Here is a 243,038-nt window from a genome sequence, read left to right as displayed (position 1 = left end):
TATGTACTACTAGTAGGGGTTAGAATCATTTTGTCATGTCTTAGGTATCTAGATAGCTTACATGCAATTCTGCTTGTCTTTCAAGAGAACTGTTTGATTTTACAATATTTGGTGTCCAAAAGCTCGTTGGATTTTTTACATCTTTAAGTAGAATGTAGATAGCCACCGTAACTTAAAATTCACAAGATCAAAGCATTTGGGTTTACCAACTGTTAATTTGATCATTATGCAAAATAAATAAATAAAAATTCTTGCGTCATGTCTGATGGACAATATTGGTTGCAAGGTAAAGAGGTGTGGTAAAGTCAGTTTTGGTATTGTGGTTTCTGATCTATATTCGTAGTATGCTGAGTTCCAGTTTGGTCTAATAGATATTAAAAGCCATGTGCACTTTTAATTTGTTTCATTTTTCCTGCCAAACATGGGCATATTACAGAATTATACAGGTGAGAAAGCAATGCTTGGAAAGTGTGAGCAGGTACTTTAATTGCTTCTATCTCCTTAGCATGCATGAGGCCCAATGAAATTTCTGAAACACATGCTATTTCATTCTTTTCAGTTTTTTCTCGAGTTAATGAAGGTCCCACGAATAGAGCCCAAGTTACGAGTATTTGCTTTCAAAATTACCTTTTCAAGCCAGGTATGATTATCAAATTGTTTCACACAAGCTTGTATGCTATTTGCCTGTAGTAAACAGTTTTAGCTCTTATTTTGGTCAGGTGAAGGATTTGAGATATAATTTGAATACAATAAATGATGCTACAAGAGAGGTACCCTTTTACTTATTGATGGTTTCTAAGCAATCGTATTAATTATATCCGAGTCCATATTAATTTTGCAATTTAAGACAACAGGTCAAAGGATCTGAAAAAATTGCGTCAAGTAATGCAAACAATTCTTACATTGGGGAATGCGTTAAACCAGGGTACTGCTCGAGGTAGACATCTCACCCGTTGCCATTTTAGTCTATATAGTTTTGTTAAAATGATTGAAGATGTAATAGACGAGCTTGAAGGACTAACACAAGATTTATCTGCCTTTAAAGATTCTTTATTCTTTTATTTCTTTTCAACTGGTCATCATATATATTGATCTGTTTAGTCCAAGCTTTACAGCGTGTATCCAATTTGCGAAGTGAAGAGGAATCAGGCTTTAGGGCTTTGCTTGCTGGTCTAATGCATTTGCTTTTAAGAAAATTATCTTTGTGTTTACTTTGCAGGCTCTGCTATAGGTTTTAAGTTGGACAGCCTTCTTAAATTGTCTGACACTCGGGCAAGAAACAACAAAATGACTTTGATGCATTATTTATGTAAGGTATGAATCTAGATAGATTTTGTCTGTGCTTCCACTATGATATAATGATAATCTTTTATTTATTTTACCAAAATTCTAATCTATAACAAATGATTTCAGATGAGTATCTTTTTACTTATTTAGTAGATAACAGGGTCATGTTTGCAATTGTATATAGTGTGTCCACATCTCTAAAAAATCGTTGTTACAGGTCTTCTATTTGTTGGGAGGGGAACTCTTCAAATTTCTTTCCTTCTTTTGGGGTATTCTAGTTTTGAAGTCAATATTAAAATTTGAAGGTTAAGAACTTTGGCACATCTGGCAAATAGTTCATTCCTCTGAGATTTGCAGCAACGAATCGTGTGATAACATAATTTACCCATATAACTATTTATTTCTTCAATTACATCAACCTCATTTGTGCTACAAGTATTATTTTTCCACCACATGGATATATGATGTGATGCTTTTAGTACCTCTGAGATATGTTAGGATCGGCTTTGACCCCTTCCAATTCTTTGTTCAAGTTCAACCTCTTAATGCATTTTTGGTGTTTTTCAATTCCCCTGTTTGTATTTGGATCAGTTTGCTTACCACCAACCCCCCCCCCCCCCCCCCCCCCCCCCCCCCCCAAAAAAAAAAAGCTCCTTGCAGAGAAAATGCCAGAGTTACTTGATTTTGACAAGAACCTTGTTCATTTAGAAGCTGCCTCTAAGGTATGTTATTGTGCTGTAATTTTCTAGCCCTGGAAATATGAAGAATCTATGGATAAGATTTCCATTCGGTTGCTCCTCTTATCAAATGTAATTGAATTTTGTAAAACTAGATTCAATTGAAAGCATTGGCTGAAGAAATGCAAGCTGTGAGTAAAGGTCTTGAAAAGGTGGAGCAAGAGCTAACTGCTTCTGAAAATGACGGTGCTATCTCTATTGGTTTCCAGAAGGTGTGTGAAATTTAACATTCATCTGGTTCCTGCTAGGAATCTGGTTACTTTCTGTCAACACATATCTTCATGAGTCTAATAAACTTGAAATCATTCATCTGCAGACGTTTATTTCGATCTTGAAATCGTTAGCCCTTTAAGAACCTTGTCCTCCAACTATTTTTCCATCAACGCCTATCTTCTCATTAGACAGTAGTTAAATCTGCTTTAGATCCTGAACATTGACATAAATTATAATTTCTTCTGTATCGGCGTGTATATCTTTTTATCCTGAACTTAGTGGTGGTTGTAGGAATTAGGGACTGCTAGGTATTTTCCTCAATTTAACATTCTTTTCATATTAGTTTAATGATCTTTCTTTTGTTATAAATAGCTTGTGTTTTTGACAAGTTACCCCTTTCAGGTTCTGAAGAATTTTCTTGATACTGCTGAAGCTGAAGTAAGGACACTCATCTCCTTATATTCTGTAGTGGTGAGCCATTTTCAATAAAATTTTCACTCCAGAAAGTGTTCTGCTTCCCTCCTCTAAAGGCTATCTTTTGTTATGCAGGGGAGAAACGCTGATTCATTATCCCAGTACTTCGGCGAGGATCCAGCTCGGTGCCCCTTTGAGCAAGGTCTTGTGAATTTTATATTTCAGATGCACAATCTTTAAGCAAGGGGTAAAATGAGAAAAAGATTTCACATGGAAATTCCAAGTTGATGTGTGAGATAAAAATGAACTTCACGCGGAAATTCAAGAGATTCATACTAGAAACCTAGCCTGGTAGGGGTAAAATCGGTTCAATTCATCTTGATTTGAGGCAAATCATCTCCTATTCTACTATATCAATTGGAATAGAAGTGCAAACTAGCCAAAAGTAATTGTGACTTAAAATCATCAATTACACCACTCGACCAAGATTCACAGTATCCAACCAAAACAAGCCTCGTAAGTACTATCATACAACCCTTAACCACAAGAGAACAACCCAAGTTTGTGTAATCAGCAATAATTTAAGACACAGCTTGAGTTTGTTTATGTATGTGCCTAAGTGGTGGGGCAGGTCATTAACTACAAGGCCTACATACATGTGCGTGATAATAAAATATAATTAATGGTGGGGGGGAATGGCCTAACAGTAAAAGTTGTAATAGTAGTTAATGAATTCTTAAACTTTTCTTTAATGTCCTTGAAAATTGCCTACTATTTGAAAATAGAACGTCTCTACTGCATTGAAAGATGAGTGTTCAATCAGACTGTTATCTTGATTCCTGTTAAAGTAGTTTACATAGGTGCCCAAATGGCCATCCTGGAGTGGCCTGCCAACGATTAGTAATCAACGTGGTATGTTTGAACATGTATTGGTCGCAAGCGAAAAATATTCGTAAAAATGTTTGACGTGAGGACGACAGTGAATTTAAGTTGCCAATTGCCTTTCTTATGTGCAAAATCAGTCCAAGGTAAGAGGAGGAGGATATTGAGATGGATGGACAATAAGTTCCTGTTCTCAATAATTATTATTGGCGACTTGAATTGTGGCCTTTTGAACGTGAGAAAGCAGCTCCCTTAATAGTTCCTGGATTAAGATTGACTTAATGTTTCCTACATTTTGGAAAATTTGTGTTGAACATATGCTAATGAATTTGTTGGTCTTTTCTTTGCAGTGACTCAAATTTTGATAGTTTTTGTTAAGATGTTCAAGAAGTCGCGCGAAGAAAATGTAAGGCAGGCTGATGCTGAAAAGAAAAAAATAGAGAAGGAAGCCATGAAAGAAAGAAGTTTTGTAAAAGCAAAGTGAGACCATCTTATGTTTTTGGTAGAAGGTAGTGCCAGATCAGCCTCATTGGTTAATTAAGTCGAACGCCTGACGATGTGCAAATGTAAATATCAGATGTGTGAATCCCTGACTTCCATCGAAGGTAAGCTTAATGTCCCGAAAAAAATGGCACGACGCGAACTTAGATTCTATCTGTTTTATGATCTTTACAGCTGAACATATGACGATTTTGTTTGTTTCCAGGTTGGCTCTTCGCCTTCCTGCATTACCATTTCTTTCATTGATATTGTTTTGTAAATATACGGTGATCCGACTCGGGGAGTGGTTGCAGTTTGCCAATCCGAACTCGACACTGTCATTACGGTAACAGAACTCCTCAAAGAAAAACATGTAGATCTTTGTACAGGTAAATATCATGGATAAATTCCTCTCGCTTTCGATATTATTGGATTACAGGTTGGTAGTTCAGTTTGACCCATGGTGCGTTTTGCTGCACATTCATTGTAAAGAAATTGGTGCAAAGTTTTCTTGTCAAGGACAACACTTCCATCTTAAACATCAACAATTCAGTATGAAGACACAATATTCCACAGAAGTGCGTGTCAATGACCCCTCAAGGTAACAGAAAGAGAGAAAAACAATCTTTTTGACCTTTAGAAAAAAAAGCAACCATTGTGGCCTTGAGAGAGAGAAAAAATAATAATATGATAAACATAAATAAATAAACTCCCTTTTGTCAACTTGAATTTATTAGATAGTCTCATTCAAGGCTTTGTCTGGCTGTCTTTCAAATTCAAATATGTAATAGATTTCATGTTTTTTTCTTCTCCCTTGAGATAATCTTAAAATGTTGGTAAAATGAACAAATATGCATTTTCAAGCCAATGCCGCCTGTTAAAACAGCTTTTGAATCTAACTATTTATAGTAGTATATTAATTCCTGCACAGAATTAATATACTTCGTGTAAGCATATATATCAACAAACTATAGTGGAAAGATGAGAAAACACTACGTTAAATGCAATGCAACCATACGAAATACAAAAATGATGCCCCAACAATTATTGCAAATTATTTGCCAAAGTGACCAAGGTGTTAGTGCTTGAAATATTTGAAGATCAAAATTTTAGTCCAAAGTTGTGAGATTCTACCTTGGTCGAAGAGGAGAACCAAGCATTCCTTTGTGGAAATCTCTCCTTAACAATCGCGTTTTAAAACCTTGAGGAAAAGTCCAAAAAAGACGATATCTACTAGCGGTGAACTTGGAACACACAGGGCCAACCTTCTCCCAAATTCACCAATTTCTTTTCACATTTCAACCACCTATCGTTTTACACCCGGCTGTACCATTTCAAAGTTCAATATTGTTCTTCAAATGAACTTACAAGACAGTCAGAAAGGAGAATTCGTATCGCAATGTTTTAAGAATGCATATATTCAATCTTCTGCTAATTTATTTCAAACAGATAGCACTGTCCTACTCTTCTCGTGAGAGGAAGAGATGTGGGAGCTGAAGGCATCTTAATTGAATATTTCGAGGACAGTGGAATCGTGGGATTAAAACATGAACAAGCAGTGCTACTATTGACGCTTACTTAAACAACTAAGATTTTGCTTCTTTTTTGTTTTCCTATTCGTCGCCATTCTAAAACTAGGGTGATAACTATGATTAGTCTACAACTTGAGCACAGATCAAAACAGAATGAACTTACAAGATTTTTGGCCTGCCATTGCATCAATTGGTATAGATATAGAACTCCAATACATTACAATCATCTCAGAACGAGTCTTCCTGCCTTTGAAACTGAGTGATAAGTGAATTCCTGTTAATATACCAAGGTGTCGGGGCGGTCTCGGTTGGCAAAATGGAGATCAGGGAGGTCAGCGCTCACAGAGAATTTGAGCCATCTCTTCTTTTCAACATACCCGAGACCGGGGTGCAACAACAAGCCAACTGCCACAGCAGCTAGACTCACAATCATCACTTTTACCGTAGAAAGGGCCAACACTACGCATATTAATATTGTAGGAGGGATACACATCAGGATTGATCCAATGGTTCCCACAGGAATCTTGTAAGGCCGAGATGCAGCTGGATGTTTAATCCTTAGCTTGATAAAGGCTAAGAATTCCAGAATCATTCCAAAGCAGTACAAGAAGTTCTCTGCTGCTATGATTTCTTGGAAGCTCAACCATGAAAGCAAAACAACACCTGAGGCTGAGAATAGTATCCCAATCAATGGTGTCCCATGACGAGACCGTTTCCCAAAGAACTCTGGCAGCATACCGCGTTCTGCCATACCAAGAAGTTGAAAAGAATCACTGCTCATCTCAGCCACGAACATTCCCATATTCGACATGGCAGCAGCACCTGTGATCCACCAACTCAACCAAGCCCCACCAATAATTTTAGCAACATCAGAGAAGTAGCCATCTGTCCACAAGTCACGATTAAGCGGAATGGCTCCGGTCCCACTTAAAAGAGGAAAAAAGTACCCGAGAACAACCAAAATCAAAGCATAAAACAGTGCTTTGGGGAGTGTTTTGTTTGGGTTTTCCACTTCTCCAGCCAATGTGCTAATAGAATCCCAATAATTCAAATTCCAGAAAAGAGTGTTCAAGTACAGATTCCAGTCAACATCCTTTAGGTTCACCACAAGCCATCTACTTGGTCTTAGCTTGGGAATAGATACAAGTCCCATAACTGCAAAAGGAAGGATTGAAAAAACTCCAAGGATTACAGCAACCCAACCAACAATCGTCAATCCTCTATAGTTCATGTAAGTGAGGACCACTGTCAAAGCCAAAACCGCAGCGACTCTTGGAAGACCACCACCAAGAGCTGGGATCTCTGACTTCAAGTAATCGAGAAACAAAACAGGATATAGAGCATTATCAATAACTCCACTAAGCCATTTCATCCAACCCTGCTGGAATCCCCAAAACGGACCCAATGCAGAAGAAACCCAAACAACATAACCACCATTTTCAGGGAACATAGTCCCCATCTCAGCAGTAATCAATGCTTCAGGAATACTCCATATTAGTGGAAACACCAAGAACCCAAGAAGAGCCAACAGAGGGCCAGCTGCCCCAACACTGTCCTCAACTCCAAACGGACCCCCTGAGACCTCATAGAAGATGAGAAACACAAGTGGTAACACTGAAACTTTCTTTGCATTATTGACCGGAGAAGAAGGCGATTCGCCAACCGACACATACTCTGCACGATTTAACTCTCCCATTGCAACAGAAACTTGTCTGGCTGGCGAAGTACCAAATTTCTGCACACAAGTCACGAAGTAACATTATGACTAAGAAGGTTCGAATTCATCTCTCACGTTACAATTCGACCGCAGAAACAAAGAACACACTACTCACGGTCACTTAATTCCTATCAGTTCATAAACACTTTCAGTTTCGTAAATCCAGAAAGTACCAATCGACATCTTACATCTTGCCATAGCAAGTAATTCCTTGATTAACGTCTCGAAATACGCATCAAACTCATGATTCGTATTAATCAAATATGACAGAACTACACCTAGACACCGTTTTCACATTACAAAGGAAACGAGAGTCCCAAAAAAGACGAACAAAACACAAAATAAGATTCGAAATTAAATATTAAGCTGAAAGAAAAAGAAAGAAGAACAAACAATTCAGAAAACCAAAAATCGAGATATTAAAATAAAAATAAACGTAATCTTGGAGAAAAATCTTCAGGATCGTAAAACTGAAATATGCAAGAACAAACGAACAAAAGGAGAATCAAAATCAAGTGGAAGAAAGAACAAACCATCAAGGAAAATCAATCGCCAGCGTTGAAGGATGCATTACTGCAATAGCACCTCCGCCGTCAAACAAACGGAGAAAACTACCGCCGAAAAGCCCTCAAATCAGTATGGTGTTTCAGAATCTAACATTAACATACAGAAGAAGAAGAAGAAGAAGAAGAAGAAGGAAATTCTACCATTTTATATTTTTCTAAAGAGTTAGTATATATTTTATTCGTTTTTTGTTAAAAAATTAAAATAAAATAAAATAAATAAATAAATAAAAGTCGTGTGTGCCAATTTTGAAACGACGAATATTTGATTCGTGGGTTTGCATTGGCAAGGTGTTCCACTTTTGACAAAATTGTGGGCCCCAGTGCCCACGTAGACGTACAGACTGGAATTATAAACCCCTTAGTCGGGGTCAGAAAATGGGCCCATTTTAATTTTATGAAGAATGGGCCCATCGCTTCTTTCTTCTTCTACGAAGATTTTTCTTTCCCTTTACAAATAGTGAATTTAAATAAGATAGAAAAATAATCTTACTATTACATATACCTGTATTTAACTTATTAGTTTATTGGAAATATAAGGCTTTATTTTGATTTATAAATTTTATTTATATAAGTTTGTGAACCTTATAAAATATTTATCGCATCTCAAACCGTAACTTTGAATTTTTAAATTTTATTATCTTACCACGTAATAAGTTGTTAGGTCATAATAATAATAATATAAAAAAAATATTAAAATGAAATATTAAAAAGACAACTATGAAATGCCTATCCAAAATAAACTTTATAACTTTATCATTTTATTTGGTCTCCTCTTTAGGACTTCTTAAACTTTAGTGTTAGATTTGAGACCCTTAATGTCACATCTATATTAATTAAACATTATATATATTATGGAATATTCTCACTACTAATTAACTTAGTTAATTCCAAATTTATTTAGCTACTATATTTTTATAAATATAATTATTAAATCACATATAATATTCTAGATGTTAAGGTGCTTGTGCCGTACTTGCAGTAGTAAAATAAAAAGCTTTAATATTCTAAAATTAAAATAGTTCACTTGTGGATGTAAATGGAAGGAAATATTCTAAATTTCTCTATCAGTCATTTTAGTATAAAAAAAACGGAAATTAGAACTTTTTTACTTTTCAGACCATAGAGCTAAGTTCTATTCACTGATTTTTGTCGATTCCTAAATTTGGATATCATTTTCAAAGTCACCTTTCAATTATCTAAGTGAACAAAATGAAAATTCTTGATTTCTTATTTCCACGAAGGTTTGAATATTTTCTCTATAATTTGAAATAAAGTATTCAATATTTACTTTTAAGAGCTACATTATTATAATTATTTTAATTTCAATATTTATTATGCATAATTTTTTTTTTTTTTTTTGAAACATCGATACTGAGAGGTTTGAAATTGGAAGGTTAAATTAAAATTTATTTTGCAAAACTATTTTTTTTTCTTCATCAATTTGAATATAGTTCAGGTTCATAAAATAATTTTCTACGTTATGGTTGCTAAATAATAATGTTGTTATTTTAAAAAGATAAGATAAGATATTTAGTATTATTATTATTATTATTTGAAAGGCTGAAACAGATGGGAGGCTTCAAAAGCATGAGCTACTTCAATCGTAGCAAAATCGAAGGGCGTAAGTTAGGGGTATCAATTTTCTATGCCTAAACGATAACTATTGCGCTGAAAGAGAATCGTTTCCGAATCTCAATTCTAACTGCCAAGAGGTTCTCTCTCTCTCTCTCTCTCTCTTTTTCTCTCTCTAGCGGTGGTGTTGAACTCAAAGAAGGCGAAGAAGAAGCAAAATCACAAAAAAAACACAGAACAGAAACAAAATCGAAGCAACGAAAACAAGAAATCGCAAGTTTCCTTTTCTTTCACTTCTAAATCAAGATTTCAGTAGCGATTGTTACCTGGCGGTCGGAATCGCCGACGATTGGCGGTTCAGTCTCTGCACTGCTGAGTTCCTCCTTGGCGCCGTCGGAGTGAGACGGAGCAGCAGCGGCAGCGGCCGACTGAGCTTGAACTTCCTTCTCGCCGAGTTCCGTCGCTGGCGGTGCGGCGGTTGCAGCCTGCTCAGGTTTCGGATCCACTGGCAAAGCCGAAACCGCCGCTTCCTTTTCCGCTCCGTCTCTCTTCATCAAATTCGGTAAAACTATTTCAAATATATAATCAGAGGAGTTGTTGAATCTTCAATTCCTCATTCAACTTCCAGTACAGAGATAGTTAGGGTTTAGATATTTCGTCACTCGATCCACTTGACCTCGCGGTTTGAACACAAATCATTCACACAAAAATACAGAGGAGAGAGAAATTGAGAAGTAGAGAGAGAGAGAGAGAGATTGAAATGAAGAAGCAAGAAGAACGTGGATTTAAAAGCTTGTAGAGGTATGGCAATTAGTTTGCTTGAGTTTATAGGAATCTGAAATGGCCAATTGGACGATACAACCAATTATGGTCTGCTTAATAAATTTTAACGTTTTTAATTAATTTCTCATTTACTGTATGGAAGGAAGTCCAAACCTTACAAAATTTTAATATATAATAAATAATTTCTTAAATTTATTAAATTATTTAAAAATAAAATTGTTACATATTCCATTATTTTTTCTTCTTTTCAATTATTTTTTGAGTCAATATCAACGTCTAGCTCAATAATAATTTCTTTAACTTATAGTATATTACAAAAATTAAGTTACCCATGAATTTAATTATTTTCCAAGATTATAATTTTTTATTTTTTATTTCATTTATAATTTGTAAGCAAAATTTTGAAATTAAAAATATTTAATATATTTGAAGGAATTTACGTAAAAGTCCATTTTGAGTATATATATTTTGAGATAATTATTGGCATCCAACATTAACACGTGGTGACATTTGGAAACGAGGCACAAATTTCGTACACATTCCTTTCCATCTTTTCGCATTGCAAAATAATATATATAATTATTTTATTTTTTTCTCTTTTTGGAAAGAGATGGAATAAACTACACAAGAAACATATGCCCAATTTATTATTAATATATATTTTTAATTTATTGAAGGGTAAAATGGTACTTTTAGCTATTCCCTTTATTGAAAATTTGTTGAAACATTTGACTTCTATGTTAATTTTGTATAATTAAAGTTGAAAATTTAAGCAATTTTCATAAAAAAAAAAAAATTAATATTTTTTTAATAATTATTAATATCATTCATAATCAAGAGTCAAACACTTTAAGGTATTGCTACATAATTATTTATTATTTTAGTCTTTAAAAAATAAAAAATAATATATGTTTGATAATTATATATTATTTTCAATAAAAATGTAGATAAAAATGATAATTAAATTACTAAAAAAATAATTATATTTGTACCGAATCAACTCACCATTTAGTTATACAAATAAACATAGCTACTAACGAGGAGACGATATTTTTAGATTTATTATTATTATTATTTGAAGGAAAATGGCATTTATTGAGATAATTTAAATTGAAATTATAATTAGATTTTATTTTGAAGCAAATTTCTTATCAAATCAACATTTTTAATTGAATAAGATTATCCTTTTTTACAATTAATTAAAATTTAAAGAGGTATTTTGGGTTTTTTTTTTTTAATTTTAATTATTGCTTTTTAATATGATACATATAGTTTTTTATGTATATATAATAATAATAAACGAGCATATTTTGAAGTGCCAAATCTTGACCAGTGGGTGAATTTTAAATTTAATAAACTCACAGTGGAAAGGAAAAATAAGTCGACACGAAATAAATAATAATAATTAAAAAAATCCAACCCCACGCGCTCCGCGCACGTGCTGAGCATTTCATTGGCTGGATAAATTAAAAAATATTAAACGGAGTATTTAATTATAAGAATTAGAGGCTGTTTTTTGACTGCTGCCGACCAACGGCGCAGATTCTTCCATCCTTCGCTTTCCACCGCACGATTGCTATGTTGCTCCGCATGCCTTCTTCCCAATTTTTTAATGTGGCCAAATCGGTAAGGTACCAAATGTTGCCTTAAAGGAGTGGATAATTTTGTTTCCAATATTACCCTTTTATTTTTTACTCAAAATATACATGTAATATAAATATATGTAATTAACAATGATTTTGCTATTATTTATTTAATTTCCATTATGTTTTTTTTAATGTTGGAGATTATTGCGTCATAATGGAACAAATAGATATTTATATATTTATTTAATTTATTAAAATGACAAATCAATCTTACTCTGTCAATTATTATAATTATTTTTAGAATATGACCTCATCAATAATCAAATTATAACAAAATAATACGTGTTTAGTTGAGTTTTTATTGCATAAAAAATTATTATTATTAAATTAATTACGTCAGAAAATAACCATAACTAAATCTAAATTTTGTTGAGAATATAAAAAATAAAATTGAAAATTTGTAGTTAGACCCAAATATATTTTATCCAAGAAAATAAAAAAAAAGGAGGGAAATGGCACACGCGCCAAGAAACGAGCTCACTCGATTAGGAGCGGCGAAAGCGACGACGGTAGGGCTGCCAAATTCCGGCGAAGGCGATCGGCTGAAACTTTTGCAAATTCTTCTCGGACCTGAGCTCAGAACCTTTCGAATTTGGTAAACGTGAGTTCATCTTCAGGTGTGTTTTGGAAATCGATGGTCGATGTAGTCTCGAGCTGCATTCCCGTAATCTGCTTCCATTCTCCACTTCTCGGAGCTCCTCACATGGCTCCGGTTATAGAGTTTCTGTTGTGGTTACCTTTGTTCAAAAGCTTGTCTGTAATTTGTGATCTAAGGATGAACACGAAAGAGGTATCATAGGAGCTTCTTAACGTATGTCTAAATTTATAATGTATGCCTAAATTTTCTATTGTTTGAATTGCGAGTTGCAGTCTTTGTTCGAACGCTGCAAGGAGACGGAAGATTTCATCAGCCAGGGCACAGGAACTTGGACATATTGTGCAATCCTACTAGAGGTGAGCATTTTCTGTATAGTTTCTTGGTTAGTTCAGTCACCTATAGGAGCTTGAGTGAGCTTGATTTCATTTTTATACTTTGCAAATAATTAGAACCTGTCTGCATTATGTATTTGATTGTTCTTATATTGAAGAACGCCTTGATTTTTTCTCTATTATTCAAGTCTATGAATGTTTTTCAGTAAATGAGCTCAGGACAATATATTTGGATTGGTCTGCAAATGAGCTTGATTTTTTCTCTAATATTCAAATCTATTGGTTTCATTAAGAACATCCTTCTTTCACGTTTTGTAATAATTTCATAAGCCAAACCATATCTTTTGATCAAGAACACCTTTTTTCAGGCTATGGGTTTGGATGCTTTAAAAAGTACCTGAAGGAGTCTTATACATCTCTCATTTTAGGGGTGAAAAGAATGCTTACATGCTCAAATTATTCCACAGTTGGTGCAGGCAGCCTACTAAGGAATATGTGCTGATACTGTGCATTAATATGTTTTGAGAAGTGAAAGCCTCAGAGTGGCATTACGTTCTTAATGATAATGTAACAGATCGCTGTAAGCCTCCAGAATGCGTCTGTTTGGGAGAGGTTTTCACACCCTTATAAGGGATACTTTGTTCCACTCTCCAATCGATGTGGTACCCCCAATCCACCCCTTCGAGGCCTAACGTCCTTGCTGGCACACTGCCTCGTGTCCACCCCCTTCGGGACTCAGCCTCTCCGCTGACACATCGCCCGATGTCTAGCTATGATACCATTGTGAGATCCCACAGCAGTTGGAGAGGTTTCCACGATCTTATAAGGAATGTTTTAATCCCTCTCCAACTGACGTGGAATCTCACCGGTGGTGATTGATCAATAGCTTAGTTTATTCCAGAATCTTATCCTAACAATGAGTCGTGGATGATATACTGCTTTTCCCCAAAAGAGTATGAGCAGGTTTGTATCTACACTTTCTCTGGTCTCTCCCATATCTGGATTACTTCTATTATAGTAACCTTTAAATAGTTCAAGAACAAGTTCAATCTGACTGATTTAGAGCAATATACAAGCAGAACAAACCATATCCCGATGTGGGAAGATGTAAGAAACAGCCACTGGGCACGACATGGGAAGAGGCAAATTCTGGAACTCAGTTTAGGTAACCCATTGAGATCATTCATTATAAAGAGTGAACATTCTCAATCTTGGCATCTGCTTTTCATTTTCTAGCATCTTGATACGAAAGGCATTGCAGTGGTTAACTGATCTAATAGCTTTGAAGTGCCTTGACATTTCAGGTAGCCTTTGGCATGGGAATCAACAAACCAGAAGCTTAGTTTCTGATTTTTATAATTTTTAGATTTTTGTCCTTCTCTAAGTTGACTTCAGATTAGCCGAGATTTCCATGATAAATAAACCGGGGACTTGAATTTCCGAACCGGCGTTTCAGTTTTTTTTTGTAGGTTCAAGTCGAGACAACCGTGACTTGATTGAAGCATTTGCAAAATCTAGGCCATTTCGAACTCGAAACAGTAGAGAGATTCAGCGATGAAGTTATCATTCTCTCTTCCTTCCAAGTCTTCTTCTAAGCCAAATATCGTCAGAGCTTCAAAGGGGTTCGATGATAAAACCCTTGATCATGGGGGTTTAGGGGATTCCAAAGAGTATGTTAATGAATTCGATGCTTCGAAATCCTTGTCCGAAACCAGGGGTAAATCCAGAAACGTGGTCATTCCCGCCATCGAGAACGAATGGAGGCCTTTGAAGAGAATGAAGAATTTCGAATCTCCGCTTGGTCAATCGGAAGAGTCTGATCTCAAGTTCGAGACTGCCTCTGGATTAGATGCGCCCGATGATTCCAAGATGTCGTAAGGTCTCAATGTCAGGCAGTCCGTCGACGATGTGAAGAGTGCCGATGAGTCGAAATCTGCGGAGGAGCCGCCGCGGCCTGCTCCTTTGGAGGTTATTATGTTGGAGAAATTTAAAGCTGACCTGAAGAGGCTGCCTGAGGATAGAGGCTTTGAGGATTTTGAGGACGTTCCTGTGGAAAGTTTTGCTTCCGCTTTGATGGAAAGCTATGGCTGGCAGAAGGGTCGGGGAATTGGGAGAAATGCCCGGGAGGATGTTAAAGTTAAGGAATTTAACCGAAGAACAGACAATCAAGGGCTAGGATTTGTCGGCGACGTGCCTGCTAGCCTTCCGAACAAGGAGGAAGAGAAAGATAGATAACGGGAGAGCGCGCGAGAGAAACAGAGATGGAGTTAGAGTTGAGGAAAACAGACATGGCGGTATAGTTAAGGAAAACAGAGATCGAGAAAGCAATGGATTGGCTATTGGGAAGCATTGTTAGGATTGTTGGTGGAAGATATGCAGGTTCGGAAGGTAAAATTGTAGAGAAATTGGATCTCAAATGGCTTGTCCTTAAGCTTTCTAACAGAGACGAAGTTAAAGTACATGCAACTGATGTTGCTGAATTGGGTTCCAAAGAAGAGGAAAGGTTCCTGAAGAAATTGGAGGAAATGAAAGTTCAGGACGAAATCAAAGGCTAGAGACGGAGAAGAGAAGTTGAACGAGTAGAGGAAAAGCGTGAAAATGGTCAGAGGGACGAAGAGAAGAGGACTAGATTGTGTTGGCTTACCAGTCACATTCGTGTTAGGATCATCAGCAAAGATTTCAAGAGAGGAAAGTTTTATCTAAAAAAAGGAGAGATAGTTGACGTAGTTGGACCCACCATTTGTGATATATCCATTGATGAAAGTAGAGAGCTTGTTCAAGGGGTCTCTCAAGAGCTTCTTGAGACAGCACTTCCCAGACGTGGGGGACCCGTTCTTGTTCTGTATGGTAAGCACAAGGGCGTTTATGGGAGTTTAGTTGAGAGGGATCTTGACAAAGAGACAGGGGTAGTGCGTGATGCTGATAGCCATGAATTATGTAATGTGCGTTTAGAACAGGTTGCTGAATATCTTGGTGACCCAACTTACTTGAGGTATTGATTCCTTGTAGCCAAGATGACGCTGGACCTGTCTTAGTGCATACTGTGTGTACACCAGGTACTTCTGGTCCTGTTCATATTTCTTATTCATACTTAGTCGGCCTATCTATTACTTTGTTCAAAGATGTTTAAATTAGGAACATATTTTAACCTTAAAGACAAACTGAAATTTTAAAAACTTTGAGACCAAATTAAAGATAGGGTAATTTAACTATCCAAGGCACCAAAATGGCAAAACTATGTTTTAACTTTAAATTCTCTAGCTTGTTTCAGCGTGTCTACATGTCTATAGCTGTTGTCTCCATCATTTTAGTCGATCTGTCTAGCTAATAGCTTGGAGGATTAAGATTTTATTCTTCTCCGATATGATGATATTGGGGATTAGGCATTCTGTTGTTACGTTCTGATCGATGATATCATGTCTTTCAGAGTTTGGGATAAAAACCATGGTGACACTTAGCTGTGACGTTTTCTTAACAAGTCTCTTGCATGAATGAGGCGCCTATGTGCTTAAGTGTGTGATAAGTTGTCTTAGAGTGCTCAGTGCATGGAGTGTACGCAGAAAACGCCTGCGGCTGTCAAATGTAGTGGTGATACTCATTCTCTGTTACCCTCAGGATGCTCCTGAATACTGAACTTTGGTAATTTTCATTTCATTTCTTTGCAAATTAGCTTCTTTGCAGTACTACTACATTCATTTGAAGAAAGTGTGACAGTTTGCATATTGAGTATTGAGTCGACGGATATAATAGGTTCAGAATTTTAGATAATGCTCTCTTTATCAGTGGATTGGTCGCCATCTTCATTTCTCGGTCTTGGTCGATTTAAACATCACATTACCTTCATTTCTCGGTCTCGGTCGATTTAAACATCTTTATCAGTGGATTGGTCGCCATCTTCTTTTTGGGTAATACTCCTATTGCTTGGTGTATGTAAGAAAATATGGCTATCTCGGCTAGTGACTGGGTTCATTGGCCACACCTTTCATTTCAAAGCATGAAGAACAGACTGTGAACTTGTGCCCTACCAAACATGCAGGCGGTTGGGAGATATGCATCTCTGATTGATAAGAAGAAAACCCTGATTGATTGTGATAGCATGGTCGTCAGAGACTGGAAAATCCTGGATATCAATATGCTGATTCATGCAATGAATTGGGCTTAAGGGCTGTGGGAGATATCAGCCATGTAACGAATCCACAACCTCATCCTTTTTTTTATGTATTGTCTTATAGTATGCTTATCTGAATGACTTCGACATTGCCTTCCTCCTCCACAGCTCGCCAGCCGGAGACACAGGGTCAATGGGAAGAGTAACGAGCACAGAAGACTCGTCTCAATTCTTCGAGTTTCTCCGGTGTCTGCGGTTTGGGTGTTCTGATCAATGGCGATGTCCAATACGAGCTCCAGCAAGGGTGCCTACAAAAATTATTTGAGAATAAACTAGAAATGTTCATTTAACTCGTGTGATGAGAGATTAAATGGAGAAGGAAGGAGTGAGTGATGAGAGATTATTTGCTGTAAGCTAAATGAAATTAGAGTTGGAGCTGGGTTCTTGTGTTTCTCTAGGTTTCAAGGAATTTTAAGGATCACACCTTTAAGACTCAAACCTACCGTTAGCAGATATTTTCTTCTTTGAGTTTTTCCTTTCATGCTTCTCCTCAAGGTTATAAAACGTATTTGTTAGATGAGAGGTTTTCATTCTCCTTTCCGACCGATGTGGGATCTCATAATACCAACAAGAGAATCGAAAATTCTAAGGTACATAATTGAAAGATTTCATGACCCGTAAAGGTGATCTAGTTTGATATGGAGGTGTGTTGAGCCATCGGTAGGGCATACTCATCCATCAAATTGATTTCCAATATCATCTCAACATAAAATTAAGGTCAGAATGATGAAAATAATTCCGACAAATTCCCAATAATTTTCCATAGATACCAAATTATTCATCAATAAAAGCATGGAAGGTCCACCGACATGTTCCTGCCATTAAACGACATTTTTTTTTTAATTATTATTTCTACTTTCATTCTCATAAATTTTCTATTCCAATTCTTAAATATTTTATTGATTTAATCTCAATTATTGAGTAACGTTAACTTATATTTTGTACCCTATATATTAAATCCGGCATTTAATTCTAAAAATAGGTGTTTAATTCAAATTTTTATTTTATTTCATTTGTTTGTGGCATTTAAAATGATAATAAAATAAGTTGGTGGAAGAAATATTATAACATTCTCATTTGTTTGGGGGAGAAATGTTTCATGAATTATTATAGTAAAAAAAAAACATTTGCATAATTAATATTAATAGAGAAACAATTATTTATCAAAACATGCACCTAATTTTATTTAGTTCGATAATAATGAAAATAAAGATTCGAACTTCTAATTTTTTGGTTGATCGATTGATTTATGCTCAAATTAACATACGATGGCTCGATATCAACAATTAACAAAAATTAATTAATTAATCAAACTCTTTATTTTTAATTCACCGAGTATCTAATTTCATTTGCTTTTTATAAAGTTTGAAGTCATAATTGCAAATGAAATTATAATGTGCCTGACTTTGTTCGTTTTAATCATGAGAATTTTGTTACTCGGACGATTTAATCTTTCCAATTTCATCATCATTTTCACCTAATTATATACTTTATCAAAATTAATATATTTTTTTTTCTTTTTCTTTTCATTTTGTCTTATCATAGAGTATTTTATACTTTATTCTCTCAAAATATTACGATATGACTTACGTTACAAGAAAAAATCGATATTTTATTTAGATATATTTTAGTCAAAAGTGAAATGAATACGATAAAATTCGATAGAAAAAAAAACAAAAAAACAAAATAGGTAAATTCCCTTTTTATATATATATATATATATATATATATATATATATATATATATATATATATATATATATATATTAAAATTTTAATAATGAAAATAAAATACTGAATTTAAATGAATATAAAAGAATCTGAATGAGAAACGTCAGGCCTTTGACCTTTGCTGGAGCGTTGGGCTCAGCACCACCAGCTGACATGTGAGACTTTTTTAGATGCATTATTAATTATAAAAAGAAAATAAGAATCTTTTTTTAAATTACCCAAAGTGAAAAAAAGGTAAATTTAAAACTCAAATAATTGATCTCAAATTAAATTACTTATTTACTGTGACAGGTGGGCAATTAATTAATTTCCATATTTAAACCGTGATTGTACTCTGTAATTCCAAAAATACTTTATTAAATGAAACTCATATTTTCATGCTATTTAGTTATATTAGAATTTAAACGAATAATGTATTTTTTTTTCTTCATATTATTTATTCTCATTAAAAAAATAATATAAATTAAATATATACTATTATGTGTCGGTGCACGTGTCTATGTACTTTCTTCCTAATTTCTTTAATTTTATAATTATTTTTCTGTCTGTCTTTTTCTAAGGCTAATTAAAAAAAATATTAAAAAAACATAATTATTTTAAATACAAACATTTATTTTCATGATATTAAGATATTAAAAGTTTTAAAATATAAATCCAATTATATAAAGATATGTTTAATATTAACACATTTTAAATGATAATTATGTACTTATAAAATAATTTGAATGAATAAAATATGGAGAGATGAATTGATTGTCACCAAATAAAGTATAAAATATTATTAATTAATAAAATATTTTGAGAGAAATATATTTTAAAAAATTTATAAATCTAACTTTAATTATTAAAATTATAAAGATGGTTGGTGGGAGAAAAAGAGTAAATAAAAGGGATGTTTTACTTTTGTGAGATAAAATCTTTTACTTTTTAATTTGTGCTTTTGATAAAATTACATGCTTTTCATTTACTTTATTTATTTATTTTAATTTTTTAGTTTCTTTTAGATAAATAATACGAGTACGGGTTATATGGGTTATACTAGGTGGAGTTCGAGAAATCTCTTAGAGCAAATCGAAATTTTTGTTGGGGTAAGTTGGTGACACGAGCAATGCAAATAGAGTTATAACCCAACTCAACTCTCACAGATTGTTACGCAGGTCGGAACTTACCCGACAAGGAATTTTGCTACCTTAGGACTGTTATAGTTACGGTCGCCAGCTCCCCTATCATCAGGCCACCAACTTTCTTAACCTTTCGACACTGGGCAGGCGTTAGCCCCCATACATGGTTAGTCGCTCCGGCTTGGTCACTGTGACCCCCTTTGTGAGGAGCACCTCTTCTCCTGAAGTTACGAGGCTATTTTGCAAGTTTCTTAGAGAGAGTTGTCTTGTGCCCCTAGGTATTCTCTACGTACCTACCTGTGTCGGTTTCAGGTACACGTACCCTTTTATTGAAGGTCGTTGAGCATCAAATATCTGTAATTTTATCTTCGCAAAAAAAAAAAAAAATGACAAACTCTGTGAAATTACCTGATTTTTTATTTTTCTAAAATTCAACTAAACCAAATATATATATATATATATATATATATATATAATCTAACCACCATAATCTTTATGGTTTGGGTTGGACAATCTGAGTTTGTCGGGTCCTCGAGTCATTCGAACACTCCTAATCTTGAGATTATCGAAATTAGAATCTGAGTTTGTCGGGTCCTCGAGTCATTTGAACACTCCTAATCTTGAGATTATCGAAATTAGATCGAACAGTATCAAAATTTAGGACGAAGTAAAATATTAAAAAATGTATTTTTAGAAAGAAAAAAATACGTTTTTTTTAATTTTGTTTTATTTAATTTGAGAGTTTTCCAAAAAGGGAAAAGGGTGGAAATGTGAAAAAAAAAATAGAAAAAAATAATAATAATAGAGAAAGAGAGTGAAATATATTGATGACCAAAACGAATATTGTGCATTAAAGGCAAAAATGAGGACTTGAAATGTCCATATCGCATAAAAGAAGACCCTTTTCAACTCTCTCTCTAAAAACTTTATTGTTATTTTTATTTTCTTTTATATAATATAGTTTGGGTGTCACATAACATAAAATAATTACCCATCTTTCAAATAATAATAATAATAATAAAATACAGATGTCCAATGATTTAACTATTATTTAATAAAATAGATTAAATTAGAAATACGACCAACAAAATCATGATATCCTCCAATTACACACATTATAATAACTTAAACCCACCGCTAGCAGATATTGTCTGCTTTGATCTATTATGTATCGCTGCTAATTTCACAATTTCAAAACGCGTGTATTAGAGAGAGATTTCCACACTCTTATAAGAAATATTTCGTTCTCTCTCTAACTGATGTGAGATTTCACATACATATTATACAAACATACACACCGACAAATAATTTATACAACCTGAATTTCTGCAAATTGGGTCTCATAGTACAACATGACATAGTACTTTGTACTAAATAAATAATAATGGCAATAATAACAACCGGTATTTTGATTTAATGTTTTGACCCGTAAGTAGACTTGAACATATATGAAAAATGTATCAACAATAAAATTTTAATTATAAAGAATACTTTTAAATTTTTAAAAATTATATTATTTCAAAAATTACAATATTACCCTTCATCTTTAGAATAATATAAAGTGACTGAAACGAACACTAATTTGAACCAAATGTTGACTTTTTACGGGTAACACATAACAAAAAATTTATGTTTTATAAAAAAATTTAAAGCATTTATAAAAAAAAAAAAATAAAAAAAAAGTCAAAACTAATTATCTAATTTTGAGGTATTAAAAATTATAGGTAAGATTAAATCAAAATTTATTAAAAAAAATTATTTTTATTGTAAAATGAAAAAGTGAATACGACGGCGGTGGCCGGCGCGGCGTTGAACGGCGAGTAGAAGAAAGGTAGAGCATTTTCGTCGGTGCACCCTGTTCGAAGCACAAGCACTACGTTCCTATATATATATATATTATTTTCTCGTAATATGGAAAAAGGGTACATAATATATAATATAATATTTTAAAAAAATATAATAAAAAATTAGAGATTCAAAAAACAAGAAATATATGTCAAAATTACAATTCTAAAAAAAATGTAAAAAAATTACATATAAAATATTAAAATAATGGTAAAGCAAAACCAACCCATTATATTATTTAATATTATAGCCAAGAAATTATAATTTTATTTTCACGAAAAGGATTAAAAAAAAAAAGTTCATAATAAATACACTCTTTTTGAAAATGTGTAAAAAGTGGCATCCACTTGAGATTTTTCCCCTTTCTTTTTAATCCTCTTTTGATGATTAAACAACTTGTAATCATTCATTGTAAATCAAAATTTTATATATCCCTCTTTTTTTAGTATTCATTTACAATTTTTTCGACCCATTTGATATTAGTCGTAACGATATTAATATATAAGACTAACATACTTAACTTTGAAGTGATTATGATAGAGTTACTGAAAATAATGGTGCATATGGTTAAGAGACAGTGGAGAGCAGTAGAATCTTAGCGGGATGAGCCATTTCACACGCACCCATATTGTCCTGCATCTTGCGTGACGTGACATGGCTAACATACTTAACTTTGAAGTGACTATGATCGAGAAAATAAAGGTGCATATATAGTTGAGAGACAGTGGAGAGCAGTAGAATCTTAGCTGGATGAGCCATACGCACGCATAGCCATTAGAGCCCATACCCACTCATCGAGTTCTTAATACTTTTTTTTTTTTTTTTTTTTTTTGTTTTTGTTCTTGATTCCACCTTTTCATACACTATCTATCACTCACACTTTCTTTCTCTTTCTCTGTTTGGAGAGAGAGAAGAAAATGTCCCACACAAATCAGTAACCCATTACTGCAAATCTTCCTTTCTTCCTTCAATTCTCTCAACCACAATTTCACAATGTTTGATTTCATCATTTTCTTCTTCTTTATTCTCCTGGCTCCTTGTAAATCTTCTGAAATTTCTGCAGCTGCTCGGAGATTGCTTCACCAGCCCTTTTTCCCGTATGATTCTGTGCCTCCGGCGGAGCTCCCGTCGCTTCCGGTACCACCGCCGCCGGATCCCAAATACCCATTTTCCACTACCCCTCCTGCAACTCCGGATGGGTCTCCATTCTTTCCGACGTATCCAGGAACTCCTCCTCCGCCCACGCCTGCGAGCATTGCAACGTTTCCGGCGAATATTTCTTCTCTGATTCTCCCTCGTTCGTCTCCGTCTGGTTCCAGTTCTAAGAAGGTTGTTCCATTGGTTGTTGCTGCGGTTGTTTCTGTTGTTTTGGTTGTTTGCATTGCTGGGTTTTTGTACTGGCGGCGGCGTAGTCGCCGTGGGTTGGCTGAGGATAAGACGTTCAGATCCGAAAGTAGTAGCCGGTTGTGTCCGGTTCCGAGTGTTGAAGTCGGTAATGGAATTCCTAAGTTGAGACATCCTTCTGCTTCTAGCTCTGAGTTTCTGTATTTGGGTACTCTTGTGAACTCGAGAGGAATCAACGATCGTTCCGTTGGGGGAGCTCGTGTGGCTGATCCTAGGCCGTTGGATTCGCCGGAGCTTCATCCGCTTCCGCCGCTGAACTTCGGTCGGTCGAATGAGAAGCAAAACGGTGGAAATGGAGATGAGAGATCGATGGGAGATGAAGAGGAGGAGGAATTTTATTCTCCTAAAGGTTCTCTCGGCGCGATTGGCTCGGGATCTCGAAGAGTGCTCGCAACAATGGCGGCTGAAGATTTGCTTGGCAAAACCAGCGATTCGAGCTCCACTTCGTATTCCACATCCAGCGGTTCGGTTTCGCCGGCGAGATCACGTTCTAAGAGTCTCTCTCTATCCCCACCGGCGAGTTTGAGCCCTAGAAGATCTGTTCAAAATGACTCTTCTCATTTCTCTGTTTCTGCTACTGTAGCGACGGAGCAGCTTTCGCCACCATTGACGCCGCCTCTTTCCCACGGCGGAGGGGAATCGGACGATGGCGGAAAATCTCATTGCCCTTCTCCATTGCGTTTATCGACGGAGAAAGCTCCGGAGAAGAGCTCCACCGCGTCTTCCTCCCGGAGATTTTCTAATGCTTCAGTTCACAGTGCGATGTTACCAATTTCAGCAACCAACAAGGATTTGGATAATCATGATGAAACGAACAATAATCACGAAGAACAATCTCCAAGACAATCACATAGTTCAGATCCTGATCAGTTTCCTTCTTCTCCTTGTTTATCTCCACTTTCCGATGGAATTTTGGGGAAAGTTCAAATTCAATCGCCGACAGTTTCAAACGTTCGCGACTCGGATTCTGATGCGAAATTTAAGCAACTTCCTTACTCATTTACTTCATCTTCACCTTCATCATCACCGGAGAGAGTAGTTCTGGACTCATCTCCGTCAAGAACATCCATTATTTCCGATCAAAACAGGTCGTCACCGTCACCACCATCACGGGAGAGAATTCTGATGAGTGATTCAGATTCATCAAGGAGAACTTTCGACCACTTTGATCAAGATCTTCAATCTTCTTCTGCAGACATCATTTCTACTGATGTGGATCGACTGCAATCTCCTTCGGGCATCCCTGCCGCTCCTCCGCCACCGCCACCGCCGCCACCACCACTTGCAGCACCTCCTCCACCTATACGTTGTGAAATGCCCATTTCACCTTCAACACCAGTAGGCCAATCCATTCCAATGGCGCCTCCTCCATTAGTGCCTCCATTAAGGCCATTTATAATAGACACTGTGAAAAATGTCTCACCAGTTCAGCTGCCTTCCTGCAATGGCGAATCATCTGAAGACACTCCAAAGCCCAAGTTGAAGCCATTGCATTGGGACAAAGTGAGGGCGAGCTCCGATCGCGAGATGGTGTGGGATCAGCTCAGATCAAGCTCTTTTAAGTAAGTGAAGTCATCTTCAAGTCTTGGGATTGTTTGTTAGATTGATTGTATCTTTAATTGTCGATTCGAACGCTTACTAGAATAGATTTTCATTGCAGAGTGAACGAGGAAATGATCGAAACTCTGTTTGTTGTGAACACTTCCAACTCGAAGGAAACAACTCCACGCCCCGTGCTTCCTACACCTAACCAAGAGATCGGAGTTCTCGATCCCAAAAAGTCGCAGAACATCGCCATTGCACTACGGGCACTTAACGTGACCATAGAAGAAGTTTGTGAAGCTCTTTTAGAAGGTATAACATACATTTCTTAGCTCCATGGTAAAGGTTTATTTTGCTCTAGAAAATCTTTGCTGTACATGATGATCTGGGCATGATTTCTTGTTCATGATACAAAGAATAAGCTGCAACTGCATCGTTACGCCATCTATCGCACGAATATTTTCGAAAACGGATCGTCGTTTACTCTTCCTTTTCTATAGAAAACCTGCATGTTCTTCAGATCTTCCTTTGTTTTGAATATAGAAGCCAGCTTTTAGTAGAACATGTCGACTTTGGATGTTTACATTATCGAGCAACGTTATCAAGTCGGGTTTAGAAACAGAACCTCGAACAAAGCTTAAGTAGGCAATGGTGTCTATTCCGGGCTTCGATTAATAACACGATTCTGTCCCGTCCTGATCAGAAAATGATGATAACATCTTGAGCTATGGATGCAGGTAATGCTGATGCACTTGGATTGGACCTACTTGAGAGTTTGTTGAAGATGGCTCCAACAAAAGAAGAAGAACGTAAGCTAAAGGCATCCAAGGATGTCTCACCTACCAAGCTTGGCCCTGCTGAGAAATTTTTGAAGGCAGTTCTTGATGTTCCTTTTGCGTTTAAAAGGGTGGATGCGATGCTTTACATGGCAAACTTTGAGTCCGAGATCGAGTACTTAAAGAAGTCGTTTGAAAATCTCGAGGTACTAAAATCCCGTCACCCCCGTAAAGAAAACTGTGTGATGCTCCTATGATTGTTGGATACATGGCTAAAAAGTATTATGAAATTGCAGACTGCCTGCGAGGAATTGAGGAATAACAGGATGTTCTTGAAACTCTTGGAAGCTGTTCTCAAAACGGGGAATCGCATGAACGTTGGCACGAATCGTGGGGAGGCACAAGCCTTCAAACTCGACACACTTCTAAAGCTCGTCGATGTCAAGGGTGCAGATGGAAGAACTACTCTTCTACATTTTGTTGTACAAGAAATCATCAGAAGTGAAGGAGCTCGTCTTTGTAGCACAAGTCAACCTCCAAACTCCAACCTGAGCGACGATGTAAAATGCAGGAAAATCGGCCTGCAAGTTGTTTCAGGTCTCAGCTCGGAGCTTACCAATGTGAAGAAAGCAGCGTCAATGGATTCCGATGTGCTCAGCGGGGAGGTCATCAAGCTTTCTAGAGGACTCGACAACATCAGGGAGGCTATATGTTTAAACGAAGCAGCGGGGACAAATCAAAGCACAGAAAAGTTCTCCGAGTCGATGAATAGATTCTTGAACATGGCAGAAGTGGAAATCATCAGAATTCAAGCTCATGAAAGCGTTGCATTATCTCTAGTAAAGGAGATCACAGAGTACTTCCATGGCAACTCTGCCAAAGAAGAAGCTCATCCATTTAGAATCTTCATGGTGGTGAGAGATTTCCTAACGATCCTGGACGGAGTCTGCAAGGAAGTCGGGATGGTAAACGAGCGAACGATCGTGAGTTCGGCACATAAATTTCCAGTTCCAGTGAATCCAACAATACCACAAGCATTTCAAGCTCATCAAAAAGTGCAGAAATACAGTTCTTCTGATGAAGAAAGTGGATAATATCTTCATGGAGGGGTAAAAACTGGATGATCAGGTAGCTTTTTAATTTGTTTTGTCTCTAGAAATTGTGTGGTTCCACAATTTCTACTTGTGTAAATGCCATTGTAAAAGATTTTGAACTGAGTTCTTGTAGAAGATATATATATAAAAAGAAATGATATACCTACTAATTGGTGCACTTGAGATGCATTTTCTCGAGCTCCCGAAATAGATATTATATGGACGGGATTGAAAGGATAAGTCATTCTACTCTTGTAGCATACCATATCTCAACATACACACGTAATTTTTCTACTCTGATACGTGTTCGTAATACTCGCACCGACTAATTACCTTATTGGGGCTCAATGAGTGAGCACCTTTGCTTCATGATGCACTGCAGCTGAAACTCGACGCTTGAGGTTCCGACCATGGGTGTTCCGATGGTGGTGCAGTGGACAGACGCTCGACGCTTGAGGCTCCGAAATTAAGGCTCCAGTCGACATGCAGGCATCGTGCGGCATATGGCGGTGGCGGGTTGATTCTTGAAAATCATTGATCGAGTGTCTTGTGTTTAAAATCTTTTTAGAATTATATCATACATAAGAACAAATGACAATCATCTATATTTTGAATATGGTTCATTCTTTGGCTATGGATTCACCATACATCAAATTCAGCCGTCTGAAATAAAAGAGCTGAGAATCAAGAATCAATTTTTATGTCTCTATGTGGAGAAGTCTACTGGGAGATATCATCAGAACTCGGTCCGGTTCGATTCTCTATCGAGACTAAGCTTCAAGAATACAGAAGTTTTCTAGCGTCGTGAGCTAAACACGGTGTGGGACTGTTTCAGTAATTATCAAACTGAACTCAGATAGCAACAGAAACAAAGCCCGAGTTCGGTTTGGTTCAATTTGATTTAGCTTGCTATAGTTCAGAAGAAAGAGCATATGATACTAGAATACAAGAACACGAAAATAACTTGCCTTCGAAGTGCCGAGTGAACCTTCCATTACGAAACATCCAGCCACCAGAGCTTAAGAGTTCTACAAGCATCCATAACCGATCAAGTCGAAGCTTAGTCCAATCAAGCTAGAACAATGAAGTCGCTCTCTTCAACGTTTTGCTTCTAAAAACGCTCATAGATCCTGTCATCTTGAAGGTTCAGTCCTGAAATCCATTCCAGCATTCAGAAGGCATGCTCGAGATCTAATCCTAACGGTTAACCTGCAAAGGAGCGAGCTATCGATCAATCTAGTCCAGCAAAACAAAGGAGTTAATCCTCATAATCTACTCTCTACCAACAATGTGCAGCCCATTTAACAGAATATTGAATGTCTTCTCATTCATCAGTTTATCCCTCTTCTTCAACTCATCAAGCAAATCAAACGCGTCACTATCCCGTCCTTCCCGACATAATCCTTCCAAGAGGGTTCTGTAAGTAAGCATATCCGGTGCCCGGGAAGTACTCAACATGTCAAAGCAAACCTCAATGGCTTCGTCGAATCGGCATTCCATAGCTAGACTACAAATGAGAATCATATAAGTACTGCTGCTAGGGAACAGACCTTTAACTCTCATTTCCTTGTAAAATTCCAATCCTTGTCCAAGTCTTCCTTTCTCACACAACCCTTTTGCAATGTAACCATATGTATATGCATTTGGTTCACAACCATACAACCCCATTTCCCGAAAAACTCGAATCGCTTCATCGACTTCAAGACACTTAGAAAAAGCTTTGATGATCATGTTCAACACAAACGTATCAGGAATCACACCAGAGGATTTCATTTGCTTCGTTAACGATCGAACCGAATGTAAATACACATAACATACATTCAACTTATTGAATCTCCTAAGCAGTGTATTGAACAGCATTGCATAAGTTTCAAGGTTAGGTTTGCAGTCATCAGATTTCCACATTTTCTTGTACACATCAAAAGCTCGATTAAACAGAAACTTCCGACCACAGCAAAACCTAATCACAGAATTATAAAGCGGCACACTCATTTCACAAGCACCAGCAAGTACCTCTTCGACTAGGGTTTCGGCGAGGTGGTATCTCCGGCGGCAAATTAGGATCTTAATGATTGTTAGATAGGTTAAATCGTTGTGTTTATAGCCGCGCTGTTGAGCCGTCCACCGGAAGAGATCGAGGGCGAGATCGGGGTCCGATTGGGCTTGCAGAGCCTCGTTGACATCGGAAGGGGAGAATCCGGGCTTGAGCTTTTGGATCCATGTTTCGAATTGCTTCTCGAGAGGAGTTTGGGAGCGAACTTTTTGGATTGGGAGGTCAAAATTTTCGGGGGTTTGAGGAGGTAGAACAGTGGATGGTGATGGCGAGCAAAGAGAACGGCGGTGGAGATTGTAAGGAAGAATGGGATTGGGAAGAGATTGAAACAGTGATGAAAGGGGATTGCGTTTACGGGAAGCTGAGAGGACCGGGCGGAGGAATTTTCCGATCATCGTCAGACGACGGCAGCGACGGTGGCGGTGCTTGAAGGTGCAGACGAAATGGAAGGTGGACCTAAGAGGAGGGGGTTGGGTTGTGGGTTTTTGGTAATTGGATTAGTGGGCTGAAATTGGGAGAAAAAAAGGGTTTGATCCATTACCCACAAAAAAAAAAAAAAAAAAAACTCACCATGTTCGTCTCTTCTCGACCGAGCAGTAGTTCTCCAGGGCTGACAAATAGAAATTTAGGCCGTAAAGGAAAGGTACCGACCTCCACTGGTATTTGGCTTTCCTTATCTACGTGGCACTATGTCAGCACGAGAGAAAAAGAGAAAGAATTGAAGAAAGTCAACTCGGAATTGGAGTTGGGTTCAATTATCTCGAAGTTTAGATTGAACTAATTCACACACAAACGTTCGTGGGTAAAAATTAGGTTAGTCGAGCCTAACGAATTGACTGGTATTTTAATACAATATATCTACCTGGTCACATTTGCCCGATTGACGGGTTCGAAAGAATTCATGATCAACTCAGTGAATCATTAGTAATTCATGCAAGGATTGTCATCGAAACTCGCTAAAAATTTCATATTTAAAATTCATCTGGTGAAAGTAAATGATTCATGGCTAATAAATTATTTAAACCTCATACTTACATAAATATATATATATATATATATTTTTTTTTTAATTTTCATTTTTTAGATTTTACATAAATAATTGAGAGAGAGAAAATGGTAAAAAGTAAAAAGTTTATTTCCGGGTAAAAAATAGTTTCAATTATGGAAAGGTAAATACCAAAAATTGAGGGAAATTATTTTAGACGGCGTGAAAATAAAATAATAATAATAAATAAAAGCAAGAGAGAATTTTTTCTCCTTTTATTAATACTATTTTTTCCTTATATTTTTGAAAAGAAATTACTTTTTACTTTTTCTTTTTTTCCCTTTTTCCTAGGAAAAGAAATGGCTTTTGGAAGTAGAAAACATAAAATACAAAGGCCAATGCTTTTTAAATGGAACATTTCTTTTTTTTTTTACCATTCGTTTTTACTTCATAAAGCTGTTAAAATCTTTAATTATTTTTTTATAATAATCAATTAAAAAATCATTTTATTTTCGAGATACATTTAGCTATAATAAATAATTAACGAGACTTTCAAGGACAAAAATGTAAATTAGCTTCCTCTTAATTTTTAAAATTTGAAAATTAAGATTAAAATAATTATTATTTTCAAAGCTGGCATTGGATACTTAGAGAGAGAATAATTTTTTTTTTATTTTTAACCTTGTTTGAAAAGGAGGGAATTTTTAATTTATTCTATTTGTTTTTTATTTTTTTTAATAATAAATAATGGAATTAGAAACTTCCACGAAAGACAATTCCAAAACCTTAATTCCAGAATTTACGGTTCGTTAGAACCATCATATGTCGCCTTCCCAAAAAATAATAATAATAACCAATTAATAAATGGGATAATTAAATAAATTAAACATATAATATAATAAATAATACTATACTCACATTGAAATTAAAAAGTAAGATTTATAATAATTTTTTTAAAAATAATTTAAATAAAAAATGCATTGGATACTGAAGCAGGCGGGGGACTGGCTACCGAGGCTACGATGGAAGGCTGAAGAAGAAGGCAACTCTGTGTTGTTTGCAGAAAATTAATTAAAGTGACTGTCGGTCACCGTTCACTCTTAACGGCTCAATTCCTTTTTTGCCCTTTTCTCTACCCTCCCCTTTTTCCTTTACGGTCACTGCCCTACTTTTTAAAGGCTCTTCTTTTTCAAATAAATAAAACAAATTAAAATTAAAAAAAAAAAAAACGGATTACAAATGGGTGGAGGATGAGAGTCCACTGACTTTAGAGAACGATCATGAATTTATAATAAAAAAATATTTCATTGATACGAGTCATTTTATATAACTCAAAAGATAGTCATGAGAACTTATGCTCAAAATACAATATCATACCTAAGAGTCGGGTTCGTCTAACACAAACTACCCATAATTTCAAAAAATCTCGTGTAGGTTAGGTTGTGGTTGCATTGGCTACAACCAGAACCTGTGTTGACCAATCCCGGTTCTATATGAATAAATATTTTTAGCCTACTATTTTTTTTTTCTTTTTTAAATTTTGTTAGTTCATGACTTCATTTAATTTAATAAAATGAAGCCAAAAAATATATATATATATATATATATATATATATATATATATTTTTTAAAAACTTTTATGCTTTTCCTTCCTCTCTCTCAGCACAGATTCTCTCTCCCTTTCTGCATTGCACATGGCCCAATCCCCTTTCCTTTTCATTTATTTATTTAAATGAAACTTATTTTAATACCATATTTACCCCCAACACTAATTACTATTATATCTTCTCTTTAATTTTTAATTTTGATTTTAATTTATTAGATGCAAAATTAATTTTGAATTTATATTAAAAACCTATTTAATTAAATCAGAAAATTAAAAAAAAAAAAATTAAAAATTCAACCGTAGAAATAAAAATTTAAAGTGAATTAATTAGTTACGTGAAATTAACAAATTAGTTATGTTCACGTGAGATAATGAAACTAAAATATTCCATATTTGTCCCCAACGAACATTGACGAGCACACTCCTCTTTCTTCATCTTCTATATCACCATCCTTCCTCAATCCCTACTCTCTTCATTTCCGCCATTGTTACTCAGCTTCTGCAACAATGGCGATTCCCTTCTCCTCTCTCCTCTTAGCATTCTACTTCCTCTCACTAACAAGTATTCTCACTCCCCTTCTTCATTCTTCATTCTTCATTCTTCCTCCATTTCTCTGTTTCTCTGTTTCTCTGTTTCTGTTTCTCTCTAATCTTCTCCACATTCCTTTCTTGCAGGTGCAAAGATCTCCACTCTCGTCGGAATCAACTACGGCCAGCTCGGCAACAACCTCCCTCCGCCGCCCGATTCCGTCGATTTGATCAAATCCCTAAACGCCCAAATCGTTAAAATCTATGATGTCAATCCCCAAATCCTCAAATCCCTAAACAACTCTGATATCAAGGTATCCGTCATGGTCCCTAACGATCTTATCATCAACATTTCGTCTAATCAGAACCTCGCCGATCACTGGGTTCGTACCAATATCCTCCCGTTTTACCCACAGATCAAAATCCGGTACCTCCTTGTCGGAAACGAAATCATCTCCTCCACCGGCAACCAAACCTGGATCAGTTTGGTGCCGGCGATGCGCCGAATCAAACGCTCCTTGAAAACTTATGGGATTCATAAAGTGAAAGTTGGAACCTCCTCCGCCATGGATGTTCTTCAATCGTCGTTTCCGCCGTCGAACGGGACTTTTCGGGCGGATATTTCCGATCGGGTCATGAAACCGATGTTGCAGTTTCTGAACCGGACGAAATCGTTCTTCTTCCTCGATGTTTACCCGTTTTTCCCCTGGGCTTCTGATCCTGTCAACATCAAACTCGATTACGCGCTATTTGAATCGAAGAACATCACGTATTCGGATCCGGGTTCGGGTTTGACCTACACGAGTCTCTTCGATCAGATGGTGGATTCGGTGATTTTCGCGATGAAACGTCTTGGGTACCCGGATATTCGGATCTTCATCGCCGAAACCGGCTGGCCCAACGGTGGCGATTACGACCAAATCGGCGCCAACATCCACAACGCCGCCGTGTACAACCGCAATATCGTGAAGCGCGTCACTGCCAAGCCGCCAGTGGGGACTCCAGCTCGACCGGGGTGGGTTCTGCCGACGATTATATTCTCTCTGTATAACGAGAATCAGAAACCGGGTCTTGGTACAGAGAGGCATTTCGGCCTATTATACCCAAACCGGTCGGCCGTGTATGAGATGGATTTGAGTGGGAAGACGCCGGAGGCAGATTTTAAGCCGCTACCGGCGGCGGAGACGAACGAGCCGTACAAGGGGAAGATTTGGTGCATGGTATCAAGGGGGGCCAATAAGAGTGAGGTTGCAGGGGCATTAGCGTGGGCTTGTTTACAAGGGAATAAAACCTGTGAACCGATACAGAAAGGCGGTCCGTGTTACGAACCGGATTCTTTGATACGACATGCGAGCTTTGCGTTTAGTTCGTACTGGGCCCAGTTTAGAAAGGTTGGTGGGACCTGTTACTTTAACGGGCTGGCCACTCAGACCATCAAGGACCCAAGTAAGTTGATTTTATTTTATTTATTTATATTTTTAAAAATTCTAAATATTTTATTTATTAATTAAATTTGAAATTTTATTTCTCAGGTTATGGAAAGTGCAAGTTCCCGAGCGTCACTCTGCAAGGATGATGACGTAATAAAGAAATTTTTATAAGTTTTATTTTTCGTTTATGTTTTTATTTTTTATTTTTAAAATTTAAATTTCATGGTTGATTTAGGAGGGTAGTTTGGGCATCCCATTTCCCTAGAAGTATTAACTACGGAATGGCTGAAGACTAGTTTTATTTTATTTTATTTTTATTTTTATTTTTATTTTGTTGGTAAGAAAGAAATGGGCGCCCAAATCACCTTTCCATTTTCACTAATTCCACTCACTATTTTTCTGACATCTTTTGCCACGCGTGCAACCACCTTTTCAACGCCATTTTTATGTCCACAACGGCTACTTTTTGTACCAGCAAATATGAAAAATTCAATACCACTTTTTGTACCAGCAAATATGAAAAATTCAATACCGTTGGGGTTAATATATATAATTAATAACCGTTTAATTTTTTAAAATTTTAGATATGTGTATGAATAAATTTATAAATTCAATTTAATAGAGCTCATAAAATTAATAACCGATGAGCCGGAGCTTCGTTCTTTCAATACTCAGAACAAGACCTTGCAACGGAAAAGGGCAAGAGCAATCGACCTGTTCAGCTGCCAGGTTTAGGAATGGTGCTGGGTAAGGTCATTTTGCCCCTCTAATACGATCTGAATTTGATTCTGATGGCCGACATAGATCTGGTGAGATTTGTGGGCTACGATTTGACACCAAATATTGAGAGGAATGAGTTTGGGAGATGTTATGCCATTAGCATATCCTCTCTGTTTATTTTGCTAAATATAAGAAGAGAGAAATTAGAAGCAGCCACCGAATATTCCATTTTCAAATTCCAATTATTCCCATTATATTCCTCTTTGAACAGAATAAATAAATAAAAATTCCTCAGTCTCTGATATATTCTTTGATTTATTCCTCCAATCAAAACCTCCTCTATATAATTCAACCTGATCGCCGTCTAAAATCACCAAAAAAAAAAAAAAAAAACTAATTAATGGCGATTCTTCACCGGCTCATCGGAAATCATGACCGGCGCCAGCAGCCACAGCCGATCTTCGGAAGCGAACACTCGGCCGACGAGTGCCTTTCTGAGATGGTGGTTGATTTTTTTGAAGGCGGTGAATGCCGGAGTAGTTCGCCGGCGGGTGATTTTTTTGACGCGACGGAGATGAATGTTGTGGAGACGGATTGTACGGCGGCGGTGGGTGAAATTCGAAGAATGGTAGCTTTGAACGACGGCTATGTGGAGCCTTATAGAGAATTGCTTGTGGGTGATGTTATGGAAGCGGCGGCGTCTTCGTCAAACGGTGACGTTTCGCGGCGGAGGTTGGTGACGATCCTTCGTGAGCTTCATCATGATGCGGCGATTTGTAAGACGAAATGGGGAGGCTCCCATGGTGTCGCCGCCGGTGACTATGAATTCGTCGACGTCGTCAGTGGGAAAATTCGGTACTCAAAATTGAAATGTTAATTATTATTATTATTATTTTAGCATCGAAAGTTATTCTAATCGAACTCATTTATCAATTAGCTACTTGATCGATACGAACTTTCCTGCTCAGTTTGAAATCGCGAGGCCGACAATCCAATACACAAAGATATTAAAATCTCTACCTTTAATTTTCATCGGAACAGCGGAGGAGTTGAAGAAGATCGTGAGAATCATGTGTGACGCTGCAAAGAGATCACTAAATCTTACGAATCTTATAGTACCACCATGGCGAAGAAATGGTTACATGCAAAATAAATGGTTGGGGTCGTACCGTCGAACTGTAAATCCAATTTCTGACAAGTTTCCAACATCTACATCAAAAAACACGACCCATTGGCAGGTGAAGTGCCGGTGGATTGGGTTCGACGATACCTCTTCCATGGAAGTCAACGATAATGCATCTGTTTGTGTGATTTAAGATACGGGACATGTTCTTGTATAAATAATGATTTTTTTAAATAAAATTAAGTGGATAAGATATTAATTCTAATTCTATTATATTATCGAGCTAATTATTATTTTTTTAATTAATAATTTAATAGCTAATTAATTATCATTGAGGTTACTAATTTGATTTATAATTATTAGTAATTAATTAAAAAATATATAGATACATTTTTCATTATAATTATTTTTTTTCAACGTTATTTTGTAATTAATATGAAAAATATTACCTATGTAATTATTATTGGCGGTCTCTAAATTTATAAATTCATTATTATTGCCCAATATTTCGAAAAAGAAAATAAGAAAAAAAAAAAAAAAAAAAAAAAAAGAGGAAAGAGATCCCCCGCCAAATTCCTCAGGATGGTTGAAAATGGCGGCTTCGCGGCTTCACTTCACTGCAAGCAGTGTAGGATGAACACTGCTGAAGATTCTCCATTATCTTCATCTTTATGCCCTTCTGATTCTTCCTTCTCTGTTTGTAATTCTTATCTTCATAAAATGCGATCCCAAACCTCAACAAACGAAGTCGGTGTTAGGTTAGACTACGATCCTGATCGCTTGCTGAAGCCCTTAGAAACGACGCAATCTCTCCACCATGAGCAACCGATCTGAACGTGGGAAGGATAATCCCTATATTCAATTCTCTGCTGCCTCATCGTCATCTGCTCAACCTGGGAAGCGTTCGTCTTCTTTAACTCTAATCCCTTCCGTTCTCTCTGTGATGATTTAGGGTTTTGATTTGTTCTTTTGAAATTTTGATTTTATGTTCAGGTGATAAGATGTGGGATACGTTAGGTCGCTGCGGGAAGATGTTGGAAGATTATGGAAAAATGGCAGGGGAGGCTGTAGGAAACGTCTGGCATCACAGTTAGTTTTTTTTCCTCGATCAAATTTTATTTTCAATCGAACTTTCGTTTTCAGTAAGAAATTTGTTACTTCATGCTGAAAATCTTAATATATTATTCAATAATTTCCTTTGTATTTGCGTAGTTTCTCTGTTCTTCATCAAATTTGCTCCTTCATGCCGAAAATCCTTATATATTGTTCAATAATTTCCTTTATATTTGCATAGGATTTATTTAAGCTTCCGATGAACTGATTCAATTAGTGAAATAGTTCCTGCTTGATCAGGTTTCTTTGAGTGAACTTGGTGATACCAAAGTCATGTTGATGAACTTCCATGTTTGTGTCTAATCGGTCTAACGTTAATAACTTGTTAGACATTTATGTTTGTGTTTAATAGATTCCCGAATTTCAAGAACTATCTACATGGTTTTTAAACTTTCAATTTCGTGTTTAATAGGTCTTAAAACTTGTAACTTTGTGTCTAACTTTCAAATTTTAGCCGACATATTCACCATTATTTAAATTTGACAAACCTATTATACATAAAATTAGATGTTTTTGTCCAATAGAACATTAAACTTTTGATTTTATGTCCAATAGGTCTGTGAACTTGTTGAATAAGCTAAGAACTAATTAGACACAAAATTAAAGGCTCAAGGTCTTATTAGACGCTTTTCAAAGGAGTTTGACACAAATGGATAATATCACCATTTGGGTGGCATCTAATAGAACTGAGAAAGAACATGTACGAATGAGTCGATTTTGTTTTGGGAGGGCCGCTAATGTTCTTTCTATATTGCTTGCTTCCTTGAGTGTTGATTCTTAGTGCGCTTAGATGCATGCCAAGATGTATTAGCTCCTAATGTAAATATGTTTTGACAGTAAAAGTTAGTCCAAGCATTGCTGATGCTGCAAAGGCCCGGCTTGTCCAAGGGACAAAATTACTTGCCGAAGGAGGACCTGAAGGAGTATTCCGGAGTACGTTTGGTGTTCTTCCTGGAGAGAAATACTTGCACTCGTATGCTTGCTATCTGTATGCCCCCTCTGGCCCTGTTAATGGGACTCTTTACATATCCACAAAAAGACTGGCTTTCTGTAGTGAATCCCCTGTCGGTAACTCTCCATCTCCTGGCCAGCCACAGAGTGCCTACTACAAGGTATGGTTAACCCATTTATTGGGGACGCTTAAGTTGTGATATAACTAAAAATGAAGTATTCCTCAAATTTATATCAAAGTTTAGTTACTTTTACCTTTCGCATTTTCAGCATGGATTTGAGTGGATTACTATAAAGCTTCTTGCATAATAAGCATTAAAATGTGTTCTTGACTGTTCTTTTTTTTTTGGCACGAGTACAATTGGGATATATGTCAAATTATGGATAAAAACATGAAATCTACCGGCCTCAGATGTTAAGATGAATTTTAACCATATGAAATCTACTTGGACTACATGCGGGACAAATCCCATTGGAAATAGTTGGTGTGAGTTTGTCAAATGTTGTTCGACAAGCTGCCAATTGGTAGTATGAGAGGTTGCCACTTGGGGCCTATAGATTTCATATCTACTCGAGTACAGAATAACACAATTTAGTGACTAGGAGTGTAGGGAGAGCCTGTTGCGCCTTGTTTTTGTTTGACCGGCCTATCCTCTTTCGAGAAGCAAGCTCCCTCTGGTTGTCCAGTCCTTGGACGGCTCTCGGTTTTTGCGCATGTTGGGAGATTAGGTGATAGTTTCAAGACTCGAAAGCTTGACACTATTTCTTTGAGTAAAGGGTTTTTTTCTTTACTAGTCAAGTGGTAAGGTAGGACGTATCTTAGGCCATTTTCCCCTTACAATGATTCTCGGTCCTCTACTGAAGTCAATGGTATGCCTAAACTATGGGATCACGAGTCCTAGTTGGTTAGAAGCTTGCCTGATAATTTTGGCCAACCCCCAATCCACTTCCACAATACCTGGTTAAAGGTGATACAATAATCATATATGATCCAAGTAAAAGAAGATAGTAAACTGCTTTGAAGGAGTCTAGACTCGAAATTGGATTATTTTTTAGAAACCCTGACTTCTTGAAGTTGGCTTCAAACTACCAGAAATTTCTTCATAGTTCTTACTGAGTTCATGGTTTGCAAAATCGAAAAAACAAAACTTAGCTGATAAATTGAAATGAAAATTTACCATAAGAAAAGGCGTTCTGAGCCCTGGATCTTGTTTAGCTACTCCAATTATGTTGCAGAGATTAGAAATTGATTTGCATCTATTCCTCTTAGATATCTGAACAATGTTGACCTGAATTAATTGGAATGTTGGCAGAATGAATCTTTAGCTTAGCTATGGGATTTTCTTAGCACTTAACTATTTAGAGCCATCTCTCAAGCATGTTTATCAATTTGTAGGTGGTGATAGATCTGAATCGCCTGGCAACAGCCCACCCTTCTCCAAATCTTCTCAACCCCTCAGAAAAAGACATTCACATAGTCACAAAGGATGGGTATGAGTTCTGGTTCGTAGGATTTTTATCGTTCAGCAGTGCTCTGAAGAGTTTAAACGAGGCACTAAAGCACTCCCATGCCCAGTTTGGATGAACTCAAATGATCTCATCATGCCTTTGTCTTGTTACTTGTAGTGTGCTTGCTTTTGTTCTAATAAGATGTTGCAGTTTATTGGATGTGTGTCTTGAAAAAGCTGTGTACGTTATGGTGGTGGACATAAAATAAGGGTTCCTTTAACTTCAACAATGCTTTGTAAATCTTGTAGAAACCATGCCTTTTGGACTTGTGAATTGATCATTTGTTTTGCCCTCTCTTTTGAAACTTTGGTGGATGATTTTGGAGATGGAAATGGTGTATATGCTTCCTCATGTTAACTTCCTTACATTTTTTTGGCCAATCCTTTAGTCTGATAGTCTGATCGTATCACGGTCGTATGCTTCGAACAAAAAGGTTCGTCGTACAATTTTGGCGACTACAAAAATCAATGAGTATCTCCCTTTCATATGGTTTTAAAATTTATATTAGATACAAAATTCAAAATTTTAATTTTTAGTGTTATTTACTCGATATAGTTTTTAAAATATTAAAGATATCAATTATTAACTTTTCATACTTTCTTATTGAAATCATGAAGTTCTCAAGAAAACTGGCATCCCCATAAACACAAAAGCCTGGCCAAATTCCTTCCGTCGAACTAGGTGGGCTTTTCATGGCTACTAACAATGAAGTTCTCTTCCCCCTGTTTTCTGTATCCCTCTAGCTCAACCATGGCTACACTCACTACCATCGTTCTTTGAATCGTTTTCTCGGTGAACCAATGCTTCCAGAGTTTCTATCATGATCAAAGAAATCATCTCAAGTATTGCCGATTGGTGGTCGAAGAAATTCTCACTTGAATCGATTTTATTTCATTCACTGAGTTCTTTAATGCTGAAAGAAGCCGTGCAGCAGCTCGTTTCATGTCGTTGGTTGTCGGTAAGATTCCCCAATAACTACGTCATCATCTTCACAGTGTTTTGATTCTCAATCCTGATTATGATCTTCTTAAAACCGAGATCCATCGTCTTCGTCATCATCTGCTTCTGCATTTCTAAATGGGGAAATTTTGCTTTCTCCTGCTATGCACTTAAGGTGTTTGTAATAATTCCTCTGTGAATGCTGATGCTCTCTTTTTTGTCCATTTCCAATAGGTAGCGTGTTTGTAATAACACCAGGTGCGTTGAGGCTGCAGCAGATAGCGTCTGGAATCATTGTCAGTTCTTTTCTCAATTCAATTTCTTTTCTGAATGTGTTGATTTTTACCCAAGAATCTAACAAGATGTAAACACACAAACTAAAGCTTCCAAATCAATTGCATTTAACAAACCGATCAAAACACACAAACTAAAGCTTTGAAATCAATTGCATTAACAAACAGATCAAAACACACAAACTAAAGCTTCGAAATCAATTGCATTAACAAACAGATCAACTTGTTGGCTTTTATAGCGACTAACAACTTTAGAAAGCATAAAATTAGCCATAGGAAAAACAACCACCTTAGTGGTTCTACCATTCCTAGAGAAGTGGACATCAACCTAGAGAAAAGGTCTAGTATGACCATTTTTAACACAAGAAACCCATTGCTTCACTTTGATATTGAAATAAGATTTAATTCTCTCATCTCTTTGACATAACTGGTAAAGCTTTCAGTGAATTTGTTCTAAACAATTGAAAGAGTTTCTTTCTGTATAGCAATAGTTTCGGATTTCCCTTAAGTTGTCATTGAGCCCCAAACAATTAATGATAACTTCAAATATCAAATGACATGTTAGAAGTTCAAACAAAACCAACTTTATTTTGCAAGAGTTTGTTTGTTCCTTTTGGCGTTTCTAGAATAATGAAATTGAGCCAACTTCAGCATAGCTCATCAATTGAACAGGCATACTATAGCAGCCCATGCTCAGATTAGGAATCCAGATTCAGCACCTAATGGCCTTGGCATTCCCCTACATCTCCCACGACATAGTCACATTACTTACTTCTCTCTTCTAAAAGTGAAGACTATCTCCACAAACAAACACGAGCCCTTCCAACATGTTTTGTCCTCACTACCTGCATCCTAGGAAAATTTCTAAGAGGTCACCTAACATAAAACTAGTCCAAACAAAGTACGCTTAACTATGAAGTAGTACTTATGATTGAGCCACCGAAAAAGAAGGTGCATCTTGTTTGTATAGGTAGAGACTTTCACTTCTTTTAAGTCTTTCTTAGTCATCCTATCCTCAGGATCGCTCTCATTAGAACATGGTCTCGGTTTATTCATGTACTCCTTTACTCAGAGCTAAAAGGTCATGAAATCTCCACTCAACATATTATTAAACTAGAAAAATAAATAAATAAATAAATAACCCTGAATTTTTATCCATGATTGATGTCTTCTCAAGCTTATTATGTTCTAACCTACCATATATGTTTCTCCAACAGTGAAACTTAGTTCTAGTGTCACTGATGCAGCCATGGTCAGGCTTCATCAATGGGCGAGTTACTTACAGAAGGTGACTATGAAAAAGTGTTCCAGCAGACGTTTGGTTTTACTGATGGAGACAAATACTTGGGCCTTTGCTTGCGTCTGAACACTTCCTCTGGGCCTGTAAATGGGACTCTATACATATCCACAAAAATGGTGGCCTTCTATAGTAAGTTTCCTCTTCGTCACTCTTCGTCTCCTGGCCAGCCACAGTGGATCCATGACAGGGTATGTCTGACCCTATTATTCTTGAAAATATTTTTCTCTGATGAATCTGAAACAGAATTGGGTATGGAATTTAGGCCATATTTGGTAACGTAAAACAAAATGGTGTAAGAGTACTAATAGGAGTTATGTTAGGAATGTTAGTAGAATAGTAGCAAGGGCATAGCAATAATTAATTAGGGGTGTCTTGGCTGTAAATAGTGGGAGTTAGGGACCGTAGAAGAGGGATCATTCTGGGACTTAGGAGGGAGATTACCCTCTTAAAAGGCTCTTATATGGTAGTTTCTCTTTGATATTGCAATATTTTAGTATCTTGTGTTTTCTGTGTTTGGGTACCTAACAAATGGTTATCTAAATATTTGCTTCTCGTGTTTGATGTGTTTTTTGAATTTTGAAGAAAAGATAAGCTTGAATGGATACAGAACTACTCATATGTTTGAGAGTCTGAGACTCTCTAGAAAAAGTTACTACTGGCAACTGTCACTAATCAAGTCCCCACCTACATTTACTTTTCTCATCTAACTCGTAGTGAGGGCCATGTTTCTTTCACTTCCAAAAGATCTTGTTCTAATACTTGTTAGCGAGCTAGATTGTGTGCACCTTGAAGTCTCACGAGACAATCACCTAACCCTACTACATATAGTTACCAAGATATCGTAAAGAATATTAAATCATAGGTAGGTGGCTAGCATGACTTGAAATCAAAAGATAGTAACTAGTTGGTGGCCGAGTTTGTCTGTAGAATTATTCTCTGAACTTGCATTAGTGTGGTTATCTTTTATGTTCTTCAGAATTTGAAACATAGTAGAACTGCAACTTAGGAAACATTCATATGGATTGTTGCAACAGTTTGATTCTAACCCCAGTTGACTCCTGTGAATTCAATTCGACATTTTTTGCCCCTCTTTCTTTTTCTTTTCCATTTCGTTACTTGTGATAGAAAATAATTGAAGTCCAAATCCATAAACATTCAAGAACAACAAGCCTTCAAATTCAAGAATAGTTATGAAAAGATTTGTGCATATAAGAAAACTAAAATCATATGAGACAAGAGAGAAACATCTAGATTTTTGACATGGATCTGGATCCGAATCTGTGAGGATTAAAGTAATGTGTTTACGATCTTCCTCAAGAATATAACTTGGACTTAAACTGAAAAAACATAGTATATTAGGGACTACGTCTCTAGTGGAATGGTATTATTCCTACTGGCCTTCCATAATCTTCTAATCGGATCACTTGAGCCCATAATTCAGTGCCATTTACTACACCCATTAAATACTCTAATATAATTTTCCTTTATTTGTTACCCACTTTGAATTAAACAATAAATTGGGCACCGTGGCATCAATGACAATAGGTGGAGGAACTGAAAATGTAAGGATGCAGTGTCTGATCTGCCAGTAGGATACCATTGATGGAGTGTCAGTTCACAGAAACCTTATAAAACTCATTCTTGGACATCCGTCAATTAATACATCCTGAACAGACACCCCCCCCCCCCCCCAGCTTGGCCAAGAAGACTCTCTCTCTCTCTCTGCAATCTGTCTAATGATATCTCTTGATGATTATAGAAGAGTAAGTTTTGCTGAATGTGTTCTTCTTCCTCGTTTGGTCCCTCTTATCTCAAATCAGTGCATAAAAATAACTCGGATTTATGGAACTATCTCCCGGGCCTCACATATTTCTTCTACTAAAGTTAGTGTGAGATCTCTCACGTCCGTTGGAGAAGAGAACGAAACATTTCTTATAAGAGTGTGGAAACTTCTCCTAGTAGATGCATTTTAAAACCGTGAGGCTGACGGTGATATGTAACGGGCCAAAGCGGACAATATCTGCTAGCGGTGGGCTTGGACTGTTACACTTACCCAATGGCTTGGATTGAGAATCTCCCTTCCTATGTTTCCTTTTAAAGTATTTGCTAGAAAATTGTGTTTGTGTTACCACTTGATATTGCATTCAGTGATTGGTATCTGCATTCACTTGAGTAGAACCAACCGTAATAATTAGCGAAACGAATCACCAAGCTTCTTGTTGTTCTATCTTTTTCACCCACCTTTTCAACTATGGATCTTCTGTTAATCTCTTTTTTGGGTTCCTTTTCATGACCATGATGAATATGTAGGTGGTGAAAGCGGTTTGATCAGTTGGGGAAAATCAATGCTTCATCAAACCTCAAGGACCCTTAACAAAAGAAGTACAACCAAACAATCACGTGGGACTTTCATGAATTCTAGTTCATGGGATTCATTTCATATAACACGGCTGTCATAACTTCGAACGGTAGCGATCCCATACGTCGGTCCGAGGGAACCGAAACACAACGAGCGAAACCAACACTTCGTTCTATACTCTGTTTACATACATCTTCCTGTTTTGGTGAAATGGGATTCAAAATGATCCTCGAGTAGAAACTTTGAATGAACAAACTTTATCAGTTGAACCATCATCCATCCAATGGGTGGATACTTGTAAATATTTGTAATGATAAGAAACTCCTCTTGTTTTTGCAAATATTTTCATTCAATAAAGTTCTCTGTATCTTACATTTGTGAAATGGCAAAGGTTGCTTTGACTTCAGATTATCATTGATTACTCGCAGGTTGTGCAGAAATTCTAGTGGATGCCTTTATCATCTTCATTTCACTTTTTACAATAATATTCATAGTCGAGTTAGTCTAATAGTCAATGATAGTCATGTAAAGGGTTGATCGGGAATGAGTATAAGTCACGGTGGCTACCTACCTAAGATTTAATATCTTACAAGTTACCTTAGTGACCAAATGTAGTAAAGTCAGACAGTCGGTCTGTGTGAAAATAGCCGAAGTGCACAACATAGCTCAAATACTTATCAGTTTAAGTATGATTTCTACCCGTGATTAAATTACTTTAAGTTGTAACGAAATTCACGTAGACTTCTGAGTTTCAAACTATACAAATCTTATCGACAAATAACTTAACGTCCTTAGGATCGAAATTGTTCCTTTGTGCCTTTATTTTCTAATCTCCCATGATTAAAGCGTTTATTAAGGATTTAATCTCATCATTTAAACTTTTGACAAATCTTTGTCCCTCTCTTTAGAGATTATGATCAACCAAATTACTCAAACTTTTGTTCAATTTTATGCCAAAAGTGGAGAGAATAAGGGAAAAGGGCATTGGATAATATCTTTTATTATTTTCCTTTTATTTCTTTTATTTTATTAATATTTTTATAATTTATACTCTTTTGTTCCAAACTAATATCTTTAATTTATTTTTCATTAAAATAAAACTAAGGATTAAAAAAATTAAAAGGAAAATATAACTTTTCCCTTGGGGCATTTTTGGACAACAGTAATTAAATAAGCAAATGAGACTGACGTACTACCAAATTTGTACTTTTTTATTTTTATTTTTATTTTTTTAATCTTTTTTATTTTATTTTTATTTTTTTGAATTTTAGTGGGAAAAAGGGCAAAGGAAACTTCTCTTGCTGTCTTGAAACATATTATTATATTTTTTATATCAAATATTAAAAATAGTTTTTTTTAAATAAAAAAAATTGAAGAGTACAATTCCACATGTGCATGAATGAAACATCTGGCATCGTACACGCTGTCAAGTGTGAATTATTTGGCAATACGCGTGGCAAAGCTGGGACCCGCCACGAGCCTCGTTGGTACATGTGGGCCCCAGTTCTCTTATTTGGCGGCAAAATTGTCTTGTACTGCGGGACCCACCATCCCTCCACCTCATTCTTTCCCGCTCTCTTAAAATTACATTTTTCTCATTTATTTATCAATAATTGCAAAAACGACCCTAAAATTCTAAAAACTTTTACAATTTACCCCCTCAATTATAATTTAAAAAAATTTAACAAAAATTAAATAAAAATGTGCTAGAAAGCTGGTAAAGCACCCCCGCGGCGGCGGCGGCGCGTGCTAAATAATTGTCATTAACGACAGTGATTTACAAATAAAGGTCCAAAACGGCACCGTATCGCATACGACGACGACTACCTTATATGCGTTGAAAATTTCCACCTTCAAAAAATTGACACGTGTCTTTTTTTTTTCCAACAAAATATTTAATTTTCTTGAATAAATATTATATTGCCTTTTGAATTTATTTTTGTGATTTTGGATCTTGATCATTAATATTTTATTTCCCCATCATGCCACATAAATCATTAGATCTACGTTCCTAAAATTTTTATATTTCAATAAAAATAAAAAAAACCTCGTAATTGAATTAATTGATATAATAAATATTAGCGAGGTATGAATATTAATATAATTTATAACACGGGTATTTATTTAAAGTGAAAAATTTGAACATTTTATAATGAGTACGGAGGTGTACACTATGATAATGAGATGATCATCATGCTTGACATGATGTGTGATGGCCATTGTACCTCTGGACATCCTGCTACAGTCAACTAGTTTGACCAAGAGACTTATGAGTGTGTGAGCCCACCTGGTGGGTCCATGCTCGCACGTATGGATCGTGTGTAGGAAAGTACTACACGTTCAATTTACCTAGACTGAAGGCCACCTAGAAGACTATAGATACGTGTTAATCCGTAAAAGGAGAGAGAAAGAAATAAATAATAATAAAAAAGAATGGAACATTATTAATCACATGGTGCAAATAATGTCGTATACTCAGTCACATGGAGAAACTTATTATGGTGATTTGAAATGAAGAATAGAAGAATTTAAAAAATAAAAAATTTGAAAAATGGATTTTCCATTTATTTATTTATTATTATTATTGCGTGTATACGTGGATAATTTAGGAGGTTAAATAAGACAAATTAAATTAAAAAAAAAAAAAGAAAAAAAAAAAGAAATAGTGGAGTGAGGAGCAGAGGAAATAATCCCCACGCGGCATGCCAGCTGTATGGGTATAGATTCCGTGATTGCCTACATCCGGTCCCACGTGGACCCCACTTCCCCTCATTTCCTCTCTCATTTTTATAAAATAAAATCATCATTTCCACTCCTTTTTACTCACCCTTCATTTTCATCCCTTTTTTTTTTTTTTAAATTAATAATATTTAAAAAATAAAAAAATATAACTTTAGATTCAGGGATATAATCGACATTTGTACCTATGTCACGAAGTTGAATAAAAAGTCGACGTGAAGTTATCGTCAGCTCGACATTTTGTCTTACAGTTCAATAAATTTTTACTCCAACGAATAATTTTGAAATGTTTATGAAATGTCAATACAACAGTGCAATTTTTTAAGGATATGAAAACCTGTCCCGAGACATGTTTTAAAATCGTGAGACTGACGACTCTATATAATAAATTAAAGCAGATAATATCTGCTTGCAAATAATATTAGAGAGAGATATTCCATTAAATAAAATAAAATTGATTATTATATTTAATTCAAGAACGGTAAAAATAATATATTATTTGCAATAATAGTAATAATAATAATAAAATATAAGAAACGTAAAAGGTTAAAAAAAGAAAAAATAAAGAGAAAAAAAAGGTAAGCCCTAAAAAAAGAAAAGAAAAATGATATTTGAAAAAAAGAAGGAAATTTTGAAGGATAATTGGATTAAAATAAGGAGTGAGAAATAGAAATTAGAGAGAGAGAGAGAGAAATGTGGATTGTGGTTGCTGTAGTTCCTCAGTTTTTAAGTTCGTGGAATTCTTGAGAATGGAAGCACAGGAAAATTGGTTCTCTCTCTACCCTTTAATGGCGGATTAAGAGAGAGAGAGAGAGGAAGAGAGTCGAAATTCGAGTAATGGGAGTCTCGTCTCGTCTGTTCTCTAACTGTTGAAGTGATCGAAACCTGCTTACCGATCTTGATGGCGAAAACTGGTGTGTTTGATTCTAATCCTACAGTCGTGGGGAAGGCCACGGATTTGAAGAGGGAGTTACAGAAGCTCATCGTTGCTATAATTGATGATGATAATTTCTCTATAGACGCTATTGATCAAGCTAAAGAGATTCTTTGTGCGCTCAAGGAGTTGAAACTCAGGAAGAGATCACGCTCTTCGAATCTCTACGAGAATCTCATTTGCCCTGATGAATTTCGTTGTCCGCTTTCTACAGAGCTCATGAGAGATCCTGTTGTTGTCTCAACTGGCGAGGTTTGTGTTTCATGACTGAGCTTTGTGATTTGTCTTCTACGTCTTGGTGATTTTGATTCTGTTGAATGAAATTCTAGTTTTCTAATTGTTTTGTTCTTGTTTTGTGCTTTTGTTGTGAAAACACACTCGTGTGTTTGCGGTTTGGTTGTTTCGCGTAGAGAAACGAAAGATTTGAGGACATGAGCATGTTCTTCTTCTTACCTTTCCTTCCTCTCTGCATTTGTTGAATGTTTTCCTGTGAATATGTTGTTTGGATATGTCTTGTTCGTCTTCCTCTTCTTCTCCTTCGTCTTCTTCAAATTACCTGTCCTCTGTTTTGCGGACAAGATGTTCTTTCAAGATTCAAATAGTTTCTGATTCGATATTTACTATGTGTAGGATTTTCAAGTTTCTCTGCTTTTTAAATTAGAAATTTCAATTTACCTTCTGTTTTACAATTAATCTTCAGTGATTGTATTAATGTTTCGTATTATAATCGAAGGCAAGGCAACAAGTATTGACCGTGAATCAATATGAATGATTTTACTGGAAATCTGTAGAGGAAACGAGGAGAATTGCTTATAGATCATTTGTGATGTATGATTTTGGTGTAGATCTAATACCATTGTAAATTTTCTTTGTTTCCTTAAGACATTCATTATGGTCGTTTGGTTTCTGAGTGTTCTAGTTGTTGTTTTGTTTCATCTTATTGCAGACATTCGACAGACCCTTCATTCAAAAATGGTTGAAATCAGGAAACCGAACGTGCCCAAGAACTCAGCAAGTTCTTTCACACACGAACCTTACTCCCAATCACTTGATTCGTGGAATGATATCTCGGTGGTGTAGTAGTCGGGGAATTGAGTTGCAAGATCGTGTCCATTATCTTGATGATGATATAATAACAGAGGCTGATCGGGGCCGTTTTCATACGTTAATAGAGAAAATGTCTGCAACATTACCTGAACAAAAAGCTGCTGCTAAGGAGCTTCGGATGTTGACAAAGCGGATGCCCTCATTTCGTGCACTTTTTGGTGAGTCCCATGATGCCATCTCTTTGTTGCTTAGTCCACTTTGTGGAGATAAGTCCCAAAGTAGTGTTCATGCGGATCTGCAAGAAGATTTGATCACAACCCTCTTGAATCTGTCAATCCATGACAACAACAAGAAACTTGTTTCTGAAACTCCCAAGGTAGTACCTCTTCTAATGGAAGCACTGAGATCAGGAACCATGGAAACAAGGAGCAATGCAGCTGCCGCCCTTTTCACTCTGTCAGCTCTCGACTCAAACAAAGTACTCATCGGGAAAGCTGGTGCCTTGAAACCACTCATCGACCTTTTAGATGAGGGGCATCCATTATCTATCAAAGATGCTGCTTCAGCAATATTTAATCTTTGTATAATTCATGAAAATAAAGCAAGAGCTGTGAAAGATGGTGCAGTTCGAGTGCTTCTGAAAAAGATCATGAACCAAATGCACGTTGATGAGTTGTTGGCTATTCTAGCAATGCTTTCGAACCATCCAAAAGCTATTGAGGAAATGGGAGAACTTAGAGCTGTTCATTCCCTGCTCAGAATTATCAGGGAAAGTACTTGTTCACGTAACAAGGAAAATTGCATTGTGATCATCCACGCTATTTGCTTATACGATCGAACCCAGTGGAAGGACATGAGGGAGGAGGAGAAATGCTATCGAACCATTTCTGAACTTGCTCAGAATGGGACTTCAAGAGCCAAGAGAAAGGCCAGTGGCATACTCGAGAGACTGAACAGGGTAGTTAATACGACCCATACTACATAATGAAATTCTTGGCGTTCGAAACTTGTAGATTCTGCCTCTAAATCCGGCACTCTGGTCTTTTGCCAAGACTCGTTCATCTCATCTGTTTTGGTAATCTTCACTCAACTTGTCTGTATATTCTCTTTTTTCTGTGGAGTCTAATTTCGATTTCACTGCCAGCTTCATCGGTTCGTGCCTGTGAATAAATGTGAAGTGAGTTCTGTTCCTAAGTTTTTACTTTCATTTTTTTCATTAGCTTTACTTGTTCTTTCATCATTGTTCATTTCATCATTACTGCACTTTACCAATGCCTGTTTTTCCCTTTCTCTGATTCATTGAACTGAACCAATAAGTTTAGAGCTGTTCAAAAGGAAGTGAGCAAATATGATTGGAGAGAATAAAAGGAAGAAAGGATATGATTGTTGCCTGCATATGTTCCTTAGTGGTATCAACTGGATCTTTCCTTGGGCAACGAACAGGAAAAGTCGTGTGCATCATTTTGAATGGTTTCTGTGATATGTAGTAGTAACGTGGTCAATTGAAGATGAACTGAATAGGAATATTGGATGCCTTCTACCTTTTTGTGAAGATATTCACTGTTTTAGTCTCCTTTTATCCATTATACAATGACACTCCTTTACCTTAGACTTCCCACATCATCTCTTGGGTTACTTTACAAATTCCTTATCACTTCATGCCCTCCACCTTACCATTTCCATCGATACGAATTCTCGACCAAAAACGTTGATACAAACATAATTGTAGCAAGAGGTACTAATATCTATCCTTATGAGTGAGTGGTAAGCCTCAATCTCCTATAATCTTGTCTAAAAATGCCGATGCAAGTATAACCAAGTAAGAAGTAGCTACTAATATCTCTCCTCATGAGTGGGTAAGTTTCAAATCTTCTCCCCTTATTTTGTGCGAGGAATTTGTATGTATATGAAAGGGTTCTTGGTTTCTTTTTAAGCTCTGTGATTTTGTTTTCCCTTTCTTATTCTTGTTGATTTTTGTTTCATAATTTGCTGCCATTGAGGCCAAATGATTCTTTTTATTGACTGTTTACAGGTTAGTTCACTTGGAGGCTACTTCGATTTATTGTCTTCAGTTCTCCTCTCTTCGTTTTCTATAATATATTACCATAAATAGTACACCAAATCAAGTCAGGTTGCTTTCCAGTCCCCTTTTTTCTGCATTCAAGGGAGGGAAACCCCCCCTCATCCTCATGTCCCTGCTAGCTGTATCTTTGGATTTTATTTATAGAATCTTCATTGAAACATTCAACTTGAAAAGATCAGATAAATAAAATGATATCGTTCTTCGGTTCTACTATAAGGGTCATGCAAATATTTGACGACGTAGAAAAAATGGTTTTGAGTCATAGTAGTCATATACTAGAATTTAATATCCTGCAAGTTACCAACGACCAAATATAATAAGGTTAAATGATTGCCCTATAAGTACCGTGAAAGTACACCGAACTCGATGGAAAAGACGTCGATTTAAAATTGCTAAATGGGTTTATGACCTTAATATTGATTTGGAAAGACAATGATATTTGGGTTTGCATCTTAATATAATCATTGTCATACAATGGATTGTGTAGCTATTGTGTGGTTGGTGGTAGAAGATACAAGTCCCCATTTGCTTTTTCTTGTCCACAATAATGTTTCATTTAATCAATTTTTATATGTTCTGTCTGTTCATATGTTCATATGGACAAGTTTAGTTGAACTGTTACATCAATTTTTTAGGATATCACTGCTAATGTTTGGAGCTTTTCTCTTGAAAAAGAGAGAATAATGCCACAACATTGAGAAAAATGATAATTTAATTAATTTTTTTTGTGATCTTAAAAAAAAAAAAGGAAAAATAAATTATGGGTTTGTTTTAATATTATCAGTATTCTTGCCTGGCTGTGAGATAGGATAGAAATGAAAAATCATGTGGTGTGTGGGAGGCTTGTGCAGTACAATAATTTTGGGGACTTTGGACAACAACAATCAATGGTTGGGCCATGAAAGGAGTCGAGACGTTGAAATGCTCGACTTGTTCCATATGAATTGAAAACTCTTATCATCCAAATCACTTGAAAAATACTTCGACTCGATTTAAATTTGAAACTCATACTAACCTCATTTTACAAGTTGTAATCAAGCATTACTTCTTCCTTACGCAAGATGGTAAAAAAAATGGCGTCCCCCATAGTGAGAAAACATTCCACATAATCAATAAGAGCAAACAAATTATTGTTAAGGTTCCATCAAGAACAACGTCAATTTAAATATGAAAATGTATGTCAACTTAAACAATACTCAGCTAGTTAATTCATACTCTCGATTAGTAGATCAAAGGTTTGAACACGACAAGGCTTAGCCAAAAAGGAACAAACGCGCACCCAAGCTGAACATAGCCTTCCAATTAAAACCGTAATGAAGGTTTAAGTAATAACTGTACAATAAAATTATCAAGACAGGACATCATATACATGATTGACGCTACCACCACAGAATGTCATGGAAAGCATGATATCATATGACAAACCGTAATCGACAATGCATACAGAAGAGTCGAGGACAAACTCACGCCGTTAAAGACACGAGACCGTGCAGGCCTAACCATCAACTCGATTGAGTTCCGTTTCAAATTCAACTTAATCTGTCTTATAAGCCCATCCATGCTTATCTAGAAAGGCTTCTACTGCTTCCTTTATGGCTAAATTCGGTACAAGTTGTGACTCATCGAGCAGTTCCCGCGTTAAGGGATCGAAGTTACCCACCTAGATAAGGAAGAAAATGGTTAAAATTGTAGCTACAAGACATGGGAAAATGGCAGTGGAAGGTGTAATGTTGTCACCTTTCGAAAATGGTCGAGTATCACTGCTCTCTCATACGTAACCCCACTCGGAGTAATAACGGGATCACGAAGAATATCAAGTGTAATTTTACAACAAAGATAATCAGGCACCTGAGAATATTGAATTAGTACCTCCACAGGATTTAAACAGCAAATGTTATGCCTAAAAGCTTGTCACAATGAAAAATTGAAGATAGCAACCATCATGCTTATTACCTCAGATGGCGCATCCGCCTCCCCAACTTTTTCAAACACACTTCTTAGAGACTTTAATTGTTTCCTATAAGCAATTTCAGCTTCATCTACAAACCCTTCTAGTTCAGAATGGTCAAGAAAATACTTTTGTTCAAGGGCTGCCTCACAAGCTTCTCTGAAAAACAATACATTCACCAAAATCAAAAAAAAGGAAACAGAATCGAGAAACCCCCCGTCTCAAATTTTTAGTATCAAAGAGTGTTCATGCAACTTGTGCGCACCTCGACTATTCTCATGTGACGACTGCCTAGCCCTAAAATATTTAGTTGCTAGGTACACTCGTAAGATATTAAATTCTAAGTAAGTGGTCACCATGACTTGAAACTCATTTCCCCAAGTCCAGTTGTTTAACGGTTATGGTTCAGTAATATTTTCAGCTAAAAAACGTGTGCCTAACTATTGATTTCAAAAGTGTACATGCATCGAACTCTGGAAACCAAAAAGACTGAACTCAGAAAAGTAACTAACTTCAAGGTCTGTAATTCCCATGAACGTTTGGTAGAAGCTTTTTCCCACTCCCTGTATTTTGCTTTTGCAAGCTCCTGCCATATTTCCTCAACCATATAACTCTTTGGATTTGCACCCCTACCAAGATCCAAAGCCTATAAAAAGAGATGAAAGTAAATTTATGTTTGTATAATAAACATGTCATGCTTACAAAAACTACAGTGGCAGGGATGCAACGTACACGAACCAAAAGTTTAAAATATTTCTAGATTCAAAACCGATATTTTTTTCCATTATTGAAAAAATTATTTGAACCGAAACGTTACTCAGAAGAAATGAGTCAACACCACAGAAGTTTCATTCAGAAATCTGTAGATTCATTTGTAGAACTAGTTGTGAATAGGAGATTTGCACATTCTTAGGAAAAAAATTTCATCTAGCTGAAACATAAAGAAAAGTAATGTCAAGATAAGTGACAGCTGCTTTTCAATTAGTACTCGACCTTCCATCTTATCTAACCAATTGCTATCACTTTCTCTGTTACAACCCACGCCTCCTACAATGACAAACTAAACTATCAAAAGACATCCAAAGCACACATATTCTCTCCTCTTATCAAACTAAAAATCCCTTTGCTGTGCAACACAGTAGGCGTCCCCCATGTAAATCAAGCATTGTGTATCTGTCAAGTAGTCGTTTCTCTAAACTGTTCAAACTACAGTTGAATCAGCTATGCAGAAAATAGGAGAAGGATCTCAGGAACTTGAAAGGAGTTCAGTGGGTGGCTGTGACAAATGAGGTGCTCTAGCCAAACTTTTCCAAGCAAGCACCTTGACCTTTCCTCGGTTCGGTAATTACACCATAAAATCTACATGCACAATATATGGATTCAAGGTATTAAACTTGAGGATTGGAAGGAATGATGAGGGTGGGTTGTAAATCCAGGTATTTGAAAAGCTCACTTAAATCAAGTCTCCTTTCGAACAGTGCAGAAACAGATGGTGGGCAGTTCAGATTATGAAACATTGCCCCGATCTGAGAAAAAGGTTGCCTCCTTTTCTACCTCTAATTTTGATTGATGAGGAAGGAGACCACAAGAATTTCTTTGTACCTCAAAGAAAATCGAGCTGCAGTTCAAGATATTAGTGGTTTTAGAAGATACCTTAATTAGGCCTCGAAAGTGGCTACTGATTGCTTCAAAACAACTATAGAAATCCACCCACCATGACCCAAAATAACTTCTGGTTTGCTATGTTCTTCATCCAATGGACATCCATTTCCCATTTGGATCAAGACCACTCAAGACTTTTCCATCTCTCGTTTGAAGCATTTCTTTAACAACCATAAATGGCTGTACTTTTTGAAGTGTAGAAGTTCATGGGTTCAAAAAATATACAGAGCAAGAGCAATCAAGTCCATGAAGCAAAAAATGGAATCAAAAGTTTTCATAGGGAAGGGCAAAATTGTACATCTAAACTTTATATATATATATAAAGTTTTCATTTCTGCAATCCATAATTCAAATGAATCTCCAATCCAATCTTCTACTCAATTTCATCTCTACGTAGAAATCAATTGTTTTGTATCCAAACGAAAAGGATAAAAGAGGGTACAATACAAAAATCAAAAGTTACCTTCTCCAAATGCTTGATTCCTTCTGGATATACATTATTTTGTATTAATGCTAGGCCTAATATATAATGTCCCTGCACATCAAAAAATTGTCAACAAATGTGATATACAAAGAAATAGAGAAGGAAGGATCATCGATCAAGAATTCAAGATAAGACAAATGCATAAGAAAACTGTAAATAAGTTGGAGGCAGCAGGGGAGGCTGAATTGATATCACGCTCAACATTAAAGCAATACCTTCACAGAATTGCTATCAATCTGAATGGCTCTCCGGCAATCCTCCTCCACCTTCTTCCAATCACTATATACCAGAAGAAAAAAGTAATCCAATGTAAAAATGAAGAGAAACAATGTAAAAATGAAGAAATTGAAAGGAATTAGGGTTGGTGCCCGTACATACTTCCGCTTGCGATGACACAAAGCGCGGTTCGTCAAATACACAGCAACATTCGGGCATAGCGTAATCGCCTTCAAGTCCAAACAACAAGAACATCCCAAAATCAACGAACACAAATAAAACTACAGAATCCAATAATCAAACGATTTGATCCTGATACAACCAAACGTTCTACCTGCAAATTCTGACAAAACCAAAATAGCAACTAGAAACGAAAAGAAATCGAGAGATAGAGAAAAACCTCGGTGTAGGCTTCAATGGCGGCTCCGATTCTACCTTTTTGAAAATAGTGGTTTCCATCTTTTCGGAGAAGCTCGGCCTGTTTTGCAGCACCAGACAAGGCCACGAAGCCCGGCCCCATCGCCGATCGACGGAATCAAAGCGACAATAATGAATGAAACTTTGGGGGTTTTTTAGGGTCAGGCAATCAAGAACAGAGAGAAAATTGGTTAAATGGGATTACAGAAATCGAGGCGTTTCCTTACGAATAGTGATTTCAAGCGATTCGCCGGCAAAATATGTGTTGACGCCAAAGTTGACAAATTTCCCTCTAATTATTTTGTACGGATATAATTATAAATTCCTTTTTTTTTCTTTTTTTCTTTTTTTTCTTTTTTTCTTTCCCTCAAAAAATTAGTACAAAAAATATTTTTAGTTCTAAATAGCCCGGTCCTCCTTTGACCGTTGATTGACGAAAAATGACGTGGCAGTTAACTTCCCCTTCTACAGCAATCTCGCCGTCGCCGTCGCCGTTGCGCCGCCTCCTTCCCCTGTCACCATCGGTGATGCCTCTGGAAACCGCCGAAACAGAAATTTTTTTGCCATCGTCGCTCTGGAAACTGATTTCATTCTTCTGCAGAAGCCCCACCGGTTTCTGCTTGCCGGTGTGGTCCGCTGGCTCCGACCCACCTTCGTCACCGATGTAACCGCCGTGATTAGCAGTCGGACTATAATGTCCATCCATTTCATCCTCTTTCACGGCGAGATTTACTTCTTTCCGTCGCAGTTGTCGCTATCTGCCGTGATCCCCTGCTTCTCGTCGTCGCTCAGATTCGACTGCTTCAGCTTTGGTTTCGCCGGATAAGTGTATTTCATGGCGGCCGGAAGCGGTTGTTGGTGGTGGTGGTGGTGGGGCTCGCGTGGGACATAAGACACCGTAAAAGAGTGTTGTATTTGGTGAGTATTTCGGGGATTCGTGGGATTTTAATGAAGCGGTAAATGCAATCCCAACATTGCCAAATTCATCCCGGAAAACCTCCCTCCACCACCGATAACTCCACCCACGGCCGCCGCCTAAACTACTAATTCCCATTAAAACCACCCCCAAATCTCTCTGTTCGCTGTTACTAGTTCCGGAAACAGAACCAAACCCAGAAACAGAAATGCCTAGAAATTTGAAGAATTCTAATCTAAAGACAGAGGAGAACAGTGGGTTTATGGGATCGAGTGGAGAGAGAAAGTGAAGAGCAGCCAGTTTTAGGAGGACGGATTGTGGTATTGGGTTGACGGAAAACCGCCCATGGTTTCGGACAGTTCCAAACAACCTGACACTGGAGTTCCTGTAAGGGTATCATCGACGGCGGCCGTGGAAGAAGGTGGTGCAACGGCGACGGCGACGGCGACATTGTCGGGGAAGGAGAGAGGAGGAAGCAAGCTGAAGGGGAGGCAGAGGAAGGAAGAACACTATAAAAGTCAACTAAACGAGGAAGCCTTCTTTTTTCTTCTTTTTATATATATTCTTTAAAAAATATATTAATTTCAAAGATTCTTTCAAGGAATCAATTTCCTTTTTAATAATAATTTCTATTAAACGATAATATTTTATAAGAAAAAAAAAACATAATTTCTAAAAACTCAAATTTTAATATTATAATATAATATTTTATTTGATATATATATAAAAATATAGGTCGAGATAGGCAGGAAAGAGATGGTCGATGGAAAATATAATCCCGTCTCTTGTTTTATTTAGCTATCGGGAAGAAAATATTTTTTCATTCTGTCCCTTATTCTCCATTTAAACAGGGATTCTCGACTCCATTGAGTCAGTAGGTTAAATAAACCCGACATTAAAATTAAAATTTAACAAAAAAAGAAAAAACAATAAAAACAAATAACTAAAATTTGAACTAAAACCATTAATATTTTTAATCATAAACTAAAATAGGCAGCTTTAAAATCAATGGCAAAGGCAGAATATACCAAAATAGGATTAAAACTAAAATTAAAAAACACGATTTAAACATTACATTGGAGGAGAAAAAAATAAGTAAATCAAAGAAAACAATTGAAAACGGCAGCAGCGGAGTCCACATTCCGACGAACACTACCGCCATCAGATCGTCGGATTTTCAACATTTAAGAACAAATCCGGACCATTTCATCCACCAAATCTGTAAGGATTTTCAATTAATTCATTCTTCATTCATCCATATTTGGTAACCGTTTCAGTGGCGTTGAATCAATGGTCAAATCAATTTCACCACAAATCATCCCCAATTTTGCCCTAACAAAAAAAAAACGCCTCTGTTCTCTCTCTTTTTTTCTCTCAATCGATTCATCGATTCAATTTTCTCTCTCTCTCTCTCTGTAGATGGAAGCGTTAGGTTCTTACCCGATCAGTTTCGGTTCCGGTAGGGTTCCGACCACGAGCGACGGCGATGAGTCGAAGAGGCGTCCGAATAGGAGGAGAGCGTTCCAGGCCGCGGGCGATTGGCTGAGGCGGAGATCCACGGCGTCGAAGATCGGTCTTGCGGCGGCGGCGGCGGTGGCTGCGATGTTTGTTTTGAAGCACACGGTTACGAATCATAATTACTTGTTCATCGCGAGTGAAACCATTCACGCGGCTGGTCTTCTCATCCTCGCTTATAAACTCACCACTCATAAAACCTGCTCCGGCGAGTTCCTCTCCCTCTCTACTTTTTTTTATTATATAATATTTTTTCCACAAAATAAATTAAATTAAATATTCTTTTATTTTTATTTTTATTTAGTATTATTTACAATAAAATGGTTAATTTTGATTAATATTAGGGTTTTGTTGTTCTTATACTCCGATTTTATAATGAAATTTAGGTCTGTCTTCAAAAAGTCAAGAACTCACGGCTTTATTCTTATCGGTACGATTGATTTTCGGGTCAATTATGGAGGTTGATGTATACACATTTTTGGACTCCATTAATTTCATCACCACGATTTGGGTCATCTATATGATCCGCTTCAAGTTGAAAAATACATATAACAGAACCCTCGATAACTTCCATTTGTATTATGTGGTAATTTTTTTTATCTTCTCTTCTTTTTAATTGCATCGACTTATACATTAACGATGAAATTGATTAGCTATCATCTGTTGTGATTGTGTGTTAAACAGGTTGTACCGTCGATCATGCTTTCGTTATTTATCTTTCCCCACGTCCACTATAATGCCGTGGTTCGTGTGTTGTGGGCATTTGGCGTGTATGTTGAATCTTTTTCAATGTTGCCTCAACTTCTAATGATGCAAAACGCTAAGGTTTTATTTGCTATTTTTCAATTTTTTTCATTTCATTCTCACGAGTTTATTAAATGATTTTTTATTTTATTTTTTAGATGATCGAGCCTTTCACCGCACATTATGTGTTTGCTATGGGAATTTCCAGATTCTTAGCTTTTGCTTATTGGGTCATTCAGGTCAGAAAATTTCCAATTGACACAATATCTTCCACTAAAAAGTGTGAATAGATTTGAAAATATTATTACTAAAAAAAACATAAATTTTTTAGAATAAAATAAAATATACTACTACGAATCTAATTGGAAAAAATATTATGAATATATAAGATATATTCCATAACTAATATTATATTCTTCAAATATTAACAGATTATGAATATCTGGACCAACAGCAATAAGTCATATCATAAAATTTCCTATTCTTATTTTTTAGTCGTTACCCTTGGTTGATGAGCATTTTTTATGTGTTTTTTTTTTTTTTAATGGAATGAAATTTGTGTTTAGGTTTACGAGACTCGTGGGCGCTATTTGCTATTGGTTGGGCACGGTTATTTTTGGTTTATGGCTGCTTTCATCGCTGAAATGATTCAATCGTTCATCTTGTCTGACTTTTGCTATTACTATGCCAAAAGGTAAAAGTCTCATTCGTTTCATCTATCAAAATTCATTAAAAAAAAAAAAAAAAAAAAAAAAACTTAAAATTAACTTGGATTTATATGTTTCTAATTTTATTTTATGGTTTTGAATTGCAGTGTGATGCAAGGAAAGTTGAGGATGCCGGTTTAGAGTATACTTTTTCTCAAAGAAAATTAATAAACAATAAGCGTTTGTTATGAATGTTTCTCGGTTAAAGGAATGCATTTTAATTTTACCTTCGGATGGAAAGCTAGTTCTTGTTCATACCCTCTTGTTATATCTCGTTTAAATTTAATAATATATTATTGTAATGATTCGAATTATTAAATTCAATGTTACAGAGTCGTTGCTTCATATGTGAAAAACTTTCTACCCATCGGTATTTTACAAAATTATTTTAATTATAAGAAATCAATAGTAATTTATTTAAATATCTATTTAATTTATTTGACAAAACATTTATTAAAAATTATTTAATTTATTTTGACAAAAAAAATTATTAAATTAATTAATTACTGATTTTATTATCTAAAATTAAATAATATAACAAAATTGTTAAAACTACACTTTATATTTTTTATTAACAACACTAAATACAATTATTTAATTTATAAAACTCTATATATATATATATTTTTGGTCCTCTTTAATTTAGGAAAAGAAATAACTCGAAATACGAAGAAGAAAAGAAAAAACGGAAATCGACGTGGCCACTCCAGCACCGTCGATTCCACATCCTTTCTCCACGTCTCTTATGAAGTCACGTGGCACCTCAAAACAAGATAATCCACGCGCCGTGTCAAACAAAAGGACCCCACAGAATTATTCGTCACCGTACTCTTACCCCGTCTTATCCAAACAAAACCAGCCACGTGTCTGACAGCGTGTCATAACCAATAATCCGATTCAAAAAAGTTGGCGTCCTTAGCTGTCATATCATCACGTGTCATCAGAGTGGGACCCATAAAAACGATATACATGTGTTCATAGTCTACATGGTTGCGCTGATCTCGCGGCATGAGATTTTAACGTGGAAAGAGAGATTCGTGGGGACGGGAAAGTCACCCCGCCACGTGTTCTTCTTCGCCAGCCTGTCAGACAGTCATGCCTTTTCCCGCTCACGTGGCGTCCCCATGCCTCTCTCTAATAATTTATTATTCGAAAACCTTAGATTAGGATCAAATAATCTCAATTTTAAGATAAGCTAAAATAATAAAATATATTATAATAAAAAAATAATTAAAATTAAGATTACCAAATTTTAATGGCGATGCTCTAAAAATATCTCTCTGATTATATCCTTTCGTCTTGCTTTCTTCTTCCTTCCTCCAACCCCACCGCCGTCCTTACCTCCTCCATGGCCGACACGTCACCCCTTCTCCATTCCCCGAGAATCACTCCGTCCAATCCATATAACCCAACAATCCCGCATCCCCACATTTGTAATCTTCTTTTTCTGCTGCGATTCTCTTCATCTTTGTTCTTCGTTTTTGTGAGAAGATGAAATCTGTGGTCTTACCAGATGAAAACAACAACGACGTAGACGTCGATTTAGCGTTGTCAATCGGCGGAGTTTTTAGAACCTTACCGGAGAAATCGACGGCGTCTGGTTCTTCCTTCACGTTGTGGACTAGCGATGGAGACGAGGAGGATAGCGGAGTTACTGATGCCAAGAATAGAGGCCAGATCCGGCGACGAGAGACCAAGAGGAAACGAGACGAAGAAGACGAACGGAATCCACCATTGAAGAGGGAGAAGAAGCTTCAAGGCGTTGGATATGAATGTCGAAATGGATCTGCAGAGCTAATGCCATATCCTTACTCGTCGTTGCAGTACGTGCCGTTTATGAATGGCTTCGTTTTCCCCTGTGTGGTGCCGTACTGGGCGGCGGCTGGCCACGGCGGTGAGAGAACCGTCCATCAGCCGGTAGCTTGCCGGAGCTTCAGGCCGTTTGAGACGGATCGAAGAGGTTCAGACGGATTTTCGAATGGAAGGAAGAACAGGAAAACTGGGTCTTCTGGATCATCCCCTGTTTGCAGTTCCTCTGTTATTTCTGAAAATTACCAGAGTTCTTCATCTCATGAAGGTGCCTGCAAATCTTGTGTTTCTCAGAATGTGTCAATCCTCGATCATTGATTTCCTTTTCATGAGTATGGTTCTTTATTTTTTCTCTCAGAATCGAGATTTTAAGTTGTTGTTCATTTTCTATCAGGAGGTGGTAGCAGCTATACCAGAAACAATTCGTGTAATTCCTCATCAGATCAACACCAAATGCGATGTCCGAACCCGAAACCGAATACGAATGATTCTATGAATCATGATAAACCAAAGCCTTGCAGTGAGAACAGGACACAATGTGAAGAGAAATCTGGTGAATCCCATGTCCACAAGAAAGAGCCAATCACTGCATCGAGCAACAAATCTGTTTTCAATTCCCAGAGGTCTCCTTCCATGTCAATAAAGAACATGAAGATGGAGAATGAGGAACTTCCAAAGCCTCAAATTCTAAGCCAGAATGTGCCAAGTCTTCAGCAAATGCCCTACGTTTCGACGACCGGAGTTGGCCCCAACGGCAAAACGATCACTGGATTCTTGTACAGATACTCCAACTTGGAGGTCAGTATTTTGTGCGTCTGCCATGGAGAATCCTTTTCACCAGCCGAGTTCGTCAAGCATGCCGGGGGCGAAGAAATTTCTCACCCTTTGAGACACATTACTGTTCTTCCTACTAATGGAATACCATCTGCAATCAGATGAAAGCATTTGATCTTAGATCATAACAGCTTAACGTGTTTTTTTTTTTAATATTGAAACCTTGGGCAGGAGAGGATCTGTAGCGAAGTACTTTATCGTCTTATTTGAGGGCTATTTCAGGCCCCAAATCTTTTGGCTTTGTGCATATTTTTAGAGAACATTTTCAAAGGCATTCAGATGTAGAGTTTCAACTATTACATATAGACTAGTTCCAATGCTAATATCATTCTAATGTTCTATTGGGGTTGAAACTATTTTTTAATCATTATCTAAGTTGTCGAAGTACCTCATATGAGATTGTCAAACTCATTTCCTTCCCTGTTATAGTCACCTGCAAAAAGATGTCGAGCGATCCTCCAGAATATTAGAGCTCTAGAAAAAAGGGAATGTATCAGTATGAGATAGAGTTTTCAACCTTCTAACAAGAAATAAGAATTGAATTATACTCCGATTCCCACCACCATCGCTCCAATGTAAAAAGATCGTTAATTTTTCGTAAAGCTATAATGTCATAGATACGAATATCAAAACTCATGAGAGGTTTCAATTAAATGAAAGCAGATTGAGCTTGAAAAATTAATAAAACATCGAATTAATTGTAATGGTTCCTTTGCTTCATACACTATAACAAAATAGAAATAATACAACAATAGTGGAACGTGATTACTGATTGACGCCATGATAGACAATACACAATTTGACGCAACAACAATTACAATAAAGGCTAACAAAATTGTTTGCGTGATCATGGCTGCAGGATTACCGCCAAGTCTCGCAATGTGGGAGCTGCATTGTTCCATCAGTTAGGCCAAGACAACCTCCATGAATCTGTGTCTACTTCTGCCATTTTCTAATTCACAACTTCTTCTTTGGTCTAGAATCAGCCTTCGGCCGCGACCTAGAAAAGGGAGAGAGGGAGGGGGGAAAAGATGACAGATATGAGATTCAAGTTGGCTTTACAAATTGGGGAAAACAGCACTAACTTAAAAGCACAACACAGAAGTTATTTAGATTACAGAATTTAAGTGATGGCATTTCAATTAGTAAATCTATAAATATTATAGAAAATAAAATGGAATGAACCAAATTCATACAATGAAGGAAGGTAGCAAAAAGTAAAAAGATGTAGGCCAGGAAAAAGTAAATTATTCCGTCAAAACTCCTATCTACTACTGTATTTCAGAAACACGGAAAGAAAAGGAACCAGCTCTAATTAGAGAGTGAAAGTATAACAACATGGAGTTCAAAGCAAAAACATTTCGAACAGGCATCATCTTATTGATTTACAACGTATCTAATGCATCAGCGTAACCATGAAAGTTTATATGAATAAGGCTTTATGAAAACCACAAGGTAAATGTAGTTGTTTTTGTTTTCCTTTTTCTCTCTTCTAATTATCAAAAAAAAAAAAAAAAAAAAAAAAAAAAAAAAAAAAAAAAGGAAAGAACCCCAATATGATAGCAAAGAATTCAAGCGATAGCATTTGAAATAATAAATCAAGAAATATTAAGAAAATAAAATGGCCTGAACCCAATCATGACAGGAAAGTGGCAGAAAGGAAGGGAAAAAAAAAGAAAAGTCTGTTGTTCCAGGTAAAATTGGACCATACGGACAAGCACCAAGTCTATGAAAGTCAAGGACCAAATGAGACTGAAAAATCCAACACAGTGAAAAACAAGCTAAACATGAAGAAAGTCGGGTCACAGCCACTAATCAAAAGAAAGAAAAGAAACTAGGGCTGAAGCCAAGTTTCCTTATCAGCACCCGAGTCCGACATTCCCTGATTCGTGTGATCCTAGTCCGCCCAATAATTCCGATCCTCTTTTACCCTAACCCAGAAAGAATCAACAAAACCGGGGATATAATCACTTTCTTCTATTGGGAGAAGGAAAGCCAACTAAATCCAAAGTTCTTCCAATTCCTAAAGTTCTTGCTAAACTAAATTCCTCCTAGCTAACTTAACCATTAGACATGTGGCAAGCACCACACCAATATGCAAGCTTTTCTTGTCTTCCATGCTGCGTTTTTTCCCCTTGAACAAATTTTACCGTTGTCATGTGAAGGTTAGGTGCACTACCTTGTCAGGATTTTGGCAACAACGCCTATCCAGTACTATAACTTAGAAACTTAGTATGGAAAGAAACCAGCTCAAATTAGAGAATGAAAGATTAATGATATGAACGCCCATTCAACAGGCAAGATATCATTGATATCTAATGCATCGGTACCAAGTTTATATGAAAACCATGATGGCTGAAAATATCTTTTTTTTTTAAAAAAAAAAATATATCTATGCAAAAGTTACAAAATAGCAATGCAATAAATAATATGAGATATTTGAAATGAACCCCCATTTTTTGTAAAAGATGTCAAAGGTACTAATCCCTCCACCTCAAATGTGATTGAACTAATAATAATAATTATAATAATATGATGTTTTGCTATGCTTGCAAATAAAGAGCAGCAACTTGTAGTTAGTACCAACCTTTTTCCAGGTTTCTTCCTTCTTTCAGAACAGATGCTTGCCATTATATCATCAATTGACAAAATTTTCTCAAGACTGCTGTCCAATAAGTTAGACCCATTTAAGGCAGAAAATTGAGACTGATCTGGGACATCTGACAGACTAAGTTGTCCTTTAAGATGCTCCATCAAAATAAACCCTGCATGGATAGCGCCGTAAATGCAAAATTAGTTAGATAGTGCCATAAATGCAAAATTGTTCAGCAACTAATGTAGTAGATAGCAGATAGAAAGCAGCACGGTGCCCGTACACTAGGGATGCTAGAGAGGTGAGAGTTTACACTAGCATTCTAGCAATGATAAGATAATTAGAGGAGACACAAATACAAGAAATACAGCACAGAAAGTAGAAATACCTATAGCACGTAGTGTCTTCAGATCAAATTTCTCAGCTAGATCTTCATGGCCAATTACTTTTGCTCGCTGGAGAACAAGCATTTTAATGCTAATCAGAAAGTCCTGCCACATACATCATATATAGAAACAATAAGCATATGATCCGAACCACACAGCTCATACTGAATGTACTTCTGAATTTGACAGTACATGGAAATCCTAATACAGATCGTCGTCCATTTTTATCAAAATCTAGTAAAAGACATTAATCTTTTCAAATAAAATTCATAGGAATAGATATAAAATTCGCGTGGCTATTCAACAACCACAAGAAGAATGCTCGATATTTGTAAGAAAAGCTTACACCATAAAATGAGTCGGTGTCTAATACAAAAAATTCCAGATGGAACTTACAAGCTCTGATTCAGATAACGAGCAGAGCCAACTGATATCTTCAATTCTGTTATCCTTCAAAATTTCTTTCGCCTCTTCCATAGAAATCTTCCACTAAATTACTCCAGAAAAAGTGCGTAATGTATAGATTCCGCGAAAACTTCAATGATTAAACAGCCTACATTAGGAAACATTAAAGGAAACAACTGTCAAAACGAGAGTTTCCTTAACTTCCTACGATCTCCTTCCCTAAATGCAAACAGTAATACAAGAAAACCTAATGTCAGGTGCTCACCTTCTTTGGCGAGGACTTCGGGTCGCCCTAATTCTCCACTTTAATTCCACTTCGTAGCAACCTCTTTCTATCTCCCGTTCGCAAAATTCTCCTCAATTCCTCCGTCTTCTTTGTGAATCGTAAATCTAAGTCCGTACCTCTCAGCTTCTTTTCTCTGAATTCTGATAATCAAACCTCCCGCGCCGTCGCCTTGGCTCGAATCCGGCGAAGCGACGGCGAGGAGTTCGACGGGGGAGTAGGGCAGAGTTGAGATGATCAAAGAAATTAGGTTTTCAAGAGGACGTTGGATTGGACTCCCTCGTTTTGTACTCTCGTTTGATTTCTTCAACGTCTAATTGTTTCTATTTATATATAGTTTTATACATAAAAAAAAACAATGTTTTCCGTTTTGAACAAGGTGTTGGATTGGACTCCTTATTTTTGGGCTCTTATACTAGTGATTTATGGGCCGACATGAGTTGGCCTTTTAGGCCCATAAACTATTTTCATCTTTTTTTATTTATTTATAATTTAATTAGTTGTTAATTAAAAAATAAATAATATTTTCTAGAGTGTGGATTTAGGTGGGTGTAAAAGTAAAAAAAGTGAAAGGTGAAAAAGGAAATTAAAGGATGATTCTTGTTAGAATAATTTCAAGATTCAACAAATCTTTTAACTTTTTAGATTAACAATAATGCAGTAACTTTCGGAATCAACCATTAACAATAAATAGGTATCAATATAATTATTTTTTGTTCACTCTTGTTCAGACCTATCCCTAGTGGTTGCGTTTTAAAATTATGAGACTGACTACGATATATAACAAGTCATAGGGCTAGATCCTCTCTATAAGGTACGCGTTTTAGAATAATAAGGCTGACAACAATAAGTAACGGACTAAAGAGGACAATATCTACTGACAATCAACTTCGGCTGTTACAAATGGTATCAGGTACAGTCACTGAAAATGTGCGAGACACTAGTAGAGCTAGATTCTCTCCATTTTAAAATTGTGGGAGCAAATAATATCTACTAGTAGTATAGTAACAGAGCCAGTCACTAAATGATGCAAGGCACGGGTGAGAGTAAAGCTAACTTCTCACTATAAACTCCAAAACCTTAATAAAAGGAGACAATATCTACTAGCATATGGTACCAGAGCCAACCACGTTTGGAATTAGAATACAGTGTGTCGATGAATTAAAATATGTACCTTCACTGTCTGAACAGATGAATCAGAAGGGGGAAAACCTCACACCCAAAAAACAAGGAGATGAAAATGGAGAAGTGTGATGATGATGAACAGAGAAGAAGAAGAAGAAGAAGCCGCCATTAACAGTGTAGAATGAAGAATCAGAACCAAAACCAAAACCCTAAAACAATGGATCAATGGACCGATCTCTTTCTACTTCCATGTCTGCTCAACCATCCAAATCCCTTCAAAGCTTTCGACATTTTCACGAGATTAGGTCTCCCCATTCCCAAATTCATCTTCCCCGCCGAGAATTTCAGAGCCTGTAAACAGCAAAGTTGCCCTTCTCGATCTTCATATTCATCTTCATCTTCATCTTCCTCTTTGCCTTTAATTTTCTTCCCTTTCTTCGATTTCCCGTTGATTTTCTCATTCTTCTGCAATTTATTCCATTCGCTCTTCTCGTATGTCTCCCATAGAGAATCCATCCCCTCTGTTCCTTCTGAATTGTGCCGCTCTTCGAAGAGCTTACATGCGAGTGTTCTTCTCCATTCTTTCTCCTTCCTCATCGATCCGTAGCTTCCGAGTGAATAATCTCTGCTGAAACTCCCCGGTGAACTCCATGGACTCGATTCCGATCTTGAAGAAATCGATGATTCTTCCGTCAGTTTCCTCAAATCTTTGATCATTTCGTTTTCAATCGCCTTCGATGAATCCCGAATCTCTTCTTTCTTTTCGTTTTTTTCTTCGCATTCCCCTGTTTTCGCTTCATTCTCGTAGGCCAAGGGGCTTTCCGGGGAAAACTCCATTTTCCCGGGAAAATTCTCCATGGATTCTTCACAGTCGACCTCCACATCCAAGATTTTCCCGGGAAAATTATCCATCGATTCTTCACAGTCGACTTCCACATCCAAGATTTTCCCTGGAAAATTCTCCATGGATTCTTCACAGTCGACTTCCACATCCAAGATTTTCCCGGGAAAATTCTCCATCGATTCTCCACAGTCGACTTCCACATCCAAGATTTTCCCGGGAAAATTCTCCATCGATTCTCCACAGTCGACTTCCACATCCAAGATTTTCCCTGGAAAATTCTCCATCGATTCTTCGCAGTCGACTTCCACGTCCAAGATTTTCCCTGGAAAATTCTTCATCGAATCTTCACAGTCGACTTCCACATCCAAGATTTTCCCGGGAAAATCCCCCATCGACTCTTCATAGTCGACTTCCACTTCCACTTCCGGGACATTGAATTCACTATCCTCACCGCCATAAAGATTCTGTTCAGTACCAAAAGTGTAAGTCTCAAACACGATTTTATAAGCTTCGAGCTCTTCCATGGGGCGAAATTCATCGATTTCCTCCGGCGTTCTTGGACGCAAACTGTCAAAAACAACTTGGTAAGTAGTAGCAAGAAACCCCATCTTGGAATTGTCAGCAAATTGACGAACACAGTGAAGGTGAAGATCAGAGGAAGATGAGAGAAGCAGAGTGAAGAAGGCAAAGAGGAGGAGAAAAGTGGTGAAGAAGAGAGGAGAAAGAAATGAAAGAAGCTTGAGAAAGTAAGGGAAGAAGAAGATGAAGTAAGAGAAGTAAAGAGGGTGAGAGAGAAGGAAGAAGACGAAATGGAAGAACTGAAGAACAACAGAGGACAGTCCAAATTCTTTCTTGGAGATGGAGATTTCAGACATTGTTATGATCTTTCTTTTTTGCTTTTTTTTCTCTCTCTGTTTTTGAAGCTCTGTAACAATGGCGGACGATGGGGTAGTTTGTTGGTCTTGGTGTTGCAGTGGAGAGGAGAGAAAAGGAAGGGTGGAGAATTGGGAGAGAGAGCGGCGTGAATAAAGGAAAGAGACTGAATCAGAGAGAGAAAGAGAGAGAACAAAAAAGAGGAGCCAGCAACGAACAATGGAAGGAAAATGGCAGGCCTTTAGAAACTTTTTGTCTGCCTGTGCCTCTTATATCAATATATCTTATTAACCTAACTACCTACCTTATTACTTAATATCATATATTTTATTAACCTAACTACCTACCTTATTATTATGTTCATTTTTTTCATAATTTTCTTTCCTTTCATTTCCTCGTCATTCATATATGGCTTGATTGACTACTTGTTATAAAAAGAAGATTTAAAAATTAAATCTAGTCAAATGGTCGTTATTTTTTTATTCTAATTTTTAAGTAACTATTTCATGATTTAGAATTTTGTAGGAAAAGAAAATCAAATATATCAAATATTAAAATAGTAGAGGATGAGAATTAAAAAAAAAAAAAAAAAAAAAAAAGTGTAGTGTGAGTGCTCCTAACGTTCTACTTGAAAATATATATTTTAACTAATTGAACCCAAGACTAGAATGAGTATTACAGATAGAACTTTCAACTTGTTAATTAAAATTTACGCTTTAACTAGTTGAACTATAATCACAATGAGCATAGCTCATCGGTAATAAAAATAGAACTATATTCATATTAACAAAAGTTTGACACTTTGTAGGCAAGTTATCTATATATTCTTGAAAAAAAAAATCATTGATTATTGACATAATTATAAGAATCAATTATAGACTAGATACGACATCATAATCGAATTTCTTTCACACACATGATATTGAATTAGAAAAATGTAAGCTTAGAACTAGTCCTAATAAGTTTTTTGATTTAATAGTTTTGATTGACTCAACATTTGATAAACTTGATTGACCTCATACATTCCTAAAAGTTTAGACTTGAAGTTGTTACCAAATTGATTGAAATGGAGCTTGTATCTTTGGAAAACACCAAATACTATAAAGAAAAAGAAAGGAAGACCTTTAAGGAAAAAAAGACAATAGAAAAAACAGAAGGAAAGGAAAGGTCAGAGTTGGTAAAGGATAAAATGGATACGTTTGTGGACAATCAGCCCTGGTAAGAGATTGGCACCTCCACAGAACAGAAAAATTTTGTCTAGATTTACATAAAAGTGGCAGAAACAAGATAAAAAGGAATAAATCTCTCATTTTCAACCAGAAATGTCAAACTAGGTAAAAATAAAAATTAGTTCACGGTCATGATATATAAATAAATTCACACACTTCAATTAATACAGTTAAAGCAATTGACAAAAATAATATAGAAAAAAAAAAAAACATTTTGATCCCAAAAGAAGACAAAAGGAAAGGAAGATGAGTGAGTATAAGAGGTAACTTACATGTACTCTTTACATTGAAGTCGGAGATTCAAATTCTCACCACCAGCATTAGTTGTACTACAAAAAGAGAAAGGAGAGAAAAAAAAACCATGTAACTTACAAATAATATAAAACTAATAAAACCTTTGCCTCATTAAAATTTATCACCACAACAGGACAATTTAGAACCATCTTTCAAATATTTGCAACAAAATGTACCCTTTAAAATCTCATCAACTCTAAAAGTGGCAAGCCAATATGTATTTTTCTTTAAATAAACCCTCCTATCCCACTGAAAATCTTCGGTCATAACCTAAATACTAAATTTAAGAGAGCTATTATCACTGGATTTATCCACTCAAAGCCTAAAGTAAATCCATGAGGAAAAAGGGTTGTAGTGTGGGAATTGGACTTCTGATGGTTATAAAAGAAACAACAAAATGATAATGCCTACTTGAGTGCATTACAATAGCAGCTGCAAATTAGACACATGTCCATACAGTCCATTGCAGCTCTTCGTGAAAAGGAAAGGAGGTAAAAGTTCAACAAACTGAAGTGGGTATTTTCCTATTTCTTTTACGCCTAATGAATGCTTTTTCATCCCCTTTACATGTAGCCATACGTATTTAATTCAATAAGAAAAACACAGACAAGAAAAGAAAAGTTGTAGTCACGAGGGAAGTTTTTCTGTAATTTAATATTGTTACTTACGATGCTTGTGTCCAGTGCCAAGACGGCAATAATGGTGCTTCGGATGCTTTACTGGGATGGGCCCATCAAGGTTGACAATGTTAAGATATGTTCCAAACGCCCAAAAAAGAAGGATTCTTCTCCATTTGTATTTGTCCAATGCGAATGTTACATAATTATATTCCTGCTTGTCCTGCGTTCAATCAACAGTCAAAAAGGAATTGAAAGGATGAAACCGACCAATTATAATCCTTTCTCCAGTCACTCACCGACCCCATCAACAATCATTAAAGACATCAAGCCTTTGCTTCATTATCCATCAACCGTACTAACAAAGCATTTTCCAGTGATAAAACTGTCATAAATTGAAATAAAAGGCCTGGCCAACAGATAAAATCATAAAAGACAAGAGATGCTTGGATTATATCACGCCTTCAGGCTTCAATAACAAAGACTCGGAATTGTTACTCTTTGCCAGGCAGATTGACTCAACGTCGAACCTTTTGGTTTCGCAGGAAATAATCTTGCCCATTCCAACCCATGAGGCTCCCAGGGAAGAATGTTTATAAAATCATAAAAGGAAGATGAAAACTGGTTCTATTAAAATAATTCGAACTCGACTACAATATGATCTAGAACATACATATTCTGTAATTACTCTGTCATGATAGGCTTGTTCTTGTTTGCCTTGAATCTCTGCTCTTCGGGCTTCTGCTCCTCAATTTTTCTGAAGTAAACATCACAAATAACAACATGATCAGATCAGACTACAAATGCCCATCTACAACATTACAATGCAATTATTATCGATGGAGGAAATATATTCCAAAATACAGAATATGTTTTGATACTATTATTTCTGGATTACGCATTGGGGAAAGTAAAGTCATAGGCTTGCGTAATTGAAACAGTAGAGACAAGCATTCAACACAAGAATAAAATTACTTCCCCTTTAACTGCTGACTTAATCATAAGCGCAACAATTAAGAATATTCGGGAAGCTGAATAATGAGAGGAAAGAAAAGGAATGGGGGCACAATCTTTTAACCTTTAGGCTTCGTTTGATAAGGTATTCACTACAGTGTGATCATAATTTTTAAGCCAATGTAATAATGCCGCATAGAATAAACGGTCAGCCAGGCCAAATCCAAAAGATCAGAAATAAAGAAAGCTATGTCGGTCATGCGCTTTCGAAGGATTGAAATATGCACTTTTTTTCTTCTTCTTTGTATTCTTTAATAGTAAACAGATTGGTAGTATGAAATACAACAAAAGGGAAGGAAATCTAAACTCCAGGCTAAAGCAGATTATAAAAAAAAAGGCCAAAAGATCATTAAGACTAAAACTGCTAAAGCTAGTGTAGTAACATTTACACCAAGATAAAGCAACCGCTATAATTGAAATGCAACCGCTAGTGTTGTTAAATAGCCGTTGTTCATTTGAAGCCGAAGACTCCAAAGGAAAGTTTAATTTACACTCAGAAATCTTAAAGAACACAACTGTACTTTAAAGTTTAAATAGAAATTGCAAATCCGTCGTCGCTAGCTATATACTGAATTCAAATCGGGTAAATCCGAAGTCTCAAGGAAAGTAATTAAACTATGCTAAGAAGCTTTCCATAGAGGTTAGTGGTACAGTTCGACTGTCAAACCTCTAGGTGATTATTAGTATCAACTAAAATCTGCAAAATGCTTCAAAATGGACTGCCTATTAAAATCGCGCTTCATGCTTTTATTCACTAACAAAGTAAGAAACAGCGAACTAACTGGCCATAAAAGCAAGACGAAGACCAAACAGCGAACTAACTGGCCAAATAAAAATGACACGATAACTCCTACACAGTTCTAAGATCATCATACTTCGTTAGTTTCCTCCGCAGAATGAATCGATATCTAGCAAACAAATATCAATAATCATTCAACAACCTAAACTACTTAAGCCTGTAGTACAGTTAACTCACTTCTAAAGCAATCCAAAAAGTCGCACAATCAAACAAACCAGTAGCCGATAACACAACTTTCCAGGCCGAAACCAAAAACAAAATGAATTAAACGAAAATCAAAACAACCTAGAATAAAAAACAAACCAAATGCACAGTTCCAGAGAACAGATAAGATCAAGTTAACGAACTACATTACCAAATCTCAACAAATTCATTTCTGAATGTAAACATGGTGAAACAAGATCGTCGCATACCTATTATCGTAGGCTCCTCCTCCTTTCTGGCTGAGGAAAGAGCAGAACGGAGGAGAGTTGACGCCATAGATCATTATGGACAGATTGGAAGCAACGGCAACAGCATTCCGAGCAAAAAACCATACCCTGTCTCCCGCCACGAAATCTGCAACTTCGATTATATAAATATCCGCGATGCATAGAAATAGGCGGGTGAAGGAAATATTAATTAACTTTTAAAAAATCCCTTATTAATTTATTTTCCAATCCAAAAATATTTAATTTTCCCTTAAATCGTTTAATTAATTAAATTATTGGTCTGGTTGATAAAACGTTCAAAATTGATCAGAGCGCGCCACACGCGTAGGTGGGTGCCCGACATCCAATCACCGATTCGTCGGTGTCTCTAGCCATTATTTTATTTTCCCGAACTACCCTTCATCATTTCCTTTAATCCCCAATATGTCCTCCCTTATCTGTTCCTAAGCTCCACCCTTAACAATTTACGAAAATACCCTTTTCCTTTGACCAAGTAAAATTAATTAAAATAAATATCTCCAAATTATTTGTTCGTATCCTAAATTCGAGACCTCGTTGTTTGACTCAGAGCCCGTCTCCTAGAATTGGTCAATAATTATTAGCAATTAATTTTTTTTTTCTTCCACACGCAAGTATTTTAAATAATTAGATTATTATGCTTATAAAATGGAATATATATATATATGTATATATAGTAATTTGTTAGAACAAAAGGTATGTATGCATGTATGTATATATATATATGTATATATATATATAATATAATTTTTTTAATTGTTTTAATCAATTAATCTATAAATTAATAATATTTTAACTAAATTAATATATTTTAGATCAAAATATTATCTAAATATATATATTTATATAAATTGATATCTATCTGGATCACCTACGACAAAAATAATATCGTGTTATTGCATCATAAATTGTTTTCTTTGACGTGGATTATAAAATTTTGACCTATAATATGTCGTTTTGTACATTGTTCTTATTTTTACTGGTTTTAATTTATATTTAATTTATTCACGAGATTTTCAGGTTAGTTTATAGATTTTATTACCTCTTAAATCGAAATATAAATTATTTATAAAAATATTTACCGATAATTTTCGATTCGAGATTTGATATTAGAGATATATTAATCGTAAATCAATAAATTTATATATAATTATTTTGTAATATGAACCTATAATGTTTATTAATGCAAAAATATGTCAATTTTGGAAAATTTTGAGCATTTATAAGGTGGGAATGTGATTGAAAATGTTGTTGATGAATTGCATAGAAGTCACGTTCTCTCTCTCTCATTAGTATTTCTCTCTCTAAAACCAATTTTATTCTCTCTGCCTCCATTGCAGACCACCACCTGGTTCGGGTCATCAGTCCAAACAGAACAAATTTACAAAACGAGGGATTTCAAAAAGGTGGTAGAGAAACAGATGATGCATGAGTTCAGAATTTGCGTATAATCCTTTCTCCTCGTAATCTCAACCCGCTTTTGTTTTTCGATCGTTTTTCTACGCCTCCTCCGCCGCCGCGACCTCAGGTATGAACGGCGGCTCTCTGTTTTTTGATCGGTTTTGTTTGGTCTCCGGTCGTCGACATTCGGCGTTGACGGGCGGAATCCGAATGCCGATCACTTGTTTGTTTGTTTGTTTTGGATTTTTGGTTTCTGAGTTAGCGTCTGTTTAGTGCTGCGTTTGTTTAGATTGGCGTTTTGAGGAATTTGGTATCTGAATTTCTTGTCGGCGGCTGGGTTGACTTGTAGCGATGAGTTTGAGAATTTCCAGCACCGAATTTGATAGGTTTAGATTCTGAGTTGAAGTTTTAAGTTTAAACAAGTTGAGCTACGTTTGATTTGAATAGATTGGGAAGTTTGCTAATGGAGTTCACCAAATTTGTTTGGTTTTTTGCTCAATTCAAGGTTCTTTTGGCTGATAGCTACTAGTTTTGTACTGCAATTTACTGCTTTTTGGATGGTGATAGTTTATGTTGGCACTGCTTTTAGATTATTGATTCATAGAATGATACTTGAATTTTGGTGTAGTACCTCCTGTTGTGCATTTTGACTTCATTTAGATCGCTTCGGTTGAGAGAAAGTGAAGTTAAACACTGTTTTTTAGGTACAAAAGAAGAATATACTTCACTAAGATGTTTATGTTTTCTTCTTCTTCCTCTTTGATTTGTATTTTGATAATATGAGAACTTTTGTTGTGAGATCCTACATTGGTTGGAGAGGTGTAGAGGAGAACGAAACATTCCTTATAAGGGTGTGAAATCCTCTCCTTAGCAACGCATTTTGAAACCGTGAGGTTGACGGTAATATGTAAGGGGCTAAAGCGGTGGGCTTGGGCTGTTACAAATGGTACAAAGCCGGACACCGAGTGGTGTGCTAGAGATCCTACATCGGTTGGAGAGTGGAACGAAACATTCCTTATAAGGGTGTGGAAACCTCTCCCTAGCAACGCGTTTTAAAACCGTGAGGCTGACAGCAATACGTAAGGAGCTAAAGTGGTGAGCTTGGGCTATTACAAATAGTATCAGAGCTGGATAACGAGCAGTGTGCCGGTGAGGACGCTGGCCCCCAAGGAGGGTGGATTGTGAGATCCCACATCTGTTGGAGAGTGGAAAGAAACATTCCTTATAAGGGTGTGAAAATCTCTCCCTAGCAGACGCGTTTTAAAACCGTGAGGCTGACGGCGATACGTAACGGGCTAAAGCAGTGGGCTTGAGCTATTACAAATGGTATCAAAGCCTGACACCGAGTGGTGTGCTAGCGAGGATGCTAGGCCCCAAGGAGGGTGGATTGTGAGATCCTACATCGGTTGGAGAAGCGAACAAAATATTCCATATATGAGTGTGGAAACCTCTCCCTAGTAGACGCGCTTTAAAACCATGAGGCTGACAACGATACGTAATGGACTAAAGCAGACAATATCTGCTAGTGGTGGGCTTGAACCGTTACATACGTTCATCCATTTGGTTTGAGTGCTCTTAAATGTATGAATCAACGTGAAAACAAGTCTTCCTTATTGATTGTTCTCAGCAACTTGCATTCTTTATCCCCATTATGATAGATGCCACAATTCTGTTCTTTGAGCCTTATTGATCAGTTTGTTGTTTGTCTGTCGGTCCCAGTGTTTTGGAGATGTCTTTTTTCTTCTCATGGAACCTGATTGAGTTTGTTCTACTTCTCTGCTCTAGATGTGAGGTGATCCAGGAAAAACAACCAAATAGTACCAGCGATAACGCGATCGAAGCTAATTATGGTGAGCTTAAGAAGGCGTAAACTCCTCGGACTTTGCACTGGTAATGTCTTGAAGCTATGGCATTGAGAAAATGCCATTTCTATTCATTTGATTCATAACAGAACCACAGAAGGCTTCTTATACTCATTTTGTAGGCAAAGGCTCATTTGATGCTCCAGTTTCAAAGTTTTCTGAAAATTCGACTGCTGAAGATCTCGAGCACTCTTCGATTAGTGTTCATCCCATCTGTTCGAACGAATTCAACGAGATAGAGGTGGTCAGTATTATTTTGATTTCCAGTTTCTTCAATCGCTGCATAATCACATCATGTTTATGTCTTGTAGTGCATAACGAGTACATTTATGCTCGATACTCATCTTGATAATATGGCATTTTTCAGAATCCCGTTGCAAATTTAGAGACCGAATCGTCGAGGGTATCTGTTTTGGACACATCAAAGGAGAAAAGTGATGAGCCATTTGCAGGTGTGTTTGGTTTCATTTTTCACTGAGTTTTGAAGTGATATCTTTCTGTTCATATGCTTTTTATTTGCAGAACCGCCCGTAAAACGTAGAAAACGACACCGGAGAAAGCAGTTTCCAGAAGAATGTTTCTTAATGAGAGGTGTTTATTTCAAGAACATGAAATGGCAGGCTGCTATTAAGGTTGACAAGAAACAAATACACTTGGGAACTGTTGAATCACAAGAAGAAGCTGCTCATTTGTATGACAGGTACCATTTTGAAGTGCTAAAGTTCTAGCTGATTGATGAATATATTAATGGCATTTTGTCCCTAAGATATGTAACCACCCAAGCCCCCATTGTCTTTTTTATCTAAAACGTGTCAGCTAGGTCGAAGTTTTTGCACCTTCGTTCCCCTCACCAACCGATGTGGGATTTCATAATCCACCTTCCTTGGGGGCCCAGCATCCTTGCTGGCACACGAACTTAGCTCTAATACCCTTTGTAACCGCCCTAGCCCACCACTAGTAAATATTGTTCTCTTTGGGTTTTCCCTTTCGAACTTTCCCCCAAGATCTTAAAACACCTCTGTTAGAGAGAGGTTTTCACGCCTCCGTTCCCCTCTTCACCGATATGAGATCTCACTCGACAACTAGAAAATTGGTGCATTTTAACATTTTAATGCTTACAAAGGATTTTGTGCAAAAAAAAAAAAAAAAAAGAAAAAAAGAAAATAGCCAAGGAGCTGATCATCAGTCTTTTGCTATTCTAGAGCTGCTTTCATGTGTGGAAGGGAACCCAACTTCGAGCTCCCAGAGGCGGAGAAGAAAGAACTGAGAAAGGTTAATTGGGACGAGTTTTTAGCAATGTCTCGGCTCGCAATCGCTAATAAAAGTAAGTCTCTGTTTTCTTCAATTTGGTTAATGTTCATATGAAGATGATCTGAGTTATTTATCATCATATTCGCCAGAACAAAAGAGGGTCAGCCCAGAATCAAAGAACTCTAAACTTCCTATGCTGGGGAACGACGACTTGAACAAGAGACAGGATGAGTTCAGTGACCTCTCAGCTCCAGAAGAGATTGAACAACTTGCCATGAAATTTTGATGGAGATGTGCAGTTTTGATTTCTTTTATTAAAAGGCCATTGAAATTTTGGAGCATTGGATGTACATCAGTTTAGTGATTTAGGCAAATCCTTCGGGCATTTCATGAACCATTGTTCTTGCAAGAATTTAGACATGAACAAGTCAGGAATTTTAGTACTTTCAGGTGAAAATCTACTTTAGATTCATAGTAAGAATGATAATTTACATGTATTGAGTTCAGCAAATCGCTACTAGTTCGAACACAAATCAGTGAGAATCAATTCCTTGTTATCTCATTACATAAGTGTTCAAGTCGAAACACCCAGATCGCAAGAACAAAAACAAGCTAGTTTCCGACTCTAAGAAAGCAGTGAAACGAGCGAGACGAACTCGAGCGTTACTCGGCCCTTGGATCTCGTGTTAATCACAAAGTGTTCTGGGTATTTTCTCAACAACATAAGCAGGCCATACCATGGTTTATCCTTGGCTTCAGAACCGTGCCGATCCTCTGATTTGAGGTACTTCCTTACACGACTGTGGTGCCAAACACTGCCATAATTCTCGACCAGCTACGACAAATAAAGCATCAAGTAATCAGTTCTCCCACATGTGAACATAACTTTTTAGGTCGACCACAATAGAAGTCGAGAATGACAGAAAAGTCGAGCCTTACAAAAGCTAGCAACCCTTATAAACAGCCTATCATAGGTTCAGTTTCTCCTTCATTTACTTAAGATTCAAGAGGAGCCTTCCTAATCAAACATACCTCAGAGTGGAGTTTCTCCATAGGCATCCATTCGCCCGGGCCACAAAGATCAGACAGCACGGTAGCTACCGATGATACGACGTCCTTTTCCTCCTGGAGGAGCTGATTATCAGCTTCTCGTTCAACTCTTGATCTTCCATCCAACTTCTTGTCCATGGAAACTGTAGATTATGGTTCAAGAGAAATCTTAATATCTATGCCATACAGATATACAGAATTTAGAAGATCCATACTCAAGAATGAGAAGGAGACAACAAAAACATATAGACAAAGATGGACATCACATATACTCCGTCCACGATCCACAACACTGTTAGGAACCACGAATCTCTACAGGTATGATATTGTCTACTTCGAGCATAAACTTTTATGGTTTTACTTTTGGTTTCTCCAAAAGGTTTCATACCAATAGAGATAGCGGTCCTTACTTATAAACCCATGATCTTCCTCTTAATTAGCTAATGTGAGACTACTCCTGTCAATAATCCTCCCCTCGAACAAAGTATACATAGAGCCTCCCCTGAGGCCTCCTTCTCTAAAGCTCTCGAACAACCTTCCCTTAACCGAGGCTCGACTCCTTCCCTGGAGCCTTGGAACAAAGTTCCCCCTTTGTTCGACACTTGAGTCAACTTTAACTATACCTCCTTCTTTAGAGCTCTCGAATAACCTCCCTTTAATCGAATCTAGACTCGTTCCCTGGAGCCCTCAAACAAAGTACACCCTTTGTTCGACACATGGGTCACCTTTGACTATACCTCCTTCTCTAGAGCTCTCGAATAGTCTCCCCTTAATCGAGGCTAGACTCCTTCCTCGGAGCTCTCGAACAAAGTGCACCCTTTGTTCGACACTTGAGGCACCTTTGACTACACATTCGAGACCCACAACTATTTTATTAGACACTTGAGGATTCTATTAGCATGACTAAGTTAAGGACATTACTCTGATACCATGTTAGAAACTACGAACCTCCACAATACGACAGACTTTCGGGCAGTATACACTAAAATCTGGCACTATAAGTAAACACTACCATGATCAAAAGTTACCCAATTCTGGATTCAATTGTCTAAGAATGAAAATCAAAGCGACACTATCAGAAACTTCAACATAGATTATCTCTAAACCTCTAAAAGTAATCAAGCAACCAATGCCAAAACGAAGAACAAGAAAGATGCTAACCCATTCCGCCGGAAAATCCTACTTTTCCACCAGAACCACCAGCTCCATATCCATCCCGCCGGAACTTCTTGCCGCTACTTCCCCCAATATCATCGTCGTCCTCATATCCCTCCTCATAATACTCCCGTCCTTTCCCTTTCTTCCCCGTCGTCCCTGCAGCAGCGCCTCCTCCAGAGCCAGCCAAATGAAAATTATAGTGCGAGTGCGGCGGCACTACCGCCCCGGTCACCGCAGGACCCGCCCCCGCCGATCCGGAATGACCTAAATAGCTCCTCGCCCCAACCGAGGCACCCAAAATATTCCTCACCGGCAACAAGAAATAGAACTCCTTATCCCCAATCTGAAGAAGATCTTGAGAATCGAGCTTGACCGGCGCGTTTCCGGGCAGATGAAGAACTCCTTCAACGAGGCAGCCATTTTTTCCGAGCACTTCTAGGGCAAATCGCCGCCTCGTGAAATCGTAGAAAATACGAGCGTGGTGGCGGGAAATATTCATGCCGCCGCCGAGGCTGGACAGGTCGACGTCAACGGTGGATTTCTTGGAATTCCGGCCGAGGATTATGGAGTAGGTTTGCATATAGTATTCGAAATCCTCGCCCTGAAGCTTCGCAAACCCTGCTTCAACATCACTGCCCGCCGTGCCCATCGCACAGAAATTCGAATCGAAATCGAAAATTGACGATCTCAATAGAATTTGAGATGCAATTTCCCCCAATTAAGAAATCGATGAAGAATCTATTGCCTCCATGATTTATAAAAACAGCCCACCCAGCTTTTCAATATCTTGGTTACAAATTCTTCAAAATATTCTTAAAAAAAAAAAAACTTTAACAATTAACTCAACCGATCCAAATTCCATTTAAATTTCAAAGTAAAATGAATATTGGTGAATTTGGATGCTATTAATTCTCGACTAACTATATATAAAAAAAAAAATGATACAAAAATATGTAACAATATTACCTTTTAACCTTGTATATTTATCAATTTCTTTTAAGAGAAGAATGGACCATAGAAATTTAAAGCCGATGAACTGCAAAAGGACCACTCAACAACTTGTTTCCATTATAAATTGGAAGGCCTCCCAAGTTCAAAATCCGTACACAAAATATGAAAAAAGAAGAAGATGATGAGCAAGAATATTGTTAGTTTGAATTAATCAAGATATTCTCTTAATATTTAAGATATTTATATAATATTTTGAGAATATATTAATTATAAAATATATCTTATTCTGTTAATATTTTTTTTTTGATTTAGTATATTTTATTTTATTTTTAAATTTTAATTAATTTATATTTATATTTTATTTTATTTTATTTTTAAAATTTAATTAGTTTATATTTTCTATTAGTTGGTATCTTGTATCTATTTATCTATTTAAATATAATGAAGATTTAACCTTCTATCCCAATTCTATTTCTCATTCTTAAATTTGAATATCAATGAAAATTCTTAAATTTGAATATCAATGAAGATTGAACCTTCTATTTCAATTCTAAATTTATGGAGTCCACCAAGGGACAGAGTGGAAAGAGGTGGCCGGAAAGTATGGAGTCCACCAGAAGTACCCATAATAGTAATGGTTATGGTTTGTATGAATAAAAAGATGGTAAAGTGTAAGTAGGTCTCTTGCTTAAGGGATGGTAAGTGAGGCCAATGAAAATCTTATTCTAATCCTATTTTAGTTAAATAATTACAACCACAAGAGATCATGAAATTCAAACAAATCAAGCAAGGATGAAATGTTGACAATCATTTCATAATTATCCGATAATCTAACGAACCAACTCAACTTAACTCATATGGGAAAAACGGACAAAAATCACAATTTCGAAGAGGCAGACAAAACTCGGCTTGTGTCGTCAAGAGAGATACATTACTTGTTGTTCACTGTTCAAGAGAGATATGGTCAATAACTCGAAAGACAAACCTTCTCTGGATGTCTAATCATAAACACAGACATAGCGAATATGGGAGAATAAGCCAAGATTGGATGTTACGCTGAGTAAAAATTGCGATCTCAAGAAAAGACGATTATATGATTGACCTAACGACACGAGAAAAATCTTTGAGCAAAAATAAGACTTCATGTTGATTTGTGTAAATTGTCTCAGTACCATAGAACAATTATTGGCTTCTAGATTGATTGACATATCGAAATTCACATTTTGTTCATTTGGTACATTAATTAAATAAGAATCCGTAGTCATAAGCTTCCGCAAATGATGGAATAAATTTGAATATCGTTCAGAATCCTCACCTTGAAGCTTCTACAAACCCTAGTTCGACATACTTGAAGCTCACATCCATTATAGAGAAATTGGAATAGAATTCGAAGTTTACAACTTCAGAACGAGTTTTGCATATAACCCGCAAAATGCTTCTCATCATCCTTTAGATCGACATCACACTATTTTAGATTATTGTTAAAAAAAAAAAAAAAAAAAAAACCCTAAAACTACTCATCTTAATTTATTTCAAAAGTTTCTGCTATTCATAATATTTCTAATTTCTCATAAATATTTCAAAACAAATTAATTCTAAATAAAAATCTATAAAAATATTTATTTTTAGACAAAAGTTGACGTGTCAATAAAAATTTATGAAAGGTAGGTAACGTTACAACTTTGAAAAGAATCGAAATAAATGATAAAGTTAACGATTTAGCATTCATATGGGTCATTGCTAAGATTTTAGCAATTTCTCTGCAACCAAAACAACCTCAAACCATCTCAATATAGCAGAAAAATGGGCCATGAAAAAATTAAAAACCAAATGAATTGCAAAGGGGCCATGAAAATTTAAGGTAGAATGAATTCCAAAGGGGCCACTCAACAACTTGTTTCCATTAGAACAAAGATTCCCATGCAGAAACCCATTAATCTTTATACTAAAAAAGGATGCCTAAATTCCCTTGGCTGCCTATAAATTTGGAGGCTTTTCCCAACTATTCTCATTCAAACAGAAAACAGAGAGAAGAAAGAGAAGATGATCAGTAAGGCTCTAGTCATCCTGCTTGCAGTCTCTGCAATGGCAATGGCAATGGCGGCTCTGCAGACTGCTGAGGGAGCAAAAGCTCAGAATCCCCAGGTTTTCAAGGAAAATTTGGGGTACAAATCCAAGGGGGAATATGGCTGTGATGGATACAAATACAAAGATCGAGATTGCTACAAATATGGCTACTGTGACAAATCCAATGAGGACTGTGACTGTGATGAATACAAATACAAAGATGGAGACTGCGATGAATATGGCAACTGTGACAAAGCTCCCTACTATGAGGCGGGCGACCATCCGTACGATGGGAATTCCTACAAGAAACAGGCGCTCGACTCGAAGAAAGAGGTGGCCGGAAAGTATGGAGTCCACCAGAAGTACCCCTGAATCCCCCCCATAAGCATAGTATTGCTTATGGTTTCTAGGAATAAAAGTTTATGAACTATAACTTGGTCTTACTAATGGGATTGTGCTCAACTAGATGTATGCAAGTGAGGCCAATGTATTGGAATGGAAATCTTCCTTAAAACTATGCTAGTTTTCAATGAAAATCTTCATTCTCCAACATGATCCAAAAGCAAACAAGAACATATGGAACTCAGACAAATCAAACAAGAGATGATATGTTCCCAAATCTGTCTTTCAAGAACAAGAAGTATAATAAGCACTGCAACAAGGCTGCAAAGCGATGCAAATATATAAATGATCACATTAGATGCATGAAATTATATGAATAACATGCATGTCTAAACCTGAAGTCGACCATGATAAAAGCAACTTTCTGGATTTAATTATGTAATCTCATTGCATACTATTGTTTTTGTGTCGGGTTCGTTTACAACTCCATAAAACCACCAAAAGTATCGACCAAAAGAATATGGAAATCAAATTTTCCTGCTACCTGCTATTGCAACTCAGAGATCATCAAGCTGCAGCAGCCATCCGCAGAATGCACCAGAGATTTCCACCTAAAAATTAGTTTTTCTTACTTACAAGAAAACTTTCGACGATTTTCCTTCGAAGTTATTAAAAAGAATACCTGCACGATGTAATTTACCATACTGAAAGACCAATTTAGAAGTAAGTTCAGATGATTGCACTCGGCCATCGATATTATGTTTCCAATTCATCATGTCGTCCTAAGAGCGTGGTGATTCTTAACAATCATTATGAAGGATTTGAAATTGAGCTTTTATTTCCATGGAGAATAAAACTAAAGAACAAAAGAAAGCATAGAAAAACTAAGCTCGAAGGATTTATTTCATAATATACCTCCCTTGTATACAAAACCCACTTTCTGAAGTACTCTATATTCAAACTTTTCATAAATACAGCTAATTCAAATGTCCCTTTAATCAAACACATCCCATTACAACAATCCTAAACCACAAGTTATAATACAAATAAAAGAATCTCACTCCTAACCAACGAAACACGGTTATTTATGAAAGAAATCTCAGGACTAGGCCAATAACCAAAATGCAAATTGAAAATAAGGCATATGCAACCCTTTTGATCCATGAGAACAAAAGCATAAAGTAGCAAGCCAATTAAGCTACTTACATGTAAGCCTCACTCCAACCTCGTCCCAGGAAGGAACACTCTGATGAGTTCTTTGGCAGTTACTCTCTTCCTACAGGATGGGCATTTGCTCTGGACGGCTATTGCAGCCCTGATACATGACTTGCAGAAAATATGACCACACCTTGTTGACGTTTCTTCTACTAACGGACCCATGCATATTGGACAACTGAATTTGGGCTCCTTCGGTGGAGCAGGCTTCTCTTTCTGCCAATAAGACAGAAATCCCAAGTTGGCTAAAGATTAAGCACTAGAGAAATGATCCCATTTTCAACACTCTAATTATTATTATTTGTATTATAAGATTTAAGAAAAAGAAGGCTGTATTATAAACAAAAGAAATAGGACAGCCTAAAGAACAATGATGAGAAAGTCCCTGCCAAACAATTAGAGGATGAGCAATAGTGCACAAAAATATGAGTAACAACAAAGATTAAATTGTCCCAGTACCATAAAGCTATTGCTGCCTTCCAAATTGATCAATAAAACGGAATTTAGAGTTTGTTGATTTGACACGTCTCTCTTACGCTTGATGCGGTTATTATTTGACACCCGGCTCCACTCTTCTGCAACAATTAGAGGATGAGCATCACAACAAGTGGTGTGGGGTGGGGGGTGGTGTTGTAAAGATATCTGGATGGACACACCCGTCCATAGATGATACAACCATAAATACAAATAATAGAGAAGCTAGCTAAAGGTCACAACAGCTTATTAACTAAACTGCTATGAAGGTACGTATTGAAAATGATGTCATGCCGCATAAAGTCATGTCATATCAAAAGGAGTATGCAATGGCGGAATTATGGTGGCTTACTAATAGAAAATCAAGACAAGCAATAGTAGACCGTGGTTACAAATCACCAAGCTAAAAATAAAAACTATCATAATCATTAGCTGGGCATTGGTAATTTGGTGTAATGGTGTATTTTGGAAGGATGAATGAAAATCGATTATAAATCTCTCTTCTATTCATTTCTCTTGCTTGCATGCTCTAGCCAGGAGTGCAAGGTATTCCAAAAATCAGTGCTAGGATGGCTCTAACTAGTAATCGATGCTAATTGTTAGAAGAAATCTCAATGAACAGGTTTTTATGCCCTCACATATTCTTGCTCCTAAGTATTTAATGTTTCGAGATGTCTAAGTCCTTAAATAGTCTAAATTAAGATCATTGTATTGCAGATATGTTTGAGAATAGGAATCACCAAATCTAAAGGCTGTTTTAATTGCTGCTTCTGAGAACATCAAACCCAATGAACTACTTTCCTAATTATTATACTAATGTTCAATATTCTAATACATCAAATTTCTAAGTTACCTTTCATATTGATAATGAACATGCAGCACACTACATACCTTGAAATTTATAAAAACTAAGTAAAGAATAAAATGAAAATAAATAAAATTGTATTGCAAGGGAGAAAACTTTAAAATAGACAGATTTCTTCACCAATTAATAAAGGAGAAAAAGTAGAGCAAAAAAACTAACTATAGTCCTCCACCAGCTGAAATAACTATACCTGCATCCACATCAACTATAATCTTCCTAGCATTCCGTCTGGATTTATTTTTAGCCTGATAGATAATCAATCGAATTCATGAAATACAGATCAGAGTCGATCAATGGAACAATAATATAATATGGATAGAAGCATCATAAGTATTAAACAATAAAGTGAAGCCAGAAGAAGCATACTTCAGCAAATGCTGTGGCGGATGATTCAATAACATCATCATCAATGGCCTCAACATCAATCATTGCAGGTTGTACGGACTGTTGTTGATTAACTTGTGCTTCCTGAAACACCAATTGAGATGCCTCCCCTTGATCTCGGTTCTCGGTTGGTGGCATGATGTTGAGGTCCAAGTCCAATGCTTTCCTACGATGATAACCTCTTGTAGTATGTCCCCCCCTCATTGCCTGAGTACTCATCAATCTTGGAGCTCCTCAACAGCCTGCTATGCATGCCCTCAATATACTGAAAATCTTAATAAGAGCCCGACTTATGTCAGATAAAGTGAACAGAGGAAATTTTGAGATAGAAACTGATAGCTTCCAACAAAGCCAATACCACAACACCCACCATTCAAATACAAGATCATTAACAAGAAAACACTAAAAAAAAAAACATCGGTTATCATTCACTAACATGGCACACAAATCAAAAACTTGGAATAACTATTGATCACACTTACTCCCAACAACCAGCCCATAGATGTGAAGTCCATGCAATAACCACCAGGAGATTCACAGAGGGCAAAATACACAAGAAACAAATCCTTGTAAGTTTGTAACTCAGAAACCAAGACAACGAAAAAATCTTCACCAATCAACAAAAACGCTTTACACCAAACATGCTCTAATGTGGCAGCAAACCTCCTAATCAATTCTAACACCCCGATTCAAATACATCATGCCCTCGGATCAATCATAAGATTTATAATAAACCACAAAATTCAAAACCGATCGTCAAAATCTCTTTCTAAACTCCACCAGATAGTTTTTCCGAACTACACAAACATACACGATCCTAAACCAAATCATCGAGTCTTCAAACCCACGTGGATCAAAGCATTCACAAAAACAAATTATATAGAAAAAAAAAGAAAACACAATAAATTAAAACACCAGAAAACAAAATCCGTCCAATTTCAAGATGATATACCTCAAATAAGCGATTGATGAAGATATAAGGCGAGAGATTATAAGATATATATTGAAATCCGTTGGCGGTAGATAGATAAACTAGATTAGATTAGATGGATGAGTTTGGGTGTGGATGATCAGTTTTAGGGTTCTAAGGGTTGAGAGATGGAAGGAAAAATTAAAGGGAAAGCGAAACAGCCATTATAAAGGGGATTGGGGAATGGAGAATGGGGAACTTTCAGGGTTCTTGCGAGACTGAGGGACTCTGCGAAGGAGAGCCCCGAGGCCGAAACACGCCACGTCTTCTTCTGAAGACCAATCGTTGGTTTACACGTGTAAGTTTGATTCGCACGTGCCTACGTCACCAACTCCGTTTTGCTTTTGAAAATCTGAAAACCCCTTCCGATCATTGGACGGATCGTTTTCCGGCTAATATAGTTTGTGGTTTCTTGTTCTGAGAAATTTTATTTAAATTATTTTTATTTTGAATTTGTATTTAATAGTTATTAAATAATATTTATATTTCGAATCTCAATTAATCATTAAGTGGTTAACTAAAGTTTTTCAAAATATACAACGCGTTGACAGTGATAACATCAATTTAAAACAAATTTATCGTGTAAGGCATAGAGATGTACACATGGTTTAAAATATATTTCTCGTCTCAACCATTTATTTTTTATTCTTTGTCAAATTTCTTATTTAATTTTAAAAGATCGAGACAGATACGAGAAAATTATTTTCAAAATATAGGTTTAGCTCGATCGAAGACAAATACGATGGTGATTAAAATACCAGCCCGTTTAGCTAATAAAGACTATTTTCTCCTACTCCTTCCGCTATTTGTTTCTCTATTGGGGACGAATCCACACGAGTCCTATTATGTTGGGCAAATAGGCCTTTCTTCCTAAGAGAACTACAGACCTATTTGAAATAAAAATGTTTTGAAATACTTAACAAAATAATATCACTTACAATTTTAATTTTCTAAAATTATAGTAACTAAATAAGAACACATTACAACATTAAATAAGAACACATTACAACATTAAATAAGAACACATTACAACAAAACCACAATACAATTATTAAAATGAAGAATAGATATCCAACAGATGAATCTTGAAATAAGAAAAAATTGTAAACCCCAAACAACACAATCAAATTTTGTCTTTGCTTACAACTATGGCCACAGACAAACACTTTCAATCAGATGGCATTGAAGGAGGTGAGCTGCAGCCAGATCCATGAAATAATCTACATTATTCTCACATGTTCATGCAATCTAAGTAATCTCACGTGGAAAATGCAACAAACAATATCATTTGCTTGGCCATGGAAAACAACAGCATTTCTGAAAATTTTGAGGAAGAACAGAAGAATGTAAGACATTTGCATTATCAAATCTCAGTAATCTCACGTGGTTGGCTGAGAAATGGAAGAGAGTTCTTCAATTACCTTCTGATTTTGTTCATCATTTTGGTTATCTGGGATGTTACTGTTCTGTGGCAGCGTCGGCGTCCTTGCTCCCTGGTCTTGTCTCTCTTCCCGGACCTTGGTGAAAATAGCTGTGTAGTTGTCTGGTGGTGTGGCGTCCCTGTCGTTCCATTCACCAAATTTTGGAACCGCAACTTCTTTGTCCTTTGGTTAGTTTGCAACCATTTCAGTTCCGTATCGATTATGAACAAAGAAAGATAGCTATGTCAATTTGAACATTAATTCATCTAGTTCTAGTTCAGACATATGCTCTAATAGCCCAAGTCCACCACTAGAACATATTGTCATTTTTCCTCAAGGTTTCTAAAACGCATCTGGTAGGGAGAGGTTTCCACACTCTTATAAAAAAATGTTTCACCCTCCTCCCCAACCAACCAACCAAGTGGGATCTCACCTATACTATCAACCAAAATGTTCAAGATTTTAAATCCTCACTTCTACGTGCTTGAGATAGCTCTAATGTATGAACCATATATGATCATTACCTACAATTGACCTAAAAGCTGCACCACAAATATAAGTCTTTGAATAAAATCAATATCATCCATATCCATATTTACCAACTGATCCCAAAAGAACAGACGGCAACTTTGACAATTTCAGCAAAAACAAGAAGGTTTCCATTCCTTCACAAGTTTGGAAAATTGCTCATTTGTTTGAAAAAGTGGGGGGCACTCAAAAGAATTCCATCCATAATTAGTGCCTAAGGCTAGAGATGAAATGCATAATGTTAATCCAAACAGATTTTCCTTTGCCTTCATGGGATCTACGCTATCTAGCAATTTCAACCAAAATGTCAAAACAGCTATTATAAAGAGTCCAATCATAAAACAACAAATGTGAAATGAAAACAAAAAAGGAAACAGAGATTTTTTAGTGTTTCCCTAAGTTATGGGCAATGTAAAAACTTAAACGCCATTGAGAAGATGGAGAATTGAGCTTGGTTTATAGGAATTTGTTAAGAATTCGACAAAAATCACATATTCAGAGACTAGACCTTTTCCATAAAGTTCAAAATATAAAGCAGAATTAGAAAGAATGAATGAACAGATGATTGTTTGAGAGAATACTTGAATGTCCCTATACTCAAAAAGGGAGCTCAATAAAATAAAATAAAGCCCCACATGTATTCTAAATAAGCTCCCTCAACTTGTTTATCATCTGTACAAGGATATTGTTTTATATGGAAGGATGTATGCATCTTTCTTATAATGATTAAGTAGAATGGCAAAAGTAGTATTAATTTAATTCTGAGTGTGAATCAGATGCTCGTGATTGAACATTTCTACAAGAGAAAGTGGCACCCACCACTAGCATATGAACAAACAGAAGCAAAAAGCATTGAAAACTAGCAATAATTTCGTCCGTATGAAAACGATGAAAGTGAAAACCATTTTTAAATCGCTCAGACTAAATAACATCTAGAAAGCTTTTAACAGTTCTCCAAATTGATTCAATCCTAAAAAACTATTCGGTTCCAATAACCGTTTCTCGATTTCCATCGCCATTCAACAGAGCCTGAAATTTGATTTAGATCTCTAACATCACTTTAGGGCAAATGAAATGAGAAAACGCAACTCGTTTAGTTCCAGTCGGAAAGCAAATTTTGAATTCTCATTCTCTGTTTTCACACTAACCAGGATATTTTCCAAGCAGCCAAACAGAACATAACAAAGAAAACGCACACTGAAACATTCAAATAAACAAAAGAAGAGAAATGGAAGCTTACAGCCATGGTGGTTTATCCACCGGAGTCAGACGCGCGCGGCGGCGGGAACTACTTCGAAATGGGAAAAAACTGCCGGACTGCGAGCAGACTCGAGTTCCGACGAGAAATCACGGCGAAGAGGATCACCGGAATCCGAGGAAGAAGAGGAGCATACGGAAACGATGAGTCTAGAGAGAGAAAGAGAGAGAGAATTGGCTTCGTGATGAAGGAACCTCCATTGTTAATAAATAAAGCAGAAAATGAAAAAAAGACCAGAGCAGTAGCAACTGTAGAAGTCTTCGTCTCCTCTACCCTCTCCCACAGAGATTACACGTGGCTCAAAATCTCTATCCCTCTAAAATTTCCTATTTATTTTTACGAAAATCATTCACCAAAATGTTCCTAGCGGGAATCGAACCATAGATCAACTCGATTATAGATATCTCTATTTATCTCAAACCTGTCAGAACCGGAAGAAAATTCTCAATTAAGACGGAGAATGTGGAGGTACGAGTTAATTATGAGACTAGTATTTCACTGTGACACTCATATGTTGCACAAAATAGCTCGCTTAGGTCATAGTGTCCAACAGTGGCAAAGAGTTGACACCATGCCTCTCGTTTAGGTACATTAAGGCAAGGTCAAGTTGGATACTTGATCCAGTGTAGAGGCAAATCGGATAGAGTTGCAAACGATCGAGCATACACGAACGGGTATTGTGTGTAACTAAACCAACTTACAGAGTCTGTAATGAATGAAATGACCTCGTTTTACGCCTCTCGAGTGTCCTCTTCCTCGAATAAACTAATACCCATTTTTTGCTTTTTCTTTTTCTCCCAATTCCTTTTCATTGTGAGCAAAAAAAATGATACCCACTTCAAAGCCAAGACCTAAAGCCAAAACCCACTAATCCTTTTCACCAAATACTCCAAAAGTAAGACATGGGCTTTCTCCACAAGGCGCTTTCCTCTTCCCACTTGGGCTAAATTTTGCAGATCCGCGCCCTTTCATCTCCCTTCTTTTCTGGGTGTAAGCTCCTTTACTAATTTACTTCCATTTACTTCACTTCTTACAACAAGTTTGAGTTTCTTTCAGCTGTTTTTCTCCTCCCTTCTGAATTTTTGAGCTCGAAGGGAAGAACAAGCTCGGTCAGTTTGAATTAGATAGCAAAAATGGATTATGGGTTTTCAATAGATTGTCATTATGTTCATCTTCATAGGAAATGAATCTGGGGTTTGGAAAGTTGTTTTCATTTGCTCTTTATTAGATCGAAAATCGAACACCCTTTGAGGGATTTAGGGTTTTTTTTCTTCTTTTTTTGTGGATCTAGCGAAGATGATTCAGTTATTGTTCTTGGTTCTTTTTGCTGAGGGAGTGGTAGCATTTCTGTTGCTGGTAAAGATTGGGCTACTCAGAGAGTTTGTGATTAAGAGTTTAGATCAGCTGAAAATGGGGAAGGGTCCAGCAACTGTTAGAACAATTGCTGCTACTATGTCTGTCATTCTCTTGTCCAGTCTTATGAACATTGTTAAGATCCAGAACAAAGGTGCAAAGCTTGGGACGATGTCGCCCATGGATCAGGTTCTTTGGAGGACACAATTGCTTGAGGCTTCTCTCATTGGTATGTTTGTCAGTTCATTGGCTGTTTAGATTTGTTTGCTTTGGTTCATATGTTTGGTTTATTGTCTCTGTGTTCTTGTTTTTAAGTCAGTTTTCCATTGTCTGGCCTGCTATATACTTATGGTTTGAAGATAAACAGCTTTCTTTTAAGTCAGTTTTCATTGTTGTCTGTTGAATTCTGATATGGCTGCGAGGTAGAACATCTAGAATTCAGTCAAACTCGACCCAAATTTGAATGTCTAGAGTAAGCTTAGTATTGAGTCAAACAAATATGCTAAGAACCTTCCAAAATCGATCCAAATGTTCTCTTTTTACATCCAACATTGTAGAACACATTCTGGCTGCCTCCTCGCAAATAGAGTGTGAGATCCCACATCGGTTGGAGAGAGGAACGAAACATTCCTTTTTAAGGGTGTTGAAACCTCTCCCTAGTGGACATGTTTTAAAACCTTGAGGAAAACCCGGAAGGAAAAGTCCAAAAAGGACACTATTTGCTAGCGGTGGGTTTGGACTGTTATAAATGGTATTAGAGCTAGACACTGAGCGGTGTGCCAACGAGGACGCTGGGCTTTAAGGGAGTGGATTCCCATATCGGTTAGAGAGGGGAACGAAGCATTCCTTTTAAGGGTGTGGAAACCTTTCCCTAGTGGACGCATTTTAAAACCTTAAGGGGAAGCCCATAAGGGAAAGTCCAAAGAGGACGATATCTATCTAGTTAGCGGTGGGGTTGGGCTGTTACATAGAGTCGTCCCGAACTGTAGATCCAAGGCTTTATTGGTACCATTTCAACATCCTTCAACCATCTTTTCGAGATGTTGATACCCTGTTCGTGATCGAACCTAATCCCTCCAAGATCTTATGGAAGAGAGGGAGAGACTCGTTTACAAACAACCAAGAATGCATAAAAATTAGGACCCTCTAGATAAAAGATGAAACCAAAACAATATGAATGAATTACCCCATAACTTCATTTCATCATCTCATCATCGGTTAACTGTTAGTTTCGATTTTGTGTCTAATAAATTGAAAGTTTTCATAATATTATATTACAGGTTTTACCTTATTCCTCGGGTTCATAATCGATCGCATGCACCATTATTTTCAAAAGCTTATTGGATTACGAGAGAACATCGGAACATCAAAAGAGGAAGTAGAAAAGTTAGAAAAGGAGAAGAGAGAACTAGCAGAAAAAGAGGAGAAATGTTCAAAGCAAATAAAGGAACTGAGAGAACAAATATCAAGTTTATCAGAAAAAATGAAGAAACTAAAGAAGGAATGTGAAGAAAAAGATAAGAGGATTGAAACTGCAGATGCCCATGTTACTTCTCTCCAGAAACAAGCTGCAGATCTCCTTCTCGAGTACGATCGACTGCTCGAAGACAACCAAAATCTTCAAAATCAAACGTTAGGAGGGTATAAGAAGTGAGGAATTTTGCAGGATAATCTGTCACTTAAATGGAACAGATTATGAGTTTCATTGATTGGAGAGTGATTAAATGGGAGCTGGGAGATTCTATTGATTACTGTCATTGTTCAAAGGTACCTTTTGTGAGTCTAAGAACATCAATTTCCCCATCTTTTTCAATGTCTTCTTAAATGGAAATTCCTACTTTTACTCCCATTGAATTACTTCTCTTCAACACAATCAGTAATACAATTCAAATGAGCATAAAAATTCATAGAGGATTTTCAAATTACTCGACCCTCGTCGGTTCAATAGACACCGAGGATTGTGGGTCGTGTAAAGTGAAGTTAGATATCTAAATCTTATATCATCCAGTCATCTGATCGCTCGTTCAAACTCTGAATTTTGTGTTTCATAAAGTACCATTTCAAGAAAAAAAAAATCCGAATTATGAATAAAGTTCGACAGAAACATTTCATTATAACACCGAAAATGGATATCTAAACCCCTTGAAGCCATCATAAAATTTCAAAAGATTACTCAGATGTGGTCGTGGATGGAGATTGAGAATCTTTACAAAAACAAGCTTACAGACGGTGTATTCTCTATGAATTTAGTAGAAATAAAAGCACCTGCACTCTCAAAAACCGTCTAAACATAGAGAACAACATGCGTTGGGGGGTTCAAGAAAGATCAGGATTTTTTTTGTGATAAATGTGAACAGACAAATACAACTGAATGCCATAAATGAAGTTAATTCTCCTTTATATATATTCCATCCCTTGCGAGTTTTTAAGCTGGCAATTGGAGCTTTCGGTTGTTCTTCCAACTGCAGATATCAGATGTGCAAAAGGAATATTTTGAGTTATCATAACATGACTAAGAAAACAAATCAAGGAATGTTTTGAGCAAAAGATCTATGTCACCTCTGGAAATAATAGTAGAAGAAGTCTGCATAAAGTAGCGTCTGCACGAGCCCGGAAATCCAAGCTGCAATTTCACAAAGTGTGTTAGGAAGTTAGCCAAGGTCTCTGTGAACATATCACACCATATCGACAGCTTTTCATAATATATCCATGAACTAAAGGCCAATCCACGCAAATTTTTGACAAACAAAAAAAGCCCAACTTGGTAGAAGAATATATGAAAGGGAAACTCCAATATTCATCGTGAATTCCAACTAAAACATGTTGCGACATGTCAGGCTCATCAAACCAACACTGATTTTATTTCTATTTTAGCATAATGGATAGCAAGAAGTCAAGGAAAATTATTATTCAACTGCTTGAAAGCTAAGTTAACAAGTAAAACAAAAATGAGTATGGTGTCGAATTTGGAGGAAGAAAATTCTGAATTGTGGTCAAAAGTCAAATCAAACTATGGTTAAAATAACAAAAAATTTCCTTTTTTCCCCTAATTTTCAGCATCCGGAACCTCTGTTCGAAGTTTCAAAGAAATAAAATTCCAGTTAAGTTAAACAGAATGCCAATTGTAGTTAAACGGGTAGCTGCATCAGTTTCAGATTGACTTGGATCTGCATTTTCTCTAATTATAAGTGCAGAAGAAAACCCATACTTTGGAAAATGTTATGAAATTTCAAGAGGAAAACAAAACACAATTCAGTATGAAAACAAACACCCAAGCAGTGTCATATTAAACAATGCCATCCGCAAGGTTCAACAGAATATTGTCCCCAAAAATTGAACTAAATGCTACATCAACGCTTGAATCAGTATTAGCTTGGGGAGGGGGGAAGAAAGAGCTGACTTACTTATCCAGTGGACAAAGTGAGGCTCTGTGAAGTATCGGTAGACCCAGTTGATAATGTATAAAGCTCGGTATGCACTGCATCAAGAAAAGTTAGGATTCAGTAAGGATTTTTGTTCATAAGGTTCTGAGGTTGACATAACAGAGTCAAAGAAGTTGATAATAGATGATCTAATAGAGACTATTACATGTTCATGAAAGAGGAAGAAGCTTTTCACAAGGTAGTCTTCTCTGTTAGGCTCCAATGTAACCCAAATTTAACAAACCCATCACACAGGCAAAGAATATAGTTTTATCCATTTTGCAAATATAGATGGATTCTTGTTCAATTGAGAATCAATCAACACCTTTAGAAACTATCAACTTAGACAGTGCACAGCCTAATTTTTCCACAAACTCTGGTGTATAGTTTATCATACAAATAGGAGTATAGAAGCCTTCATAAATTCCTTGTCCTCAGACCAATTTTGCAGGGCTATTCTGATAAACTTGATTAGAGAACTAGATCATTTCCAAACAATGATATCTTACAACTTTCTATTTTTCCAATTGCTTGATGTTCAACGGCACACTATCTAAAATATTCAAGTTTCTATGCCCAAAAATGGGGAAAAAATATGAAATTACTAATTCGTGAGATTGGATTTACAATAGATGTTAGACTTGTTGAGATGCCGACATTCAGGCACACTGTAATGATTCTAGACAAGAGGTACACATATAAAAACAGGAAAATAGCCAACATAAGAAAAGATGGAAACTAAGCAGTGGATTCAAGAACTATCACATCAATGGTACTAATTAAATGCTATTGGTGGTCAAATCATACCCAAGAAGAAACACATATTGGCCAGTCAAATTGTCAATATTCTTTGTTCGTTGTAGAAGTACGAGCTGGGGGAGGATGGCAACAGCTTCCAGGTACAAAGAAAATGTCCACATGACCTGTGCCATTTATTGAGTTCAATATAGGAAAGAAATGCAACAATTCCTTAATCAAAAGTTCAAAAATAGACATACACATGATGACTATGACTTGCTTTCTTTTGCATTTTTTCTTAGTTTCAATGAAAATCAAATCAGAAGAAAGAGCTAACCTCCTTGAAAGTAAGCTTTTCATTGATAAGTAGGGCCAAGACAACGCAAGGTAAGATTAGGAAAATATGGCGGAAAGTATCTTGGCTCTTGTCATATGACCGACGAACGATCTTGTGACGTCTAATATACCAAACAATCGAATATGAACTCCCCAAGAATATTAACTTCATGACCGTATTATATAGAGATATGAAGTCGGTAAAGATATCCAAGTAGCGGGTTGTAAAAACAATTGCATAAAGCTCTTGAGTCTTCAAAGAAACGCCTGCATCAAGTGAATCATATTAATTACATCGAAGAAATTGCAGCCAAAAAACCTGCCCAATGAAGAGCATATAAAATAGTACATGTTAAAGACCATGTCTCGAAACCCAAAAGGAACAAATGGCCTCTAATTCATTGAGATTTCAATATCCTTAACAAATCTGACAAAATGCTAACACAACAGAAATTCCACATTGTTTGTTTGGTCCAAACCTTCATTGCCTTTACCTATCTGCAGTTTATGATTAATATGTTATGACTATAATCACAATACGCAAAAACTTCACTTTTGCAAATTTTAGGTCATTCTCACACGTTTCTACTCCAGAACGAACAATGCAATGCATCAAAGTGGAACAAATCTTTTCAAAAACATAAATCCAAAATACTCAAAACATCCAATCCACGAGCTCCAATGCGTACAAATACAATGATACAAAAAACAACGAAGACAAAACAAAAATCGGTCTTAAGGCCACGATTTCAAAAGATAACACGGTAAGACTAAAATTCCATCAGAAAAATGGCGCGAGGGGCGTAAAATCCATACCGGCACAAGATTTGATGGTGTGGATCTTGAGGAGCAAGACGAGAACGCTAGCCAGGTGAGTCATATCACCCGCTAATCGAAAGATATTCATCTTTTTGGATTAGATCTCGTCTGATGAAGCGAATAGGAAGCCGATCTCAAAATCTGAGCTCTGAATAGAATCCTTCTGGGCTGAGATTGATGAAACCGCAACCTCAGAAGTCGGAAAAAATGGAGCAGAGAAGCTTCCCGATTGCCGTTTTCGGTTGTTACCCCCTTTCCCCACGACGCATCGAGTTGGTTCTTATCTATCTTTTTACCGCAAAATTAACATTACCGTATGCGGTGGATTCGGAAAATGGCGTTTATATATATATACTTTTGAAAAATAGCTTTCAAATTTGTATTTTTGTCCCTTTTTTGCAAAAATAGCTTTGTAAAATTATAAGGGTAAAAATTTGTTATAGATGGCAAACACGCATCCTCGTCTCCATCTCCACCTCTTATTTCAATCCATATTCTCGTAAAATTACCAATTTATTTTTACTCCGAGAAAGCAACAATTTTTCAAAGAATTCATGGATCGAGTTTCCAGTAATTTTTTCCCCATCTTTTTATATATATAATTTTATTTTTTAATATAATGTTCAATATATATTTATTTACTTATAGTTAGAGGTAAGGATGATGAATTAATTCTCGTCCCCGACCCGTTTAACTAATGAAAAAAAAACAAATTTTCACCCTCTCCTTCGTTCTCTATTCAAAAAGGAAAGGGTAGCCCGGAAATTAACTAGACACTTTTAATTAGTATAAAGTTATTTTTCAATATACTTTTTTTTTTTTAGAAAAATGACATAATTATTCATAAAAAATGATATTTATTACCATTATACCCTTAAACTTAGTCACTTAGAATTTTGTTTATTATTCCGAACATACAAATTTTTTATTTTATTTTATTTTATTAGATAATCCCTTATAATTTCTTGAAAATTAGAATTAACACGTCATTATTTTTATTTAATTCGAAATAAAAGTTGACCAATCTTAAATTATAAATAGTATTTGACTCTATCCATAATTAGATTCAGTTTAGTCAACTTGGGTTAAATTCAAAGTTCAAAGGAGTGGGTCCAAAACAAACAAAGCCCAAGCCCAAATAACTAGGCCCAATAATAAAGCCCAATTAAAATTTTTATGGGACTCCAATTGGCCCAGGAATTTAATAAATATCACTCGGAAATTAAAAAAAAAAAAATTATTTACTTTTCCCTTACCGGATTCCAATTGGTCGAGGACTTTAATGCCCCCAACGACTCAATTCAATGTGCGCGTGATACTGTTCAATTCTTAGCCTTACCCATCCCACCGTACACGTGTCAAAGCCATTGCCCACTTTTTTTTTTTTTTTTTTTTTTTTTTTTTTTTTTTTTTTTTTTTTTTACATTTATTTATATTTATTGGAATAAAATATATAGTCATCAATCTCACGATTTTAAAACACCCTCTCCAACTGACGTGAGAGCTCATGATCCACCCCTAGGCTTAACGTTCTCGCTGGCACACCGTCCAATGTAGCTAGAAGTTATGAGATCCCACATCGATTGTAAAGGAACTTTCAAACATAGTTTCTATTCGTTCATGTACCACTCATTTTTCGGGATAATAATAAAAAGAAAATTAAAAAAATGGGGCCAACAAAATTAAATTAAAATTTGTGGGAATAATAATCATGGAAAGTAACCTTAAGGGAGAATGGAATTTGAAGCATTAATAAATATATTCGGAAATAAAATATTATTTAATTGTCTTATTATCCGGATTCCAATTGGCCAAAGAATTTAATGCCCCAACGGCTCAATTCAATGAGGCGTGATACTATTCAATTCTTGATCCCACCGTACACGTGTCAATGCATCGCCCACAATTGTTATTTACATTTTTAGTGAAAAATCAAATATTATTTAAAATAATAATAGTTCCTGTCTTATCCACCAAATATACTCAAAATTGTGGGAATAATTATAAAAATATTTTAAAATAACAAACCTTTTTAAAATATATTGCAATAAAATAAGAAAAAAGAGAAAATCCAAACCTACCGATAATAAATAAAAGACACTAAAGTTGACCGTCTACATTATATTTTAATACGCCAAATAATTATATATTAATTAAATTTAATTCAAAATTTTCAAAATATAAGTGAATGTATATTTTTATTCAAAATATAACTTAATTTAATAGCTAAAATATTATTATTATTATTATATTAATTAAAAATTAAAATCCATGTCCACACACCTAAAATACTATATTTTAAAAGAAAAAGAACAACCAAAGACTTTAAATTGACTTAGAGAATATTTACCCGGGTGGTAAAAGATAAATAAATATGTTTTTACATGAACTTTTTACTTCGATTTTTTTTGTGGAATGGTAAAAAAAAAAAAAAAAAAAAAAAAAAAAAAAAATGCAACCCGCAAGTAAAAGCGTTCTGTCATTGTCCCCTTGAAAGCGGAGAAAATTAAAATTAAAAGAGGATAAGTTATTATTTTTTAGCGTCCTTAAATTATAAATATTTACACTTTTTTCCATAATTTTTTAATTTTATATATTTATTTCGCACTTTATATTAATTTTTTATTAATTAATTGATTTTTATCAGTGTTAATATTAATTAGAAAAAACATAGACTATAACATTTAAATTTATAATTAAAGTTAACACAAAAGATGAAAAGTAAATATTAATTGTAATGGTAAAAATGTAAAATCTTAAGATGTATGAGCCAAATATGAAATAAACTTAAAATTTAGAGATAAAAAGGTTAATATGGTAAAATTTAAGGACTAAATTGAAAAAAAAGTGGAAAATTATAGTCAAAAGTGACTTACTAAAAATGTATTTTTACCGAAAATAAAAAGAGAACTTAGGCGCTGGGTTGCGAGTTACTTGGTGAGTGGGCACTTTTTCTCCTTCTTCTTCGTCTATAGCCCCCATTATCTAGCTCCCTAATCCAACATCCAGCGGCTGAACTGGGTCGCTCTTCAATCGCATATTTTTCGATCGCAGTCAAGAACAATTCGCTGCTGGCACTCTTCTTTTTCTCTTGCAACCATGGACGATTCCGCCAAAAACAAGTAAAATCATCGCCCTCAACCTTCTGCTCTTTCTGTTTGTTTCTGTGATTGATTTTGTTTTCTGGGGCTTTCTTTTGCGATTTGTTGTAATGCGTCTTTTCTGGAAGATCTAGTACTGATTGTTGATTTCTTATTTGGAGGAAGCTGCTTTGGGTTTTTGTTTCAGATTGGTGTGGGGAGTTTTGGGAGTTTGTTGTCGGATTGAGTTGTTTCTTTGATTTACCATGATTTTCTTGTCTGTAATCGGTAATTTGTGGTTGAAATGGGAATGAGGATGCGGCTGTTAGATCTAATTTAAGTAGTGGCCATTGCATTACTGTTTTCTTTTGTGTTTGTGTGTGTGTGTGTGTGTGTTTGACGGCTTGTTTTGTCATCAATGTACTGTGACATCCAGAGCTAATGACTCGCTATGTTGTTTGTAGTGTTCTTGCGGTTTTGTCCTCTTTCGGATCCCAATTGTTTAATCATTTCCTTGTCAGATAAATGGTTGTTGTTTTGTTCATTTCTTGAGAAAATCCTCCCCTTCCTCCTCAAGAAGCGTGGTTTAGTGTGCTATTAGATTGAACCAAATTGTTTTCAATTTCTCTTTTGGTAGTAAGTGCTGCATCTTCCTAATCGTACATTCTTGTTGCTTTAATGTGTAATTTTTCAGTGATTCTTGGAATTGGGATGGAGATGGATATACCATCCAGAAGGATACCGATTTGGGTGAGTAGTTTCTGGTTTGTTTTGTTTTTTATGCATTATGTAATCTTGTTGGTGTTATGCTTGCTCATTCTTGTTATCTCTTTTGTTGTCATTGTCATGAACTTATAATAGAATGCCTTTGGGACGGGGTGTCTGAAAATGACGATCTTTCGTATGTGTTCGATGAAACAACTCCGGTTAAAGCTTGCGGGGACTTGGCATACCATGTCACGCATAATGGTGAGGACATTACACCCTTCTCTAATCCCTCAGTTACCTCCAAGGAAATCGTTTTTTCTGAAGTTTACACTTATATTCAGATGACAGGAACAAGAAATCAGAAGAATCCAGGGAAACTCATTCACAAGCGAAGAGACGTCGGATGTTACAGTTTACTGCACAAGATATAGAAACTTCACTCTGCTGTGAAGATTTGTCTTCTAGATTTCTAAAATCACATGTAAGTGATATGCAATTCCTGCTTCTCTTGATAAGCAAGTGTACATTATGACCAAAGGATTCAGAAAGACTTGTGTCGAACGCGTTAATTTTTCAAGTTATATGTTATTGCGTACTATGTATTTGCCAATTATTTTGCTGCATGGAGCTAAATGTCGATCTTTAATATTCGGCAGACAAGGTTTAACGACGAACAACACTGATAGGAGTTTACTTTGTCTTTTTAAATAGCTTAACGAATGTAAATATCTCATTTGTCTTTTCTGTAAAGTACGACCGTGATACCATGCAACCAAACTATATAATTTGTGTGAAATTTGTAACGTTGTTTCGTTCTATTTTCAGAATAAGGATGTTTCTAGTCCTGCTGCTGTCCCTGATGTTCCATACGAGATTCCCGAGTGCTCTGGACTCTCAGGTTTGTCTCGAGCAAGATACTACTTAATGTAAAATCGTATATCGATGTATTTGTTTGCCTCTTGGTTTGTCTGATCTCTATTTATTTGCCTTAGCTAATGTGCCGACTTCTTGTCTTGAGAATTTGGATCACTCACCTGAAGGTTGGATTGCTGATTGCCTTAATGATGCTGATATGCATTGCAGCCCTGAGGATTTGTATGTGCCTTGTGTGCATCCATTTTTTTTAATTATTAGTTTCAATTATATGAATTCCTTATAATGTGGAACTCAGGAACTTTGCTGGGACTTCGGACAATCAAATCGATGTATCAGGTAAAGTAAAATGTTGTTACGGTTTGTGTTCGTTTATATATCGTTATGAAAGATGACTGTGGTTAATTTGAACTTGTAGAGTTCTGTAATGTTGCACCTGAGTTCAAATCTAACGCAGTCCAACATCATCCTACTCGATTTCCTCGGAACATAATATTTAAAGGTTCTATTCTGCTATTGACCTTTTGAAGGTTTCTTTACAATGTTGATATACCGTGTTCATTGCTTTACGTTCCCACATTGCCTATACGTGCAGGTCGAAAGTCGTATATTAGAACTCCGACTAAGTTAGCTTCTTCAGTTGCCTACCCATTTGCTTTCATCAAACCCTGTGGATTCCATGGAGATGTCACCTTGAAGGACATAAACCAGCGGATCCGCACGCCTCCACCTTCAAAACTGAAGCATCAACCTGAAGACCCATCTCAATCATACCCAACATCAGCCTTCTCCGGTAAGCCCGTCGTCGGTAAAACCAAGATTCATACTGAAGGTGGAAAGGGCAGCATTACAATCATGAGGACCAGAGGTTGAACGAACCATGTATAACAATTCTCGCTATCCAAACGTTCCTTTTGCCGCCCCTCGGTCATCCTTGAGGGACTTGTAAAATGTCATGGCCATGTAGTAAGCAGTACAGAAGCTGATTAATGTTCATTTTTGGTATAGAGAAAGAGAGAGGGAGAGATGTGTAGGAACATTAGGGTTGCCCTTGGAATCCCTAATCCATATAACTTCATTAATATGTTTATGCCTCCAAGCAAACTCTTGTAGGTCCGAGTCCTAGTTCAAGTTCGAGTTCGATACCCATAAGGTTCGTGTCATTTTAGACTTGGAAAACAACACTCCTTATCATCATGTTTATTCTAAATGCCTTGTGGAACTCTGCTGTAATCAAAATCTTTTGGTGGAAAGCTTGAAAACTGCAGTCAGCTTTTTTATTTTTCCTGCTTTTGTGTTTGGTTGACCGTGGAAATATGAGAATCAAGTAGGATCTTATTGTCTCACAGGCTTACAGCCTTACAGGCTCTTGGTTAAAGAGAAAATAGGTGAAAAGATGTGCTTGAGAAGCCTTGCACTATGAGCTTGTCTTCTTGACTCTTCTTTCTATGCTTCATAAAGAAGTTTGGACATTGTTTCAACTTTTAGACCATTGACCCAATTTTCTAGGCTCGTAATAGTCTAAATAGTCTAAGCCTACGTCATTTTTTTGTTTTTCCCTCAAGATTTTAAAACGAGCCTGAGAGGATTCTACACCTTGTAAGGAATATTCAGTTAAAACGAGTTCCCTAAGGAGAGGATTCTACACCTTGTAAGGAATATTCTGTTTCTACACCTTGTAAGGAATATTTTGTTCCTTTCTCCAAAACCCTTATAAGGAAGGATGATGCTTCGTCCCCTCTTCAACCGAGGTGAGATCTCACAATCTATCCTCTTAAAGGCACAGATGTGTTCACAATTTACTCCTCGAGAGCCCAATATCTTCTATGGTACACTGCATAATGTCTAGCTCTGATATTAATTTGTAATAGCTCAAGCCCATTGGTAGGTATTATCCGTTTTGACCCATTATGAGACCCAATCTATCCTCTTAGAGGCACAAATGTGTTCACAATTTACTCCTCGAGAGCCCAATATCTTCTATGGTACACTGCATAATGTCTAGCTCTGATATATCATTTGTAATAGCTCAAGCCCATTGGTAGGTATTATCCGTTTTGACCCATTATGAGACCCATTACGATTACATATTGCGTCAGCCTCACGTTATTTTTAAAACGCGTGCTTCGACCCCTCACCCCTCACTCACTGATGTGATATCTCATAAAAATAGTCGGAATGATGTTAGAAATGGTTGACAATGGAACATGCCCAATTTTCTAGTCTCTTAAGTGACTTGAAATGTTTGAAACTTTATGAAACAGATTAAATTAAAAATTGATAATCATATACACTTAGGGAATTAAAAGATTGAAACTCTCCCTTTACATGGAACTAATCTTTGTGGGGGCAAAAAGAAACACATTAAAATCCTCAAACAATTGGTGGTAAGGAAGAAGAATTAAAAAGCCTCGAGCATTTCCAAGATGAAATCGTTGCAAGTGGGACAGTTCCCGCGGCTAACCATAAGCTCCTTCGAACAGAGCCTGCAAAATGTATGGCCGCATGCCGCCATTGGCGCGTTCTTATGCTTCACCATGCAAACGCAGCAGCTGAATTCTCCGCCACTACCATCGTCTTCATCTTCTTCTTCGTATGCGACGTCTTCCTCATCGGAGAAGCCATCTTCTTCGAACCCCATTCCGTAATTCGACCCTTCGAACCCCATTTCTCTGTCCGTCTCGTGCAACAGATCCATCAACGACATCCTTACCGGCTCCGACGTAGGTGACTCCTTCTCCCCTTCCTCCGATCCTGTTGTTGATTCTACGTTTTCATTTTCGTCTTCGTTTTCGTTTTGTTCTTTCTCTTTCTCTTCCTCTTCTTCTGCAGCTTCCGCAGCGGCGGCGGCGGCGGCGGCGGCTGCATCGGCTGCTTCTTGTGCTGCTACGGTTTCTCTAGCGGACATCATTCTCCGCTCCGAGAAGGCGGAGCTTATATGTTGGACTCGGTTATCGCGATCTGGTTCAGTTGGATCGGTGTAGTTCTCCGTTGGATTTGGGATCCGGATTGAGGTGTGACGCGACATTTGCGGCCTCATTCGACTCGGCGCTGAATCCGGAATGGATGAATAATCAAAGGACTCGTCGTATTGGAACGGAGTCGAATCGCTGGAGCTGTTCATTGTGGAACTCTGTCGAGATACTTGACGGCGAATGGATTTGGAGGATTCTTCAGACGGATTACGAGCGGAATGATCGGTGGAGTTTCGCGACGAAGGCGTGTTGAACCGGACTTGACTCCGCTTCCCCATTAGGGATCGCTTAGGTTGAAAAGGCATATCGGAGGTCGGAATCGGAACTGTGGAGACCCAAGCAGAGCCGGCGCGCTTCAATCGGAGTTTCTCCCTAAAAGACTTCCATGTCCTTTTGTCCTTTCCGAAAAGCCCCTTGGCGGCGCTTGGCTCCTCGTCGCGGATCACGTCGAGTAGGGTTCGGCCTCGGATTTCGGCAGCCCTTGCAGTTGCAGAGGCCGGCGGCCCAAATCTATTGTTAGCCAAAACGTCATCGAGTGTATAGCCGGCGAGGCTACGGCCCTCCTCAAGTAACGGCATTGAAACAACCTTCCGTGCTCGAAGATCACAGAAAGAAGAAGGTAATGTGAAATGGAATTGAATGCAGATTTCAGAACAATCAATGGATCATTTATTTTCCCTGGAAATCGTAATTACAGAACAAAATTAAGCTTCAACACACACATGGAGATTGGATTGATTGTTCCAGCTCGAATCGAAGGAAGAAGACGAAGAAAGCTTCAGGTATTTTCCGTTGAATTCTCCTTATTTTTGGATCGAATACATTATTTATGATTTTCCTCAAAAATTAAAATCTGAATTTAAATTCCAAATGTGGAACGGAAGCAATTTGTTAGGAGAGGCTGTCTCAATTTTCGGAATCTTGTGAGGTCCTCCAAATTTGTTCGTGAAAAAAAAAAAATAATAAAATAAAATATAATTAATTCAACCTCTTTTATTTATTTATTTATTAATTTTTGTAAAGCACCACTTTTTATTTTCTAAATTATTATTTTTTCAAAACTATTTAACAAATATACTTTCAATAATAAACGCTGCTTCTGGTTTTTTATTTTATTTTATTATTATTTACTACCATTTTTTTCATTGTATTTTCAAAATTAAAGTTCTTTAGTTTCTTGGTGATTGAAAAAGGTTAATCACCTTGAAAATTTAAAAATTTACCATAGTTAATATATCATTAACTATGAATTCATTAGTTATTGAAAAGTTTGGTATTATTTAGTAAATAAGTGAGATTAAGAAATGATTTATAGGTTGCCAATGTTCATACTTTATGGCATGTTATTTGAATCATAAATTAAATTCTATTGATCTACACTGGCAAAGACTAGGAAGCCTAACATTTGTTTAAGACACCCACATTCACTACCCCACTAGGTTGGTGGGCTTGGTTTGGTTGAAAATATCATTGAATTCAATGGAGTTTCAATGTTTGATATCAATATCAGTTTGAATAACACCATTACTTTCTTTCTTTATAAATGTTTAAAACTATTTTTGGAGTAGAAATGCTGTTAGAACGTTGAACGAAAACTAACGTTTTGTTCAATATTCTAATGGATTTCTACTTCAAGAATAGTTTTGAAACGTTAATTGTAAGATCCACGTCGGCTGTTGGAGAGAGGAACAAAGCATTCCTATAAGAGTGTGAAAACCTCTCCCCAACGCTTTTAAAAATTATGAGGCGATGACGATACTCAACAGACCAAAGTGGACCATATCTACTAGCAGTGGGCTTGAGCTATTACAAATTGTATCAGAGTTACACCGGGTGGTGTGCTAGTGAGGACGCTGGCCCCAAGAGGGGTGGATTGTGAGATCTCACATTGGTTGGAGAGGAGAACGAAACATTTCTTATAAGGGTGTGGAAACTTCTCCCTAGTAGAAGCGTTTTAAAACTGTGAGGTTGACAGCGATACGTAACCGGCTAAAACGGATAATATTTACTAGGGTCGGAAAGTGGGGAGTGGGAGTAAAATAGTTTTGAATTGTGGGTAAGCACAGTTTGAAAACTTAAGAAGCAAATAAAGGAAGAAAAAAGAGAGGAATGGTTGGTATGAGAATGGCATTGTATCAGCCTCTTACCTACCCATCGCTCAATAGGGAATAAAATCAATGTTAAGATTCATGATCACAACAACCCCACTTTCCACGTCCCTTCAAAACCTAAAGAAACAGAGCCCTTTTGGTGCAAGAGGAAAACAGGAAAGAATTGTCTGCCACTGCCAGATTACACAAACTTCTCTTATCTCTGTCTCTATCTCTCTCCCTCTTCCAAGCTGCGACGATGGTTGGTAGCACCGTGTTCACTTTGGCTGAGGTTGCCTCCCACGACAACCGCAACGACTGCTGGTTGATCATTGAGGACAAGGTATTTGATCATTTATCTCTGTGGCTCAATGTGGTTTCAAATTCTTTACATGGCTTTCATTTTCTGTTTGATCTTGAAATTTATGCATATAAATACTTCTTGTTTTGTGTTTACTTTTTTCGCAGACTAAAAAAATAGTTTTTGTTTTTGGAATTTGGTTAAGGATGAAATCTATAGAAAATACGATTTGACGTTGCTGAAGTGTTAAAGATTCATCGAGTCTATTTGCTTTGACTGATTGAGTTTCATGGATGGAAATAGTGCTCTTCTGTGTATTGTTTGATCTGAATTGGGCTTACGAATCGAAGTTTGGTGTATGTAAACGATTTGTCACTGAATTTGTAATTTATTTATCTGTTCAAGCAAACAAAATTACATGTTTTTTTAATATTTAGGACATAGTACTTTTCTCTACTAGATCCGATTCTTTTATTTTTATTATTTGGATAGGAGTACCCGTAATAGTTCTAGCCGACTGCTAGGAGTACCCGTAATAGTTCTAGCCGACCGCTAGCATATATTGTCATCTTTGAGCTTTTCCTTCAAGATTTTTAAAACGTGACTACTAGGGAGAGGTTTCCCTACCCTTATAAAGAATTTTTCATTTTCCTCCCCAACCGACGTGAGATCTCATAATTCATTCCCCTTCCGGGCGCAGCGTGTTCACTGGCACTCGTTTCCTTCTCCGAAGGATGTGGGACCCTCCAATCCACCCCCTTTTGCAGCCTAGCGTTCTTGTTGGCACACCGCCTCGTGTCCATCCACTTTGGGGCTCAACCTCCTTGCTGGCTCTGATACCATTTGTAACAGTTCAAGTTCCTCGCTACCGTATATTGTCCTTTTTGAGTTTCTCCCTTGAACTTTTTAAAAGAGAGGTTTACACGCCCTTATAAAAAATGTTCCCTTTCCCTCTCTCCATTCCTAATTGTTTTTCAATTCTGTGTTATTGGTCCAATAGGTGTACGATGTAACAAAGTTCCTTGAAGACCATCCTGGTGGTGATGAAGTCTTGTTGTCAGCCATTGGTAGGGAAAAACACGCAACGAAAATTTTTCATTCAAATATATTCTTAATAAGCTTTGTCAAATGAATTGATCATAATGTTTGAGACACCAATGTTGGTTCTTCATATCATCTACAGGTAAGGATGCAACCAATGATTTTTTCGATGTCGGGCACAGTAGTGCTGCTCGAGCGATGATGGAAGAATTTTACGTCGGCGACATCGATAGCTCAACTATCCCTACAAAAAGGAAGTACACTCCTCCAAAGCAGCCCCTATACAACCAAGACAAGACACCAGAGTTCATTATCAAGGTCCTCCAGTTTCTAGCTCCCCTGGTAATTTTGGCATTGGCTTTTGGCATCCATCTCTATACCAAAACAACATGAACACTGAAACTATATCCATTTTTTTTGAAAAAATTGGTATATTTTGTTCCAATGAGTGTACTATGCTTGAAACTTGTTATATGATGCCGCTGAAAAATGTTTCAACTTCCTCTGTTATATAATGTTTACTTACCAAAAACATTATCAATAAAGAGTAGTTCTTGGCAATGTTATTCATTTACGAATTACAAGTAGACTGAATTATTCTCCAAAGAGAGGAGAAAAGAACTTGAATTTGTTCAACAAAGAAAAGGGACTCTGCATTGTACTGTGTGATGTAAATTGGAACTATTCTGCACTTGTACATGTTCTTTGAATCACTTTAGAATCCGTCCTCTGCGAATGTTTCGATGGGGAACTCGAACCCCTCGAAGAGCTATGCCCAAAGAAGTTCATTTTACTAAATTTTCTCGAGAAAGAACTCACAAGTTTATGAGAACTAGACTTCTGCATGTCCCTCCTCATACAAACATGTTCTTTTTCGAGATCATTCAATCTCATCCGTAGGCGAGCGAGTTCAAGTTTTAGTTCACGATTTTCTCGTCTCAGTGATGCATAATTGTCTCGTGGAGACATTGCTGCACTGAATGCACCACTGCTAATCCGCCATGATTGATGTGAAGGTTTGTAGTCTTCATCGTCGCAAGAGTTCGATAGTGCAGTACGAAGCCTTAGTTGCTCAAAATACAGGACTTGAACCATGCATTGGAGGGGAAGACGCTCATTTTGAGCAGCATGAGCACCAGCCTCTTGTGAGAGCTTTTGAAAATCGATTAGTTTGCAGAGCTTCTTCTTGTCTAAATCTGATAGACCTTGATGAGCCTGTGGTAAAGCAACAATAAGTCAATCAATCAAAATGAAAATGTCTTAGAACATACGAAATGCACATACGTACTTTAAGATAGATATCGATGGCTCGATATAAACCATCGTGGATGGTACGTGCATGTGAAGGTAAGGAATCTGCAATGAGCATGAACTTGGAAAGGTTAAGGTTTGCATCAGGTGCAATTTCAGCAAGGTAGTTGTCCACTAGTTTGGATACTTTAAACAATGAACATTGAGATGGCGAACAAGGACTATCCGAATCGAAAACAGAAGCGTCTTCCATATCGTCTTGGCTATCATCTTGTTGAGAGAAGTTTACCAAAATCCTATGAACTGTGTCAACGTCAAATAAAGTATCAGCTGAGTTTTTGAAGGATGGAATCAGAAGGTCATCAAGAGTAGCAATGTCCAGCTGGGATCCGATCCTTCTCTCGAGGTCGAGTTGGAAGGCAACAGAGCAATCAAGCGTCACAGCACTCCTCAGAAGCCCGAAAAGGAAACTGATTGGAACGACAGATTTTTCAACAGGCAAAAGACTGACAATTGTCTCAACAACAAGCTTTTCTTGTCCATTTGAACCTGAAATGATATCAACTTTTGTCTGCCCAGATGGGTTCCATAAAGTGGATTTCTTTGTTAACTCCCTTTGAGCATAATTCATCAGGGATGCAGCTATGCTCTCGGGACGAACCCCTCGACACTTCATGGCTGTAATGACTCGTTCATACAAGTCAACACGAAGTACCGAGATATCTTCGATCCACCAGTCACTATCAGACTTGGCAGCCTGCTTGCTCATATGAAGTCTCCCTGAACTGCTATACTCCAAGCGTGAGAAGCTTGAAGCGATTTGCTCTGAACAAGCCTTTGATGCTATTGCATCAATGCAACGGCTAATTGCTCTTACATCATTGGCGAGAGGGAGTAAATTCTCATATTGCTGCAACACTTCAACACACATTTCAAGGTTCTTCGAGACGACGCTCTCGAGATACTCTTCAGCTCGCGAACTGAGATTATCCTTCGAGAACTCTTCAGTCATTTCAAGATAATCGGAAACGCAACATAGCTGTGCAACATTTCCTGGAGTAATTTCGAAGTTGATCCAATAACAGAATTTTGCTGCCAGTTCAAAAGATTCAGCTCCTCCTGGTAGATTGAGAAGCTCCACCTTGGAGATATCAGAGTCTCTATGTTCTGCAACTAATCTCCGAATTCGCCCACTTCGAGAGATAAGAGGGAACTGCATTTAGTAGTTCAATTAAACCAGATATTCACTGGGGACGTGTTCAAGATATTCAGGGAACATATTCATGACAGAAATTTGACGAAGAATTCAAATGTTTATTTAAGAAAACTAAAATTGAAATCTTTATCAAGCTGGAGCTCAAGTTGTTAGTGTCACCTTATGCAAGGAGAATGTCACTCCAGCCACGTCAATCGTAATATCGCTTGGAATATCATGAAAAATCCTACACGAATCAGTAGCCAATGATTCACAAGAAGAAATATTTGTACTCAACGAGAATGATAATCATCATCAATTTCCATCCAGATACTTCAATCCACTAAAGTAAAGAACATTGCTAAGAAGAAATATTTGTACTCAACGAGAATGATAATCATCATCAATTTCCATCCAGATACTTCAATCCACTAAAGTAAAGAACATTGCTAAGCCAAAATACTGTCAATCAGAGAAGCGTATAGATCATTTTGAAACACTAAGAACCAGCGAAACGATACACCAATCCAAAACAGGAAAGAACGAGCTTGCACGAAAAACACCAGCTCGACCGAAAACCAGCACGACAAGATCGACTCATCAAAACATTCAAAATTCATGGCACAGACAGCTCGGGGCCGGAGTTGACATAGAATGAAGGGGACGATCCTAATGCTAGTGTTGGCAATTAGAACAAACCATCTAGACCAAACGGCAGAGATCTTGCACAGCTAGAATGCCAGAAAGTAAAAAAGAACAATGACCAAACGGCAGCATTACACCACAACTAGTACAGAGAACTGCACAAAAACTAAACTAACATGAATTCAAGAGAAGATTAATGACAAGAACACAAGGCAAAAGATAATCAAAGACAACAAACAAACAAACCATTCGTTGCATCGGTGGCGCACCGACTTGGGAAGAGACATCTGTTGCTGGAGCTGCAGCATGTTGCAAGGGAGAGCAAAGTGGAGGTCAGTAGGGAGAAAAGGATGGTGGGGTTTAGGAAACAAAGGGAGTAAAGAGATCCAATGGGAGAAAGTTGAAGAAACTCCTCTTTGGCCATTTTCGTCGAACAGTTGGCGTGCATTCTTGAAAATCACTAGATTGCAATTGTCCAAAGGCAATGGGGCCTTATGGGTGGGACAATGCTTTGATTAACACGCCCCAAACTGTTTTAAAATCAAACCTTACTAAATTCACTAATTTCATGCCTTCTTTCTGGGGTTCTTCCTTTTTCCTCCCCCTGTGATCATGTCTGCCCTGTTTGAGCAGGCAAACAAGCGCGATAAAGGGGGAAGAAAATCAGCAATCCCTGGACGGAGAAGTCAAAATCCATTCGAAACTGTGCAATCAAAGAAACAAAATAAGAACAGAAAGAGCGGGAAAAGGTCGATCTTTCGCTTGACGATTAGAAGCCATTTTCAAACTCTGTAAAACTTGATATCTTTTGTTTCTTTATCGTCAATCAAGAATTTCATAATATCACTTAGGTCCTCATACTTTTTACTAATTACCATTCACACCCATTTAAACTTTTTTCTTACAATGAACAAACCTAAACTAATGATTTATTTAATAATAAAAAAATCCCATTTTTTATTCTTTTTAAATATATAATTTCCACCAAAAAAATTCCCATTTTTTATCCTAATGTTTTTAATTATATATTCTAATTATTGATTAATTAATGAAATTTTAGATTAATTTGTATTTTCTTCAAAGAGCCAAAAATAATTACTTTTATAAAATAAAAATACATTGAATCATTACTAAATGGAAAGTTTGTTTCTTTTTTAAAAAGTTGAGTTTTTTTTTTCTTTTTATTATTTTATAACAAATCTTGATTAAATCTGAATTTTTTAAATAATATTCTAAAAAAATAATTTTTTAATTAAAAAAATATGAATAATTAAGAAATGTGATTAAAATTTATAAAAATGATTTGTCTTTTAGTTTTGGGCCGTATCCCTAAAATCTAGGACATGAAGACATTATTTTTTTGTTTTTTTTTTTTTATTTATTTAAATAGAGGAATTATAAATATATAAATATATATATAAATAAATAAATAAAGGGGAGGAGAGAATAAAATAAACAAAGCTTACATAAGAGGCCAACATGAAAAAGTGGATTATTTTTCCTTTCGGCACTTAGCCAAATAAATCATCATCGTCTTTTCTTTCTTTTCACTTTGTCAAACGACATAAAGCAAACAAACAAAAGGGTTAAAAAGACACCATCGATAATTGGAGCTCGTTGGACCGAAAAAGAATCTAACGTTCACCATCGATACCTTATTTGTTAATCTATGTAATTTATGGAAGATACCCGAGACTAGAGCATGTCGTGGAAGAAGCATGTTGGGTGTGCTTCGACCATGTCTATGAGACACAGTTGAATATAGATATCATAAACGCTAGATGTAGGATATTGGGTTGAAAAACTTGAGCAACCATTCACTATGTGTCGGTTATTAGTGCATCCTCATGTCTCTGAGGCCGAGCTGAATAGAGATATCATGAACGCGAGGTGTAGGATACTGGGTCGAGAAATTTGGGCAACCCTTCACTACGTGCTGGTCGATAGTGCATCTAATGTCTTGATACCTAACTGGGTCGAGTTAGGTTGATTTTTTATTTACGTTTTTATGATTTCAACTTTTACTCTTAGGAAAGTCGGTGGAAATATACGTTAGGGTTGAAAATGATAAGGACAATATAATTATGAAAGAAAACATATGGAATATGATTGTCTACTGCCACCATCCTAGTGGGGTCCCTTTAGGGATCATTATTTTTTAGGACCCATACCCTTATAAACATATGAACGTGCCGAGAATAAACATGGATCGATAAATAATTCATGTTTTTTTTCCGTTAATTATACTTGATATTAAAACTTTAAATAATATTCAATATGTTTCTAAGTTTTTTAATTAATCTCCAAAATTTCACCTATAAGATTCATGCATTCGCCGTGATTGATGCAAATATTGTTAAGGATTGTTGGGAGAGTAGTCCTACATCGAAATCATAGGTTTATAAGTAAGGAATACATCTCTATTGGTACGAGTCATTTTGGGCAAGCCCAAAGTAAAGCCATGAGAGCTTATGCTTAAAGTGGATAATATCATACAACTGTGGAGATTCGTGATTCCTAACAAATATGCTATTAATTTTATCTCATATCAGCTCAAGCATCCCTGAGCGGGCTTTCATCATCTTATCAGGCAACTTCTGCTGCCCAGTCCCTGCATATATGCTAAATCATACAGGGTGTTGAGTAGAGTTTATTAGCAAAAACATGAACTAAAGTGGACAATGTCACGGAGAGTTTATGAATAAGTGGTAAGTTCAAAGAGAAATTTGTTTAACATGGGAGCATTGTGCAACCAAGAAATATTTCGTGTGAATTATTCAAAAAATGGTCTTAAAGCCAGACATCGGGCAGTGTGTCAGCTAGGACATTGAGCCTTAAAGGGGTGGACACCGGGTAGTGTGTCAGCGAGGATGTTGAGCCCCGAAGGGAATGGATTGTGAGATCCCATATTGGTTGGGGAGGGGAACAAAGCATTCATTACAAGAGTGTGGAAATCTCCTCCTAGCATTTGCGTTTTAAAACGTTGAGCGAAAGCTCGAAAGAAAAAGTCTAAATAAGACACTAGCTACTAGCAGTGGGCTTGAACTTTTTTTTTTATTTGTGAATGTTTGGGAACAGCACAAGATATCATATCATATCATCATAATCTCAACACACCATATGCCTTCAATGGGTTCCATTGTCGAGCCAAGCCACAGCTAAGGTCAACCACAACCAAACTAAATATCACTAATTCATTACATGTCAAATCAAGCCATGACTGATGAGCTTGAGTCAGAACACCAGACATGTAAAAGAAAGACAGCAATATTTCAAACCAAGATTCGGAGTGAAACTAAAACCAAGAAGTCTGTTCAAAGCAATCCAAGTAAAGGATCAGAAATTTAGAATGAAACACAAGTTCATTTCATTGCGTAAAAAGATCGAACACTTCATCTGCAACCCTTTAGTAATCTAAAAACAGAGCAACCAACAAGAAGTATGAAAATGACAAATCTCATGCTCAACTGTAACGTTCTTAGAGAGTTCAAACACGGTTTAGAAACATCAAATTTCTACTTCCAAAATCTAAACACAATTTCAGTAAGCCCAAATGTCAAATTTGGCTGTGGAACATAGAATGAATAGAGATTGACAAATGCATCAATCAAATCACGTTACATAGAAACATAGAAACTTCAACGGATCATGAAGAAGAAAGAATCGCAGAATGATCCGGAGAAAAAAAACGGAGAAATGGAGGAGAAAGTCAATGAACTTGTTATAAATGGAACAAAAAAAAAAAAAAATTAAATTAATAAAATTACTATCTTTGTTAGTAATTTATTATAATTTTTTTTTTATAAAATTAAAAAGTTTTAATATTATTTTTAATATTTAAAAATAGATTTTGTTTTTGTTTAAAAAAAAAGAAAAGAAAAATATAAATAGAGGCGAACTGTTCCCCCAATCCCCAACCCTAACTTTTCCTATTTACTTCTCCCGCGCTCTCTGTCTCTTTCTCTCTCGTCCTTTTCCTACAAACTTCCCTCTCTTTCTCTCTCTTCTTCCATTTGCAGCTTCGCGCCTTCTCTCTCTCTCTCTCTCCTCTGTTCCATCAGAACGGAACGAAGAAAACCCAGAAAACCCTATTCTCGGTCTCACACACACATTGATTTATGGGAAAGTACATGAAGAAATCGAAGCTTACAGGCGGCATTGCAGTTATGGAGGTCTCACCGCAGTCCTCTCCGGGACTCCGTACTAGAGCTGCTAAAACCCGTGCCCTACAGCGCCTCAACAAATCATTCTCTCAATCCGCCGCTGTTTCGAGCCCTAGAGCGGCGGCATCTTCTTCTTCTTACTTGCAGCTGCGCAACCGTCGACTTGAAAAGCCTCCGGTATTCCGGCAGCTGCATAAGGCGCAGCAGGACGGCGAGTGTTGCGAAGATGGCTTGAGTCGTGAGTGTTCCTCTAATGATTCTCGGTTGAAGCGGGATTTGGCGGACTCGGGTTCGGAGAAGAGGAAGCTTCGTGTGGAAACAGGGAGTGGAAATGCTAGGGATTTCGAGGATTATTTTGGCGAGAACTGCCTGGATTTTGGAGGTGATAATAGGTACGGTTTCGGAAGCTTTTCTGGAATTGTTGTTGTTTGAATTCAATTTTAGCTTGTGATGGCTTAAAATGGCTGTGATTTCTTCCTTTGTTTTTTGATTGCTATCGTACTGCCGACAAATCTCGATTTCGTCGCGATCTTCGTTACTAGTTAAAACTATTTGTCTAGTTCATGGGTTTCTCAGATTTTTCCTTTTCTTATTTTGTTATTTACATGTCTTTGGCAATTTATTTGCTCATAGGATTGATGCATTGGTTTCTACTGAACTGGATGGGCTCACTCTGTGACCATGTTTGCTTGTTTGACTATCACTATTCTCGTACTGTTCCTTTTCCCTATATGTGACTTCACTTTCCACTTCGCATCCTGTCGTTCCATTGTTACCATATGTTGCTGTAGTGTATCTTTCATGATAGGCTAGTTATGCTGTAAGATATGACTTTTTAAGAGTTTCGTTGGTATATTCAGTGGATAGGCTGTTTTTTTAAAATATTTGTCAGTGTTCGAGTCAGCTTGGACACCTCGATTATTCTCACGAGAAAATTATTTGTTATTTCACGTTAGAACATTTGGTTACTAAGATGGTCGGTAGATTATTAAATTTTAGATAGAGGGTCACGAAGTTATTTATTATTTATAGGGTTGTGATCAAGCTAATTCCATTTAATTTATTTTACATTAGATGACAAGATCCCTGAATTCTTCTTGGCCATGAACAACGTTATTATTATTATTCTTCTTGTTGACTTAATGGTTCAATTTTCTGGTTTCTACCTCAGCTTTTGGGCTGAAACTCAAAGAGGCAAAATGGAGTTCTGCTTGCATTAATTTAATGCGAGTTTTCTTTTTTGGCAATAAATTGGAAGAATTAAATAAAGTTGGTAGTTACCTATGGGAATACTGATTGCAATAGTTATTAGCTTTCCACAATTTTGCAGCATATGTCGTCATTTTGGGCCTGAGCATATTTTGATTTTTGAAACGTGTAGGTGACAAGAAGTTATAACTTATAGATCTATTTCATGCCATATTTTTTACTACCAGCCAAATTAGAGTTTGTCCCATTAGACCTGGCATATTCCTTAAGATATTCGATGCCCTGTAGTGTGTTCTTTTCTCAATTTTGGTTTTGCTTTAGATTAAGTAGACACTGTTTGATAACGTAAAAAGGATAACTGAGTTCAATTAGTGTATTCTTAAAGGCAATCTCATGAACTAGTTAATTGAGTTGATTGAGCTAAGAAGGGTTCTTTTTTTCTTTTACAAGTTGGTACCTTTTGCGTATTTTATAGCTCTTCTGAAGTACAATGATTTGAGGGTATGCTTGTGTAGGGGCACTGCAGAAAAAATACATAGAAGCTTGGTTAGAGATTCAAGCACCAACGCAACATCATACTCGACCCGGATGGAGACAAATTCACATACAACCAACTCAGGAGTAGAGATGGAGTTGCTTAAAAGTATCCCTACTGCAAATGACATAGAGGAGTTCTTTGCTCAAGAAGAGCTATGGCATCAAACAACGTTTATTCAGAAGTAAGCCAATGAATTTATTTGTGATGTATACTTGGATTAGAAAGTGACTATCAAGTTCATGGTTGGAGTGTGGGTTTCTGCAGGTATAACTTCGACTTTGCAAGTGAAATGCCTCTCCAAGGACGATATGAATGGGTGCAAGTGGTTCCCTAAGTTAGCTATGATCTCGATTCTCAAGTGTCTCGTCTCTATGAGAAGCACATTTTGGGGTCACAGGATGAGTTTAGCTCTCTATAGCAAACACAAAGTTGGGGCATATCTCATACTAACCAACCAGCTTTTAATCCATATTTAGTTAGAAGAGACATTTGGAAGAATGGTGGATAGTACATAAAAGCGTCTCTCGTCGTCATTTGTAATGTTATCTTAACTGTTCCAGTTGTCCATATCTGGGTTAGTTTGTCTTTCAAATTAGTAAAATAAATGAAGTTTCTTCACCACCCATCGTCTTCATTAATCATAACCCATCTGAAACTAAGACATGATTTCTCTTTCTGGTTCTTACGCCATCTTAATCTTATTTGGCTTCATTTGGAAGAAATTCTGAGGAGCTTTGCAGAGAGGAAATGATAGATGAAATGAAATAATATATCATGTAAATGTAAATACTATATATAAACTTGTCCCCCCCCCCCCCATGCACTTACTTCGATGCAATGCTTAGCAGTTTCACGTGGGTCATTGCACGGCTCTGCATTCTACGCTTAGTACAATTCTGTTCAACGCAAGGAATTGTCATTTTCGTTACACATTAAATGCTCCAAGTCCCCGGATAACACAACAAAATTTCAACAGATTCTCAGAATGTGTAGCAATCACATATAAGTACTCTTGGAAAACTATATTTAACTCATGCAATCACATATAAATGTTCTTGGAAAGCTGTATTAAAGTCATGCAATCACAATTTTCTGGTCTCTATTGTAACTTGGGTTTGTACAGCCACAGTTGGAATTCTAAAGATACTTTTTGGTTGATTCAGAAGGAAGCATCAAACCATCTTCAATATTTCATCAGCTAGTAAATCAGATCATGAGTATGGGCAACAGTTAAACTTGTTAAGCCTGAAATACCAAAATGCATGCTTTGGTTTTATGGAGTTAGTGGCCCTACAGGAGCTAAATGTGATGCAGTATTCGTCTCTGCCATTTCAACTTCATATGATGAAGTGCAGTTGGAAGATCCCTCATTCCCTAAAGCCATCCTCCTAAGTTTATCAAGTTGAATTGCACGCAGTTCATATCTGCCAATATAAACAAAAGCTTGAATTCCGTGCTAAATGCGCAAAGAAGTAGAGAGTAATTTAAGACAGTATCTTCGGAAATTCCAGAGGAAGAAGAAAATAAGTGCAGGTATGACCCGAGAAATTAGACTATTTACGAGATGTTTGCCTATATTATGCACACCAGAAGCATCAAATATAAAGATTAAACGAACGAAAAGTTATAGGGAAACAGATTCAAGGTAACTGTTCAAATTTTTTTGTCTTACAGTTTTAACATCATAAAGTTCTAGTAATGGCAGTACAGGAAGAGGAAATAGAACTACCGAGCTTTCGGCATAATCCGTTATGAAACCGTTGAGCTAAATTACCTGACAAATTACACTACAGAAATCTGTGTGTAGCATTAGCAATAATTGGAAGCGGTCCTTGCAAAGTTAGAATCTTTAAAGCATCAAAAAAGTGAATTATAAAACATGGTCCCAAACTCAGCTTGCTCTCCTCGACACATGCTGGTAGAATTCAAGGTAAAAGGAAGAGTCTATTGCACAAGGAAAAGGGAAAAAAGAGACATGTGAGAGGCTTGTGGCTTCCTTGAAAGTTCCATAGTTAATTTGCATCCTATTCTACACCGTATCCTTGACCCAATTCCGTTGCAAACAGAATTACAAAACATGGTCCCAAACTCAGCCGTCTCCTCTCATAGAAACCAATATGCCCAACAAAAACAAACTTGCTGGTCGAAGATTTTCCTGCTAGTTTAGGTAATGCATATGGAGGGCTGACTTCCTATCAACACTCATGTTCAAATTATCACCTTGTCTTGAAGGTGGATTGCTTTCTACTCTGATTCTGTACTAGTTCATGGGGTTCCCAGGTTGCATCCTCAAGTGACTGACCCAGACATTGGATGCGAACTTCTAACCTGTCTCCTAGAACTGACTCCGGAATTAAAGTATTGATCTAATGTAGAGCTAGCTGTGATGGTAATGGGCTGGGATCACTTTGGCCAGCTTTAAACTAAAAACAAGATGAGGTGGGTTGGTGACTGAGTAATCCTCCCTTCACTATGCATTCAGTACTTTGGAAAGGACCATATTTCCATAAAGCCAGCTTTTCATACCTTTCAGTGGCCAAGGACTGTTCCATTTTCCGATTGAGAGGAGGTTAGGGTAGTTGAAAACTCACAAGAGACCTGGTACTCCTATTGGCAGACTTCAAACTTGCTACAAAGTCCATCAGCATTTTTCGTATCACCACCAAAATCATTTATAGTTCCTCTGTTTAAGTTCATGGCTGCAGGATGCCCAAAATATCCAACCATTAAAATCCGTCCCAGGAAAACAAAAATGGAAGTAAATCCACCCTCCTCATCAATTCCACATGATCGAAATCTCAATGAACCTCACCAGATTTTCCCACCATCACACTACTAGCTTAATAATCTTCCCACCTTCGAAATCACCCCCTAGCTAAATCTCGTGCCTTCCTTTCCGTCATTAAACACCAAGGGTTTCATGTTGTCCGCACCAATTTCTTCTAGTGCAAAATTTGATAAATCTCCTCCAATGAACCCTACTCTAACATTGAAATCCTATTTACCTATTCCTAAGTTGCCTCCAATCTGGATTCCACCATATGCACTTTGGTGTCCATTTTTTCTCCCTTTGGGCATGATCCAAGATGAAGCTATGATACTAGTTAAATAGGATCAAGTAGAATGGAACAGGAAAAATAAACCAAATACAAAAGAAAAACATGCTTTTAAGAGGAATGTGGCTTTGACTTTGTACTCGTTGTATCATATGCATGCTACCTCGTTCCATAACTACAACATTTACAAAACATGGTCCAACATTCTACTTGCTCCCCTCATGGACCCAATAGGTCCAACAATAACAACTTTACTCACGAGGCATACTTATTCTCCTTGTATTATAGTTAAACTAACTCTGGATGTCCTCTCCTTCCTCTGACATGGCTATACATACATGATGTGTGATAGATAGGGGAGGGAGGTAGCGGTACGACTTCTGTTGATGCACAAACAAGTTCAAGCTATAGCTCTGAACCAAATTGGAGGAACTGTAAACAAGACAAGTGTTTGCACATTGGAATGAGCCCTATGAACAAACTAATGAACACATCTCTGATTTCTCTACCATTCACAGAAAGTTAATAACTAAATAACCAAACATCTTAAAAGACAAACTCTTCTTTCTAAAATAATATCCTTTTCTAAAAAGCAACAGAAAGGAGGTACGACGTTCTAGTGATGCGGAACAAACTTCCAAACATTGTACTGAATCAGCTGCTAAAAACTACAAACAAGTATTTACACAAGAACACATATCTCTAATGTCACAGAAAGTCGTGGAAAGCAAAAAAGAAATTATATTTCATACAAGAGACACAGAAACTAAGCCTAAAACCTAAAAGATTCTACAAGAAAATGGAAAAAAATATTGAAACTCCATGAACTTTCACACATGGGCGAACAAGCATACCTTAAGAACCACAAAACGACTACTTGGATCATATAATATAATGAAAAGCCCACATTTTAAACAGAATTAAATGGAAACAATAGGACTTACTCAACCACCAGGCTCTTGACAAGGGCAAAATATATTTTCCAGAATTGGTGTTCCTTCAAATGTCCAGGGCAGAGCTTATATCTGAGTTGGGAAATTTCCTTCAAAATGAGAAAAGAATTGACAGTTCAATTTTGATAGGCTTCACAATCACATAGCCCAACCACATTAGGGTTCTATTTGAACAGGTTCGAAATCATTTGTACATGAATACCAAGAAACGAACCTTGACTTTGGACAGCACAAGAACGGCATGTCGCTCCTGCCAATCCGAGAGATTTTGATCACCACAAAGTGCTTCCCCTTCATCTGAACACAAATCCAAATTGCGAATCAAATCCAGCAATAAACTAAAACGAAGATATCAAAACTGAAATCTCCTCAGCTGTTAAAAAAACCCTCCAAGAATCCAACAGAACTTAAAAACCTACTGGAATTGAAGGTTATAGAGAAGGAACAGCGAGATACCTTGAAGAGGAAAGTTCTTGAAGGTTTCAATGGTGAAGGACTTGACAAATTCGATCAACGCGTCTGTGACTCCATGGAATTGCTCTTCCTTCTCCCCATCGGATTTCCGCAAGGGAATCGAACTTTCGGTAAACTGGTCGATTTGCCTCAAAAGTCTCCGTCGAAACCAAGAAGACAAGCTCATTTTTCGTAGTTTGATCTGGACCTGCTCCTACTCTTCGCAGCGCCAAATCAAAAAGATAAGAATCCTATGTGAAATAACATCGAAAACCAACTAAAATTTTGCCTTCTGCTGCAAGCTGTATTGGCTTTTAGGGAATTGAAAGCAGAAGAAGATTACAGGAAGATGATGATGGATCATTGTTGGCTAGGGAATTGAACTCGGATTCCGTTGTGTTCTGGCGGAAGGAGCTCCGAATTTCCAAATGTGCTCCTGCGGTAATTATATTATATTTAAAGAATCCTCAACTAAGCTCAAAATTATCGTATTTTACCTCCAGTTCCAAATTTTCATACCTCACGTATAACCATACGTTCTTGAATTATATTTAAATTGGTTACAACAAATTCTATTAATGACTTAATTTCATTATAGAGTCATGCAGACTACAATAATTTGTAGATTAAAACAATACAACGTTAAGAATATTATTGTAAGTCTATTTTTTTAAAATAATTAAATATAAAATTTATGAATACCTGATCAAATATGCATATTTACCAACAAAATTATTTAGTTATTGAGCAAAAATCGATATACTTCTAATGTGAAATTGGTGAGGTTGGTTACAATCTGAGGTAGTCGTAAAGTGTTCTTTCTCTATCATTAGCTCGAATGCGTTTTTCAAAGATTACTATTTCTAAGTGCAGGGTCGGTGTTTCATGCCATGTCAGATAAGCAAGATATTGAACAGGAAAATTTGGTCACGTAGATCTTCAAATTTGTGATAGAGAATGCTCTGTTCTTTGTTGTATGTCCTCAGTTTCGCTTAACCAGGACTTCAAGTTTGGTCTCGACTCTCTCTAACATGATATTTTCCTCTATAGCTCGAGTCTGGCCTAACTCTCGCTAACTAGATACTTTCTAGTAAGCTCGAAAATATAGAAACTATCCATTAAAAATGAGGAGAGGGAAGGGAGAGATGGAGAGAATCCAATAATAGGAAAGAGTAATCTATGTCACCGCTAGACTGGGCGTTAGCTTTAGTTGTGAAGGGGAGGACAAAGCAAAACAAAGCAAAAGACAAATGCCCAAAAACAAAAGGCCATTACTGCTTCAATCTGCTGCATGCCGCAGTACAGACATATCTTACACCTCTACCCCACCTGCCAATCCGGACCCTCCATCTATCAGCATTGATTCCAATCAGACGTCTCGGATTTCAGCACCACATGCACCTGAAAATCTTCCAATACAAATTTCATCTCCCCCACCACCGGGCACTATCTAATCAAACACAGACAATTTTATCCTACTAAACTCGATTAATTAAAATATTATAATTGTAACGAAAATATTAAACATCTATGACTTCTAATTTAGCATAAAGTTTTAATTAAAATATTATAATTGTAACGAAAATATTAAAGATCTATGACTTCTAATTTAGCATAAAGTTTTAAAGATAATGATCAAAACTGGAATGAAATGGACAATCTTAAAGCATTGTACCTGGTCAGAGTAAAACAAAAAGCAAGACGTGAAGAACGCTAAATGTGAGCTTAGTAACATTTATCAACAAATTCCATTAAAAGCTTTAGGAAAATATTTGAGAGATGAACAAATCTAACTAACAATTCTAAACAGAAGAATTTGTGAGAAAGCAAAAGATCAAAAACTATATTTAAACATCTTATCAATCGAGATATTGGATCAAGAAGTATTTCAAAAAAACTAGTTGTAGAATATGTTTTCGTTTAACGATAATCTTCTCCTCGCAATCTATAGTATAAATATTTGTGAGAGTATAACTCTGTATATGTTTATATATGAATTACGAAACAAAAACCACACAAAAACATGGGAGGAGAAGGAAAAAGGAAGATTAAAAATGGAGATGCAGAGCAGTGTACGAGAGAAGCTTCAATGGCGAACTCAGTCGTTAATCTGCATCTACAGGAAGATGAAAATTCAGCGCAAGTCAAATACCAAACCTCCAGCGTCATTAATTTACAGAGAGAAAAGACTTCAAGATATCCGCTCAAACCGCACCGATTGACGAAGCTATGTTTCAACTAGTTCGAAATCGGATTCGGCCCGCTCGGAACTTCGTGCGCCGCAGATTCAAATCGACTATCGTCTCTCCGCTGGCCGCCGGATTTCGTGTCCAACGATTGTTGTCGCGGCGGACTTTTGGAATCGCAATCGTTTCTCCTACCTCGCCCGCCGGACTCCGAGTCCGACCTCTGTTTCCGCGGCGGATTGTTCAAAACATGATTCGTTCCGCTCGTAACCTCGAAAACCGCAGATTCAAGTCGACGATCGTCTCTCGGACTTCGTCCGCCAGATTCCGACTCCAACCTATGTTCTCGCGGCGGATTGTTCAAGGAATGTGGAATTAGACGTGTCTGCGACTCCGAGGCAGCCATGGAAGGGCTGCCGAGCACGACGGCAGTGAGAAATACGAAGAGAAGAGTAAGAAATGGAATTAAATTACGAGAACTAGAAGAATTTGGCGAACTTGAACTGCTTGCTGTGGCCATGCAAGATCTGAAGAAAATTAGGCCTCTGAAAAAGGTTTGAAGGGTTCAAATACCCATGAGAGAAGGAGAGAAGAAAAAAGGGGCAAAGCGAAAAACAGAGAAGATTTGAAATTCGATGCACATTAAATTTGTCTGAGAACCAAAGCTAACTTGACGTGCGGGTGTGAATTAAATGGAAAGGTGCTGAAATTCTGAAATGAACCAAACAATGGTTAATTACCATTAACTCCTTTTCACTCTTTTGGATCATCAGTGGTCCTATTATCATCCCCTCAATTGTCCCTTTCAACTCATAACCTATTTTTCATTTCCAATTTCTTGTATATATATGTTTTTTTTAAATTAATTTATTATATACTTTTTTGTTATAAATTTTGCAAAATTAACTTTATAACAATAAATATCATATTTACCATTTTTTTTTCTCTCTAATATAGTGCTAATAATTTGTCCATAGTGTCACGGTCGTATTTTTTCAATTGTGTAGTGTTGTGATCTTAACACGCTCACGACAAATTCATTGTCCCTATCTTGTTTATGTCTCGTTTCTCTTCAATATACATGTTTATATGGTGTGTTGGATGATGCACCGTCATCTTCGGTCGCATCATGACATCATTCTATATTGGTCTTCGCATACCCAAATGGGTGTCACTTAAGGGTCACCAACTTGCTTTATTTCGACGTGAGCATCACAAGCTACTCTATTCATAATGTTGGATGATGAAAAATCCCACATCGGCTAATTTAGGAAATGATCACGGGTTTATAACACAAATAATACACTCTCCATTGAAAATGAGACTTTTTGGGGAAGCCCAAAAACAAATAATACACTCTCCATTGAAATGAGATTTTTTTGGGAAGCCCAAGGCAAAGTCATGAGAGCTTATGCTCAAATTGGACAATATCATAGAGAGTTGTATTCGTCTAACACATAATAGGGCTGTGACATATAACACGAACTATACACTATATTTGCAATATATATATATATATATTTATCATAATAATAACTAAGAAAATGTGTTTAAATTGATAATTGCAAAAGGTGGAAATGCAAATTACCTCACCACACTATAATTTTAATTTTTTAATCCAATTTTGTAATATCCCCAATTTCATAGTTGAATAAAAATATAATATTCATGCTTTTGGAATGTACGACTTACATTAAAAAAGTATAATTAACATATTATTTATATATTTATAAGGAAAAGAAAAATAACAAATTAAATATATAAATATTAAAAAATGGTCGGCCATTTTTTAAAGTAAAAACAAAAAATAAACAAAGGTAAGTCGAGTTCCCTTTGTCGGATGGGAAAAGGAAGAAAAAGGAGCATTTTTAATTTTGAAATAAAGAATCAAATATTAAAAAAAAAAAAAAAAAAAGCATATAATATATATAGAATATGAATTTTCCAGCCATATAAATATTCACATATCGTATTAATATTAAATCTCTTTATTCTTTCCCCACTTTGAAATCTGCATATATGCCTATTGACTAATTTTACATTTATAACATTTAATTTCAATATTAAATTCTTAATTAATCTCAACTTGGACCAATTGAGGCAAGTTAAAAATATATCTTATTTACCACGTGATATACTTTTATTATTATTATTATTATTATTATTATTATTCACACCTGTCTAATCAAATATTAATTTAATTTTAAAATGTAAAAATTAATTAATTTTTAATTATAAAGCTACCAAATTTGTTTAGCGGTCAAAACGCTGCGTTTAATTAGCCAAGGTTGAAAATCACATTTGCCGCGTTTTGCGTGTCGAAACGAACTTTCCACGTCATCATATTGTTTGAAAAACAATAAATATATATTTATACCTTTTTTAGTAATATATTTTGTAAGTATTTTAATTTTAATGCATTTTTTTGTTAATTAATTTGTTTTAAAATATTTTTAAATATCTTAAATTACTAAAAGTGCCATACTAATCATATTTTAATTTATTAATTTTTTCTAAAAATGGTTAATTATAAGTTAATTTTGTTTTAAAATGTAGCGTGGCATTTCCGTTATTTTTGATGTGATCAAGGGTAGCTACAACTAACTCGCAGAACGCAGTCATGCCAACTTTTCGAGCTTCCCATTGAAGCGAAGCCTTCTTATTCTATCCATTTTCCCTCTCCTCTGGTTTCATTTAGGGCAAGATTCATCTTCTTCCATGGGGCAGCAATCCTTGATCTACAGCTTTGTTGCGCGCGGTACTGTGATTCTCGCAGAGTACACGGAGTTCACCGGGAATTTCACCACTATAGCTTCGCAGTGCCTCCAGAAGCTTCCTGCCACCAATAACAAGTTCACTTACAATTGCGATGGACATACCTTCAACTATCTCGTCGATAATGGATTCAGTAACTTTCTCCGTCTCCTCTTCAATACTTACTTCGATTGCATCCTTTTTCATACGGTTTTCATGGCTTTTGTCTCTTGGTTGTTTATTGCTATATCTGGAACAACTGTTATGTATGTATGTTTATGCGATTCTTTCTGATTCTTGTCGTCAGTTTTAGTGTGTTTTTGTATCGATATTTGCCTCGGATGCGATTCTTGTCTGCTGTGTTAAACGCTTTCGCGTTGTTATAGGAAACTACTGTCTTAAGAATCGTTTAGTAATACGCTGTTGAGATCATTAATGGAGGATCCAGTTCTATAACTATCATTCCATTTTGAAAGATTTTATGTATCTGAAAGCATGATCGTGAAAATTCCTTGGTCGATTCTTGAACGAGTTCTTTAAATATTCCACTTGGACATCGTTTTATTAGCTGGTTGTGGAGACTTGTTTCGCTTTTATTTTTTGAACTTGTTTCTTGAGTTAGTTAATGCGAAAGAACTATTGCAGACGTGATATTCGAATACTCGGTCATCGTACCGATGTTTCTAGAGCCTTGAAACTACAACCGCCTCTGTATATGATGACGAAATGGCATACAATACAAGATTATTTAGTTTTGGATGAAACAAGATTGTCTAGTTTTGGAAAAGCATGCAATACAATAAAGTTGTATTATCTAATCATAAAACATATACATCGATATATTTGTGCTTCCACGAGAAAGACTATGCTTCAAATTCTTGAGCGACTGAATTTGGATCCTAAAGACCTCTGTGTTTTCTCATCCCCCTTACTGTTTCTACACTTACATGAGTAAATCTAATCGATTCCATTTCTTTCACTTTGCAGCTTACTGTGTGGTTGCAGTTGAGGCTGCTGGCAGACAGATCCCTATTGCATTCCTTGAACGAGTATGTGAGGATTTCGTGAAGAGATATGGAGGTGGGAAGGCCATGACAGCAACTGCCAATAGCCTGAACAAAGAATTTGGGTACGGACCTGGGAATTATTAAATAAATGCTCCCTTATTTCTTATCTAACACTATATATATGTAAGAACGAATGTAGCATTACCAGGATTTTGATTCCAATAACTATAATTTTTATATAGGTCTAAACTGAAGGAGCATATGCAGTATTGTGTGGAGCACCCAGAGGAGATCAGTAAGGTTGCCAAAGTGAAAGCACAGGTTTCTGAAGTCAAAGGAGTAATGATGGAGAACATTGAGAAGGTAAAAGAAATTTTGTTGTCTACCGCCTACTACCTACGGCCATTGCATTCCTCCTTTCCTTTCGATCTTCAAATTTAGGGAAATGCCTTCCTCTGTTCTTGTAGCATTTTATCTGATTTAATTTTCGATTGTATTTTATGTTGATGGATATGCAAATATTGTGACTACTTCCTAATTGTTCTTTTAACAGGTTCTTGATCGTGGAGAGAAGATTGAGCTTCTGGTGGATAAGACAGAAAACCTTCGATCTCAGGTCACTGTCAGATCCTTTTGCTTGACCCAGCTAAATTATGATTGGTGATCTAGAAATGATACATTATTCTGTATGATGCATGAGTATAGATGTTGTATGAATTAGAGGAAATTTAGTTCATGAATAGCATTTAAATATAGCATATTTGTTTGCCTCAACACTCTGCTAGTTGTGGAAAAATTGAATCTGTTACTATGCTATGTATTTCAAGAAAAGGGGCATTGAATTCAAAACGTGTGAGTGGGCACCAACATCATAAAGCATTTGAGTTTTATTTTTCTTTTAATCTTTTGGCTTATTCGTGTCGTAGTATCATGCTGGATGTAGCTATGGGGTCGGTTCTGTAATTCCGATGGATTATTGACATTGTGGGGGGTTTACATTCTCCCTCTTTAACATAATTCATTGTCTTAAAAACAGTGAATTACGTTTTCGAAAGAGGAAATACACAATCTTACCATGAATTGACACAATTTTATTAACACGCAGGCACAAGATTTTAGACAGCAAGGAACCAAAATGAGGAGAAAGATGTGGTATCAGAACATGAAGATAAAGCTGATAGTTCTTGCGATCGTAATCGCGTTGATTCTGATAATCATTTTGTCCGTCTGTGGGGGCTTCAAATGTTGATGAATCCTCCCCCTTGCAGCATTAGGATGTTGGTGATGGTATCAGTCTTACTCGGACAGTTTCATACGTTGCTTGTTTATTGTACAGATCTTTCGTATCCATGTTTCTCTTATCCATACATACCTAAGGACTCTGCTTTGTATAGGTTGTGCTGTGTGGTTATATTCTTTTGACATTCTGAAAGGGAAGTAGATCATTTGTTTGCTAAATAATAATAAACACGTGGTTGTGAATAACACATGGTTTAGGCACATTTTTTTTGGTTCAATTTCATGCGAGATTTGACAGCCTCATCCCTGCATTTTCTAAAATGTAAGGGATGCAAAGGGTTGTTTACTGTGTCCTGACTTGACTACTGACTAAGTTCTTACCTAATTGCGATAAACCTTGTCGAGTCGATGCTGCAACTGGTCCCGGTATTTGTTGTAGTATGTAAATCCAACGACTAGCTAAGCCATGCCCATATAATATAGGTAGCTTTTGTGGCTACGACACCTCTGGACCACGGCTGTGGAAAAGGATCTTTTATTGCCCATGCCCTACCTATTGCTTCTCCCCGAGATGAATAGGTTCAAGACCAACATTCATGCCTGTTGGATTTTACAAAACTTATCGTCTCACCCACAGAAGGTAACGAATCATTTGATTGGTGTTTTTTTCTTGTCAGCATGTTGGTGCAAGGCCATAAGTCAATTAGAGAGCCTTAATTTCTGTATACAAAGAATTTTACTTCAAAAAGTTTAACCTTTGAACTTCAAAATTGCTCTAAAAAAATGAAATTGAGGAACTTTTTTCATAAAAATAGAAGACAAATTTAGAAGGTGGTTGTAAAAAATTGGAAGCTTACATAACTTTCATTTCGAATCAATTAATAATATTAACATAATTTACTACGTCACACAAAAATATATTAATTCCTAATCAAATTAACTTTAAAATAAAAGTTTCTTGAATATAATAGAATGTAATCTATGCATCTAAAAACTTTGCCATAATTCAGAAGCCACCTCCTCCTAAGATAAGCTTAAACACATATGAGCATTACATCTTCAAATGCTTATTTCCATGTTGTCTATGAGCCTGACTTTGCCAAACCAGGCAGCAACCAACATCACAACTGGACTCTTTATCTCCTCCACCACCTCCAAACTCTCTTGTTCCACAATCTGCTCCCAACAACAACAACCATATGAAACAATCTCTCACTGAACTTGCTTAGTTGTTTCAAGTTTCAAGGTGTTTTTGAAAAATAACGCTATCATTTTTGCAGTTAATAACGGTTAAAGTAACGTTAAACTCGACTAAATATAGGCTCATGTCTGAAAGAGTTCCTAATTTAAGTCATGGAGGGCTCACCTCAGCATAATCAAGTCGCCCACCTGCTTCTTCTATTTCTTCCACAACCAAGTTCTTTAATCTCTTGCAATTAAGTTCACCTCTTTCTGCTGCAGATTTTGCTTTTGACAACGACCTGTTTATAGACAATGCCTATGGACAGAACCCAATTACTCATTCTATCATAAATGACACAAAGCCAATATGTAGACACTGTAATGGAGAAAACCTTTTGTCTTTCTTCAGGTGTGAGCCTCACATTGCGAGAACTCATTGCAAGACCATCGGCGTCGCGCATGATTTCCGACCCAACGATGTTTATAGAAAAGTCAAGATCTCGAACCTACAAAAGAGCTGAAGTCATGAGAAATATTATCATCATTCATCAGTGGTAATAAACCCAATAACTGCTGAACTCTAGAACAAACGATTATAAGCCAAGAAGTTAAGAGAAACATATAACATCCAAGAGGCTGACTGCCCAACCCAAAATTTTAAACTATCAAGATCAGAACTTAATGATGAACTTCAAGGGTCATGAATTCAAGCCATACCCTATAGGCTATATTGCAAGCAAACAGAAAAAACCATCGGTTATGAGCTTGAATTAGTGTCAAATCGACCCTCCTAAGTGCTTTTCTTGCATATTAAGAACTTAAGCTACTAGTTCATCAATGGTATTGATCATTATCCCTTTAAAACAAGTTTAACATTTGCAGATAGTCTCACAAACAGCGGAGATTTAGCACTCTCTGTCAAGATGAATGCAAAGAAAGTTCATAAATCTAACAATTAAGCAATCAAATTCAGATGACAAATAATGAATTATGTCAAAATCAAACCATTCACCTTCTTCAATCCCATAAAGAAACAAACGAAAGTAAAGACTCACCATCCGGTGGATAACCCGCCATTGCTGATAATCCTTCTTTCCAAACACTGCAACATCAGGCTCCACAATATTAAACAACTTGGTAACAATGGTCGCAACTCCTCTAAAGAAAACAGGTCTACTTCTCCCACACATCCCCTTCTCCAATCGCTCGACCCTCACCCATGTCTCATGCTCTGAACCAGACTCCTCCAGGCAAGAATCCGTCGCCCTTCCACCAGAACCGCCGCCATTTGCGCCACGATCCAAATCCGATTCGACTCCATAGTCGTAGAGATTGTGAGGATGGAAAACAACATCGATTCCTCCAGGAACCGCCATGAGCTTCCGAATGTCGCCGTCGAAATCTGAAGGATATGTGGACAAGTCCTCGGAAGGGGCAAATTGGGCAGGGTTTACGTAGATTGAGACCACGACGAGTTGAGCGTGCTTGTGAGCTTCTTGGACTAGAGAGAGATGGCCGTCGTGAAGAAATCCCATGGTGGGAACGAAGGCAATGGTTTTGCCTTGGGATCTCATGCTCCTCGTCCATGTCCTCATCGGGTTCTTGTCTGTAATTATCATCGGCTTCTCCTTCCCCGCCATAATAGATTGGAACGCAATTTCAGAGTGATTCGAACTGGTCGATCAAAATCAAGGTTTTCTGTGTGATCGAATTTGGAGGGAGATCCAAATCGATATCCGAATCCATGACGCCGAGGCCACGTATGCTTCAAGCGGTTTAAAAGGTACTACTGAATGAATATTTTTAATAACGTCTTTTTTAAACCTATGATTCTTAGAATTTATTCACTCTTTCTAAAGGATATTTTGTATATATTTATATATCTTATTAGTATATATAATAATTTTAATTCTTTATTCGATGTTTTATTGATTTAATCATGTATCTTTTAATACTTGTATTAATTTATTCATGTATCTCAGGTATTCTTTTTTTTATATATTTATATATAATAACTTTAATTCCATGTTTTATTGATTTAATCATGTATCTTTAATACTTGTATTAATTTATTTATGTATCTCGATACAAAATTAAAAATTCAAAAATTAAATATTTTTTTTAAGTCGGAAAACTAATTAATAAAATTTAAATATTTATTGACCTGTTACACATTTTTCAAAGTTTTAAAACTAAACAAACCCAATAATACCTATATTTTGAATTATATTATACTTTACCTATATTTTGAATTATATTATATTTTACCTAAAAAAGTCGCTTTTAATATTTCTTAATATTTCTCAAGACTTCATAGATTCATCGCATCGAATTTCCACAACTCGTTCATTCTTTCAAAGCCATTGGATCCTTTTCCTTGAGAATCTCCTCTCTTACATTCCGTCCCAAAGAGTGACCGAGACCAGTTTAGTCACGTTTTCATTCATTTGGAATCTAGGTTCTACCACATCATTTTTATTTACTTTTTTCCCCTCTTTTTTTTTTCTTCGAAAGGCACAAAATAAATAAGATTAATTTTTCGGAAGGGTGTAAACAAAGAAAGAATAAAAATGAACTAAGTAGAAAAGAATACAATAATAATAGCAAAAAGATGCTAGGTACGGGAAAACGTATGGGTAAAAAAAAAAAAAACAAATTACACTGTGAATGAACCGAACTGACTGCTCTTATAAAGCTAAATGCAAAACATGAACAAAAACAACCTTGCCCACCACATACCACAGGCAAAAGAAGAAACTACTGCTCAACAGCGCTCTAAGAAGCCAAATTTCCACGCTATCAAAAACATTATATTCAGATAAAAAGCATCTTACTGGCCAAGGCAAAGCATTTAGCTCAAGTAAAAAGAACGAATAACTTTTTAACTAAGCCTGGTTTCTACCGACACCACCGCCCCTTGTTCGTCCACCCATCCGCCCCCGACCTCGAATGTAACCCCTACCCCCTCTGCCTCTATCATAGCCAGATCCTGAAAGGAATGCAATTGATTCAAACAACTTAACTCGATCCATACTAACCACATCATTGTTTCATCTCTCTGTTCTAAGAAATCTTAAAAGTAAAGATCACGAGAGCTTAACAATAATTTGGTGGCACCAAACATCAACGAAGTCCGCAAAATGACAGTTACCTGGCCTCACTAATCAACAAACGATTCTGAAAAGAAAAAGAAAGTTGAGAAAGAAACTTACCACGATATGCCCAACCTCTGCCTCGCCCACCTCCTCTACCCCAGTTTGAGTACCCACCATTATCTATGTTGACAAAAAAATAGAAACTATATATTAGGCTGTACTCAAGGATTAGCGTGCATGAAAATGAAAGAGGAAAACATATTCACCTTGATAGTTGTCGCCAGATCCACCTTGGTAGCCGTTACCAGACCCGCCTTGGCCGTTACCAGACCCGCCTTGGTAGTTGCCATATCCACCCTGGTAGTTTCCATATCCACCCTGGTAGTTGCCATATCCTCCTTGGTAGTTTCCATATCCTCCTTGGTAGTTTCCATATCCACCTCTGCCCCAACCACGTCCCCTCCCTCTACCACGACCTCGGCTTTGGCCATATGGATCTGCCAATGTGCAGGAATGTCTCAGAGTTCAAGTATGAGAGAACCATAATCCAACAGTTAATAATTCAGTCTCCATTTAACATTGTTTATAGATTGTCCAGGCACAGACTTGACCTTCCCAATGAATTAGAATCGATTGGGTGTGGCCAATCTCGGGGGGAAATTTGTGTGGTTTGTGCTTATTGTATGAAACTACGTTATTCTCCAGTAACATCAATTGATTCCTTTCCTATAGATTCCCACTCAGTATCTCAAACCTTCAACCAACATCTAGTCCTGCCCTAACATCCCAAGGCCCAAATTCACTGGGATCAACCCCCCCGGGGGGGTATGGGTGCCCGTTTTTAAGGGAAGGTTGGTAATGAGATACTGGAAGCTCAAGAAGATTTAAACCTTAAATATTTGATTTCTTTACTTACGAAATGACGTATGGTGGATCCCAAGAATTTTAAATTATCTTGATTCTGTTTCCATGCCTTTTTTATGTATTGTTGCTGCACTATGTAGGGTGGAAGATATAACATTTACACAAATTAACAATAAATCGTTTTCAGACTGAACTATCACCTTCATTAATAGCATTGTAATAAGGACGAGACTGTCTTGGCTGTTGTTGCTGCTGCAGATTATATTGTTGCTTTGGCTGTTCCACAACATGTGGAGCTTGGTACCTACAAATAATAACATTTTTTATTCTTAAATACTCGTAAAGAAACTTCAGCACAAAAAGTGGAAAGCAGTACATTAAGGACTAGATTATCTTACCCAGGAGCGTTTTTATTTAGCTCTCGATTTGATAAGGTAATTGATATCATTGAGACATAGCGAGTCATCTCCACACTGCAGATATCTCAGAGATTATTTGTTAAACATCTGCAGAACAGTATGATAAAGCTACATACTCGCAGCAATAAGAAAATCTGCAATTGCAAACTAAAGAGTACGAAGCCACACAATGCAAAGTTGTGCATACAAGCATAAAGAAACCAACCCGCAAGAAGTGCATAGGTCATTATTAGGCAATTAACAGAGAATCCTAGATATTAAAACACTTACGGTATAAGGCCTTCTTCAATAGGTTCCCATACATCAGTTATGCTCACTGAGCTGATGGAAGTTTCTTGATGCAATCGTGGAGTTCGCTTCTGTTAGAGGATGAAACTGGCCTGCTGAGTATAAAAAATTAAACATGCACAGTTGCAGAACGTAAAGAACTCAAACCTTCAAAATTTCTGCAATGGCAACACCTTTACTGATTGCCTGCCCCATGGCTTTCAAGACTATCTCTCTAACACGTTTGTCCTGGATGAGTGAAAAATGTGATATATTAAACCAAAACATAAAAGGTACATTCTCACTTGAGCAACACGCTTAGATATGTCTGAATAAACAATTAAATATAGCTAAGCTTTGCAATCCAAGTCTAGCCTGAATAAAAAAAATAGCAATTGAAATCATCAACTAATTGCACATATAACAATGGAATATTAAACTTGATCCCATGAATAACATTAATAATTAAATTCTTCTAATAAAAAATTAGAAATATACAAATTGAAAAAATCTATGATCCAAAAAATCAAGCCAATATAATAAAGAAACACCAGACTCCATGATATTACATTGTAGAACATGAGCTGTAGTGTATATGATTCTTTTTATAAGAAAAACAATAACGTAATGTATCTTGACGGTCAATTTACATATTGAAAAAATGTATACAACCGGAAGAAACCTGAGCCAAAAATCACGTCAAGTTAATACAGAAACACCTAGCTCCACATGATCGATGACCTAACATAATAACTCGATTTGAGAATACAGTATAAAGCATAGATTCAACTGTATCTTTTCTTCTTATAAGAAAATAATACCGAAACTACAAATTCACGAAAAATTAGAAGAAAAAACTATAAGAACTGTAGATAATCAAACAGAACTGATGACATCAAACGAGCTGTCGCAGATTACGATGTACCATAACTCGTGCATTAAACTAACAGACACTTTCACAGTCAATGCAAATTACGGCAAAGCGTCAGCCAGCGAGCAAACATCCCTCAGAAGTCACAAGTAGAAGAAAAGAAATCAATACACCAGCAACATACCAACTCAACAAATGCCGACTGACATTACAAAAAGAAAATGCAAAAACTAATAGAAACCAAGAAAATCTCCTAAAACTTGACTAATACGTCTCATGTATCCACAATCCACACTCAGAAACCTAACCTCATAAGACAGATTCAGCATTACGAAAAATCAGTAGAAAGAATAAAACAAAGATACTCCAACAAAAGACGAAATGAAATACAATAGATAATGAGAATCAATCAAAGAAACAGTGGCATGGTACCTGCAGTAGGGTGGAAGCATAAGTGATGTAGTTTCGGATAGCGCCTTGGCTGGTGATGCGGATTTCATTTTCGTTTATCGGAGATTCAGGCTTAGGTTTCTCGACCTTCTGGTATCTATCCATGGCAGTGCTTCAGCACGGCGGGAAGCGAAAGAGGGAAGAAGATGAAGAAATCAGGAACCCTAACGGGCAAGGGGAGAAAGCTTGAGTGTGAGTGTTTGTGTATGGTTTTGAGCTGGAAGAAAGAAATGGGGGAAAGGAGGCTAAAACCCCTGAATTTTTCTCACTTTCCTTTTAAACTACAGACGAAATCGGTTCGCCAGGTTCCACAATTTCCTTTTTTTTTTTTTTTTTTTTTTTTTTTTTTTGGTGCAACATTATTTGCAAATTTGGCGCGTAAACTGCACCGACGGTTTAGATTTTACTTATTTTTTCAACCATTAGATTGTGGGCCTCAAATTATTTGAATAATTAATTATTAATAATTTATTTTAAAATTACTAGATGAAATTATTTTTCATTAATACATTTAAATTTTAAAAAAAATCAAAATATCTTTACTGTATACGAACCAAAAAAAACTATTATAGTTATTACCCATTACTTATCATTCTAAGCCTCACAGCCGCTAGGGAGAAATTTTCACACCCCCTATAACGAATGTTTTGTTTCCCTCTCGAGCTGCTGATGTGGGATCTCACTATCCACCCCTTGAGGGCCAGCATCCTCACTGACACATTGCCTAGTGTCTGGTTTTTATAGCATTTGTAATCGTCTTAAGCCCACTTCTAGCAGATATTGTCCACTTTGTTATCGTCGTCAGCCTCACAATTTTAAAACGCGGCTAGGGAGAAGTTTCCACACCCTCTATTACGAATGTTTTGTTTCCCTCTCCCGCTGCTGATGTGGGATCTCACTATCCACCCCTTAAGGCCCAACATCCTCACTGACACATTGCCTAGTGTCGGGCTTTGATAGCATTTGTAATCGTCCTAAGCCCACCTCTAGCAGATATTGTCCACTTTGACTCATTACGTATCGTCATCAGTGTCACAATTTTAAAACACGTCTACTAAAAAGAGGTTTTTACACACCTATAAGAAATGTTTTGTTCTCATTTCAAACGGACATGGAATTTCACACAAACATCTATTAGTAGACTGAGGATGAGGATAGCATTGATGAATATCGTTTCCCAATGGTTTCTGTGAGTTGCCGGCTTCTTTTGAAGCCAGTATGATGTGATTTAAAAAAGATGCCAAAATGGTTCTTTGATTCCTCCCAAGTAAAGCAAGTTTAGTCTTTCTCTCACAAATTTTCAGAAAAGAAGAAATGCCAAAATTGCTTGAACTCAAAAGAAAAGAATGAAACATCTAAATGAGTGATACTTGTCCTAAGATGCCTATTCTGATCTCAATCTCGACCTGCGAAAACCCGAAAAGATTCACGTAGTGAAAAGGGAAGGCAGATGTGAAGCTCAGTTATCCTAAGATGCTTGTTATGATCTCAATCTCGACCTGCGAAAACCCGAAAAGTTTCACGTAGCGAAAAGGGAAGGCAGATATGAAGCTCAGTTGTCCTAAGATGCCTGTTATGATCTCAATCTTGACCTGCGAAAACCCGAAAAGATTCACGTAGTGAAAAGGGAAGGCAGATGTGAAGCTCAGTTGTCCTAAGATGCTTGTTATGATCTCAAGCTCGACCTGCGAAAACTCGAAAAGTTTAACGTAGCGAAAAGGGAAGGCAGATGTGAAGCTCAATTGTCCTAAGATGCTTGTTAGATCTCAAGCTCAACCTGCGAAAACTCGAAAAGTTTCACGTAGGAAAAGGGAAGACAGATTTGAAGCTCAGTTACCCTCTAAAACTAAAGACTTGTTAGATGATGGTTTGAATTACACTCAAAATGTTACTTCAGATGCATGTTCTTCACAGATACTTCAAAAAAATTTACATAAAAATCCTCTGACAATTCACAGATTGCAAGTAGATCAAACAGTTGATAATCTGTCTTCCATTTCCTTCACAGCTCTAGCACAACAACTGTCCATTTCAAGGTAGAGAAGGGAATTCAGTCAGTTCCTCATGCTTTTGTTTCATAATAATTTTCATATAAGTCAGTTTTAGAGCCTTACATTCAGAATCTGTAGTGATCCAGCTTCCTTTTCTTGGATAACAGTGATTGATTTCTTCAATGGCAGTGGAATTAAGGGTAATGGAACAGTTCTTGAAGGAGGAAACTCGCGATACTGATGAGTAGGTTGAGGAAACGGAGGAGCGTCTTTCAGCTTCCCATCTGAAACTGACCTTGCGGGAGTCCGTGCTCGCTTGATCATCGTCCCGGCCAGGAGCTTCTCGGTTTCGTGTTCGTGATACCTGAAAGAATTTGCATAATTTTGAGCCATTCAGTACTGTGTATAGCTTTCAAATACAGAAAACTTATTGACTGTGAAATAAGATTGTATAAACCATCAGAAAGCAAAACATAGTTATGTTAGTGTTTTTGTTTCTTTCATGTTCAGCATGGATCAGTTCAAGTTTTGGGTTTTGTGACAGCCAAGCCCACTACTACTAGCAGATATTGTCCTCTTTGAGCTTTTTCTTCTGGGTTTACCGTCAAGGTTTTTAAAACGCGTCTACTAGGGAGAGATTTGCAAACCAGGGCTTCCCCCTCAAGGTTTTTAAAACGCGTCTATTAGGGAGAGATTCCTGCACCAAGGCTTCCCCTCAAGGTTTTTAAAACGCGTCTACTAGGGAGAAATTCCCACACCAAGGCTTCCCCTCAAGGTTTTTAAAACGCGTCTGCTAGGAAGAGGTTTCCACACTCTTATAAAGAATGCTTTGTTCTCCTCCCAACGGGTGGGATCTCACAGGTTTGGTAGCAATTTAAAATTATATCATAACTAGAGCCATAAGCTCAAATCCCTGGAATATCACTTCCTCTCAACCAAAGTTCGTATAGTTCACGTTTTCGATTCTTCGAATCATGCTAATCCCCAAGTCCACACTTAACAAGAGTGTCGAGAATATAGTACCTTAACTTATGAGCTTAAGCTATTAAATTTCGTGGTAGTTCAAGAGGCAAATGATCTAATCCAATATCCAAACAAGGGCAGGTTATTAAGAAGTTAAGAAATCACCTTGTCAGTGATGAACTTCCCTCCTTTTTTTGATTTTGAAGCCACAGCCCATCTCAAAAGCTCCTTCATTCTTGATTTGGCTTTGATTTTAGTCTCCCCATTGGAGATAACTTCTTTTTTGCTGCATTGCTCTACTAAAGTGGTATCAGTGATTGGCAAGACTTTGGTGCCTGCATGAACAGAAGGAGAGTCTGCCATTTGACCAATCTCTTTCATTCCCTTAGCAATATCTTCGTTTATCATCTTTTGGATCCAATATTGTTGCATGTTATCAAAGTCCTCAGTTCTTGGACTAGACACCACTATCTTCTTTGATCTAGCAGATTCAAGTTAAACATTCATGACTCTCAAGACAAATCACTACCACTTAGACATTTTATCAAACAGGTAGTGTGCAGTTTTTCTCTTACCCCAACTTGCTCCCTTCTTGGTGGAATGTGAAGTCCTATGTCCATCTTTTTCTTTAGTTTCCTTGAAAACCCATTGAAGAAGTTGCTGCAATGCATCAAAACAACAAAAAATCCATTAAGATTTAACAGAAAAAACAGAGAGAAAAGGCATCATTTTTAGGAAGTTCTACAGAGCAAAGGTGTTTGAAAGTGGTACCTGCATGGGTGTGATTGGTAGAAGGAGGTTCCTTTAAAAGGGGTTTTGCACATGTCGAAGAAAGGTGACAAACTTTGGGTCAAAAGGGAAAGGGCTTAGAGATCTGGCTGTGCTGTCCCTTTGCTGAAGATTCCCTGTGTTCACTGAGAAAGGCTGTGAGGGAAAATGAATACAGAGAGAAATTTTTGGAATGAGAATCTAAGGAAGATGCTGAAGATAAGCAAGCAATGAGTGTAAGAGAGGTGGCATGTGATCTGAGTAATTTATAAACAACACAAGATGCCAAAATAAAATATTAAAACATAAACACATTGAGCAAACTCATTAAGAGACAAATATTTTGTGACGCCTTTTTGAATAATTTTTTTTCATTTTGAGATTACTGCATAGCTTGGCCCATGTGACCCTTGCTTGAGCCCTACACTTGGATGAATGTGGATGGGTCCCATGATAAGGGCCTACCAGAGCATTGACTTGATTGGTTCAACGTCCGTTCTTGATAGGACGGACACACTCCATTTAAGTAGGGAATGAGCAAGGGAGCGGGTAGAAAAAACCCACTCAACGGGGACGAGGAACTCATTCCCCATCTCATTTTCTGAACTTTTGTGTTTTTAACCAATAAAAAGTGAATGCAACTTTAGACTTATATGATAAGAGTAGTTTTTACAAAATGACAATTTAATGATGTTAGGTCGCTATCACATTATAGTTTGCTATTATAAATGTTTGAATGGACAACCAAATGCTGAAAAGACAACCAACTTTTGTCGTTCTTTTTCACGATGTGTTGTAACTCTTTCACTTACGTGTCACTTTTTCGTTCATTTTTTTTGGAAGTTGTGGTAGGCATTAGGTGTAAAAATATTTTTAGTACTCTCAAAGCACCTAATCCACATGTGTTACACAGGCCAATTAGTGGATCAAATTGTTATTTCAAGGTATTTTGGGGGCAATTTGGTATTTTCACATCAACTACTTGACCTCTTGATCGAGAATATATCTTTAACTAGTTTAAGTTTGCTTTTGTTGGCTCGAAAGTAAGGAGTATTGAATATTGGAGAAGAGACAAGAATAAAACGAATTACATAAGTAATAATAAATTGATTGCTCTTCAGCTAAATGCAAAAACATGAACCAAAAAACAACCTTGCCCCACAAATACAATGCTGCATTCCCACATTATCTATAAAGAAAAATATGCTAACACCTAATAACGCTGGAAATTGTGAAAACCGAATTCCAAGCTATCAACAACAAATATGTGATAGTTCATCCCACTGGCCAAGGCAAGCATTTAGCTCAAGTAAGAGGCACGAAGAACAAACGAATATGTTTCGACTAAACCTGGTTTCCACCACTGCCCCTTGCCCGACCGCCCATTCGCCCCCGTCCACGGCCATAACCTCTACCCCCTACTCCTCTGCCTCTTTCGTATCCAGCTCCTGCAGGAAGAAAATAATCGCTTGAAACGCCTTGTTCCCATAAGCATTTCGCAAACATTACAAGATCAGAAGTATAAAGAGCTACATACACTTTCATTACTGGCTATGATTTTGAAGAAAACTTAACAAGTCAACGCATTGCAATAATTTTCAAAACATTCCTACAGACAACTCAAGGACAGATTTGGCTTGTATTTTTGCAATGTGCGGAGAAATTAGAGAAAGAAACTTACCGCGATAAGCCCAGCCGCCTCTACTCCGCCCACCTCCTCTTCCCCAATTCGAATATCCACCTTGATAGTTCCCATTATCTATGATGAATAAAACTCACAGAATTTAATCTACTCCAGAACAGTATGAAGGCTAATGCAATCCAGTAAACACTTTAGAACATACTTCAATCTAAACTATCTGATAATTCCATATTCACCTTGATAATATCCAGATCCACCATGGTAGTTGTCAGATCCACCTTGGTACTGGCCGTAACCACCTTGGTAGTGGCCGTATCCACCTTGGTAGTGGCCGTATCCACCTTGGTAGTTGCCGTATCCACCTTGGTAGTTCCCATATCCACCTCTTCCCCAACCGCGCCCTCTCCCTCTACCACGTCCTCTCCCTTGGCCATATGGATCTGCAAAAATACCAAAAATATGTAAAAATCTATACGAGGTAGGGTACGATCCAATGGTAAAATGTCGAAATCACCTTCATTAACAGCATTGTTATAAATGCGATGTTGTCTGGGTGGTGGTTGTTGTTGTTGTTGTTGTTGAGGAGGCTGCTGTTGATTGTTATATTGTTGCTTTGGCTGTTCCACAAAGTATGGAGCTTGATACCTACAAACAGAAGTTATTTCATAATCATACATGTGGAAGAAACAGCATGAAATATGTAAGAAAAGTAGCTAAAATCCCACATTTTATACCAAATTGCAGAATCAGCAAAAATACAGAAACTTACCCTGGAGAACTTTTATTTAGCTCTCGACTGGACAATGTAATTGAAATCATCGAGACATGACGAGTCATCTCCACCCTGTGTGACATGTTAGAAGTTATTTCGTGCACGTCTATAAAGGAGTAAGCTACATAGTACAAACCCATAGAACATGCAACAAAGTAGTGAGCGACGCATATAGAGTGAATGCAAATCAACCAAGACACAAGCAGGTTTTCAATTCTTTGTTATACAATTAAATCTGAAAGCAAAGATTAAGAAAACTTACGGGACAAGACCCTCTTCAATTGGTTCCCATACATCAGTTATGCTAACTGAACTGATGGCTATTAGTTGATGCAACCGCGGTATTCTCTTCTGTTTTAGGAATACGCAAAGCTAATCAATTATGAACTACACAACATTTGCACTCAAAGGCACGCATATTCTAAAGGAAATATACCTTTATAATTTCTGAAATAGCCACTGCTTTACTGATTGCCTGTCCCATTGCTTTTAAGACGATTTCTCTGACACGTTTTTCCTGAATAAGTTCCAAAAACAACAATATTCAATGTGATTCAATTTTTTGTCTCTATCATTCGTAACTAAACTATAAGTGATAATTAGTAAAGTTCTTCCCAATACCTAGAAGAATACACGAATTAACATATCGAAACAATTACACAGGCAACCCCAGAAATTATCGAATCATCGAGAACTAAGAACAAAATCCAGAGCAGCCCGAACCGATTGACACACAGACAGTTCCAAATTGAAAAAAACGAACCGAATCCTACAGAACGGACACAGCATTGCCACACACACACAAAATAGGGAGAGAAAAAAAAAAGGAATCAGCAAGCGGACATTGTGAAATGCAATCAAATGATGGAAGTAAAGAGTAGAGGAGATTGAATGGGAAGAGGAAATACCTGGAGCAGTGTAGAGGCATATGTGATGTAGTTTCGAATGGCGCCTTGAGTAGTGATTCGGATCTCATTTTCGTTAATCGGTAATTCGGGTTTGGGCATCTCGACCTTCTGATACCTATCCATGGCGTCGTGCTGGCGGTGAAGCGATAGATGGAGGAAGACGATGAGAGATAATCAGAAACCCTAGCGCGCCACAGAGGAGTTGCTAACTGTATCTTTGGAGAAGAGACTAAACCCTCTGAAATGAAGGTTTTCCTTTCAATCAAATGTTGAAAGTACGGACTTTTAACATGATTTCGCCATTTTATTATTATTATTATTATTATTTTTTTTTTTTTGCTAAATTAATAATAAAAAAATACATTTTTAACATTTAATATTGTTTAATTAATTTTTAAAAAAAAATTAAAAAACTTTCAAAGTATTTTAATTAATGTATTATATTTTTATAATATTTTAAATTATATTGAAAAAATAGAAATTATTTATTAATTAATTTTTAAAAATATATAGGAAATTTGGGAAGGATGGAATGAAATAGAAATAGGAGGCGGGACGGGAAATCACTAAATTCGCGGCTTCAATTCGCAGTCCCTTGCTTTGATTCGCTCGCCTTCGCGGAAGACCTTCAATCCATGGCCAACAATCCTTCGCAGCTACTGCCCTCAGGTTCGCTTCTGCTTCTTCTTCGATTTTTTTTTTTTTTTTTTTTGCTCATTTTCCCCTCCTATTTCGATTGAATTGGACTCTAATTTACTTGGTTTATGGTGAGAATTTGCAGAGTTGATCGATCGATGTATAGGGTCGAAAATATGGGTCATTATGAAAGGCGACAAGGAACTCGCCGGTACTCTCAGAGGATTCGATGTTTATGTCAACATGGTTCTTGAAGATGTTACTGAATAGTAAGGGCTTCTATGAGATCTAAACTCACATTTCTTTGGTTTGCTCATCGTATTTCGCATAATTTGTTGTGTTTGAGTCTGTTCTGTTTGTTCTCTTTCTCTTATGAAGTGTTTGATGTGTTGATTTTAGTGTGGGGGAATATGAGGCGAGTAGAGGAAAGTATTTGGCTCAAGGTCGTATTTGTCTGTGTTTAAGGGATTGAAACGTGATTGAAAGTGACAGAATGTGGCGCTAGAGCAATTTGAGTTATTGAGCATGTGATTTTCATTGAATTATGGAGAGCTTTTGAGTTAAGGTTTAGAAACTCCCTTATTCAAATTTTCGAAGGGAACTGGACACTGGAGGTTTCTTTAGAAGTTAAAGGAAAGTGATCCATACTCTCATGCCATACTGAAATAGAAGGAAAAGAGTTAACAAGAGAGGAGGATAACCCTAACCATGTTCAGTTCCTGCGAAGATTCCGTTGATGAAAGTGTTTCTTTTCATGGAGGTAAGGTAAAGTAGAGAACCAAAATCTCTCGTAAAGTAGAAGGAAAAAGTTGGCTCAAGTGTCGAGCAGTACTCTGCCTAGGTTGATACACACTGTTGTTTTTTTTCCACGCCTGATTCTCAACAAATTGGGGGTCAGTAATCGTGTTCCCCATCACTGTACAATTTTACTACCTTCTTCTATGTTGGGGATAGGAAAAATTGGCAAACAGATTTAAGCGGGATACATGATTGTTATTGTTCTATTCTTTCCCTTTTGGAGCTGTAAAGCTAGCAGATTATTGCTTACTTTTCTCTTCCGGGGTCCGGTTGTGGATATATAACCAGATTGGGAAGCTCATAGTTGAGCATCAAGTTCTGAATGTGATGATCAAGATGTTTTAATTAACTCATCATTGGAAAGCTCATGATGTTTTTCTTATTAAATATATGAAAATTGACTTGAATTCTCAATGGTTACTGACAAAAGGAGTAACGATTTGGTAAGAACACAAGGAGTTGTTAAATTGTTAAATTGTCTTTGCTTATGATCTTAGACCGACCCCTTCTAGTTTACTGACTATTCAAGCTTTTCATAGAACTTGTTTCAGCTTATTCTGATGTTTTCAGTACTGGGTTAATATGGATATTGAAGTGGTCATAAGTTCGTAATCTTCTTTCGCTCAATAGAGCCTACATCTAAATTATAACTAATCAATGAACGATCCATTCAACAGAGTACTTGTTGTTGGAGCTAATATCACCATTGCTGATTTTCTTTCCTGTTCTACCAATCAAAATCTAGGGTGCGCTCCATTGGGCCTAAAATTCCTATCTTTGCACGTCTTTTATGCTTGTGACATGTACGATTTGCTGTCTTTTTTATGAACCTAATGACTCTTTGTTTTAATCAAGACTCATAGCGCTCTCTACAATCTACTATATGGTTTCACTCTCTCTGCATTACATTGTAGTGAGATCACTGCCGAGGGGAGACGGATAACAAAGCTGGATCAGATTCTACTCAATGGGAACAACATTGCTATTGTAAGTGACAATCACAGTTTTATTGTTTACATGCACTTGTTTGGGGAAGCCACAAGTCTTTAGACGATCTCCTCCTAGACCAATGAACAATGATTGTAAAAGAGGCCAAGCTTCATGATGATTGTGGGTGTGCGCCAATTCCCACCTTTATAATGATAGTAATAGTAATTTAAAGGAACCATCATTGTTCGTCCCAATGGTTAAACAGTCGAGTCTTAATTCACATGCCTCTTATGTCATTCATAGTTTCGTGAGATCAGTCAATGTGTGAGCAAGTTGACGTGGACGTTATTTAATATTAGCCAACATGCACGTGAACTCATATAGACAAAGCTGAGCGAAAAAAACAAATAGAGAATTCAGAGTTGGTGTAGTTGTCCTTTTAAGATTAGTCAATGTGATTGTTAGCAGCTCATCTAGACGAACTAGAAGTTCTTATTAACGTCTGATTGTTGAAGCAAATTGTTTATTTGCAGCTCGTCCCCGGTGGATCACCTGACCCAGAATAAGTGCAGAATATGAATAGCATGTTGTTCTGGTGGGGAAACCTTGCACGATTTTCATGGTTGGCTCCCAGTGCCAAACATTTACTTTTCTATGGACGTAGAAAGACTCAGGTGACATCTTTCATGTATTTGATTGAAGTAAAGCGTCATAGTTTCGTGTTTTGTCGATGTGAATCTAGCTTTCTTCATATTCACTGCTTCGACTGGAAATCTTTTGGCTTAATTCTGAATTTGACTGCTTTCAATGGGTTCACAAATTTTTTAAAAGCTAGAGCTGTAATACCCTGAAGTAAAACACTTCTCCTGATTTTAAAACAATGAAGGAGATCGATTTGTTTTACTTCCTGATTTTAAAACAATGAAGGAGATCGAATCAAATCGATAATCGAGCCAAGTCATACAAAGGAAGTTTGGTTTTATTATCACTTATAATTAGATTACAAGTTTGATCAAGTGTTGTTAAGAGTGTGTTTGGTATATCTTCTAATTTAAGTATTTTTTCTTAAAATATTTTTAATAAAAGGCATTTTTCTACCTATTTGAAAGGTATTTTTATGCGTACTTGGAAGGTTTTTGATTAATCGCTTTAAAATCATTTATCAAATATCTTTTCAAACAATTTTTCAATTAATCCAATGTTTGCAAAGCGTTATTTATTTTTATCATATAAATCAGTTGAGAAACAACAATAAAGTATTTTAAAAAAATAATCATATAATAAGTGTTTTTTATTATAAAATAAACAGCTATTTCAAACACATTATGAGAAGGTTGGTGTTGTACTTGACTAATCCATCGTACCATGGATAGAATCATGTACTTGAAAAAAAAAAAAAAAAAAAAAAAAGAACTAGGTTTGAAATGAATTGGTACATGAAAAATCTAACCTAGATTGATAACAAAAATGTGGAGCTATTGATACATTCATTCATTAAATAGTATTGCAAATTCTTAGATTCATTCATTTGAATAGAGTATTGTAAATTCTTAGATGGGATTGTTGGAGATCAAAATGTAGTTTCTCAATGTGAGGTTGGCCTTCCATGGTGAAGTTCATCGACAGAGTCACCTCTCTCAAATACAGCTGCAACTCCCATTCCTGAGCCTACATAGGGCATGGATTGTTATATAAAATCAGTTAACTTTACTATTAAGGATAGAGTTGATATCAACTCACAGAGAGGTCGGAGAGGTCGATCTAAGTCTGATTTAATGGATTAATACTTTGAAAAAGTTTCAAAGGTTTAGATTTCCACCTCATCCCTTGAACTTAAATAATAGAGATCATAGAGAGATATATACCAATGCACATGGAGATGATACCAAATCGACTATCCCTCCCACGACGCTTCATTTCATTCAAGAGAGTTGCCACACAACGAGCACCTGACACCAAATGAGGAAAAACATGGGCACCAAATGAGGAAAAACATGGGCTTATCATGTGCCTGCAATAATGGTATGGTTTTTCAAGAATGATTCATTACTTAATACTAAAGAGACAGCCTTGGTCATAGGAAAACGGTTGGAATGAATATTTATGTCATAGTTCTATTACTTTTGGTATTCGCTAGTATGAACCAATTCGTCACATATTCAAACATAGATGAGATATCTATTATTTTTTGTAAGTATAAAGCTTCAATCTTCCACCTTACATTTGTTGGGAGAGGGAAAAACTTTACTCATTGTCACTGTCATCTCATTGTTAGGAGCGTTTAAGAAAATTCAATAACTCAAAAACTCTAATCAACTTATATAGATTGGGTCAATAAACTAAAACTTAATGAATTGGGCCAATTCAATCTAGCTTGAATATGTTTATCAATACTTACAAATATGTTGGGTCATTTGATAGGATACATGATTGAAACCTTGAGTTCCATACTAAATGAAGACGGGGATATAGAAATTGTGAAATGTGAGAGATTACCGGTTGCGCCCAAAGGATGTCCAAGAGCCATTGCACCGCCATTAACATTCACCTTTTCAGTATCAAGCTTTAGTTTCTTACAGCAATACACAAACTGAGATGCAAATGCCTGCCAAATCCCAAAACCTTTTTAACATTATAATTAAACAAATCTTCCAAAGTTGTGGTTTCAACAACCAAGCGATGGTTTATGTGTTTTCCTTCTTTTTTAGTTTCTGAAATTTATATACAACTTCAACAATGTCTCTAAAGGAGAATTAAGAAATAGGAACGTTGTCCACCACACCCATCTCTCTAAAAATGTTAATTATAAGTCATAGAATATTATATATAATTTTTATTCTTAATCATCAAGAAAGAGTGAAGAAAAATACCTCATTAATTTCAAAAAGGTCAATATCTTTAAGAGAGAGACCAGCAGATTTGACAGCCGCTGGAATTGCAACAGCTGGTCCAATTCCCATTACTGCTGGATCCACACCAACTGCTGAAAAACTCCTGCATGCATTTCCAGAAAGAAAAATTAACTCCACAATATAGAAAATCGTCAAGAAATGAAGATCAAATTCTTTATTCTACCGCTCACATATGATTTAAACCAAGGTGCTCTCAAGCAAAGATTCAGATAAATTCTATTTAAACGTGTGGCGAGGTAGCTTAGTGAGTAGAGGGGACTGAATTCTGCCTATACCTTCACTACCTACTTTTTCTAGTCCTAACGCTAGTGGTCAAGATTGCGAGTGCCCAAGGCAACCTGAACCATTTTTTAGTACTACAAGAATCTCTTTTTATAAACACTACAATGCTTGGATTGGATTGCAGAAATATAGTTCTTTCGATTAGAAGATTCCCACTTTTTATACTTCTTCAAATGAGAAAGTTCTGATAAAAAGGGTGGAAAATAAAAATATTTCTTTAGCACTTGATCATTTTGCACAGTGAGCTCTATTGGGTCAACAATGTTAAGGAAATGGACATACCTGAAGATTCCAAGAATAGGCAGTCCCTTCTGGATAGCAACGCTTCTTTTCATGAGGAGAACTGCAGCAGCTCCATCACTAACTTGACTAGAATTCCCTATAAGAATAGAGCATTGATTTAAGCCATAATCCCATTGTTGACAAACATAATACCAAACCAAACTGTATGAAAGTAAAACCTGCTGTTGTGCAGCCATCTCTCTTGAATGCTGGCTTCAGCTTCGCCAAAGCTTCCATGTTTGTGTTGGGCCGAATGCCCTCGTCCACAGATACAATCACAGACTTCGCAACGCCGGATTTTGGGTCGATGATCTTAGGATTATGGTGGAAAATTTGTAAGTGACCAAGAAAACAAAATGAATGCACAGCTTTTAGCCATTAAAGAAGTCATTCTGCAATTACCTTTATGGGAACAGGGATGATCTCATCTTTGAATTTACCAGATGAACTTGCTGCAGCAGCACGTCTATGTGATTCAACCTGTTGAAATCACTCCTATGTTGAATTTTCACTAATGTTTTATCAAAAAAAATCTAAGTTAAAAGGCAGTGAACTTACAGCAGCCTGGTCTTGTTCTTCCCTACTCACACCATATTTTTGGGCTACATTTTCAGAAGTGATGCCCATAGGAAGCATACAATCTCGAGCTTGTTGGAAGGCATTTACCTATTAACAACTTTTATCAGATAAAACTTAAGAAAACAAGGTAAATCAGCAAGTTCATTGAAGGTGTAAAATGTAAAATATACTTTGGGATTGTTGCTAACAGGAAATGCAATGTTATCAATAGACATGCACTCCAACCCAGCTGCAATGCCTGCATTGCAAGACGGATCTTGTTAAAGTCAAATGGTCAACAATGTTATAACTTTTTTCTCTTCCCTTTCAGATTCTTGAATTCAATTGACCATACCAATATCATAGTATCCAACTTTAATGGCAGCAGCGACATCAGCAACAGCTTGAAGGCTCGACGAGCACTGTCGGTTAACAGTTCTTATGCTCACCGTATCTGATGCATCAGAAACAAAACATCCAAATCATAAGTCAAATGGTTGTGGAAAATGGGATTTTGGGCTATCAAATCCCATAGAGATGAAGCTATCTCTCTATTCGCAGTTCATTCTTATAACATACATAACTCTCGTGGTCTCAGGGATTGGTAACTGGAAGAACACTCCAAGTTTGGATCAAAACTTAAGAGAGAAATTGAAAAGGTTTCTATGTGAAACAAAAACATAAGAAGGAGAGATTTTGTATTGTACCAGGGAAGCCAGCATAGAAAGCAGCCATCCTGCATTCAGAGGCTCTCACAGAGCCAGGAGCCAAAACTGTGCCAACTACTATATCACCAACTTCCCTCGGATTCAAATTTGTTCTCTCAATCACAGCCTACATCATCAATCAATTTTTCAGATAATTTATAAACATAAGAACAAGAAACAAAGTATGACCAAAAAGTTGATCATTTGGTACACCTTATTTCGAACTAAACAAGCCAAAGAGTTGTAATAATTGAGCAGAATAGAAACATAAATGAATCAATCAATCAAACCTTGAGAACAGATGCAAGAAGATCATCTGCAGGAGTATCCTTGAAACCCCCTCTTTTTGCTCTGCAAAATGCTGTTCGATATGCTCTGTTTTCCATTTTTTTACAGCAAGAGATAATCATAGACAACAATGAGCTAACTAAGCCACTTCGGTTAAGAGATAAGGACGAACAGACAAAACTTACGCTACAATGACAATATCATCCCCAAACGCCGCAGTCCTATGGTAAGAATGTGAAGCGCTTTCTCCAGCAGCACATACAGAAGCCTATCCATACCCCAATCAAAAACAAGTTCAAACAAAAAGAAAAAATGCAGAGTAAGGAAGAAAATCAAGAACAATCCATTTCAAAAACCAAACAAACAGAGGAACTACAAAGTGGGGATTAATACGTACAGAAAACGAAGCAGATTCAGACTCAGAAGACGACGGCGACGATAGGCTGGGTTTCAAGTGTTGAAGAAGAATCCTCTGTCTGTTGAATGCCTTCTCCATTTCTCACTCTCTCGCTCTTCAATGGCGATGTTAATCGGTTCAATTCCAAATTCATGGGTTCAAAAGAAGATGAATCTTGTAAATAAATAGAATGGAAAGAAATCATGTGGAAATTGGGACTGAAATTGCGATGAACTTTTAGCAGAGTTTCTCAGCAGCGGTCCAAGTCTACCCCATAGACTAAACGCCGAAGTCTCGATGAAAGTATCCATGAAAATCGTGGAAATTGACTCTGCTTCTTGTTCGATCCACCATGGCCACAGCGGTGGTAGTTACAATTTTTGTTGTTTCATGGATTTAGGTAGTTAGGTTGGAACGCTAACACATAATCAAACCTAAACCCAAAATTTCGTCAATTTTTTTATAAATATTTTTAAAAACAACAAAAGAAAATAATAAAATAAATATTATAATATTAGACAGTGATCCGGACATTCTTCTACCTTCCCTGTTGTTTATTTACGGCTTTATAAGAGTGAAAATTATTTTAATAGACCAACATGCATTATTTCAGATTACGGGAGGTCACGTGACACAGAATTGTTTCAAATTAAACTAACTTGAATTTTAAATTTTTATTATTAAGTTACCGAAAATTAAGATGCATTTTTTAGTACAAATAGTATCGGGAATTTATTTTATTCATCAACCTCGTGAGAAAGGGTTGCACGTGGTAGTTGATTGTTGTGCGGGTTGGGGTTAACGTGGCAAATTGGTTGGTGTAATTTAATGGAGAACTAACTTCATTAAGTAGCATAGTTTTTTTTATCACGAACTTCAATGATATTGTACGTTAACTATTTAAAAAATAATAATAAATTTCAAATTACGAATAATTATTATTTATATCAACAAATTACATCTCATGGCTTAATGTAAATTTTGATTAATATTATTATTTATCTAATTTTAAAAAATTTCATTAATATTCTTCTAATTTATTTAAAAGTTTAAAAATATTATTACTATAATATCAACCTGTTATATTTTTATAAATAATAGTTTAAAAAATTATTATCGTCAATATATGACGAAAATTATTTATTTACACTTCATAGATTATTTTTAAAATTTATAATGTTATTTTTGAAATTTTATGAGTATTTTTAAAATATAGTATCATTGGAATTTTTTTTTATATTTTAAAATTAAATTTAAAGGTTTTTTTTTTAAATATAGGTTTAAATAATATTTTTAAAATATAATATTAACCGTAAAAATGTTTTTTTGTATTTTTTAAAATTAAATTTAAAGATATTTTTTAAGCTTTTCGATACAAAAATTTATTTTAATTATTGAAATTTAAGCGTAATAATCTTAAAATTTTATTCCATAAATTTGATAAATATAATATCTTAATTAATTGAGTTCATATTCATGTCGTTTTATTTATATTTGCTTCTAGCTCAACGCACGTACGTACATTTGAAGTCATATGTGAGGTGAAAATTTACATCGAGAATATTTTGATCGACAGTATGACGTTTTAACCAATTGCATTATATCCTAATTTTTAATTGATTATAAATCAACGTAGGCCGGATGATAATAATGCCTTAATCAATTGAGTTACATTAATGTCAATTTATTTACGACTGCGTCTAATTAAACGTGTTAATACATGCACTTGAATTCACGGGTGAGGTGGAATTTACCTCTCAAACCTAACCCAAATGGTCTATGTTTATATCGACTTTTGGTTAGTTTTAGGTCACTGTAGGTTCGATGATATGATGTCTTAATCGATTGAGCTATATTCATGTTGATTTTTTTCAGATCGGATGATATAATAAATTAATTGGAATAGAGTAGAAAGGCAAGCGACCAAATATAACATGGGAAAAGGAAAAAGAAAAAAGAAAAGAAAAGAAAAGAAACGAAGGCAGACGAAATCACGTGCCAACTGCCACGTATCAAACCGCCGTTACCAATTTACCTCATTAATTCCCACTTCCCGTCCGCCACCACAACTCAGTGAACAAAAAAAGAAGGAAAGATTCTTCTTCTCGACTCAATTGTTGGATCAACTTCCCGACGCTTTTCCCGGCACCGACGCGATGGCGGGGACGCTCGAGAGGCATCCGAGCCCGTCCCTGAGTTCCTCCGAAGTTGATGTTAGTATGGAGAATGATGCGAGGAGGGAGAATGGTAGTGATAGTGGTAGTAATGGAATGGTGAGCAGGGAAGTCAGAATTGAAGACGGTGTTGCTGCGAAAACTAGTGGTGAAGATGACTCTCCAGGTTTGTAGGTCGTTGCTGTTGCAATATCTTCTGCTGCTTTGCTTGTTTTGTGGTTTCTGTTTTGTTTGCTCAGTGTTGCTTGCTTGGACTCTGCTGATGGATCTGTTTGTTCTTTTCGTCGGTTAGGACTCTATGATTTTTAATTGATGTTGGATGTTGGCCGTAATCTTGGTTAAAGGTTGGGAGTGAACTCTCGTGGTTTTGTTTGACTCTGTTGGTTCATGTGCATTGCTTGTTTTACTTTACGAATCTCGTTGCTATTGTATTCCGGTTTAATTGCGTCTTCTCCCATTGCTGTTTCTCTCTGATCCATTTACCAATTATAATTCAACTGCTGCTATCACCCAACGGAGCTCAGAATGTCGCGATCTGTTGCAGTTGAACGAGGATATCAATCATCTATCCCCAATTTTCTCCATCATTGAACATTTGAACTGACTTTAATAATAGCATTTTATATATTAGTGTGAAGCTTATTTGATTTTAGTTTATTTGGTAGAGCGAGAGAAACTGATAGAGGGAATGAAAATGCTATTTTGGATGGAAATCTGAATTTGATTCAAGCATCAAATTAATGGGTCTAGCTATTGACTCGGTGGGTCCTGAGATGAATGTAACTTGACTTACATCGATATTGAAGAATTCATGTGAATGCAAGAAACTAGATAGGGAGCTTAAAGTTTTCTAGGGGTTGTAGCTAATCTTCACATACCTTGGCGCCTCATACCTTCAAAGGATTACAAGCCTCCTATACACTACTTGGCTAAAGAGAAAAATGGAGGTTGAGGCTCCATGATTCGGTTGCCTCTTGATTGACTTATGTGTCATGCTGTGTGGAGCTAGCGTTGCTGCCACCTAACCCTCTTGTTGGATTGGAACGGATGTACACCCGTGACCTCCCTCAAGTTGGATAGAGGGTGGGATGGTGAGTCAAGCTTGAGTAGGGCTTGTTTTGACAACACTTGCTCATGGCTGTTTTGTTGCTCGATTTTTTAAAAAACTACTCTCTGAGTAATATTTGTGCTATTTGGAGATGATTTTTTTTATCCCCACCTAGCGATTTGTAAATTTTATTACATTAAGCAATTGATTCTAAAGAACGTAAGAAAGAAAGTTACCAGATTATGAAGGGATGCATCCTTTTCAAGATAAACTACTAAAAGGTTTATGACTAGGCGAGATGGGATCTTCTTCTTTTTTTTTTTTTTTTTTTTTTTTTTTTTTTTTTTTTTTTGACAAGATATCATGAAAAAAAGGCTTTGATCCTTTTTTTTTTCCCTTTTAAACGAGAAATCAAACTTTTATTGATTAAAAATAAATAGAAGGAAAGAATACAAGTGCACAAGAAAATAAAGCCTAAAAAAGGAGCCAAACTACAAAAAGGGGCTCCAATCAAATAATATAAGACTGAAATGGTACTTAGAATATAACTTAATTATCAAAGCTCAATGAGAAACATAGAATCTAACAAGGGACCAAACATCACTTGAAGAAACATTGAAAAAAAAAAGGCTTTGGTTTCAAATGAAGAACATAGGTGGAAAATTGTTTGAGGTCAACTATTTTGTTGGAAGATATATGGGGTGGCACGTTTTAACACTTCTATTTGGCTCTTAATTCAAATTTATTTTTGGAAAATCTTGGTTGAAATGCTTCGATATTGCAAAGCTAAAGGCTTTTCATTGGTGTTCTTATTCTAAACTTTTCAGGTCTTATTCTCCTTGTGATATTTGTATTAATTGGGTTGCTTTTATTCACTCTTCATAAGCTTCTTTATATTTGTGGTTCTTATTTTATTTTATTTTTCACTCCTCTATGAGTTTGGTGTCTTTGAGCACGTTATCCTTTTTTATTAATCAATGAACATTTGTTTCTTGTTAAAAAAATTATAATTAATTCAAATTTATTATGTAAACATCTTTTTTATATTTTTTATTATTAATAGTTGGATCTTTTTGTAAAGTCTTTGTACACCACTTATTATATTCTTAATGAATTTTGGTTTTTTATCAAATTGAGAAAAAACGAGTTAAAATTAGCCGTGTGATAACCCTACCCAACATTAGAGTGATTTTGAAATAGTTAAAATTACTCTCAAACGTGTATTTAATTATCCAAAATAACTTTAATCTTTGGTTTTACACTTCTAAACACGATTTACATATCATTAAAATTGACTTTGAATGATTTAGTACATGTTTGAGAATGACTTTAAATATGACAAAAAGTGATTTTACAATTTCAAAATCACTCCCTAACATGCCATAAGTTTCTTGAAGGAGGAATATCCAAGGTATTTTGACTTGGCCATGGATAGAAGGAAGGATCACCCAAAGGAAGTTTTAACTCTGTTCAAAATCACTTATTAGTAACCTTGCATCGATTGGGATCAAAGGAAAGGAGGTCCTCTACTGCTCCATTTGGAATGGTTTTTATCCATAAAAAGGTGAAAATTTTCCTATGGCTGCTTAGTCACTCATGCTTAAACAAAAGACAAGTTGTAAAGAAAGCTCCCTGGTTTCTTTTTTTTTTTTTTTTGCCTATCTCCCAGCTGCTGCTCTAACTTTAAAAGTGATGCTGAGTCTCTCATCCGCTTATTCAGCAACTGCTCATTTTCCACAACCTTTGGAACTATATATCTATATCTAATGTTTTGGGGCGGTTGCTAGTCCATCCAGGGGAGATTCATTCCCACCTTGCCCTAGTCTTCACTGATCGCCCTATTACCAAAGATAAGGAGACTCTATGGCTTTGCTTCACTAGAGCTTTCTACTGACCATATGACTCGAAGGGAATCAGTGTCTATTCAATGACAAAGAGAATAGCTATGATGCCTTTCTTGAACCTGTTTCTTTTATGGCTCTTACTTGGTGTAAATTAACCTCCTTTTGTAGGTGTCCGTCACTAGACCTTTTTTTGTAATTACGAGCTTGGTTTGATTTTGCTAGACCGGAGTCTCTCTGTGTAGTTCTTGGGACTCCTTTGTGTTGGGCTTTGACTTTTTTGTATGCCTTGTATTTTCTTTCATGTTTCTCAATGAAAGTTTGGTTTCTTAAAAAAACAAAGATATTTACTGCTTTACCACTCTTTTGTAGAATTTTTTTGTATGGGCTTGGCTTGTGTAATTTATCTCATCAATGAAATGATCTGTTTCTTTACGAAGTATTTTTGTTTAAAAAAATTATTCTCAAGTTTCTCTTCCATCAATTAGAGAGAGGCTTTTTGGACAGGGATTTTTCCGATTGAATTTCTTTGCTCTCTCATTGCGGTAGCTTTTTTTTTCTCTCTCTCTCTCTCTCTCTCAAGGCAGTGGTACTAGAGCCTAGCATCTTGAAAAATCAAGGTTTCTTTCAATCAAATCTCTGTTTTCCTTTCTTTTCCTAGGTCATAAAGTTGTCCAGCCGATTTTTTGTAAAATATTGTGGAAAGCTTCCATTCCAAAAACATGTGAAGTGTTTTTATGGGTTATTTGTTTAGGTGGGATCAACACCAGTGACAAGATGCAACCAGAGAATCTGTGTATTTCCTCCCAACGGAATTCATGCTTTTCATTTTTACTTTTGGGAGGAGCAAAATCACTTGTTTCTCTTTTGTATCTCTGTTGAGGACTTGTAGTGCAAATTTTCGGTATCTTCACTGATTATTAGCCACCATCCTGCTTCCAAGAATTGTGAAAAATTGGCTTCTCTTAGCCTTTGTGATCATGGCTTACAAGATAAAGCCAAGGTTTTGGGGCACAAAATCCTTTTTTGTCTATCCTTCGTGAATTGGGAGTCATGAACTGAGAGAAACAAAAGAACTTTGTGGTGTCTCGGGTTTAAATTTGTTTCTTTTTTCTTTTTGGTAATCATCCCCTCAACAATGTAGTTTTCACTGGAGACGTCTATTGAAAAGCAACTTCTTATTTTTCATCCTAATGAAATATCATTTCTTACTGAAAATGAGATGCCCAAGGACTGATTGCTGGGGAATGTGGGATTGTATGTCCATTTTGAATTTGAGATTTCAAGTCATGGTTCATGAACTACGTGCTAGGGACAAATGCCCAAGAACAACTTGACAGTATATACATACCTTGGTTGGTATTTTGCTTTTAAAGTACAGTGCGGGGTCGTATCTTTCTCTCAGTGGCTTTTGTCAGAAAGAACTTTTTGTTATTTATATGCACAGAACAACTGTCTCTGAGATATACACCGTGATAAGGAGGATAAAAAGAAAAAACGAGGGTTGGTGCCAAATATTTACATGGACAAGACTAATGGTGATATACAATTTTATTATTAATCAACCAAATGGTCAAGTAAATAACAAAGGGGTTAAAGTGAATGAGTTCAAGTTATGGTGGCTGCCCAATAAGGATTTAATGTCCTATGAGTTATCTTGACAACAAAATGTGGTAGGGGTAGACAATTGTCTCGTAAAAATCGTTGAGGTGCATGGAATCGCGGAAATTAAAATAAAAAAATTGTGATTATCAATCTATAGTTGTGGCTTATTCAATTGTATTAAAGTTAGATTAGAAAGTGGCTTCTTCTATAATCTCCACTCTCTATGGTCACCCCTTTAAACGGGAGAAGTAGGCTCTTTTACAAACTTCAGCTGCTCTTTTATTGAAAATTGGGTTAGGAAGGAATAACAGAATTTTTGGTGATTCCATGAGTCTTTTGGTAGTTTTTCGAACTCTGTAATTATCCTTTAGTTCGTGGTGTAATTGTTACCCTTCCTTTTCCAACTATGCCTTAGCATTCTTTTGGTCAAGTGGAAAGCTTTTTGTAGTCCGTTGTCTTAGGAACCTTTCCCCATTTGTATTGTAGATAGATGGCTTGAAACTTTTAAGACTTTTTTGTGATTGCGTACCTTTATTATTTAATTTCAGTTGATCAGAAAATAGAACTATTATAGTTATAAAAACACTGATTAGTCTATCATTTTATTGATATAGCATTTTCCCGTCCATGGTGTCTCTTACAACTTTTTACTTATTATAAGTATGTCATGTTCATCCAAATACCGCACTACGGGAGAAACTATGCTTTGACGTTAATTTTATTTCCAGAATCAAAATTGATTAAATGACTAGCATAGTTGAATTTTCTTTTCATTCAGATATCTCTGGCAAGACTCTTCTTAAAGTCAACACCATGCCAGTACAAACATCAAACATTGACCGGTCGGAGTCTGATTTGAGCCAGCATAAATTAGAAAGATCGAAGACTGAGGCGTCAAAACATAAGTTTCTTGCTGAAGAGGCAGCTAAAATTTTTGATGACACGGTTCCTGTTCATATTAAGGTATAATACTGCAGAAGCAAATTATTTTTCCTAACGTAAGGTATAATTCAGATTACAATTTAGTCCTGCACTGCTGTACTTGGATGTTTTATATTCTTTTCTGTTCCATTCTTTTAATTAGAAGTCCCAGCATTTTAATTTCCTCTATATTTTTCTCAAAACATAATTTCATTTAGATATCTCTTGCTTAGTTATATTTGAATATTTTTTTTTTTTGGTGCAAACGTTGAATTTTAATAATTTTCTTGAGTTTAGCAAGATTTGAGGGCAGGATGAGGTGATTCAAACCTCTGACCTTTTGGTCAAGGATACATGTCAATTACGGTTGAACAATGCAACCAATGAATTTTAATTAATGCTTTGTAAATAGGCAATTTCTTGCCAGTTTGTGCATAGTTCTTGGATAAGACACCAATTACTATGCCGAATGTTGATGGTTCGACTCTCAACCTTTGCAATTGTCGAACTCAAAATAGGCAATCTAGAAAAATAAACAGCAACAACCTAATGGCTGGGGAAAGTGCACCCCCGCCCAAAAAAAAAAAAAAAAAAAAGAAAAAAAAAGGCACACCAAACGAGCCAGTCACCAAGAGGCTGTAGCTATAAAAGAATTGTGTAAAGAAATCCACCAAGAAGCCATATTTTGTACATAGTTACAAATATACTCAAAACGTAAGGTCTTATCTTCAAAATCTCTAGCATTCCTTTCCTTTCACGAGTGTCACAAAAGTGCTAAAGGCGCAACTACCCACCACCTTGGCTTTACCCCTCAAATTTCAAGCAGAAAGGCCTTCTGTAAGCCACTCATCCACCTTGTTAGGGAGGTTTGAATTTTGGATATGGCCTTTTCTTTTTGTTTGCCCACGCAATCATCAAGGAAGAAGGGTGGGGGTGGGGAAAAAAAACCAAAGTATAAATAGGACGAGAAACTGAAGACAGAGAAGGTGGTGGTGGGGAGGGGGAGTGAGATACTAAAAAGAGGATAAGAAATGGGAGGAAAAAGATGGCGGGGAAACGAAAATAGAATAAAAAAGACACATAATTAAATTTAAATATAAAATGACTAAAATTTGCCACATGATTTAGTCTTGCACATGTCAATGAAGGCCTAGTAAGCCTTAATTGCCATGTCAAACCAATTCTGGCACAATGTAAAGCTATTTCTTAAACTTCAGGGATTAAATCATTTGAAACTTTAAGAACCAAATAAAATCAAATTCCAAATCTCAGGCACCAAAAGTGTAGTTCGCTCAAAATTTTATAAACAAACTTTTTAAACATAGGCTTACATTCATGATAATTAATGTAAGATTTCTAGAATAAGGTTTTCCTATACTAACTTCTTGAAATTGTACAGCGTAAATTTTTAAACAGAATAGCCACAGTGAAAGATGACGGAACAGTGGAATTTGAAGTCCCTGTAGACGTTGCACCCTCTCTTGGCATTAAACCAAAGGACCATCATAATATAATTGAAGAAGAACCTCTTGAAGAAACAGACCTCCAGGATATTCCACCTTTGCAAATAGTAATGCTTATTGTTGGCACACGTGGAGATGTACAGCCATTTATAGCAATTGGAAAGCGTCTACAGGTATGGAAACTTCTATGAATATTTCTTTAATCTTATTCACTAACTAAGTACTTTTAAACATGTTGGGAGCTCTTTAGTTTTCTCCCGGTGGGGGTTTTAATCACCTCTGACCTTTAGGTGGTTTCCTTTTGCTCCGTCTCACATTTGGAGTTTAATTGTTAAATGCCATAAAAGCTACCATGTTTCAAGTCTTTGCCTATTAAAGCTAGCTTCGTTGGATAAATGTTTCGACGCTATTCTTCCAGATATTTGGTTGAAACAAATCAAAGAAATTTTGCGAGCAACTTCTTTTCGTTACAGACTGTTTTGATCTCATCAAGATTAAAGCCTCTCGCTGGAGGCTTTTTTTTTTTTCTTTTCCTCTCGTTTGTCTTCTTTTCTTCATTAGTGAAACAATTACTCTTTTCTTCATTAATATAAAGGCCTGTTTCCTTAAAAAAAGAGCTGCTGAAAATCATTGCATAGCCTCAAGGGACTGCACCAACTGTCCTCCCAAAACCTAACGTGGCACCACATCCCAAATTAAAACCTGAGAACTAGGCTAAAATGCCAGCTTTGCAATGTGACTGCAGGGACTTGGACTGAAGAAAAGGGATTGGAACCTATAGAACTTCCATTTTTTTTTATTTTGTTTTTGTATTTACTGACAATAACTTTATACCACAAGAAGTGGGCTTCTCTAGGAAGCCTCTATAACCAGTTTCAAAGTAGGCTTTACTTTCTTGCTTGTTATTGTCAATATTTAATCCACATTTAGGTTGTCTTCTCCTGTCCAATTTTGGTCCTTCCTAGAAGTTCCTTATTCAAATAATTTTGTGGAAGTTTTTTTCTGAGATTCAGTTTCCTAATTGCTTGGCTGAATGATTGAGGGAGTTTAATACTCGCCTTGTGCCATGTTTGCAACTTTTTAGCAGATGTGGTTGTAAAGAAATTGAAGGTTATACCAAGGGTAGAGACTTCATAAGAGGACTTTTCTTTTGTTTTTTTGTAGACTTTTCTTTTGTTTTTTTTGTTTTTTGTTTTTTTGTTTTAATCTATTTCATATGTAATTATCGTGTCTCTATGAATAGTCAATTTGAGGGTGAGGTTTTTTTTGGAGGCTTCGTTTCCTTTTGTATATTTCATCTGACAGTGAAATTTGTTTCCTGTACAAAAAGATATAAAGAATGTGCAATCAATCATTTTTGTTTAATGTATCTGAGATAGTATTTGTTCTCATGTGCAATGACAATATTTGCAGGATTATGGTCATCGTGTTAGACTTGCTACTCATTCAAATTTCAAGGAGTTTGTTTTAACTGCTGGGCTGGAGTTTTATGCTCTAGGTGGAGATCCTAAGATTCTTGCCGGCTGTAAGTTCACAATCTATATTAGTAAAGTTAAATCGGTTTATCTCATGCTTTAGTGTTGTTCTGAGCTCAAGCATGGATAAATTAGAGGTCGTAGAATTAAATTTGGTAGTTGCTTCTTTCATTGTTCCCTTTTTCAGTAGTTTATGACGAAGACATCATGTTATCCTTGCCAAGGATTTGTTACTTTTGTTCCTTCCCTTTTTTATAAAAAAAAAAAAAAAAAAGGAAAAAAAGAAAGAAAAAAAGAGTAGACATGAAATTTCGTTCTCAACTATGACTGAGTTGGTAACAATTAATGTTTTATTTCTTACCAAAATAATCCAAGTGTGGGGATGTGTATTTATGCTTTGAAGTCATGAAAAGGTGGAATGAAGAAATCAAATATGAAAAAGAGGAAAAAGAAAAATGAATGAAAAGAGAATCTGATTCTATTTGTACTTCTATTTGTACTGTATTTGGGTTAATATGATATTTGGGAGGAGGTGTTGACGTCTAGAGAATGTGAATCTCTGCGCTTGGGAAGTTACGATTTGTAACAATTTTATCAGGGAAATTTCATCTATATTGAATATAGAACTATATATTTTTTTTTTAAAAAATCGTTTTTGTTATATCTTTGTTTTTTTTCCTTTCGTATTTCTCAAGGAAAGCGCACCACCGATTTTATTTTTAATTGCTGGAGATGTATATTCCTTAAGGGTCTCTTTGTCATTCTATGTTTTTTTAAAAAAATTATTTTTTTCATTTCAATTTTTATCTTCACGGTTCATATTTGATTCATCATTAGAGCTATGAATCGTAGGAGCCTTTGGGTTGTCTATTAACAATTCTTTATTTGTATACGGTTTTTTTGAAGTTAAGTGTTGCTTTTACTGTCATGAGTTGCCTTTGCTTCTTAGTGTCGGTATATTATAATGACAAATATTTTGCCAACAGTCATTCAAATGATTGAATATTTATGTGATTTACTTATTTACTTCTATTAGAGAATTAAGACGATGGTTTTCATTTATTGTTCTGTGACCGATATATTACCCTTTTGAAATACAGACATGGTAAAAAACAAAGGCTTCTTGCCCTCGGGGCCTTCTGAAATACCTGTTCAAAGGAATCAAATGAAGGAAATCATTTATTCGCTTCTTCCAGCTTGCAAAGAACCTGATCCTGAAACTGGTATTTCATTTGTTGCAGAAGCGATCATTGCCAACCCACCAGCTTACGGTAAGACCTTGGTACTAACTATATTTTTTTCCCTTTAAAAGGAACAAACAAAGATCAAGGTTACATTATTAGTCCGGCCTTGAATATCCAGGGTAATGTTCGAATACCTGGGCTCTGATGATGTCCACTATCTAGGTTCTTATGTTCATGACATTGCTGTTACATATGGTTTCTATTAAATGGAGTTCCTAGACAGAAGGAAAGGAAGAGAAGTAAAAAGGAAAGAGTATAAGAGTGTAGTATTCACCCCCGGGATAAAACTTCCTCTCGGATTTGTTATTCTACTATCCTTTTGCTTTATATTTGTGGAATGTATATTTGTTCACTTTACTTCTCTGTCATCGTGGGCAGAGGAATTTTGGAATGAGGTTGCAAGATGCCGGCACAATTTTCCTTTTTCCTCTTTTTATTCTCACGTGACTTATCTAATTTGTTGTCTTGGTGAAGAAACTGTTTACAATAACTTCTTCAATGCTTCTGTAGGACATACTCATGTGGCAGAGGCACTTAGAATTCCAATTCACATATTTTTCACAATGCCGTGGACGTAAGTTTGCCCTAGACAATGCTCTTCTTCTTCTTCTTTTGTTTTGACAGTCTGAAGATACTATTATTGAGTTATATTGTGTGAATACCTGTATTTGTGCTATATGTTTTTGTAAGACAGTTCAAACTATTCATGTAACGACCTACCACGAATCACAGGTCGTGACGTACACTCAAGGGTAAAAAGGGCGGTAAAATTTTCTTTTGTAAAACAGGAGACACAAGGAATTTAGATTTAAATATGCATGCAAAACCAACATAAAAGTAGTTTAAAGGTAATATCTGCGGAGTCAAATCAAAACGATTTACAAAAAATACATAAGTTTCGAGCAATAGCATTTAAAATAATAATAGAATGATAAGAAGGAAGACGACTCAATCTAAGGGGTATCCCTGCAACTGCACGGCTCCGCACGCTCCTGCCATCAACAGTGGTCTACACTCCATTTGAAAAAAATAGAATAACAAAGAATGAGTAGAAGTAAACAATCTCTACATTTAGGCTCTTGTCGGACTTAATGGAATATATGAAAACTTAGGCTATGTGTTCATAACTATTCCTAGCGATAGCTAAAGTGTGGCTTAATGTTTGTACCAAACTTTATAGGTCACTGTGTAACTAACCTTCCACATACCTCCTTTAAGGAGTATTCAATCCCTCTTAGGTTCACATTCTAGGGGTTTTATGTTTTCTCTTGGCTCTAGGTTTCATAAATGTCTAGGTCCTTAGTTAGTCTTGCGAAAAGTGCGCCTCAAGTCACTGTGGCCCATGGAAGGACCCTAGGGTACTACTCATAAGTCTAGTGAGGCCCTTTTTGCTCTAAACGGTGACCGTACTCTATGCATATCGGCTTACTGAGCTCTAATTAGTAGATTCTCCCTAGTGGTGCTAGACAACATCTACTTATTCCTAAGATCAGTACACTACCTGTCACTATGCCCTTTCCAAACTGGAACAGTAAACTACCTGCTCATGTACCTTTATCGGGTTAGAATAGTAAAACTACCTGTCATTATGCCCTTTCCAGGCTGGGACAGTAAACTACCTGCTCATGTACCCTCGTCAGGTTAGAATAGTAAAACGACCTGTCTTAGATTCAGGCAAAAACAGTAAAGCTACCTGTTATTACGCCGCTCAAGCTAGAACAATAAAAAGGCCATGGCTCTCCCCACTAGGCACCACTGTAGGTAATTTAGTAGTATACCCTCTATGACTGCTGAAATGCTCTATGGGTGACAACTAAGCCATGTGTAACAAGTAGACTCTACTCTCTGTTGGTTAGTTCACCCTATCCGTCCCTACAAGGTCCCTAGTCAACCCAAGGAGGCTATGGAACTCACAACTAGGTGCTAGGACCAAAATACGCGAAATAGTAACTCATAGTCTATGGAAATCATAACTAGCACTCTATGACACAAACAATAAACCTGAGGTTATTCCAAATTTCTCCAAAATTCCTTAATATGCCCTAAATTATGTCAAAACAATAAACCTGATGAAAATTGCTAGCTTCAAATTCGTTAAAGAGAAGGCTGAGAAATTAATCGTTGGCTGTATGGTCATCTTCTCCAACTTGTGTGCATGCCGTTTTGCTTTCCTTTTTTTTTTTTTTTTTTTTCTTAAAATTCTAGGTGTTACAATTCATTATTTCGTCCTCTTGCCAGGCCAACAAGTGAATTTCCACATCCTTTATCACGTGTCAAGCAACAAGCTGGCTATCGGGTAATTCAATTATGCATTGCCTTTTGCCTAACACGCATGTGCACACACATCATATCAACTTTTTTTCTTTAACCTTCATCCCATTTTAACCAAATTTAATTTGAGTTTTGACCTTTTGTAATTTTCAGCTCTCATATCAAATTGTAGATTCCTTAATTTGGCTTGGGATACGGGACATGATTAATGATCTTAGAAAGAAAAAGCTGAAGCTACGTCCAGTCACTTATTTAAGTGGTTCACATGCCTCTGAATCCAATGTGCCACATGGATATATATGGAGCCCACATCTTGTTCCTAAACCAAAAGGTTCGTTCTTGAATTGTTGAGCTATTTCTACTATAAAGCCATATTAACAAGTTAATCTTTTAGAAATTTACCGTGTTGTTTTTATAGTAATATGGCAGCATGCTTGCAAGATCCGGAATTTTCCATTTTCAAAAGAATATAGAATGTGCCATTCCTGATCATCAAGCACATAGAATCTTATGATTCTAGCTTTAAAACTTGGGTTTCTTTCAGATTGGGGACCTAAGGTGGATGTGGTCGGATTTTGCTTCCTTGATCTTGCATCAAATTATGAACCTCCTGAGTCACTTGTAAATTGGCTTAAGGCTGGTGACAAGCCCATTTATATCGGTTTTGGTAGCCTTGTGAGTGCCTCATATTATTCCCTCCATTTATTTTGATATTTTAGCTTTTTAAAGTCTCTCCTTTCTCTGCATCGAAGGCTTCTCCTTTTAATGGGACAACTGGGGGGTGGGTAAGAGGTTGTAGATTTTTATTACATTTTTTTTGGCTGTGGAATGAAACTTCCATTGAGAATCAATTGCACAAAACTTCAAATAGATATCCTTCTAATAGTCAGAACTCTTCCTCTATTAGTCTCTTTAGATCTAACACGCAGAAATGTTTGTAATCATTTGTCACATCCCTTTCTTCCTCCATCATTCTCTTTTACTTGGAGTCCAACGTTCTTAGCCATTATTTTGATGTTTTGATTGAACAATTATTTTAGGCTCTTTATTGTAGAGGATTTAACAGTATTTTGATTGATATTTCATTCTTCTCTGTAATCCCTCGTTGTTTCTTTTCATTCCTGTGTGAATTTTTGTATCTTTTAAACATTATTCCCTTTTCGTTTTTTCAAACAAAATTTCATCTCTTAAAAATGAAATATAAATCCTTCCATGTGATGTCCCGGCCAATTTGGTAAAAATCATGGTGAAGATTGCAAATAATTTATTCATCTGGTGCCCTCTTCTTGGAAGATGCTTTTATTCCTTACCAAATGTTCCATAGTATAATAAGAAAGGCAGTGATTACTGTGTACAGAAGTTCAGTTTTCTCAAGAAAAGAATGGTAACCAAAACATTTGATTTGAAAAACTCTTGTCGATTATCATGAAGGATCCAATTAGTGTTGGTGTCATTGAAAAGACTTCACCATCAATTATAAGAAGGGGCGCTGAAGGAACAAGTACTTGACACCTTCGCTGGCACCCTTGCACATAATACAACACCCTGCTAGTAGAATTAAGAAAAACTCGAACTCCTAGCTTGCACATATTGCACCATATTTATATCTCACTTTTGAATTGGAGTAACTGTATTTTTTATTTTTATTTTTTGTTTGGATTTTGTTTTTTGTGTACACTTTTTACTCTTTTTGGCTTGAAATTTTGTATTACTTGTGTATACTTTCTATTCATAAGTTGTCCTTTTTATAAAAAAACATGTTGCGCTATCATTTAGCCTACTTTCTTTTCCTTTCCCCAACCTATCTCTATGTGAAAATCCTAATGAATTGAAGTTCGGAATCCTTTAATAATGTCATCTCTTTACTCACAAACACTCAAACCCTCAATCAATTTGAGAATCAGCCCTGAGGGAAGGTTGGATTCAGACTGCCTTTAATAATCAATGATGGAAAGTAAGAAAACATGTTCCTTTCTAAAGATTCAAACACTCAGCTAGTAAGTTGATCTGATCATTTTCACTGTTACTGAAATGTTTTGGGCCTGCAAGACAAGAATTGCAAAAATTGGTGAGGCTCATGGCTCTAAAAAGAGGTGCAACGCACTACTTCTTATAAATCATCTAAACCTGAAAAATACTAGTTTAATGGGGCTACTTTTATTAATCATAAAAAATTTGAAAAATACAAGTTCAATGGGGCTATTTATAGCCTTTGGCCTACTCCCCTCCCGTACTAGGATTTTGGTTTCTAATTGTCCTACAACTCCTAATCAAATAATGATACCTATTGTTATTGCTTCTATGTCTAAAATAAGTAAATAATGATATGAAGCAAAATTTGGCCGGTACTAAAATATCCCTAACTAAACAAATGTAGAAGGGTAAAATTGAAACTTATCTAAAAATGTAGTCTCTCATTTGTTGGTGATTAATGGAGTTAGATCCCATGCCTTATCTTAATTTCGTTGGCCACTCATTCTTCCATTTGAAAGCTTCGTTATTTCTAAGAAACAGCCTTCTAGGTTAATGGTCTTCTCACAATCTTAAACTAGTTTTCATTGTTTTTCAGCCTGTCCAAGAGCCTGAAAAGATGACCAAAATAATTGTAGAAGCGCTGGAAATTACTGGGCAGAGAGGCATCATCAACAAAGGCTGGGGTGGTCTTGGAAATTGTAAGTTTTTGAATTTCTATCTCAGTATGTTCTAGTGACATCATTATGATTGTAATTGGTCCTATCTTTTCACTCCCCTCCCCTCCCCTCCCCTGAAATTTTGTTGCCTGGAAATATAGCTTCTAGGAGATATATATTTTTCAGCTTAAATTTTATTTCTTTCCAGTGACAGAACCGAAGGACTTCGTATATTTATTAGACAATTGCCCTCATGATTGGCTATTCTTACGGTGCAAGGCTGTGGTGAGTATTTATAGTTGAGTTCATATACTTGTTCCTTTTATATCAGAACATTAATGTATCTCTGTACAAATAAGAGGTCTATTCAATGTAAGGGTTAAAGGTACGTCTCCTTCACCTAAAGGAAGCCGAGAAAACAAATAAATTCTGCTTCTTTCTATATATCTTGTTTCCCGTTTCTTTTCTCTTTTGTATTTAAAACTATGACTTAGAATATCTTCTACTTAAATAGTAACTTTAAACTGACTTTTGACCTTGATTCTCAAGTAGCAAAGGTTCGCAAATACTTCTGCAGTTTTTCATTATTTTCCATCGTGAATGGTTATTCAAGCACATTAACCAAATTTCTCTAACTAAAGGCTGGATGCCCTATGCTATGACTATTGCCATGTTGACTATTTTTTGGTCTGGTTTCTTTACCTGTTTCTTGCATCTGAAAGGGTTTCCCCCAACATTGTGTCTTGTTTACAGGTGCATCATGGAGGTGCTGGAACAACAGCTGCTGGACTAAAAGCTGCTGTAATAGCTTCACTTTGTAAAACTTGTCTTGTTTAGTACCACGTGATTGATTATTGCTAACTCTCATCCTGCTCTTTCTCTCTTTCTCTGTTCATTCTAGTGTCCAACGGCGATTATTCCTTTCTTTGGAGATCAACCATTTTGGGGTGAACGGGTACATGCTAGAGGAGTTGGTCCTGCACCCATCCCAGTTGAAGAGTTCTCACTTAACAAGTTGGTTAATGCCATAAATTTCATGCTAGATCCAAAGGTAATTTTTTTGCAAGTTGAACGTGTGTAGAAATTATTGGGAAAAAAAATGCACCATTTCATCAAGTATTTGGTTCCTCCAAAATTAAAGACATGAGCCTGCCTATGCTAAATTAGGATATAAGGCATATAGTAGTATTAGTGAAGGAGCTGGTTGTGATGTTAGAGGTTGCTAGAGCAAAAAGAATAGGCGGTTATGAACGTGTGTATCCTATTCCAGGTCAAGCATTCTGCTGTGGAGCTTGCCAAGGCCATGGAGAATGAGGATGGAGTAGAAGGAGCTGTGAAAGCCTTCTTCAAGCATTATCGTAGTGGAAGAAAGACTGAACCCGAATCAGAGACAGAGGACTCGACCGTTTTCTCTATACGCCGATGTTTTGGTTGTTCTTGATTCTATGCTGTGGAAGGTATCCTCGATTCGTTTTACTAACAACAGATAATGGCATGTCCCTGCTGTCAAACATGGGCAAATGTCCTGTGCGCTGATGTTTTTCTTTGTGGTCAATGTTTAGAATGTTGATAATCTCTATCTATGCTTTACACCTTTCTATTTTGTTGTTATCAGTACTCTTCTTATGCAATTCACGTCTAGTTTTTTTTCATCCCTTCATGACATTCAAATGTATATTTCTTGAGCTCTGTTGATTTGATTGTAAAATAGATATGTGCAGGTTGTTTGATAGGTGATTTCTTTATTGAAGTTTAATATGAATTAACAACAAATAAAAAAGGAAAAAAAGAAACCGACTCCATCGGCTCATAAAAGCTATGAAATATTGAAATAGACTTTTTTTTGGTTTTATTATTAAGATTGGCTTGAATGAAAGTGATGCATGTTTAGAGAGTTTGGCGTACACGATATCAAATTATAGATTCTACTATAGTCATGTTAGCAGAAGTCATGTTTCATAAGTCATGTTTCATGTGATTACATATCTCGACTCCATCATTAGAGTCATATACTTGGTATTTTTAATATTCAACATTTTTTAAAAACAAAAATTTTATAATGACGTCCAAGCCGAGTAATTGTGATTGTTTGTTGAACGTGTATTGAGTTTGAAGTAAGCTTTAAGTAACCATAACTTTCATGTTTATGTTTGTTTCACGTGTTTAAATTTGTGTTATCTCTCTATAGTTTTTTTCACAAGTTTCAACCGTTTTTAGCATGTTAGTAATAACAATTTTAGTCGGTCTAAAAAAGTTAAATTGTTGAGGTCAAAATCATTATGAACTTAAGTTTGTGATGACCGATGATAATATGAATTTTTTCATAATTTTTTTTGAATGAGGTGATAATTTTCAACTTTTCCAACCTTTTGTTTTCTTTTCTAGATGAATTTTGAACCTTTAATTAGGAAAATTATCATTCATATCTCTCAGAGGTATTATTAATAATCTTGAAAATTTTAAAAATATTAGAAACTTGAATGACTAAATTAAAACTTTGAAAACTTTTAATAGAAAGTTTCAAAAACCATTGGATTATCTTAATTAGCTTTTAAATATGGAAATTATTCACAAAAATTATTGTTACATTTATAATTATTTAGTTATCCTAATTTAATTTTTTTAGTATTAAAAATTTTGGTTTTTCATGTTGGCATCGAATTAATTTAAGAAAATAAAAGAATGTGCATTGTTATATGTTTTAGGGGTGATTTTGTAATTTTATTCATAGAAATTAATTTAAAAAAAAAGGTAAAATAGAAATATTAGGTCTAATAAAATAAAATAATTTTACTCGTACTTTTGACCAATCTAATACCAGAATATTGTATAATATGAAGTTTGAAAAAAGAAAAGAAAAGAAAAGAAAACTATATAATATTAAATAATTACGGAAGCATATATTTAATTTCGTTCAGGGCCAGACACGGTGTACGGTCAGAGTACTCCGGATCAAAGTATTCTTTGACTGTTACAGTTTCGACTGCGATTTTCTCAAAATTTTCGTCGCTCGCTTCATCTTCTCCTCTGTGTTCTTTTCGATATCTCTTAAATTTCTCTGTCTGTAACCTTAGTCGCTTTGTTAGATCGCTTAATTACTGTAGATTGAGGAGAAATTTGCACCAATTGACCCTGCTTCTGCAAATTTACGGTAAGAGAAACTTTCCGTCCTTTTGGTGTTCTTGAGATATTTAGAGGGTTTTGGCTGTTATTTGGAAAAACCCTAGATTTCTTATTGGGGTTCTTTTGCGCTTTGCGCTCTATTTTGTGGTTCCGTAGACTTCTGTTGCTGAATTAGGGGGTGGGGCAATGTCATTGGATTTGCTGCTGAAGCCGTCGTGCAGTGGATGCGGATCCACGACGGAGTTGTATGGGAGCAATTGCAAGCACATGACGTTGTGCTTGAGCTGTGGCAAAACTATGGCTGAGAATAAGGGCAAATGTTACGACTGTGGTGCTACTGTTACTCGCTTAATAAGAGTTCGTTCTTTACCTCGTCTTTCTTAAGGAGCATGATGATTTGAATGTGTTGAATTTGTACTCATGTGATTAGGATTTTTCTTTTTTCTTTCATTTATGACAGATTTAAGAATTTTCATAATAGCGTGGATTGAGTATTCTCTTGCCTTCTCTTTCTGAGAGTGCATGATGAATTATATTTTAGGAATACAATGTTCGAGCGAGTTCAAGTAGTGACAAGAACTACTTCATTGGTCGGTTCATGAGTGGGCTGCCAAACTTTTCGAAGAAAAGAAATGCCGAGAATAAATGGTCTCTTTACAAGGAAGGTCTACAAGGACGCCAGCTTACTGATGCCCTGCGGGTACTGACTTAATGCCTACTTTGCTTCCTTTTAAGCTTGTACTTGGATAATTTTTCGTAAGCTATGATACAGGAGAGCTTCTATTTTTCTTTAAGAAATTATAACTGTTGGGAGAACATAAGGAAAAAGAAATTGATGCTATCTTTCAAGTAAATGAAACGGGAACACACATTCTGTAACATGGATAAAGGGTCTCTTAAGAACATGGTTCTTCTGCCACAGTAAAGTTCAGAAATGTTTGCTCTTTTTATTAGCTTGCACTTTTCTATTTTTATACGACTTACATATATGTTGGACCATGTAATTATATATTTTGTTTTTCAATATTAATTTATTACATTGTGTTGATCATAATTCAGCTTTGACCTTGGAGATCCATTTTGTTTATTTCTTCTTGTCTTTAGTTTTTCTTATCTCTGACTTCAGGTTAGTTGTTCTGTGTCCTATTGCATTTTTTTTTATTTATAAATAATGTACTTCAATCTTATTTGCAGTCTTGTCCTATTTGACCCTGATTAATTAGGATTCCATTAACACAGGAAAAGTACAAGAATAGACCCTGGCTCTTGGAAGATGAAACTGGCCAATCTCAATTCCAAGGACATCTCGAGGGTTCACAATCAGCAACATATTACTTGCTTGTATTGCAAGGAAAGGAATTTACTGCCATTCCTGCAGGTTCTTGGTATGGTTGATCTTTGAGTTAATTTTTGTGAGTCAAGCTGTAGTCTTTTGTTTGTTTGTCGTAGTCTTCTTCCTACATGGTTTCTAAATTTACCAATTCTTGAAGGCTTCTATATTTTCTACTAGACAATAGTGCGGATGGAAAATTTCAAGCCATCCATGGTAGTAAAGGGTTGATTGACCTCAATTTACAGGTACAACTTCAACAAAGTGGCACAGTATAAGCAACTTACATTGGAGGAGGCAGAAGAGAAAATGAAGAACCGAAAGAAGACAGCAGATGGATATGAAAGATGGATGATGAAAGCTGCAAGTAATGGTCCTGCGGCATTTGGTGAAGTTGAGAAGTTTGACGACAAAGATAGTGTTGGTGCTACTGGCAGGGGACGCAGAAAACCTACTAGTGATGAGAATGAAGGTAATGTTTCAGATAGGGGAGAAGAAGATGAAGAAGAAGAGGCAGCAAGGAAGAACAGATTGGGACTCAACAAAAAGGGTGGTGGTGATGATGATGATGAGGAAGGCCCTAGGGGAGGTGACCATGACTTGGATGATGATGATATCAAGAAAGGTTCATCTTTTTTCCTTTAACGAAAAACAAAGAAATTTATTTTAGGTTAAGTGCTATACAATGTCTTTGTCATCTCTAAAGAACGTCACTTGCAATCGGCTGATGTTTACTGAGGCCATCATATGGGCATATGGTTTAGAGTTGGGGGTAGCAATAGATTAGCAAATTCTTTTGTTATTATCCAAGAAGATTCCAAATTTCCCATGTTTTTTTTGATAATATGTTTTGGAAGGAAGCACTTTCTTGTATCCATGCAAGTGAGATTTCAGCTATTAATTCACATGATGAGTATTGAGGTCACTGTCATTGTTCCTCTATGTTAACTTGTCTGTCCAACCCTTTTAGGAGATGATTGGGAGCATGAAGAGATTTTTACCGATGATGATGAAACTACTGCTCCAGATCGTGAAGAAAGGGAGGATTTAGCCTCTGAAGTTCCAGCACCTCCAGAGATTAAACAGGTTGTCTAGCACTTAGACTATTATTATTTTTCCCTCATTTGACACATGAGTAAGAGTTTCTCAATGTTTGATTTTCATTGAACTTTAAAATCACCTGGAGTTCTGGTTGACATCTTGTATTGTCTGAAGCTTTTCCTGAAAATATAGTGTAACCTTTCAAGTAAAAAATATTATGTATGAGAGACAGATGGTTTGTTTGTATGACTAAGCTTTTTAGTTCCTGTTAATTCTTTTCTCACTGTGCAGGATGAAGAAGACGAGGATGAAGAAAATGAAGGAGAGGGGGGGCTGAGCAAATCTGGGAAAGAGTTGAAGAAATTGCTTAAACGTACTGGGGGGCTTAATGATTCAGATGGAGAGGATGACGACGACGACGACGATGATGTAAGAAGCTTTTGTGCTTCCTATGAACAGAACTTAACAGCATGATAAAAAATTTTAAACAAGGACCTATGAGCAGTCCTTTGCATGGAATCTGTGTGAATTGCACTCATACTGTCTGGATTTTGATGTTATTAAGCAGCTTTGTACTTTTATTTGCTTAGGCGGAAGAGGAGAGTGGTGGCACTCCAGTTGCGCCTTCAAAGCAGAAGGATGCAGTTAAAGAAGAAGCTGCAGCCAACAGTCCCTCAAAACCAGCTCCTTCTGGATCTGCTAAGGGAACCTCTTCTACTGCAAAGACAGCAAAGGGGAAAAGAAAAAATGGCGAGGATGTGAAACCATCCAGTGCACCTCCAAAGAAAATGAAAACAGAGACGGTATGTCGCACACTATCCCATGGTTTAAGCTCTGAGGAAGTACTTTTTTTTTGTATTAGAAATCATTCTTTGTCATGAACAAACATTTCTTGGGATGTTCAGGAATCAAAGTCGACAGATGAAGGCGTGTCTACTTCTAGAAGTACGGCCTCAAAAGGTGCAGCAGCATCAGTCAAAACAGAACCAGCATCCGCTTCTGGACCTGTTACTGAGGAAGAAATTAGGGCTGTTTTGCGACAAAGGACACCTGTAACTACACAGGATCTTGTTGCAAAATTCAAAGCAAGACTACGATCTCACGAGGTACGTTATGTCTTCATGACCTGTTTTACATAAACTGTTCTTTCCTTCAATGAGTGAGTACTGTCAGTGAAACAAGTTACAGTTCGGGCGATACATCCTTCGATTCTTTGACCAATTGCGAGTTAAACGTGGACAGCTTAAAACATGAAAGGATAATATTTAGAAGCATGGACCATAACAATTTTGTGATGCCTTGTTAACCCATTATGCAGGACAAGAATGCTTTTGCTGAAATACTGAGGAGAATTTCAAGGATTCAAAAGACGAATGGAGGACCAAGCTATGTTGTGTTGAGAAAACCTGAAGACTAGAAGAAGTAAGGACATGTTTCATCTTTGATGGTTATGTGGTGCTTTATTATCTATTATTATCCATGCAAACAATAGATTTGTGTATGAGATTGGTATATGTTGAGAAAGAAACAAAGAATTCTACAGGCCCTTTTTGTAAAACTAATTGTTGGTAGTGTTTGATGAAGATTCATATATGAATTACGATCCCTATCTTAGTCACGTGCCTTGTGAGATTAACGGTGGAATGATTGGCTTTATTTTGGTTGTAAAATCTAATCTGGAGTTAATACTTGCCCATAAATGTGATCCTTATATTGGTCAAGATTTGAATGTTATCAGGATCAGTTTCGATTACTCCTACCAAACTTAGGTAAGAAACTTTTAAAGAACTTCAGAAGTACAACGCACATAGGAACTAAGACCAAGATTTCATCTTACGTTAGTTGAATGAAGCCTGGTTGTTTAGTGCTGAAATTTTGGGATGCGGACCAAGAGATCTCACATTGGTTGGAGGGTTGGAGGGTTGGAGTGGGTGTGAGATCTAATATTTGGTAAGTAGAATAAAACATTTTTTATTAGGATATGGAAACCTCTTCTTAACATATGCATTTAGAACCATGAAGCTGACGGTCATATATAACGGGTCGTAGTGGTGGGCTTGGATTTTTCTCTCTAACAGACAAAATTTTAAAATCATGAGACTGACAGTGATACATAACGGGTCGTAATGGAGGGCTTGGATTTTCTCTCCCTAATAGACATAACGACGATACGTAATGGGTCGAACCAAACAATATCTGTTAGGAGTAGGCTTGTATTAGAGTCAGTCACTAGATGGTGCGAGACACTAGTCGGAGGAGGGCTAAACCCGCTTTGTAGTAGACGCATTTTAAAAATCTGAGAGGAAGCTCGAAAGAGGACAATATAAGCTCAAAGAGGACAACATCTGCTAGTACCGTGGGTTTGAACGGATACAATGTGGTTGAGTTTTAAAGTATTGAGGAGAAGAAAGAGAGAAAGGGAAAGAAAGGCACGTGTAAGAAGAAGATAGGAGAGACAGGAAAGAAAGTTAAGCAATTGGAGGGATGATATGGGAGGTTCATATATCTGCCAGTATGAGCATGCAAGGAATGGGAGAAAAGTGACAAAGTTGCATCAGATTGGCGGTGGGGAACACCCATTTAACCCTCTGCCCCCTTTTACTCCCATAACCATTTATAGATAAAAAAAACACCATTCCAACAAATTTCTAGTACTCCCATAGTACCCTGCTACCACCCACTTGCATTACAGCCTCAAGAACACAAACCCAAAGTTCTAGAACAAAATGAAACAAAGCCAGATCTAAGTGATATCTATGATACATAACTTATCTCTAAATTGATATCATTTTTTGAACTGATGAACCCAAGTTTGGACTCAAAAGCACAGACAGACAGACACACACACAATGGATGGATTGGGAAATGGAATCATTCTCTCTCTCTCTCTCTGTCTTATCTCTTCTGTTCCCAAGCCCATGCATCCATCTTTGCCACCAAAGCACTTCATTTAATAATTATTTATTATGCAACTTTGCACATTTTCCAACTCTCCTTTTAGAATTTAGCTTCTTACTTCAAACTGCCTCTTGCTGCAGCCTTCTTATACTCTTCACTCTTCCATTTCTCTTTATAATTCCCACTTCTTCTTCTTTCTTTGTTTGTTTCAAGCTTTTTGTTTCAGCCCATATGGAAGATGAAGAACAGCCTTTACAGGTTGCTGAATCCAGCAGTGTTGAAATGGAAGAAACCCCATCAAGAATCTTCCCTTGTTTGTTCTGTTCAAGGAAGTTTCAAACCTCTCAAGCTTTAGGAGGCCATCAAAATGCTCACAAGAAAGAGCGCACCGCCGTGAGGAAGGCCAAGCGGATATCTGATTACTCGTCGTCGTCAACGTCGTCACGACCATTGTCGGTATTTGCAGGCAGCCAACAGCTTCATCATCCAGCTATATTGCCACATCCAATGTACATTGCAGCTCATGGAGCTAGTCTTCATTGTTTCCCCAATAGCCAACAAGTGTTCTACGATGGCTTGGGAGTTGTTCCCAAGTTTGAGGACATGGTTTACTATGGTGGGGTTTGTTCATACAATAGATATCAATGTGGGGAAGATGAAGAACATGTGTTGAATTGGCAGAGAAGCATAAAGAAAGACAAGGAAAAAGAACAAAAACTTGATCTTTCTCTTCATTTATAGAACCTGCCTTGTAGTTGTGTTTTTTTTTTCTGCATTAGAGCTGCCTTTTACAAAGTTTTGATCATCATCAATAATCAACTATTTCTTTTCTTTTAGTTCTATATTATGTTTGGCTATGTTTTTGTTGTTGGGTCGGAAATTTCTATTTTGTTTTAACTTTCGAGGTTGATTCAAGAAAAATGCACGAACCCGTAAATTTTTCTCTTTTTAAATGTGACGAAACGAGCTAGGGAGAAATCATTGTAGGCATGTCTCCTACGCTCTTGCACCATGTCCCTTTTAGATAATACGACTTTCATGATATGCAAAATAGCTAAGTGAATGATAGCTATTCGATAGTGAAGATGTGCTCGAGACTCTAAGAGAAAGCAAATGCTTTTTTTTTTTTTTTTTTTCTTCTAGTCAAAACACTCCAAATTCAAAATTCAAAATATTTTAACATATTAGTTTTTATTTTTTATTAAGATGAAAATTTAAACTATACTTAATTTTTAGGAATAAATAAATATTTTTTAAAGCTAATAAATATTATAAATTTAATAATTTTAATATGAGGATCAATTGGGCCTCTTATTGGACACATTGAGAGGTTGGGCCACTTTTTTATTTTGTTTTAACCTTCGAGCCCATAACCAAGAAAATGGGTTCCATTGTAGCCCAAATAGCTCATTTGGGCCATTGGAGTGAATGCTAAAAAAAGCCCATTTCTTTTTGTCTTTGGGCTTAATCCAAGGCCCACTTCTCTCCCCTATTATATTTTAATTCAAGATATCAACACTTTTAATTAATTTATACTTTATAAAAATATTCTACAAGCTCAACATTTTCACTTTTTTCCTTTGCACATTTGGCACCATATATAATTTAAATTTATTCAACGAAAAATGATCTGCCACATCGTATTAGGTCATGTGCTTGAAAAGCTTTCAAATAGGTCAGGAATTGATAACGAGAAGAGTCGAGCACCCCATGTTCAATTTAACACGTGGCTCAATGACAAACCAAGTTAACCCATGTGTTCTATATTGTTGAGTAGAGACTAATGGTATGACAAAAAATTCTCCCTAACGGGACATAGTCTAAATACCAACTTAAACAGCAGAACGTGTGTTGGACACAGCAATAAACTAGTGTGCATTCTCAGTGTAAGTTTTACCTTGACTTGCTCAACTTATTCTCACGTGAAAAAACGTCAGGTATAGCTGTAGATGTCAGGTACATCCTTAAGATATTCGACCATTTCACTAATTATCAATTTCCTATTTATTTTATTTAACAAATAGTTATTAATAATTATTATTATATTACCCTTACCATGTTTGACTAATTTGAAACAATGTCAACAACTTACGTACATTTTTATCAATTCAGATTAAAATTATTAATTAATTTAAACCCCAAATTTCGCAGTGCCGCCCGCAGCCAATCAGTTGACCGAATTCATTTTCTTCATTATATTATTATTATTATTAAAATTAGTTATTTTACTTTTGTTTAATTTATGAATAAATAATTTATAATTCCTTCACAATTTATTACTATCTTTTCCAACTTTGACCCTTAAATTTTAATAATTTATAATGTATTTAAAATTATTTGTCACTGACTATTCTAAAATTTTTACATTGAAGGCATTAATAAAATTTAATATAAAATATTTCCGCCAAAATACATATAAAAAAAACGCTCACAACCTTCACGTAGAAACAACGGTAGAATTTATTTGAGGAAGAAATATATAAAGAGAGATATTTCTATAACCCGACCGACTTGGACTAAGACTCCACGAATCAAGTCATATACGGAGGATGCCTTTCTTAGGTCATTTTTTCCAGGTCAAACCAAGCCCCGATCCACTCAACTAGGTTTAGCATTTTTTGATTTTATAAATAATAATAATAACAACAATAATCCACGTATAGAATATGTGTAATATTGTCTTAATTAAACGCCCCAATTATAATCCAATCACTATCCGTATTTAATAAAGTACAATTTTATAGAAAAATGAAATTAATTAGACACGTATAATAATGCATGGTTTAATAAAATAATTATTAATATAAAGTTTTAATTTGGATGGCGGTCGGTCCATGTGAAAATTATTTGTAACAACAGTGAGATAAGGCCACAAGATTCCTTTGTCACATGCTCTTACTTAGTGCTTCCTTGCATCCCTTCACGTAATCAAGATTCTTATAACATAAATATTTCCATAATTATTTTATAATATATACTATTTTTATCGTTTAAATTATTAATTTCGACCTTCACCGTATTAAAACATGGTCGTTAATTATATTCTCTTCATCGACGAATTAAGCTATTCTCGTACAAACTTCATTTTGAAATCAAGAGTCCATAAACAACGATCTATACGTGTATACAACAAATATGGTTCGCTTTAGCCCATTTACAAATGATATCAAAACCTGATATCGAACGTTGGATCCTAAGAGGTGGATTGTGAGATCGAACGAAACATTTATTACAAGGATGTGGAAACCTCTCTCTAATAAATGCGTTACTGTGAGGTTGACAGAGATAAATAACTATTCAAAGTGAACATACCAGTGGGTTTGGACTGTTGCATTAAGTTACGAAAAAATATCATTTTTATTTAATTTGCATGCTTTAATTTTTAATTATTTATTTTCGAATATATTTCAATTACCGTGAAATTATATTTTTAAAATTAAATGATATATTTTTTATTTTGTAAAATTGAGTATTTTTTTTTTTTTAGTTTATAGAAAAAAAAAATTTATTTTATAATAATAATTTTATATTATAAAAAAAAAAAAGAGAAATTAAATCCGTTTCTATTATTTAGAGAAGACAACAATAAAGTTGACCCATGCATTATCTTATAAAGTTTGGACACATCACATTTTGTGTTTGTTTCTATATACTTCAATAATCATGCATATATCTTTTAATATATGATAGACAATGCTACCACATCTCTATCAATTTCCATATAATTATTAATTTTATTTTAATATTTTAATCAAATTAATATAATATCAAATTTTATTATATGGTTTGGAGTTCATTTTAAAACGTGGTCGTGCTGGCATTTCAAATCCTAAAACGACGTCGTCTGCCGAAACTTTGTTTATTTATCATATTTATAAGGGGCGTACGGATCCGACTGAAAAAAAACCGGGGGACCGAACCGGTTTTGGGGACACTTGTCTGTGAAGGACCGCTAGATCTATGATATGAACAGTTCGGTGATTTCACCAGAAATTCGGTTACTTTTCAACATCGTTCACGTGGACACGTTGCGCGAAAACATGGCGAGTGGGTAGTACTTTCCAAACTGTGCGCGTGAATTATTGATAGTTCGGAATAAGAATTTAATATTCTGACGTGGCAGAGGGGATGGTCCTAGGGGGATGTGGTGGTCAAGCGCTTTAAAGGTGGCCGAGGTGTCAGACCAGCGAGGGGTGGGCCATGTACCGACAGACGTGACACGTAAGCAAGGTAAAAAAAGGAAAATAGTTTTTTTTTTTTTTTTTTTTTTTAAAGTTAGTTAGCGACGGTTTCTATGGGAATCGCGGAAGTTAGTAGTACGATGAACTGGAGTTCGAGGCCCAAAAATGGTAAAAAAATAATAAATGAAGATTTTTATCCCAATAATTCAATTTTTATTCTTAAATTAATTGATTTTTTAGTTAATAATATTATTTTTTATTTATTGTTGAACTGTTTTAGCTTAATTAAATTATAAACAAATTTGCGGGTGAAAATAAATTTGTCTATTTTGACAAGCAACAAATATTTGAAAATTCAATGATAATAATTTTTTCAATTAATTGATTCAATTATTTATGCATTTAATGCATTTAAATAATCGTATAATTTTTTTTTTTATAAAATTAAATACTTTGAAATTTATTAGCGGCAGCTAAAATAAACACATATTCAAATAAATACCTCACAATGCCACTTTATTTATTTATTTTATTTTATTTTTATCTATTTAAAAGATTAGACGAGAAAAAATAAATAGTTAAATATTATAATTTTTTGAAAAATATAATAAATAAGCGGGAAAAATTTTAGAGTTTCATTAAAAATATTTGATAGTAATAAGCCAAATTTTATAAAAAAACATCACATGAATTTATATAATAAAATAAGTAATAAACCATAGAAAAGTAAATTAAATAAAATAATTAATGAATGTGTTTAATTATGTAAAACATCAAATCTAACAATTGTACGAAACACTAAGACAACAAATCTAGTCACTCATGTTCGATGTTACAAACCTTAAACTCAACAACCACAAAATAGAGGAAAAGACCGCACAAAACATCGTTTTTGTGTAAATTTTTCGTCCCTGTTACAATATCCATGAACTCGAGGTTGAACGTCTTTTTACTTTGTTCTAGTAGTTTTTTCTTGGTCTCAATCGTACATTCTCTAAAACAACAGATAAAGTGATGAATTTATGAAACATTATGCAGCAGCATCGAAAACATTAGAGACACTGTTCATGACATTTCGGAATGTGATTCATGTAATTATTAAACATAATTCATGCACGTATTTAATACCTTACTAATTTATTTTCGAACTAATGAATCTTTTGTAATTTACATCTACCTTTAAATTTTAAATATTCACAATTTACCTTTTTTTTTTTTTTTTTTTTTTTTAATTTTAAAATAATAATAATAAAAAAAACGTTTTCTTGAAGGCGGGGTAATAGTACTGGGACTGCACGAGAAAATAAAAGAAAAAGAAAAAGAAATTAGAAAAGTTTATAAGGGCGAGTATAAAAGGAGATGCTCCAACCCAGTTTTGCTTCCCATTCAATTCGTTCTCTTCCCTTCCCTTTCCTTTTCCCATTTCATAACCACTCGCATTTAACGCTCTTACTCAACACATAGCCACTTCGAAAATTTGCAGAGAGAAACAAAGATCAACAATGGCGGTTTCTCTCAGACTACACTTTTCGATGGCTTCTTCATTGCTCTTTCTTCTTCTCCACATCCTCTTCGTTCATTCAAGGTAAATCGCGTCGATTCTCTACGATTTCTGAATATAATCTCATCGCCGTTGGCTGCCGGTGTCTCGTTTGAGTGATTTTGATTGTTCTCATTTTTTATTTCTTCACATTGTTGATAGTTTTGCTGGAGATGAGAGATTGCAGAGCTTCAATTCTTCATCAATGGCGGACTGGTCAGTATCGGAACCGAAGCGTTTTTTTTCTTTCTTTTCCGTGGGAGGGAGGGGAGAGAGATCTATTCTGATCGTCTAACGCGTAATTTAGTCCGTCAGATGTATCAAACGGTTCAGAGAAAGGGATTTTTTAGATCTGATCTGGAAAATCTGAGCCGTTTGTTCATTTTACTCTCTGTATTACTTACTTTCTTTGACTCTTCATTTGATCAATTTGCACTTCAACATTCCACCCAAATTTTGGACTTTTTGGTCAATGGCTATTCTCAATTCCACGTGTACAAGTTTTTCCCCAAATTTTTAATCAAATTCCTCAAGAAAAGGAGGAAAAAAAAAAAAAAAAAAGCAGGAAAGCTGAAAATATGAAATATTAAATCATTGGAGCAGCCTTCCACCGGCCAGGAGCTTAAAATTATTATTAATTTTTTTATGTTTTATTTATATGATTAAATGTTCCAATTCATTTAAATATATTTTTTTAATTGAAATTTTCAGGAATGTTAAGAACGAGCATGCTGTTGATAATCCAGAGGAAATTGCATCAATGGTCGATTCGTAAGATTCCCGTCTCTTTCCTCATTTATTTATGATCCCAAATGAAAAATTAATTATAATATATAGTGGAATTTAATAATAATAGAAAAAGATTTATAAGTATTTATTATTGGTTTCATTATTTAGTTTTGGGTAGGATTTTATTAGTATTGAAATTTATAATATGATTCGTGGGGGCCCAACCATCACGTTCTTTGCTACTGAAATTTCAATCTCTTTCACATATGCCCATGTGGCCAGATCCACCTGTCTCGCTCATAATTTAATTCTTGTCTCTTCCCTTATCCAAAATTTGCAAAATAGATTTTTATTAACAGGGTAATATTGTCGGTCACATCGTACCCACCTTTCCAATAATAGATTCTAACTCGAACATAATTCACTTAAGTTTCTTATAAAATTTGGGATTTAATCGAAAAAGATCATAAGGATATTTTGAATCTGGTTTTTTGATAATGGGTTGAATTTATTGTGGCAAATCATGCAGGCGGCAGAAGTATAGTAATGAGTAAATGAAACTACATTTTTCATTTAAAACACCCACACCGACAGACCAAATTTTTGCTCTGTTTCATCTTTTGCATTCAATTTTCGCAGCAAAATTGACAGCTTTTTTTTTTTTTTTTTTGCAATAAATGACCCCAGTTTCCCGTAAGATCTGTATCCACCACTCATTGAATTATGTTGATGTGTAATGCTTGTGTGCTTACTAGTTAATCTTTAAGCTATATTTATGTTGGTGAAGTTTAATGATTATTAATTCATATGGGGTTCACAGATAAAGATTTAAGTTCATAGAAATAGTTGATGTAGTTATTGATTTACTTGCATTTGGAAATTTCTCAGGAGCATTCGCAACAGCACAGAGAGGAGGAATTTAGGGTTCTTCTCTTGCGGAACAGGAAACCCAATTGATGATTGTTGGCGATGCGACCCACGTTGGCAACTTCGCCGCAAGCACCTAGCAAATTGCGGCATTGGGTTCGGTCGCAACGCTGTCGGTGGCCGCGATGGGAGATACTATGTCGTTTCAGATCCTGGCGATGACGATCCTGTCAATCCCAGACCAGGAACTCTTCGCCATGCCGTGATTCAAGACAGGCCATTGTGGATTGTGTTCAAAAGAGATATGGTCATCACTCTAAAGCAAGAACTCATCATGAACAGCTTCAAAACAATCGATGGCCGTGGTGCTAATGTCCACATTGCTTATGGCGCTTGCATTACAATCCAATTCGTAACCAATGTCATTATTCATGGTCTGCATATTCATGACTGCAAGCCAACGGGTAACGCCATGGTTCGAAGCTCCCCTAGTCATTATGGATGGAGGACAATGGCGGATGGGGACGGGGTTTCTATTTTTGGGTCGAGTCATATTTGGATTGACCATAACTCTCTTTCTAGCTGTGCTGATGGGCTCATCGACGCTGTGATGGGATCAACTGCCATTACCATTTCTAACAATTACTTCACCCACCACAATGAGGTAAAGATTCTCCTCTTATCCGATGATCCAATCAACTTGGTTTGGGATTAACTGAGAATGTTGCATAACAGGTGATACTTTTGGGACACAGTGACTCATATGTAAGAGACAAGCAAATGCAAGTGACCATTGCTTATAACCATTTTGGTGAAGGTCTCATCCAAAGAATGCCAAGGTAGCGTCATTGCTCATTTATTAGATACTCAAAAAATGAAGGATGAGTACTCACGGAAAGCTGGAAAATTTCACTATTCATTCTGAATCCAAAGCTGAAAAAAATTAACTGTTTGGACCCAATCATTTAATGTTGCAGGTGTAGACATGGGTATTTCCATGTAGTAAACAATGACTACACTCATTGGGTAATGTATGCCATCGGTGGAAGTGCTGATCCCACCATTAATAGCCAAGGCAACAGATATCTTGCCCCTGCCAACCCTTTTGCCAAAGAGGTATCATTCCTCTCTCTAGATCTCAAACCTGTTTGAAACAGTAAAGAAATACAGATCAATAAAATGGTTATAACTCAAGCAATGCCTGATTAGTTCTAATGGCTAATGTATGAAGGTCACTAAGAGAGTTGATACGTGGAATGGTGAATGGAAGCACTGGAATTGGAGATCAGAGGGAGATCTTTTGCTAAATGGAGCCTATTTCACTCCATCAGGAGCTGGGGCAGCAGCCAGTTATGCAAGAGCTTCAAGCTTAGGAGCCAAATCCTCTTCCTTGGTGGGCACCATTACTTCAACTGCAGGTGCCCTTTCTTGTCGCAGGGGATACCGTTGTTAATTTCAAGTCACAGTTAAAGTAAGATATATAAAAAACGAAGAAGAAAGAATCTAAACACTTAAAAGGAAGAAAAAAAAAATTTACTCATTTTTTCTTCCCTATTATTGTTATAGTTATAGCATTATCTCAATGAGTTTGAGCCATCCCTTCTGTTTACAACCGCCCCACCACCACCACCACCACCGCCACCTCCACCGCCACCGCCACCTTGTACTTGTCCCAATCAAGAATTGGAAACTGTACATTTTTCTTCGGTTACCATGTTAATGCCAAATGTTGTAATATCCATATCATTCTATCTTCTCTCATTGATCCTATAACTTGATCCTATAACTTGAATTAGGAAATGTTATGAGCTAAAGTGATAGACTTGTCCTTAATCCACATCAAGATTCTTTCTCAAACCAAAATTTTAAAAAACTCAAGAAAAAACAGCATAAAATCTTCAAACTAAACCTGAAATGAAGATTTTCCCTCAATAATTCGTGAACAGATGATAAAAGCTGTATTATGGACACATAGTGTTAGAGAGGGCCTATAGTGTCATGTGTCCGTTTCTTATACCTACAAAACAAAGCCATTCTTCTTGCCAACTAGTTTGTTTAAACCACCCATGTTGCAATTATGAGCTTTACTTGAGTTGTCATTTTTTGCCCATGTGAACTTAGAAGAGGCACTGAACTATAGCTGTACCATGGCCTCATCATTCTGTATAATGAATGAAAGGAAAGGAATCAGGAAGATAAGATATTTTGCAACCTAATAAGTTGTGCAAGTTATCTAATCATCACCTTTAAATACTTTATAATCCATTACAGGACAAAGTAGCTTGGAATAATATTAATATATGCAATAGATGGCATATTTTCTTCTCTAGGAGTGCAAGTTTAGTTCTTGGATGGTGTATATAGGAAGTCTAAGATTGAGAGCCTCAAAGTAAGGCTTCACATGAGCTACAGAAACACAAGCTTTATTACAAGGGAGATTCTGTCTTGCAACTATGATTGAGCCTTTACTCAAATATGCCAATGACATTGATAGGGAAAGATAACTTACATGCTCACATGCCCTTCTAGAGGGCTGTGTCCAAACTGAGCAACTCCTAACTCGTCTCTTGTACCTATTTTGTCTTAATGCTAGCGGTATTACAGAAGAGGGTCCCTCGTCCCTACTTCATGCAAAACCTTAGTGTGAGATCTCATATCGATTGGAGAGGGGAACAAGTGCCAGCGAGGACGCTGGTTGGGGTGGATTGTGAAATCCACATCAGTTGGAGAGGAGAACGAAACAATCTTTATAAGGGTGTGGAAACCTCTCTCTAACAAACGAGTTTTAAAACCTTGAGGGAAAGTCTGAAAGGGACAATATCTACTAGCGGTGGGCTTGGGCTGTTATGCTCAGATTCTTCCCTATGGGCACAGTTATGATATAGAGCTAACTCGTACTTCAAATAACAAGGCTACAACTAAGGCGAAAGAACCTTCTTTGGAACAGATTTACAACAAGGGATAGCTTAATCATGAATCAAAGATGCATAGGAACAGCACATATAGACTTCAGCAACTGTATTGAAGATAAATCTAAATCTTCACTAAGCATATCATTGGATAGAGTTCAAACATTTGATATCTGGATCATTGCCTCAGCACAATTGGTCATGGTGCATGACCCAGAAAACTATAGCTTTGCATCTTAATCATACAGAGAGCAGTGCGTTCGATATACTCGTACACCTCAAATTCATGGTATTTACAACCTTCAGTAGTATAAAATACCAGCACATAACTACTCTTGCACGGTCAAGCGACCTCAAAAATGTATACAGCCTACAAAGCTGAAAATCGTTTCGATTTTGAAGTAATTTATGGGGAATGGCTTACCGCAAGTAACACTATTTGTACTTCTCCATTATTTTTCTGGCTTCTTCAAGAGTCTCCTCTGTGGAGGCTGTGGAGGAGGCAGAGCCTCCACCTCCTCTTGGCCCTTCATCTTTATTCAAAGCTATAAAGGTGAAATAAATTGCTCCCACCATAGCCTGCATCCATACAAGTCTTTGTTCAGTAAGCTTGTGCTAGATATCGTCCAATACAATAGTTATAGAACAAGTGGACCGTGAGGACCATGAGGATGTAATATACCAGCACAAATGCGGCTGTAGATAGGACTGACTTGAGCAAAAAGAGTCCAATAGATAATGCAGCTATTGCAACAGATATCCTTGCTACTGGCCTTGGTACAGAGTTCTGAAAACAAGGCCACAAACCCACAATTAGATCCTTTTCTTCTTGGCATTGAAAAACTATCCCCATTTGATCTTGAATGAACTCAAGTTAGCTCTAAAAGGGGAAGATTTTAGAGGAACTCACAGGCACCAGGTCTGTTCCTGCCTCAATCCCATCCTTTCCAACCTTCCAAACTGTCTGAAAAACTGTTCATAGAATTTGCCAAGAGAATTAAGACTTCACCGTGTCATTGTAAAGCAAAACAATGAGGTACAGTCCAAGTCTACCGCTAACAGATATTGTCCATTACGTATCACTGTTAGCCTCATGGTTTTAAAACGCGTTCACTACGGAGAGGTTTCCACACTCTTAATAGGAATGTTCGTTCCCCTCTCCAACCGATGTGAAATCTGACAATCCACCCTCCTTGGGAGTCTAGCATCCTCGCTGGCACACCATCCGGTGATTGGCTTTGATACCATTTGTAACAGTCTAAGCCCATCATTAGTAGATATTGTCCGTTTTGGCCCATTACATATCGCCGTCAGCCTCACAGTTTTAAAACGTGTCTACTAGAGAGAGGTTTCCACACCCTTAATAGGAATGTTTTTTGTTCCCCTCTCCAACCGATGTGGAATCTCACAATCCACCCTCCTTGGGGTCCCAGCGTCCTCGCTGGCACACCGTCCGGTGACTGGCTCTGATACCATTTGTAACAGTCCAACCCCACCGCTAGTAGATATTGTCCGTTTTGGCCCATTACATATCGCCGTTAGCCTCACAGTTTTAAAACGTGTCTACTAAAGAGAGGTTTCCACACCCTTAATAAGAATGTTTCGTTCCCCTCCCGATGTGGAATCTCACAATCCACCCTCCTTGGAGGCCAGCGTCTTGTTGGCACACCGCCCAATGAAGGACTTTGATACCATTTATAACAGCCTAAACCTACCACCAACAGATATTGTTCGCATTGACCCATTACGTATCGCTGTCAGTCTCACGATTTTAAAACACGTCTACTAGGGAGAGGTTTCCACGCCCTTCTTATAAGGAATGTTTCGTTCCCCTCTCCAACCAAACAACCCGTTAACAAATGATGACCAAATATGTTTGGGTTTCTTTTTTCAATAATCAAAGATGAAATTAGAAACACTAACCAAACAAAACTTGTTAAATCATGTCCATATGACCTCTAAATTACTCTAAATTATCAAATTACAGATTTGAATTCTAAATATTCAGATGTATAAAACCATAAACTAACCTCTCAAGAAATTGTTCTGTGCAGCATATACAACAGGGAAAGAATCAGAGCTTCGAGTTCTAAGCTTCCCAATTCGTGAATTCGAGAGGAAAGATTGTTTTCGGAGCTTCAACGAATTCAAAGGAAGGAACTGCGAATGGGCGAAAATGGTTGAATTTCTATGGCGTTCTAATGGGTGCGATGAAATTGAAGGTAAATTGTGAAATAGACACGAAGAAGCCATTTGAATAAATCAGATACACCGAGTCGATGGCGAAATTGGAGAGATGAACGAAGCAGGTGAGGCTTCGCGCGATGGACAAAGAACAACACGAATTTTCTCAGCCTCATAAAGGAAGATAGGGCCCACGCCGACGCCATGTTTGGGTTTTGGAGGCGTTTTTTGGGCCTCATCTTTGAAGGGCTGAGCCCAAATAACTTGAGAGTTAATACTCTCATGAGGTTCATGGCACTCATGATTTGAATCACGATGGATGGTATGTCACAGCAATAACTCAATCGGCTAGCTCATTCAATTTCCCTCAACAGTTCACCGTCTCCTTTTGTTCTTTAAAAAGCCACCAATTAGATCGTTTTTCCGTAAAGTGGCATTGAAAATGGCGAATGAGCTGATTTTGGTTATGGCTATGGCTATGGCTGCATTTGCAGGCTGTGTTACTGCAAGAACTGCCCCAAATGATGGGGCGAAAAGCGTCAGTGACCAAAAAAACTTCGTCAACTATGGTGGGGTTGGTGGCTTTTCTGGCATTGGTGACAGCGGACTCCCCTTTGGAGGGGCTGGGGGCGTTGTCGGGTTCGGCGGTGGCAGTGGCATTGGCGGACTTGGAGGGGGCGGTGGCATTGGTGGACTTGGAGGGGGCGGTGGCATTGGTGGACTTGGAGGGGGTGGTGGCTTAGGCGGGCTCGGTGGTGGCATTGGCGGACATGGAGGGGGTGGTGGCTTAGGCGGGCTCGGTGGTGGCATTGGCGGACATGGAGGGGGTGGTGGCTTAGGCGGGCTCGGTGGTGGCATTGGCGGACATGGAGGGGGTGGTGGCTTAGGCGGGCTCGGTGGTGGCATTGGCGGACATGGAGGGGGTGGTGGCTTAGGCGGGCTCGGCGGTGGCATTGGTGAATATGGTGGGGGCGGTATCGGAATTGGAGTTGGTGGAGGATTTGTTAAGATCCCTTAAGTGAACTTAGAGTTTTATAAATGTAGTTTGTAATGTTTGGAGTCCGTTTAGGTTCTTTTTTAAATAATAATTTGTGGAGAGATTCAAACCTATAATCTCTTTATCGAGTTCGTTTAGTGTTAGAAGAAACACAATGACACCTTTGTTCCATTGTCTTATTTACTATTTTGTTAGTCGAGGACGTGTGAAGCATATTTGGTAATACCCTTTTAGGAATTTTGTTACAATTTTATTAAAATTCCTATTTTGCCCTTTCGTGTTTCTTGATGGGACACAACTCTTCGAGTTGAGGTGCTCGTTCAGAAAAGTTCGTACTATAAAAATGGTTTCTCAACTCTTAGGATTCGATCTTTTAAGTTTAACCATCTGATAACAGATCTTACTGGTTCTGAGATATATTTAAAAATTAAAAATTTAAATTAAATAGGCATAATTTTTAATAGTTAATATTCATATATATCTATTTCATAACTCTTTAATAACACGTTACATGTTGACTGATTATAATTAATTATATTTAAGTTTATTAAATATGTATGGAGTTATTAATGGTGAAAATAGCTAATGGTTTCTTCATCTCTACAATATAAATAAGAAATTTGAGTTCATAAAGTTCCTCAAAAAGTAGTAGAAATGGCAACTATCAGATCTTGTTTGGCTTTACTTTTGGTGTTGGCGTTCGTAATGTCTGAATCGTGCTTTGCATATCGCTTTGATGCTTGGAGGATACGAGTATTTAACGACATGAGCCATGGAGAAACATTGAAGATTCACTGCAAATCTAAAGACGACGATTTGGGACGACAAACCCTTAAAGTTGGAAACAACCTCAAATGGGAATTTCGAGAGAATATATGGTTGACTACATTGTTTTGGTGCAACATAAACAGCCCATATGGTCATGCTGCTTTAGAAGTATTCAATTCTCGTGATCCTGTACTATACTTTCGGTGCCACGGGTATGTGTGCATTTGGTCGATAAGGGATGATGGAATCTACGTGAGAAATAGTTCTCAAAATAACAACTACGAGTTGATAGCTAAATGGGAGCCTGGTCGGTAGAATTTTCCTCGAACTATTTAAAAAAAAATATATAAATAATTACTGCTTGAGTTTATGTCATTCATAGCATAGCTCAATCCGTCAATAATAAATAAAATTTTACTTTTGTAAAAATGGTGGTTAACAAGTCTTATAGTGAATGGTTCATTTCTCGTTCTTCTCTACCATTTTGTAACAATCTAAGCCCACCCTTAGTGAGTTTGAGCTATTAAAATTTTTTGTTCTTATAAATGATATCAAAGCCAGATACTAGACGATGTGTTAGCGAGGACAAAACATTTCTTATAAAGATATAGAAACTTTTCTCTAAATACACGTTTTAAAACCATGAGGCTGACGTAATACCTAACATGTGTCAAAACAGACTATCCGCTAACGATGAGTTTGGGCTATTATAGACCTTCCTCTATTTTTACGTGTTAAAATATGTGGGGTGTAAGGTTTGAACCTTCCGCTACACCTTTTAAATTTTGATTTTGTTTTGATTGTCTCATTCATGTCTATTTTTCTTCGGGTTTAATGTGAATAAAAAATAAAAAATATCGCTAAAAGAACCATTTATAACTATGCCTTAATGTGCTCCACGGTGCAAATTAAGGAGAAAATATAAAAAATGTAAGAGTCTAATTTGTGTTTTCCTTTATTGTTTAATGAAAAATAACTGTTTTTCTATCTCCATAAAAATAGTAAATTAAAAAGTATTTAGTCTTTTGTTACGGATATTAACCTTAAATTACCTTCCCGAACAGAATTAAGAGCTTGTAAGACACTAATTTTTTTTTTCTTTTTTTTTTTTTTTGCTATATAATGAACCAAAACCCAAATGGTTAAACATCAACAAAAGAGCCTCGGGTATCTAAAGAAAAAATGAAGCCTCTAACCCGCTTTTGTTTTATCTTATTGTTTGCTTTGGAATCGAGCATTATTATTAACACATGTTTTGGAGGATCCAAGATACAAGCTGTAGAGAGCAAATGGCAAAAGATAGGAAGTAGATGGAAAGTGACTATTTACAATTTTCAAGGAAACTCAGTTTTAAATGTTCATTGCAAGTCAAAAGACGATGATTTGGGTGCACGTGTTTTGGAAAAGAAAGCCAATTTCGACTGGAGCTTCAAAATGAACTTTTGGCGAACGACTTTATTTTGGTGCAACTTTAATGGTGCGAATGGACACGCTTCATTTGATGTTTTTTGGCCGGAAAAAAGCTCTTGGCTTTCTGAACGATGCGACTATAAAAACTGCATTTGGGGAGCTTTTGATAGTGGACTTTACTTGCATAATATTCCTCGCCAGAATTATGAATTGATACACCATTGGAAAAAATGAGTAAAATCTCTGTCGCTCATTTTGCTCCCACAAAACCACATTTTTCTTTCCTTTTATGTTTGCTTACTTACACAGGTAGCAATTCAATCGAGTTGTTGCGTGTCTTTATAGACCTAGGATATTGTATGTTTTTGGGAGGAACGTTTTGGGATTTTAGAGTTCTTTTGATAATTTGGCTCGGACCCATGTCGAAGATTCGACTTTGGATTTGGCACTTAATGGTCCTAGCATTTCTATGACGATATGGTCATGTTACTTACTTATCGCTTTTAAGAGTGAAAATTATCTCCACATACCAACATGAGTCCTTCGAGCATGTCTTTTCCTCACTCACATGTTTGCTACGAACATTCTCAACAGATCTCCCAACATAAAATTGCTCCAAACAAAACACATTTAGTCTCGAAGTTCTTATGATTAAGCCACCAAAAAGAAAAATGCACCTTGCTGATAGTGTCAATTCTTTTTAAGCCTTTCTTAGTGCTCTGTACTCTCGATCACTTTCATTTGGATGTAATCTTGGTTTGTTCATATACTCTTTTTTTATTCCGGTATCACTCTACTCAAAACCCTTTTATTATCGAGGAATATTTGTGGTTTTAAACCGAAAATGGTAACAATTTAGAACGAAAAGAAAATATGTATAATTATTAGAAGTGGGAAAGTTAGGATCATAAAACGAATATATGCAAAGATCTTAGGCCAATTTTCCTTTAAAAAAATGATGGTCAATTGCAACTTTGTAATCTAAAGTCAGCCAACTCGCACAACAATTTTTTCGGTAAAAAATATCGTTAAAGATTACTTGTTGTTAAGAATGAATATCTCAACACTTGTGATGCTAAAAAAAAAAAAAACATGTTATGTCGGGAAATATGTCATCTAATGCTCACGATCTCTTGCAATGATTTCAAATTTGTTTGGGAGTTAGCGACATTTCAAACGGTATTAAAGGAGGATTATTATTATCATGCTCGAATACAGAGTTAAAGTACGGATGCAAAGTGTTGTTCTTCCAATAAATAAATTAACCTTTGATGTTATATCTTATTGTTTGCTTTAGAATCAAGCATTATTATTGACGCATGTTTTGCAGGAACCAAGATACAAGGGGTAGGGAGCAAATGGCAAGATGTAGGGAGCGAATGGAAAGTGACTATCTACAATTATCAAAGGAACTCGATTTTAAATGTTCATTGCAAGTCAAAAGACGATGATTTGGGCTCGCGCGTTTTGGAGACAGAAGCCCACTTCGACTGGATCTTCAAAATTAACTTTTGGCAAACGACTTTGTTTTGGTGCAACTTTAATAGTGTAAATGGATATAATTCATTTGAGGTTTTTTGGCTAGAGAAAAAGTTTTGGTTTTCTGAATGATGTGACTATTCGAACTGCATCTCGGCAGCTTTTGATGATGGATTTTACTTGAAAAATGTTCCTTTCAAGAAGTTTGAACGAGTACCCACTTGGAAAAAATGAACTAAAATCTCCCTCACTCATTTTGCTCGGTGTAACAATTCAATAGAGTTGTTGTGTGTCTTTGTAGACCAAAGATGTTTTAATTTTTTAAGTCTAATAAAAGTACGAGGAATCTTTTGGGATTTTAGAGTTCTTTTGATGTTGATAATTTTGTTGGGTTTCAAGTTTCTACTTGCAACTATCCATATCCAAGATTCGAAATCTGGATTTGGCACTTAATTCTCGCTTTCCAAGAGTGAAAACTATCTCCACAGACCAACGCGAGTTTGGGCTATTATAGATCTTCTTCTATTTTTGCGTGTTAAATTATGTGGGTCGTAAGGTTTGAACCTCCGGCTACACCTTTTAAATTTTGATTTTGTTTTGGTTGTCTCATTCTTTTTAATCATGTCTATTTTTCTTTGGGTTTAATGTGATATAAAAATGTAAGGAATCTAATTTGTGTTTTTCTTTATTGTTTAATGAAAAATAAATGTTTTTCCATCTCCAAAAAAAATAGCAAATTAAAAAAAATTTAGTTTTTGTATGAATATTAACCTTAAATTACCTTCCCAAATGGGATTAAGAGTTGGTCGGACACTAAGTTTTTGTTGACTATATAATGAACCAAAACCCAAATAGTTAAGCATCAACAAAAGAGTCTCTGATATCTAAAGAAAAAAATGAAGCCTCTAAACGGCTTTTGTTTTATCTTATTATTTGCTTTGGAATCGAGCATTATTATTAACACATGTTTTGCAGGATCCAAGATATCAGTCGTAGAGAGTAAACGGCAAAAGGCAGGAAGCAGATGGAAAGTGACTATTTACAATTTTCAAACAAACTCAGATTTAAATGTTCATTGCAAGTCAAAAGACGATGATTTGGGTGAACGCGTTTTGGAGAAGAAGGCCAATTTCGACTGGAGTTTCAAAATGAACATTTGGCAAACGACTTTATTTTGGTGTAACTTTAATGGTGCGAATGGACACGCTTCATTTGACGTTTTTTGGCCGGAGGAAAGCTCTTGGCTTTCTGAAAGATGTGACTATAAAAACTGCATTTGGGGAGCTTTTGATAGTGGACTTTACTTGCATAATATTCCTCGTCAGAAGTATGAATTGGTACACCATTGGAAAAAATAAAGTAAAATCTCCGCTCATTTTGCTCCCACAAAACCACATTTTTTCTTTTCTTTTATGTTTGATTGCTTACCCAGGTAGCAATTCAATAGAGTTGTTACGTATCTTAGGTCTTTTTTAAATGTAATGAAAGTGGGAGGAACATTTTGGGATTTTAGAGTTCTTTTGATAATTTAGTTGGGTTTCAAGTTTCTACTCGTAACGATCCATGTCCAAGATTCAAAATTTGGATTTGGCACTTAATGGTCCTAACATTTCTACGACGATATGTTCATGTTACTTACTCATCGCTTTTAAGACTGAAAATTATCTCCACATACCAACATGAGTCATTCCAGTACGTCTTTTCCTTACTCACATGTTTGCTACGAACATTCTCAAGAGCTCTCCCAACATAAAATTGGTCCAAACAAAACACATTTAGTCTCAAAGTTCTTATGATTAAGCCACCAAAAAGAAAAGTGCACCTTGCTGATATAGGTAGCAAGTGTCAATTACTTTTAAACCCTTCTTAGTCATCTATACTATGGATCACTTTCATTTGGATGTAATCTTGGTCTGTTCATATACTCTTTTTTACTCGGGTATCACTGTACTCAAAACCCTTTTATTATTGAGGAATATTTGTAGTTTTAAACCGAAAATGGTAACAATTTAGGACGAAAAGAAAATATGTATAATTATTGGAAATGAAAAGGTTAGGATCCTAAAAAGGATATATGCAAAGATCTGAGGTTAATTTTCCTTAAAAAAAAAAATGATGGTCAATTGCAACTTTCTAATCGGCCTGAAGCCAGCCAACTAGCACAACATTTTTTTCCATAAAAAATATCGTTAAAGATTACTTGTGATGCTCAAAAAAAAAAAAAAAAACATGTTGTGTCCCAAGATATGTCATCTTATGCTCACCGTCTCTTGAAGAAAATTTTGAAATACCTACTTGATTGAAAATATTAATGAGCTTAATTATTGATTCTTTAAGCGTGAAATAAGATTAAAAATCAAGCTTAAACCTCTATTAATAGTTTGAGTTCTCAATTATGTGAAAACTTTTAATATAAAAATGAGTAGATCCGAATAAAATATTGAAGTGGGTATCGAAGAATAAATTATAGACGATAACCTGAATAACAACTTTATTTTATTCTTCGATAACAACTTTAATATTTTATTCAGATGTTAATATTTTATTCAAATATAAAGCATAAAAATGATTTTATTTGAGTATTTTATACTTATTCACGTAACTATTATCTTACAAATGAAATATGAACTACACGGTAGAGGTCGATGAGTGCGCAAGCTGTGGGTCAAAAGGAGTCGTGATAAATCCAAGCCATAATTTAGACTTTTATATATTTTTTTTTTTGTAGTAACATATTGTGTATTACTATAATGTAAATAATGTCAATTTTAATTGAAATGTATATTGAAACATTTTTCTTAAATGCACTATTTGAAATGAATTAATATTAAATACTCGATTTAAACTTTTTTCTACCATATAATGTTTATTTGTTTTTCTAGCATTTAATGTGAAGAAAAAAAGGATAAATATCGTTAAAAAACCATTTATAACTCTACCTTAATGTGCTGAGTATGCCAATTAACCAGAAAATATAGAAAATGCAACCGTCTTTATTATTTAATGAATAATAATTGTTTTTCCATCTTCATAAAAAATAGCAAATTAAAAAAAATTGATATTTATAATTATGCAACACATATAGATATCAACCTCAAAACATTCATAGTATTTAGTCTTTTGCATGAATATTAACCTTAAATTACCTTCCCGAACAGGATTAAAAGCTTGTTCGACACTAAGTTTTTTTGGTTATATAATGAACCAAAACTCAAATGGTTAAGCATTAACAAAAGAGTCTTGAGTATCTCAGAGAAAAATGAAGCCTCTAACCAGCTTCTGTTATATCTTATTGTTTGCTTTGGAATCAAGTATTATTATTGATGCATGTTTTGCAGGAACCAAGATACAAAGGGTAGGGAGCAAATGGCAAGATGCAGGGAGCGAATGGAAAGTGACTATTTACAATTACCAAAGGAACTCGGTTTTAAATGTTCATTGCAAATCAAAAGACGACAATTTGGGCGCGCGCGTTTTGGAGACGGAAGCCCACTTCGACTGGAGCTTCAAAATAAACTTTTGGCAAACGACTTTGTTTTGGTGCAACTTTAATAGTGTGAATGGATATAATTCATTTGAGGTTTTTTGGCCAGAGAAAAAGTTTTGGCTTTCTGAACGATGTGACTATTCGAACTGCATCTGGGCAGCTTTTGATGATGGATTTTACTTGAAAAATGTTCCTTTCAAGAAGTTTGAACGGGTACACACTTGGAAAAAATGAAGTAAAATCTCCCTCATTCATTTCGCTCCCACAAAACCTACTTTTTTTTTTTCTTTTTACTTTTGATTGCTTACACCCGAAACAATTCAATAGGGTTGTTATGTGTCCTTATAGACCTACGATGTTGTATTTTTTTAGTCTAATAAAAACGGGAGGAATCTTTTGGGATTTTAGAGTTCTTTTGATGTTGATAATTTTGTTGGGTTTCAAGTTTCTACTTGTAACGATCCATATCCAAGATTCGAAGTCTGGATTTGGCACTTAATGGCCCTAGCATTTTCGTGACGATATGGTCATTGGATTTTAGAGTACTTTTGAGTTGGATTGATTGAATTTTTTGGATTATCGAATTTTTTGACCACTTCCTATCAATACTGGTTACTCTTTCCACTTAGGATCACTTTTTCTAACTTTAGTTAGACAACGAGGAATAATGAATTTTGATAGAACCCTATAACAAGATCGAATGAGCTTGTAGAGCCTAGTGGCTAGCTCTATGAGAACTTATGACTTAGAAACATGTATTAGGTATGAAATAAGACTGAGTGAATAATTTTATACGATGGATTAATATCAGACTTAAAAATGAAATTTGAGCTACATAGCCAAGACAAGTGTCTACACAAGCTGTGTTCAGAACGAATCGAGATAAATTCAAGTCATGATTTAGATTCTTTATTCATGCTACAATGTCCCGAGTACTTTTAGCGTATTCACTTGTTTGGCTACTGTACCTGCATGGTCATATATGAGAGTGACAATTACTAACAATCAAAATTTTGAACTTCTGACGGTTCATTGCAAGTCTAAAGACGATGAGTTAAGTAAGTCGGAGTGCTAAGTGAGGAAAAATTATTCAATGAAATCATAAATCTTTATTTTTTGTAATGTTATTTTATGTAAATGATCGTTTCTTTTAAGTTCAATAGTTAAGGGTGAAATTTCAAAACTCTTTTAACTTTTTTACATCTGTGTTTGATTTAGGGGAGCATATCCTTAAGGTCAAAGAGAAATACGAGTTGAAATTTAACAAGAATCTGTGACGGACAACATTATTTTGGTGCAATTTTAGTAGTAAATTATGGACAGACTTCGTTCGAGGATTTTTGGCCCGAGAAAGGACATTGGCTTTCGGAACAATGCACCAATACTGACTGCATTTGGAGTTCATTAATCCATGGAGTTGTTAAACAAAACCTTATCTATTTTTCTATCCTTTCATGTGAAGAAAAAAAAAAAAATATCGTTAAAAGAAACATTTATAATTTTATTGTGCTTCACATGTTTGATGATAGATGCTAATTAAAAAGAAAATATAGAAAATGGTCTAGTTTGTGCTTTCCTTTTTGTTTAATTAAAAATAACACAGCTTTGTTTTTCCATAACAAAATAACAAAATAGTGAATCCAAAAGAATTGATATTTATAACTATACAACACATATGGATATCCAACCTCAAAACGTTCATAGCATTTAATATTTTGCATAGATATTAACATTAAATTATCTTATGGAACAGAATTAAGAGCTTACAAGCGGTAGGGAGCAAATGACAAGCACCAGGGAGCAAATGGCAGGTGACTATTTACAATTTTCAAACAAATTCAGTTTTAAATGTACATTGCAAGTCAAAAGACGACAATTTGGACACGCGTGTTTTGGAGAAGGAAGGCCACTTCGATTGGAGCTTCAAAGTAAATTTTTGGCAAACGACTTTGTTTTGGTGCAACTTTGATAGTTTGAATGGACATGGTTCATTTGAGGTTTTCTGGCCAGAGAAAAAGTTTTGGCTTTCTGAACGATGTGGCTTCAAAAACTGTATTTGGGGAGCTTATAATGGTGTAAATTTTCGTACGCAGGAGTTTGAATTGGTACACCGTTGGAACAAAGGAAGTGAAATCTCCCTCTCTCATTTTTCTCCCACAAAACCTTTTTTTTTTTTTTTTTTTTATTATGTTTGATTGCTTACTCATGTAATAATCCTTGCTTATGCATGTAATAATCCGTTGGGTTTCTTTACCGACGCAAGATGTTGTATTTTTGACGTCTAAAGTGGGAGGAATTTTTTTTTTGTGTGTTTTTTTTGTTTTAATTCGTGATTCGTTACATTACTCCTCGCCTCTAAGAGTGAAAACTATCCCTATAGACAACATGAGGTCTTCCAGCATGTTTTGTCTTCACTCATATCTTTGCTACGAAAAATTCTCAAGAGATCACCTAATATAAAATTACTCTAAGCAAATCACGCTTAATCTTGGGGTTTCTATGATTGAGCCACCAATGGTGCACCTATTTTACTCCGATATTACATTACTCAAAACCTTTTCATTATTGAGGAATAGTTGTGGGTTTAAACTAGAAAGGGTAACAATTTAGGACGAAAAGAAAACATGTATAATAATTGAAAAATGGGAAGATTAAGATAAAAAAAAAATGGATATGCAAAGAACTTAGGTCAATTTTCCTTTAAAAAAATTATGGTGAATTGCAAGTTTCTAATCCAAAACCAACCAACTCACAAAACTTTTTTTTTTCGTAAAAATTATCACTAAAGATTACTTGTTCTGCTCATAAAGAAAAGAAAAAACATGTTCTCGATTACTAACGTCATATTTAATGAAACGATTTTATTGAATATCAAGGTCTTGATTTTATTGAAAAATTTCAGGTCTCCATTTTATTAAAAAAATTCGAGAACCAAAATAGAAGAAACTGGAGAAGAAGTTGAGAGAAGTTTATGATTGGCTTGGAGAGAAAAAAGGTAACCTAAGTTTTTGGTTCCTTTGTGTGTGACACTATGTCCAATAAAGCTTAACCTAACAAACCAACACTTTTAATATCCATTTAATTTTTTCGGGGTTTCTTTTAATTTTACTTCAAAAATCTATTTTTAAAAGTTGTAAAAAAACATATGTTTGTTGTAGTACAATGATTATATATATATATATATATAAAATGACCCAAAATGAAACACAGACAAATTCTAAGCCAAATAAAAATGAAGTCTATAAATAATCTTTATATCAACTTCTAATGTTTTCACTTGTTTTGCACGACAAATTCCAAATTCAAAAATTGACGATTTTTAACGATCAAGACGTACCTCTACTAGGCCATTGCAAGGCAAAAGACGACAATTTAGGTAAATAAGGGTGTTGCACCATGATAAACTATATATTATTTTATTTGTATCTAAATTTATGGAATTGATAGTTTCTTTTTTCATTTTTTTAATTGAATTTGTGCCCATTTGACGTAACTTTTTTATGGAGGAGAGCATATTCTTAAGTAAGTTAGGAATACAATTGGGAATTCAGAGAGAATTTGTTGGTGACAACGTTATTTTGGTGCAACTTTAGCAGCCATTATGGAAAGCTTTCGTTCGAGGTTTTTTGGCCAGAGCATGGAAATTGGCTTGAAGAACGATGCAAGGATTTTCACTCCATTTGGGATGCATATGAGAAGGGTTTTCATTTGTATAATGTAAAACAAATGTATGGGAACTCATTCATCCTTGGACTTCTTAGACAAAACCACCACCTAACGCCTTACTTCACATCAAATCTTTTCTTTTCTGCACAAGTTCTGACGCGCTTGCTGTAATACTACTCTAATAAAAAGTCTATTAATTTGAATTCTCAATTATATGGAAAATTTTAATATAAAAAAGAGTACATGTCAATAAAGTATTTTTTGTTTCCCGTTTTCCTCTACCACTTGCAACCGTTGGATTTACGTTTGATTTTATTAAGAATAAAAATAAAGTACGTAAATTAAATAAAATTTTACCTTTGTAGAAATGGTGGATGACAAGTCTTATAATGTATTTTTTGTTTCCCGTTTTCCTCTACCAATTGCAATCGTCCAAGCCCACCATTGGTGTGGTTGTTACAAATGATATTAAAGCCCGACACCATACTATGTGTTAGCGAGGATGTTGGGCTCCAAACGAGGTGGATTGTGAGGTGAATTGTGAGATCTCACATCAATTGGAGTGAGGAACGAAACATTTCTTATAAAGTTGTGAAATCCTCTCCTTAATAGAGACATTAAAACCATGAGGCTGACGAAAATACGTAACAGACCCAACAATATGTAACGAACCAGAGCAGACAAGGCTAGAGTTGTTACCGATCTTTTTGTGTGTGTTAAAATATGTGGATGAAAGATTTAAACTTGTGACCATACTTTTAAAATTTGATTTTGTTTTTATCATACTAACGTGATTCTTTTATTGTCGTTAATCGTATCTACTTTTCTACCATTTAATGTAAAGAAAAAAAAATGATAAATATCTTTAAAAAAAATCACTTATAACTCTGTCTTAATTTACTAGAGATAATTGATAATTGATGCTAATTAAAGAAAAATATAGCAAATATAATGGTCTAGTTTGTGTTTTACTTCTTGTTTAATAGCAAATTAAAATGAATTGATATTTATAACTATGCAATAGGTATAGGTATCCCATCTCAATACATTCATAGCATTTAATTTTTTTTGTTTGGATATTAACCTTCCATCACCTTCCCAAACAACATTTAGAGCATGTTCAACTCAAGTGTTTTTTTTTTTTTTTTTTTTTTTGGTTCTATATAATGAACCAAAACCCAAATGGTTAAGCAACAAAAGAAAAAATGAAACCTCTAACCCGCTTCTGTTCTATCTTATTGTTTGCTTTGAAATCAAGCATTATTATTAACACATATTTTGGAGGATCCAAGATACAAGCTATAGATAGAAAATGGCAAGTAGTAGGGAGCAAATGGAAAGTGGCTATTTACAATTATTAAACGAACTCAATTTTAAATGCTCATTGCAAATCAAAAGACGACGATTTGAGCAAACGCGTTTTGGAGTAGGAAGCCCACTTTGACTGGAGTTTCCGAATAAACTTTTGGCAAACGACTTTGTTCTGGTGCAACTTTAATAGTTTGAATGGATATAATGCATTTGAGGTCTTTTGGCCAGAGAGATCGTATTGGCTTTCTCTACGATGCAACTTTGAAAACTGCATATGGGCGGCTTTTGAGGATGGAGAGGAATCTTTTGGAATTTTAGTGTTCTTTTGATGTTGATAATTTGGTTGAGTTTCAAGTTTCTACTTGAACGGCCCATGGTTAAGATTCAAAGTCTGGACGATATGGTCAAGTTACTTACTCCTTATTTCTAAGAGTGAAAACTATTCTCACAGACCAACATGAGTCCTTCCCACATGTTTTATTCTCACTCACATGTTTGTTACAAAAATTCTCAAGAGATCACCCAACATAAAATTGCTCAAACCACAACACACTTAATCTTGGAGTTCCTATGATTGACCACCAAAAAGGAAGGTGCACCTTGTTGATATAGGTAGTAACTTTCAATTCTTATTAAGTCTTTCTTAGTCATCTATACTCTGGGTCGCTCTCATTCGGATGTAATCCCAGTTCATTCATGTACCCCTCTTTTACTTCGATATCACACTACTCAAGACCCGTTCATTATTGAAGAATATTTGTGGGTTTAAACTAGAAAATGTAACAATTTAGGAGGAAAAGAAAATAAGTAAAATAATTTAAAATGGGAAGGTTAGGATCATAAAACAGATCTAGGCCAAGAACTGAGGTCAATTTTCCTTTTAAAAAAATGATGGTCAATTGCAACTTTCTAATCTAACCCAGCCAACTCACACGACATTTTTTGGTAAAAAATATCGTTAAAGATTACTTGTTATACTCAACAAGAAAAAAAAAACATGTTTTGTCCCAAGATATGTCATTTTATGCTCACCTTTTCTTACAATGATTTCAAAGGGTATTAAAGGAGGATTATTATCATGTTAGAATAGAGAGTTAAATAGGATGCTATGATGTTGGAAAATTTCGACCATACTCCTAAAATATTATTGTTCCATAAAATTAATCGAGAAGATACATTTATATTGAAAATTCTTAAATTTTGGCATTTATAGTTTTCATTTACTATGAAATTATGCCTATTCACCCTCATTATGAATTCGAATTCACGAGTTACCATTCGTTGTATCATTTATAATCTCATAAATTAGAGTAAGGCATCTAAACATATAATTTCTTGTTCAACTGATTGATTCTATCAACTTTGTTCGGTAAAAACATATTTATCGATCAGCCACGTTATTGTCCTCTACCTTAAAAAAGTAGGATAATTGCACCAGAAATTTTTTCTATACTTAGAAAAAAAATTAAAAGTTGTACTAAAAAGTTTTAACAAAATAGTTTTTAGAACAACCTTGGGTAACCTTAATATTCTAAAAAAATCATTAAAACTCTTCCATAAATATGATGATTGAGTTATCATCATTCATATGTCATAGCAAAAGCTTAATATTTAGTGAGAGTGAGAGGGAAAAAAAAGAATACAAAATGAAAGGCCTAAACCCATTATGTATGACTTTGTTGGTCGTTTTTGCTTTAAGCTTCATCAAACAATCATTTGGATCGCCATTTCCTTTTAGTACTTGGACAGTGATCATTAGAAACCATCAATCGAAGGCACAACTTAATGTTCATTGTAAATCTGGTGATGATGATTTAAATGCACATACTCTCAAAGTTGGAGATGATTATAGTTGGACATTCAAAGAGAATTTTTTGGGAACAACTCGCTTTTGGTGCACTTTTGATAGCCAAAATGGCCACTTAACCTTTGATGTGTTTTGGCCCGAGGGGGAGCACAGCACTTATCTTATAGATAGATGTGGCTTTGCGAAATGCATTTGGGTTACAAAAGATGATGGAATTTACTTGAAGAACGACCCAAAAAATACGTATGAGCTCACACATAAATGGAAATGATTTGGGTGAGTTCTTCAAGATTTATCAAATGAATAACTACCTCAAATCTCTACACATATGTAACATTGTTCGTAGTAGTATGAATAGTATTTAAGGCCAATAACGAGTTTATTAGTGACAACTCTTGTTAAACAATGTTTTTTTTTTTTTTTTAAAGTTAACGCTACATGTTTGACTAAGCTTTCTATATACAAAATTCATAATGATTATGTATAAATTGTTCATTTTAACTAATTGAAAATGAAACACAAACAAATCTAAGTCGATCAAGAAATGAAGGCTATGAATAATCTCTCGGTGATTTTGCTGTTTACTTTTCTTTCAACTTTCAATATCTTCATTTGTTTTGCCCAACAATCTCCGGGATGGGTTTGGAGAGTGACAATTGTTAGCTATGTCAAAACTAATACTCTAGACATCTATTGCACATCGGAAGATAACGATTTAGATTTGCACATTGACAAATTATTCAATGAGACCATAGATCTGTATTGTTTGATTAGAAATATAATACTTTTAGTTCGAGTCAAGGATGTTATAAACTATTAGGGTTAAATTGCAACTTCTAACCGGCTTTTTTTTTTGTTTTTTTTTTTTTTTTGTTTTGTTTGTTAAACCAGTAGTGTGGCATTTCTTTATAGATCGTAAGATATATATTGTATATTTTAAGTCTAATAAAAATGGGTGGAATTTTTTGGAATTTTAGTGTTCAAGATGTTCGATAATTTAGTTGGGTTTCAAGTTTCTACTTGAACCGCCCATAGTTAAGATTCAAAATCTGGACGATATGGTCAAGTTACTTACTCCTTATTTCTAAGAGTGAAAACTATCCCCACATACCAACCTGAGTTCTTCTAGCATGTTTTGTCATCACTCACATGTTTGCTACAAAAATTCTCAAGAGATTACCCAACATAAAATTACTCAAACCACAACACACTTATTCTCGTTGTTCCTATGATTGACCACCAAAAAGGAGGATGCACCTTGTTGATACAGGTAATAACTTTCAAATCTTTTTAAGTCTTTGTTAGTCATCTATACTCTGGATCGTTTTCATTCGGATGTAATCCCAGTTCATTCATGTACCCCTCTTTTACTCAGGTATCATACTACTCAAGAGCCTTTCATTATTGACGAATATTTGTGGGTTTAAACTAGAAAAGGTAACCATGTAGGAGGAAAAAAAATATGTAAAATAATTTAAAATGGGAAGGTTAGGATCATAAAACATATATATGCAAAGAACTGAGGTAAATTTTTCTTTAAAAAAAATGACTGTCAATTGCAACTTTCTAATCTGAACCCAGTCAACTCGCACAACATTTTTTGGTAAAAAATATTGTTAAAGATTACTTGTTATGCTCAAAAAGAAAAAGAAAAAAAAACATGTTTTGTCCCAAGATATGCATTTTATGTTCACGGTCTTACAATGATCTCAAATGGTATTAAAGGAGGATTATTATCATCATGTTAGAATAGAAAGTTAAAAGTAGGATGATATGATATTGGAAAATTTCAACCATACTCTAAAATATTCTTGTTCCATAAAATTATTCGAGAAGATACATTTATATTAAAAACTCTAAAATTTTGGCATTTATAGTTTTTATTTATGATAAAATTATGCCTATTCACCCTAATTAGGAATTCGAATTCACCCGTTACCATTCGTTCTATCCTTTATAATCTCATAAATTAGAGTAAGGCATCTAAACATATAATTTTTTGTTCAACTGATTGATTCTATCAATTTTGTTCGGTAAAAACATGTTTATCGATCAATTTATTATATCAGTTTAGTTGAATTCTTGGTGAACCAACCACGTTATTGTCCTCCAACTTAAAAAAGTAGGATAAGCCCACCAGAAATTTTTTCTATACTTAGAAAAAAAAATTAAAAGTTGTACTAAAAAGTTTTAACAAAATCGTTTTTAGAACAACAGTGGGTAACCTTAATCTAAAAAAATCATTAAAACGCTTCTATAAATATGATGATTGAAGTTATCACCATTCATATGTCATAGCAAAAGCTTAATATTTGAGGCGAAAAAGAAAAAAAAAACAAAATGAAAGGCCTAAAACCAGTATGTATGGCTTTGTTGGTCATTTTTGCTTTAAACTTCATCAAGCAATCATTTGGATCGCCATTTCCTTTTAGTACTTGGACAGTGATCATTAGAAACCATCAATCGAAGGCACAACTTAATGTTCATTGTAAATCTGGTGATGATGATTTAAATGTACACACTCTCAAAGTGGGAGCTGATTATAGTTGGACATTCAAAGAGAATTTTTTGGGAACGACTCGTTTTTGGTGCACTTTTGATAGCCAAAAAGGCCACTTGACCTTTGATGTGTTTTGGCCCGAGGGGGAGCACAGCACTTATCTTATAGATAGATGTGGCTTTGCGAAATGTATTTGGGTTACAAAAGATGATGGAATTTACTTGAAGAACGACCCGAAAAATACGTATGAACTCACACATAAATGGAAATGATTTGTGGTGAGTTCTTCAAGCTTTATCAAATGAATAACTACCTCCAATCTCTACACACATGTAACCTTGTTTGTAGTAGTATGAATAAGATTTGAGGCCAATAACGAGTTTATTATTGACCACTCTTGTTAAACAATGTATTTTTTTTTTTAAAAAAAAGTTAACGCTAGAAAGGCAAGTAATCTCTTACTTAGTGTGTGAAAAATGAAAAGGGTCGTGTTTATTTACCAAGTAAAGAAATATACATTTACAGAGACCGAGAAGACTGTCTCCTATTTCAATCCTCATCTCCACAAAATTTGTTATTTATTTTTTGCGAGCATTCTCGATGAAAATTTCACGATGATCGTTTTTCATATTTTTAAATATTTTATAAATATATATATTTATTTAAAAATTAATGGATGGGGACGAGAAATATAATCTTGTCTCCACTCCATTTAACTAAGGAAGAAAAAAATCTGTCACCACTCCCTCCCTCATTCTCCATCTAAACCAAAATTTTCATCTAAGCGAAAACACGTTACAAAGTTCAAAATTTTCTATATTTCAAAAAAAAAAAAAAGTTCGTGATTTTAGAATAGGAAGATTGTTCATATTTTTCTTTCAATAGAAATCCTTGAAAAATAAAATAATCACGAGTAGAGGAAGGTATGTACTCTATTCATGCACCTTTTTCTTTTTGAAAATTATCAATTTTAACCATTGAATGTTCGAAAAAAAATAAGTTCTTATCTGGACTTTCCTAAAAAGGAAAGGAATTATAATCGAGAAATGGTTCATGTATTGTTTAGAAAGAACGTGATCAATGTTACCATTTTCATCCACCCTTAAAAATGTTGCCATATTGGAAATTCATAGAGAATTTTCAAAGGTCTATGGTAGGACCATTGTCATAATATTAAAAGACAAGATTCATAATAAGATAAGCTGCGTTGTATATATAAATGGTATGTGTTTGACTAAGCTTTCCATATACAAAATTCATAATTATTATATATAAATTTTTCATTTTACATTATTGAAAAATGAAACACAAACAAATCTAAGTCAATCCAGAAATGAAGGCTATGAATAATCTCTCGGTGATTTTGCTGTTTACTTTTGTTTCAACTTTCAATGTCTTCATTTGCTTTGCCCAACAATCTCCGGGATCGGTTTGGAGAGTGACAATCGTTAGCTATGTCAAAACTAATGCTCTAGACATCCATTGCACGTCTGAAGACAATGATTTAGGTAAGTGTCGTGTTGCACATTGATAAATTATTGAATGAGACCATAGATTTATTGTTTGATTAGAAGTATAATACTTTAGTTCAAAGTCAAGGATGTTATAAATTTTGACTGGTACATATGTTGTCTTGTCTAGTTGAGCTAGCCTTAAATTAGTATTTAGCCAATGATTTATTAAATTAAAATTTTGAAATTTTTCTAAATTGAAGTTGAGGCAATCTGACATAAATTTATGATTTAGGTGTACTATCCCTTGCATTCAAAGAGGAATGCTATTGGGAATTTAAGGTGAATTCGTTGCCAACAACATCAATTTCATGCGACTTTAACAGTGACATAGGGCGAGCATCGTTTCAGGTTTTTTGGACTGAGAAAAAACATTGGCTTTCCGACCGATGCAACAATTCAAACTGCATTTGGGCTATTGATGAAAAGGGTTTTTTCTTGTTTAACATTCAAACACAGACATTCGAGAAAATTCATGAATGGAGGTGATCCACACCAAAGTTGTGTGCTATATATAATAAAAACATGTCTTCATAATTCATAGTTCTCGATTATATGGCACTTTTTAACACGAAAATACATAAAACGTGGATTATTCACCACTTCAAAACCGACCTGTTTATCTCTTCCCAAAATCAAACAAGATCAAAGTCGATCTCATTTGCAATAAATTCCAAAACATATATTTTATGAGATACTTATAGAGTGAAGGTTTTTCATTGATATTTTATAGTAAAAGTGTTAACAATCTCTAATTTTGGTAACCCTCCCCAATATGCCAAAAAACATTAAACCATTTCCATGAATAGGATGTAGGTTGATTATTGTTTAAACAAATTCAATCAATATTCAACTCTAAATAGTACGAGCTTAGCGGTTCATGGATATATAATCTCGATAGCCCTCTAAGCTTTTCAGGCACACCCTAATTCTATTGAGGAATACTTCTTCAGAAGTTCTTGAGAGTGAGACCCAAACGAAAATGAAAGACCTAAACCCAAACCCAATATGTATGGCTTTGTTGGTCGTTTTTGTTTTAAGCTTCATGAAGCAATCTTTTGGAGAACCGACTCCTTTTAGTTCTTGGAGAGTGGTCATTTTAAACTATCAATCGAAGGCACAACTTAATGTTCATTGTAAATCTCGTGATGATGATTTAAATGTGCATATTCTCAAAGTCGGAGATGATTACGATTGGAGTTTCAAAGTGAATTTTTGGGGATCCACTCGTTTTTGGTGCAGTTTTGATAGCCAAAATGGACACTTAACCTTTGATGTGTTTTGGCCTGAGAGAGACAGCTCTTGGCTTTTCAAAAGATGTGACTACGGGAGTTGCTTTTGGGTAGCAAAAGATGAAGGAATTTATTTGAAAAATGACCCTCAAAATACTTTAGAACTCATTCATAAATGGAAATGATTTGGATGAGTTTTTAGAGATGTCAAACCAATTGCTTGCTTCAAAGCTCTACACCTATGCAACCTTCTATGTGATAGTATGAATAGGATTTTGTTAAACATTATGATATTTCTCTTCAATCTCATCTATTCGTGTGTATTAGTTGAAATCTTTTTATAAATAAATGGTTTATTGTGTGGAAAATGGAAAAACGTCATTTACTTCTGTATGGAATAGATGATGTAATATAGACTTTTCCGGTTTAGTTTAGTGGTTTTTACATTGACTCATCATAGTGGCCAGCGAAAGCATGGTGGACCCGTAACCCACAAATCCCAAGATCAATTCTATCAACTTGGTTTCGTAAAAACATGTTTATCGATGAATTTTATTCTATCAGTTTAGTTCTACCTATACTTAGAAAAATTATGATATATTTTCTTTTTTTTTTTGTTAGAATACATATAAAAAATTTAATGAAAATTTTCTATATTTATTTTATGATAAGATCCATTTAAATGCTTAGATCACGTAAATATTATGGATTTGCGATTGTTTTCCATTAATAACAAAATTGTTTTTAGAACATGCTACATAACCTTACTTAATATTCCAAGAAATCATAAAACATTTCCATAAATATGATGATTGAAGTTATCACCATTCATACCATTTCATGCATGAACCCTAATTCCATTATAAAATGAGAGAGATTTCTTTTAGAAATTATTGGGAGTGAGAGGCGAAAAAAAAAAAAAAAACAAAATGAAAGACCTAACGCCATTATGTATGGCTTTGTTGGTCGTTTTTGCTTTAAGCTTCGTCAAGCAATCATTTGGATCGCCAATTCCTTTTAGTACTTGGAGAGTGATCATTATAAATCAACAATCGAAGGCACAACTTAATGTTCACTGTAAATCTGGTGATGATGATTTAAATGCACGGACTCTCACAGTTGGAGATGATTATGGCTGGAAATTCAAAGAGAATTTTTGGGGAACAACTCGTTTTTGGTGCACTTTCGATAGCCAAAATGGCCACTTGACCTTTGATGTGTTTTGGCCTGAGGGAGAACACAGCACTTGGCTTCTGGAGAGATGTGGCCTTGGAAAATGTATTTGGGTGGCAAAGGATGATGGAATTTACTTGAAGAACGACCCGATAAATACGTATGAGCTCATACATAAATGGAAATGATTTGGGTGAGTTCTTCGAGCTTTATCAAATGAATAACTACTTCAAATCTCTACACACATGTAACGTTGTTCGTAGTAGTATGAATAAGATTTGAGGCCAATAATGAGTTTGCTAGTGACAACTCTCGTTAGACAATGTATTCTTTTTATAAAGTTAATGTTAGAAATGCAAGTAATCTCTTATTTCAGTCTCCAGCTTCATAAAATTTGTTATTTATTTTTGCTAGGATTCTCGATGAAAATTTTACGAGAACGGTTTTCCATATTTTTATATATTTTATAAAAATATATATTTATTTAAAAAACTAATGGATGGGGACGGGAAATATAATTTTGTCCCCACTCCATTTAACTAATAAAGAAAAAATCTGTCACCACTCCCTCCCTCCCGTTTAAACCAAAATTTTTATCTAGTTCTACGTTCTGTTCTACGTGAATCCCACGAGTTAAAAGGGAAAACACGTTACAAAGTTTAAATTTTTCTATATTTAAAAAAAAATTGTGATTTTTTTAGAATACTTTAAATTTAATGAAGATGGTCCATATGTTTCCATATTTTTCTTCCAATCGAAATCCTCTAAAAATAAAATTATTAGGAGCAGAGGAAGGTATGTATACCTTTTTCTTTTTCCTTCTTTTTTAAAATTATCAATTTTAACTTCTCATGATCATGATCGAAATCCTTTAAAAAAAGGTTCGAGTTGTAATACAGAAACGAATCATGAAAACGTGATTAATGTTACCATTTTTATCCCCTCTTAAAAATGTTGCCATATTTATTTTGTGATTGAAAATAATTATGATTGAAAATTCACAAAGAATCTTGGAGGGTCTATGTTAAGATCCATTGTCATAATAAAAAGATAAGAGATCTGTAATAAGATAAGTTGGCGTTGTATAAATGGTATGTGTTTGACTAAGTTTTCCATATACAAAATTTATAACGATCATATATAAATGGTTCATTCTACCTAATTGAAAAATGAAATACAAACAAATCTAAGTCGATCCTAGGTGATTTTACTGTTTACTTTTGTTTCCAACTTTCAATGTCTTCATTTGTTTTGCTCAACAATCTCCGGGATCCGTTTGGAGAGTGACAATTGTTAACTATGTGAATATCCAACACCTTTGTTGTAATCCAACACCTTTGTTGTAATCCACACCAAAGTTGTGAGCTCTCTATAATAAAAACATGTCTTTGAACATTGAAGTTTTCGATTATATGAAAGTTTTTAACATGAAAATATATAGGGTGTCGGTAAAATATTCCATTCCAATATGAATATCTATGTCTTTAATTCATGGATAAAAAAAGTTTAAAGTTTAAGGACAAATGGTATAAAACACTTCAATTCAAATTTGTTCAATGTTTAAAAAAAAATTGTGATTTTTTTAGAATATATATTAAAGTGCTGATCCTCTTAATCTAGTACTAATGGGTATCATTTCGAGTCTTTTCTTTCACCTCTCCTCTCCGATGCGTTTTTCAGGCGCTATGAAATAGGGTTTTTAGTTCGCCTATCATATGTATTGACTTGGTTTCGTGCAGAATCAAGAAGATATTCTGACGGGTGTGTGCGTGTTGGAAGGGAAAACTGACCACAACATAAGCTCAACAACAATGAAAATTATTCTTTGTCAAGACAGGAATAATCCAATCGCCCAAAACGTGGATTATTCACTCCTCCAAAAATGATCTGTTTGTCTCTTCCGAAAGTCAAATAAGATGAAAATTATGATGAATCGTGAAAAAAAAAATTATTCTCATTGGCAATAAATTACAAAAACATATTTTTTATATAGGCTAATTATAAAGGGAAGGTTTTTCATTAATATTTTGTAGTAAAAGTGTTAACAATCTCTAATTTTGGTAACCAAAAAAAACATTAAACCATTTCCATGAATAGGATGTATGTTGATTATTGTTTAAACAAATTCAATCAATATTCAACTATAAATAGTACGAGCTTAGCTGTTTATGGATATATAATCTCGACAGCCCTCTAAGCTTTTCCGGCACACCCTAATTCTATTGAGGAATACTTCTTCAGAAGTTCTTGAGAGTGAGACCCAAACGAAAATGAAAGACCTAAACCCAAACCCAATATGTATGGCTTTGTTGGTCGTTTTTGTTTTAAGCTTCATGAAGCAATCTTTTGGAGAACCGACTCCTTTTAGTTCTTGGAGAGTGGTCATTTTAAACTATCAATCGAAGGCACAACTTAATGTTCATTGTAAATCTCGTGATGATGATTTAAATGTGCATATTCTCAAAGTCGGAGATGATTACGATTGAAGTTTCAAAGTGAATTTTTGGGGATCCACTCGTTTTTGGTGCAGTTTTGATAGCCAAAACGGACACTTAACCTTTGATGTGTTTTGGCCTGAGAGAGATAGCTCTTGGCTTTTCAAAAGATGTGACCACGGGAGTTGCTTTTGGGTAGCAAAAGATGAAGGAATTTACTTGAAGAATGACCCTCGAAACACTTTAGAACTCATTCATAAATGGAAATGATTTGGATGAATTTTTAGACGTCAAAGCTGTACACGTATGCAACCTTTTATGTGATAGTATGAATAAGATTTTGTTAAACATTATGATATATTCTCTTTTATCTCATCGATTTCTATCTAATATCGTTTATTAGAACTTAAACCCATCGTGACACTTAAATCATTATGTTTAAAAACTAAGTTTCTTTTAATATTTCTGAACGAAACTCTGAGGAATGTTCGGTAAAAAAAGCAAACCTAAGCACTTTCTTTTTCGGGCCATTTTGGGGTCATTTTCTATAGGTGTACCATTACATTTTTTTTCATCTTTGAGACGAGGGTTATTAACTCGTTCAAAAAAGTTGTTTTCTCACTTTATAATTATACCAAATCCACTAAAGATTGTTCTAAACGTAAAATAAGGAAGAAAAAAAGCATGTACTCAGGTTTACAATACTTCACAACCTCAACTCTCTCGAGAAGATTCTAATGGAGAAACTTAAATTATTATATGAAAAAACTAGGTTTCTTTCAATAATTTTCAACGAAACTCTAACGAACGTTCAAGTATTTTCTTTCTCTGTATTCGGTACCAACGGATATCATTTCGAGTATTTTCTTTCTCCTCTTCTCTCCAATCAATTCTCGGGGCACTATGAAATGGAGGTCTTTACTCGCCTATCTTATGTACTGTAGGAAGGGAAGACCGACCATTATATAAGCTAAAAGGCAACGAAAATGAAAATTTGTCTTTGTCAAGATTGGAATAATCCCGTAAAAGGTAGATTATTCCCTCATCCCGAAACTGACCTATTTGTCTCTTCCGAAAATCAAACAAGATGATTCACAAAATTATGCTCATTTGCGTTCGATAAATTATAAACACGATAAATTTCAAAACATATATTTTATGGGCTAATTATATTGAAGATTTTTCATTAATATTTGTCCTAAAAGTATTAACAATCTCTAATTTTGGTAACGCTGCATTAAATCATTTCCATGAATAGGATGATTGAATTTATCATTAATAAATCTTTCTCAATATGTTGATTATTATTTAAACAAATTCAATGAATATTCAACTCTAAAGAATACAAACTTAATTGTTTACCAATATATAATCTTGACATCCCTCTAAACTTTTTCATGCATAAACCCTAATTCGATTGAGAGAGATTTCTTTAGAAGTTGGTGAGAGCTGAGACCCAAAAGAAAATGAAAGGCGTAAACCCATTATGTATGGCTTTGTTGGTCGTTTTTTGTTTTAGGGTTCGTGAAACAATCGTTTGGAGCACTTGTTCCTTTTGGTTCTTGGAGAGTGGTCATTATAAACGATCAATCGAAGGCACAACTTAATGTTCATTGCAAATCTGGTGATGATGATTTAGGTGCACGTATTATCAAGGTTGCAGATGATTACGATTGGAGATTCAAGGTGAATCTTTGGGGATCTACTCGTTTTTGGTGCACTTTTGATAGCCAAAATGGACACTTGTCCTTTGGCGTGTTTTGGCCCGAGGGGGACAGCACTTGGCTTTTAGAAAGATGTGGCTATGGGAGTTGCATTTGGGTAGCAAAAGACGAAGGAATTTACTTGAAGAATGACCCTCGAAATACGTTTGAACTCATTCATAAATGGCAATGATTTTGATGTGTTTTCAGAGAGATCAAACGAATTGCGTGTTTCAAAGCTCTACATTTGTATAACCTTCTATTTGATATGAATAAGATTTAAGGTGAATGAGTTTATAAACTTCATTTATTTATGTATAGAAGAGATGGTGTAATATTGGTTTCTCGAGTCTGGTTTAGTGGTTTTCACATTGATTTATCATAGTGGCGCAGCAAAAGCGTGGTGGGTCCATAACCCATAGGTCCCAAGTTAAACCTGGCTCGGGTATATTTAGAACTGCCCAAACTTCTTGAATGAACTAGGAGGACAAAAGAGTAGTTTTTTTTTTTTTTAAAACTAGATAAGGCCCGAACGATTTAAGATGTGATATTAGGCAAAGGCCCAAGGCCCAAATTAGTCCAATGGCAAGCCCAATTTAAGGTAAGATGATCTTGAAGGCCCAAGCCCAGCTCAATTTAAGGTGAGAAGTATAGACTTAAGGCTCAGGCCCATATGTAATGCGATCCTTTCCAGAAATGGGCTAGGCCCAAATAAGCGGTCAGGAGCCCATACTAAGTAGAAGGCCCAAATGAGCTCAATAAACAGCCCAATTAAGGAGATATATTTAGGCAAGGCCCAAGCCCATATCAATACAGCGATTGTTTTCTTGTTCAATGGGTCACCGGGACTGAATATTAGCTTCAAGCGGCTGCCATTTATCGGAATCCCTCTCGTCTATTTCGGATTGCAAGAAATGGGTCAAGGAACTCCAGGTGGTCTGAACCGGCAAGCTCCCGGCGACCGGAAATCCGACGGCGATAAAAAGAAAGACAAGAAATATGAACCGGCGGCACCCCCGACTCGAGTTGGCCGGAAACAGCGGAAGCAGAAAGGACCGGAGGCGGCGGCTCGGCTTCCGACAGTGACGCCTCACACGAAGTGCAGGCTGAGGCTTCTGAAGCTTGAGCGTGTGAAGGATTACCTGTTAATGGAAGAAGAATTTGTCACTAATCAGGAACGTCTTAAGCCGCAGGAGGAGAAGGCGGAGGAGGATCGCTCTAAAGTCGATGATCTGAGAGGATCTCCAATGAGTGTTGGAAATTTGGAGGAGTTAATTGATGAAAATCATGCGATTGTTTCCTCCTCTGTTGGACCGGAGTATTACGTTGGTATTATGTCTTTTGTTGATAAAGATCAGCTTGAGCCTGGGTGTGCAATTTTGATGCATAATAAGGTATAGGGCTTTCAGATTCTTTTGAATATTTTTTTTGAATTCTCTCTTGTTAATTGTTTTTTGGCATTTGATTTTTTGTTGGAGTTCATTTCATTTCCTTTTGATGTATTAGATTGTTAGTATTAACTTGTATAGCTTGATGTTGCAATTTCGAGATTTCTAGTTTGGATGGGGGACATAATGTGGTAGGCATAAGAGCATTTGACTTGTGGGAATGGCTTCAAATATTGATGATATTCCAAGTCTAGGAATCCCAATTCAGTTTATGTCGTGCTTCATTACATCTTACTGTGATTGAGGTATTACCACTTCGCCAACTGTTGTGGAATCTAAAATGCTGGCAATGAAGAAGTTTTAGTTCAAAATTTGTCCACAGAACTTCTGTTCAGGTCTTAATCATTTCCACTTTTCTATATTATTCTGATATTACTGAGTACTTTTATCAACTGTGAAGTCTTTGAAGTGTTGTCGTCAGATAGTTGTGATGGAAACCACTTTGTTAGTAGGCGCTTTATACGAAATTAGGCACATGTCCTTTAGTTTCTTAGTTGGAGTATGATCAAGTCATTTGCTGATCATTTTGCCTACTGTCGTCGGTTCCTTTCAGGTACTTTCTGTTGTTGGACTTCTCCAAGATGAGGTTGATCCAATGGTGTCTGTGATGAAAGTTGAGAAGGCCCCTTTAGAGTCATATGCTGATATTGGAGGATTGGATGCTCAAATACAAGAGATTAAAGAAGCTGTTGAGTTGCCATTGACTCATCCTGAGTTATATGAGGACATAGGTATTAGGCCTCCTAAAGGTGTGATACTTTATGGGGAGCCAGGAACAGGCAAGACTTTGCTTGCAAAGGTGAGTGTTTATTCTTCTCCCTTCAAAACTTTGATGCCCACAAGTTCAATAGATTTATTACTTATCGTGTTATACATTACGTATCATTTGTGTAAACTTTTAATCATTCAGACTTCTAGGATGCTATGTAGAAATATAGTGGTGTAAGTTAAAAATTTTCTCTGAGTTTGTAAACCATATTTCCCTTCTTTTAGGCAGTTGCGAACTCAACTTCAGCCACTTTCCTGCGCGTGGTTGGGAGTGAACTCATCCAGAAGTACTTGGGAGATGGTCCAAAGTTAGTAAGGGAGCTCTTCAGGGTTGCTGATGATCTTTCACCTTCCATTGTTTTTATTGATGAGATCGATGCTGTCGGCACGAAAAGGTCAGTTGTTTGACATTCATATTTCAAAAGAAGGATGGTGGTTTCTTATTCATGCTCCCTGCAGGTATGATGCTCACTCTGGAGGTGAACGTGAGATCCAAAGGACAATGTTGGAATTACTGAACCAATTGGATGGTTTTGATTCAAGAGGAGATGTTAAAGTGATACTAGCTACAAACAGAATTGAAAGTCTTGATCCAGCTTTGCTTCGACCAGGCCGAATCGATAGGAAGATTGAGTTTCCCTTGCCTGACATAAAAACCAGGAGACGAATTTTTCAGGTCGAAAGCATGTTAATTTGGAAGCTGCGCATTAACTATACCATTCTTTAGTTCGGGTTGCTTAGATCTTTAAAAATGTTTCTTGTTTATTTAACTCCTCGAAACGTCTGATTTGCAGATACACACATCAAGGATGACATTAGCAGACGATGTCAACCTGGAGGAATTTGTTATGACCAAAGATGAATTCTCTGGTGCTGATATAAAGGCCATATGTACTGAAGCTGGGTTGCTGGCTTTGAGAGAACGGCGCATGAAGGTAAGAGATGCCTCAGTTTCCAATTGAACTATGTTGCAAGAAAATTTCCTGTTTTTAGCTTTTCATTATTTAGAACTATGCTTGTTTCCTCCCGTTAAAGGTACATTAGAATTCTTAACCAATTTCTGAAAATTAAGAAACATTTCCAGAAAGTAGAGGACAAAACAAAGGAATTCATGGTGAAAGTAGTATTTATAAGTTTTAATTTTCGAAAATTGAATGGTTATCTAGTTGGTCTGTTGTTTACTGGACCTACGATGTCAATATGACCGCGATTGGACGGTTTATCTCGAGTCGTTATGTACACTGTCTTGAGTTGATTGAATGACGGTGAACGGTAGCTTAAGCTGTTCTTTTGATGTTGTATTTCACTCCAGGTCACACATGCCGACTTCAAAAAGGCCAAGGAGAAGGTTATGTACAAGAAGAAAGAAGGTGTGCCAGAAGGCTTATATATGTAATGAAGATTATGGATAGTGTGTTTGAAACTGTTCGAAGTAATGTCTGAATTTCAAGACAAGCCTTTTCAACTCTCAAAATTCTATACATACAATCCATTCGCTTTTCCTTTCAATTTGTTTATTTCTTTGCAAGCAGTTAGATATAGATTTATAAATAACGAGAGGAGAAAGAAGGAGGAAAAAAAACATTGCTATCCTTTTGTCAAAAACATGTCTTTCTACAAACTAATAAGTCCAGAAAGCATTAAACAAACAGCTTTGGTTGATCCTCTCAAAGTGGCATTTTCCCGTGTAGAGTTTTTCCACTGGTAGATCATTAAAAGGAGTCTGCAGGGAGAGCAAAAAAGAAAAAAAGACAATTATATATCATTGCTGAACTTAGAACATTTATCACCATCAAACATATCATAGCTACGCTCTTGGATGGTCAATCCCAGCATACTTCATTCTGTTAACCGTTGCATCCTTGTCCTTGATTTCAGCATCTTCGGAGCCGAGCACCTAAGGCAATGAGGCAGAAATGTCCCATTGATCATACATATATATATATCTTGGACAACTTTTTTCCCCTCCATCTGTGACCACCAGGGCTAGGAGCCGATGATCGATGATATCTATCAAACAAACAGAGTAAATGCTTAAAGCAAACGAAACTATTTATCTTACATGCTCATAACGACTGCGTCATAAATCACAGATGAACATAAATATTTGATAACACTTTGACCGAAAATAGTACCTTGCTGCTTAGTATGCGAAATGCTTCATCTTCCATAGCTTTATCAAGCTCCTAATAAGAGCAATAACCAACTTAAACCCACGTTTTTAACTATAGTGGGGCAAAAAGTTGTTCAAGAGTATAATTTCTCATGAAATGGAAGATGCAGACTACTCACAATTTCTGGATCTGGTGAGCTATCAATGGCACAGATGAGGCTACGGAGTTTTTCATCATTCAAAGTATTGCGTATTTCTGAGGAAGAAGCTGTATGGAAGATGCATGAGAATATAAGAATTGGGGAAAACGCAGATTGTAAGTTCACTAATGGTCCTAACAACTAGCAACGAAGTTCTTCTTGACGCATAAATAAAAATGTGATAAACATAGTTTCCACGACTAGGTTCTGGTTGACATAAAAATTGTCCACTTTCAAACTATAAACCTAAACCCGCTTTTCAAATAATATTTTACCGTCCAAAGTTCCAGCGGTTCAACCAGTCTTTAGAAGGTAACCATATTATAGTTTTTTTTTAAGTTCAACGAGATTCTTAGTCAAAGTTATTATGTATTAACCAGTTCCATTGGGCCATATTCTAGATTTTTTTTCATTTGATCTAACCTTCCAACATTTCTCACTTTGATAATCGAAGATTTTTGTCTACCATAATCATCGTGAGTTTTTTTTTTTTAATCATTCTTGTAAGGAATTAGGAAGGCATGTCAAGTGCTTTTTGCGGCCAAATGATCCCATGAATAAATTGAGGTAATAAAAGCAGGAGTTAGGAATCGTACCAATAGCCTCTAGCTGCGCCTTTTCTAGTACTTCATTCTGGTCTCCAACAAATACTGGCCTATCTACAGGTGATCCATTAGGAGCAACTGTATACAAAAAGAATAAAAACCATCAGTGAGTATGAATAGTGGAAGTTTTTTTCTTTTTTTTCTTTTTTCTTAAAGAAACCAAACTTTCAATAAGGAAAATGAAAGAAAAACAAGGGCATGCAATAAAAAACCCTAGAAGAATGAATGAGGAAAAGAAAGTTTATTGACTTGATCAGCATACAAAAGCCTAGAATCAGGAATTATTGGCTGTCTATGAACATTCATTCAGCATTTAAAGAAGATAAACGACACAAGTGAATAAACGAAACATGAGAACATCTTACTTGATTGGTCCTCTGCAGACACAGGCTTAACACAGGGCACTTCTGCAAAAGTTGCAAATGATATTAGTTATCATGCCAATAGAATTGAATGCTAACCACAGAATGCCAGTGAAACATAAAAGAAAAAACTCTAAACTACTTTTAGGATCATTAGATTCAAGAGCTTGAAAATATGTAACTAGCAAGTATTCAACCCTAGACAGATACCAGACCCTCGAGTTTTTTTTTAAATATTTGCAAGTGTCCATGCCCTAATACATTATGTTATGAAAGTAACTCGTAAAATATTAAATCTTAGGTAGGTAGCCTTCATGGTTTATTCAAAACCCACGAGTTAAAAGGTAAAAATACAGGAAAGGGAGCATGAGAAAAAATTTCTGCCTTGAACTTAAGCAGTGTATTCAAATTCATAACAGAGCATAAGCCACACCAACCCAAAAGCCTAGAGATTTCGCGACATCATGATACTATATCAAAATAAAAGGCTTCACTACAGTTATTCTTGAACTGTAGACCACCTGAACATTAAACTGCTTACGAAATATAGAACATAAATAGAACAAGAAAACCCAAGGCTAAAAGAACAGTACCTTTGTGTTTCTTGAAACAAACCAGAGAGCAGCTTCAAGCAAAATGAAACAGAGAAAACCACCACAAAAATGAGTGAAGGTCAGAGAGTTTTCAATAAAACTACACGAACATGACCTAAAAGAAATTCTTTTGTTTTTCTTACTAAGGAACAAGGCATAGGGGGCATTTATATTTGGATGGTGCTTCATTGCAGACCTGACATTGCCGAGGACCCATAGAATGTTCAATTTCTTAAAATCTCAAATGCTGCAACGAAAAAAGGATAAATTAGAACCTTACAAAAACTTCGAGAATACATATCCACATATCCACGGCGAGCCACTTTCAAACATGTTTTTGATAAATTTACTTCTGTTGATACCACATTATTAACATGTTGATACAAACACACACGCATTTTAAAATTAAATTTTCAGAAACGAGTAGAACTATCAAGCTGAGAGCGATTAACACTTGATGCTTCTATCATCAACAATAAAGTTTAAATTCAGTCCGGAGGATTAAGATTTCACCAGAATAACCAATGCTAGAGCTGCTACTTCAACTTCAACTTCAACTTGATCACTCCACAATTATAGACACACTAACAAAACATATTTATATAAATTACTCAAACATACAGATTCCGAAAGCAGAAAAATAGAAAGAGAGAATCGAATTCACCAAGTTTAACCATACAATCGGATTAACGAAGACGGCGATAAGAAGAGCAGAAGAAAAGTAGAGGCCTCACCGGAAGGAGAGAATGTGAAGTTCTCAGCCCAAGCAAAAGCGAGTTTGGCGCGCGGCTTCCTCTTCCCACGAGGGTTTTGACAAAATTGAAGTACCCCAATGGATTTTTAAATTCGATTAAATTGCAAATTTGACTGGAGAATAATATTAGAATTTATTAATAATTTTAAAAACTTAGAATTTATTTGCTTTAATACTAAATTTCAACTTTTAATTTATAATTTAGTCTTCAAATAAATTTAAAAAATATTATTTTTGTCTATACGCTATACTAGCGTCAACATGAATATCACGGTCTCAGATTGGGAGAAGTTTATGATTGGCTTGGAGAGAAAAAAGCGTGACCTAAGTTTTTGTTCGTTGTGACCTAAATTTTTGGTCGTTGTGTGTGATGCTCTGCTAAATAAAGCTAACTCTAACAAACAAACACTTTTAATATCCATTTAGTTTTTTCTGTTTTTCTTTTAATAGCGTTTTAAGTAAAAATCTATTTCTAAAAGTTGTAAAAGAACGTACAATGATTATATATATATGGATCAAAAGAATCCAAAATGAAACACAGACAAATTCTTAGTCAATAAAAATGAAGTCTGTGAATAAGCTCGGTGTGATTTTGTTGATTATGTTTGCATCAATTTCTTCTAATGTTTTCACTTGTTTTGCACGACAACCTCCAGAATCGCATTGGAAAGTGTCGATTCTTAATGACCAAGACGTACCTCTAAAGGTTCATTGTAAGTCGGGAGATGACGATTTAGGTAAATAAGAGGGTTACATCATGACAAAGTATATTATTTTATTTATATCTAATTTATGGAATTGATAATTTTTTTTAGTTTAAAGTTTGGTATAGAATTTCAAAACTCCATAAATTATAAAAAATATATATAATATCCCACCATAAAAAACAAATTATAGAAAATACGTTTTTTTTTTTTTTTTTTTTAAGAATATTAGAATTTGATTAATCACTATATTTTTTTTTAAATATATATATTTGTAACTAGTTGAATTATGCATTTATGAATTTTTAGTTCTATTATTTTTTTCTATTTTTTTTTCATTTTTTCAATTGAATTGGGCACGTTTGACATAACTTTTTTTATTTAGGAAAGCATATTCTCAAGTCCAAAGAGGAATACAGCTGGGAATTCAGAGAGAATTTTTGGCAGACAACCTTGTTTTGGTGCAACTTTAGCAGCAAATATGGGAAGCTTTCGTTCGAGGTTTTTTGGCCAGAGCATGGAATTTGGCTTGAAAAACGATGCAACGGTTTGCAGTGCATTTGGAAAGCAGATGATAAGGGTTTTTATTTGTATGATAGTACAACAAAGGAATTCGAGCTCATTCACCCGTGGACTTCTTAGATAAAACCATCACATTCGCTTTACTTCACATCAAATCTTTTCTTTTCTGCACAAGCTGTTGTGACTTGCTCCGTAATACTATTCTAATAAAAAGTTTATTAATGGCTTGAATTATCAATTATATAGAAACTTTTAATATAAAAAACAGTACATGTCAATAATGTATTAAAATTGTTATCGAATAATAAAATATAGACGTCACCTTGAATATAAAGTCTCGACACAAAAATGAGTAAATTTAAAAATATATACACCAAAACTAAATTAAAACCTAAAAATAAATGTATTTCCACCCTAGAAAAAAAAATTATTTAACCCAAATCAAAACTCTAATTAGATTATAATATTCCTGAGTTAGGTTTCCAAGGAATTGCACGGTCTAAGACTGAGCATTTAAGCTTCTGTGAACATATTAAGCTTGAAGCAGCTAAATCACTTAGAATGTCAAATGAACGGTTCATACACAGAAACATTGGATTTGAGTTTGATTTTATTAACCCAAAAAAAATATATATATATGTAAATTAAATAAAATTTTCCCTCTGCAAAAGAAGCTGTTGTTCTTATTTGATAATGGTAAGAAAAATGCTTAATTACATGTTTACCTGTGAGTTATGATGTTATGGAACTCTTATCTCCTAACAAAATTCAGCCGAAACCATTTACTGCCTCTCTTACGCTACAAAATTTTGCAGGCATGTATGGCTTGGCTAAGAACTTTCATGCTTCCTCCGGTTTAAACCTGCAATTATACAAAGTTAAGATTAGAGTACAGCTTACAGTCATCCACGATGCTTGCGTCGAAAAAATAAATAAAGGTTGGGCGGTTCAAGAATGGAGTTCCTATCTATGTAGCTCCTGTGATCCTTCTGAGCACTAAATAGGACAAGAAAAGCTCACATGGATCCATGGTGGGGTTCGCTGGTTCGCGATTGTCGATGCTTTCAAGTCCCCGACTAGTATGTTGATTGAGGGATCTGGGTAGGGCGGCTGGTTGATTCTGCGAAAGAATTTAAGGATATAAAATAGCACCTATGAGCTATAATGATGCATACAATGGTGCTAGCAGAGAAATTAGCAGAGAAATTAGGTGCTAGATACCTGTGGGGAAGGCTGTTGTGATGCTTCTGCAGGCACCTGCATCTGTTGGGAGCCAAGAAACTGCTGGTATCCATGAAGTGAACTTGAGAATCTTGGATGGTTTATATTTTGCATTTCTGATAAGCTGTGCATATGTTCCGACAGATATGTTCCTTGAGTTCTTGATGGGTCGGTATTAGGATCATGCGTCATATGAAAGGCTGGATGAGTGAAAGTTGGTCCAATTTGGGCAGCTCCAGCTGGACTCGGAAATGTCGACCCAGCTAACATATTACGATCTGGCATCATGGGAAGGTTCACACTTGTTTCCATGCCCATTCCAAGTCCCATTGGCATTGGTGGCATAAATTGTTGGACACCAGGAGACATCATAGGCACCATACCACATCCCATGGACCATCTCCATAGAAACTGGTCAATATTTGTATTACTTATCATGCATACTGAATCACATTCGCCATACTACAACCATTACCAATTCATTTCCAGAACAAAAGAATGGGGTAGAGGATTAAAAAACTCAGTTTCTCATAAATAATCTTTTGGAGGTGTTGTTGTTGGGAGGATTGTTGAGGACTGTTGGGAGGTGATACAGAGGATTGTTGGGAGGGAGTCCCACATTGGCTAATTTAAAGAAAATCATGAGTTTATAAGTAAGGAATACATCTCCATTAGTATGAGACCTTTTGGGGAAGCCCGCCATGAGAGCTTATACTCAAAGTGGACAATACCATACTATTGTAGAGGGCCGTGATTCTTAACAGATACTGGAAATTAAGAACCCGGGCAAAGTCCTCACTACTAGTAGGAGGCCACCCCCTCCCTTGTTTGTATATCTTCAAACAACTATATGAAAAAGAAATGAGAAAGCACTGGTAGTGTGCAGTGAAAAGTGCAGGAACAGAGCAACATGAGCAAACAATCATGCTGAAGGGAAACTATGCCATCTGAGAGCATGAAAATGTATGCGCAATGAAATTGAGTAAACATGATTGATTGATACCTGCACTTGGAACTGAAGTGACTTTAGGTATTCAATTGCCTCGTCCAACATTGAAGCTTTATCCGCCTGAAATGTGAGTAAACATCGATCAAATTTCAGTGAACAAACAAAAATGGGAAGAAATAGTTTGATCTATGAACTTTATTTCAGAGGAGGAATTATCTCGCTAATTATATGCACCTTATTACACCGAGGTATTAGCTCCTGCAAAGCCTTCATCTTTTCATTTATCCGATCTCTTCTTCTCTGCAATGGAGGGATGAGTATTCAACGAAAAGATGTATAACAACACAGAAAAAGCCACACGAAGAGCAAATTACTCACTCTCTCTGAGAGATTATGGACCTCAGAAGCACGATATCTTTTTGTAGAGGTTGATCCACGACCTTGCTTCTTTGCATCAGTAGATTCAAATTCAACGTCCTTTGAAAAATGTTTATAAAGTTAAATTTTTTTTAAAGAGATCTTGAAAAGCTAGAAAGTGGCACCAATGCAGTAGCCCCATCTGGCATCAGCAGCATCAGAATTTACATATGCAGAAGCACGTAAGAATCCACTCAAAGCACAATAGTTCCTAACCACTATAGAACCTGAAAACAAAATACAAAGCAATGGACACCGACGTAGCACATCCAGTAACCTTTCCACTCGATTCTTAAGGTATTTATCACAAATTCCTGAAAATTAAGGATAATGGTTGCATAGGATTTGTCAGAAATATTCTTACCATACTTTAATCAAATGTATCAGCAAACCTTAGACGTTGAAATCATCTTAGCGGAGAGCCTGCTCTATTCACTTCAATAGTCCCTTTCAGCTTAGAACACTGAGTTTTAGAGTCCTTGTTCATCTCAAATTTTCAATGTTTTAGTTTTATTTTTATAAATACTAATTGCTTGGCGCGTCTGAAAAAAAAAAGGGGGCAAAAATACTAAAAAATTGGGGGAGATTGTAGATTCTAATGGCCGCATGCTCATACGTCAGGAATGCCGTCCTCACAGCTCAATTTAGTAAAAAAAATGCATGTGTATCTATTTAATGTGGTCTGGTTAATTTCATAAAGTGTAAGGTCAAAATCATAGACCTAATTATAAATTTTATCAATCATGAGAAATGAATCAAAGGGGCATAAAATAAAACAAGAAATTGAATAACGCCAGAATAACCGAGTTCGGAGCAAGACTCACCGTGCTATGGCATATGTAATCGGAATCGTCCGTTTCTTTTCCTTTCCGCTTTCGATCCTCAAAACTCGTCGTCCTTTGAATTGCGGGCTCTGTCTCAGCCCCTGTCATATTCATCGGCCCTCCATTGTTGCCACTGGATGTCGCGGTTAATCCACCACCGCTCATAACCCTGCAGGCTAAATCACCGCTTGATGCGTCGGCTACAGCCGTCCTCTGTAAATCCGAAGCCGTTGCTTCGGGCGTCAACCACGTTGTGTCGCCCGAAGTCGAACCGACGACTGGAGATTCCCTTACCTCGCTCTTTGAGTTAGACGGACCAGATTCGAGCCTCCCTGTGTACCTTGAGAAGATCCCGAAGCTATTCATCTTCGTTTCCGGTTCTGTTCTTCTCGTCGGTGGTATTGGCGGCCGAGCAGTCATCCTTGATATCGTTGTTGTCATCGACGTCAACGGCCGGAACTCCATGCCATGACTAGTACAAACTTGCGAAGAATCGCCAGCGTTTTGCTCAATGCTCTGAGGTTGCGAAGGATAGAGGAGTTCATTGCATAAACTATTCTCCAAGGTAGAGTCATCAACAAGAGGATAATGAAGCCACGAAATCATTTCGTCCTCCTGCATAAAGAGCTGCGGCTCTTCCTCTTGATTCAAAGGTCGAATATCTCTGTTCGTGATTTGCTCGGCCGTTGTTGACGGGGGTGATCTCGTCCTGGATTTCTGATTCTGACTATGCACTACCGCCTGTCCGTTCTTCCACAGCAGTTCCATAACCTCGCCGTCTGACCTGTTTTCTCAATCAAACAAATCCAGACTTGTATCCATAAAAATAATCTCGAATCGAGAAACAATACAGAATGAAAAAACAAACACTCACATGGAAGATGTCTTGGAGTGCAATTGCACGGAAGAAGTATGAAGCGAGAAATCTTCGTCAGTCTCGAAATCAGGTACCCATCGATTCATCCTCTTTTATAGATGGATCAAGTAACTAATAGCAGATAAGAAAACAACAAAACCAAATACCAGTCCGTTCAGCTGATTCAATTAATCATTAGTTGAAAAGATAAATCCAACGGAATCAATGAGAAGTCGATGTCGTTTAGCAGCTAATTACGTCTCCAAATGCTCTGAAACACTGTAAAACAAAAACAGAACATAAAACCGATCATCATTAAACGTCGGTGGAACTAAATTCCAGAATCAAGAAAACATTTCACATCCTTGAACTCTCTATCCAAATTGCTATCAGAAAAGTTCTTATTTCGTCTGTTTCCCAACCGCACTAGGTTTTCCCCAATGGCCGCTCCAAATGTCGATTGTCTTTCATGGAAGCTCAAAGTTGCTTAGACGCGATAAGCTCTAATGGAAAGAGAATGTAGAAACTAACCAGTGCTGTGGTTGGGCCTTTGGCTTTGTCGTGTGAAATGAATGTGAAAGCTCATCGCACCAACTGCGCTGCCTTCAATCTCCATGGAACGCTCACTCTCTCTCCTCTCTTTTTTTCTCTCTTCTGTACTGAGAAAGAGAACGGAAAAGGACGAGCCGAGGTTTTGACGGTTATGTGCCCAAATCAATGTACTTCATTCCCCCAACTTTTTAAAATAACCTTATTATATATATATATTTTTTTTTTTATTATTATTATTATTATTTTTTTTTTTTTTAAGAAAATGCATATTTTAGATTTATTGAACTATTTTTTATATTAATAACTTTTTAAAATAACCTTATTATTTATTTATTTTAAGAAAATGAATATTTTAGGTTTATTGAACTATTTTCTTTTTTATATTTAATAAATTTTCAACATTAAATTACAAATTTTATATATTTTCTTCAAACACACGAGGTCTGTCAAAGCATTGACTTCTGTCAACTGAAACCTATAAATGTTTTGGCTCTAAATTATCATAGTTCAAGAGCCTAAGTCTAGTCGAACATCTTGAGTGGTACTATATAGTACATTCAACCTAACCATGGTTGGGACATGGTGAATCGAGCTTGGTTGCATGTCTTGAACATGGTCAAAGACCCAAGGTGGTAGTTGGCTCATGTGTGGTCGAACTTGCATATTACGAGAAGTAATTCATAATTATTTTATTTTCGACTTCCACAAAATTATAAAAATCCAACAAATTTTTGTGGAAAATACAGATGTATGTCTTCCAATATTGCAGCATTGTGGTATGACCCTTATTTTTTTATTATTTAAAATATTATCATTTTCAATTATCCACCTCACATCACGTGTATTTACGTTTGGAGTAGGTGGAATTATGAACGGTCCGGATCGCGAGGCTACACAAGTTTAACAGATACCGAGAGGAGAGGATAAGAAGTATGTGGACGTTGGAAATTGTGCAGACGTGGCAAGTAAAGAGCATGCCATGTTGGCCAGTTATGAGACAATAAGTAAGCTCCACGTCGGTCTGAGTGAGTCGGACCCCACTTCCTCCACGTGGTCAAGTTATTACACGGACAGTAATTACGTGGGATCACGATCAAATTCACCTAAAATATTTAAATTAATTCAACTTACTGAATTAAATACTAGGTTACAAATATAACATTGAAAATAAAAATTATTAAAATAAGTTTTAATATATATTAAACCATAATTAGCATATATTTGTTATACTAAAAAAAAAAATTTATATATATTTGTTGCCATTTATCCCTCTCGGACCTTTTTCTTTTTCTGCTTTACGAACACTTTCTGTTTGTTCATACTAAAGTTACCCATTTTTGAACCCGACGCCGTGAATCCGGACTAGGGTTCGAAATCCCAGACCTTCAAATTCCTGTTAGACCAAGACCCACGAACGAAAAATGGCTCGCACTTGTTGTCATGTTTCTCTTGCTTTCATCCTGAAATGCTTTAATTTTCTTCAAGCTTTTGTTGGGATTTCGATTATTGTTTATTCCGCATGGATGCTCGATCGGTGGAATCATCAAGTTCCTGTATCTCCTCCGCCTTCTCCTGTACCGGCGTTGGCTCCTTCTCCGGCTTCTTCTGCTTCGTTTTATTTGAATTCTGAATCAGTCTCTCTAGCCGATCGGATCACCGCCGCGAATTTAGGTGTCGATTTGATTCCCGAGCTCGGGACGGATTTAGAGCTTGATTTGCATGCGTTTAAGCTTCCGGCTCCTTGGTGAGATTTATTTGAATTTGTGTGGTCGGGCTTTGATGTGAAGTTTTCGATTCCTTGTGTTTCTTGCGACTCTTAATTAGAAGATTTGAAAATTCGTGTTGCGCATTTATGAAATGGGACAGTTTTTGTAATCAATGGTCGAAATCCTTCAAAATTATATTAACTTCGTTCTGTATTTTAATTCGTTGGAATTTTCCTTGGATACTCTCTCACTGTTGCTGCCTTTTCTGTTGATTATTCCCCAACAATCATTTGAGTTTGAAATTTAGTTCTGGATGAGTTTGAAGGAATTTAGACTTCAATAGCGTCAGTTTTACCCTTCATTTTTGGTGATGGAATATTGTGAACATGGATTTTGCTACAGTCTTGTCCCGAATGATTCTTTTTCTGTATAGTAATTTGGTAGTTTTTTAAGATATGAAGCTCTTAATTTTATCCTGATTTATCATTATGATCATTGCTGCATATTGGGTTCATATGATTGTCAGGTTCATCTACTCATTCATGGGATTGGGCATCTTGTTGTGTTCTACCACTTTAGTTGGCTGCATTGCAGCTGAAGCAATAAGTGGCTGCTGCCTCTGTTTTGTATCCTACTATTTTCAGTCTATTACAGCTTGTTTCTCACTTCTAGATATTGCAATTTTTTTTCTGTGAAGTTACTATTTTGGGCAATAGTCGGAGTCTTGTCCTCAATTTCATGAGGACTAATAGAAACATGCTACAGGAACTCGTGTTAGAATTTACTAATCCTATTTCGTAGAACATATGTTTGGAAGAATTGCATTTTTTTTTCCTGTGGAGTTACTATTCAACCTATAGAACTACAACAACTCAAGCCTACCACTAGCATATATTGTCCGTTCTGACCCCTTACGTATCACTGTAAGCCTTACGATTTTAAAACGCGTCTACTAAGGAGAGGTTTTCAAACCCTTATAAGGAATGTAAGATGGCTTTCCCTTAACCTAGCAATATTAGTACAACATGCTCATGATACTGTTTATTCTCGTGGAAGTGGCTTTGGTATCATTTATTGCAATTGATCGCCGGTGGGAAAAGGTATTCTTCTGCACTTGAAAGCAAATTTACATGTGCATATGCATCTATTGATATGTGTTTACCTGAAAACAATGATGCAGGATCTTCCATTTGACCCAACGGGTGAACTCGATGGACTCAGGCAATTCATTGAAGACAACGTCGATCTGTGCAAGTGGATCGGTATCATCGTGATTTCAACGCAGGTAGAATTGATGGAATTAATCATCTATCCCTTCGCTCGTTTCTGATTGCATTTTGTTGTTGAGTATTAAATGGGCAGATTGAGTATCGTTAAGATGAACCTCATTTTTTGGTTTTCCCCTCCCAAATGCATAATGGACCTTTTTTTGAAGTCATGTGTTTTATTCAGCAAACGAGCAAAATAGCAAGCATGTGAATCATATGTTGTTGTCTTATAAAGTTGTGAATCCTCAGTATAGTTGCTCGGGTAAACTGACTCGGCGCTTCCCTTCTGGCAGTTTGATCTCTTTTATCCATTGCAACGGTGGCTTACGTTGCTCGTTTTTTGCAGTCTACCAAAGTTTATAGTGTAACCTCTCAGGTTCTATTTGATTATACTTTGTTATGGTCATTCACTTTAGTCCTTCATGCGACCTCTCAGGCATTGTCTCTACTGTTAGCAATCATTCTGAGATCCATGGTTTCAACCCGTAAAACTGAGTACGATACCAACGAGGAGATCGGTGATCAAGACAGAATTCGGGAAACATTGCTTAATCCACCTGCAAATCAAGCTTCTGGTGCTAAATTTGCCCTTTGGGGTGCACGCATGAGAGAGAAGGTATCACATTAAACCTTGCCCTATTCTTCTCTTTTAGCAAAGAGGAGGCATACAAAATCTGTGTCTAAATGTAGTCTCCATCCTTTTCATTGCAGTATGGATTGAAAAACAGTGACTGATATAGTTCATCAAACCAGAGTTCGTAAATAAATATTAAAAAAAAAAAAAAAAAAAAAAACCCGAAGCAATCGAAACAGAAGGTCTTCCTCGAGCAGGTCAGAGAAACTCAAACCAGTCATTGGTGTGTGTAAGTTTCTGTTCTGCTATATTGTGTGCTTTGATTTGGGTTGGTCTGATAGGATAGATTGCAATCAGCTTTGTGAAAGAACGGAAGGTTCTGGTGTGTATATCATCAAGTTGAGGAATTTGAATAAGTTCTACTTTTCCATTCTACTCTTCTAAATTTGATATGATGTTAACCAAAGGTGTGAGCTCTTATAAATTCTACATTTAGTTCTTATAAGATATTAAAGTTATGATCACTCATTTGAATCTATTTTTCGACTAATCTTACGAAATAACTGCTTAACCTTACTGCATTTAATTGTCAAAGCAATGGTAACAATCTTTTCATTCTTTTTTTCTAATCTAGTCTAATACTTTAAGAACTTTGCATGAATCAAAAACAAAAGCAAAGAAATCAAAATAGAGAGATTTCACTTCTATTTATACGCCATATATTTTCACAAAATGAATATCAGAGGTAAGTAGGCAGACTTATCTGGACATACACAATAAATCACAGGACCATCATTTATTGAATGTCAGAGACAAAGGTGGGAGATAATGAATTAATCTAAAACAAAACAGAATTGCAAATTTTAATCACACTTACCTGTCAATTGAACTACAGCCTCTTCCAAAAGCTCTTCCAGCAATCTCCTTTCTACTTCCTTTCCCAAATTATCCATTTCCATCATAAGATGATCATCCCAATATTTTCCCCCCACTTCTTTTCTGACTACCCTTTCCACTACCAGGCTGTTGCTGTCACCAATTTCTCCGGTAACACATCTAGATTCACCACAAACCCAGTCCTTCAGTTTACCCATAACACAGTCCAATAATGTTAGTGGTGTGCCCTCAGTGAAACTGCTGTCATGGGCTCTGCTAGATGTTTCCGCACTTCGTCTGTGGTCGAGTTCCTGACTTGTTATATCAATCAAGGCAGCATTCACACAGTCAAATACAAGCTTCCTACTCGATCGTACCTGCCTTCGCTTGGCCTCGAGCATTGGCTCTTTGTTGCTTAGATTTGCATATTTGTCTCTTAGAGATGGATCTAGTGGATTTACAAGTGAATGCCATCTTGTAAACAAAAAGCCACATTGTTGTACTTCACTACTGAGATCAGACATTGTAAGAAGGGCTTCCACGAGGCAATGCCAGTTTTGTTCTTCCTCCAAACAAGTGGAAACTGGTGAAGATTTGAGTGCATAGGAAGCAAACGAATCTGAATAAGAATCACCCCAGAATATACTCCGAGCAACTGATTCTATGGGTGGCGATTTGTCAATGAGGCTATTCTTGAATGGTGTACAGAACTCTGTTCCAGTTAAAGGTTTATATGAGATGCAGTTCGATATAGTAAGTCAAAACAATCTGTACAGCCTATGCATTCACCATGTGTGTGCATTTTCCTTGTTTCTTGTTTTTTTCTTCTTTTTTTTAATTAATTCGTGCATAGGTGGGACGGGTATAGTTACCATGATTTCCTGGCTTTATATAGCTGGACAACTCTAGATGTGTATAATCATCTTCAGAAAATGGTGGTTCCAGAACGGATATTGGACTCGGCTGCTCTTGATTTTCAACAGCGTTTCCAATCGTGAAAGGTCTTTTCATAGACAAACCCGCCTGCAAATCATAACAAATGACACTGTCAATAACTAATCACAATCAAATGGTTCAATTTATTTGAAAAGAAAAACATTCATGGAACTACTGAAGCAGACACGAGACAATTGCATTCAATTTATTCTGTCGAGCACCTTATGTCAACTCCAACTCCCCATGTATGTAAAAGCATACAAAATTTAATAGGAAAAAAAGTCATCAATCATTGCAATCTGTTGTGCTCAGCAAAGCAGCTTCCAACACAATCCTATTTTCCTTGTCGAAAACTAATTTCCACACGACTTAAGCCAAAATGTAAGAAATGCTCCGCCTATGATATGTGAATGAGGTTTGAAGATTAACACTCGGCAAAAGAACTTGTTACGATATTTTTTTTATCCAGCTAATTCTTAAAACTCCATACAAACAAATAGTTACATATCTGATCGCAATTATAAGGAAGAATATACATTAAAAGAGAAAAACCCTACATTTATATGATTATGTTTAATGCATAATGGATAGGTGTAGCGATAACCTCAAATAGATTAGCATGCAACTATTACAACCATAGAAGGAAAGATATACCTCATGCTGAACTGCACCGCCTCTTGCAACCTTATTGGCTGAATGTAGAGAAGTGCCTGATGAGCACCCTTCACCATCATTAGAATGAGATGCAGCATTACTCAAACCTCTCGAATGATGAACGAAAGATAGGGATGAGGGTGTGTCGACACTGGAAGATTGGGATTCATCTTTTGTTTGAGACCCACCACGTTTTTCTTTACTCGTTTTTTTATTCCTCGAGAAAAATAAACTTGAGACTTTCTCGTTAAATGATGACTTGACACCCTTTGGCTTTGCTAGCAACTTCGGATCATCAGTTTTTCCGATCACAAGATCTGATGCTTCAAGATTAAGCCCGCCAATCAACGCAGAAGATCCTGGGACAGATTTCGACCTTACAAGCGTTGTAGGAGAACCATCCAGACATTCAATATTTTCATCACTATTAAAATAGGGCTCTAACTCACCTGTTTTGTGTTCATTAACTTCATTATCAGTTATTATTGATTTCTTTGCATCTGACAGTGCAAGCATCTCCCCCAATGTATTTGAGTGTCTCCGTACATGCCTTTGCTCTTGATAGTTCCCACGTGACGTCATCATGGCCCATCTTTCTGACAGTCGCTTCTTGGCTTCTCTGCACACTGATGACTCCGGAGAGCATGATATTCGGCTGAAGGAGGACGACGAAAATGGGCTACTATATCTGTTAACATATTCCCAAGAATGGTGCGAAGAGAAAGACATGACTTCCAAATCACTCAGAGTTTCTACTGCATAGTCATTCTCTGATTTTTCAAACGAACTTTCATCACCAGTATAGCCATTAGAAAACACAGAAGAAAGCAAAGTTTCATCCCTTCGATGAGAAAGATTGTCACACATTTTCTGAGTAATATTCCTTGCAAATTTTCTTGATTCCTTCACATCATCATCTTCAAATCCCTCTTGAAAACTTTCCTCTTGCACCACTCTAGGCAATGAGCCAGGTGATGAGACCATGGCCTTAACATCATGATTCCTCCCAGGACTAGGCTTCAAAACCACTATTCTTGTTGGTTGAGCAGCTACAGCATATTCATTAGTCCTATTAATAGTTGGAGTAGGGGAAAATCTCGGATCACTTTTGTCTAAAATAGCTGATGTCCTCTGAGCTGGTAGCCTTAACTGTCTATAGTTTTTTTTCTCGAAATCACTGAATCTTTCATCCCTAAAAACCTTTGAAGGTCTAAGAACAGTGATTCGCTTGGTCTCAGGAGATGGAGGGATGGACTGGAGCTCTTTCAGATGCTGAGTGAACAATGAATTTGGCTCCTGCAGAAACTTGACAAACAAATCCTTATTGGAACTTAAAACTTCTAGTGCATCTTGAAATTCTTTGGATTGGCGCAGTTTCTCACTGGTGGCCAGACGTTTTGCTTCCACAAACTTCTGGCGAACAAGAGCCATCTTTCTATCTGTCACAATTTCACTTTCCACTCCCTTCTTTGTCTCTCTTTCTCTGATATAATTTGTCTGTGGAGATTGCTGCCATATTTCATAAACATCTTTATATTCTTTCTGATTTGAACATTCATTGACTTCAAATTTCATTCCCTCTTCCAAGAAGCCACTTTGTTCCCTACATCCTAATGACATTCCATAGTTCGCAGCTCTACTCTTTGGATAACTTCTTATATTGTTTCTTTGAACAGATGAATCAGGAAGCTGATGAGGGAGAGTTTCAAGGCCCATAAGCTTTGCAACTACATTGGGTTGATTTTTTGTAGACACCATTTCAGACATCTCTTGATCAATGAGCATCTTCACAGATGTTTCATTTGCTCTCTTATTCGATGCTTTAAGCAATTCAGGCACTGTCTGATCAATCCACACAAATGCAAAATATCAAGACAATGAGTTAGAATAGCATAACTAAACCAGAAAAAATCGACATCGACCTCCAGCTCTTTATGAATAGATTGCACAATTAAATTTTTACAAGGATTAGTGGAGCACAACATTTACCAGATTATCTTCAGTTTGATTGGAGAATTGATTAAACATCCTTCCCACATCCGCCTGATTTCTTGAGAGAGTAGAACCTGCCAAATAGCCACATCTCTGTCATCCCATTCACAGTCAAAAGAAAGATAACAAAAAGAATGAGCACAACGGAAATATAAGCACCAGAGGAAGCATGCATACATGTGGGTCCCACACAGAAGCATAAAGTTCATTAAAAAGCAGTTCAATTGAAACAAAGAAATGAATAATCAAGAAAAAGTAAACAAGAATTTCCACAAAATGGCCAATGTCCTCTGTGAAGAAAAAAATAGTTTAGGATGAATCTATTAATAGAAAGAATAAGATTAGTCCACAGGTCCTAAGTGAAAAGATGAGCCCAGGTGGTTAATATTTTTATTTTATAATTTATGGTTTCAATTAAAGAAAACCAAAACCTTTTCACTTCCTCCTCCCTTCATACACCATCTTCTCTTCTTTCTCTCTACAGGCTACTGATATTTATGGCTCCAAACAGACAGTAAGACTAATAGCCCAACCATGTGAATCAAGGTTGCCGATTGTTTCAACTGATAACAAGTCAAACTCACCTAGGAACTCATCAATTTTTTGTTCCCCCATCAAATCCAAACTATAAAAAAAAAAAAAAAGAAAAAAAAAAAAGAAAAGAAAGACTTCTTCTCTATTCTACGTTGTGCTTGAATCATGGTGGACTTTGACCTCATCTTGAGACAATTGAAAATTGAGGGGGAAAGGGAGATAGACGAGATGAGAGATTCATTGGAAATTAGACTTGACTTACTCAAAGAAAATAACCCACTAAATTCCAGTCAGAATCAAATAATAATGACATTTTAACTAAGTAAACTAAGATAATTTCAAAAAAAAAAGTGGTATTATCTAGAGGTTACCTTCACGATGTGGTGCATCAGTAAGAAGTTTGTTCCTAGAAACACCGGTACTCAGATCGAAGAGGTTCACCATTCTTCCCAAACAACCAGGGAAGGGCTTTTCATTATTACCAACATTTCTTCTCTGAATCCCATTCATCCCAATACCTTTAACCCCTTGGCTGCAATGATGCTGAAGCTTTCAATGAAAAAGAAACAGAACATCAAAGTTGAAGAACAACAAAATTTTATTGCATAAAAAATAGGATATAAGTTGCAGAATCCCAACCTGAATATTATGGATCTGTTTCTGAGAAGTGAACCAACAATAGTTAGGTTAAGATCACCTTCAATGAGGTAAACAGCTAAGGAATTCCATGGTGGATGGAGATTTCAAGGAGCAAAACAGGTCAGAACAAAAATCAGAGTCTAAAGGGACCTACATTGAATTTGACTGGTAACCACAAGATAGACATTCCAAAAGAAAAAACTTAAAAGATAATTAAAATTAAAAAAAACGAATCCCTAACAGGTGAACCAAAAGCAGATAAAGCAACTTTTTACAGATTCAAAATCGGTCTAAGCAACGACAAGAGAAAGAAAGAGATAAAAAGAGAAGAATCTATCTTCAAAAGTTTCCCGAGAAAGAAAAAGGTAAGAAAGAGAGAGAGTGAGAGTGAAGTCAGATTCAATTAGCAGCGAAGAAAGACAAAGAAAAATTGGAGAAAGCGGTTTGAAAGAGCGAGATCGTCGAGAAAGCAAAAGAAAAATGAAGTACACAGCTCCAAATGGAGCCAATTTTCACACATCTTTTCTACGTAAAAGAATCAAGATTCTGACACTTTGAACGAGAAGGTACATTGTGACCTAGAAATTGAGAGTAATCAAACTGAAAATGAAGCAATTGCGGCCGGAAAGTGATATTCCGGTGGAGAACCACCATGAAATCCACCGAAGCTCCGCCGTTACAAGTTGCAACTGTTAGTGTGTAGAGAGAGAAAATATTTCTTCGCAGAGAGCTTGTAGAGAGAGAAAGAAGTCTGTGAGAGTGGACTCTTTACCCTCCACCGACCTGTGACGGACTTGAATTAATTATCAATTCTAACTCAATCGTAACGTTCGATTACGGAGAAAAGTATTAACAAAACAATAACGAAAGTTGAAATCTCGAAAGTACCCCTCTTCGTTTTACTGTATTTACCTTTCTGGGGGTAAAACCAAGGAAACCTATCCTATAATGCAATTATGAACCGTTGTATGCAAAAGTCCGTTTTAAATAATTGTTTTTACGTTTTCAAAAGTGGTTCAATATTTATATTTTTATTAAAAAACAAACAAAAATAAAAAAATAAAAATAAAATTAACTTTGGTGGAGTGGGAACAGGGTAAATATTTAGTTACCGTGGTAAACCTCATGATTATTTAATATATATTTATTTATTTAAATATATATATGTGTGTGTTGTGTGCAATAATGAGCAATGTGAAGGAGACATGAGTAATATTGATCTGTCCTGAATAGAAAATTTTTATAAAAAAAAATAATATGTGGACTGTGATCCATCAAAATTACAACACTCTCCCACGTGGCTAACCAGCTCTGAAAAAAAAAATTAATTTTTTAAATGTTTAAATTCTCTATATAATTTTAAAAATTAATTTTTTAGTCTCTAAGAGAAATTGACAAGGTATGATTTTTAGTTTTGTTTTTATTATTTGTATAATGGATTTATTTTTTTTTTTATTTTTTTTTTTTTTTTTTGAGTTACTAAAAGCTTAGTTTCTATATGTATTTTTAAGATTCAAAGGGAAACAAAAGTAAAGAATATTGCGAATAACAATAATCCAATACAATCCTTTTAATGGGTATAAAAGAAAGAATATTGCGGTTCCATCAACATCCACATGGATTGATTTCTCGTTTTATTTTTATTTTTTAAAACAACTTGATAGCTCACTAATGGACCACCATGTTTATACATTTTTGCAAACAATCTGATTGGGATGAATTAACCATTTTAAAAGTACCATAGTTAGCTATGTTTTTTTTTTTTTTTTTTTTTTTTTTTAATTAAGAGATCCACAAAATTAGGGCATAAGTGAGCAATACAAAGATAAGGTGAAAGACTTCTAATGATTGCACGTTGTAGATATATTTGACGTTTTTAAAAGAATGAAAGCATTTAGTCGTTTATCATAGGAACAACGAACATTCACGTTGAATACTTATAGAAATGATGGAAACAAATAAACATGATGTGATTGGCAAAATTAAAGGCGAAGAAAAGTTAAATTAAGTGGTGATTGGTTGAAATTAACCAAAAAAAAGTAATGAAAAAATGGCAACAAAATCTTTGGGCTATGGCGTAGAGTAAACTAGGTGCACATGGAAAACAAAGGGACCCCTCTCCTTTTGGGTGCCCACTGCCCATTTCATTTCAGAACTATATATTGTAACAACTAGTGTATAATAATATAATTGGAAACAAAACAAAAAGTGACGAACCCCACCTTGTTTGAGAATGTTTGTTTGAATGCCTATTGACAATATATATAATGTATTATTAATTTAATGATCTAGACTAATTTTTAAAATAATTAATTTTTTAAAATTCAACCATATTTATAGAGTACAAATTCAAAATTGCAACTATTTATATGTCATTATAATGTCTCAACGAGTAAAAGACATGCTTAAATTAACTTTTTTTTCCCTAATATGAATTTAAGAAAGACAAACCAAATAGTTGGAGATATTCATCATTTATGCTCAATATTATAATGGGTTGTATTTTATGGATTGTTTTATATCTATTTATTTTCAAACATTAATGTATAAAATTACCCAATATAAAACTTATCTTGATCAAGGATATAATATCTCAATTCACTAAATTATGTTTAAGTTGGCAAAATAATAATATCATTAAACAAAGCTTTTAAAATTATGCCACCAAATCATTGAACTTTAAATAGTCTTTAATACACCTTCAATGAACTAGTACTTTTGTGTTTGACTCTTTTTTTTAGTTCATAGACATAATTTAAAATTGTGTCTAATAGGCTAATACAATTTTAGAATCTTCTCCCATATAGCTTTGAATTTTCCATTTTATATCCAATAAACGTTCAATTTGTAATTTAATAATTAGTTAACATATTTTATTTGTTAAAAAACTATTTTGATCCTTTTTCAACTTTTAGAGAAGTAATAATTTAGTTTCTGAATTGTTATTTTCATAACAATGTAGTCATGTATTCTAATTTTTGTCAAAATTTTATAAGATTTCTTAGGCAAAAATTATTGTTAAAATTTTGTAAGATTTCTTATCCGTAAAAATTAGTATGCTTTAAAAACTATAAAATCTAAATCATTAAATAATATAAATTGTCAATTTTAATTAATTTTTATAGTAGAAATTAATCTATTACAAACATGAAATAAATAAATTTGAAAGTACATGAACAAAAGTGTTGCCAAATAAATTTTAAGAGATTAAATGGTTAGTTTTCTTAAAAATTGGGGACCTTAAGTGTCATTTTCTTTCCTGTTTTTAACATCATGAAAAGTGAGGATTAAATTTGAATATAATTTAATATTTTGATTTAAATTATAATATCTTAACCCGTTCAACGTTAACGTCAACAGTTATGAAATTTATGTGGAAAGCAAAATCATAGGTTCACATATATGCGTTGAGTGGCAAGAAAGGGAAAGCGTGTGAAGAGAGTGAAAAGGACGAGTCAGTTGCAGATGGGAGGTGAGCGACCTACATAATGGGGACCTATCTCGCCTCACCCTCATCTCGCCATTACCGACTTGGGAACCGCTCCTCTCTCTCTCTCGACACCCTCTTTTCTGTTTTTTCTTTTGCGTGTGGTCCATTTTAATGGTCTCAGTGTTTCAGATCCTAACTCTCTCTCTCTCTCTCTCCTATTTTCTCTCACATGTTTAATTGAAGAAATTAAGGGTACATGCAAGTCTTTTTAGATCGAGGTTCTAAGCTTCATTCTCATTTTATAAGTGAGCTAAGACTAACAAGTTGCTAGACTAACCAATAAATGAGAAAAAGTTCCACAAGAAAACCCGAACTCCACTAATTCTCCTTAAGAACCCTACAAAAATAAATGAAAATTTCGCAAAGATTACCAATGAAATAGATGGCACGAATGGAAACCCCAAATATTTACTCATCCCCACCCCACCCATGTGGCCCCATGGATATCTATAATGTGGCCTCATGGATATCTTTATAGAGTTCACAATCCAACTCAATCTAACTCTATTTTTAGATTGGATTGTCGTATTTTTTTCATAACTATGTTTTAAGACCAAAATTACTTATCCACGTTACATGTTATATCAATAAATAAAATCTCATAAAGCTGGAGTCATCACCCATGCCCAAATATTTACTCATCCCCACCCCACCCATGTGGCCCCATGGATATCTATAATGTGGCCTCATGGATATCTTTATAGAGTTCACAATCCAACTCAATCTAACTCTATTTTTAGATTGGATTGTCGTATTTTTTTCATAACTATGTTTTAAGACCAAAATTACTTATCCACGTTACATGTTATATCAATAAATAAAATCTCATAAAGCTGGAGTCATCACCCATCCCTAACATCCATTATAAAAGTTAAATATTTTTAATACTAGTCAAATGAAATCCCTTGGAAAAAATAAAATACTTACTTTAGAAAAGATAATAGAAAAACAAACCGAGTCTATAAAACCTAAAAACCTGACTGGCCAAACCAAATAAAACCCAGGTAGTTTTTTATCAAATTTTGGGTGACCAACTTTCTTTAAAAAAATCACACATGAGTTGTTAGTTATATAAATACCAGCTTTCCCTATTGTTTCAAAAGTACTTCCATGTATTAATCCCCTCGGCTATGAATTAATTTCTTGTCAGTCTTTTGAACTTTGTTTCGTCTAATGAAAGTTCCATTCGTTTCTAGTTTCCTAATATAGAATAAACTAACCAAGTTCATCAGCACAAACTATTCATAGAAGCTTAATCTAGAAGCATAGAAGTAGAAGAGTAATAATCCAAAGATGGCTGCTAAATAACTTTTACTCATTTCGATCCATAATTTTACTGTTTTTTCAACTAGTATGGGTGGTGTCTTTAACAAAACCTATGATTCCAAAAATATCGTAATATATAAACTAAACGGAGTACATTGCAATAGAGTGCAACTAATGATAACTCTACAAATGATGGGAAAATATTAAAGAATAACCTAAACATACAAGAAAATAAGACTACTAAGAAACAGTAACATATCAAACTACAGAAAATAATCTCCTAAGAAAAGTGATAAGACTAATAAGAAAACTGGCATGCTCGAAGAAAAACAACTCGTTTTAGGCAAATTATTTTGTATAACATATTTAAAGAAAACTACAACCAGAACAGTCCTAATTGCATTCAACAATATGTAAATGACAAAAATTCCAAATTTAGATCACAATGTTCTTAGGCGGAAGCAACTTGATTATTGAATGTATTATTTAACAAGGCATGGTATTCATTAAATAAAAAGTATTACTAACTACATACTTAAAAATGAAAGAAATTAGGAAGTATTAAATTCAGATAAGAATAAATTCGTTGAATCGATGATTCACAAGTTGATCTTAATAAAAAGTTATAAAAGTATAACGAGGTAAAAGTAATAAACATACATACCGATAACTCTTGTTCAGGTAGAGACTCAGGTCAAGCATTAAATTAAACCGCCGCTTACACGAAATCGTCTTCAGAATTAAGAAAACAAGGAAAAAAGAAGACGGCAGCAACTCGTACAAAATCTGAAATACAAAGTATTTAGAGAACTTCTGTTAATCGTCGGACCGTGCATAAGGCAAGAGCTAATGGACATATGAATCAAATCGATCCACTAAAACACCTAATCTATCTGATCGATGGACAAAAAACTATTGATACTCCGGATATTACGAGACTGGCCGATCACGATCCTTAGTTCAATTAACGATTTGATTTCCTACTCAACTAATCAAAATCGTGAAGATTAACGAACGATTTGGTTTCCTCTTCGACTAGTCAAAATCGTCAAGTAATTAGGATTTTATGAGACCGAGCAATCACGATAATAACTTCATAAACGATTAGGTTTCGTCTTCAGCCAATAAAAACTGTAAAGTAATTAGGATTTATACGACTGAGCAATCAAACGATCATTAATTCAATAAACGATTGGTTTCATCTTCGACCGATAAAAATCTTGAAGTAATTATGATTTAGTTAACCTAACAAACGCGATAGTTGATCATAGAAACAATAAGGTTTTACAAAACGAAATCACCGAAACGTACCTCTGTTTGCTTACAACATCGTGAGCCACCGATAACTTCGAACCCTAGTACCATCATTCCTCTCAGCTCAGAGCGATTTCAAGAATATTAAACTTGCGCGCGCAAATTTTGTAGCGCTCCGCTCCATTTCGTCTTTATATAGTGGCCATGTCATTTTACGAAAATACCCCCATTACATAATAATTTCCGGAAGAAACTAGTGGGCTGGCTTTTATCCGCAAATGAAATTGGGGGCCCAAACCTGGAAAATAGATGGGCTCTAGTCCAATTGGTTTAGGGTTCAGGGAGATCATTTTTAAGCGTTGTAATGCCCAAGCCCAATCATGCCAAGGCCTATCAATTTTTAAGCGTTGCAAGCCTCAATACATATATACTCACGACACATTGTCACAATGTCAGACTTGAATGTGTTTTATTTTGAGTAATTCTATGTTGGGTAACCTCGTGAGAATGTTCCAAAGATGTACGTGAGTAAAAACAAAACATGTTGGAAACATTTTTGTTAATTTGTGGGGATAGTCTCCACTTTTAGAAACGAAGAGTAAATAACGTGACTATGTCGTAGGGAATGTCGAAGTCATCAGATGCTGAATTCAAATTTCAAATCTTAGGCATGGGTCGTTACAATTTTACTTTTTTTAAATTCACAACATATGGGTAGGAATTAAATCTTGACCTCGTGGTCGAAAACATATATTTTAACTAGTTAAACTGTAATGAGGCGAACAAAACTTACTCTCGAACTGATTTTATCACCAACATACCTTTCAAAACAAACTTAGAAAACCCCATTTATTTCGAATCCAAACAAAAGAAGTTGACTTAAAAAAAGCGATGGATGAACAACAAGGGAAGAACATCTACAAAACATATCACAATGAATGTTTTTCTGTCACAATGAGATTAATTATCACATTTCAACGTTGACATGAACAATAGAACAATAGTTTATTATTTAAAATATGGGGAATTAAAAAACTTAGTCTAATAAAATAAAATATTAATAAAATTCCATATCACAACACAACACAACAACCAAACAACCAAACAGTAAGAATAATTAAAAGATGGCCGCCATTTTCAACGAAGGATAGAAACATAAAAAACACAGCCTTAAAGACATGGCAATATAATATTAAAATTGCTGTTTTTTCCTGAAATGATGGAGGCTGAACAGTGGAAAACTGATGGAATAAATAAATAAATTATTGTTATTATTATTATTATTATTATTATTATTATTATTATTATTATTATTTTCAAGTGAAGGAATTGTGTCAGAATTTGGACAAGAAGAAAACAAAAGAACAGGCTGACAACCAAACATGCCAGATTAGAGGCTGCCTGAAGGGGTTTTGAGTTTGTCTGTCAGAATATATGGGTCATAAATTCCATCTTTATCACATGTGGCCGATCCCATTCTTACACATTACTTCATTTTATTTTCATTTTTTGGTTCTGTCTCAGATTGACACTCTGTCATTTTCAAGATTATGGGAAAACATTATGAATTCCTCTGTTCAAATGAAGCTTTCTTATATCATTTATCTTTTTCATGATCCATCACTTTATTATACCTTCTACGAAAGAACCATGAAGATTCAACCATGATGGGTCGTATCGGGTTACGATTTATTATGATATGTCAAAAACGAGACGATGAATGACTACGACGAGTCGTGTTGTGATCTTCTGTATCTTCAAGAAAATTGATGTCTAAGTCGGCAATAAAATTGAATGATAACATACTGGTACGTCAAAATTGAGAAGATTGACGATTACACGCATCTAAGTCTCAATAAATTAAAACAAGTGACGTATTAGGACAACGAGACCTCATAACATACTAAGAGGATTGACAATCTCACCACCTAAGCCAATGTCGACGAGTAACCTTCTATATCTTCAGCCTAATACGTCAAAATTGAGAAGACATGCAACCCACCACCTTGACGTAGATAAATTTAAACAAATAGTATGGTATAACAACGAAGCGTTCTATATCTTTCGAAATCTCAACCGTTCTGACGAAAATTTCACGACACTTATTAATCAAAAGATGAACCAGTGAT

At 35.9% G+C, this 243,038-nt stretch overlaps 45 protein-coding genes, 3 long non-coding RNA genes and 2 pseudogenes across 80 annotated transcripts in view; 26 read left to right on the top strand and 24 right to left on the bottom strand.

Moving 5' to 3' along the window:
* LOC111794804 (formin-like protein 14) overlaps positions 1–4,531 on the top strand; it is a 10,185-nt gene extending 5,654 nt beyond the window's left edge. Inside the window, 12 exon segments of the mRNA XM_023676946.2 lie at positions 437–478; positions 560–640; positions 720–770; positions 855–866; positions 868–937; positions 1,220–1,314; positions 1,938–2,009; positions 2,120–2,236; positions 2,640–2,708; positions 2,787–2,853; positions 3,884–4,138; positions 4,240–4,531. Of these exon segments, the coding sequence (XP_023532714.2) occupies positions 437–478; positions 560–640; positions 720–770; positions 855–866; positions 868–937; positions 1,220–1,314; positions 1,938–2,009; positions 2,120–2,236; positions 2,640–2,708; positions 2,787–2,853; positions 3,884–4,017 (810 nt within the window). The 3' untranslated portion in view covers positions 4,018–4,138; positions 4,240–4,531.
* An 870-nt stretch (positions 4,532–5,401) lies between these two features.
* On the bottom strand, positions 5,402–10,201 carry LOC111794803 (putative polyamine transporter At1g31830). Of its 2 annotated transcripts, none has more exons than XM_023676943.2 (2): positions 9,727–10,201; positions 5,402–7,280 (listed from the first exon to the last, which is right to left on the bottom strand). In XM_023676943.2, the coding sequence occupies exons 1-2, from the start codon at positions 9,952–9,954 to the stop codon at positions 5,823–5,825; spliced, it is 1,686 nt and encodes a 561-aa protein (XP_023532711.2). In that variant the 5' UTR covers positions 9,955–10,201; the 3' UTR covers positions 5,402–5,822. The 2 variants fall into 2 exon arrangements, with proteins under 2 accessions (XP_023532711.2, XP_023532712.2); XM_023676944.2 differs by lacking the exon at positions 9,727–10,201 and adding an exon at positions 7,796–7,963.
* Positions 10,202–12,261: 2,060 nt separating this feature from the next.
* LOC111794802 (protein MOS2-like) lies at positions 12,262–17,444 on the top strand (annotated as a pseudogene). Its single transcript, XR_015421196.1, has 7 exons — positions 12,262–12,619; positions 12,700–12,783; positions 13,128–13,722; positions 13,839–15,025; positions 15,073–15,815; positions 16,187–16,944; positions 17,036–17,444. The product of XR_015421196.1 is annotated as a protein MOS2-like (transcript).
* Positions 17,445–22,459: 5,015 nt separating this feature from the next.
* Positions 22,460–26,629, top strand: LOC111794800 (formin-like protein 1). The gene is made up of 4 exons (XM_023676940.2): positions 22,460–24,590; positions 24,689–24,882; positions 25,308–25,552; positions 25,643–26,629. The coding sequence occupies exons 1-4, from the start codon at positions 22,618–22,620 to the stop codon at positions 26,438–26,440; spliced, it is 3,210 nt and encodes a 1,069-aa protein (XP_023532708.2). The 5' UTR covers positions 22,460–22,617; the 3' UTR covers positions 26,441–26,629.
* A 389-nt stretch (positions 26,630–27,018) lies between these two features.
* On the bottom strand, positions 27,019–29,004 carry LOC111794801 (Tetratricopeptide repeat (TPR)-like superfamily protein). The gene has a single exon (XM_023676941.2). It carries the CDS (start codon positions 28,886–28,888, stop codon positions 27,713–27,715), a length of 1,176 nt encoding a protein of 391 aa, XP_023532709.2. The 5' UTR covers positions 28,889–29,004; the 3' UTR covers positions 27,019–27,712.
* A 2,483-nt stretch (positions 29,005–31,487) lies between these two features.
* On the top strand, positions 31,488–33,445 carry LOC111794711 (O-Glycosyl hydrolases family 17 protein). The gene is made up of 3 exons (XM_023676824.2): positions 31,488–31,646; positions 31,760–33,058; positions 33,145–33,445. Exons 1-3 carry the CDS (start codon positions 31,592–31,594, stop codon positions 33,186–33,188), a joined length of 1,398 nt encoding a protein of 465 aa, XP_023532592.2. The 5' UTR covers positions 31,488–31,591; the 3' UTR covers positions 33,189–33,445.
* Positions 33,446–34,113: 668 nt separating this feature from the next.
* On the top strand, positions 34,114–35,321 carry LOC111796130 (uncharacterized). Of its 2 annotated transcripts, none has more exons than XM_023678840.2 (2): positions 34,114–34,617; positions 34,804–34,972. In XM_023678840.2, the coding sequence occupies exons 1-2, from the start codon at positions 34,163–34,165 to the stop codon at positions 34,838–34,840; spliced, it is 492 nt and encodes a 163-aa protein (XP_023534608.2). In that variant the 5' UTR covers positions 34,114–34,162; the 3' UTR covers positions 34,841–34,972. The 2 variants fall into 2 exon arrangements, with proteins under 2 accessions (XP_023534608.2, XP_023534607.2); XM_023678839.2 differs by having other exon boundaries at positions 34,118–34,617; positions 34,700–35,321.
* A 206-nt stretch (positions 35,322–35,527) lies between these two features.
* Positions 35,528–38,752, top strand: LOC111795524 (GEM-like protein 2). Of its 2 annotated transcripts, none has more exons than XM_087124256.1 (4): positions 35,528–35,782; positions 35,880–35,974; positions 36,836–37,110; positions 38,346–38,752. In XM_087124256.1, the coding sequence occupies exons 1-4, from the start codon at positions 35,703–35,705 to the stop codon at positions 38,532–38,534; spliced, it is 639 nt and encodes a 212-aa protein (XP_086980382.1). In that variant the 5' UTR covers positions 35,528–35,702; the 3' UTR covers positions 38,535–38,752. The 2 variants fall into 2 exon arrangements, with proteins under 2 accessions (XP_086980382.1, XP_023533770.2); XM_023678002.2 differs by having other exon boundaries at positions 35,528–35,787; positions 35,879–35,974.
* A 1,975-nt stretch (positions 38,753–40,727) lies between these two features.
* Positions 40,728–43,789, top strand: LOC111794963 (GLABRA2 expression modulator). Its single transcript, XM_087123898.1, is given in 4 exon segments — positions 40,728–40,746; positions 40,908–40,955; positions 40,958–41,178; positions 43,311–43,789. Coding segments are annotated over 4 exon segments (564 nt in total). The 3' UTR covers positions 43,587–43,789.
* A 2,957-nt stretch (positions 43,790–46,746) lies between these two features.
* Positions 46,747–50,362, top strand: LOC111795518 (U-box domain-containing protein 9). 3 transcript variants are annotated; one of them, XR_002815207.2, is made up of 4 exons: positions 46,747–47,274; positions 47,969–49,144; positions 49,214–49,246; positions 50,102–50,362. XR_002815207.2 is itself a non-coding variant. In XM_023677996.2 (2 exons), exons 1-2 carry the CDS (start codon positions 46,990–46,992, stop codon positions 49,052–49,054), a joined length of 1,371 nt encoding a protein of 456 aa, XP_023533764.2. In that variant the 5' UTR covers positions 46,747–46,989; the 3' UTR covers positions 49,055–49,366. The 3 variants fall into 3 exon arrangements, 1 of the variants encoding a protein (XP_023533764.2); XR_002815208.2 differs by lacking the exon at positions 49,214–49,246; XM_023677996.2 differs by lacking the exon at positions 50,102–50,362 and having other exon boundaries at positions 47,969–49,366.
* A 1,071-nt stretch (positions 50,363–51,433) lies between these two features.
* On the bottom strand, positions 51,434–56,275 carry LOC111795521 (E3 ubiquitin-protein ligase CHIP). The gene is made up of 8 exons (XM_023678000.2): positions 54,863–56,275; positions 54,625–54,692; positions 54,462–54,525; positions 54,226–54,297; positions 52,613–52,746; positions 52,106–52,259; positions 51,890–52,000; positions 51,434–51,812 (listed from the first exon to the last, which is right to left on the bottom strand). Exons 1-8 carry the CDS (start codon positions 54,980–54,982, stop codon positions 51,687–51,689), a joined length of 849 nt encoding a protein of 282 aa, XP_023533768.2. The 5' UTR covers positions 54,983–56,275; the 3' UTR covers positions 51,434–51,686.
* A 603-nt stretch (positions 56,276–56,878) lies between these two features.
* Positions 56,879–59,106, top strand: LOC111795520 (uncharacterized). Of its 2 annotated transcripts, XM_023677999.2 has the most exons (7): positions 56,879–57,016; positions 57,215–57,518; positions 57,697–57,896; positions 57,995–58,135; positions 58,213–58,293; positions 58,621–58,748; positions 58,869–59,106. In XM_023677999.2, exons 2-7 carry the CDS (start codon positions 57,215–57,217, stop codon positions 58,900–58,902), a joined length of 888 nt encoding a protein of 295 aa, XP_023533767.2. In that variant the 5' UTR covers positions 56,879–57,016; the 3' UTR covers positions 58,903–59,106. The 2 variants fall into 2 exon arrangements, with proteins under 2 accessions (XP_023533767.2, XP_086979791.1); XM_087123665.1 differs by lacking the exon at positions 56,879–57,016 and having other exon boundaries at positions 57,028–57,518.
* Positions 59,107–59,385: 279 nt separating this feature from the next.
* Positions 59,386–60,149, bottom strand: LOC111795523 (uncharacterized). The gene is made up of 2 exons (XR_002815210.2): positions 60,008–60,149; positions 59,386–59,895 (listed from the first exon to the last, which is right to left on the bottom strand). It is a non-coding gene; the product is annotated as an uncharacterized LOC111795523 (long non-coding RNA).
* LOC111795519 (uncharacterized) lies at positions 60,150–61,709 on the top strand. The gene is made up of 2 exons (XM_023677998.2): positions 60,150–60,838; positions 60,965–61,709. The coding sequence occupies exons 1-2, from the start codon at positions 60,253–60,255 to the stop codon at positions 61,507–61,509; spliced, it is 1,131 nt and encodes a 376-aa protein (XP_023533766.2). The 5' UTR covers positions 60,150–60,252; the 3' UTR covers positions 61,510–61,709.
* A 344-nt stretch (positions 61,710–62,053) lies between these two features.
* On the bottom strand, positions 62,054–65,392 carry LOC111795522 (uncharacterized). Its single transcript, XM_023678001.2, has 5 exons — positions 65,054–65,392; positions 64,780–64,936; positions 64,386–64,488; positions 63,992–64,169; positions 62,054–62,404 (listed from the first exon to the last, which is right to left on the bottom strand). Exons 2-5 carry the CDS (start codon positions 64,858–64,860, stop codon positions 62,362–62,364), a joined length of 405 nt encoding a protein of 134 aa, XP_023533769.2. The 5' UTR covers positions 64,861–64,936; positions 65,054–65,392; the 3' UTR covers positions 62,054–62,361.
* Positions 65,393–66,122: 730 nt separating this feature from the next.
* Positions 66,123–68,352, bottom strand: LOC111794692 (uncharacterized). Its single transcript, XM_023676802.2, has one exon. It carries the CDS (start codon positions 67,913–67,915, stop codon positions 66,419–66,421), a length of 1,497 nt encoding a protein of 498 aa, XP_023532570.2. The 5' UTR covers positions 67,916–68,352; the 3' UTR covers positions 66,123–66,418.
* Positions 68,353–69,414: 1,062 nt separating this feature from the next.
* Positions 69,415–72,549, bottom strand: LOC147792559 (wound-induced basic protein-like). 2 transcript variants are annotated; one of them, XR_015420992.1, is made up of 4 exons: positions 72,280–72,549; positions 70,727–70,810; positions 70,105–70,276; positions 69,415–69,471 (listed from the first exon to the last, which is right to left on the bottom strand). XR_015420992.1 is itself a non-coding variant. In XM_087123664.1 (2 exons), exons 1-2 carry the CDS (start codon positions 72,351–72,353, stop codon positions 70,738–70,740), a joined length of 147 nt encoding a protein of 48 aa, XP_086979790.1. In that variant the 5' UTR covers positions 72,354–72,549; the 3' UTR covers positions 70,287–70,737. The 2 variants fall into 2 exon arrangements, 1 of the variants encoding a protein (XP_086979790.1); XM_087123664.1 differs by lacking the exons at positions 69,415–69,471; positions 70,105–70,276 and having other exon boundaries at positions 70,287–70,810.
* Positions 72,550–73,568: 1,019 nt separating this feature from the next.
* On the top strand, positions 73,569–77,170 carry LOC111795799 (ethylene-responsive transcription factor-like protein At4g13040). 4 transcript variants are annotated; one of them, XM_023678387.2, is made up of 7 exons: positions 73,569–73,721; positions 75,502–75,606; positions 75,701–75,822; positions 75,946–76,030; positions 76,101–76,278; positions 76,781–76,902; positions 76,979–77,170. In XM_023678387.2, exons 2-7 carry the CDS (start codon positions 75,564–75,566, stop codon positions 77,113–77,115), a joined length of 687 nt encoding a protein of 228 aa, XP_023534155.2. In that variant the 5' UTR covers positions 73,569–73,721; positions 75,502–75,563; the 3' UTR covers positions 77,116–77,170. The 4 variants fall into 4 exon arrangements, with proteins under 4 accessions (XP_023534155.2, XP_023534154.2, XP_023534156.2 ...); XM_023678386.2 differs by having other exon boundaries at positions 73,569–73,760; XM_023678388.2 differs by having other exon boundaries at positions 73,569–73,843; positions 75,701–75,819.
* Positions 77,171–77,257: 87 nt separating this feature from the next.
* Positions 77,258–80,160, bottom strand: LOC111795798 (FHA domain-containing protein FHA2-like). Its single transcript, XM_023678384.2, has 4 exons — positions 80,004–80,160; positions 79,041–79,849; positions 77,862–78,022; positions 77,258–77,664 (listed from the first exon to the last, which is right to left on the bottom strand). The coding sequence occupies exons 2-4, from the start codon at positions 79,684–79,686 to the stop codon at positions 77,455–77,457; spliced, it is 1,017 nt and encodes a 338-aa protein (XP_023534152.2). The 5' UTR covers positions 79,687–79,849; positions 80,004–80,160; the 3' UTR covers positions 77,258–77,454.
* A 1,987-nt stretch (positions 80,161–82,147) lies between these two features.
* Positions 82,148–86,550, bottom strand: LOC111795422 (uncharacterized). 7 transcript variants are annotated; one of them, XM_023677840.2, is made up of 6 exons: positions 86,288–86,549; positions 85,318–85,577; positions 85,142–85,196; positions 84,072–84,187; positions 83,604–83,828; positions 82,148–83,079 (listed from the first exon to the last, which is right to left on the bottom strand). In XM_023677840.2, exons 2-5 carry the CDS (start codon positions 85,552–85,554, stop codon positions 83,613–83,615), a joined length of 624 nt encoding a protein of 207 aa, XP_023533608.2. In that variant the 5' UTR covers positions 85,555–85,577; positions 86,288–86,549; the 3' UTR covers positions 82,148–83,079; positions 83,604–83,612. The 7 variants fall into 7 exon arrangements, with proteins under 7 accessions (XP_023533608.2, XP_086980406.1, XP_023533609.2 ...); XM_087124280.1 differs by lacking the exon at positions 82,148–83,079 and having other exon boundaries at positions 83,255–83,828; positions 84,072–84,184; positions 86,288–86,550; XM_023677841.2 differs by lacking the exon at positions 82,148–83,079 and having other exon boundaries at positions 83,255–83,828; positions 85,318–85,608.
* Positions 86,551–87,392: 842 nt separating this feature from the next.
* Positions 87,393–89,774, bottom strand: LOC111794709 (RPM1-interacting protein 4-like). Its single transcript, XM_087123988.1, has 3 exons — positions 89,495–89,774; positions 87,727–87,909; positions 87,393–87,622 (listed from the first exon to the last, which is right to left on the bottom strand). Exons 1-3 carry the CDS (start codon positions 89,498–89,500, stop codon positions 87,590–87,592), a joined length of 222 nt encoding a protein of 73 aa, XP_086980114.1. The 5' UTR covers positions 89,501–89,774; the 3' UTR covers positions 87,393–87,589.
* A 578-nt stretch (positions 89,775–90,352) lies between these two features.
* Positions 90,353–92,712, top strand: LOC111794371 (uncharacterized). Its single transcript, XM_023676341.2, has 2 exons — positions 90,353–91,094; positions 92,146–92,712. The coding sequence occupies exons 1-2, from the start codon at positions 90,809–90,811 to the stop codon at positions 92,517–92,519; spliced, it is 660 nt and encodes a 219-aa protein (XP_023532109.1). The 5' UTR covers positions 90,353–90,808; the 3' UTR covers positions 92,520–92,712.
* A 241-nt stretch (positions 92,713–92,953) lies between these two features.
* LOC111796225 (ER lumen protein-retaining receptor) lies at positions 92,954–96,476 on the bottom strand. The gene is made up of 6 exons (XM_023678982.2): positions 96,178–96,476; positions 95,363–95,628; positions 95,095–95,210; positions 94,270–94,343; positions 93,425–93,488; positions 92,954–93,327 (listed from the first exon to the last, which is right to left on the bottom strand). Exons 1-6 carry the CDS (start codon positions 96,266–96,268, stop codon positions 93,291–93,293), a joined length of 648 nt encoding a protein of 215 aa, XP_023534750.1. The 5' UTR covers positions 96,269–96,476; the 3' UTR covers positions 92,954–93,290.
* Positions 96,477–99,100: 2,624 nt separating this feature from the next.
* LOC111794632 (protein XRI1) lies at positions 99,101–102,121 on the top strand. Its single transcript, XM_023676716.2, has 9 exons — positions 99,101–99,302; positions 99,955–100,010; positions 100,122–100,229; positions 100,310–100,449; positions 100,794–100,866; positions 100,961–101,063; positions 101,140–101,180; positions 101,260–101,343; positions 101,437–102,121. The coding sequence occupies exons 1-9, from the start codon at positions 99,280–99,282 to the stop codon at positions 101,712–101,714; spliced, it is 906 nt and encodes a 301-aa protein (XP_023532484.2). The 5' UTR covers positions 99,101–99,279; the 3' UTR covers positions 101,715–102,121.
* A 962-nt stretch (positions 102,122–103,083) lies between these two features.
* LOC111795707 (uncharacterized) lies at positions 103,084–104,394 on the bottom strand. Its single transcript, XM_023678267.2, has one exon. The coding sequence runs from the start codon at positions 104,392–104,394 to the stop codon at positions 103,243–103,245; it is 1,152 nt and encodes a 383-aa protein (XP_023534035.2). The 3' UTR covers positions 103,084–103,242.
* LOC111795733 (cytochrome b5, seed isoform) lies at positions 104,296–107,814 on the top strand. The gene is made up of 5 exons (XM_087124123.1): positions 104,296–104,435; positions 104,514–104,598; positions 106,084–106,249; positions 107,208–107,274; positions 107,391–107,814. Exons 3-5 carry the CDS (start codon positions 106,166–106,168, stop codon positions 107,639–107,641), a joined length of 402 nt encoding a protein of 133 aa, XP_086980249.1. The 5' UTR covers positions 104,296–104,435; positions 104,514–104,598; positions 106,084–106,165; the 3' UTR covers positions 107,642–107,814.
* On the bottom strand, positions 107,739–111,133 carry LOC111795732 (BTB/POZ domain-containing protein At5g48800). Its single transcript, XM_023678296.2, has 4 exons — positions 110,586–111,133; positions 109,875–109,941; positions 108,537–109,712; positions 107,739–108,463 (listed from the first exon to the last, which is right to left on the bottom strand). Exons 1-4 carry the CDS (start codon positions 110,645–110,647, stop codon positions 107,930–107,932), a joined length of 1,839 nt encoding a protein of 612 aa, XP_023534064.2. The 5' UTR covers positions 110,648–111,133; the 3' UTR covers positions 107,739–107,929.
* A 3,127-nt stretch (positions 111,134–114,260) lies between these two features.
* LOC111795250 (cyclin-dependent kinase inhibitor 3) lies at positions 114,261–116,870 on the top strand. The gene is made up of 3 exons (XM_023677555.2): positions 114,261–114,894; positions 116,227–116,430; positions 116,514–116,870. Exons 1-3 carry the CDS (start codon positions 114,458–114,460, stop codon positions 116,581–116,583), a joined length of 711 nt encoding a protein of 236 aa, XP_023533323.2. The 5' UTR covers positions 114,261–114,457; the 3' UTR covers positions 116,584–116,870.
* Positions 116,871–117,252: 382 nt separating this feature from the next.
* LOC111795251 (BSD domain-containing protein) lies at positions 117,253–122,953 on the bottom strand. Its single transcript, XM_023677556.2, has 5 exons — positions 121,987–122,953; positions 120,715–121,147; positions 120,473–120,555; positions 120,250–120,347; positions 117,253–117,673 (listed from the first exon to the last, which is right to left on the bottom strand). Exons 2-5 carry the CDS (start codon positions 120,896–120,898, stop codon positions 117,523–117,525), a joined length of 516 nt encoding a protein of 171 aa, XP_023533324.1. The 5' UTR covers positions 120,899–121,147; positions 121,987–122,953; the 3' UTR covers positions 117,253–117,522.
* A 2,563-nt stretch (positions 122,954–125,516) lies between these two features.
* LOC111795306 (vesicle-associated membrane protein 722) lies at positions 125,517–128,143 on the top strand. The gene is made up of 5 exons (XM_023677638.2): positions 125,517–125,805; positions 126,639–126,780; positions 126,901–127,021; positions 127,212–127,274; positions 127,764–128,143. The coding sequence occupies exons 1-5, from the start codon at positions 125,616–125,618 to the stop codon at positions 127,905–127,907; spliced, it is 660 nt and encodes a 219-aa protein (XP_023533406.2). The 5' UTR covers positions 125,517–125,615; the 3' UTR covers positions 127,908–128,143.
* A 586-nt stretch (positions 128,144–128,729) lies between these two features.
* LOC111795304 (pantoate--beta-alanine ligase) lies at positions 128,730–130,875 on the bottom strand. Its single transcript, XM_023677636.2, has 4 exons — positions 130,135–130,875; positions 129,472–129,585; positions 129,264–129,395; positions 128,730–129,073 (listed from the first exon to the last, which is right to left on the bottom strand). The coding sequence occupies exons 1-4, from the start codon at positions 130,717–130,719 to the stop codon at positions 128,957–128,959; spliced, it is 948 nt and encodes a 315-aa protein (XP_023533404.2). The 5' UTR covers positions 130,720–130,875; the 3' UTR covers positions 128,730–128,956.
* A 780-nt stretch (positions 130,876–131,655) lies between these two features.
* On the bottom strand, positions 131,656–135,305 carry LOC111795305 (uncharacterized). The gene is made up of 8 exons (XM_023677637.2): positions 135,028–135,305; positions 133,893–133,973; positions 133,728–133,816; positions 133,437–133,511; positions 133,239–133,342; positions 132,441–132,671; positions 132,292–132,354; positions 131,656–132,068 (listed from the first exon to the last, which is right to left on the bottom strand). The coding sequence occupies exons 1-8, from the start codon at positions 135,148–135,150 to the stop codon at positions 131,965–131,967; spliced, it is 870 nt and encodes a 289-aa protein (XP_023533405.2). The 5' UTR covers positions 135,151–135,305; the 3' UTR covers positions 131,656–131,964.
* A 1,573-nt stretch (positions 135,306–136,878) lies between these two features.
* On the bottom strand, positions 136,879–139,245 carry LOC111795811 (uncharacterized). Of its 3 annotated transcripts, XM_023678402.2 has the most exons (5): positions 138,771–138,789; positions 138,575–138,659; positions 138,165–138,480; positions 137,160–137,400; positions 136,879–137,067 (listed from the first exon to the last, which is right to left on the bottom strand). In XM_023678402.2, the coding sequence occupies exons 3-5, from the start codon at positions 138,429–138,431 to the stop codon at positions 137,048–137,050; spliced, it is 528 nt and encodes a 175-aa protein (XP_023534170.1). In that variant the 5' UTR covers positions 138,432–138,480; positions 138,575–138,659; positions 138,771–138,789; the 3' UTR covers positions 136,879–137,047. The 3 variants fall into 3 exon arrangements, with proteins under 3 accessions (XP_023534170.1, XP_023534171.1, XP_086979906.1); XM_023678403.2 differs by lacking the exon at positions 138,165–138,480 and having other exon boundaries at positions 138,771–139,245; XM_087123780.1 differs by lacking the exon at positions 138,771–138,789 and having other exon boundaries at positions 138,575–138,762.
* Positions 139,246–139,845: 600 nt separating this feature from the next.
* Positions 139,846–142,351, bottom strand: LOC111795492 (uncharacterized). Its single transcript, XM_023677949.2, has 8 exons — positions 142,090–142,351; positions 141,618–141,698; positions 141,444–141,532; positions 141,179–141,253; positions 140,924–141,054; positions 140,646–140,849; positions 140,449–140,526; positions 139,846–140,215 (listed from the first exon to the last, which is right to left on the bottom strand). Exons 1-8 carry the CDS (start codon positions 142,210–142,212, stop codon positions 140,112–140,114), a joined length of 885 nt encoding a protein of 294 aa, XP_023533717.2. The 5' UTR covers positions 142,213–142,351; the 3' UTR covers positions 139,846–140,111.
* A 270-nt stretch (positions 142,352–142,621) lies between these two features.
* Positions 142,622–145,261, top strand: LOC111794701 (sm-like protein LSM5). The gene is made up of 4 exons (XM_023676815.2): positions 142,622–142,758; positions 142,871–142,994; positions 144,438–144,510; positions 144,987–145,261. Exons 1-4 carry the CDS (start codon positions 142,725–142,727, stop codon positions 145,017–145,019), a joined length of 264 nt encoding a protein of 87 aa, XP_023532583.2. The 5' UTR covers positions 142,622–142,724; the 3' UTR covers positions 145,020–145,261.
* A 682-nt stretch (positions 145,262–145,943) lies between these two features.
* Positions 145,944–150,290, bottom strand: LOC111795602 (3-ketoacyl CoA thiolase 1, peroxisomal). Its single transcript, XM_023678125.2, has 14 exons — positions 149,880–150,290; positions 149,668–149,750; positions 149,485–149,569; positions 149,195–149,321; positions 148,843–148,941; positions 148,679–148,746; positions 148,488–148,595; positions 148,332–148,409; positions 148,109–148,241; positions 147,930–148,026; positions 147,324–147,447; positions 146,950–147,058; positions 146,319–146,402; positions 145,944–146,121 (listed from the first exon to the last, which is right to left on the bottom strand). Exons 1-14 carry the CDS (start codon positions 149,976–149,978, stop codon positions 146,039–146,041), a joined length of 1,377 nt encoding a protein of 458 aa, XP_023533893.2. The 5' UTR covers positions 149,979–150,290; the 3' UTR covers positions 145,944–146,038.
* Positions 150,291–151,938: 1,648 nt separating this feature from the next.
* LOC111795319 (sterol 3-beta-glucosyltransferase UGT80A2) lies at positions 151,939–168,203 on the top strand. 2 transcript variants are annotated; one of them, XM_023677660.2, is made up of 14 exons: positions 151,939–152,219; positions 157,326–157,510; positions 158,868–159,104; positions 160,345–160,456; positions 161,507–161,677; positions 162,161–162,224; positions 163,889–163,946; positions 164,075–164,252; positions 164,466–164,596; positions 166,491–166,593; positions 166,760–166,836; positions 167,305–167,352; positions 167,453–167,602; positions 167,822–168,203. In XM_023677660.2, the coding sequence occupies exons 1-14, from the start codon at positions 152,036–152,038 to the stop codon at positions 167,990–167,992; spliced, it is 1,869 nt and encodes a 622-aa protein (XP_023533428.2). In that variant the 5' UTR covers positions 151,939–152,035; the 3' UTR covers positions 167,993–168,203. The 2 variants fall into 2 exon arrangements, with proteins under 2 accessions (XP_023533428.2, XP_086980053.1); XM_087123927.1 differs by lacking the exon at positions 151,939–152,219 and adding an exon at positions 154,521–154,665.
* Positions 168,204–169,466: 1,263 nt separating this feature from the next.
* On the top strand, positions 169,467–173,663 carry LOC111794837 (transcription initiation factor IIF subunit alpha). 2 transcript variants are annotated; one of them, XM_023676999.2, is made up of 10 exons: positions 169,467–169,702; positions 169,831–170,031; positions 170,216–170,374; positions 170,914–171,059; positions 171,253–171,629; positions 171,975–172,090; positions 172,337–172,474; positions 172,636–172,848; positions 172,951–173,151; positions 173,364–173,663. In XM_023676999.2, the coding sequence occupies exons 2-10, from the start codon at positions 169,861–169,863 to the stop codon at positions 173,460–173,462; spliced, it is 1,620 nt and encodes a 539-aa protein (XP_023532767.2). In that variant the 5' UTR covers positions 169,467–169,702; positions 169,831–169,860; the 3' UTR covers positions 173,463–173,663. The 2 variants fall into 2 exon arrangements, with proteins under 2 accessions (XP_023532767.2, XP_023532768.2); XM_023677000.2 differs by lacking the exon at positions 169,467–169,702 and having other exon boundaries at positions 169,892–170,031; positions 170,135–170,374.
* Positions 173,664–175,174: 1,511 nt separating this feature from the next.
* On the top strand, positions 175,175–175,800 carry LATE (C2H2-like zinc finger protein). Its single transcript, XM_087123618.1, has one exon. It carries the CDS (start codon positions 175,175–175,177, stop codon positions 175,682–175,684), a length of 510 nt encoding a protein of 169 aa, XP_086979744.1. The 3' UTR covers positions 175,685–175,800.
* A 4,690-nt stretch (positions 175,801–180,490) lies between these two features.
* Positions 180,491–184,006, top strand: LOC111794838 (putative pectate lyase 8). The gene is made up of 7 exons (XM_023677001.2): positions 180,491–180,709; positions 180,827–180,880; positions 181,376–181,435; positions 182,282–182,924; positions 182,996–183,099; positions 183,238–183,376; positions 183,492–184,006. Exons 1-7 carry the CDS (start codon positions 180,627–180,629, stop codon positions 183,711–183,713), a joined length of 1,305 nt encoding a protein of 434 aa, XP_023532769.2. The 5' UTR covers positions 180,491–180,626; the 3' UTR covers positions 183,714–184,006.
* Positions 183,161–187,561, bottom strand: LOC111794841 (uncharacterized). Of its 4 annotated transcripts, XR_015420981.1 has the most exons (6): positions 187,200–187,561; positions 186,080–186,141; positions 185,852–185,956; positions 185,594–185,748; positions 183,512–183,683; positions 183,161–183,404 (listed from the first exon to the last, which is right to left on the bottom strand). XR_015420981.1 is itself a non-coding variant. In XM_023677004.2 (5 exons), the coding sequence occupies exons 1-4, from the start codon at positions 187,420–187,422 to the stop codon at positions 185,605–185,607; spliced, it is 534 nt and encodes a 177-aa protein (XP_023532772.2). In that variant the 5' UTR covers positions 187,423–187,561; the 3' UTR covers positions 183,161–183,404; positions 185,594–185,604. The 4 variants fall into 4 exon arrangements, 3 of the variants coding, with proteins under 3 accessions (XP_023532772.2, XP_023532771.2, XP_086979743.1); XM_023677004.2 differs by lacking the exon at positions 183,512–183,683; XM_023677003.2 differs by lacking the exons at positions 183,161–183,404; positions 183,512–183,683 and adding an exon at positions 184,084–184,421.
* Positions 187,538–188,734, top strand: LOC111794954 (uncharacterized). The gene is made up of 2 exons (XM_023677170.2): positions 187,538–187,675; positions 187,848–188,734. The coding sequence occupies exons 1-2, from the start codon at positions 187,669–187,671 to the stop codon at positions 188,369–188,371; spliced, it is 531 nt and encodes a 176-aa protein (XP_023532938.2). The 5' UTR covers positions 187,538–187,668; the 3' UTR covers positions 188,372–188,734.
* Positions 188,735–189,004: 270 nt separating this feature from the next.
* On the top strand, positions 189,005–189,433 carry LOC111794953 (S-protein homolog 1 pseudogene; annotated as a pseudogene).
* A 24,251-nt stretch (positions 189,434–213,684) lies between these two features.
* LOC111795052 (26S proteasome regulatory subunit 4 homolog B) lies at positions 213,685–216,557 on the top strand. The gene is made up of 6 exons (XM_023677281.2): positions 213,685–214,226; positions 214,834–215,079; positions 215,274–215,443; positions 215,508–215,724; positions 215,843–215,983; positions 216,361–216,557. The coding sequence occupies exons 1-6, from the start codon at positions 213,747–213,749 to the stop codon at positions 216,442–216,444; spliced, it is 1,338 nt and encodes a 445-aa protein (XP_023533049.1). The 5' UTR covers positions 213,685–213,746; the 3' UTR covers positions 216,445–216,557.
* A 66-nt stretch (positions 216,558–216,623) lies between these two features.
* Positions 216,624–219,789, bottom strand: LOC111795053 (HIT-type Zinc finger family protein). 5 transcript variants are annotated; one of them, XR_015421175.1, is made up of 9 exons: positions 219,656–219,789; positions 219,065–219,168; positions 218,922–218,953; positions 218,332–218,373; positions 217,958–218,044; positions 217,341–217,429; positions 217,184–217,234; positions 216,887–217,058; positions 216,624–216,771 (listed from the first exon to the last, which is right to left on the bottom strand). XR_015421175.1 is itself a non-coding variant. In XM_023677283.2 (9 exons), exons 3-9 carry the CDS (start codon positions 219,136–219,138, stop codon positions 217,035–217,037), a joined length of 399 nt encoding a protein of 132 aa, XP_023533051.2. In that variant the 5' UTR covers positions 219,139–219,168; positions 219,435–219,505; positions 219,656–219,741; the 3' UTR covers positions 216,624–217,034. The 5 variants fall into 5 exon arrangements, 4 of the variants coding, with proteins under 4 accessions (XP_023533051.2, XP_023533053.2, XP_023533050.2 ...); XM_023677283.2 differs by adding an exon at positions 219,435–219,505 and having other exon boundaries at positions 216,624–217,058; positions 219,656–219,741; XM_023677285.2 differs by lacking the exon at positions 219,656–219,789 and adding exons at positions 219,435–219,505; positions 219,601–219,620 and having other exon boundaries at positions 216,624–217,058.
* A 379-nt stretch (positions 219,790–220,168) lies between these two features.
* Positions 220,169–221,139, top strand: LOC147792558 (uncharacterized). The gene is made up of 2 exons (XR_015421011.1): positions 220,169–220,412; positions 220,765–221,139. It is a non-coding gene; the product is annotated as an uncharacterized LOC147792558 (long non-coding RNA).
* Positions 221,140–221,335: 196 nt separating this feature from the next.
* Positions 221,336–225,895, bottom strand: LOC111795051 (transcription factor PIF1). Its single transcript, XM_023677280.2, has 9 exons — positions 225,700–225,895; positions 225,187–225,447; positions 224,313–225,096; positions 223,450–223,548; positions 223,306–223,371; positions 223,126–223,191; positions 222,123–222,533; positions 221,922–222,021; positions 221,336–221,763 (listed from the first exon to the last, which is right to left on the bottom strand). Exons 2-9 carry the CDS (start codon positions 225,273–225,275, stop codon positions 221,732–221,734), a joined length of 1,647 nt encoding a protein of 548 aa, XP_023533048.2. The 5' UTR covers positions 225,276–225,447; positions 225,700–225,895; the 3' UTR covers positions 221,336–221,731.
* Positions 225,896–227,031: 1,136 nt separating this feature from the next.
* LOC111795049 (tetraspanin-20) lies at positions 227,032–229,488 on the top strand. Its single transcript, XM_023677279.2, has 6 exons — positions 227,032–227,464; positions 227,953–228,052; positions 228,446–228,526; positions 228,607–228,711; positions 229,131–229,310; positions 229,406–229,488. Exons 1-6 carry the CDS (start codon positions 227,142–227,144, stop codon positions 229,427–229,429), a joined length of 813 nt encoding a protein of 270 aa, XP_023533047.2. The 5' UTR covers positions 227,032–227,141; the 3' UTR covers positions 229,430–229,488.
* A 458-nt stretch (positions 229,489–229,946) lies between these two features.
* LOC111795146 (uncharacterized) lies at positions 229,947–235,664 on the bottom strand. Of its 5 annotated transcripts, XM_087124012.1 has the most exons (7): positions 234,900–235,664; positions 234,632–234,809; positions 233,724–233,800; positions 232,184–233,576; positions 231,735–232,093; positions 231,017–231,167; positions 229,947–230,856 (listed from the first exon to the last, which is right to left on the bottom strand). In XM_087124012.1, the coding sequence occupies exons 2-7, from the start codon at positions 234,768–234,770 to the stop codon at positions 230,132–230,134; spliced, it is 2,844 nt and encodes a 947-aa protein (XP_086980138.1). In that variant the 5' UTR covers positions 234,771–234,809; positions 234,900–235,664; the 3' UTR covers positions 229,947–230,131. The 5 variants fall into 5 exon arrangements, with proteins under 5 accessions (XP_086980138.1, XP_023533175.2, XP_023533173.2 ...); XM_023677407.2 differs by having other exon boundaries at positions 231,735–233,576; XM_023677405.2 differs by having other exon boundaries at positions 231,735–233,576; positions 234,632–234,803.
* A 4,533-nt stretch (positions 235,665–240,197) lies between these two features.
* LOC147792557 (uncharacterized) lies at positions 240,198–241,068 on the bottom strand. The gene is made up of 2 exons (XR_015421059.1): positions 240,967–241,068; positions 240,198–240,441 (listed from the first exon to the last, which is right to left on the bottom strand). It is a non-coding gene; the product is annotated as an uncharacterized LOC147792557 (long non-coding RNA).
* Between the last annotated feature and the right edge of the window lie 1,970 nt (positions 241,069–243,038).

This window comes from Cucurbita pepo, chromosome 5 (genome assembly GCF_057944985.1).
Source record: "Cucurbita pepo subsp. pepo isolate OVF chromosome 5, ASM5794498v1, whole genome shotgun sequence".
NCBI classification, from domain to species: domain Eukaryota; kingdom Viridiplantae; phylum Streptophyta; class Magnoliopsida; order Cucurbitales; family Cucurbitaceae; genus Cucurbita; species Cucurbita pepo.
The sequence above is the reverse complement of the archived record's forward strand: the minus strand, read 5'-3'. Positions and strand labels throughout refer to the sequence as shown.

Coding starts and splice junctions, on each gene's coding strand:
- LOC111794709 (XM_087123988.1), bottom strand. Junction 87,623..87,726: donor ATGATGAACAAAATCAGAAG/GTAATTGAAGAA, acceptor CAAAATTTTCAG/AAATGCTGTTGTTTTCCATG.
- LOC147792559 (XM_087123664.1), bottom strand. CDS start 72,353: ATGATCTATGGCGTCAACTCTCCTCCGTTCTGCTCTTTCCTCAGCCAG. Junction 70,811..72,279: donor GGAGGAGCCTACGATAATAG/GTATGCGACGAT, acceptor TGTTTACTTCAG/AAAAATTGAGGAGCAGAAGC.
- LOC111795811 (XM_023678402.2), bottom strand. CDS start 138,431: ATGCAACAATATTGGATCCAAAAGATGATAAACGAAGATATTGCTAAG. Junction 137,401..138,164: donor GGAAGTTCATCACTGACAAG/GTGATTTCTTAA, acceptor AAATTCTTTCAG/GTATCACGAACACGAAACCG. Junction 137,068..137,159: donor GATCACTACAGATTCTGAAT/GTAAGGCTCTAA, acceptor TGAAATGGACAG/TTGTTGTGCTAGAGCTGTGA.
- LOC111795707 (XM_023678267.2), bottom strand. CDS start 104,394: ATGCCGTTACTTGAGGAGGGCCGTAGCCTCGCCGGCTATACACTCGAT.
- LOC111794711 (XM_023676824.2), top strand. CDS start 31,592: ATGGCGATTCCCTTCTCCTCTCTCCTCTTAGCATTCTACTTCCTCTCA. Junction 31,647..31,759: donor CTACTTCCTCTCACTAACAA/GTATTCTCACTC, acceptor CCTTTCTTGCAG/GTGCAAAGATCTCCACTCTC. Junction 33,059..33,144: donor TCAGACCATCAAGGACCCAA/GTAAGTTGATTT, acceptor TTTATTTCTCAG/GTTATGGAAAGTGCAAGTTC.
- LOC111795304 (XM_023677636.2), bottom strand. CDS start 130,719: ATGGCGGGGAAGGAGAAGCCGATGATAATTACAGACAAGAACCCGATG. Junction 129,396..129,471: donor CACCTGAAGAAAGACAAAAG/GTTTTCTCCATT, acceptor TTCTGTCCATAG/GCATTGTCTATAAACAGGTC. Junction 129,074..129,263: donor GGCGACTTGATTATGCTGAG/GTGAGCCCTCCA, acceptor TGTTGGGAGCAG/ATTGTGGAACAAGAGAGTTT.
- LOC111795733 (XM_087124123.1), top strand. CDS start 106,166: ATGGTTGGTAGCACCGTGTTCACTTTGGCTGAGGTTGCCTCCCACGAC. Junction 106,250..107,207: donor GGTTGATCATTGAGGACAAG/GTATTTGATCAT, acceptor TTGGTCCAATAG/GTGTACGATGTAACAAAGTT. Junction 107,275..107,390: donor AGTCTTGTTGTCAGCCATTG/GTAGGGAAAAAC, acceptor TATCATCTACAG/GTAAGGATGCAACCAATGAT.
- LOC111795492 (XM_023677949.2), bottom strand. CDS start 142,212: ATGGATAGGTATCAGAAGGTCGAGATGCCCAAACCCGAATTACCGATT. Junction 141,699..142,089: donor ATGCCTCTACACTGCTCCAG/GTATTTCCTCTT, acceptor GAACTTATTCAG/GAAAAACGTGTCAGAGAAAT. Junction 141,055..141,178: donor CTAAATAAAAGTTCTCCAGG/GTAAGTTTCTGT, acceptor TTCTGTTTGTAG/GTATCAAGCTCCATACTTTG.
- LOC111795052 (XM_023677281.2), top strand. CDS start 213,747: ATGGGTCAAGGAACTCCAGGTGGTCTGAACCGGCAAGCTCCCGGCGAC. Junction 214,227..214,833: donor CAATTTTGATGCATAATAAG/GTATAGGGCTTT, acceptor GGTTCCTTTCAG/GTACTTTCTGTTGTTGGACT. Junction 215,444..215,507: donor GATGCTGTCGGCACGAAAAG/GTCAGTTGTTTG, acceptor TGCTCCCTGCAG/GTATGATGCTCACTCTGGAG.
- LOC111794801 (XM_023676941.2), bottom strand. CDS start 28,888: ATGATCGGAAAATTCCTCCGCCCGGTCCTCTCAGCTTCCCGTAAACGC.
- LOC111794701 (XM_023676815.2), top strand. CDS start 142,725: ATGGCCAACAATCCTTCGCAGCTACTGCCCTCAG. Junction 142,759..142,870: donor TTCGCAGCTACTGCCCTCAG/GTTCGCTTCTGC, acceptor GAGAATTTGCAG/AGTTGATCGATCGATGTATA. Junction 142,995..144,437: donor CTTGAAGATGTTACTGAATA/GTAAGGGCTTCT, acceptor ATTACATTGTAG/TGAGATCACTGCCGAGGGGA.
- LOC111794371 (XM_023676341.2), top strand. CDS start 90,809: ATGATTCAGTTATTGTTCTTGGTTCTTTTTGCTGAGGGAGTGGTAGCA. Junction 91,095..92,145: donor GCTTGAGGCTTCTCTCATTG/GTATGTTTGTCA, acceptor ATTATATTACAG/GTTTTACCTTATTCCTCGGG.
- LOC111795521 (XM_023678000.2), bottom strand. CDS start 54,982: ATGGGGCCGGGCTTCGTGGCCTTGTCTGGTGCTGCAAAACAGGCCGAG. Junction 54,526..54,624: donor TTGTGTCATCGCAAGCGGAA/GTATGTACGGGC, acceptor TCTGGTATATAG/TGATTGGAAGAAGGTGGAGG. Junction 52,260..52,612: donor TGGGAATTACAGACCTTGAA/GTTAGTTACTTT, acceptor ATTGTTTTTCAG/AGAAGCTTGTGAGGCAGCCC.
- LOC111794837 (XM_023676999.2), top strand. CDS start 169,861: ATGTCATTGGATTTGCTGCTGAAGCCGTCGTGCAGTGGATGCGGATCC. Junction 170,032..170,215: donor CTGTTACTCGCTTAATAAGA/GTTCGTTCTTTA, acceptor ATTATATTTTAG/GAATACAATGTTCGAGCGAG. Junction 170,375..170,913: donor AGCTTACTGATGCCCTGCGG/GTACTGACTTAA, acceptor CCATTAACACAG/GAAAAGTACAAGAATAGACC.
- LOC111796225 (XM_023678982.2), bottom strand. CDS start 96,268: ATGAATATCTTTCGATTAGCGGGTGATATGACTCACCTGGCTAGCGTT. Junction 95,629..96,177: donor CACCATCAAATCTTGTGCCG/GTATGGATTTTA, acceptor CACTTGATGCAG/GCGTTTCTTTGAAGACTCAA. Junction 93,328..93,424: donor TTCTACTATTATTTCCAGAG/GTGACATAGATC, acceptor TGATATCTGCAG/TTGGAAGAACAACCGAAAGC.
- LOC111795602 (XM_023678125.2), bottom strand. CDS start 149,978: ATGGAGAAGGCATTCAACAGACAGAGGATTCTTCTTCAACACTTGAAA. Junction 149,570..149,667: donor GATGATATTGTCATTGTAGC/GTAAGTTTTGTC, acceptor AATGGAAAACAG/AGCATATCGAACAGCATTTT. Junction 148,942..149,194: donor TTTCTATGCTGGCTTCCCTG/GTACAATACAAA, acceptor CTGATGCATCAG/ATACGGTGAGCATAAGAACT.
- LOC111795524 (XM_023678002.2), top strand. CDS start 35,703: ATGAGCAACCGATCTGAACGTGGGAAGGATAATCCCTATATTCAATTC. Junction 35,975..36,835: donor AGGAAACGTCTGGCATCACA/GTTAGTTTTTTT, acceptor ATGTTTTGACAG/TAAAAGTTAGTCCAAGCATT. Junction 37,111..38,345: donor CACAGAGTGCCTACTACAAG/GTATGGTTAACC, acceptor ATCAATTTGTAG/GTGGTGATAGATCTGAATCG.
- LOC111794692 (XM_023676802.2), bottom strand. CDS start 67,915: ATGTCTGAAATCTCCATCTCCAAGAAAGAATTTGGACTGTCCTCTGTT.
- LOC111794800 (XM_023676940.2), top strand. CDS start 22,618: ATGTTTGATTTCATCATTTTCTTCTTCTTTATTCTCCTGGCTCCTTGT. Junction 24,591..24,688: donor CTCAGATCAAGCTCTTTTAA/GTAAGTGAAGTC, acceptor TTTTCATTGCAG/AGTGAACGAGGAAATGATCG. Junction 24,883..25,307: donor TTGTGAAGCTCTTTTAGAAG/GTATAACATACA, acceptor CTATGGATGCAG/GTAATGCTGATGCACTTGGA.
- LOC111795799 (XM_023678387.2), top strand. CDS start 75,564: ATGGTGAGCTTAAGAAGGCGTAAACTCCTCGGACTTTGCACTG. Junction 75,607..75,700: donor ACTCCTCGGACTTTGCACTG/GTAATGTCTTGA, acceptor CTCATTTTGTAG/GCAAAGGCTCATTTGATGCT. Junction 76,031..76,100: donor AAGTGATGAGCCATTTGCAG/GTGTGTTTGGTT, acceptor TTTTATTTGCAG/AACCGCCCGTAAAACGTAGA.
- LATE (XM_087123618.1), top strand. CDS start 175,175: ATGGAAGATGAAGAACAGCCTTTACAGGTTGCTGAATCCAGCAGTGTT.
- LOC111795798 (XM_023678384.2), bottom strand. CDS start 79,686: ATGGGCACGGCGGGCAGTGATGTTGAAGCAGGGTTTGCGAAGCTTCAG. Junction 78,023..79,040: donor AGGATTTTCCGGCGGAATGG/GTTAGCATCTTT, acceptor CATAATCTACAG/TTTCCATGGACAAGAAGTTG. Junction 77,665..77,861: donor TGGAGAAACTCCACTCTGAG/GTATGTTTGATT, acceptor TATTTGTCGTAG/CTGGTCGAGAATTATGGCAG.
- LOC111795522 (XM_023678001.2), bottom strand. CDS start 64,860: ATGGAAGAGGCGAAAGAAATTTTGAAGGATAACAGAATTGAAGATATC. Junction 64,489..64,779: donor CGTTATCTGAATCAGAGCTT/GTAAGTTCCATC, acceptor TGTATGTGGCAG/GACTTTCTGATTAGCATTAA. Junction 64,170..64,385: donor GAAGACACTACGTGCTATAG/GTATTTCTACTT, acceptor CTATCCATGCAG/GGTTTATTTTGATGGAGCAT.
- LOC111795519 (XM_023677998.2), top strand. CDS start 60,253: ATGAAATCTGTGGTCTTACCAGATGAAAACAACAACGACGTAGACGTC. Junction 60,839..60,964: donor GAGTTCTTCATCTCATGAAG/GTGCCTGCAAAT, acceptor ATTTTCTATCAG/GAGGTGGTAGCAGCTATACC.
- LOC111795049 (XM_023677279.2), top strand. CDS start 227,142: ATGGCTCGCACTTGTTGTCATGTTTCTCTTGCTTTCATCCTGAAATGC. Junction 228,712..229,130: donor TCATCGTGATTTCAACGCAG/GTAGAATTGATG, acceptor GCGACCTCTCAG/GCATTGTCTCTACTGTTAGC. Junction 229,311..229,405: donor GTGCACGCATGAGAGAGAAG/GTATCACATTAA, acceptor TTTTCATTGCAG/TATGGATTGAAAAACAGTGA.
- LOC111794838 (XM_023677001.2), top strand. CDS start 180,627: ATGGCGGTTTCTCTCAGACTACACTTTTCGATGGCTTCTTCATTGCTC. Junction 182,925..182,995: donor ACTTCACCCACCACAATGAG/GTAAAGATTCTC, acceptor GTTGCATAACAG/GTGATACTTTTGGGACACAG. Junction 183,377..183,491: donor CCAACCCTTTTGCCAAAGAG/GTATCATTCCTC, acceptor TAATGTATGAAG/GTCACTAAGAGAGTTGATAC.
- LOC111795518 (XM_023677996.2), top strand. CDS start 46,990: ATGGCGAAAACTGGTGTGTTTGATTCTAATCCTACAGTCGTGGGGAAG. Junction 47,275..47,968: donor TTGTTGTCTCAACTGGCGAG/GTTTGTGTTTCA, acceptor ATCTTATTGCAG/ACATTCGACAGACCCTTCAT.
- LOC111794632 (XM_023676716.2), top strand. CDS start 99,280: ATGGACGATTCCGCCAAAAACAA. Junction 101,064..101,139: donor CATTGCAGCCCTGAGGATTT/GTATGTGCCTTG, acceptor TGTGGAACTCAG/GAACTTTGCTGGGACTTCGG. Junction 101,181..101,259: donor CAATCAAATCGATGTATCAG/GTAAAGTAAAAT, acceptor TTGAACTTGTAG/AGTTCTGTAATGTTGCACCT.
- LOC111795520 (XM_023677999.2), top strand. CDS start 57,215: ATGGAAGCGTTAGGTTCTTACCCGATCAGTTTCGGTTCCGGTAGGGTT. Junction 57,897..57,994: donor ACTTCCATTTGTATTATGTG/GTAATTTTTTTT, acceptor TGTGTTAAACAG/GTTGTACCGTCGATCATGCT. Junction 58,294..58,620: donor TTGCTTATTGGGTCATTCAG/GTCAGAAAATTT, acceptor ATTTGTGTTTAG/GTTTACGAGACTCGTGGGCG.
- LOC111795053 (XM_023677282.2), bottom strand. CDS start 219,138: ATGGGTCCTCGGCAATGTCAGGTCTGCAATGAAGCACCATCCAAATAT. Junction 217,235..217,340: donor GCTCACCAGATCCAGAAATT/GTGAGTAGTCTG, acceptor TGCTCTTATTAG/GAGCTTGATAAAGCTATGGA. Junction 217,059..217,183: donor TTCGCATACTAAGCAGCAAG/GTACTATTTTCG, acceptor TTTGTTTGATAG/ATATCATCGATCATCGGCTC.
- LOC111795422 (XM_023677840.2), bottom strand. CDS start 85,554: ATGAGTACTCAGGCAATGAGGGGGGGACATACTACAAGAGGTTATCAT. Junction 85,197..85,317: donor CCGCCACAGCATTTGCTGAA/GTATGCTTCTTC, acceptor ATTATCTATCAG/GCTAAAAATAAATCCAGACG. Junction 84,188..85,141: donor TATAGTTGATGTGGATGCAG/GTATAGTTATTT, acceptor TAATTGTTGCAG/AAGAGTGGAGCCGGGTGTCA.
- LOC111795051 (XM_023677280.2), bottom strand. CDS start 225,275: ATGAATCGATGGGTACCTGATTTCGAGACTGACGAAGATTTCTCGCTT. Junction 223,549..224,312: donor ATTACATATGCCATAGCACG/GTGAGTCTTGCT, acceptor CATTTTTCAAAG/GACGTTGAATTTGAATCTAC. Junction 223,192..223,305: donor TAATACCTCGGTGTAATAAG/GTGCATATAATT, acceptor CTCACATTTCAG/GCGGATAAAGCTTCAATGTT.
- LOC111795306 (XM_023677638.2), top strand. CDS start 125,616: ATGGGGCAGCAATCCTTGATCTACAGCTTTGTTGCGCGCGGTACTGTG. Junction 127,022..127,211: donor TGATGGAGAACATTGAGAAG/GTAAAAGAAATT, acceptor TTCTTTTAACAG/GTTCTTGATCGTGGAGAGAA. Junction 127,275..127,763: donor CAGAAAACCTTCGATCTCAG/GTCACTGTCAGA, acceptor ATTAACACGCAG/GCACAAGATTTTAGACAGCA.
- LOC111795305 (XM_023677637.2), bottom strand. CDS start 135,150: ATGGATAGATACCAGAAGGTCGAGAAACCTAAGCCTGAATCTCCGATA. Junction 133,974..135,027: donor ATGCTTCCACCCTACTGCAG/GTACCATGCCAC, acceptor TCACTCATCCAG/GACAAACGTGTTAGAGAGAT. Junction 132,355..132,440: donor ATCTGGCGACAACTATCAAG/GTGAATATGTTT, acceptor TTGTCAACATAG/ATAATGGTGGGTACTCAAAC.
- LOC111796130 (XM_023678839.2), top strand. CDS start 34,163: ATGGCGATTCTTCACCGGCTCATCGGAAATCATGACCGGCGCCAGCAG. Junction 34,618..34,699: donor GTCGTCAGTGGGAAAATTCG/GTACTCAAAATT, acceptor TTTATCAATTAG/CTACTTGATCGATACGAACT.
- LOC111794841 (XM_023677004.2), bottom strand. CDS start 187,422: ATGGCTTCTTCGTGTCTATTTCACAATTTACCTTCAATTTCATCGCAC. Junction 186,142..187,199: donor ACAGAACAATTTCTTGAGAG/GTTAGTTTATGG, acceptor TTCTATGAACAG/TTTTTCAGACAGTTTGGAAG. Junction 185,957..186,079: donor CAGGAACAGACCTGGTGCCT/GTGAGTTCCTCT, acceptor CCTTGTTTTCAG/AACTCTGTACCAAGGCCAGT.
- LOC111795732 (XM_023678296.2), bottom strand. CDS start 110,647: ATGCTGCAGCTCCAGCAACAGATGTCTCTTCCCAAGTCGGTGCGCCAC. Junction 109,713..109,874: donor TGACATTCTCCTTGCATAAG/GTGACACTAACA, acceptor TACTAAATGCAG/TTCCCTCTTATCTCTCGAAG. Junction 108,464..108,536: donor CCATCGATATCTATCTTAAA/GTACGTATGTGC, acceptor GCTTTACCACAG/GCTCATCAAGGTCTATCAGA.
- LOC111795251 (XM_023677556.2), bottom strand. CDS start 120,898: ATGAGCTTGTCTTCTTGGTTTCGACGGAGACTTTTGAGGCAAATCGAC. Junction 120,556..120,714: donor CAAGAACTTTCCTCTTCAAG/GTATCTCGCTGT, acceptor ATTTGTGTTCAG/ATGAAGGGGAAGCACTTTGT. Junction 120,348..120,472: donor TTGTGCTGTCCAAAGTCAAG/GTTCGTTTCTTG, acceptor CTCATTTTGAAG/GAAATTTCCCAACTCAGATA.
- LOC111795319 (XM_023677660.2), top strand. CDS start 152,036: ATGGCGGGGACGCTCGAGAGGCATCCGAGCCCGTCCCTGAGTTCCTCC. Junction 166,837..167,304: donor TCTTACGGTGCAAGGCTGTG/GTGAGTATTTAT, acceptor TCTTGTTTACAG/GTGCATCATGGAGGTGCTGG. Junction 167,603..167,821: donor ATTTCATGCTAGATCCAAAG/GTAATTTTTTTG, acceptor ATCCTATTCCAG/GTCAAGCATTCTGCTGTGGA.
- LOC111795250 (XM_023677555.2), top strand. CDS start 114,458: ATGGGAAAGTACATGAAGAAATCGAAGCTTACAGGCGGCATTGCAGTT. Junction 114,895..116,226: donor GATTTTGGAGGTGATAATAG/GTACGGTTTCGG, acceptor ATGCTTGTGTAG/GGGCACTGCAGAAAAAATAC. Junction 116,431..116,513: donor CAAACAACGTTTATTCAGAA/GTAAGCCAATGA, acceptor GGGTTTCTGCAG/GTATAACTTCGACTTTGCAA.
- LOC111794803 (XM_023676943.2), bottom strand. CDS start 9,954: ATGAAGAGAGACGGAGCGGAAAAGGAAGCGGCGGTTTCGGCTTTGCCA. Junction 7,281..9,726: donor TCGGCGATTCCGACCGCCAG/GTAACAATCGCT, acceptor ACTTGTGTGCAG/AAATTTGGTACTTCGCCAGC.
- LOC111795146 (XM_023677407.2), bottom strand. CDS start 234,770: ATGAATGGGATTCAGAGAAGAAATGTTGGTAATAATGAAAAGCCCTTC. Junction 233,801..234,631: donor TGATGCACCACATCGTGAAG/GTAACCTCTAGA, acceptor GCTATTTGGCAG/GTTCTACTCTCTCAAGAAAT. Junction 233,577..233,723: donor ATCAAACTGAAGATAATCTG/GTAAATGTTGTG, acceptor TGGATTGATCAG/ACAGTGCCTGAATTGCTTAA.